Genomic DNA, 284,985 nt, shown 5'->3' on the forward strand with positions numbered 1-284,985 from the left:
AAGGATTCTGAGTAACAGAACCTGGTCCGAGCCACACAAGTCACCCCTTCTTGGATTCCCCTAGGTCTCTAGTTTTCAGACATGCACAGGTTTGGTAGGTTTCCCTAGGTGCCGGCTGAGCTAGAGGCCAAAATCTACAGGTAGGCACTTCGCAAAAAACACCTCTGTTTTCTTTCAAAAATTTGGATGTGTCCACGTTGCGCTTTGGGGCGTTTCCTGTCGCGGGCACTAGGCCTACCCACACAAGTGAGGTATCATTTTTATCGCAAGACTTGTGGGAACGCTGGGTGGAAGGAAATTTGTGGCTCCTCTCAGATTCCAGAACTTTCTGCCACAGAAATGTGAGGAACATGTGTTTTTTTAGCCAAATTTTGAGGTTTGCAAAGGATTCTGGGTAACAGAACCTGGTCCGAGCCACACAAGTCACCCCATCTTGGATTCCCCTAGGTCTCTAGTTTTCAGAAATGCACAGGTTTGGTAGGTTTCCCTAGGTGCCGGCTGAGCTAGAGGCCAAAATCTACAGGTAGGCACTTCGCAAAAAAAAACTCTGTTTTATTTCAAAAATTTGGATGTGTCCACTTTGCGCTTTGGGCCGTTTCCTGTCGCGGGCACTAGGCCTACCCACACAAGTGAGGTATCATTTTTATCGGGAGACTTGTGGGAACGCTGGGAGGAAGGAAATTCGTGGCTCCTCTCAGATTTCAGAACTTTCTGCCACAGAAATGTGAGAAACATGTGTTTTTTTAAGCCTAATTTTGAGGTTTGCAAAGGATTCTGAGTAACAGAACCTGGTCCGAACCACACAAGTCACCCCTTCTTGGATTCCCCTAGGTCTCTAGTTTTCAGACATGCACAGGTTTGGTAGGTTTCCCTAGGTGCCGGCTGAGCTAGAGGCCAAAATCTACAGGTAGGCACTTTGCAAAAAACACCTCTGTTTTCTTTCAAAAATTTGGATGTGTCCACGTTGCGCTTTGGGGCGTTTCCTGTCGCGGGCACTAGGCCTACCCACACAAGTGAGGTATCATTTTTATCGGGAGACTTGTGGGAACGCTGGGTGGAAGGAAATTTGTGGCTCCTCTCAGATTCCAGAACTTTCTGCCACAGAAATGTGAGGAAGATGTGTTTTTTTTTGCCAAATTTTGAGGTTTGCAAAGGATTCTGGGTAACAGAACTTGGTCAGAGCCACATAAGTCACCCAATCTTGGATTCCCCTTGGTCTCTAGTTTTCAGAAATGCACAGGTTTGGTAGGTTTCCCTAGGTGCCGGCTGAGCTAGAGGCCAAAATCTACAGGTAGGCACTTTGCAAAAAACACCTCTGTTTTCTTTCAAAAATTTGGATGTGTCCACATTGTGCTTTGGGGCGTTTCCTGTCGCGGGCGCTAGGCCTACCCACACAAGTGAGGTATCATTTTTATCGGGAGACTTGGGGGAACGCTGGGTGGAAGGAAATTTGTGTCTCCTCTCAGATTCCAGAACTTTCTGCCACAGAAATTTGAGGAACATGTGTTTTTTTAGCCAAATTTTGAGGTTTGCAAAGGATTCTGGGTAACAGAACCTGGTCCGAGCCACACAAGTCACCCCATCTTGGATTCCCCTAGGTCTCTAGTTTTCAGAAATGCACAGGTTTGGTAGGTTTCCCTAGGTGCCGGCTGAGCTAGAGGCCAAAATCTACAGGTAGGCACTTTGCAAATAAAAACCTCTGTTTTCTTTCAAAAATTTGGATGTGTCCACGTTGCGCTTTGGGGCGTTTCCTGTCGCGGGCGCTAGGCCTACCCACACAAGTGAGGTATCATTTTTATCGGGAGACTTGTGGGAACGCTGGGTGGAGGAAATTTGTTTCTCCTCTCAGATTCCAAAACTTTCTGCCACAGAAATGTGAGGAACATGTGTTTTTTTAGCCAAATGTTGAGGTTTGCAAAGGATTCTGGGTAACAGAACCTGGTCTGAGCCACACAAGTCACCCCATCTTGGATTCCACTAGGTCTCTAGTTTTCAGAAATGCACAGGTTTGGTAGGTTTCCCTAGGTGCCGGCTGAGCTAAAGGCCAAAATCTACAGGTAGGCACTTTGCAAAAAACACCTCTGTTTTCTTTCAAAAATTTGAATGTTTCCACGTTGTGCTTTGGGGCGTTTCCTGTCGCGGGCGCTAGGCCTGTCCACACAAGTGAGGTATCATTTTTATCGGGAGACTTGGGGGAACGCTGGGTGGAAGTAAATTTGTGGCTCCTCTCAGATTCCAGAACTTTCTGCCACAGAAATATGAGGAACATGTGTTTTTTTAGCCAAATTTTGAGGTTTGCAAAGGATTCTGGGTAACAGAACCTGGTCCGAGCCACACAAGTCACCCCATCTTGGATTCCCCTAGGTCTCTAGTTTTCAGAAATGCACAGGTTTGGTAGGTTTCCCTAGGTGCCGGCTGAGCTAGAGGCCAAAATCTACAGGTAGGCACTTTGCAAAAAACACCTCTGTTTTCTTTCAAAAATTTGGATGTGTCCACGTTGCGCTTTGTGGTGTTTCCTGTCGCGGGCGCTAGGCCTACCCACACAAGTGAGGTATCATTTTTATCTGGAGACTTGGGGGAACGCTGGGTGGAAGGACATTCGTGGCTCCTCTCAGATTCCAGAACTTTCTGCCACAGAAATGTGAGGAACATGTGTTTTTTTAAGCCTAATTTTGAGGTTTGCAAAGGATTCTGAGTAACAGAACCTGGTCCGAGCCACACAAGTCACCCCTTCTTGGATTCCCCTAGGTCTCTAGTTTTCAGACATGCACAGGTTTGGTAGGTTTCCATAGGTGCCGGCTGAGCTAGAGGCCAAAATCTACAGGTAGGCACTTCGCAAAAAAAACCTCTGTTTTCTTTCAAAAATTTGGATGTGTCCACGTTGCGCTTTGGGCCGTTTCCTGTCGCGGGCACTAGGCCTACCCACACAAGTGAGGTATCATTTTTATCGGGAGACTTGTGGGAACGCTGGGAGGATGGAAATTTGTGGCTCCTCTCAGATTCCAGAACTTTCTGCCACAGAAATGTGAGCAACATGTGTTTTTTTAGCCAAATTTTGAGGTTTGCAAAGGATTCTGGGTAACAGAACCTGGTCAGAGCCACACAAGTCACCCCATCTTGGATTCCCCTTGGTCTCTAGTTTTCAGAAATGCACAGGTTTGGTATGTTTCCCTAGGTGCCGGCTGAGCTAGAGGCCAAAATCTACAGGTAGGCACTTTGCAAAAAACACCTCTGTTTTCTTTCAAAAATTTGGATGTGTCCACGTTGCGCTTTGGGGCGTTTCCTGTCGCGGGCTCTAGGCCTACCCACACAAGTGAGGTATCATTTTTATCTGGAGAGTTGGGGGAACGCTGAATGGAAGGAAATTCGTGGCTCCTCTCAGATTCCAGAACTTTCTGCCACAGAAATGTGAGGAGCATGTGTTTTTTTAGCCAAATTTTAAGGTTTGCAAAGTATTCTGGGTAACAGAACCTGGTCCGAGCCACACAAATCACCCCATCTTGGATTCTCCTAGGTCTCTAGTTTTCAGAAATGCACAGGTTTGGTAGGTTTCCCTAGGTGCCGGCTGAGCTAGAGGCCAAAATCTACAGTTAGGCACTTTGCAAAAAACACCTCTGTTTTCTTTCAAAAATTTAGATGTGTCCACGTTGCGCTTTGGGGCGTTTCCTGTCACGGGCGCTAGGCCTACCCACACAAGTGAGGTATCATTTTTATTGGGAGACTTGTGGGAACGCTGGGTGGAAGGAAATTTGTGGCTCCTCTCAGATTCCAGAACTTTCTGCCACAGAAATGTGAGGAACATGTGTTTTTTCGCCACATTTTGAGGTTTGCAAAGGATTCTGGGTAACAGAACCTGGTCTGAGCCACACAAGTCACCCCATCTTGGATTCCCCTAGGTCTCTAGTTTTCAGAAATGCACAGGTCTGGTAGGTTTCCCTAGGTGCCGGCTGAGCTAAAGGCCAAAATCTACAGGTAGGCACTTTGCAAAAAAACACCTCTGTTTTCTTTCAAAAATGTTAATGTGTCCACGTTGTGCTTTGGGGCGTTTCCTGTCGCGGGCGCTAGGCCTACCCACACAAGTGAGGTATCATTTTTTCGGGAGACTTGGGGGAACGCTGGGTGGAAGGAAATTTGTGGCTCCTCTCACATTCCAGAACTTTCTGCCACAGAAATATGAGGAACATGTGTTTTTTTAGCCAAATTTTGAGGTTTGCAAAGGATTCTGGGTAACAGAACCTGGTCCGAGCCACACAAGTCACCCCATTTTGGATTCCCCTAGGTCTCTAGTTTTCAGAAATGCACAGGTTTGGTAGGTTTCCCTAGGTGCCGGCTGAGCTAGAGGCCAAAATCTACAGGTAGGCACTTTGCAAAAAACACCTCTGTTTTCTTTCAAAAATTTGGATGTGTCCACGTTGCGCTTTGTGGCATTTCCTGTCGCGGGCGCTAGGCGTACCCACACAAGTGAGGTATCATTTTTATCTTGAGACTTGGGGGAACGCTGGGTGGAAGGAAATTCGTGGCTCCTCTCAGATTTCAGAACTTTCTGCCACAGAAATGTGAGGAACATGTGTTTTTTTAAGCCTAATTTTGAGGATTGCAAAGGATTCTGAGTAACAGAACGTGGTCCGAGCCACACAAGTCACCCCTTCTTGGATTCCCCTAGGTCTCTAGTTTTCAGACATGCACAGGTTTGGTAGGTTTCCCTAGGTGCCGGCTGAGCTAGAGGCCAAAATCTACAGGTAGGCACTTCGCAAAAAACACCTCTGTTTTCTTTCAAAAATTTGGATGTGTCCACGTTGCGCTTTGGGGCGTTTCCTGTCGCGGGCACTAGGCCTACCCACACAAGTGAGGTATCATTTTTATCGCAAGACTTGTGGGAACGCTGGGTGGAAGGAAATTTGTGGCTCCTCTCAGATTCCAGAACTTTCTGCCACAGAAATGTGAGGAACATGTGTTTTTTTAGCCAAATTTTGAGGTTTGCAAAGGATTCTGGGTAACAGAACCTGGTCCGAGCCACACAAGTCACCCCATCTTGGATTCCCCTAGGTCTCTAGTTTTCAGAAATGCACAGGTTTGGTAGATTTCCCTAGGTGCCGGCTGAGCTAGAGGACAAAATCTACAGGTAGGCACTTTGCAAAAAAACACCTCTGTTTTCTTTCAAAAATTTGGAAGTGTCCACGTTGCGCTTTGGGGCGTTTCCTGTCGCGGGCGCTAGGCCTACCCACACAAGTGAGGTATCATTTTTATCGGGAGACTTGTGGGAACGGTGGGTGGAAGGAAATTTGTTTCTCCTCTCAGATTCCAAAACTTTCTGCCACAGAAATGTGAGGAACATGTGTTTTTTTAGCCAAATGTTGAGGTTTGCAAAGGATTCTAGGTAACAGAACCTGGTCTGAGCCACACAAGTCACCCCATCTTGGATTCCCCTAGGTCTCTAGTTTTCAGAAATGCACTGGTTTGGTAGGTTTCCCTAGGTGCCGGCTGAGCTAAAGGCCAAAATCTACAGGTAGGCACTTTGCAAAAAACACCTCTGTTTTCTTTCAAAAATTTGAATGTGTCCACGTTGTGCTTTGGGGCGTTTCCTGTCGCGGGCGCTAGGCCTACCCACACAAGTGAGGTATCATTTTTATCGGGAGACTTGTGGGAACGCTGGGTGGAAGGAAATTTGTGGCTCCTCTCAGATTCCAGAACTTTCTGCCACAGAAATGTGAGGAACATGTGTTTTTTCGCCACATTTTGAGGTTTGCAAAGGATTCTGGGTAACAGAACCTGGTCTGAGCCACACAAGTCACCCCATCTTGGATTCCCCTAGGTCTCTAGTTTTCAGAAATGCACAGGTTTGGTAGGTTTCCCTAGGTGCCGGCTGAGCTAAAGGCCAAAATCTACAGGTAGGCACTTTGCAAAAAAACACCTCTGTTTTCTTTCAAAAATGTTAATGTGTCCACGTTGTGCTTTGGGGCGTTTCCTGTCGCGGGCGCTAGGCCTACCCACACAAGTGAGGTATCATTTTTTCGGGAGACTTTGGGGAACGCTGGGTGGAAGGAAATTTGTGGCTCCTCTCACATTCCAGAACTTTCTGCCACAGAAATATGAGGAACATGTGTTTTTTTAGCCAAATTTTGAGGTTTGCAAAGGATTCTGGGTAACAGAACCTGGTCCGAGCCACACAAGTCACCCCATCTTGGATTCCCCTAGGTCTCTAGTTTTCAGAAATGCACAGGTTTGGTAGGTTTCCCTAGGTGCCGGCTGAGCTAGAGGCCAAAATCTACAGGTAGGCACTTTGCAAAAAACACCTCTGTTTTCTTTAAAAAATGTGGATGTGTCCACGTTGCGCTTTGTGGCGTTCCCTGTCGCGGGCGCTAGGCCTACCCACACAAGTGAGGTATCATTTTTATCTGGAGACTTGGGGGAACGCTGGGTGGAAGGACATTCGTGGCTCCTCTCAGATTCCAGAACTTTCTGCCACAGAAATGTGAGGAACATGTGTTTTTTTAAGCCTAATTTTGAGGTTTGCAAAAGATTCTGAGTAACAGAACCTGGTCCGAGCCACACAAGTCACCCCTTCTTGGATTCCCCTAGGTCTCTAGTTTTCAGACATGCACAGGTTTGGTAGGTTTCCCTAGGTGCCGGCTGAGCTAGAGGCCAAAATCTACAGGTAGGCACTTCGCAAAAAACACCTCTGTTTTCTTTCAAAAATTTGGATGTGTCCACGTTGCGCTTTGGGGCGTTTCCTGTCGCGGGCACTAGGCCTACCCACACAAGTGAGGTATCATTTTTATCGGGAGACTTGTGGGAACGCTGGGTGGAAGGACATTTGTGGCTCCTCTCAGATTCCAGAACTTTCTGCCACAGAAATGTGAGGAACATGTGTTTTTTTAGCCAAATTTTGAGGTTTGCAAAGGATTCTGGGTAACAGAACATGGTCAGAGCCACACAAGTCACCCCATCTTGGATTTCCCTTGGTCTCTAGTTTTCAGAAATGCACTGGTTTGGTAGGTTTCCCTAGGTGCCGGCTGAGCTAGAGGCCAAAATCTACAGGTAGGCACTTTGCAAAAAACACCTCTGTTTTCTTTCAAAAATGTGGATGTGTCCACATTGTGCTTTGGGGCGTTTCCTGTCGCGGGCGCTAGGCCTACCCACACAAGTGAGGTATCATTTTTATCGGGAGACTTGGGGGAACGCTGGGTGGAAGGAAATTTGTGGCTCCTCTCAGATTCCAGAACTTTCTGCCTCAGAAATGTGAGGAACATGTGTTTTTTTAGCCAAATTTTGAGGTTTGCAAAGGATTCTGGGTAACAGAACCTGGTCCGAGCCACACAAGTCACCCATCTTGGATTCCCCTAGGTCTCTAGTTTTCAGAAATGCACAGGTTTGGTAGGTTTCCCTAGGTGCCGGCTGAGCTAGAGGCCAAAATCTACAGGTAGGCACTTTGCAAAAAAACACCTCTGTTTTCTTTCAAAAATGTGGATGTGTCCACGTTGCGCTTTGGGGCGTTTCCTGTCGCGGGCGCTAGGCCTACCCACACAAGTGAGGTATAATTTTTATCTGGAGACTTGGGGGAACGCTGGGTGGAAGGACATTCGTGGCTCCTCTCAGATTCCAGAACTTTCTGCCACAGAAATGTGAGGAACATGTGTTTTTTTAAGCCTAATTTTGAGGTTTGCAAAGGATTCTGAGTAACAGAACCTGGTCCGAGCCACACAAGTCACCCCTTCTTGGATTCCCCTAGGTCTCTAGTTTTCAGACATGCACAGGTTTGGTAGGTTTCCCTAGGTGCCGGCTGAGCTAGAGGCCAAAATCTACAGGTAGGCACTTCGCAAAAAACACCTCTGTTTTCTTTCAAAAATGTGGATGTCTCCACGTTGCGCTTTGGGGCGTTTCCTGTCGCGGGCACTAGGCCTACCCACACAAGTGAGGTATCATTTTTATCGGGAGACTTGTGGGAACGCTGGGTGGAAGGAAATTTGTTGTTCCTCTCAGATTCCAGAACTTTCTGCCACAGAAATGTGAGGAACATGTGTTTTTTTAGCCAAATTTTGAGGTTTGCAAAGGATTCTGGGTAACAGAACATGGTCAGAGCCACACAAGTCACCCCATCTTGGATTTCCCTTGGTCTCTAGTTTTCAGAAATGCACAGGTTTGGTAGGTTTCCCTAGGTGCCGGCTGAGCTAGAGGCCAAAATCTACAGGTAGGCACTTTGCAAAAAACACCTCTGTTTTCATTCAAAAATTTGGATGTGTCCACATTGTGCTTTGGGGCGTTTCCTGTCGCGGGCGCTAGGCCTACCCACACAAGTGAGGTATCATTTTTATCGGGAGACTTGTGGGAACGCTCGGTGGAAGGAAATTTGTGGCTCCTCTCAGATTCCAGAACTTTCTGCCACAGAAATGTGAGGAACATGTGTTTTTTTTTGCCAAATTTTGAGGTTTGCAAAGGATTATGGGTAACAGAACCTGGTCAGAGCCACATAAGTCACCCAATCTTGGATTCCCCTTGGTCTCTAGTTTTCAGAAATGCACAGGTTTGGTAGGTTTCCCTAGGTGCCGGCTGAGCTAGAGGCCAAAATCTACAGGTAGGCACTTTGCAAAAAACACCTCTGTTTTCTTTCAAAAATGTGGATGTGTCCACATTGTGCTTTGGGGCCTTTCCTGTCGCGGGCGCTAGGCCTACCCACACAAGTGAGGTATCATTTTTATCGGGAGACTTGGGGGAACGCTGGGTGGAAGGAAATTTGTGGCTCCTCTCAGATTCCAGAACTTTCTGCCACAGAAATGTGAGGAACATGTGTTTTTTTAGCCAAATTTTGAGGTTTGCAAAGGATTCTGGGTAACAGAACCTGGTCCGAGCCACACAAATCACCCCATCTTGGATTCCCCTAGGTCTCTAGTTTTCAAAAATGCACAGGTTTGGTAGGTTTCCCTAGGTGCCGGCTGAGCTAGAGGCCAAAATCTACAGGTAGGCACTTTGCAAATAAACACCTCTGTTTTCTTTCAAAAATTTGGATGTGTCCACGTTGCGCTTTGGGGCGTTTCCTGTCGCGGGCGCTAGGCCTACCCACACAAGTGAGGTATAATTTTTATCGGGAGACTTGTGGGAACGCTGGGTGGAAGGAAATTTGTTTCTCCTCTCAGATTCCAAAACTTTCTGCCACAGAAATGTGAGGAACATGTGTTTTTTTAGCCAAATGTTGAGGTTTGCAAAGGATTCTGGGTAACAGAACCTGGTCTGAGCCACACAAGTCACCCCATCTTGGATTCCCCTAGGTCTCTAGTTTTCAGAAATGCACAGGTTTGGTAGGTTTCCCTAGGTGCCGGCTGAGATAAAGGCCAAAATCTACAGGTAGGCACTTTGCAAAAAACACCTCTGTTTTCTTTCAAAAATTTGAATGTGTCCACGTTGTGCTTTGGGGCGTTTCCTGTCGCGGGCGCTAGGCCTGCCCACACAAGTGAGGTATCATTTTTATCGGGAGACTTGTGGGAACGCTCGGTGGAAGGAAATTTGTGGCTCCTCTCAGATTCCAGAACTTTCTGCCACAGAAATGTGAGGAACATGTGTTTTTTTTTGCCAAATTTTGAGGTTTGCAAAGGATTATGGGTAACAGAACCTGGTCAGAGCCACATAAGTCACCCAATCTTGGATTCCCCTTGGTCTCTAGTTTTCAGAAATGCACAGGTTTGGTAGGTTTCCCTAGGTGCCGGCTGAGCTAGAGGCCAAAATCTACAGGTAGGCACTTTGCAAAAAACACCTCTGTTTTCTTTCAAAAATGTGGATGTGTCCACATTGTGCTTTGGGGCCTTTCCTGTCGCGGGCGCTAGGCCTACCCACACAAGTGAGGTATCATTTTTATCGGGAGACTTGGGGGAACGCTGGGTGGAAGGAAATTTGTGGCTCCTCTCAGATTCCAGAACTTTCTGCCACAGAAATGTGAGGAACATGTGTTTTTTTAGCCAAATTTTGAGGTTTGCAAAGGATTCTGGGTAACAGAACCTGGTCCGAGCCACACAAATCACCCCATCTTGGATTCCCCTAGGTCTCTAGTTTTCAAAAATGCACAGGTTTGGTAGGTTTCCCTAGGTGCCGGCTGAGCTAGAGGCCAAAATCTACAGGTAGGCACTTTGCAAATAAACACCTCTGTTTTCTTTCAAAAATTTGGATGTGTCCACGTTGCGCTTTGGGGCGTTTCCTGTCGCGGGCGCTAGGCCTACCCACACAAGTGAGGTATAATTTTTATCGGGAGACTTGTGGGAACGCTGGGTGGAAGGAAATTTGTTTCTCCTCTCAGATTCCAAAACTTTCTGCCACAGAAATGTGAGGAACATGTGTTTTTTTAGCCAAATGTTGAGGTTTGCAAAGGATTCTGGGTAACAGAACCTGGTCTGAGCCACACAAGTCACCCCATCTTGGATTCCCCTAGGTCTCTAGTTTTCAGAAATGCACAGGTTTGGTAGGTTTCCCTAGGTGCCGGCTGAGATAAAGGCCAAAATCTACAGGTAGGCACTTTGCAAAAAACACCTCTGTTTTCTTTCAAAAATTTGAATGTGTCCACGTTGTGCTTTGGGGCGTTTCCTGTCGCGGGCGCTAGGCCTGCCCACACAAGTGAGGTATCATTTTTATCGGGAGACTTGGGGGAACGCTGGGTGGAAGTAAATTTGTGGCTCCTCTCAGATTCCAGAACTTTCTGCCACAGAAATATGAGGAACATGTGTTTTTTAGCCAAATTTTGAGGTTTGCAAAGGATTCTGGGTAACAGAACCTGGTCCGAGCCACACAAGTCACCCCATCTTGGATTCCCCTAGGTCTCTAGTTTTCAGAAATGCACAGGTTTGGTAGGTTTCCCTAGGTGCCGGCTGAGCTAGAGGCCAAAATCTACAGGTAGGCACTTTGCAAAAAACAACTCTGTTTTCTTTCAAAAATTTGGATGTGTCCACATTGCGCTTTGTGGCGTTTCCTGTCGCGGGCGCTAGGCCTACCCACACAAGTGAGGTATCATTTTTATCTGGAGACTTGGGGGAACGCTGGGTGGAAGGACATTCGTGGCTCCTCTCAGATTCCAGAACTTTCTGCCACAGAAATGTGAGGAACATGTGTTTTTTTAAGCCTAATTTTGAGGTTTGCAAAGGATTCTGAGTAACAGAACCTGGTCCGAGCCACACAAGTCACCCCTTCTTGGATTCCCCTAGGTCTCTAGTTTTCAGACATGCACAGGTTTGGTAGGTTTCCATAGGTACCGGCTGAGCTAGAGGCCAAAATCTACAGGTAGGCACTTCGCAAAAAAAACCTCTGTTTTCTTTCAAAAATTTGGATGTGTCCACGTTGCGCTTTGAGGCGTTTCCTGTCGCGGGCACTAGGCCTACCCACACAAGTGAGGTATCATTTTTATCGGGAGACTTGTGGGAACGCTGGGTGGAAGGAAATTTGTGGCTCCTCTCAGATTCCAGAACTTTCTGCCACAGAAATGTGAGCAACATGTGTTTTTTTAGCCAAATTTTGAGGTTTGCAAAGGATTCTGGGTAACAGAACCTGGTCAGAGCCACACAAGTCACCCCATCTTGGATTCCCCTTGGTCTCTAGTTTTCAGAAATGCACAGGTTTGGTAGGTTTCCCTAGGTGCCGGCTGAGCTAGAGGCCAAAATCTACAGGTAGGCACTTTGCAAAAAACACCTCTGTTTTCTTTCAAAAATTTGGATGTGTCCACGTTGCGCTTTGGGGCGTTTCCTGTCGCGGGCTCTAGGCCTACCCACACAAGTGAGGTATCATTTTTATCTGGAGAGTTGGGGGAACGCTGGGTGGAAGGAAATTCGTGGCTCCTCTCAGATTCCAGAACTTTCTGCCACAGAAATGTGAGGAAAATGTGTTTTTTTAAGCCAAATTTTGAGGTTTGCAAAGGATTCTGGGTAACAGAACCTGGTCCGAGCCACACAAATCACACCATCTTGGATTCCCCTACGTCTCTAGTTTTCAGAAATGCACAGGTTTAGTAGGTTTCCCTAGGTGCCGGCTGAGCTAGAGGCAAAAATCTACAGGTTGGCACTTTGCAAAAAACACCTCTGTTTTCTTTTAAAAAATTGGATGTGTCCACGTTGCGCTTTGGGGCGTTTCCTGTCGCGGGCGCTAGGCCTACCCACACAAGTGAGGTATCATTTTTATCGGGAGACTTGTGGGAACGCTGGGTGGAAGGAAATTTGTGGCTCCTCTCAGATTCCAAAACTTTCTGCCACAGAAATGTGAGGAGCATGTGTTTTTTTAGCCAAATTTTAAGGTTTGCAAAGTATTCTGGGTAACAGAACCTGGTCCGAGCCACACAAATCACCCCATCTTGGATTCCCCTAGGTCTCTAGTTTTCAGAAATGCACAGGTTTGGTAGGTTTCCCTAGGTGCCGGCTGAGCTAGAGGCCAAAATCTACAGTTAGGCACTTTGCAAAAAACACCTCTGTTTTCTTTCAAAAATTTGGATGTGTCCACGTTGCGCTTTGGGGCGTTTCCTGTCACGGGCGCTAGGCCTACCCACACAAGTGAGGTATCATTTTTATCGGGAGACTTGGGGGAACGCTGGGTGGAAGGAAATTTGTGGCTCCTCTCAGATTCCAGAACTTTCTGCCACAGAAATGTGAGGAACATGTGTTTTTTTAGCCAAATTTTGAGGTTTGCAAAGGATTCTGGGTAACAGAACCTGGTCCGAGCCACACAAGTCACCCCATCTTGGATTCCCATAGGTCTCTAGTTTTCAGAAATGCACAGGTTTGGTAGGTTTCCCTAGGTGCCGGCTGACCTAAAGGCCAAAATCTACAGGTAGGCACTTTGCAAAAAACACCTCTGTTTTCTTTAAAAAATTTGAATGTGTCCACGTTGTGCTTTGGGGCGTTTCCTGTCGCGGGCGCTAGGCCTACCCACACAAGTGAGGTATCATTTTTTCGGGAGACTTGGGGGAACGCTGGGTGGAAGGAAATTTGTGGCTCCTCTCAGATTCCAGAACTTTCTGCCACAGAAATATGAGGAACATGTGTTTTTTTAGCCAAATTTTGAGGTTTGCAAAGGATTCTGGGTAACAGAACCTGGTCCGAGCCACACAAGTCACCCCATCTTGGATTCCCATAGGTCTCTAGTTTTCAGAAATGCACAGGTTTGGTAGGTTTCCCTAGGTGCCGGCTGAGCTAGAGGCCAAAATCTACAGGTAGGCACTTTGCAAAAAACACCTCTGTTTTCTTTCAAAAATTTGGATGTGTCCACGTTGCGCTTTGTGGCGTTTCCTGTCGCGGGCGCTAGGCCTACCCACACAAGTGAGGTATCATTTTTATCTGGAGACTTGGGGGAACGCTGGGTGGAAGGAATTTCGTGGCTCCTCTCAGATTTCAGAACTTTCTGCCACAGAAATGTGAGGAACATGTGTTTTTTTAAGCCTAATTTTGAGGATTGCAAAGGATTCTGAGTAACAGAACCTGGTCCGAGCCACACAAGTCACCCCTTCTTGGATTCCCCTAGGTCTCTAGTTTTCAGACATGCACAGGTTTGGTAGGTTTCCCTAGGTGCCGGCTGAGCTAGAGGCCAAAATCTACAGGTAGGCACTTCGCAAAAAACACCTCTGTTTTCTTTCAAAAATTTGGATGTGTCCACGTTGCGCTTTGGGGCGTTTCCTGTCGCGGGAACTAGGCCTACCCACACAAGTGAGGTATCATTTTTATCGGGAGACTTGTGGGAACGCTGGGTGGAAGGAAATTTGTGGTTCCTCTCAGATTCCAGAACTTTCTGCCACAGAAATGTGAGGAACATGTGTTTTTTTTTGCCAAATTTTGAGGTTTGCAAAGGATTCTGGGTAACAGAACCTGGTCAGAGCAACATAAGACACCCCATCTTGGATTCCCCTCGGTCTCTAGTTTTCAGAAATGTACAGGTTTGGTAGGTTTCCCTAGGTGCCGGCTGAGCTAGAGGCCAAAATCTACAGGTAGGCACTTTGCAAAAAACACCTCTGTTTTCTTTCAAAAATTTGGATGTGTCCACATTGTGCTTTGGGGCATTTCCTGTCGCGGGCGCTAGGCCTACCCACACAAGTGAGGTATCATTTTTATCGGGAGACTTGGGGGAACGCTGGGTGGAAGGAAATTTGTGGCTCCTCTCAGATTCCAGAACTTTCTGCCACAGAAATGTGAGGAACATGTGTTTTTTTAGCCAAATTTTGAGGTTTGCAAAGGATTCTGGGTAACAGAACCTGGTCCGAGCCACACAAGTCACCCCATCTTGGATTCCCCTAGGTCTCTAGTTTTCAGAAATGCACAGGTTTGGTAGGTTTCCCTAGGTGCCGGCTGAGCTAGAGGACAAAATCTACAGGTAGGCACTTTGCAAAAAAACACCTCTGTTTTCTTTCAAAAATTTGGAAGTGTCCACGTTGCGCTTTGGGGCGTTTTCTGTTGCGGGCGCTAGGCCTACCCACACAAGTGAGGTATCATTTTTATCGGGAGACTTGTGGGAACGGTGGGTGGAAGGAAATTTGTTTCTCCTCTCAGATTCCAAAACTTTCTGCCACAGAAATGTGAGGAACATGTGTTTTTTTAGCCAAATGTTGAGGTTTGCAAAGGATTCTGGGTAACAGAACCTGGTCTGAGCCACACAAGTCACCCCATCTTGGATTCCCCTTGGTCTCTACTTTTCAGAAATGCACTGGTTTGGTAGGTTTCCCTAGGTGCCGGCTGAGCTAAAGGCCAAAATCTACAGGTAGGCACTTTGCAAAAAACACCTCTGTTTTCTTTCAAAAATGTGGATGTGTCCACATTGTGCTTTGGGGCGTTTCCTGTCGCGGGCGCTAGGCCTACCCACACAAGTGAGGTATCATTTTTATCGGGAGACTTGGGGGAACGCTGGGTGGAAGGAAATTTGTGGCTCCTCTCAGATTCCAGAACTTTCTGCCACAGAAATATGAGGAACATGTGTTTTTTTAGCCAAATTTTGAGGTTTGCAAAGGATTCTGGGTAACAGAACCTGGTCCGAGCCACACAAGTCACCCCATCTTGGATTCCCCTAGGTCTCTAGTTTTCAGAAATGCACAGGTTTGGTAGGTTTCCCTAGGTGCCGGCTGAGCTAGAGGCCAAAATCTACAGGTAGGCACTTTGCAAAAAAACACCTCTGTTTTCTTTCAAAAATTTGGATGTGTCCACGTTGCGCTTTGGGGCGTTTCCTGTCGCGGGCGCTAGGCCTACCCACACAAGTGAGGTATAATTTTTATCTGGAGACTTGGGGGAACGCTGGGTGGAAGGAAATTCGTGGCTCCTCTCAGATTCCAGAACTTTCTGCCACAGAAATGTGAGGAACTTTTTTTTTTTTAAGCCTAATTTTGAAGTTTGCAAAGGATTCTGAGTAACAGAACCTGGTCCGAGCCACACAAGTCACCCCTTCTTGGATTCCCCTAGGTCTCTAGTTTTCAGACATGCACAGGTTTGGTAGGTTTCCCTAGGTGCCGGCTGAGCTAGAGGCCAAAATCTACAGGTAGGCACTTCGCAAAAAACACCTCTGTTTTCTTTCAAAAATTTGGATGTGTCCACGTTGCGCTTTGGGGCGTTTCCTGTCGCGGGCACTAGGCCTACCCACACAAGTGAGGTATCATTTTTATCGGGAGACTTGTGGGAACGCTGGGTGGAAGGAAATTTGTTGTTCCTCTCAGATTCCAGAACTTTCTGCCACAGAAATGTGAGGAACATGTGTTTTTTTAGCCAAATTTTGAGGTTTGCAAAGGATTCTGGGTAACAGAACATGGTCAGAGCCACACAAGTCACCCCATCTTGGATTTCCCTTGGTCTCTAGTTTTCAGAAATGCACAGGTTTGGTAGGTTTCCCTAGGTGCCGGCTGAGCTAGAGGCCAAAATCTACAGGTAGGCACTTTGCAAAAAACACCTCTGTTTTCATTCAAAAATTTGGATGTGTCCACATTGTGCTTTGGGGCGTTTCCTGTCGCGGGCGCTAGGCCTACCCACACAAGTGAGGTATCATTTTTATCGGGAGACTTGGGGGAACGCTGGGTGGAAGGAAATTTGTGGCTCCTCTCAGATTCCAGAACTTTCTGCCACAGAAATTTGAGGAACATGTGTTTTTTTTGCCAAATTTTTAGGTTTGCAAAGGATTCTGGGTAACAGAACCTGGTCCGAGCCACACAAGTCACCCCATCTTGGATTCCCCTTGGTCTCTAGTTTTCAGAAATGCACAGGTTTGGTAGGTTTCCCTAGGTGCCGGCTGAGCTAGAGGACAAAATCTACAGGTAGGCTCTTTGCAAAAAAACACCTCTGTTTTCTTTCAAAAATTTGGATGTGTCCACGTTGCGCTTTGGGGCGTTTCCTGTCGCGGGCGCTAGGCCTACCCACACAAGTGAGGTATAATTTTTATTGGGAGACTTGGGGGAACGCTGGGTGGAAGGAAATTTGAGGCTCCTCTCAGATTCCAGAACTTTCTGCCACAGAAATGTGAGGAACATGTGTTTTTTTAAGCCAAATTTTGAGGTTTGCAAAGGATTCTGGGTAACAGAACCTGGTCCGAGCCACACAAGTCACACCATCTTGGATTCCCCTACGTCTCTAGTTTTCAGAAATGCACAGGTTTGGTAGGTTTCCTTAGGTGCCGGCTGAGCTAGAGGCCAAGATCTACAGGTAGGCACTTTGCAAAAAAACACCTCTGTTTTCTTTCAAAAATTTGGAAGTGTCCACGTTGCGCTTTGGGGCGTTTCCTGTCGCGGGCGCTAGGCCTACCCACACAAGTGAGGTATCATTTTTATCGGGAGACTTGTGGGAACGGTGGGTGGAAGGAAATTTGTTTCTCCTCTCAGATTCCAAAACTTTCTGCCACAGAAATGTGAGGAACATGTTTTTTTTTAGCCAAATGTTGAGGTTTGCAAAGGATTCTGGGTAACAGAACCTGGTCTGAGCCACACAAGTCACCCCATCTTGGATTCCCCTTGGTCTCTACTTTTCAGAAATGCACTGGTTTGGTAGGTTTCCCTAGGTGCCGGCTGAGCTAAAGGCCAAAATCTACAGGTAGGCACTTTGCAAAAAACACCTCTGTTTTCTTTCAAAAATGTGGATGTGTCCACATTGTGCTTTGGGGCGTTTCCTGTCGCGGGCACTAGGCCTACCCACACAAGTGAGGTATCATTTTTATCGGGAGACTTGGGGGAACGCTGGGTGGAAGGAAATTTGTGGCTCCTCTCAGATTCCAGAACTTTCTGCCACAGAAATATGAGGAACATGTGTTTTTTAGCCAAATTTTGAGGTTTGCAAAGGATTCTGGGTAACAGAACATGGTCAGAGCCACACAAGTCACCCCATCTTGGATTTCCCTTGGTCTCTAGTTTTCAGAAATGCACAGGTTTGGTAGGTTTCCCTAGGTGCCGGCTGAGCTAGAGGCCAAAATCTACAGGTAGGCACTTTGCAAAAAACACCTCTGTTTTCATTCAAAAATTTGGATGTGTCCACATTGTGCTTTGGGGCGTTTCCTGTCGCGGGCGCTAGGCCTACCCACACAAGTGAGGTATCATTTTTATCGGGAGACTTGGGGGAACGCTGGGTGGAAGGAAATTTGTGGCTCCTCTCAGATTCCAGAACTTTCTGCCACAGAAATTTGAGGAACATGTGTTTTTTTTGCCAAATTTTTAGGTTTGCAAAGGATTCTGGGTAACAGAACCTGGTCCGAGCCACACAAGTCACCCCATCTTGGATTCCCCTAGGTCTCTAGTTTTCAGAAATGCACAGGTTTGGTAGGTTTCCTTAGGTGCCGGCTGAGCTAGAGGCCAAGATCTACAGGTAGGCACTTTGCAAAAAAACACCTCTGTTTTCTTTCAAAAATTTTGAAGTGTCCACGTTGCGCTTTGGGGCGTTTCCTGTCACGGGCGCTAGGCCTACCCACACAAGTGAGGTATCATTTTTATCGGGAGACTTGTGAGAACGGTGGGTGGAAGGAAATTTGTTTCTCCTCTCAGATTCCAAAACTTTCTGCCACAGAAATGTGAGGAACATGTTTTTTTTTAGCCAAATGTTGAGGTTTGCAAAGGATTCTGGGTAACAGAACCTGGTCTGAGCCACACAAGTCACCCCATCTTGGATTCCCCTTGGTCTCTACTTTTCAGAAATGCACTGGTTTGGTAGGTTTCCCTAGGTGCCGGCTGAGCTAAAGGCCAAAATCTACAGGTAGGCACTTTGCAAAAAACACCTCTGTTTTCTTTCAAAAATGTGGATGTGTCCACATTGTGCTTTGGGGCGTTTCCTGTCGCGGGCACTAGGCCTACCCACACAAGTGAGGTATCATTTTTATCGGGAGACTTGGGGGAACGCTGGGTGGAAGGAAATTTGTGGCTCCTCTCAGATTCCAGAACTTTCTGCCACAGAAATATGAGGAACATGTGTTTTTTTTAGCCAAATTTTGAGGTTTGCAAAGGATTCTGGGTAACAGAACATAGTCAGAGCCACACAAGTCACCCCATCTTGGATTTCCCTTGGTCTCTAGTTTTCAGAAATGCACAGGTTTGGTAGGTTTCCCTAGGTGCCGGCTGAGCTAGAGGCCAAAATCTACAGGTAGGCACTTTGCAAAAAACACCTCTGTTTTCATTCAAAAATTTGGATGTGTCCACATTGTGCTTTGGGGCGTTTCCTGTCACGGGCGCTAGGCCTACCCACACAAGTGAGGTATCATTTTTATCGGGAGACTTGGGGGAACGCTGGGTGGAAGGAAATTTGTGGCTCCTCTCAGATTCCAGAACTTTCTGCCACAGAAATGTGAGGAACATGTGTTTTTTTAGCCAAATTTTGAGGTTTGCAAAGGATTCTGGGTAACAGAACCTGGTCCGAACCACACAAGTCACCCCATCTTGGATTCCCCTAGGTCTCTAGTTTTCAGAAATGCAAAGGTTTGGTAGGTTTCCCTAGGTGCCGGCTGAGCTAGAGGACAAAATCTACAGGTAGGCACTTTGCAAAAAAACACCTCTGTTTTCTTTCAAAAATTTGTAAGTGTCCACGTTGCGCTTTGGGGCATTTCCTGTCGCGGGCGCTAGGCCTACCCACACAAGTGAGGTATCATTTTTATCGGGAGACTTGTGGGAACGGTGGGTGGAAGGAAATTTGTTTCTCCTCTCAGATTCCAAAACTTTCTGCCACAGAAATGTGAGGAACATGTGTTTTTTTAGCCAAATGTTGAGGTTTGCAAAGGATTCTGGGTAACAGAACCTGGTCTGAGCCACACAAGTCACCCCATCTTGGATTCCCCTTGGTCTCTACTTTTCAGAAATGCACTGGTTTGGTAGGTTTCCCTAGGTGCCGGCTGAGCTAAAGGCCAAAATCTACAGGTAGGCACTTTGCAAAAAACACCTCTGTTTTCTTTCAAAAATGTGGATGTGTCCACATTGTGCTTTGGGGCGTTTCCTGTCGCGGGCGCTAGGCCTACCCACACAAGTGAGGTATCATTTTTATCGGGAGACTTGGGGGAACGCTGGGTGGAAGGAAATTTGTGGCTCCTCTCAGATTCCAGAACTTTCTGCCACAGAAATATGAGGAACATGTGTTTTTTTAGCCAAATTTTGAGGTTTGCAAAGGATTCTGGGTAACAGAACCTGGTCCGAGCCACACAAGTCACCCCATCTTGGATTCCCCTAGGTCTCTAGTTTTCAGAAATGCAAAGGTTTGGTAGGTTTCCCTAGGTGCCGGCTGAGCTAGAGGACAAAATCTACAGGTAGGCACTTTGCAAAAAAACACCTCTGTTTTCTTTCAAAAATTTGGAAGTGTCCACGTTGCGCTTTGGGGCGTTTCCTGTCGCGGGCGCTAGGCCTACCCACACAAGTGAGGTATCATTTTTATCGGGAGACTTGTGGGAACGGTGGGTGGAAGGAAATTTGTTTCTCCTCTCAGATTCCAAAACTTTCTGCCACAGAAATGTGAGGAACATGTGTTTTTTTAGCCAAATGTTGAGGTTTGCAAAGGATTCTGGGTAACAGAACCTGGTCTGAGCCACACAAGTCACCCCATCTTGGATTCCCCTTGGTCTCTACTTTTCAGAAATGCACTGGTTTGGTAGGTTTCCCTAGGTGCCGGCTGAGCTAAAGGCCAAAATCTACAGGTAGGCACTTTGCAAAAAACACCTCTGTTTTCTTTCAAAAATGTGGATGTGTCCACATTGTGCTTTGGGGCGTTTCCTGTCGCGGGCGCTAGGCCTACCCACACAAGTGAGGTATCATTTTTATCGGGAGACTTGGGGGAACGCTGGGTGGAAGGAAATTTGTGGCTCCTCTCAGATTCCAGAACTTTCTGCCACAGAAATATGAGGAACATGTGTTTTTTTAGCCAAATTTTGAGGTTTGCAAAGGATTCTGGGTAACAGAACCTGGTCCGAGCCACACAAGTCACCCCATCTTGGATTCCCCTAGGTCTCTAGTTTTCAGAAATGCACAGGTTTGGTAGGTTTCCCTAGGTGCCGGCTGAGCTAGAGGCCAAAATCTACAGGTACGCACTTTGCAAAAAAACACCTCTGTTTTCTTTCAAAAATTTGGATGTGTCCACGTTGCGCTTTGGGGCGTTTCCTGTAGCGGGCGCTAGGCCTACCCACACAAGTGAGGTATAATTTTTATCTGGAGACTTGGGGGAACGCTGGGTGGAAGGAAATTCGTGGCTCCTCTCAGATTCCAGAACTTTCTGCCACAGAAATGTGAGGAACATGTGTTTTTTTAAGCCTAATTTTGAGGTTTGCAAAGGATTCTGAGTAACAGAACCTGGTCCGAGCCACACAAGTCACCCCTTCTTGGATTCCCCTAGGTCTCTAGTTTTCAGACATGCACAGGTTTGGTAGGTTTCCCTAGGTGCCGGCTGAGCTAGAGGCCAAAATCTACAGGTAGGCACTTCGCAAAAAACACCTCTGTTTTCTTTCAAAAATTTGGATGTGTCCACGTTGCGCTTTGGGGCGTTTCCTGTCGCGGGCACTAGGCCTACCCACACAAGTGAGGTATCATTTTTATCGGGAGACTTGTGGGAACGCTGGGTGGAAGGAAATTTGTTGTTCCTCTCAGATTCCAGAACTTTCTGCCACAGAAATGTGAGGAACATGTGTTTTTTTAGCCAAATTTTGAGGTTTGCAAAGGATTCTGGGTAACAGAACATGGTCAGAGCCACACAAGTCACCCCATCTTGGATTTCCCTTGGTCTCTAGTTTTCAGAAATGCACAGGTTTGGTAGGTTTCCCTAGGTGCCGGCTGAGCTAGAGGCCAAAATCTACAGGTAGGCACTTTGCAAAAAACACCTCTGTTTTCATTCAAAAATTTGGATGTGTCAACGTTGCGCTTTGGGGCGTTTCCTGTCGCGGGCACTAGGCCTACCCACACAAGTGAGGTATCATTTTTATCGGGAGACTTGTGGGAACGCTGGGTGGAAGGAAATTTGTTGTTCCTCTCAGATTCCAGAACTTTCTGCCACAGAAATGTGAGGAACATGTGTTTTTTTAGCCAAATTTTGAGGTTTGCAAAGGATTCTGGGTAACAGAACATGGTCAGAGCCACACAAGTCACCCCATCTTGGATTTCCCTTGGTCTCTAGTTTTCAGAAATGCACAGGTTTGGTAGGTTTCCCTAGGTGCCGGCTGACCTAGAGGCCAAAATCTACAGGTAGGCACTTTGCAAAAAACACCTCTGTTTTCATTCAAAAATTTGGATGTGTCCACATTGTGCTTTGGGGCGTTTCCTGTCGCGGGCGCTAGGCCTACCCACACAAGTGAGGTATCATTTTTATCGGGAGACTTGGGGGAACGCTGGGTGGAAGGAAATTTGTGGCTCCTCTCAGATTCCAGAACTTTCTGCCACAGAAATATGAGGAACATGTGTTTTTTTAGCCAAATTTTGAGGTTTGCAAAGGATTCTGGGTAACAGAACATGGTCAGAGCCACACAAGTCACCCCATCTTGGATTTCCCTTGGTCTCTAGTTTTCAGAAATGCACAGGTTTGGTAGGTTTCCCTAGGTGCCGGCTGAGCTAGAGGCCAAAATCTACAGGTAGGCACTTTGCAAAAAACACCTCTGTTTTCATTCAAAAATTTGGATGTGTCCACATTGTGCTTTGGGGCGTCTCCTGTCGCGGGCGCTAGGCCTACCCACACAAGTGAGGTATCATTTTTATCGGGAGACTTGGGGGAACGCTGGGTGGAAGGAAATTTGTGGCTCCTCTCAGATTCCAGAACTTTCTGCCACAGAAATTTGAGGAACATGTGTTTTTTTTGCCAAATTTTTAGGTTTGCAAAGGATTCTGGGTAACAGAACCTGGTCCGAGCCACACAAGTCACCCCATCTTGGATTCCCCTAGGTCTCTAGTTTTCAGAAATGCACAGGTTTGGTAGGTTTCCCTAGGTGCCGGCTGAGCTAGAGGACAAAATCTACAGGTAGGCACTTTGCAAAAAAACACCTCTGTTTTCTTTCAAAAATTTGGATGTGTCCACGTTGCGCTTTGGGGCGTTTCCTGTCGCGGGCGCTAGGCCTACCCACACAAGTGAGGTATAATTTTTATCGGGAGACTTGGGGGAACGCTGGGTGGAAGGAAATTTGAGGCTCCTCTCAGATTCCAGAACTTTCTGCCACAGAAATGTGAGGAACATGTGTTTTTTTAAGCCAAATTTTGAGGTTTGCAAAGGATTCTGGGTAACAGAACCTGGTCCGAGCCACACAAGTCACACCATCTTGGATTCCCCTACGTCTCTAGTTTTCAGAAATGCACAGGTTTGGTAGGTTTCCTTAGGTGCCGGCTGAGCTAGAGGCCAAGATCTACAGGTAGGCACTTTGCAAAAAAACACCTCTGTTTTCTTTCAAAAATTTTGAAGTGTCCACGTTGCGCTTTGGGGCGTTTCCTGTCACGGGCGCTAGGCCTACCCACACAAGTGAGGTATCATTTTTATCGGGAGACTTGTGGGAACGGTGGGTGGAAGGAAATTTGTTTCTCCTCTCAGATTCCAAAACTTTCTGCCACAGAAATGTGAGGAACATGTTTTTTTTTAGCCAAATGTTGAGGTTTGCAAAGGATTCTGGGTAACAGAACCTGGTCTGAGCCACACAAGTCACCCCATCTTGGATTCCCCTTGGTCTCTACTTTTCAGAAATGCACTGGTTTGGTAGGTTTCCCTAGGTGCCGGCTGAGCTAAAGGCCAAAATCTACAGGTAGGCACTTTGCAAAAAACACCTCTGTTTTCTTTCAAAAATGTGGATGTGTCCACATTGTGCTTTGGGGCGTTTCCTGTCGCGGGCACTAGGCCTACCCACACAAGTGAGGTATCATTTTTATCGGGAGACTTGGGGGAACGCTGGGTGGAAGGAAATTTGTGGCTCCTCTCAGATTCCAGAACTTTCTGCCACAGAAATATGAGGAACATGTGTTTTTTTTAGCCAAATTTTGAGGTTTGCAAAGGATTCTGGGTAACAGAACATGGTCAGAGCCACACAAGTCACCCCATCTTGGATTTCCCTTGGTCTCTAGTTTTCAGAAATGCACAGGTTTGGTAGGTTTCCCTAGGTGCCGGCTGAGCTAGAGGCCAAAATCTACAGGTAGGCACTTTGCAAAAAACACCTCTGTTTTCATTCAAAAATGTGGATGTGTCCACATTGTGCTTTGGGGCGTTTCCTGTCGCGGGCACTAGGCCTACCCACACAAGTGAGGTATCATTTTTATCGGGAGACTTGGGGGAACGCTGGGTGGAAGGAAATTTGTGGCTCCTCTCAGATTCCAGAACTTTCTGCCACAGAAATGTGAGGAACATGTGTTTTTTTAGCCAAATTTTGAGGTTTGCAAAGGATTCTGGGTAACAGAACCTGGTCCGAGCCACACAAGTCACCCCATCTTGGATTCCCCTAGGTCTCTAGTTTTCAGAAATGCAAAGGTTTGGTAGGTTTCCCTAGGTGCCGGCTGAGCTAGAGGACAAAATCTACAGGTAGGCACTTTGCAAAAAAACACCTCTGTTTTCTTTCAAAAATTTGGAAGTGTCCACGTTGCGCTTTGGGGCGTTTCCTGTCGCGGGCGCTAGGCCTACCCACACAAGTGAGGTATCATTTTTATCGGGAGACTTGTGGGAACGGTGGGTGGAAGGAAATTTGTTTCTCCTCTCAGATTCCAAAACTTTCTGCCACAGAAATGTGAGGAACATGTGTTTTTTTAGCCAAATGTTGAGGTTTGCAAAGGATTCTGGGTAACAGAACCTGGTCTGAGCCACACAATTCACCCCATCTTGGATTCCCCTTGGTCTCTACTTTTCAGAAATGCACTGGTTTGGTAGGTTTCCCTAGGTGCCGGCTGAGCTAAAGGCCAAAATCTACAGGTAGGCACTTTGCAAAAAACACCTCTGTTTTCTTTCAAAAATGTGGATGTGTCCACATTGTGCTTTGGGGCGTTTCCTGTCGCGGGCGCTAGGCCTACCCACACAAGTGAGGTATCATTTTTATCGGGACACTTGGGGGAACGCTGGGTGGAAGGAAATTTGTGGCTCCTCTCAGATTCCAGAACTTTCTGCCACAGAAATATGAGGAACATGTGTTTTTTTAGCCAAATTTTGAGGTTTGCAAAGGATTCTGGGTAACAGAACCTGGTCCGAGCCACACAAGTCACCCCATCTTGGATTCCCCTAGGTCTCTAGTTTTCAGAAATGCACAGGTTTGGTAGGTTTCCCTAGGTGCCGGCTGAGCTAGAGGCCAAAATCTACAGGTACGCACTTTGCAAAAAAACACCTCTGTTTTCTTTCAAAAATTTGCATGTGTCCACGTTGCGCTTTGGGGCGTTTCCTGTAGCGGGCGCTAGGCCTACCCACACAAGTGAGGTATAATTTTTATCTGGAGACTTGGGGGAACGCTGGGTGGAAGGAAATTCGTGGCTCCTCTCAGATTCCAGAACTTTCTGCCACAGAAATGTGAGGAACATGTGTTTTTTTAAGCCTAATTTTGAGGTTTGCAAAGGATTCTGAGTAACAGAACCTGGTCCGAGCCACACAAGTCACCCCTTCTTGGATTCCCCTAGGTCTCTAGTTTTCAGACATGCACAGGTTTGGTAGGTTTCCCTAGGTGCCGGCTGAGCTAGAGGCCAAAATCTACAGGTAGGCACTTCGCAAAAAACACCTCTGTTTTCTTTCAAAAATTTGGATGTGTCCACGTTGCGCTTTGGGGCGTTTCCTGTCGCGGGCACTAGGCCTACCCACACAAGTGAGGTATCATTTTTATCGGGAGACTTGTGGGAACGCTGGGTGGAAGGAAATTTGTTGTTCCTCTCAGATTCCAGAACTTTCTGCCACAGAAATGTGAGGAACATGTGTTTTTTTAGCCAAATTTTGAGGTTTGCAAAGGATTCTGGGTAACAGAACATGGTCAGAGCCACACAAGTCACCCCATCTTGGATTTCCCTTGGTCTCTAGTTTTCAGAAATGCACAGGTTTGGTAGGTTTCCCTAGGTGCCGGCTGAGCTAGAGGCCAAAATCTACAGGTAGGCCCTTTGCAAAAAACACCTCTGTTTTCTTTCAAAAATTTGAATGTGTCCACGTTGTGCTTTGGGGCGTTTCCTGTCGCGGGCGCTAGGCCTACCCACACAAGTGAGGTATCATTTTTTCGGGAGACTTGTGGGAACGCTGGGTGGAAGGAAATTTGTTGTTCCTCTCAGATTCCAGAACTTTCTGCCACAGAAATGTGAGGAACATGTGCTTTTTAGCCAAATTTTGAGGTTTGCAAAGGATTCTGGGTAACAGAACATGGTCAGAGCCACACAAGTCACCCCATCTTGGATTTCCCTTGGTCTCTAGTTTTCAGAAATGCACAGGTTTGGTAGGTTTCCCTAGGTGCCGGCTGAGCTAGAGGCCAAAATCTACAGGTAGGCACTTTGCAAAAAACACCTCTGTTTTCATTCAAAAATTTGGATGTGTCCACATTGTGCTTTGGGGAGTTTCCTGTCGCGGGCGCTAGGCCTACCCACACAAGTGAGGTATAATTTTTATCGGGAGACTTGGGGGAACGCTGGGTGGAAGGAAATTTGAGGCTCCTCTCAGATTCCAAAACTTTCTGCCACAGAAATGTGAGGAACATGTGTTTTTTTAGCCAAATGTTGAGGTTTGCAAAGGATTCTGGGTAACAGAACCTGGTCAGAGCCACACAAATCACCCCATCTTGGATTCCCCTTCGTATCTAGTTTTCAGAAATGCACAGGTCTGGTAGGTTTCCTTAGGTGCCGGCTGAGCTAGAGGCCAAAATCTACAGGTAGGCACTTTGCAAAAAACTCCTCTGTTTTCTTTCAAAAATTTGGAGGTGTCCACGTTGCGCTTTGGGGCGTTTCCTGTTGCGGGCGCTAGGCCTACCCACACAAGTGAGGTATCATTTTGTATCGGGAGACTTGGGGGAACGCTGGGTGGAAGGAAATTTGTGGCTCCTCTCAGATTCCAGAACTTTCTGCCACAGAATTGTGAGGAACATGTGTTTTTTTAGCCAAATTTTGAGGTTTGCAAAGGATTCTGGGTAACAGAACCTGGTCCGAGCCACACAAGTCACCCCATCTTGGATTCCCATAGGTCTCTAGTTTTCAGAAATGCACAGGTTTGGTAGGTTTCCCTAGGTGCCGGCTGAGCTAGAGGCCAAAATCTACAGGTAGGCACTTTGCAAAAAACACCTCTGTTTTCTTTAAAAAATTTGGATGTGTCCACGTTGCGCTTTGGGGCGTTTCCTGTCACGGGCGCTAGGCCTACCCACACAAGTGAGGTATCATTTTTATCGGGAGACTTGGGGGAACGCTGGGTGGAAGGAAATTTGTGGCTCCTCTCAGATTCCAGAACTTTCTGCCACAGAAATGTGAGGAACATGTGTTTTTTCGCCACATTTTGAGGTTTGCAAAGGATTCTGGGTAACAGAACCTGGTCTGAGCCACACAACTCACCCCATCTTGGATTCCCCTAGGTCTCTAGTTTTCAGAAATGCACAGGTTTGGTAGCTCTCCCTAGGTGCCGGCTGAGCTAAAGGCCAAAATCTACAGGTAGGCACTTTGCAAAAAACACCTCTGTTTTCTTTCAAAAATTTGAATGTGTCCACGTTGTGCTTTGGGGCGTTTCCTGTCGCGGGCGCTAGGCCTACCCACACAAGTGAGGTATCATTTTTTCGGGAGACTTGGGGGAACGCTGGGTGGAAGGAAATTTGTGGCTCCTCTCAGATTCCAGAACTTTCTGCCACAGAAATATGAGGAACATGTGTTTTTTTAGCCACATTTTGAGGTTTGCAAAGGATTCTGGGTAACAGAACCTGGTCCGAGCCACACAAGTCACCCCATCTTGGATTCCCCTAGGTCTCTAGTTTTCAGAAATGCACAGGTTTGGTAGGTTTTCCTAGGTGCCGGCTGAGCTAGAGGCCAAAATCTACAGGTAGGCACTTTGCAAAAAACACCTCTGTTTTCTTTAAAAAATTTGGATGTGTCCACGTTGCGCTTTGTGGCGTTTCCTGTCGCGGGCGCTAGGCCTACCCACACAAGTGAGGTATCATTTTTATCTGGAGACTTGGGGGAACGCTGGGTGGAAGGAAATTCGTGGCTCCTCTCAGATTTCAGAACTTTCTGCCACAGAAATGTGAGGAACATGTGTTTTTTTTTGCCAAATTTTGAGGTTTGCAAAGGATTCTGGGTAACAGAACCTGGTCAGAGACACATAAGTCACCCCATCTTGGATTCCCCTTGGTCTCTAGTTTTCAGAAATGTACAGGTTTGGTAGGTTTCCCTAGGTGCCGGCTGAGCTAGAGGCCAAAATCTACAGGTAGGCACTTTGCAAAAAACACCTCTGTTTTCTTTCAAAAATTTGGATGTGTCCACATTGTGCTTTGGGGCGTTTCCTGTCGCGGGCGCTAGGCCTACCCACACAAGTGAGGTATCATTTTTATCGGGAGACTTGTGGGAACGCTGGGTGGAAGGAAATTTGTGGCTCCTCTCAGATTCCAGAACTTTCTGCCACAGAAATGTGAGGAACATGTGTTTTTTTAGCCAAATTTTGAGGTTTGCAAAGGATTCTGGGTAACAGAACATGGTCAGAGCCACACAAGTCACCCCATCTTGGATTTCCCTTGGTCTCTAGTTTTCAGAAATGCACAGGTTTGGTAGGTTTCCCTAGGTGCCGGCTGAGCTAGAGGCCAAAATCTACAGGTAGGCACTTTGCAAAAAACACCTCTGTTTTCTTTCAAAAATGTGGATGTGTCCACATTGTGCTTTGGGGCGTTTCCTGTCGCGGGCGCTAGGCCTACCCACACAAGTGAGGTATCATTTTTATCGGGAGACTTGGGGGAACGCTGGGTGGAAGGAAATTTGTGGCTCCTCTCAGATTCCAGAACTTTCTGCCTCAGAAATGTGAGGAACATGTGTTTTTTTAGCCAAATTTTGAGGTTTGCAAAGGATTCTGGGTAACAGAACCTGGTCCGAGCCACACAAGTCACCCCATCTTGGATTCCCCTAGGTCTCTAGTTTTCAGAAATGCACAGGTTTGGTAGGTTTCCCTAGGTGCCGGCTGAGCTAGAGGCCAAAATATACAGGTAGGCACTTTGCAAAAAAACACCTCTGTTTTCTTTCAAAAATTTGGATGTGTCCACGTTGCGCTTTGGGGCGTTTCCTGTCGCGGGCGCTAGGCCTACCCACACAAGTGAGGTATCATTTTTATCTGGAGACTTGGGGGAACGCTGGGTGGAAGGAAATTCGTGGCTCCTCTCAGATTTCAGAACTTTCTGCCACAGAAATGTGAGGAACATGTGTTTTTTTTTGCCTAATTTTGAGGTTTGCAAAGGATTCTGGGTAACAGAACCTGGTCAGAGACACATAAGTCACCCCATCTTGGATTCCCCTTGGTCTCTAGTTTTCAGAAATGTACAGGTTTGGTAGGTTTCCCTAGGTGCCGGCTGAGCTAGAGGCCAAAATCTACAGGTAGGCACTTTGCAAAAAACACCTCTGTTTTCTTTCAAAAATTTGGATGTGTCCACATTGTGCTTTGGGGCGTTTCCTGTCGCGGGCGCTAGGCCTACCCACACAAGTGAGGTATCATTTTTATCGGGAGACTTGTGGGAACGCTGGGTGGAAGGAAATTTGTGGCTCCTCTCAGATTCCAGAACTTTCTGCCACAGAAATGTGAGGAACATGTGTTTTTTTAGCCAAATTTTGAGGTTTGCAAAGGATTCTGGGTAACAGAACATGGTCAGAGCCACACAAGTCACCCCATCTTGGATTTCCCTTGGTCTCTAGTTTTCAGAAATGCACAGGTTTGGTAGGTTTCCCTAGGTGCCGGCTGAGCTAGAGGCCAAAATCTACAGGTAGGCACTTTGCAAAAAACACCTCTGTTTTCTTTCAAAAATGTGGATGTGTCCACATTGTGCTTTGGGGCGTTTCCTGTCGCGGGCGCTAGGCCTACCCACACAAGTGAGGTATCATTTTTATCGGGAGACTTGGGGGAACGCTGGGTGGAAGGAAATTTGTGGCTCCTCTCAGATTCCAGAACTTTCTGCCTCAGAAATGTGAGGAACATGTGTTTTTTTAGCCAAATTTTGAGGTTTGCAAAGGATTCTGGGTAACAGAACCTGGTCCGAGCCACACAAGTCACCCCATCTTGGATTCCCCTAGGTCTCTAGTTTTCAGAAATGCACAGGTTTGGTAGGTTTCCCTAGGTGCCGGCTGAGCTAGAGGCCAAAATATACAGGTAGGCACTTTGCAAAAAAACACCTCTGTTTTCTTTCAAAAATTTGGATGTGTCCACGTTGCGCTTTGGGGCGTTTCCTGTCGCGGGCGCTAGGCCTACCCACACAAGTGAGGTATAATTTTTATCTGGAGACTTGGGGGAACGCTGGGTGGAAGGAAATTTGTGGCTCCTCTCAGATTCCAGAACTTTCTGCCACAGAAATGTGAGGAACATGTGTTTTTTTAAGCCTAATTTTGAGTTTTGCAAAGGATTCTGAGTAACATAACCTGGTCCGAGCCACACAAGTCACCCCTTCTTGGATTCCCCTAGGTCTCTAGTTTTCAGACATGCACAGGTTTGGTAGGTTTCCCTAGGTGCCGGCTGAGCTAGAGGCCAAAATCTACAGGTAGGCACTTTGCAAAAAACACCTCTGTTTTCTTTCAAAAATTTGGATGTGTCCACGTTGCGCTTTGGGGCGTTTCCTGTCGCGGGCACTAGGCCTACCCACACAAGTGAGGTATCATTTTTATCGGGAGACTTGTGGGAACGCTGGGTGGAAGGAAATTTGTGGCTCCTGTCAGATTCCAGAACTTTCTGCCACAGAAATGTGAGGAACATGTGTTTTTTTAGCCAAATTTTGAGGTTTGCAAAGGATTCTGGGTAACAGAACATGGTCAGAGCCACACAAGTCACCCCATCTTGGATTTCCCTTGGTCTCTAGTTTTCAGAAATGCACAGGTTTGGTAGGTTTCCCTAGGTGCCGGCTGAGCTAGAGGCCAAAATCTACAGGTAGGCACTTTGCAAAAAACACCTCTGTTTTCTTTCAAAAATTTGGATGTGTCCACATTGTGCTTTAGGGCGTTTCCTGTCGCGGGCGCTAGGCCTACCCACACAAGTGAGGTATCATTTTTATCGGGAGACTTGGGGGAACGCTGGGTGGAAGGAAATTTGTGGCTCCTCTCAGATTCCAAAACTTTCTGCCACAGAAATGTGAGGAACATGTGTTTTTTTAAGCCTAATTTTGAGTTTTGCAAAGGATTCTGAGTAACATAACCTGGTCCGAGCCACACAAGTCACCCCTTCTTGGATTCCCCTAGGTCTCTAGTTTTCAGAAATGCACAGGTTTGGTAGGTTTCCCTAGGTGCCGGCTGAGCTAGAGGCCAAAATCTACAGGTAGGCACTTTGCAAAAAACACCTCTGTTTTCTTTCAAAAATGTGGATGTGTCCACATTGTGCTTTGGGGCGTTTCCTGTCGCGGGCGCTAGGCCTACCCACACAAGTGAGGTATCATTTTTATCGGGAGACTTGGGGGAACGCTGGGTGGAAGGAAATTTGTGGCTCCTCTCAGATTCCAGAACTTTCTGCCTCAGAAATGTGAGGAACATGTGTTTTTTTAGCCAAATTTTGAGGTTTGCAAAGGATTCTGGGTAACAGAACCTGGTCCGAGCCACACAAGTCACCCCATCTTGGATTCCCCTAGGTCTCTAGTTTTCAGAAATGCACAGGTTTGGTAGGTTTCCCTAGGTGCCGGCTGAGCTAGAGGCCAAAATATACAGGTAGGCACTTTGCAAAAAAACACCTCTGTTTTCTTTCAAAAATTTGGATGTGTCCACGTTGCGCTTTGGGGCGTTTCCTGTCGCGGGCGCTAGGCCTACCCACACAAGTGAGGTATAATTTTTATCTGGAGACTTGGGGGAACGCTGGGTGGAAGGAAATTTGTGGCTCCTCTCAGATTCCAGAACTTTCTGCCACAGAAATGTGAGGAACATGTGTTTTTTTAAGCCTAATTTTGAGTTTTGCAAAGGATTCTGAGTAACATAACCTGGTCCGAGCCACACAAGTCACCCCTTCTTGGATTCCCCTAGGTCTCTAGTTTTCAGACATGCACAGGTTTGGTAGGTTTCCCTAGGTGCCGGCTGAGCTAGAGGCCAAAATCTACAGGTAGGCACTTTGCAAAAAACACCTCTGTTTTCTTTCAAAAATTTGGATGTGTCCACGTTGCGCTTTGGGGCGTTTCCTGTCGCGGGCACTAGGCCTACCCACACAAGTGAGGTATCATTTTTATCGGGAGACTTGTGGGAACGCTGGGTGGAAGGAAATTTGTGGCTCCTGTCAGATTCCAGAACTTTCTGCCACAGAAATGTGAGGAACATGTGTTTTTTTAGCCAAATTTTGAGGTTTGCAAATGATTCTGGGTAACAGAACATGGTCAGAGCCACACAAGTCACCCCATCTTGGATTTCCCTTGGTCTCTAGTTTTCAGAAATGCACAGGTTTGGTAGGTTTCCCTAGGTGCCGGCTGAGCTAGAGGCCAAAATCTACAGGTAGGCACTTTGCAAAAAACACCTCTGTTTTCTTTCAAAAATTTGGATGTGTCCACATTGTGCTTTAGGGCGTTTCCTGTCGCGGGCGCTAGGCCTACCCACACAAGTGAGGTATCATTTTTATCGGGAGACTTGGGGGAACGCTGGGTGGAAGGAAATTTGTGGCTCCTCTCAGATTCCAGAACTTTCTGCCACAGAAATGTGAGGAACATGTGTTTTTTTAAGCCTAATTTTGAGTTTTGCAAAGGATTCTGAGTAACATAACCTGGTCCGAGCCACACAAGTCACCCCTTCTTGGATTCCCCTAGGTCTCTAGTTTTCAGAAATGCACAGGTTTGGTAGGTTTCCCTAGGTGCCGGCTGAGCTAGAGGCCAAAATCTACAGGTAGGCACTTTGCAAAAAACACCTCTGTTTTCTTTCAAAAATGTGGATGTGTCCACATTGTGCTTTGGGGCGTTTCCTGTCGCGGGCGCTAGGCCTACCCACACAAGTGAGGTATCATTTTTATCGGGAGACTTGGGGGAACGCTGGGTGGAAGGAAATTTGTGGCTCCTCTCAGATTCCAGAACTTTCTGCCTCAGAAATGTGAGGAACATGTGTTTTTTTAGCCAAATTTTGAGGTTTGCAAAGGATTCTGGGTAACAGAACCTGGTCCGAGCCACACAAGTCACCCCATCTTGGATTCCCCTAGGTCTCTAGTTTTCAGAAATGCACAGGTTTGGTAGGTTTCCCTAGGTGCCGGCTGAGCTAGAGGCCAAAATATACAGGTAGGCACTTTGCAAAAAAACACCTCTGTTTTCTTTCAAAAATTTGGATGTGTCCACGTTGCGCTTTGGGGCGTTTCCTGTCGCGGGCGCTAGGCCTACCCACACAAGTGAGGTATAATTTTTTTCTGGAGACTTGGGGGAACGCTGGGTGGAAGGAAATTTGTGGCTCCTCTCAGATTCCAGAACTTTCTGCCACAGAAATGTGAGGAACATGTGTTTTTTTAAGCCTAATTTTGAGTTTTGCAAAGGATTCTGAGTAACATAACCTGGTCCGAGCCACACAAGTCACCCCTTCTTGGATTCCCCTAGGTCTCTAGTTTTCAGACATGCACAGGTTTGGTAGGTTTCCCTAGGTGCCGGCTGAGCTAGAGGCCAAAATCTACAGGTAGGCACTTTGCAAAAAACACCTCTGTTTTCTTTCAAAAATTTGGATGTGTCCACGTTGCGCTTTGGGGCGTTTCCTGTCGCGGGCACTAGGCCTACCCACACAAGTGAGGTATCATTTTTATCGGGAGACTTGTGGGAACGCTGGGTGGAAGGAAATTTGTGGCTCCTCTCAGATTCCAGAACTTTCTGCCACAGAAATGTGAGGAACATGTGTTTTTTTAGCCAAATTTTGAGGTTTGCAAAGGATTCTGGGTAACAGAACATGGTCAGAGCCACACAAGTCACCCCATCTTGGATTTCCCTTGGTCTCTAGTTTTCAGAAATGCACAGGTTTGGTAGGTTTCCCTAGGTGCCGGCTGAGCTAGAGGCCAAAATCTACAGGTAGGCACTTTGCAAAAAACACCTCTGTTTTCTTTCAAAAATTTGGATGTGTCCACATTGTGCTTTAGGGCGTTTCCTGTCGCGGGCGCTAGGCCTACCCACACAAGTGAGGTATCATTTTTATCGGGAGACTTGGGGGAACGCTGGGTGGAAGGAAATTTGTGGATCCTCTCAGATTCCAGAACTTTCTGCCTCAGAAATGTGAGGAACATGTGTTTTTTTAGCCAAATTTTGAGGTTTGCAAAGGATTCTGGGTAACAGAACCTGGTCCGAGCCACACAAGTCACCCCATCTTGGATTCCCCTAGGTCTCTAGTTTTCAGAAATTCACAGGTTTGGTAGGTTTCCCTAGGTGCCGGCTGAGCTAGAGGCCTAAATATACAGGTAGGCACTTTGCAAAAAAACACCTCTGTTTTCTTTCAAAAATTTGGATGTGTCCACGTTGCGCTTTCGGGCGTTTCCTGTCGCGGGCGCTAGGCCTACCCACACAAGTGAGGTATAATTTTTATCTGGAGACTTGGGGGAACGCTGGGTGGAAGGAAATTTGTGGCTCCTCTCAGATTCCAGAACTTTCTGCCACAGAAATGTGAGGAACATGTGTTTTTTTAAGCCTAATTTTGAGGTTTGCAAAGGATTCTGAGTAACAGAACCTGGTCCGAGCCACACAAGTCACCCCTTCTTGGATTCCCCTAGGTCTCTAGTTTTCAGACATGCACAGGTTTGGTAGGTTTCCCTAGGTGCCGGCTGAGCTAGAGGCCAAAATCTACAGGTAGGCACTTCGCAAAAAACACCTCTGTTTTCTTTCAAAAATTTGGATGTGTCCACATTGTGCTTTGGGGCGTTTCCTGTCGCGGGCGCTAGGCCTACCCACACAAGTGAGGTATCATTTTTATCGGGAGACTTGGGGGAACGCTGGGTGGAAGGAAATTTGTGGCTCCTCTCAGATTCCAGAACTTTCTGCCACAGAATTGTGAGGAACATGTGTTTTTTTTAGCCAAATTTTGAGGTTTGCAAAGGATTCTGGGTAACAGAACCTGGTCCGAGCCACACAAGTCACCCCATCTTGGATTCCCCTAGGTCTCTAGTTTTCAGAAATGCAAAGGTTTGGTAGGTTTCCCTAGGTGCCGGCTGAGCTAGAGGACAAAATCTACAGGTAGGCACTTTGCAAAAAAACACCTCTGTTTTCTTTCAAAAATTTGGATGTGTCCACGTTGCGCTTTGGGGCGTTTCCTGTCACGGGCGCTAGGCCTACCCACACAAGTGAGGTATAATTTTTATCGGGAGACTTGGGGGAACGCTGGGTGGAAGGAAATTTGAGGCTCCTCTCAGATTCCAGAACTTTCTGCCACAGAAATGTGAGGAACATGTGTTTTTTTAAGCTAAATTTTGAGGTTTGCAAAGGATTCTGGGTAACAGAACCTGGTCCGAGCCACACAAGTCACACCATCTTGGATTCCCCTACGTCTCTAGTTTTCAGAAATGCACAGGTTTGGTAGGTTTCCTTAGGTGCCGGCTGAGCTAGAGGCCAAAATCTACAGGTAGGCACTTTGCAAAAAACACCTCTGTTTTCTTTAAAAAATGTGGCTGTGTCCACGTTGCGCTTTGGGGCGTTTCCTGTCGCGGGCGCTAGGCCTACCCACACAAGTGAGGTATCATTTTTATCGGGAGACTTGGGGGAACGCTGGGTGGAAGGAAATTTGTGGCTCCTCTCAGATTCCAGAACTTTCTGCCACAGAAATATGAGGAACATGTGTTTTTTTAGCCAAATTTTGAGGTTTGCAAAGGATTCTGGGTAACAGAACCTGGTCCGTGCCACACAAGTCACCCCATCTTGGATTCCCCTAGGTCTCTAGTTTTCAGAAATGCACAGGTTTGGTAGGTTTCCCTAGGTGCCGGCTGAGCTAGAGGCCAAAATCTACAGGTAGGCACTTTGCAAAAAACACCTCTGTTTTCTTTCAAAAATTTGGATGTGTCCACGTTGCGCTTTGTGGCGTTTCCTGTCGCGGGCGCTAGGCCTACCCACACAAGTGAGGTATCATTTTTATCTGGAGACTTGGGGGAACGCTGGGTGGAAGGACATTCGTGGCTCCTCTCAGATTCCAGAACTTTCTGCCACAGAAATGTGAGGAACATGTGTTTTTTTAAGCCTAATTTTGAGGTTTGCAAAAGATTCTGAGTAACAGAACCTGGTCCGAGCCACACAAGTCACCCCTTCTTGGATTCCCCTAGGTCTCTAGTTTTCAGACATGCACAGGTTTGGTAGGTTTCCCTAGGTGCCGGCTGAGCTAGAGGCCAAAATCTACAGGTAGGCACTTCGCAAAAAACACCTCTGTTTTCTTTCAAAAATTTGGATGTGTCCACGTTGCGCTTTGGGGCGTTTCCTGTCGCGGGCACTAGGCCTACCCACACAAGTGAGGTATCATTTTTATCGGGAGACTTGTGGGAACGCTGGGTGGAAGGAAATTTGTGGCTCCTCTCAGATTCCAGAACTTTCTGCCACAGAAATGTGAGGAACATGTGTTTTTTTAGCCAAATTTTGAGGTTTGCAAAGGATTCTGGGTAACAGAACATGGTCAGAGCCACACAAGTCACCCCATCTTGGATTTCCCTTGGTCTCTAGTTTTCAGAAATGCACAGGTTTGGTAGGTTTCCCTAGGTGCCGGCTGAGCTAGAGGCCAAAATCTACAGGTAGGCACTTTGCAAAAAACACCTCTGTTTTCATTCAAAAATTTGGATGTGTCAACGTTGCGCTTTGGGGCGTTTCCTGTCGCGGGCACTAGGCCTACCCACACAAGTGAGGTATCATTTTTATCGGGAGACTTGTGGGAACGCTGGGTGGAAGGAAATTTGTTGTTCCTCTCAGATTCCAGAACTTTCTGCCACAGAAATGTGAGGAACATGTGTTTTTTTAGCCAAATTTTGAGGTTTGCAAAGGATTCTGGGTAACAGAACATGGTCAGAGCCACACAAGTCACCCCATCTTGGATTTCCCTTGGTCTCTAGTTTTCAGAAATGCACAGGTTTGGTAGGTTTCCCTAGGTGCCGGCTGAGCTAGAGGCCAAAATCTACAGGTAGGCACTTTGCAAAAAACACCTCTGTTTTCATTCAAAAATTTGGATGTGTCCACATTGTGCTTTGGGGCGTTTCCTGTCGCGGGCGCTAGGCCTACCCACACAAGTGAGGTATCATTTTTATCGGGAGACTTGGGGGAACGCTGGGTGGAAGGAAATTTGTGGCTCCTCTCAGATTCCAGAACTTTCTGCCACAGAAATGTGAGGAACATGTGTTTTTTTTGCCAAATTTTGAGGTTTGCAAAGGATTCTGGGTAACAGAACCTGGTCCGAGCCACACAAGTCACCCCATCTTGGATTCCCCTAGGTCTCTAGTTTTCAAAAATGCACAGGTTTGGTAGGTTTCTCTAGGTGCCGGCTGAGCTAGAGGACAAAATCTACAGGTAGGCACTTTGCAAAAAAACACCTCTGTTTTCTTTCAAAAATTTGGATGTGTCCACGTTGCGCTTTGGGGCGTTTCCTGTCGCGGGCGCTAGGCCTACCCAAACAAGTGAGGTATAATTTTTATCGGGAGACTTGGGGGAACGCTGGGTGGAAGGAAATTTGAGGCTCCTCTCAGATTCCAGAACTTTCTGCCACAGAATTGTGAGGAACATGTGTTTTTTTAGCCAAATTTTGAGGTTTGCAAAGGATTCTGGGTAACAGAACCTGGTCCGAGCCACACAAGTCACACCATCTTGGATTCCCCTACGTCTCTAGTTTTCAGAAATGCACAGGTTTGGTAAGTTTCCTTAGGTGCCGGCTGAGCTAGAGGCCAAGATCTACAGGTAGGCACTTTGCAAAAAACACCTCTGTTTTCTTTAAAAAATGTGGATGTGTCCACGTTGCGCTTTGGGGCGTTTCCTGTCGCGGGCGCTAGGCCTACCCACACAAGTGAGGTATCATTTTTATCGGGAGACTTGTGGGAACGCTGGGTGGAAGGAAATTTGTGGCTCCTCTCAGATTCTAAAACTTTCTGCCACAGAAATGTGAGGAACATGTGTTTTTTTAGCCAAATGTTGAGGTTTGCAAAGGATTCTGGGTAACAGAACCTGGTCAGAGCCACACAAATCACCCCATCTTGGATTCCCCTTCGTCTCTAGTTTTCAGAAATGCACAGGTCTGGTAGGTTTCCTTAGGTGCCGGCTGAGCTAGAGGCCAAAATCTACAGGTAGGCACTTTGCAAAAAACACCTCTGTTTTCTTTAAAAAATGTGGATGTGTCCACGTTGCGCTTTGGGGCGTTTCCTGTCGCGGGCGCTAGGCCTACCCACACAAGTGAGGTATCATTTTTATCGGGAGACTTGTGGGAACGCTGGGTGGAAGGAAATTTGTGGCTCCTCTCAGATTCAAAAACTTTCTGCCACAGAAATGTGAGGAACATGTGTTTTTTTAGCCAAATGTTGAGGTTTGCAAAGGATTCTGGGTAACAGAACCTGGTCAGAGCCACACAAATCACCCCATCTTGGATTCCCCTTCGTATCTAGTTTTCAGAAATGCACAGGTCTGGTAGGTTTCCTTAGGTGCCGGCTGAGCTAGAGGCCAAATCTACAGGTAGGCACTTTGCAAAAAACACCTCTGTTTTCTTTCAAAAATTTGGAGGTGTCCACGTTGCGCTTTGGGGCGTTTCCTGTCGCGGGCGCTAGGCCTACCCACACAAGTGAGGTATCATTTTTACCGGGAGACTTGGGGGAACGCTGGGTGGAAGGAAATTTGTGGCTCCTCTCAGATTCCAGAACTTTCTGCCACAGAATTGTGAGGAACATGTGTTTTTTTAGCCAAATTTTGAGGTTTGCAAAGGATTCTGGGTAACAGAACTTGGTCCGAGCCACACAAGTCACCCCATCTTGGATTCCCCTAGGTCTCTAGTTTTCAGAAATGCACAGGTTTGGTAGGTTTCCCTAGGTGCCGGCTGAGCTAGAGGCCAAAATCTACAGGTAGGCACTTTGCAAAAAACACCTGTTTTCTTTCAAAAATTTGGATGTGTCCACGTTGCGCTTTGGGGCGTTTCCTGTCACGGGCGCTAGGCCTACCCACACAAGTGAGGTATCATTTTTATCGGGAGACTTGGGGGAACGCTGGGTGGAAGGAAATTTGTGGCTCCTCTCAGATTCCAGAACTTTCTGCCACAGAAATGTGAGGAACATGTGTTTTTTCGCCACATTTTGAGGTTTGCAAAGGATTCTGGGTAACAGAACCTGGTCTGAGCCGCACAAGTCACCCCATCTTGGATTCCCCTAGGTCTCTAGTTTTCAGAAATGCACAGGTTTGGTAGGTTTCCCTAGGTGCCGGCTGAGCTAAAGGCCAAAATCTAAAGGTGGGCTCTTTGCAAAAAACACCTCTGTTTTCTTTCAAAAATTTGAATGTGTCCACGTTGTGCTTTGGGGCGTTTCCTGTCGCGGGCGCTAGGCCTACCCACACAAGTGAGGTATCATTTTTTCGGGAGACTTGTGGGAACGCTGGGTGGAAGGAAATTTGTTGTTCCTCTCAGATTCCAGAACTTTCTGCCACAGAAATGTGAGGAACATGTGCTTTTTTAGCCAAATTTTGAGGTTTGCAAAGGATTCTGGGTAACAGAACATGGTCAGAGCCACACAAGTCACCCCATCTTGGATTTCCCTTGGTCTCTAGTTTTCAGAAATGCACAGGTTTGGTAGGTTTCCCTAGGTGCCGGCTGAGCTAGAGGCCAAAATCTACAGGTAGGCACTTTGCAAAAAACACCTCTGTTTTCATTCAAAAATTTGGATGTGTCCACATTGTGCTTTGGGGAGTTTCCTGTCGCGGGCGCTAGGCCTACCCACACAAGTGAGGTATCATTTGTATCGGGAGACTTGGGGGAACGCTGGGTGGAAAGAAATTTGTGGCTCCTCTCAGATTCCAGAACTTTCTGCCACAGAAATGTGAGGAACATGTGTTTTTTTAGCCAAATTTTGAGGTTTGCAAAGGATTCTGGGTAACAGAACCTGGTCCGAGCCACACAAGTCACCCCATCTTGGATTCCCCTAGGTCTCTAGTTTTCAGAAATGCACAGGTTTGGTAGGTTTCCCTAGGTGCCGGCTGAGCTAGAGGACAAAATCTACAGGTAGGCACTTTGCAAAAAAACACCTCTGTTTTCTTTCAAAAATTTGGATGTGTCCACGTTGCGCTTTGGGGCGTTTCCTGTCGCGGGCGCTAGGCCTACCCACACAAGTGAGGTATAATTTTTATCGGGAGACTTGGGGGAACGCTGGGTGGAAGGAAATTTGAGGCTCCTCTCAGATTCCAAAACTTTCTGCCACAGAAATGTGAGGAACATGTGTTTTTTTAGCCAAATGTTGAGGTTTGCAAAGGATTCTGGGTAACAGAACCTGGTCAGAGCCACACAAATCACCCCATCTTGGATTCCCCTTCGTATCTAGTTTTCAGAAATGCACAGGTCTGGTAGGTTTCCTTAGGTGCCAGCTGAGCTAGAGGCCAAAATCTACAGGTAGGCACTTTGCAAAAAACACCTCTGTTTTCTTTCAAAAATTTGGAGGTGTCCACGTTGCGCTTTGGGGCGTTTCCTGTCGCGGGCGCTAGGCCTACCCACACAAGTGAGGTATCATTTTTATCGGGAGACTTGGGGGAACGCTGGGTGGAAGGAAATTTGTGGCTCCTCTCAGATTCCAGAACTTTCTGCCACAGAATTGTGAGGAACATGTGTTTTTTTAGCCAAATTTTGAGGTTTGCAAAGGATTCTGGGTAACAGAACCTGGTCCGAGCCACACAAGTCACCCCATCTTGGATTCCCATAGGTCTCTAGTTTTCAGAAATGCACAGGTTTGGTAGGTTTCCCTAGGTGCCGGCTGAGCTAGAGGCCAAAATCTACAGGTAGGCACTTTGCAAAAAACACCTCTGTTTTCTTTCAAAAATTTGGATGTGTCCATGTTGCGCTTTGGGGCGTTTCCTGTCACGGGCGCTAGGCCTACCCACACAAGTGAGGTATCATTTTTATCGGGAGACTTGGGGGAACGCTGGGTGGAAGGAAATTTGTGGCTCCTCTCAGATTCCAGAACTTTCTGCCACAGAAATGTGAGGAACATGTGTTTTTTCGCCACATTTTGAGGTTTGCAAAGGATTCTGGGTAACAGAACCTGGTCTGAGCCACACAAGTCACCCCATCTTGGATTCCCCTAGGTCTCTAGTTTTCAGAAATGCACAGGTTTGGTAGCTCTCCCTAGGTGCCGGCTGAGCTAAAGGCCAAAATCTACAGGTAGGCACTTTGTAAAAAACACCTCTGTTTTCTTTCAAAAATTTGAATGTGTCCACGTTGTGCTTTGGGGCGTTTCCTGTCGCGGGCGCTAGGCCTACCCACACAAGTGAGGTATCATTTTTTCGGGAGACTTGGGGGAACGCTGGGTGGAAGGAAATTTGTGGCTCCTCTCAGATTCCAGAACTTTCTGCCACAGAAATATGAGGAACATGTGTTTTTTTAGCCACATTTTGAGGTTTGCAAAGGATTCTGGGTAACAGAACCTGGTCCGAGCCACACAAGTCACCCCATCTTGGATTCCCCTAGGTCTCTAGTTTTCAGAAATGCACAGGTTTGGTAGGTTTTCCTAGGTGCCGGCTGAGCTAGAGGCCAAAATCTACAGGTAGGCACTTTGCAAAAAACACCTCTGTTTTCTTTAAAAAATTTGGATGTGTCCACGTTGCGCTTTGTGGCGTTTCCTGTCGCGGGCGCTAGGCCTACCCACACAAGTGAGGTATCATTTTTATCTGGAGACTTGGGGGAACGCTGGGTGGAAGGAAATTCGTGGCTCCTCTCAGATTTCAGAACTTTCTGCCACAGAAATGTGAGGAACATGTGTTTTTTTTTGCCAAATTTTGAGGTTTGCAAAGGATTCTGGGTAACAGAACCTGGTCAGAGACACATAAGTCACCCCATCTTGGATTCCCCTTGGTCTCTAGTTTTCAGAAATGTACAGGTTTGGTAGGTTTCCCTAGGTGCCGGCTGAGCTAGAGGCCAAAATCTACAGGTAGGCACTTTGCAAAAAACACCTCTGTTTTCTTTCAAAAATTTGGATGTGTCCACATTGTGCTTTGGGGCGTTTCCTGTCGCGGGCGCTAGGCCTACCCACACAAGTGAGGTATAATTTTTATCGGGAGACTTGGGGGAACGCTGGGTGGAAGGAAATTTGAGGCTCCTCTCAGATTCCAGAACTTTCTGCCACAGAAATGTGAGGAACATGTGTTTTTTTAGCCAAATTTTGAGGTTTGCAAAGGATTCTGGGTAACAGAACATGGTCAGAGCCACACAAGTCACCCCATCTTGGATTTCCCTTGGTCTCTAGATTTCAGAAATGCACAGGTTTGGTAGGTTTCCCTAGGTGCCGGCTGAGCTAGAGGTCAAAATCTACAGGTAGGCACTTTGCAAAAAACACCTCTGTTTTCTTTCAAAAATGTGGATGTGTCCACATTGTGCTTTGGGGCGTTTCCTGTCGCGGGCGCTAGGCCTACCCACACAAGTGAGGTATCATTTTTATCGGGAGACTTGGGGGAACGCTGGGTGGAAGGAAATTTGTGGCTCCTCTCAGATTCCAGAACTTTCTGCCTCAGAAATGTGAGGAACATGTGTTTTTTTAGCCAAATTTTGAGGTTTGCAAAGGATTCTGGGTAACAGAACCTGGTCCGAGCCACACAAGTCACCCCATCTTGGATTCCCCTAGGTCTCTAGTTTTCAGAAATGCACAGGTTTGGTAGGTTTCCCTAGGTGCCGGCTGAGCTAGAGGCCAAAATATACAGGTAGGCACTTTGCAAAAAAACACCTCTGTTTTCTTTCAAAAATTTGGATGTGTCCACGTTGCGCTTTGGGGCGTTTCCTGTCGCGGGCGCTAGGCCTACCCACACAAGTGAGGTATAATTTTTATCTGGAGACTTGGGGGAACGCTGGGTGGAAGGAAATTTGTGGCTCCTCTCAGATTCCAGAACTTTCTGCCACAGAAATGTGAGGAACATGTGTTTTTTTAAGCCTAATTTTGAGTTTTGCAAAGGATTCTGAGTAACATAACCTGGTCCGAGCCACACAAGTCACCCCTTCTTGGATTCCCCTAGGTCTCTAGTTTTCAGACATGCACAGGTTTGGTAGGTTTCCCTAGGTGCCGGCTGAGCTAGAGGCCAAAATCTACATGTAGGCACTTCGCAAAAAACACCTCTGTTTTCTTTCAAAAATTTGGATGTGTCCACGTTGCGCTTTGGGGCGTTTCCTGTCGCGGGCACTAGGCCTACCCACACAAGTGAGGTATCATTTTTATCGGGAGACTTGTGGGAACACTGGGTGGAAGGAAATTTGTGGCTCTTCTCAGATTCCAGAACTTTCTGCCACAGAAATGTGAGGAACATGTGTTTTTTTAGCCAAATTTTGAGGTTTGCAAAGGATTCTGGGTAACAGAACATGGTCAGAGCCACACAAGTCACCCCATCTTGGATTTCCCTTGGTCTCTAGTTTTCAGAAATGCACAGGTTTGGTAGGTTTCCCTAGGTGCCGGCTGAGCTAGAGGCCAAAATCTACAGGTAGGCACTTTGCAAAAAACACCTCTGTTTTCTTTCAAAAATTTGGATGTGTCCACATTGTGCTTTAGGGCGTTTCCTGTCGCGGGCGCTAGGCCTACCCACACAAGTGAGGTATCATTTTTATCGGGAGACTTGGGGGAACGCTGGGTGGAAGGAAATTTGTGGCTCCTCTCAGATTCCAGAACTTTCTGCCTCAGAAATGTGATGAACATGTGTTTTTTTAGCCAAATTTTGAGGTTTGCAAAGGATTCTGGGTAACAGAACCTGGTCCGAGCCACACAAGTCACCCCATCTTGGATTCCCCTAGGTCTCTAGTTTTCAGAAATGCACAGGTTTGGTAGGTTTCCCTAGGTGCCGGCTGAGCTAGAGGCCAAAATATACAGGTAGGCACTTTGCAAAAAAACACCTCTGTTTTCTTTCAAAAATTTGGATGTGTCCACGTTGCGCTTTCGGGCGTTTCCTGTCGCGGGCGCTAGGCCTACCCACACAAGTGAGGTATAATTTTTATCTGGAGACTTGGGGGAACGCTGGGTGGAAGGAAATTTGTGGCTCCTCTCAGATTCCAGAACTTTCTGAAACAGAAATGTGAGGAACATGTGTTTTTTTAAGCCTAATTTTGAGGTTTGCAAAGGATTCTGAGTAACAGAACCTGGTCCGAGCCACACAAGTCACCCCTTCTTGGATTCCCCTAGGTCTCTAGTTTTCAGACATGCACAGGTTTGGTAGGTTTCCCTAGGTGCCGGCTGAGCTAGAGGCCAAAATCTACAGGTAGGCACTTCGCAAAAAACACCTCTGTTTTCTTTCAAAAATTTGGATGTGTCCACATTGTGCTTTGGGGCGTTTCCTGTCGCGGGCGCTAGGCCTACCCACACAAGTGAGGTATCATTTTTATCGGGAGACTTGGGGGAACGCTGGGTGGAAGGAAATTTGTGGCTCCTCTCAGATTCCAGAACTTTCTGCCACAGAATTGTGAGGAACATGTGTTTTTTTTAGCCAAATTTTGAGGTTTGCAAAGGATTCTGGGTAACAGAACCTGGTCCGAGCCACACAAGTCACCCCATCTTGGATTCCCCTAGGTCTCTAGTTTTCAGAAATGCACAGGTTTGGTAGGTTTCCCTAGGTGCCGGCTGAGCTAGAGGACAAAATCTACAGGTAGGCACTTTGCAAAAAAACACCTCTGTTTTCTTTCAAAAATTTGGATGTGTCCACGTTGCGCTTTGGGGCGTTTCCTGTCGCGGGCGCTAGGCCTACCCACACAAGTGAGGTATAATTTTTATCGGGAGACTTGGGGGAACGCTGGGTGGAAGGAAATTTGAGGCTCCTCTCAGATTCCAGAACTTTCTGCCACAGAAATGTGAGGAACATGTGTTTTTTTAAGCTAAATTTTGAGGTTTGCAAAGGATTCTGGGTAACAGAACCTGGTCCGAGCCACACAAGTCACACCATCTTGGATTCCCCTACGTCTCTAGTTTTCAGAAATGCACAGGTTTGGTAGGTTTCCTTAGGTGCCGGCTGAGCTAGAGGCCAAAATCTACAGGTAGGCACTTTGCAAAAAACACCTCTGTTTTCTTTAAAAAATGTGGCTGTGTCCACGTTGCGCTTTGGGGCGTTTCCTGTCGCGGGCGCTAGGCCTACCCACACAAGTGAGGTATCATTTTTATCGGGAGACTTGGGGGAACGCTGGGTGGAAGGAAATTTGTGGCTCCTCTCAGATTCCAGAACTTTCTGCCACAGAAATATGAGGAACATGTGTTTTTTTAGCCAAATTTTGAGGTTTGCAAAGGATTCTGGGTAACAGAACCTGGTCCGAGCCACACAAGTCACCCCTTCTTGGATTCCCCTAGGTCTCTAGTTTTCAGACATGCACAGGTTTGGTAGGTTTCCCTAGGTGCCGGCTGAGCTAGAGGCCAAAATCTACAGGTAGGCACTTCGCAAAAAACACCTCTGTTTTCTTTCAAAAATTTGGATGTGTCCACGTTGCGCTTTGGGGCGTTTCCTGTCGCGGGCACTAGGCCTACCCACACAAGTGAGGTATCATTTTTATCGGGAGACTTGTGGGAACGCTGGGTGGAAGGAAATTTGTGGCTCCTCTCAGATTCCAGAACTTTCTGCCACAGAAATGTGAGGAACATGTGTTTTTTTAGCCAAATTTTGAGGTTTGCAAAGGATTCTGGGTAACAGAACATGGTCAGAGCCACACAAGTCACCCCATCTTGGATTTCCCTTGGTCTCTAGTTTTCAGAAATGCACAGGTTTGGTAGGTTTCCCTAGGTGCCGGCTGAGCTAGAGGCCAAAATCTACAGGTAGGCACTTTGCAAAAAACACCTCTGTTTTCTTTCAAAAATTTGGATGTGTCCACATTGTGCTTTGGGGCGTTTCCTGTCGCGGGCGCTAGGCCTACCCACACAAGTGAGGTATCATTTTTATCGGGAGACTTGGGGGAATGCTGGGTGGAAGGAAATTTGTGGCTCCTCTCAGATTCCAGAACTTTCTGCCTCAGAAATGTGAGGAACATGTGTTTTTTTAGCCAAATTTTGAGGTTTGCAAAGGATTCTGGGTAACAGAACCTGGTCCGAGCCACACAAGTCACCCCATCTTGGATTCCCCTAGGTCTCTAGTTTTCAGAAATGCACAGGTTTGGTAGGTTTCCCTAGGTGCCGGCTGAGCTAGAGGCCAAAATATACAGGTAGGCACTTTGCAAAAAAACACCTCTGTTTTCTTTCAAAAATGTGGATGTGTCCACGTTGCGCTTTGGGCCTTTCCTGTCGCGGGCGCTAGGCCTACCCACACAAGTGAGGTATAATTTTTATCTGGAGACTTGGGGGAACGCTGGGTGGAAGGAAATTTGTGGCTCCTCTCAGATTCCAGAACTTTCTGCCACAGAAATGTGAGGAACATGTGTTTTTTTAAGCCTAATTTTGAGGTTTGCAAAGGATTCTGAGTAACAGAACCTGGTCCGAGCCACACAAGTCACCCCTTCTTGGATTCCCCTAGTTCTCTAGTTTTCAGACATGCACAGGTTTGGTAGGTTTCCCTAGGTGCCGGCTGAGCTAGAGGCCAAAATCTACAGGTAGGCACTTCGCAAAAAACACCTCTGTTTTCTTTCAAAAATTTGGATGTGTCCACGTTGCGCTTTGGGGCGTTTCCTGTCGCGGGCACTAGGCCTACCCACACAAGTGAGGTATCATTTTTATCGGGAGACTTGTGGGAACGCTGGGTGGAAGGAAATTTGTGGCTCCTCTCAGATTCCAGAACTTTCTGCCACAGAAATGTGAGGAACATGTGTTTTTCTAGCCAAATTTTGAGGTTTGCAAAGGATTCTGGGTAACAGAACATGGTCAGAGCCACACAAGTCACCCCATCTTGGATTTCCCTTGGTCTCTAGTTTTCAGAAATGCACAGGTTTGGTAGGTTTCCCTAGGTGCCGGCTGAGCTAGAGGCCAAAATCTACAGGTAGGCACTTTGCAAAAAACACCTCTGTTTTCTTTCAAAAATTTGGATGTGTCCACATTGTGCTTTGGGGCGTTTCCTGTCGCGGGCGCTAGGCCTACCCACACAAGTGAGGTATCATTTTTATAGGGAGACTTGGGGGAACGCTGGGTGGAAGGAAATTTGTGGCTCCTCTCAGATTCCAGAACTTTCTGCCTCAGAAATGTGAGGAACATGTGTTTTTTTAGCCAAATTTTGAGGTTTGCAAAGGATTCTGGGTAACAGAACCTGGTCCGAGCCACACAAGTCACCCCATCTTGGATTCCCCTAGGTCTCTAGTTTTCAGAAATGCACAGGTTTGGTAGGTTTCCCTAGGTGCCGGCTGAGCTAGAGGCCAAAATATACAGGTAGGCACTTTGCAAAAAAACACCTCTGTTTTCTTTCAAAAATTTGGATGTGTCCACGTTGCGCTTTGGGGCGTTTCCTGTCGCGGGCGCTAGGCCTACCCACACAAGTGAGGTATAATTTTTATCTGGAGACTTGGGGGAACGCTGGGTGGAAGGAAATTTGTGGCTCCTCTCAGATTCCAGAACTTTCTGCCACAGAAATGTGAGGAACATGTGTTTTTTTAAGCCTAATTTTGAGGTTTGCAAAGGATTCTGAGTAACAGAACCTGGTCCGAGCCACACAAGTCACCCCTTCTTGGATTCCCCTAGGTCTCTAGTTTTCAGACATGCACAGGTTTGGTAGGTTTCCCTAGGTGCCGGCTGAGCTAGAGGCCAAAATCTACAGGTAGGCACTTCGCAAAAAACACCTCTGTTTTCTTTCAAAAATTTGGATGTGTCCACATTGTGCTTTGGGGCGTTTCCTGTCGCGGGCGCTAGGCCTACCCAAACAAGTGAGGTATCATTTTTATCGGGAGACTTGGGGGAACGCTGGGTGGAAGGAAATTTGTGGCTCCTCTCAGATTCCAGAACTTTCTGCCACAGAATTGTGAGGAACATGTGTTTTTTTTAGCCAAATTTTGAGGTTTGCAAAGGATTCTGGGTAACAGAACCTGGTCCGAGCCACACAAGTCACCCCATCTTGGATTCCCCTAGGTCTCTAGTTTTCAGAAATGCACAGGTTTGGTAGGTTTCCCTAGGTGCCGGCTGAGCTAGAGGACAAAATCTACAGGTAGGCACTTTGCAAAAAAACACCTCTGTTTTCTTTCAAAAATTTGGATGTGTCCACGTTGCGCTTTGGGGCGTTTCCTGTCGCGGGCGCTAGGCCTACCCACACAAGTGAGGTATAATTTTTATCGGGAGACTTGCGGGAACGCTGGGTGGAAGGAAATTTGAGGCTCCTCTCAGATTCCAGAACTTTCTGCCACAGAAATGTGAGGAACATGTGTTTTTTTAAGCCAAATTTTGAGGTTTGCAAAGGATTCTGGGTAACAGAACCTGGTCCGAGCCACACAAGTCACACCATCTTGGATTCCCCTACGTCTCTAGTTTTCAGAAATGCACAGGTTTGGTAGGATTCCTTAGGTGCCGGCTGAGCTAGAGGCCAAAATCTACAGGTAGGCACTTTGCAAAAAACACCTCTGTTTTCTTTAAAAAATGTGGCTGTGTCCACGTTGCGCTTTGGGGCGTTTCCTGTCGCGGGCGCTAGGCCTACCCACACAAGTGAGGTATAATTTTTATCGGGAGACTTGGGGGAACGCTGGGTGGAAGGAAATTTGTGGCTCCTCTCAGATTCCAGAACTTTCTGCCACAGAAATGTGAGGAACATGTGTTTTTTTAGCCAAATTTTGAGGTTTGCAAAGGATTCTGGGTAACAGAACCTGGTCCGAGCCACACAAGTCACCCCATCTTGGATTCCCCTAGGTCTCTAGTTTTCAGAAATGCACAGGTTTGGTAGGTTTCCCTAGGTGCCGGCTGAGCTAGAGGCCAAAATCTACAGGTAGGCACTTTGCAAAAAACACCTGTTTTCTTTCAAAAATTTGGATGTGTCCACGTTGCGCTTTGTGGCGTTTCCTGTCGCGGGCGCTAGGCCTACCCACACAAGTGAGGTATCATTTTTATCTGGAGACTTGGGGGAACGCTGGGTGGAAGGACATTCGTGGCTCCTCTCAGATTCCAGAACTTTCTGCCACAGAAATGTGAGGAACATGTGTTTTTTTAAGCCTAATTTTGAGGTTTGCAAAAGATTCTGAGTAACAGAACCTGGTCCGAGCCACACAAGTCACACCATCTTGGATTCACCTACGTCTCTAGTTTTCAGAAATGCACAGGTTTGGTAGGTTTCCTTAGGTGCCGGCTGAGCTAGAGGCCAAAATCTACAGGTAGGCACTTTGCAAAAAACACCTCTGTTTTCTTTAAAAAATGTGGATGTGTCCACGTTGTGCTTTGGGGCGTTTCCTGTCGCGGGCGCTAGGCCTACCCACACAAGTGAGGTATCAATTTTATCGGGAGACTTGTGGGAACGCTGGGTGGAAGGAAATTTGTGGCTCCTCTTAGATTCCAAAACTTTCTGCCACAGAAATGTGAGGAACATGTGTTTTTTTAGCCAAATGTTGAGGTTTGCAAAGGATTCTGGGTAACAGAACCTGGTCAGAGCCACACAAATCACCCCATCTTGGATTCCCCTTCGTATCTAGTTTTCAGAAATGCACAGGTCTGGTAGGTTTCCTTAGGTGCCGGCTGAGCTAGAGGCCAAAATCTACAGTTAGGCACTTTGCAAAAAACACCTCTGTTTTCTTTAAAAAATTTGGAGGTGTCCACGTTGCGCTTTGGGGCGTTTCCTGTCGCGGGCGCTAGGCCTACCCACACAAGTGAGGTATCATTTTTATCGAGAGACTTGGGGGAACGCTGGGTGGAAGGAAATTTGTGGCTCCTCTCAGATTCCAGAACTTTCTGCCACAGAATTGTGAGGAACATGTGTTTTTTTAGCCAAATTTTGAGGTTTGCAAAGGATTCTGGGTAACAGAACCTGGTCCGAGCCACACAAGTCACCCCATCTTGGATTCCCCTAGGTCTCTAGTTTTCAGAAATGCACAGGTTTGGTAGGTTTCCCTAGGTGCCGGCTGAGCTAGAGGCCAAAATCTACAGGTAGGCACTTTGCAAAAAATACCTCTGTTTTCTTTCAAAAATTTGGATGTGTCCATGTTGAGCTTTGGGGCGTTTCCTGTCACGGGCGCTAGGCCTACCCACACAAGTGTGGTATCATTTTTATCGGGAGACTTGGGGGAACGCTGGGTGGAAGGAAATTTGTGGCTCCTCTCAGATTCCCGAACTTTCTGCCACAGAAATGTGAGGAACATGTGTTTTTTCGCCAAATTTTGAGGTTTGCAAAGGATTCTGGGTAACAGAACCTGGTCTGAGCCACACAAGTCACCCCATCTTGGATTCCCCTATGTCTCTAGTTTTCAGAAATGCACAGGTTTGGTAGGTTTCCCTAGGTGCCGGCTGAGCTAAAGGCCAAAATCTACAGGTAGGCACTTTGCAAAAAACACCTCTGTTTTCTTTCAAAAATTTGAATGTGTCCACGTTGTGCTTTGGGGCGTTTCCTTTCGCGGGCGCTAGGCCTACCCACACAAGTGAGGTATCATTTTTATCGGGAGACTTGGGGGAACGCTGGGTGGAAGGAAATTTGTGGCTCCTCTCAGATTCCAGAACTTTCTGCCACAGAAATATGAGGAACATGTGTTTTTTTAGCCAAATTTGGAGGTTTGCAAAGGATTCTGGGTAACAGAACCTGGTCCGAGCCACACAAGTCACCCCATCTTGGATTCCCCTAGGTCTCTAGTTTTCAGAAATGCACAGGTTTGGTAGGTTTCCCTAGGTGCCGGCTGAGCTAGAGGCCAAAATCTACAGGTAGGCACTTTGCAAAAAACACCTCTGTTTTCTTTCAAAAATTTGGATGTGTCCACGTTGCGCTTTGTGTCGTTTCCTGTCGCGGGCGCTAGGCCTACCCACACAAGTGAGGTATCATTTTTATCTAGAGACTTGGGGGAACGCTGGGTGGAAGGAAATTCGTGGCTCCTCTCAGATTTCAGAAGTTTCTGCCACAGAAATGTGAGGAACATGTGTTTTTTTAAGCCTAATTTTGAGGTTTGCAAAGGATTCTGAGTAACAGAACCTGGTCCGAGCCACACAAGTCACCCCTTCTTGGATTCCCCTAGGTCTCTAGTTTTCAGACATGCACAGGTTTGGTAGGTTTCCCTAGGTGCCGGCTGAGCTAGAGGCCAAAATCAACAGGTAGGCACTTTGCAAAAAACACCTCTGTTTTCTTTCAAAAATTTGGATGTGTCCACGTTGCGCTTTGGGGCGTTTCCTGTCACGGGCGCTAGGCCTACCCACACAAGTGAGGTATCATTTTTATCGGGAGACTTGGGGGAACGCTGGGTGGAAGGAAATTTGTGGCTCCTCTCAGATTCCAGAACTTTCTGCCACAGAAATGTGAGTAACATGTGTTTTTTCGCCACATTTTGAGGTTTGCAAAGGATTCTGGGTAACAGAACCTGGTCTGAGCCACACAAGTCACCCCATCTTGGATTCCCCTAGGTCTCTAGTTTTCAGAAATGCACAGGTTTGGTAGGTTTCCCTAGGTGCCGGCTGAGCTAAAGGCCAAAATCTACAGGTAGGCACTTTGCAAAAAACACCTCTGTTTTCTTTCAAAAATTTGAATGTGTCCACGTTGTGCTTTGGGGCGTTTCCTGTCGCGGGCGCTAGGCCTACCCCCACACAAGTGAGGTATCATTTTTATCGGGAGACTTGTGGGAACGCTGGGTGGAAGGAAATTTGTGGCTCCTCTCAGATTCCAGAACTTTCTGCCACAGAAATGTGAGGAACATGTGTTTTTTTAGCCAAATTTTGAGGTTTGCAAAGGATTCTGGGTAACAGAACATGGTCAGAGCCACACAAGTCACCCCATCTTGGATTTCCCTTGGTCTCTAGTTTTCAGAAATGCACAGGTTTGGTAGGTTTCCCTAGGTGCCGGCTGAGCTAGAGGCCAAAATCTACAGGTAGGCACTTTGCAAAAAACACCTCTGTTTTCTTTCAAAAATTTGGATGTGTCCATGTTGCGCTTTGTGGCGTTTCCTGTCGCGGGCGCTAGGCCTACCCACAAAAGTGAGGTATCATTTTTATCTGGAGACTTGGGGGAACGCTGGGTGGAAGGAAATTCGTGGCTCCTCTCAGATTTCAGAACTTTCTGCCACAGAAATGTGAGGAACATGTGTTTTTTTAAGCCTAATTTTGAGGTTTGCAAAGGATTCTGAGTAACAGAACCTGGTCCGAGCCACACAAGTCACCCCTTCTTGGATTCCCCTAGGTCTCTAGTTTTCAGACATGCACAGGTTTGGTAGGTTTCCCTAGGTGCCGGCTGAGCTAGAGGCCAAAATCTACAGGTAGGCACTTTGCAAAAAACACCTCTGTTTTCTTTCAAAAATTTGGATGTGTCCACGTTGCGCTTTGGGGCATTTCCTGTCACGGGCGCTAGGCCTACCCACACAAGTGAGGTATCATTTTTATCGGGAGACTTGGGGGAACGCTGGGTGGAAGGTAATTTGTGGCTCCTCTCAGATTCCAGAACTTTCTGCCACAGAAATGTGAGGAACATGTGTTTTTTCACCACATTTTGAGGTTTGCAAAGGATTCTGGGTAACTGAACCTGGTCTGAGCCACACAAGTCACCCCATCTTGGATTCCCCTAGGTCTCTAGTTTTCAGAAATGCACAGGTTTGGTAGGTTTCCCTAGGTGCCGGCTGAGCTAGAGGCCAAAATCTACAGGTAGGCACTTTGCAAAAAACACCTCTGTTTTCTTTCAAAAATTTGGATGTGTCCATGTTGCGCTTTGTGGCGTTTCCTGTCGCGGGCGCTAGGCCTACCCACAAAAGTGAGGTATCATTTTTATCTGGAGACTTGGGGGAACGCTGGGTGGAAGGAAATTCGTGGCTCCTCTCAGATTTCAGAACTTTCTGCCACAGAAATGTGAGGAACATGTGTTTTTTTAAGCCTAATTTTGAGGTTTGCAAAGGATTCTGAGTAACAGAACCTGGTCCGAGCCACACAAGTCACCCCTTCTTGGATTCCCCTAGGTCTCTAGTTTTCAGACATGCATAGGTTTGGTAGGTTTCCCTAGGTGCCGGCTGAGCTAGAGGCCAAAATCTACAGGTAGGCACTTCGCAAAAAACACCTCTGTTTTCTTTCAAAAATTTGGATGTGTCCACGTTGCGCTTTGGGGCATTTCCTGTCACGGGCGCTAGGCCTACCCACACAAGTGAGGTATCATTTTTATCGGGAGACTTGGGGGAACGCTGGGTGGAAGGTAATTTGTGGCTCCTCTCAGATTCCAGAACTTTCTGCCACAGAAATGTGAGGAACATGTGTTTTTTCACCACATTTTGAGGTTTGCAAAGGATTCTGGGTAACTGAACCTGGTCTGAGCCACACAAGTCACCCCACCTTGGATTCCCCTAGGTCTCTAGTTTTCAGAAATGCACAGGTTTGGTAGGTTTCCCTAGGTGCCGGCTGAGCTAAAGGCCAAAATCTACAGGTAGGCACTTTGCAAAAAACACCTCTGTTTTCTTTCAAAAATTTGAATGTGTCCACGTTGTGCTTTGGGGCGTTTCCTGTCGCGGGCGCTAGGCCTACCCACACAAGTGAGGTATCATTTTTTCAGGAGACTTGGGGGAACGCTGGGTGGAAGGAAATTTGTGGCTCCTCTCAGATTCCAGAACTTTCTGCCACAGAAATATGAAGAACATGTGTTTTTTTAGCCAAATTTTGAGGTTTGCAAAGGATTCTGGGTAACAGAACCTGGTCCGAGCCACACAAGTCACCCCATCTTGGATTCCCCTAGGTCTCTAGTTTTCAGAAATGCACAGGTTTGGTAGGTTTCCCTAGGTGCCGGCTGAGCTAGAGGCCAAAATCTACATGTAGGCACTTTGCAAAAAACACCTCTGTTTTCTTTCAAAAATTTGGATGTGTCCACGTTGCGCTTTGTGGCGTTTCCTGTCGCGGGCGCTAGGCCTACCACCACAAGTGAGGTGTCATTTTTATCTGGAGACTTGGGGGAACGCTGGGTGGAAGGAAATTCGTGGCTCCTCTCATATTTCAGAACTTTCTGCCACAGAAATGTGAGGAACATGTGTTTTTTTAAGCCTAATTTTGAGGTTTGCAAAGGATTCTGAGTAACAGAACCTGGTCCGAGCCACACCAGTCACCCCTTCTTAGATTCCCCTAGGTCTCTAGTTTTCAGACATGCACAGGTTTGGTAGGTTTCCCTAGGTGCTGGCTGAGCTAGAGGCCAAAATCTACAGGTAGGCACTTCGCAAAAAACACCTCTGTTTTCTTTCAAAAATTTGGATGTGTCCACATTGTGCTTTGGGGCGTTTCCTGTTGCGGGCGCTAGGCCTACCCACACAAGTGAGGTATCATTTTTATCGGGAGACTTGGGGGAACGCTGGGTGGAAGGAAATTTGTGGCTCCTCTCAGATTCCAGAACTTTCTGCCACAGAAATGTGAGGAACATGTGTTTTTTTAGCCAAATTTTGAGGTTTGCAAAGGATTCTGGGTAACAGAACCTGGTCCGAGCCACACAAGTCACCCCATCTTGGATTCCCCTAGGTCTCTAGTTTTCAGACATGCACAGGTTTGGTAGGTTTCCCTAGGTGCCGGCTGAGCTAAAGGCCAAAATCTACAGGTAGGCACTTTGCAAAAAACACCTCTGTTTTCTTTCAAAAATTTGAATGTGTCCACGTTGTGCTTTGGGGCGTTTCCTGTCGCGGGCGCTAGGCCTACCCACACAAGTGAGGTATCATTTTTATCTGGAGACTTGGGGGAACGCTGGGTGGAAGGACATTCGTGGCTCCTCTCAGATTCCAGAACTTTCTGCCACAGAAATGTGAGGAACATGTGTTTTTTTAAGCCTAATTTTGAGGTTTGCAAAAGATTCTGAGTAACAGAACCTGGTCAGAGCCACACAAGTCACCCCTTTTTGGATTCCCCTAGGTCTCTAGTTTTCAGACATGCACAGGTTTGGTAGGTTTCCGTAGGTGGCGGCTGAGCTAGAGGCCAAAATCTACAGGTAGGCACTTCGCAAAAAACACCTCTGTTTTCTTTCAAAAATTTGGATGTGTCCACGTTGCGCTTTGGGGCGTTTCCTGTCGCGGGCACTAGGCCTACCCACACAAGTGAGGTATCATTTTTATCGGGACACTTGTGGGAACGCTGGGTGGAAGGAAATTTGTGGCTCCTCTCAGATTCCAGAACTTTCTGCCACAGAAATGTGAGGAACATGTGTTTTTTTAGCCAAATTTTGAGGTTTGCAAAGGATTCTGGGTAACAGAACATGGTCAGAGCCACACAAGTCACCCCATCTTGGATTTCCCTTGGTCTCTAGTTTTCAGAAATGCACAGGTTTGGTAGGTTTCCCTAGGTGCCGGCTGAGCTAGAGGCCAAAATCTACAGGTAGGCACTTTGCAAAAAACACCTCTGTTTTCTTTCAAAAATGTGGATGTGTCCATATTGTGCTTTGGGGCGTTTCCTGTCCCGGGCGCTAGGCCTACCCACACAAGTGAGGTATCATTTTTATCGGGAGACTTGGGGGAACGCTGGGTGGAAGGAAATTTGTGGCTCCTCTCAGATTCCAGAACTTTCTGCAACAGAAATGTGAGGAACATGTGTTTTTTGAGCCAAATTTTGAGGTTTGCAAAGGATTCTGGGTAACAGAACCTGGTCCGAGCCACACAAGTCACCCCATCTTGGATTCCCCTAGGTCTCTAGTTTTCAGAAATGCACAGGTTTGGTAGGTTTCCCTAGGTGCCGGCTGAGCTAGAGGCCAAAATCTACAGGTAGGCACTTTGCAAAAAAAGACCTCTGTTTTCTTTCAAAAATTTGCATGTGTCCACGTTGCGCTTTGGGGCGTTTCCTGTCGCGGGCGCTAGGCCTACCCACACAAGTGAGGTATAATTTTTATCTGAAGACTTGGGGGAACGCTGGGTGGAAGGAAATTCGTGGCTCCACTCAGATTCCAGAACTTTCTGCCACAGAAATGTGAGGAACATGTGTTTTTTTAAGCCTAATTTTGAGGTTTGCAAAGGATTCTGAGTAACAGAACCTGGTCCGAGCCACACAAGTCACCCCTTCTTGGATTCCCCTAGGTCTCTAGTTTTCAGACATGCACAGGTTTGGTAGGTTTCCCTAGGTGCCGGCTGAGCTAGAGGCTAAAATACACAGGTAGGCACTTCGCAAAAAACACCTCTGTTTTCTTTCAAAAATTTGGATATGTCCACGTTGCGCTTTGGGGCATTTCCTGTCGCGGGCACTAGGCCTACCCACACAAGTGAGGTATCATTTTTATCGGGAGACTTGTGGGAACGCTGGGTGGAAGGAAATTTGTGGCTCCTCTCAGATTCCAGAACTTTCTGCCACAGAAATGTGAGGAACATGTGTTTTTTTAGCCAAATTTTGAGGTTTGCAAAGGATTCTGGGTAACAGAACATGGTCAGAGCCACACAAGTCACCCCATCTTGGATTTCCCTTGGTCTCTAGTTTTCAGAAATGCACAGGTTTGGTAGGTTTCCCTAGGTGCCGGCTGAGCTAGAGGCCAAAATCTACAGGTAGGCACTTTGCAAAAAACACCTCTGTTTTCTTTCAAAAATTTGAATGTGTCCACGTTGTGCTTTGGGGCGTTTCCTGTCGCGGGCGCTAGGCCTACCCACACAAGTGAGGTATCATTTTTTCGGGAGACTTGGGGGAACGCTGGGTGGAAGGAAATTTGTGGCTCCTCTCAGATTCCAGAACTTTCTGCCACAGAAATATGAGGAACATGTGTTTTTTTAGCCAAAGTTTGAGGTTTGCAAAGGATTCTGGGTAACAGAACCTGGTCCGAGCCACACAAGTCACCCCATCTTGGATTCCCCTAGGTCTCTAGTTTTCAGAAATGCACAGGTTTGGTAGGTTTCCCTAGGTGCCGGCTGAGCTAGAGGCCAAAATCTACAGGTAGGCACTTTGCAAAAAACACCTCTGTTTTCTTTCAAAAATTTGGATGTGTCCACGTTGCGCTTTGTGGCGTTTCCTGTCGCGGGCGCTAGGCCTACCCACACAAGTGAGGTATCATTTTTATCTGGAGACTTGGGGGAACGCTGGGTGGAAGGAAATTCTTGGCTCCTCTCAGATTTCAGAACTTTCTGCCTCAGAAATGTGAGGAACATGTGTTTTTTTAAGCCTAATTTTGAGGTTTGCAAAGGATTCTGAGTAACAGAACCTGGTCCGAGCCACACAAGTCACCCCTTCTTGGATTCCCCTAGGTCTCTAGTTTTCAGACATGCACAGGTTTGGTAGGTTTCCCTAGGTGCCGGCTGAGCTAGAGGCCAAAATCTACAGGTAGGCACTTTGCAAAAAACACCTCTGTTTTCTTTCAAAAATTTGGATGAGTCCACGTTGCGCTTTGGGGCGTTTCCTGTCACGGGCGCTAGGCCTACCCACACAAGTGAGGTATCATTTTTATCGGGAGACTTGGGGGAACGCTGGGTGGAAGGAAATTTGTGGCTCCTCTCAGATTCCAGAACTTTCTGCCACAGAAATGTGAGGAACATGTGTTTTTTCGCCACATTTTGAGGTTTGCAAAGGATTCTGGGTAACAGAACCTGGTCTGAGCCACACAAGTCACCCCATCTTGGATTCCCCTAGGTCTCTAGTTTTCAGAAATGCACAGGTTTGGTAGGTTTCCCTAGGTGCCGGCTGAGCTAAAGGCCAAAATCTACAGGTAGGCACTTTGCAAAAAACACCTCTGTTTTCTTTCAAAAATTTGAATGTGTCCACGTTGTGCTTTGGGGCGTTTCCTGTCGCGGGCGCTAGGCCTACCCCCACAAAAGTGAGGTATCATTTTTTCGGGAGACTTGGGGGAACGCTGGGTGGAAGGAAATTTGTGGCTCCTCTCAGATTCCAGAACTTTCTGCCACAGAAATATGAGGAACATGTGTTTTTTTAGCCAAATTTTGAGGTTTGCAAAGGATTCTGGGTAACAGAACCTGGTCCGAGCCACACAAGTCACCCCATCTTGGATTCCCCTAGGTCTCTAGTTTTCAGAAATGCACAGGTTTGGTAGGTTTCCCTAGGTGCCGGCTGAGCTAGAGGCCAAAATCTACAGGTAGGCACTTTGCAAAAAACACCTCTGTTTTCTTTCAAAAATTTGGATGTGTCCACGTTGCGCTTTGTGGCGTTTCCTGTCGCGGGCGCTAGGCCTACCCACACAAGTGAGGTATCATTTTTATCTGGAGACTTGGGGGAACGCTGGGTGGAAGGAAATTCGTGGCTCCTCTCAGATTTCAGAACTTTCTGCCACAGAAATGTGAGGAACATGTGTTTTTTTAAGCCTAATTTTGAGGTTTGCAAAGGATTCTGAGTAACAGAACCTGGTCCGAGCCACACAAGTCACCCCTTCTTGGATTCCCCTAGGTCTCTAGTTTTCAGACATGCACAGGTTTGGTAGGTTTCCCTAGGTGCCGGCTGAGCTAGAGGCCAAAATCTACAGGTAGGCACTTTGCAAAAAACACCTGTGTTTTCTTTCAAAAATTTGGATGTGTCCACGTTGCGCTTTGGGGCGTTTCCTGTCACGGGCGCTAGGCCTACCCACACAAGTGAGGTATCATTTTTATCGGGAGACTTGGGGGAACGCTGGGTGGAAGGAAATTTGTGGCTCCTCTCAGATTCCAGAACTTTCTGCCACAGAAATGTGAGGAACATGTGTTTTTTCGCCACATTTTGAGGTTTGCAAAGGATTCTGGGTAACAGAACCTGGTCTGAGCCACACAAGTCACCCCATCTTGGATTCCCCTAGGTCTCTAGTTTTCAGAAATGCACAGGTTTGGTAGGTTTCCCTAGGTGCCGGCTGAGCTAAAGGCCAAAATCTACAGGTAGGCACTTTGCAAAAAACACCTCTGTTTTCTTTCAAAAATTTGAATGTGTCCACGTTGTGCTTTGGGGCGTTTCCTGTCGCGGGCGCTAGGCCTACCCCCACAAAAGTGAGGTATCATTTTTTCGGGAGACTTGGGGGAACGCTGGGTGGAAGGAAATTTGTGGCTCCTCTCAGATTCCAGAACTTTCTGCCACAGAAATATGAGGAACATGTGTTTTTTTAGCCAAATTTTGAGGTTTGCAAAGGATTCTGGGTAACAGAACCTGGTCCGAGCCACACAAGTCACCCCATCTTGGATTCCCCTAGGTCTCTAGTTTTCAGAAATGCACAGGTTTGGTAGGTTTCCCTAGGTGCCGGCTGAGCTAGAGGCCAAAATCTACAGGTAGGCACTTTGCAAAAAACACCTCTGTTTTCTTTCAAAAATTTGGATGTGTCCACGTTGCGCTTTGTGGCGTTTCCTGTCGCGGGCGCTAGGCCTACCCACACAAGTGAGGTATCATTTTTATCTGGAGACTTGGGGGAACGCTGGGTGGAAGGAAATTCGTGGCTCCTCTCAGATTTCAGAACTTTCTGCCACAGAAATGTGAGGAACATGTGTTTTTTTAAGCCTAATTTTGAGGTTTGCAAAGGATTCTGAGTAACAGAACCTGGTCCGAGCCACACAAGTCACCCCTTCTTGGATTCCCCTAGGTCTCTAGTTTTCAGACATGCACAGGTTTGGTAGGTTTCCCTAGGTGCCGGCTGAGCTAGAGGCCAAAATCTACAGGTAGGCACTTTGCAAAAAACACCTCTGTTTTCTTTCAAAAATTTGGATGTGTCCACGTTGCGCTTTGGGGCGTTTCCTGTCACGGGCGCTAGGCCTACCCACACAAGTGAGGTATCATTTTTATCGGGAGACTTGGGGGAACGCTGGGTGGAAGGACATTTGTGGCTCCTCTCAGATTCCAGAACTTTCTGCCACAGAAATGTGAGGAACATGTGTTTTTTCGCCACATTTTGAGGTTTGCAAAGGATTCTGGGTAACAGAACCTGGTCTGAGCCACACAAGTCACCCCATCTTGGATTCCCCTAGGTCTCTAGTTTTCAGAAATGCACAGGTTTGGTAGGTTTCCCTAGGTGCCGGCTGAGCTAAAGGCCAAAATCTACAGGTAGGCACTTTGCAAAAAACACCTCTGTTTTCTTTCAAAAATTTGAATGTGTCCACGTTGTGCTTTGGGGCGTTTCCTGTCGCGGGCGCTAGGCCTACCCACACAAGTGACGTATCATTTTTTCAGGAGACTTGGGGGAACGCTGGGTGGAAGGAAATTTGTGGCTCCTCTCAGATTCCAGAACTTTCTGCCACAGAAATATGAGGAACATGTGTTTTTTTAGCCAAATTTTGAGGTTTGCAAAGGATTCTGGGTAACAGAACCTGGTCCGAGCCACACAAGTCACCCCATCTTGGATTCCCCTAGGTCTCTAGTTTTCAGAAATGCACAGGTTTGGTAGGTTTCCCTAGGTGCCGGCTGAGCTAGAGGCCAAAATCTACAGGTAGGCACTTTGCAAAAAACACCTCTGTTTTCATTCAAAAATTTGGATGTGTCCACGTTGCGCTTTGTGGCGTTTCCTGTCGCGGGCGCTAGGCCTACCCACACAAGTGAGGTATCATTTTTATCTGGAGACTTGGGGGAACGCTGGGTGGAAGGAAATTCGTGGCTCCTCTCAGATTCCAGAACTTTCTGCCACAGAAATGTGAGGAACATGTGTTTTTTTAAGCCTAATTTTGAGGTTTGCAAAGGATTCTGAGTAACAGAACCTGGTCCGAGCCACACCAGTCACCCCTTCTTAGATTCCCCTAGGTCTCTAGTTTTCAGACATGCACAGGTTTGGTAGGTTTCCCTAGGTGCCGGCTGAGCTAGAGGCCAAAATCTACAGGTAGGCACTTTGCAAAAAAAGACCTCTGTTTTCTTTCAAAAATTTGCATGTGTCCACGTTGAGCTTTGGGGCGTTTCCTGTCGCGGGCGCTAGGCCTACCCACACAAGTGAGGTATAATTTTTATCTGAAGACTTGGGGGAACGCTGGGTGGAAGGAAATTCGTGGCTCCACTCAGATTCCAGAACTTTCTGCCACAGAAATGTGAGGAACATGTGTTTTTTTAAGCCTAATTTTGAGGTTTGCAAAGGATTCTGAGTAACAGAACCTGGTCCGAGCCACACAAGTCACCCCTTCTTGGATTCCCCTAGGTCTCTAGTTTTCAGTCATGCACAGGTTTGGTAGGTTTCCCTAGGTGCCGGCTGAGCTAGAGGCTAAAATCTACAGGTAGGCACTTCGCAAAAAACACCTCTGTTTTCTTTCAAAAATTTGGATATGTCCACGTTGCGCTTTGGGGCATTTCCTGTCGCGGGCACTAGGCCTACCCACACAAGTGAGGTATCATTTTTATCGGGAGACTTGTGGGAACGCTGGGTGGAAGGAAATTTGTGGCTCCTCTCAGATTCCAGAACTTTCTGCCACAGAAATGTGAGGAACATGTGTTTTTTTAGCCAAATTTTGAGGTTTGCAAAGGATTCTGGGTAACAGAACATGGTCAGAGCCACACAAGTCACCCCATCTTGGATTTCCCTTGGTCTCTAGTTTTCAGAAATGCACAGGTTTGGTAGGTTTCCCTAGGTGCCGGCTGAGCTAGAGGCCAAAATCTACAGGTAGGCACTTTGCAAAAAACACCTCTGTTTTCTTTCAAAAATTTGGATGTGTCCACATTGTGCTTTGGGGCGTTTCCTGTCGCAGGCGCTAGGCCTACCAACTCAAGTGAGGTATCATTTTTATCGGGAGACTTGGGGGAACGCTGGGTGGAAGGAAATTTGTGGCTCCTCTCAGATTCCAGAACTTTCTGCCACAGAAATGTGAGGAACATGTGTTTTTTTAGCCAAATTTTGAGGTTTGCAAAGGATTCTGGGTAACAGAACCTGGTCCGAGCCACACAAGTCACACCATCTTGGATTCCCCTACGTCTCTAGTTTTCAGAAATGCACAGGTTTGGTAGGATTCCTTAGGTGCCGGCTGAGCTAGAGGCCAAAATCTACAGGTAGGCACTTTGCAAAAAACACCTCTGTTTTCTTTAAAAAATGTGGCTGTGTCCACGTTGCGCTTTGGGGCGTTTCCTGTCGCGGGCGCTAGGCCTACCCACACAAGTGAGGTATAATTTTTATCGGGAGACTTGGGGGAACGCTGGGTGGAAGGAAATTTGTGGCTCCTCTCAGATTCCAGAACTTTCTGCCACAGAAATGTGAGGAACATGTGTTTTTTTAGCCAAATTTTGAGGTTTGCAAAGGATTCTGGGTAACAGAACCTGGTCCGAGCCACACAAGTCACCCCATCTTGGATTCCCCTAGGTCTCTAGTTTTCAGAAATGCACAGGTTTGGTAGGTTTCCCTAGGTGCCGGCTGAGCTAGAGGCCAAAATCTACAGGTAGGCACTTTGCAAAAAACACCTGTTTTCTTTCAAAAATTTGGATGTGTCCACGTTGCGCTTTGTGGCGTTTCCTGTCGCGGGCGCTAGGCCTACCCACACAAGTGAGGTATCATTTTTATCTGGAGACTTGGGGGAACGCTGGGTGGAAGGACATTCGTGGCTCCTCTCAGATTCCAGAACTTTCTGCCACAGAAATGTGAGGAACATGTGTTTTTTTAAGCCTAATTTTGAGGTTTGCAAAAGATTCTGAGTAACAGAACCTGGTCCGAGCCACACAAGTCACACCATCTTGGATTCACCTACGTCTCTAGTTTTCAGAAATGCACAGGTTTGGTAGGTTTCCTTAGGTGCCGGCTGAGCTAGAGGCCAAAATCTACAGGTAGGCACTTTGCAAAAAACACCTCTGTTTTCTTTAAAAAATGTGGATGTGTCCACGTTGTGCTTTGGGGCGTTTCCTGTCGCGGGCGCTAGGCCTACCCACACAAGTGAGGTATCAATTTTATCGGGAGACTTGTGGGAACGCTGGGTGGAAGGAAATTTGTGGCTCCTCTTAGATTCCAAAACTTTCTGCCACAGAAATGTGAGGAACATGTGTTTTTTTAGCCAAATGTTGAGGTTTGCAAAGGATTCTGGGTAACAGAACCTGGTCAGAGCCACACAAATCACCCCATCTTGGATTCCCCTTCGTATCTAGTTTTCAGAAATGCACAGGTCTGGTAGGTTTCCTTAGGTGCCGGCTGAGCTAGAGGCCAAAATCTACAGTTAGGCACTTTGCAAAAAACACCTCTGTTTTCTTTAAAAAATTTGGAGGTGTCCACGTTGCGCTTTGGGGCGTTTCCTGTCGCGGGCGCTAGGCCTACCCACACAAGTGAGGTATCATTTTTATCGAGAGACTTGGGGGAACGCTGGGTGGAAGGAAATTTGTGGCTCCTCTCAGATTCCAGAACTTTCTGCCACAGAATTGTGAGGAACATGTGTTTTTTTAGCCAAATTTTGAGGTTTGCAAAGGATTCTGGGTAACAGAACCTGGTCCGAGCCACACAAGTCACCCCATCTTGGATTCCCCTAGGTCTCTAGTTTTCAGAAATGCACAGGTTTGGTAGGTTTCCCTAGGTGCCGGCTGAGCTAGAGGCCAAAATCTACAGGTAGGCACTTTGCAAAAAATACCTCTGTTTTCTTTCAAAAATTTGGATGTGTCCATGTTGAGCTTTGGGGCGTTTCCTGTCACGGGCGCTAGGCCTACCCACACAAGTGTGGTATCATTTTTATCGGGAGACTTGGGGGAACGCTGGGTGGAAGGAAATTTGTGGCTCCTCTCAGATTCCCGAACTTTCTGCCACAGAAATGTGAGGAACATGTGTTTTTTCGCCAAATTTTGAGGTTTGCAAAGGATTCTGGGTAACAGAACCTGGTCTGAGCCACACAAGTCACCCCATCTTGGATTCCCCTATGTCTCTAGTTTTCAGAAATGCACAGGTTTGGTAGGTTTCCCTAGGTGCCGGCTGAGCTAAAGGCCAAAATCTACAGGTAGGCACTTTGCAAAAAACACCTCTGTTTTCTTTCAAAAATTTGAATGTGTCCACGTTGTGCTTTGGGGCGTTTCCTTTCGCGGGCGCTAGGCCTACCCACACAAGTGAGGTATCATTTTTATCGGGAGACTTGGGGGAACGCTGGGTGGAAGGAAATTTGTGGCTCCTCTCAGATTCCAGAACTTTCTGCCACAGAAATATGAGGAACATGTGTTTTTTTAGCCAAATTTGGAGGTTTGCAAAGGATTCTGGGTAACAGAACCTGGTCCGAGCCACACAAGTCACCCCATCTTGGATTCCCCTAGGTCTCTAGTTTTCAGAAATGCACAGGTTTGGTAGGTTTCCCTAGGTGCCGGCTGAGCTAGAGGCCAAAATCTACAGGTAGGCACTTTGCAAAAAACACCTCTGTTTTCTTTCAAAAATTTGGATGTGTCCACGTTGCGCTTTGTGTCGTTTCCTGTCGCGGGCGCTAGGCCTACCCACACAAGTGAGGTATCATTTTTATCTAGAGACTTGGGGGAACGCTGGGTGGAAGGAAATTCGTGGCTCCTCTCAGATTTCAGAAGTTTCTGCCACAGAAATGTGAGGAACATGTGTTTTTTTAAGCCTAATTTTGAGGTTTGCAAAGGATTCTGAGTAACAGAACCTGGTCCGAGCCACACAAGTCACCCCTTCTTGGATTCCCCTAGGTCTCTAGTTTTCAGACATGCACAGGTTTGGTAGGTTTCCCTAGGTGCCGGCTGAGCTAGAGGCCAAAATCAACAGGTAGGCACTTTGCAAAAAACACCTCTGTTTTCTTTCAAAAATTTGGATGTGTCCACGTTGCGCTTTGGGGCGTTTCCTGTCACGGGCGCTAGGCCTACCCACACAAGTGAGGTATCATTTTTATCGGGAGACTTGGGGGAACGCTGGGTGGAAGGAAATTTGTGGCTCCTCTCAGATTCCAGAACTTTCTGCCACAGAAATGTGAGTAACATGTGTTTTTTCGCCACATTTTGAGGTTTGCAAAGGATTCTGGGTAACAGAACCTGGTCTGAGCCACACAAGTCACCCCATCTTGGATTCCCCTAGGTCTCTAGTTTTCAGAAATGCACAGGTTTGGTAGGTTTCCCTAGGTGCCGGCTGAGCTAAAGGCCAAAATCTACAGGTAGGCACTTTGCAAAAAACACCTCTGTTTTCTTTCAAAAATTTGAATGTGTCCACGTTGTGCTTTGGGGCGTTTCCTGTCGCGGGCGCTAGGCCTACCCCCACACAAGTGAGGTATCATTTTTATCGGGAGACTTGTGGGAACGCTGGGTGGAAGGAAATTTGTGGCTCCTCTCAGATTCCAGAACTTTCTGCCACAGAAATGTGAGGAACATGTGTTTTTTTAGCCAAATTTTGAGGTTTGCAAAGGATTCTGGGTAACAGAACATGGTCAGAGCCACACAAGTCACCCCATCTTGGATTTCCCTTGGTCTCTAGTTTTCAGAAATGCACAGGTTTGGTAGGTTTCCCTAGGTGCCGGCTGAGCTAGAGGCCAAAATCTACAGGTAGGCACTTTGCAAAAAACACCTCTGTTTTCTTTCAAAAATTTGGATGTGTCCATGTTGCGCTTTGTGGCGTTTCCTGTCGCGGGCGCTAGGCCTACCCACAAAAGTGAGGTATCATTTTTATCTGGAGACTTGGGGGAACGCTGGGTGGAAGGAAATTCGTGGCTCCTCTCAGATTTCAGAACTTTCTGCCACAGAAATGTGAGGAACATGTGTTTTTTTAAGCCTAATTTTGAGGTTTGCAAAGGATTCTGAGTAACAGAACCTGGTCCGAGCCACACAAGTCACCCCTTCTTGGATTCCCCTAGGTCTCTAGTTTTCAGACATGCACAGGTTTGGTAGGTTTCCCTAGGTGCCGGCTGAGCTAGAGGCCAAAATCTACAGGTAGGCACTTTGCAAAAAACACCTCTGTTTTCTTTCAAAAATTTGGATGTGTCCACGTTGCGCTTTGGGGCATTTCCTGTCACGGGCGCTAGGCCTACCCACACAAGTGAGGTATCATTTTTATCGGGAGACTTGGGGGAACGCTGGGTGGAAGGTAATTTGTGGCTCCTCTCAGATTCCAGAACTTTCTGCCACAGAAATGTGAGGAACATGTGTTTTTTCACCACATTTTGAGGTTTGCAAAGGATTCTGGGTAACTGAACCTGGTCTGAGCCACACAAGTCACCCCATCTTGGATTCCCCTAGGTCTCTAGTTTTCAGAAATGCACAGGTTTGGTAGGTTTCCCTAGGTGCCGGCTGAGCTAGAGGCCAAAATCTACAGGTAGGCACTTTGCAAAAAACACCTCTGTTTTCTTTCAAAAATTTGGATGTGTCCATGTTGCGCTTTGTGGCGTTTCCTGTCGCGGGCGCTAGGCCTACCCACAAAAGTGAGGTATCATTTTTATCTGGAGACTTGGGGGAACGCTGGGTGGAAGGAAATTCGTGGCTCCTCTCAGATTTCAGAACTTTCTGCCACAGAAATGTGAGGAACATGTGTTTTTTTAAGCCTAATTTTGAGGTTTGCAAAGGATTCTGAGTAACAGAACCTGGTCCGAGCCACACAAGTCACCCCTTCTTGGATTCCCCTAGGTCTCTAGTTTTCAGACATGCATAGGTTTGGTAGGTTTCCCTAGGTGCCGGCTGAGCTAGAGGCCAAAATCTACAGGTAGGCACTTCGCAAAAAACACCTCTGTTTTCTTTCAAAAATTTGGATGTGTCCACGTTGCGCTTTGGGGCATTTCCTGTCACGGGCGCTAGGCCTACCCACACAAGTGAGGTATCATTTTTATCGGGAGACTTGGGGGAACGCTGGGTGGAAGGTAATTTGTGGCTCCTCTCAGATTCCAGAACTTTCTGCCACAGAAATGTGAGGAACATGTGTTTTTTCACCACATTTTGAGGTTTGCAAAGGATTCTGGGTAACTGAACCTGGTCTGAGCCACACAAGTCACCCCATCTTGGATTCCCCTAGGTCTCTAGTTTTCAGAAATGCACAGGTTTGGTAGGTTTCCCTAGGTGCCGGCTGAGCTAAAGGCCAAAATCTACAGGTAGGCACTTTGCAAAAAACACCTCTGTTTTCTTTCAAAAATTTGAATGTGTCCACGTTGTGCTTTGGGGCGTTTCCTGTCGCGGGCGCTAGGCCTACCCACACAAGTGAGGTATCATTTTTTCAGGAGACTTGGGGGAACGCTGGGTGGAAGGAAATTTGTGGCTCCTCTCAGATTCCAGAACTTTCTGCCACAGAAATATGAAGAACATGTGTTTTTTTAGCCAAATTTTGAGGTTTGCAAAGGATTCTGGGTAACAGAACCTGGTCCGAGCCACACAAGTCACCCCATCTTGGATTCCCCTAGGTCTCTAGTTTTCAGAAATGCACAGGTTTGGTAGGTTTCCCTAGGTGCCGGCTGAGCTAGAGGCCAAAATCTACATGTAGGCACTTTGCAAAAAACACCTCTGTTTTCTTTCAAAAATTTGGATGTGTCCACGTTGCGCTTTGTGGCGTTTCCTGTCGCGGGCGCTAGGCCTACCACCACAAGTGAGGTGTCATTTTTATCTGGAGACTTGGGGGAACGCTGGGTGGAAGGAAATTCGTGGCTCCTCTCATATTTCAGAACTTTCTGCCACAGAAATGTGAGGAACATGTGTTTTTTTAAGCCTAATTTTGAGGTTTGCAAAGGATTCTGAGTAACAGAACCTGGTCCGAGCCACACCAGTCACCCCTTCTTAGATTCCCCTAGGTCTCTAGTTTTCAGACATGCACAGGTTTGGTAGGTTTCCCTAGGTGCTGGCTGAGCTAGAGGCCAAAATCTACAGGTAGGCACTTCGCAAAAAACACCTCTGTTTTCTTTCAAAAATTTGGATGTGTCCACATTGTGCTTTGGGGCGTTTCCTGTTGCGGGCGCTAGGCCTACCCACACAAGTGAGGTATCATTTTTATCGGGAGACTTGGGGGAACGCTGGGTGGAAGGAAATTTGTGGCTCCTCTCAGATTCCAGAACTTTCTGCCACAGAAATGTGAGGAACATGTGTTTTTTTAGCCAAATTTTGAGGTTTGCAAAGGATTCTGGGTAACAGAACCTGGTCCGAGCCACACAAGTCACCCCATCTTGGATTCCCCTAGGTCTCTAGTTTTCAGACATGCACAGGTTTGGTAGGTTTCCCTAGGTGCCGGCTGAGCTAAAGGCCAAAATCTACAGGTAGGCACTTTGCAAAAAACACCTCTGTTTTCTTTCAAAAATTTGAATGTGTCCACGTTGTGCTTTGGGGCGTTTCCTGTCGCGGGCGCTAGGCCTACCCACACAAGTGAGGTATCATTTTTATCTGGAGACTTGGGGGAACGCTGGGTGGAAGGACATTCGTGGCTCCTCTCAGATTCCAGAACTTTCTGCCACAGAAATGTGAGGAACATGTGTTTTTTTAAGCCTAATTTTGAGGTTTGCAAAAGATTCTGAGTAACAGAACCTGGTCAGAGCCACACAAGTCACCCCTTTTTGGATTCCCCTAGGTCTCTAGTTTTCAGACATGCACAGGTTTGGTAGGTTTCCGTAGGTGGCGGCTGAGCTAGAGGCCAAAATCTACAGGTAGGCACTTCGCAAAAAACACCTCTGTTTTCTTTCAAAAATTTGGATGTGTCCACGTTGCGCTTTGGGGCGTTTCCTGTCGCGGGCACTAGGCCTACCCACACAAGTGAGGTATCATTTTTATCGGGACACTTGTGGGAACGCTGGGTGGAAGGAAATTTGTGGCTCCTCTCAGATTCCAGAACTTTCTGCCACAGAAATGTGAGGAACATGTGTTTTTTTAGCCAAATTTTGAGGTTTGCAAAGGATTCTGGGTAACAGAACATGGTCAGAGCCACACAAGTCACCCCATCTTGGATTTCCCTTGGTCTCTAGTTTTCAGAAATGCACAGGTTTGGTAGGTTTCCCTAGGTGCCGGCTGAGCTAGAGGCCAAAATCTACAGGTAGGCACTTTGCAAAAAACACCTCTGTTTTCTTTCAAAAATGTGGATGTGTCCATATTGTGCTTTGGGGCGTTTCCTGTCCCGGGCGCTAGGCCTACCCACACAAGTGAGGTATCATTTTTATCGGGAGACTTGGGGGAACGCTGGGTGGAAGGAAATTTGTGGCTCCTCTCAGATTCCAGAACTTTCTGCAACAGAAATGTGAGGAACATGTGTTTTTTGAGCCAAATTTTGAGGTTTGCAAAGGATTCTGGGTAACAGAACCTGGTCCGAGCCACACAAGTCACCCCATCTTGGATTCCCCTAGGTCTCTAGTTTTCAGAAATGCACAGGTTTGGTAGGTTTCCCTAGGTGCCGGCTGAGCTAGAGGCCAAAATCTACAGGTAGGCACTTTGCAAAAAAAGACCTCTGTTTTCTTTCAAAAATTTGCATGTGTCCACGTTGCGCTTTGGGGCGTTTCCTGTCGCGGGCGCTAGGCCTACCCACACAAGTGAGGTATAATTTTTATCTGAAGACTTGGGGGAACGCTGGGTGGAAGGAAATTCGTGGCTCCACTCAGATTCCAGAACTTTCTGCCACAGAAATGTGAGGAACATGTGTTTTTTTAAGCCTAATTTTGAGGTTTGCAAAGGATTCTGAGTAACAGAACCTGGTCCGAGCCACACAAGTCACCCCTTCTTGGATTCCCCTAGGTCTCTAGTTTTCAGACATGCACAGGTTTGGTAGGTTTCCCTAGGTGCCGGCTGAGCTAGAGGCTAAAATACACAGGTAGGCACTTCGCAAAAAACACCTCTGTTTTCTTTCAAAAATTTGGATATGTCCACGTTGCGCTTTGGGGCATTTCCTGTCGCGGGCACTAGGCCTACCCACACAAGTGAGGTATCATTTTTATCGGGAGACTTGTGGGAACGCTGGGTGGAAGGAAATTTGTGGCTCCTCTCAGATTCCAGAACTTTCTGCCACAGAAATGTGAGGAACATGTGTTTTTTTAGCCAAATTTTGAGGTTTGCAAAGGATTCTGGGTAACAGAACATGGTCAGAGCCACACAAGTCACCCCATCTTGGATTTCCCTTGGTCTCTAGTTTTCAGAAATGCACAGGTTTGGTAGGTTTCCCTAGGTGCCGGCTGAGCTAGAGGCCAAAATCTACAGGTAGGCACTTTGCAAAAAACACCTCTGTTTTCTTTCAAAAATTTGAATGTGTCCACGTTGTGCTTTGGGGCGTTTCCTGTCGCGGGCGCTAGGCCTACCCACACAAGTGAGGTATCATTTTTTCGGGAGACTTGGGGGAACGCTGGGTGGAAGGAAATTTGTGGCTCCTCTCAGATTCCAGAACTTTCTGCCACAGAAATATGAGGAACATGTGTTTTTTTAGCCAAAGTTTGAGGTTTGCAAAGGATTCTGGGTAACAGAACCTGGTCCGAGCCACACAAGTCACCCCATCTTGGATTCCCCTAGGTCTCTAGTTTTCAGAAATGCACAGGTTTGGTAGGTTTCCCTAGGTGCCGGCTGAGCTAGAGGCCAAAATCTACAGGTAGGCACTTTGCAAAAAACACCTCTGTTTTCTTTCAAAAATTTGGATGTGTCCACGTTGCGCTTTGTGGCGTTTCCTGTCGCGGGCGCTAGGCCTACCCACACAAGTGAGGTATCATTTTTATCTGGAGACTTGGGGGAACGCTGGGTGGAAGGAAATTCTTGGCTCCTCTCAGATTTCAGAACTTTCTGCCTCAGAAATGTGAGGAACATGTGTTTTTTTAAGCCTAATTTTGAGGTTTGCAAAGGATTCTGAGTAACAGAACCTGGTCCGAGCCACACAAGTCACCCCTTCTTGGATTCCCCTAGGTCTCTAGTTTTCAGACATGCACAGGTTTGGTAGGTTTCCCTAGGTGCCGGCTGAGCTAGAGGCCAAAATCTACAGGTAGGCACTTTGCAAAAAACACCTCTGTTTTCTTTCAAAAATTTGGATGAGTCCACGTTGCGCTTTGGGGCGTTTCCTGTCACGGGCGCTAGGCCTACCCACACAAGTGAGGTATCATTTTTATCGGGAGACTTGGGGGAACGCTGGGTGGAAGGAAATTTGTGGCTCCTCTCAGATTCCAGAACTTTCTGCCACAGAAATGTGAGGAACATGTGTTTTTTCGCCACATTTTGAGGTTTGCAAAGGATTCTGGGTAACAGAACCTGGTCTGAGCCACACAAGTCACCCCATCTTGGATTCCCCTAGGTCTCTAGTTTTCAGAAATGCACAGGTTTGGTAGGTTTCCCTAGGTGCCGGCTGAGCTAAAGGCCAAAATCTACAGGTAGGCACTTTGCAAAAAACACCTCTGTTTTCTTTCAAAAATTTGAATGTGTCCACGTTGTGCTTTGGGGCGTTTCCTGTCGCGGGCGCTAGGCCTACCCCCACAAAAGTGAGGTATCATTTTTTCGGGAGACTTGGGGGAACGCTGGGTGGAAGGAAATTTGTGGCTCCTCTCAGATTCCAGAACTTTCTGCCACAGAAATATGAGGAACATGTGTTTTTTTAGCCAAATTTTGAGGTTTGCAAAGGATTCTGGGTAACAGAACCTGGTCCGAGCCACACAAGTCACCCCATCTTGGATTCCCCTAGGTCTCTAGTTTTCAGAAATGCACAGGTTTGGTAGGTTTCCCTAGGTGCCGGCTGAGCTAGAGGCCAAAATCTACAGGTAGGCACTTTGCAAAAAACACCTCTGTTTTCTTTCAAAAATTTGGATGTGTCCACGTTGCGCTTTGTGGCGTTTCCTGTCGCGGGCGCTAGGCCTACCCACACAAGTGAGGTATCATTTTTATCTGGAGACTTGGGGGAACGCTGGGTGGAAGGAAATTCGTGGCTCCTCTCAGATTTCAGAACTTTCTGCCACAGAAATGTGAGGAACATGTGTTTTTTTAAGCCTAATTTTGAGGTTTGCAAAGGATTCTGAGTAACAGAACCTGGTCCGAGCCACACAAGTCACCCCTTCTTGGATTCCCCTAGGTCTCTAGTTTTCAGACATGCACAGGTTTGGTAGGTTTCCCTAGGTGCCGGCTGAGCTAGAGGCCAAAATCTACAGGTAGGCACTTTGCAAAAAACACCTGTGTTTTCTTTCAAAAATTTGGATGTGTCCACGTTGCGCTTTGGGGCGTTTCCTGTCACGGGCGCTAGGCCTACCCACACAAGTGAGGTATCATTTTTATCGGGAGACTTGGGGGAACGCTGGGTGGAAGGAAATTTGTGGCTCCTCTCAGATTCCAGAACTTTCTGCCACAGAAATGTGAGGAACATGTGTTTTTTCGCCACATTTTGAGGTTTGCAAAGGATTCTGGGTAACAGAACCTGGTCTGAGCCACACAAGTCACCCCATCTTGGATTCCCCTAGGTCTCTAGTTTTCAGAAATGCACAGGTTTGGTAGGTTTCCCTAGGTGCCGGCTGAGCTAAAGGCCAAAATCTACAGGTAGGCACTTTGCAAAAAACACCTCTGTTTTCTTTCAAAAATTTGAATGTGTCCACGTTGTGCTTTGGGGCGTTTCCTGTCGCGGGCGCTAGGCCTACCCCCACAAAAGTGAGGTATCATTTTTTCGGGAGACTTGGGGGAACGCTGGGTGGAAGGAAATTTGTGGCTCCTCTCAGATTCCAGAACTTTCTGCCACAGAAATATGAGGAACATGTGTTTTTTTAGCCAAATTTTGAGGTTTGCAAAGGATTCTGGGTAACAGAACCTGGTCCGAGCCACACAAGTCACCCCATCTTGGATTCCCCTAGGTCTCTAGTTTTCAGAAATGCACAGGTTTGGTAGGTTTCCCTAGGTGCCGGCTGAGCTAGAGGCCAAAATCTACAGGTAGGCACTTTGCAAAAAACACCTCTGTTTTCTTTCAAAAATTTGGATGTGTCCACGTTGCGCTTTGTGGCGTTTCCTGTCGCGGGCGCTAGGCCTACCCACACAAGTGAGGTATCATTTTTATCTGGAGACTTGGGGGAACGCTGGGTGGAAGGAAATTCGTGGCTCCTCTCAGATTTCAGAACTTTCTGCCACAGAAATGTGAGGAACATGTGTTTTTTTAAGCCTAATTTTGAGGTTTGCAAAGGATTCTGAGTAACAGAACCTGGTCCGAGCCACACAAGTCACCCCTTCTTGGATTCCCCTAGGTCTCTAGTTTTCAGACATGCACAGGTTTGGTAGGTTTCCCTAGGTGCCGGCTGAGCTAGAGGCCAAAATCTACAGGTAGGCACTTTGCAAAAAACACCTCTGTTTTCTTTCAAAAATTTGGATGTGTCCACGTTGCGCTTTGGGGCGTTTCCTGTCACGGGCGCTAGGCCTACCCACACAAGTGAGGTATCATTTTTATCGGGAGACTTGGGGGAACGCTGGGTGGAAGGACATTTGTGGCTCCTCTCAGATTCCAGAACTTTCTGCCACAGAAATGTGAGGAACATGTGTTTTTTCGCCACATTTTGAGGTTTGCAAAGGATTCTGGGTAACAGAACCTGGTCTGAGCCACACAAGTCACCCCATCTTGGATTCCCCTAGGTCTCTAGTTTTCAGAAATGCACAGGTTTGGTAGGTTTCCCTAGGTGCCGGCTGAGCTAAAGGCCAAAATCTACAGGTAGGCACTTTGCAAAAAACACCTCTGTTTTCTTTCAAAAATTTGAATGTGTCCACGTTGTGCTTTGGGGCGTTTCCTGTCGCGGGCGCTAGGCCTACCCACACAAGTGACGTATCATTTTTTCAGGAGACTTGGGGGAACGCTGGGTGGAAGGAAATTTGTGGCTCCTCTCAGATTCCAGAACTTTCTGCCACAGAAATATGAGGAACATGTGTTTTTTTAGCCAAATTTTGAGGTTTGCAAAGGATTCTGGGTAACAGAACCTGGTCCGAGCCACACAAGTCACCCCATCTTGGATTCCCCTAGGTCTCTAGTTTTCAGAAATGCACAGGTTTGGTAGGTTTCCCTAGGTGCCGGCTGAGCTAGAGGCCAAAATCTACAGGTAGGCACTTTGCAAAAAACACCTCTGTTTTCATTCAAAAATTTGGATGTGTCCACGTTGCGCTTTGTGGCGTTTCCTGTCGCGGGCGCTAGGCCTACCCACACAAGTGAGGTATCATTTTTATCTGGAGACTTGGGGGAACGCTGGGTGGAAGGAAATTCGTGGCTCCTCTCAGATTCCAGAACTTTCTGCCACAGAAATGTGAGGAACATGTGTTTTTTTAAGCCTAATTTTGAGGTTTGCAAAGGATTCTGAGTAACAGAACCTGGTCCGAGCCACACCAGTCACCCCTTCTTAGATTCCCCTAGGTCTCTAGTTTTCAGACATGCACAGGTTTGGTAGGTTTCCCTAGGTGCCGGCTGAGCTAGAGGCCAAAATCTACAGGTAGGCACTTTGCAAAAAAAGACCTCTGTTTTCTTTCAAAAATTTGCATGTGTCCACGTTGAGCTTTGGGGCGTTTCCTGTCGCGGGCGCTAGGCCTACCCACACAAGTGAGGTATAATTTTTATCTGAAGACTTGGGGGAACGCTGGGTGGAAGGAAATTCGTGGCTCCACTCAGATTCCAGAACTTTCTGCCACAGAAATGTGAGGAACATGTGTTTTTTTAAGCCTAATTTTGAGGTTTGCAAAGGATTCTGAGTAACAGAACCTGGTCCGAGCCACACAAGTCACCCCTTCTTGGATTCCCCTAGGTCTCTAGTTTTCAGTCATGCACAGGTTTGGTAGGTTTCCCTAGGTGCCGGCTGAGCTAGAGGCTAAAATCTACAGGTAGGCACTTCGCAAAAAACACCTCTGTTTTCTTTCAAAAATTTGGATATGTCCACGTTGCGCTTTGGGGCATTTCCTGTCGCGGGCACTAGGCCTACCCACACAAGTGAGGTATCATTTTTATCGGGAGACTTGTGGGAACGCTGGGTGGAAGGAAATTTGTGGCTCCTCTCAGATTCCAGAACTTTCTGCCACAGAAATGTGAGGAACATGTGTTTTTTTAGCCAAATTTTGAGGTTTGCAAAGGATTCTGGGTAACAGAACATGGTCAGAGCCACACAAGTCACCCCATCTTGGATTTCCCTTGGTCTCTAGTTTTCAGAAATGCACAGGTTTGGTAGGTTTCCCTAGGTGCCGGCTGAGCTAGAGGCCAAAATCTACAGGTAGGCACTTTGCAAAAAACACCTCTGTTTTCTTTCAAAAATTTGGATGTGTCCACATTGTGCTTTGGGGCGTTTCCTGTCGCAGGCGCTAGGCCTACCAACTCAAGTGAGGTATCATTTTTATCGGGAGACTTGGGGGAACGCTGGGTGGAAGGAAATTTGTGGCTCCTCTCAGATTCCAGAACTTTCTGCCACAGAAATGTGAGGAACATGTGTTTTTTTAGCCAAATTTTGAGGTTTGCAAAGGATTCTGGGTAACAGAACCTGGTCCGAGCCACACATGTCACCCCATCTTGGATTCCCCTAGGTCTCTAGTTTTCAGAAATGCACAGGTTTGGTAGGTTTCCCTAGGTGCCGGCTGAGCTAGAGGACAAAATCTACAGGTAGGCACTTTGCAAAAGAAACCTCTGTTTTCTTTCAAAAATTTGGATGTGTCCACGTTGCGCTTTGGGGCGTTTCCTGTCTCGGGCGCTAGGTCTACCCACACAAGTGAGGTATAATTTTTATCGGGAGACTTGGGGGAACACTGGGTGGAAGGAAATTTGTGGCTCCTCTCAGATTCCAGAACTTTCTGCCACAGAAATGTGAGGAACATGTGTTTTTTTAAGCCTAATTTTGAGGTTTGCAAAGGATTCTGAGTAACAGAACCTGGTCCGAGCCACACAAGTCACCCCTTCTTGGATTCCCCTAGGTCTCTAGTTTTCAGACATGCACAGGTTTGGTAGGTTTCCCTAGGTGCCGGCTGAGCTAGAGGCCAAAATCTACAGGTAGGCACTTCGCAAAAAACACCTCTGTTTTCTTCGAAAAATTTGGATGTGTCCACGTTGCGCTTTGGGGCATTTCCTGTCGCGGGCACTAGGCCTACCCACACAAGTGAGGTATCATTTTTATCGGGAGACTTGTGGGAACGCTGGGTGGAAGGAAATTTGTGGCTCCTCTCAGATTCCAGAACTTTCTGCCACAGAAATGTGAGGAACATGTGTTTTTTTAGCCAAATTTTGAGGTTTGCAAAGGATTCTGGGTAACAGAACATGGTCAGAGCCACACAAGTCACTCCATCTTGGATTTCCCTTGGTCTCTAGTTTTCAGAAATGCACAGGTTTGGTAGGTTTCCCTAGGTGCCGGCTGAGCTAGAGGCCAAAATCTACAGGTAGGCACTTTGCAAAAAACACCTCTGTTTTCTTTCAAAAATTTGGATGTGTCCACATTGTGCTTTGGGGCGTTTCCTGTCGCGGGCGCTAGGCCTACCCACTCAAGTGAGGTATCATTTTTATCGGGAGACTTGGGGGAACGCTGGGTGGAAGGAAATTTGTGGCTCCTCTCAGATTCCAGAACTTTCTGCCACAGAAATGTGAGGAACATGTGTTTATTTAGCCAAATTTTGAGGTTTGCAAAGGATTCTGGGTAACAGAACCTGGTCCGTGCCACACAAGTCACCCCATCTTGGATTCCCCTAGGTCTCTAGTTTTCAGAAATGCACAGGTGTGGTAGGTTTCCCTAGGTGCCGGCTGAGCTAGAGGACAAAATCTACAGGTAGGCACTTTGCAAAAAAACACCTCTGTTTTCTTTCAAAAATTTGGATGTGTCCACGTTGCGCTTTGGGGCATTTCCTGTCACGGGCGCTAGGCCTACCCACACAAGTGAGGTATAATTTTTATCGGGAGACTTGGGGGAACGCTGGGTGGAAGGAAATTTGTGGCTCCTCTCAGATTCCAGAACTTTCTGCCACAGAAATGTGAGGAACATGTGTTTTTTTAAGACAAATTTTGAGGTTTGCAAAGGATTCTGGGTAACAGAACCTGGTCCGAGCCACACAAGTCACACCATCTTGGATTCCCCTACGTCTCTAGTTTTCAGAAATGCACAGGTTTGGTAGGTTTCCTTAGGTGCCGGCTGAGCTAGAGGCCAAAATCTACAGGTAGGCACTTTGCAAAAAACACCTCTGTTTTCTTTAAAAAATGTGGATGTGTCCACGTTGCGCTTTGGGGCGTTTCCTGTCGCGGGCGCTAGGCCTACCCACACAAGTGAGGTATCATTTTTATCGGGAGACTTGTGGGAACGCTGGGTGGAAGGAAATTTGTGGCTCCTCTCAGATTCCAAAACTTTCTGCCACAGAAATGTGAGGAACATGTGTTTTTTTAGCCAAATGTTGAGGTTTGCAAAGGATTCTGGGTAACAGAACCTGGTCAGAGCCACACAAATCACCCATCTTGGATTCCCCTTCGTCTCTAGTTTTCAGAAATGAACAGGTCTGGTAGGTTTCCTTAGGTGCCGGCTGAGCTAGAGGCCAAAATCTACAGGTAGGCACTTTGCAAAAAACACCTCTGTTTTCTTTCAAAAATTTGGAGGTGTCCACGTTGCGCTTTGGGGCGTTTCCTGTCGCGGGCGCTAGGCCTACCCACACAAGTGAGGTATCATTTTTATCGGGAGACTTGGGGGAACGCTGGGTGGAAGGAAATTTGTGGCTCCTCTCAGATTCCAGAACTTTCTGCCACAGAAATATGAGGAACATGTGTTTTTTTAGCCAAATTTTGAGGTTTGCAAAGGATTCTGGGTAACAGAACCTGGTCCGAGCCACACAAGTCACCCCATCTTGGATTCCCCTAGGTCTCTAGTTTTCAGAAATGCACAGGTTTGGTAGGTTTCCCTAGGTGCCGGCTGAGCTAGAGGCCAAAATCTACAGGTAGGCACTTTGCAAAAAAACACCTCTGTTTTCTTTCAAAAATTTGCATGTGTCCACGTTGCGCTTTGGGGCGTTTCCTGTCGCGGGCGCTAGGCCTACCCACACAAGTGAGGTATGATTTTTATCGGGAGACTTGTGGGAACGCTGGGTGGAAGGAAATTTGTGGCTCCTCTCAGATTCCAGAACTTTCTGCACAGAAATGTGAGGAACATGTGTTTTTTTAGCCAAATTTTGAGGTTTGCAAAGGATTCTGGGTAACAGCACATGGTCAGAGCCACACAAGTCACCCCATTTTGGATTTCCCTTGGTCTATAGTTTTCAGAAATGCACAGGTTTGGTAGGTTTCCCTAGGTGCCGGCTGAGCTAGAGGCCAAAATCTACAGGTAGGCACTTTGCAAAAAACACCTCTGTTTTCTTTCAAAAATTTGGATGTGTCCACATTGTGCTTTGGGGCGTTTCCTGTCGCAGGCGCTAGGCCTACCCACTCAAGTGAGGTATCATTTTTATCGGGAGACTTGGGGGAACGCTGGGTGGAAGGAAATTTGTGGCTCCTCTCAGATTCCAGAACTTTCTGCCACAGAAATGTGAGGAACATGTGTTTTTTTAAGCCAAATTTTGAGGTTTGCAAAGGATTCTGGGTAACATAACCTGGTCCGAGCCACACATGTCACCCCATCTTGGATTCCCCTAGGTCTCTAGTTTTCAGAAATGCACAGGTTTGGTAGGTTTCCCTAGGTGCCGGCTGAGCTAGAGGACAAAATCTACAGGTAGGCACTTTGCAAAAAAACACCTCTGTTTTCTTTCAAAAATTTGGATGTGTCCACGTTGCGCTTTGGGGCGTTTCCTGTCTCGGGCGCTAGGTCTACCCACACAAGTGAGGTATAATTTTTATCGGGAGACTTGGGGGAACGCTGGGTGGAAGGAAATTTGTGGCTCCTCTCAGATTCCAGAACTTTCTGCCACAGAAATGTGAGGAACATGTGTTTTTTTAAGCCTAATTTTGAGGTTTGCAAAGGATTCTGAGTAACAGAACCTGGTCCGAGCCACACAAGTCACCCCTTCTTGGATTCCCCTAGGTCTCTAGTTTTCAGACATGCACAGGTTTGGTAGGTTTCCCTAGGTGCCGGCTGAGCTAGAGGCCAAAATCTACAGGTAGGCACTTCGCAAAAAACACCTCTGTTTTCTTTCAAAAATTTGGATGTGTCCACGTTGCGCTTTGGGGCATTTCCTGTCGCGGGCACTAGGCCTACCCACACAAGTGAGGTATCATTTTTATTGGGAGACTTGTGGGAACGCTGGGTGGAAGGAAATTTGTGGCTCCTCTCAGATTCCAGAACTTTCTGCCACAGAAATGTGAGGAACATGTGTTTTTTTAGCCAAATTTTGAGGTTTGCAAAGGATTCTGGGTAACAGAACATGGTCAGAGCCACACAAGTCACCCCATCTTGGATTTCCCTTGGTCTCTAGTTTTCAGAAATGCACAGGTTTGGTAGGTTTCCCTAGGTGCCGGCTGAGCTAGAGGCCAAAATCTACAGGTAGGCACTTTGCAAAAAACACCTCTGTTTTCTTTCAAAAATTTGGATGTGTCCACATTGTGCTTTGGGGCGTTTCCTGTCGCGGGCGCTAGGCCTACCCACTCAAGTGAGGTATCATTTTTATCGGGAGACTTGGGGGAACGCTGGGTGGAAGGAAATTTGTGGCTCCTCTCAGATTCCAGAACTTTCTGCCACAGAAATGTGAGGAACATGTGTTTTTTTAGCCAAATTTTGAGGTTTGCAAAGGATTCTGGGTAACAGAACCTGGTCCGAGCCACACAAGTCACCCCATCTTGGATTCCCCTAGGTCTCTAGTTTTCAGAAATGCACAGGTTTGGTAGGTTTCCCTAGGTGCCGGCTGAGCTAGAGGACAAAATCTACAGGTAGGCACTTTGCAAAAAAACACCTCTGTTTTCTTTCAAAAATTTGGATGTGTCCACGTTGCGCTTTGGGGCGTTTCCTGTCGCGGGCGCTAGGCCTACCCACACAAGTGAGGTATAATTTATATCGGGAGACTTGGGGGAACGCTGGGTAGAAGGAAATTTGTGGCTCCTATCAGATTCCAGAACTTTCTGCCACAGAAATGTGAGGAACATGTGTTTTTTTAAGCCAAATTTTGAGGTTTGCAAAGGATTCTGGGTAACAGAACCTGGTCCGAGCCACACAAGTCACACCATCTTGGATTCCCCTACGTCTCTAGTTTTCAGAAATGCACAGGTTTGGTAGGTTTCCTTAGGTGCCGGCTGAGCTAGAGGCCAAAATCTACAGGTAGGCACTTTGCAAAAAACACCTCTGTTTTCTTTAAAAAATGTGGATGTGTCCACGTTGCGCTTTGGGGCGTTTCCTGTCGCGGGCGCTAGGCCTACCCACACAAGTGAGGTATCATTTTTATCGGGAGACTTGTGGGAACGCTGGGTGGAAGGAAATTTGTGGCTCCTCTCAGATTCCAAAACTTTCTGCCACAGAAATGTGAGGAACATGTGTTTTTTTAGCCAAATGTTGAGGTTTGCAAAGGATTCTGGGTAACAGAACCTGGTCAGAGCCACACAAATCACCCCATCTTGGATTCCCCTTCGTCTCTAGTTTTCAGAAATGCACAGGTCTGGTAGGTTTCCTTAGGTGCCGGCTGAGCTAGAGGCCAAAATCTACAGGTAGGCACTTTGCAAAAAACACCTCTGTTTTCTTTAAAAAATCTGGAGGTGTCCACGTTGCGCTTTGGGGCGTTTCCTGTCGCGGGCGCTAGGCCTACCCACACAAGTGAGGTATAATTTTTATCGGGAGACTTGGGGGAACGCTGGGTGGAAGGAAATTTGTGGCTCCTCTCAGATTCCAGAACTTTCTGCCACAGAATTGTGAGGAACATGTGTTTTTTTAGCCAAATTTTGAGGTTTGCAAAGGATTCTGGGTAACAGAACCTGGTCCGAGCCACACAAGTCACCCCATCTTGGATTCCTCTAGGTCTCTAGTTTTCAGAAATGCACAGGTTTGGTAGGTTTCCCTAGGTGCCGGCTGAGCTAGACGCCAAAATCTACAGGTAGGCACTTTGCAAAAAACACCTCTGTTTTCTTTAAAAAATGTGGATGTGTCCACGTTGCGCTTTGGGGCGTTTCCTGTCACGGGCGCTAGGCCTACCCACACAAGTGAGGTATCATTTTTATCGGGAGACTTGGGGGAACGCTGGGTGGAAGGAAATTTGTGGCTCCTCTCAGATTCCAGAACTTTCTGCCACAGAAATGTGAGGAACATGTGTTTTTTCGCCAAATTTTGAGGTTTGCAAAGGATTCTGTGTAACAGAACCTGGTCTGAGCCACACAAGTCACCCCATCTTGGATTCCCCTAGGTCTCTAGTTTTCAGAAATGCACAGGTTTGGTAGGTTTCCCTAGGTGCCGGCTGAGCTAAAGGCCAAAATCTACAGGTAGGCACTTTGCAAAAAACACCTCTGTTTTCTTTAAAAAATTTGAATGTGTCCACGTTGTGCTTTGGGGCGTTTCCTGTCGCGGGCGCTAGGCCTACCCACACAATGAGGTATCATTTTTATCGGGAGACTTGGGGGAACGCTGGGTGGAAGGAAATTTGTGGCTCCTCTCAGATTCCAGAACTTTCTGCCACAGAAATATGAGGAACATGTGGTTTTTTAGCCAAATTTTGAGGTTTGCAAAGGATTCTGGGTAACAGAACCTGGTCCGAGCCACACAAGTCACCCCATCTTGGATTCCCCTAGGTCTCTAGTTTTCAGAAATGCACAGGTTTGGTAGGTTTCCCTAGGTGCCGGCTGAGCTAGAGGCCAAAATCTACAGGTAGGCACTTTGCAAAAAAGACCTCTGTTTTCTTTCAAAAATTTGGATGTGTCCACGTTGCGCTTTGTGGCGTTTCCTGTCGCGGGCGCTAGGCCTACCCACACAAGTGAGGTATCATTTTTATCTGGAGACTTGGGGGAACGCTGGGTGGAAGGAAATTCGTGGCTCCTCTCAGATTTCAGAACTTTCTGCCACAGAAATGTGAGGAACATGTGTTTTTTTAAGCCTAATTTTGAGGTTTGCAAAGGATTCCGAGTAACAGAACCTGGTCCGAGCCACACCAGTCACCCCTTCTTAGATTCCCCTAGGTCTCTAGTTTTCAGACATGCACAGGTTTGGTAGGTTTCCCTAGGTGCCGGCTGAGCTAGAGGCCAAAATCTACAGGTAGGCACTTCTCAAAATACACCTCTGTTTTCTTTAAAAAATTTGGATGTGTCCACGTTGCGCTTTGGGGCGTTTCCTGTCGCGGGCACTAGGCCTACCCACACAAGTGAGGTATCATTTTTATCGGGAGACTTGTGGGAACGCTGTTTGGAAGGAAATTTGTGGCTCCTCTCAGATTCCAGAACTTTCTGCCACAGAAATGTGAGGAACATGTGTTTTTTTTTGCCAAATTTTGAGGTTTGCAAAGGATTCTGGGTAACAGAACCTGGTCAGAGCCACATAAGTCACCCCATCTTGGATTCCCCTTGGTCTCTAGTTTTCAGAAATGCACAGGTTTGGTAGGTTTCCCTAGGTGCCGGCTGAGCTAGAGGCCAAAATCTACAGGTAGGCACTTTGCAAAAAACACCTCTGTTTTCTTTCAAAAATTTGGATATGTCCACATTGTGCTTTGGGGCGTTTCCTGTCGCGGGCGCTAGGCCTACCCACACAAGTGAGGTATCATTTTTATCAGGAGACTTGTGGAAACGCTGGGTGGAAGGAAATTTGTGGCTCCTCTCAGATTTCAGAACTTTCTGCCACAGAAATGTGAGGAACATGTGTTTTTTCACCACATTTTGAGGTTTGCAAAGGATTCTGGGTAACAGAACCTGGTCTGAGCCACACAAGTCACCCCATCTTGGATTCCCCTAGGTCTCTAGTTTTCAGAAATGCACAGGTTTGGTAGGTTTCCCTAGGTGCCGGCTGAGCTAAAGGCCAAAATCTACAGGTAGGCACTTTGCAAAAAACACCTCTGTTTTCTTTCAAAAATTTGAATGTGTCCACGTTGTGCTTTGGGGCGTTTCCTGTCGCGGGCGCTAGGCCTACCCACACAAGTGAGGTATCATTTTTTCGGGAGACTTGGGGGAACGCTGGGTGGAAGGAAATTTGTGGCTCCTCTCAGATTCCAGAACTTTCTGCCACAGAAATATGAGGAACATGTGTTTTTTTAGCCAAATTTTGAGGTTTGCAAAGGATTCTGGGTAACAGAACCTGGTCCGAGCCACACAAGTCACCCCATCTTGGATTCCCCTAGGTCTCTAGTTTTCAGAAATGCACAGGTTTGGTAGGTTTCCCTAGGTGCCGGCTGAGCTAGAGGCCAAAATCTACAGGTAGGCACTTTGCAAAAAACACCTCTGTTTTCTTTCAAAAATTTGGATGTGTCCATGTTGCGCTTTGTGGCGTTTCCTGTCGCGGGCGCTAGGCCTACCCACACAAGTGAGGTATCATTTTTATCTGGAGACTTGGGGGAACGCTGGGTCGAAGGAAATTCGTGGCTCCTCTCAGATTTCAGAACTTTCTGCCACAGAAATGTGAGGAACATGTGTTTTTTTAAGCCTAATTTTGAGGTTTGCAAAGGATTCTGAGTAACAGAACCTGGTCCGAGCCACACCAGTCACCCCTTCTTAGATTCCCCTACGTCTCTAGTTTTCAGACATGCACAGGTTTGGTAGGTTTCCCTAGGTGCCGGCTGAGCTAGAGGCCAAAATCTACAGGTAGGCACTTCGCAAAAAACACCTCTGTTTTCTTTCAAAAATTTGGATGTGTCCACATTGTGCTTTGGGGCGTTTCCTGTCGCGGGCGCTAGGCCTACCCACATAAGTGAGGTATCATTTTTATCGGGAGACTTGGGGGAACGCTTAGTGGAAGGAAATTTGTGGCTCCTCTCAGATTCCAGAACTTTCTGCCACAGAAATGTGAGGAACATGTGTTTTTTTAGCCAAAGTTTGAGGTTTGCAAAGGATTCTGGGTAACAGAACCTGGTCCGAGCCACACAAGTCACCCCATCTTGGATTCCCCTAGGTCTCTAGTTTTCAGAAATGCACAGGTTTGGTAGGTTTCCCTAGGTGCCGGCTGAGCTAGAGGACAAAATCTACAGGTAGGCACTTTGCAAAAAAACACCTCTGTTTTCTTTCAAAAATTTGGATGTGTCCACGTTGCGCTTTGGGGCGTTTCCTGTCGCGGGCGCTAGGCCTACCCACACAAGTGAGGTATAATTTTTATCGGGAGACTTGGGGGAACGCTGGGTAGAAGGAAATTTGTGGCTCCTCTCAGATTCCAGAACTTTCTGCCACAGAAATGTGAGGAACATGTGTTTTTTTAAGCCAAAGTTTGAGGTTTGCAAAGGATTCTGGGTAACAGAACCTGGTCCGAGCCACACAAGTCACACCATCTTGGATTCCCCTACGTCTCTAGTTTTCAGAAATGCACAGGTTTGGTAGGTTTCCTTAGGTGCCGGCTGAGCTAGAGGCCAAAATCTACAGGTAGGCACTTTGCAAAAAACACCTCTGTTTTCTTTAAAAAATGTGGATGTGTCCATGTTGCGCTTTGGGGCGTTTCCTGTCGCGGGCGCTAGGCCTACCCACACAAGTGAGGTATCATTTTTATCGGGAGACTTGTGGGAACGCTGGGTGGAAGGAAATTTGTGGCTCCTCTCAGATTCCAAAACTTTCTGCCACAGAAATGTGAGGAACATGTGTTTTTTTAGCCAAATGTTGAGGTTTGCAAAGGATTCTGGGTAACAGAACCTGGTCAGAGCCACACAAATCACCCCATCTTGGATTCCCCTTCGTCTCTAGTTTTCAGAAATGCACAGGTCTGGTAGGTTTCCTTGGGTGCCGGCTGAGCTAGAGGCCAAAATCTACAGGTAGGCACTTTGCAAAAAAACCTCTGTTTTCTTTCAAAAATCTGGAGGTGTCCACGTTGCGCTTTGGGGCGTTTCCTGTCGCGGGCGCTAGGCCTACCCACACAAGTGAGGTATAATTTTTATCGGGAGACTTGGGGGAACGCTGGGTGGAAGGAAATTTGTGGCTCCTCTCAGATTCCAGAACTTTCTGCCACAGAATTGTGAGGAACATGTATTTTTTTAGCCAAATTTTGAGGTTTGCAAAGGATTCTGGGTAACAGAACCTGGTCCGAGCCACACAAGTCACCCCATCTTGGATTCCTCTAGGTCTCTAGTTTTCAGAAATGCACAGGTTTGGTAGGTTTCCCTAGGTGCCGGCTGAGCTAGAGGCCAAAATCTACAGGTAGGCACTTTGCAAAAAACACCTCTGTTTTCTTTAAAAAATTTGGATGTGTCCACGTTGCGCTTTGGGGCGTTTCCTGTCACGGGCGCTAGGCCTACCCACACAAGTGAGGTATCATTTTTATCGGGAGACTTGGGGGAACGCTGGGTGGAAGGAAATTTGTGGCTCCTCTCAGATTCCAGAACTTTCTGCCACAGAAATGTGAGGAACATGTGTTTTTTCGCCAAATTTTGAGGTTTGCAAAGGATTCTGTGTAACAGAACCTGGTCTGAGCCACACAAGTGACCCCATCTTGGATTCCCCTAGGTCTCTAGTTTTCAGAAATGCACAGGTTTGGTAGGTTTCCCTAGGTGCCGGCTGAGCTAAAGGCCAAAATCTACAGGTAGGCACTTTGCAAAAAACACCTCTGTTTTCTTTCAAAAATTTGAATGTGTCCACGTTGTGCTTTGGGGCGTTTCCTGTCGCGGGCGCTAGGCCTACCCACACAAGTGAGGTATCATTTTTATCGGGAGACTTGGGGGAACGCTGGGTGGAAGGAAATTTGTGGCTCCTCTCAGATTCCAGAACTTTCTGCCACAGAAATATGAGGAACATGTGGTTTTTTAGCCAAATTTTGAGGTTTGCAAAGGATTCTGGGTAACAGAACCTGGTCCGAGCCACACAAGTCACCCCATCTTGGATTCCCCTAGGTCTCTAGTTTTCAGAAATGCACAGGTTTGGTAGGTTTCCCTAGGTGCCGGCTGAGCTAGAGGCCAAAATCTACAGGTAGGCACTTTGCAAAAAAGACCTCTGTTTTCTTTCAAAAATTTGGATGTGTCCACGTTGCGCTTTGTGGCGTTTCCTGTCGCGGGCGCTAGGCCTACCCACACAAGTGAGGTATCATTTTTATCTGGAGACTTGGGGGAACGCTGGGTGGAAGGAAATTCGTGGCTCCTCTCAGATTTCAGAACTTTCTGCCACAGAAATGTGAGGAACATGTGTTTTTTTAAGCCTAATTTTGAGGTTTGCAAAGGATTCCGAGTAACAGAACCTGGTCCGAGCCACACCAGTCACCCCTTCTTAGATTCCCCTTGGTCTCTAGTTTTCAGACATGCACAGGTTTGGTAGGTTTCCCTAGGTGCCGGCTGAGCTAGAGGCCAAAATCTACAGGTAGGCACTTCGCAAAATACACCTCTGTTTTCTTTCAAAAATTTGGATGTGTCCACGTTGCGCTTTGGGGCGTTTCCTGTCGCGGGCACTAGGCCTACCCACACAAGTGAGGTATCATTTTTATCGGGAGACTTGTGGGAACGCTGTTTGGAAGGAAATTTGTGGCTCCTCTCAGATTCCAGAACTTTCTGCCACAGAAATGTGAGGAACATGTGTTTTTTTTTGCCAAATTTTTAGGTTTGCAAAGGATTCTGGGTAACAGAACCTGGTCAGAGCCACTTAAGTCACCCCATCTTGGATTCCCCTTGGTCTCTAGTTTTCAGAAATGCACAGGTTTGGTAGGTTTCCCTAGGTGCCGGCTGAGCTAGAGGCCAAAATCTACAGGTAGGCACTTTGCAAAAAACACCTCTGTTTTCTTTCAAAAATTTGGATATGTCCACATTGTGCTTTGGGGCGTTTCCTGTCGCGGGCGCTAGGCCTACCCACACAAGTGAGGTATCATTTTTATCAGGAGACTTGTGGAAACGCTGGGTGGAAGGAAATTTGTGGCTCCTCTCAGATTCCAGAACTTTCTGCCACAGAAATGTGAGGAACATGTGTTTTTTTAGCCAAATTTTGAGGTTTGCAAAGGATTCTGGGTAACAGAACATGGTCAGAGCCACACAAGTCACCCCATCTTGGATTTCCCTTGGTCTCTAGTTTTCAGAAATGCACAGGTTTGGTAGGTTTCCCTAGGTGCCGGCTGAGCTAGAGGCCAAAATCTACAGGTAGGCACTTTGCAAAAAACACCTCTGTTTTCTTTCAAAAATGTGGATGTGTCCATATTGTGCTTTGGGGCGTTTCCTGTCCCGGGCGCTAGGCCTACCCACACAAGTGAGGTATCATTTTTATCGGGAGACTTGGGGGAACGCTGGGTGGAAGGAAATTTGTGGCTCCTCTCAGATTCCAGAACTTTCTGCCACAGAAATGTGAGGAACATGTGTTTTTTGAGCCAAATTTTGAGGTTTGCAAAGGATTCTGGGTAACAGAACCTGGTCCGAGCCACACAAGTCACCCCATCTTGGATTCCCCTAGGTCTCTAGTTTTTAGAAATGCACAGGTTTGGTAGGTTTCCCTAGGTGCCGGCTGAGCTAGAGGCCAAAATCTACAGGTAGGCACTTTGCAAAAAACACCTCTGTTTTCTTTCAAAAATTTGGATGTGTCCACGTTGCGCTTTGTGGCGTTTCCTGTCGCGGGCTCTAGGCCTACCCACACAAGTGAGGTATCATTTTTATCTGGAGACTTGGGGGAACGCTGGGTGGAAGGAAATTTCGTGGCTCCTCTCAGATTTCAGAACTTTCTGCCACAGAAATGTGAGGAACATGTGTTTTTTTAAGCCTAATTTTGAGGTTTGCAAAGGATTCTGAGTAACAGAACCTGGTCCGAGCCTCACAAGTCACCCCTTCTTGGATTCCCCTAGGTCTCTAGTTTTCAGACATGCACAGGTTTGGTAGGTTTCCCTAGGTGCCGGCTGAGCTAGAGGCCAAAATCTACAGGTAGGCACTTTGCAAAAAACACCTCTGTTTTCTTTCAAAAATTTGGATGTGTCCACGTTGCGCTTTGGGGCGTTTCCTGTCACGGGCGCTAGGCCTACCCACACAAGTGAGGTATCATTTTTATCGGGAGACTTGGGGGAACGCTGGGTGGAAGGAAATTTGTGGCTCCTCTCAGATTCCAGAACTTTCTGCCACAGAAATGTGAGGAACATGTGTTTTTTTGCCACATTTTGAGGTTTGCAAAGGATTCTGGGTAACAGAACCTGGTCTGAGCCACACAAGTCACCCCATCTTGGATTCCCCTAGGTCTCTAGTTTTCAGAAATGCACAGGTTTGGTAGGTTTCCCTAGGTGCCGGCTGAGCTAAAGGCCAAAATCTACAGGTAGGCACTTTGCAAAAAACACCTCTGTTTTCTTTCAAAAATTTGAATGTGTCCACGTTGTGCTTTGGGGCGTTTCCTGTCACGGGCGCTAGGCCTACCCACACAAGTGAGGTATCATTTTTTCGGGAGACTTGGGGGAACGCTGGGTGGAAGGAAATTTGTGGCTCCTCTCAGATTCCAGAACTTTCTGCCACAGAAATGTGAGGAACATGTGTTTTTTCGCCACATTTTGAGGTTTGCAAAGGATTCTGGGTAACAGAACCTGGTCTGAGCCACACAAGTCACCCCATCTTGGATTCCCCTAGGTCTCTAGTTTTCAGAAATGCACAGGTTTGGTAGGTTTCCCTAGGTGCCGGCTGAGCTAAAGGCCAAAATCTACAGGTAGGCACTTTGCAAAAAACACCTCTGTTTTCTTTCAAAAATTTGAATGTGTCCACGTTGCGCTTTGGGGCGTTTCCTGTCGCGGGCGCTAGGCCTACCCACACAAGTGAGGTATCATTTTTATCGGGAGACTTGGGGGAACGCTGGGTGGAAGGAAATTTGTGGCTCCTCTCAGATTCCAGAACTTTCTGCCACAGAAATATGAGGAACATGTGTTTTTTTAGCCAAATTTTGAGGTTTGCAAAGGATTCTGGGTAACAGAACCTGGTCCGAGCCACACAAGTCACCCCATCTTGGAATCCCCTAGGTCTCTAGTTTTCAGAAATGCACAGGTTTGGTAGGTTTCCCTAGGTGCCGGCTGAGCTAGAGGCCAAAATCTACAGGTAGGCACTTTGCAAAAAAACACCTCTGTTTTCTTTCAAAAATTTGCATGTGTCCACGTTGCGCTTTGGGGCGTTTCCTGTCGCGGGCGCTAGGCCTACCCACACAAGTGAGGTATGATTTTTATCGGGAGACTTGTGGGAACGCTGGGTGGAAGGAAATTTGTGGCTCCTCTCAGATTCCAGAACTTTCTGCACAGAAATGTGAGGAACATGTGTTTTTTTAGCCAAATTTTGAGGTTTGCAAAGGATTCTGGGTAACAGCACATGGTCAGAGCCACACAAGTCACCCCATCTTGGATTTCCCTTGGTCTATAGTTTTCAGAAATGCACAGGTTTGGTAGGTTTCCCTAGGTGCCGGCTGAGCTAGAGGCCAAAATCTACAGGTAGGCACTTTGCAAAAAACACCTCTGTTTTCTTTCAAAAATTTGGATGTGTCCACATTGTGCTTTGGGGCGTTTCCTGTCGCAGGCGCTAGGCCTACCCACTCAAGTGAGGTATCATTTTTATCGGGAGACTTGGGGGAACGCTGGGTGGAAGGAAATTTGTGGCTCCTCTCAGATTCCAGAACTTTCTGCCACAGAAATGTGAGGAACATGTGTTTTTTTAAGCCAAATTTTGAGGTTTGCTAAGGATTCTGGGTAACATAACCTGGTCCGAGCCACACATGTCACCCCATCTTGGATTCCCCTAGGTCTCTAGTTTTCAGAAATGCACAGGTTTGGTAGGTTTCCCTAGGTGCCGGCTGAGCTAGAGGACAAAATCTACAGGTAGGCACTTTGCAAAAAAACACCTCTGTTTTCTTTCAAAAATTTGGATGTGTCCACGTTGCGCTTTGGGGCGTTTCCTGTCTCGGGCGCTAGGTCTACCCACACAAGTGAGGTATAATTTTTATCGGGAGACTTGGGGGAACGCTGGGTGGAAGGAAATTTGTGGCTCCTCTCAGATTCCAGAACTTTCTGCCACAGAAATGTGAGGAACATGTGTTTTTTTAAGCCTAATTTTGAGGTTTGCAAAGGATTCTGAGTAACAGAACCTGGTCCGAGCCACACAAGTCACCCCTTCTTGGATTCCCCTAGGTCTCTAGTTTTCAGACATGCACAGGTTTGGTAGGTTTCCCTAGGTGCCGGCTGAGCTAGAGGCCAAAATCTACAGGTAGGCACTTCGCAAAAAACACCTCTGTTTTCTTTCAAAAATTTGGATGTGTCCACGTTGCGCTTTGGGGCATTTCCTGTCGCGGGCACTAGGCCTACCCACACAAGTGAGGTATCATTTTTATTGGGAGACTTGTGGGAACGCTGGGTGGAAGGAAATTTGTGGCTCCTCTCAGATTCCAGAACTTTCTGCCACAGAAATGTGAGGAACATGTGTTTTTTTAGCCAAATTTTGAGGTTTGCAAAGGATTCTGGGTAACAGAACATGGTCAGAGCCACACAAGTCACCCCATCTTGGATTTCCCTTGGTCTCTAGTTTTCAGAAATGCACAGGTTTGGTAGGTTTCCCTAGGTGCCGGCTGAGCTAGAGGCCAAAATCTACAGGTAGGCACTTTGCAAAAAACACCTCTGTTTTCTTTCAAAAATTTGGATGTGTCCACATTGTGCTTTGGGGCGTTTCCTGTCGCGGGCGCTAGGCCTACCCACTCAAGTGAGGTATCATTTTTATCGGGAGACTTGGGGGAACGCTGGGTGGAAGGAAATTTGTGGCTCCTCTCAGATTCCAGAACTTTCTGCCACAGAAATGTGAGGAACATGTGTTTTTTTAGCCAAATTTTGAGGTTTGCAAAGGATTCTGGGTAACAGAACCTGGTCCGAGCCACACAAGTCACCCCATCTTGGATTCCCCTAGGTCTCTAGTTTTCAGAAATGCACAGGTTTGGTAGGTTTCCCTAGGTGCCGGCTGAGCTAGAGGACAAAATCTACAGGTAGGCACTTTGCAAAAAAACACCTCTGTTTTCTTTCAAAAATTTGGATGTGTCCACGTTGCGCTTTGGGGCGTTTCCTGTCGCGGGCGCTAGGCCTACCCACACAAGTGAGGTATAATTTATATCGGGAGACTTGGGGGAACGCTGGGTAGAAGGAAATTTGTGGCTCCTCTCAGATTCCAGAACTTTCTGCCACAGAAATGTGAGGAACATGTGTTTTTTTAAGCCAAATTTTGAGGTTTGCAAAGGATTCTGGGTAACAGAACCTGGTCCGAGCCACACAAGTCACACCATCTTGGATTCCCCTACGTCTCTAGTTTTCAGAAATGCACAGGTTTGGTAGGTTTCCTTAGGTGCCGGCTGAGCTAGAGGCCAAAATCTACAGGTAGGCACTTTGCAAAAAACACCTCTGTTTTCTTTAAAAAATGTGGATGTGTCCACGTTGCGCTTTGGGGCGTTTCATGTCGCGGGCGCTAGGCCTACCCACACAAGTGAGGTATCATTTTTATCGGGAGACTTGTGGGAACGCTGGGTGGAAGGAAATTTGTGGCTCCTCTCAGATTCCAAAACTTTCTGCCACAGAAATGTGAGGAACATGTGTTTTTTTAGCCAAATGTTGAGGTTTGCAAAGGATTCTGGGTAACAGAACCTGGTCAGAGCCACACAAATCACCCCATCTTGGATTCCCCTTCGTCTCTAGTTTTCAGAAATGCACAGGTCTGGTAGGTTTCCTTAGGTGCCGGCTGAGCTAGAGGCCAAAATCTACAGGTAGGCACTTTGCAAAAAACACCTCTGTTTTCTTTAAAAAATCTGGAGGTGTCCACGTTGCGCTTTGGGGCGTTTCCTGTCGCGGGCGCTAGGCCTACCCACACAAGTGAGGTATAATTTTTATCGGGAGACTTGGGGGAACGCTGGGTGGAAGGAAATTTGTGGCTCCTCTCAGATTCCAGAACTTTCTGCCACAGAATTGTGAGGAACATGTGTTTTTTTAGCCAAATTTTGAGGTTTGCAAAGGATTCTGGGTAACAGAACCTGGTCCGAGCCACACAAGTCACCCCATCTTGGATTCCTCTAGGTCTCTAGTTTTCAGAAATGCACAGGTTTGGTAGGTTTCCCTAGGTGCCGGCTGAGCTAGACGCCAAAATCTACAGGTAGGCACTTTGCAAAAAACACCTCTGTTTTCTTTAAAAAATTTGGATGTGTCCACGTTGCGCTTTGGGGCGTTTCCTGTCACGGGCGCTAGGCCTACCCACACAAGTGAGGTATCATTTTTATCGGGAGACTTGGGGGAACGCTGGGTGGAAGGAAATTTGTGGCTCCTCTCAGATTCCAGAACTTTCTCCCACAGAAATGTGAGGAACATGTGTTTTTTCGCCAAATTTTGAGGTTTGCAAAGGATTCTGTGTAACAGAACCTGGTCTGAGCCACACAAGTCACCCCATCTTGGATTCCCCTAGGTCTCTAGTTTTCAGAAATGCACAGGTTTGGTAGGTTTCCCTAGGTGCCGGCTGAGCTAAAGGCCAAAATCTACAGGTAGGCACTTTGCAAAAAACACCTCTGTTTTCTTTCAAAAATTTGAATGTGTCCACGTTGTGCTTTGGGGCGTTTCCTGTCGCGGGCGCTAGGCCTACCCACACAATGAGGTATCATTTTTATCGGGAGACTTGGGGGAACGCTGGGTGGAAGGAAATTTGTGGCTCCTCTCAGATTCCAGAACTTTCTGCCACAGAAATATGAGGAACATGTGGTTTTTTAGCCAAATTTTGAGGTTTGCAAAGGATTCTGGGTAACAGAACCTGGTCCGAGCCACACAAGTCACCCCATCTTAGATTCCCCTAGGTCTCTAGTTTTCAGAAATGCACAGGTTTGGTAGGTTTCCCTAGGTGCCGGCTGAGCTAGAGGCCAAAATCTACAGGTAGGCACTTTGCAAAAAAGACCTCTGTTTTCTTTCAAAAATTTGGATGTGTCCACGTTGCGCTTTGTGGCGTTTCCTGTCGCGGGCGCTAGGCCTACCCACACAAGTGAGGTATCATTTTTATCTGGAGACTTGGGGGAACGCTGGGTGGAAGGAAATTCGTGGCTCCTCTCAGATTTCAGAACTTTCTGCCACAGAAATGTGAGGAACATGTGTTTTTTTAAGCCTAATTTTGAGGTTTGCAAAGGATTCCGAGTAACAGAACCTGGTCCGAGCCACACCAGTCACCCCTTCTTAGATTCCCCTAGGTCTCTAGTTTTCAGACATGCACAGGTTTGGTAGGTTTCCCTAGGTGCCGGCTGAGCTAGAGGCCAAAATCTACAGGTAGGCACTTCGCAAAATACACCTCTGTTTTCTTTAAAAAATTTGGATGTGTCCACGTTGCGCTTTGGGGCGTTTCCTGTCGCGGGCACTAGGCCTACCCACACAAGTGAGGTATCATTTTTATCGGGAGACTTGTGGGAACGCTGTTTGGAAGGAAATTTGTGGCTCCTCTCAGATTCCAGAACTTTCTGCCACAGAAATGTGAGGAACATGTGGTTTTTTTTGCCAAATTTTGAGGTTTGCAAAGGATTCTGGGTAACAGAACCTGGTCAGAGCCACATAAGTCACCCCATCTTGGATTCCCCTTGGTCTCTAGTTTTCAGAAATGCACAGGTTTGGTAGGTTTCCCTAGGTGCCGGCTGAGCTAGAGGACAAAATCTACAGGTAGGCACTTTGCAAAAAAACACCTCTGTTTTCTTTCAAAAATTTGGATGTGTCCACGTTGCGCTTTGGGGCGTTTCCTGTCGCGGGCGCTAGGCCTACCCACACAAGTGAGGTATAATTTATATCGGGAGACTTGGGGGAACGCTGGGTAGAAGGAAATTTGTGGCTCCTCTCAGATTCCAGAACTTTCTGCCACAGAAATGTGAGGAACATGTGTTTTTTTAAGCCAAATTTTGAGGTTTGCAAAGGATTCTGGGTAACAGAACCTGGTCCGAGCCACACAAGTCACACCATCTTGGATTCCCCTACGTCTCTAGTTTTCAGAAATGCACAGGTTTGGTAGGTTTCCTTAGGTGCCGGCTGAGCTAGAGGCCAAAATCTACAGGTAGGCACTTTGCAAAAAACACCTCTGTTTTCTTTAAAAAATGTGGATGTGTCCACGTTGCGCTTTGGGGCGTTTCATGTCGCGGGCGCTAGGCCTACCCACACAAGTGAGGTATCATTTTTATCGGGAGACTTGTGGGAACGCTGGGTGGAAGGAAATTTGTGGCTCCTCTCAGATTCCAAAACTTTCTGCCACAGAAATGTGAGGAACATGTGTTTTTTTAGCCAAATGTTGAGGTTTGCAAAGGATTCTGGGTAACAGAACCTGGTCAGAGCCACACAAATCACCCCATCTTGGATTCCCCTTCGTCTCTAGTTTTCAGAAATGCACAGGTCTGGTAGGTTTCCTTAGGTGCCGGCTGAGCTAGAGGCCAAAATCTACAGGTAGGCACTTTGCAAAAAACACCTCTGTTTTCTTTAAAAAATCTGGAGGTGTCCACGTTGCGCTTTGGGGCGTTTCCTGTCGCGGGCGCTAGGCCTACCCACACAAGTGAGGTATAATTTTTATCGGGAGACTTGGGGGAACGCTGGGTGGAAGGAAATTTGTGGCTCCTCTCAGATTCCAGAACTTTCTGCCACAGAATTGTGAGGAACATGTGTTTTTTTAGCCAAATTTTGAGGTTTGCAAAGGATTCTGGGTAACAGAACCTGGTCCGAGCCACACAAGTCACCCCATCTTGGATTCCTCTAGGTCTCTAGTTTTCAGAAATGCACAGGTTTGGTAGGTTTCCCTAGGTGCCGGCTGAGCTAGACGCCAAAATCTACAGGTAGGCACTTTGCAAAAAACACCTCTGTTTTCTTTAAAAAATTTGGATGTGTCCACGTTGCGCTTTGGGGCGTTTCCTGTCACGGGCGCTAGGCCTACCCACACAAGTGAGGTATCATTTTTATCGGGAGACTTGGGGGAACGCTGGGTGGAAGGAAATTTGTGGCTCCTCTCAGATTCCAGAACTTTCTCCCACAGAAATGTGAGGAACATGTGTTTTTTTCGCCAAATTTTGAGGTTTGCAAAGGATTCTGTGTAACAGAACCTGGTCTGAGCCACACAAGTCACCCCATCTTGGATTCCCCTAGGTCTCTAGTTTTCAGAAATGCACAGGTTTGGTAGGTTTCCCTAGGTGCCGGCTGAGCTAAAGGCCAAAATCTACAGGTAGGCACTTTGCAAAAAACACCTCTGTTTTCTTTCAAAAATTTGAATGTGTCCACGTTGTGCTTTGGGGCGTTTCCTGTCGCGGGCGCTAGGCCTACCCACACAATGAGGTATCATTTTTATCGGGAGACTTGGGGGAACGCTGGGTGGAAGGAAATTCGTGGCTCCTCTCAGATTTCAGAACTTTCTGCCACAGAAATGTGAGGAACATGTGTTTTTTTAAGCCTAATTTTGAGGTTTGCAAAGGATTCCGAGTAACAGAACCTGGTCCGAGCCACACCAGTCACCCCTTCTTAGATTCCCCTAGGTCTCTAGTTTTCAGACATGCACAGGTTTGGTAGGTTTCCCTAGGTGCCGGCTGAGCTAGAGGCCAAAATCTACAGGTAGGCACTTCGCAAAATACACCTCTGTTTTCTTTAAAAAATTTGGATGTGTCCACGTTGCGCTTTGGGGCGTTTCCTGTCGCGGGCACTAGGCCTACCCACACAAGTGAGGTATCATTTTTATCGGGAGACTTGTGGGAACGCTGTTTGGAAGGAAATTTGTGGCTCCTCTCAGATTCCAGAACTTTCTGCCACAGAAATGTGAGGAACATGTGGTTTTTTTTGCCAAATTTTGAGGTTTGCAAAGGATTCTGGGTAACAGAACCTGGTCAGAGCCACATAAGTCACCCCATCTTGGATTCCCCTTGGTCTCTAGTTTTCAGAAATGCACAGGTTTGGTAGGTTTCCCTAGGTGCCGGCTGAGCTAGAGGCCAAAATCTACAGGTAGGCACTTTGCAAAAAACACCTCTGTTTTCTTTCAAAAATTTGGATATGTCCACATTGTGCTTTGGGGCGTTTCCTGTCGCGGGCGCTAGGCCTACCCACACAAGTGAGGTATCATTTTTATCAGGAGACTTGTGGAAACGCTGGGTGGAAGGAAATTTGTGGCTCCTCTCAGATTCCAGAACTTTCTGCCACAGAAATGTGAGGAACATGTGTTTTTTCGCCACATTTTGAGGTTTGCTAAGGATTCTGGGTAACAGAACCTGGTCTGAGCCACACAAGTCACCCCATCTTTGATTCCCCTAGGTCTCTAGTTTTCAGAAATGCACAGGTTTGGTAGGTTTCCCTAGGTGCCGGCTGAGCTAAAGGCCAAAATCTACAGGTAGGCACTTTGCAAAAAACACCTCTGTTTTCTTTCAAAAATTTGAATGTGTCCACGTTGTGCTTTGGGGCGTTTCCTGTCGCGGGCGCTAGGCCTACCCACACAAGTGAGGTATAATTTTTTCGGGAGACTTGGGGGAACGCTGGGTGGAAGGAAATTTGTGGCTCCTCTCAGATTCCAGAACTTTCTGCCACAGAAATATGAGGAACATGTGTTTTTTTAGCCAAATTTTGAGGTTTGCAAAGGATTCTGGGTAACAGAACCTGGTCCGAGCCACACAAGTCACCCCATCTTGGATTCCCCTAGGTCTCTAGTTTTCAGAAATGCACAGGTTTGGTAGGTTTCCCTAGGTGCCGGCTGAGCTAGAGGCCAAAATCTACAGGTAGGCACTTTGCAAAAAACACCTCTGTTTTCTTTCAAAAATTTGGATGTGTCCATGTTGCGCTTTGTGGCGTTTCCTGTCGCGGGCGCTAGGCCTACCCACACAAGTGAGGTATCATTTTTATCTGGAGACTTGGGGGAACGCTGGGTCGAAGGAAATTCGTGGCTCCTCTCAGATTTCAGAACTTTCTGCCACAGAAATGTGAGGAACATGTGTTTTTTTAAGCCTAATTTTGAGGTTTGCAAAGGATTCTGAGTAACAGAACCTGGTCCGAGCCACACCAGTCACCCCTTCTTAGATTCCCCTACGTCTCTAGTTTTCAGACATGCACAGGTTTGGTAGGTTTCCCTAGGTGCCGGCTGAGCTAGAGGCCAAAATCTACAGGTAGGCACTTCGCAAAAAACACCTCTGTTTTCTTTCAAAAATTTGGATGTGTCCACATTGTGCTTTGGGGCGTTTCCTGTCGCGGGCGCTAGGCCTACCCACACAAGTGAGGTATCATTTTTATCGGGAGACTTGGGGGAACGCTTAGTGGAAGGAAATTTGTGGCTCCTCTCAGATTCCAGAACTTTCTGCCACAGAAATGTGAGGAACATGTGTTTTTTTAGCCAAAGTTTGAGGTTTGCAAAGGATTCTGGGTAACAGAACCTGGTCCGAGCCACACAAGTCACCCCATCTTGGATTCCCCTAGGTCTCTAGTTTTCAGAAATGCACAGGTTTGGTAGGTTTCCCTAGGTGCCGGCTGAGCTAGAGGACAAAATCTACAGGTAGGCACTTTGCAAAAAAACACCTCTGTTTTCTTTCAAAAATTTGGATGTGTCCACGTTGCGCTTTGGGGCGTTTCCTGTCGCGGGCGCTAGGCCTACCCACACAAGTGAGGTATAATTTTTATCGGGAGACTTGGGGGAACGCTGGGTAGAAGGAAATTTGTGGCTCCTCTCAGATTCCAGAACTTTCTGCCACAGAAATGTGAGGAACATGTGTTTTTTTAAGCCAAAGTTTGAGGTTTGCAAAGGATTCTGGGTAACAGAACCTGGTCCGAGCCACACAAGTCACACCATCTTGGATTCCCCTACGTCTCTAGTTTTCAGAAATGCACAGATTTGGTAGGTTTCCTTAGGTGCCGGCTGAGCTAGAGGCCAAAATCTACAGGTAGGCACTTTGCAAAAAACACCTCTGTTTTCTTTAAAAAATGTGGATGTGTCCACGTTGCGCTTTGGGGCGTTTCCTGTCGCGGGCGCTAGGCCTACCCACACAAGTGAGGTATCATTTTTATCGGGAGACTTGTGGGAACGCTGGGTGGAAGGAAATTTGTGGCTCCTCTCAGATTCCAAAACTTTCTGCCACAGAAATGTGAGGAACATGTGTTTTTTTAGCCAAATGTTGAGGTTTGCAAAGGATTCTGGGTAACAGAACCTGGTCAGAGCCACACAAATCACCCCATCTTGGATTCCCCTTCGTCTCTAGTTTTCAGAAATGCACAGGTCTGGTAGGTTTCCTTGGGTGCCGGCTGAGCTAGAGGCCAAAATCTACAGGTAGGCACTTTGCAAAAAAACCTCTGTTTTCTTTCAAAAATCTGGAGGTGTCCACGTTGCGCTTTGGGGCGTTTCCTGTCGCGGGCGCTAGGCCTACCCACACAAGTGAGGTATAATTTTTATCGGGAGACTTGGGGGAACGCTGGGTGGAAGGAAATTTGTGGCTCCTCTCAGATTCCAGAACTTTCTGCCACAGAATTGTGAGGAACATGTATTTTTTTAGCCAAATTTTGAGGTTTGCAAAGGATTCTGGGTAACAGAACCTGGTCCGAGCCACACAAGTCACCCCATCTTGGATTCCTCTAGGTCTCTAGTTTTCAGAAATGCACAGGTTTGGTAGGTTTCCCTAGGTGCCGGCTGAGCTAGAGGCCAAAATCTACAGGTAGGCACTTTGCAAAAAACACCTCTGTTTTCTTTAAAAAATTTGGATGTGTCCACGTTGCGCTTTGGGGCGTTTCCTGTCACGGGCGCTAGGCCTACCCACACAAGTGAGGTATCATTTTTATCGGGAGACTTGGGGGAACGCTGGGTGGAAGGAAATTTGTGGCTCCTCTCAGATTCCAGAACTTTCTGCCACAGAAATGTGAGGAACATGTGTTTTTTCGCCAAATTTTGAGGTTTGCAAAGGATTCTGTGTAACAGAACCTGGTCTGAGCCACACAAGTGACCCCATCTTGGATTCCCCTAGGTCTCTAGTTTTCAGAAATGCACAGGTTTGGTAGGTTTCCCTAGGTGCCGGCTGAGCTAAAGGCCAAAATCTACAGGTAGGCACTTTGCAAAAAACACCTCTGTTTTCTTTCAAAAATTTGAATGTGTCCACGTTGTGCTTTGGGGCGTTTCCTGTCGCGGGCGCTAGGCCTACCCACACAAGTGAGGTATCATTTTTATCGGGAGACTTGGGGGAACGCTGGGTGGAAGGAAATTTGTGGCTCCTCTCAGATTCCAGAACTTTCTGCCACAGAAATATGAGGAACATGTGGTTTTTTAGCCAAATTTTGAGGTTTGCAAAGGATTCTGGGTAACAGAACCTGGTCCGAGCCACACAAGTCACCCCATCTTGGATTCCCCTAGGTCTCTAGTTTTCAGAAATGCACAGGTTTGGTAGGTTTCCCTAGGTGCCGGCTGAGCTAGAGGCCAAAATCTACAGGTAGGCACTTTGCAAAAAAGACCTCTGTTTTCTTTCAAAAATTTGGATGTGTCCACGTTGCGCTTTGTGGCGTTTCCTGTCGCGGGCGCTAGGCCTACCCACACAAGTGAGGTATCATTTTTATCTGGAGACTTGGGGGAACGCTGGGTGGAAGGAAATTCGTGGCTCCTCTCAGATTTCAGAACTTTCTGCCACAGAAATGTGAGGAACATGTGTTTTTTTAAGCCTAATTTTGAGGTTTGCAAAGGATTCCGAGTAACAGAACCTGGTCCGAGCCACACCAGTCACCCCTTCTTAGATTCCCCTTGGTCTCTAGTTTTCAGACATGCACAGGTTTGGTAGGTTTCCCTAGGTGCCGGCTGAGCTAGAGGCCAAAATCTACAGGTAGGCACTTCGCAAAATACACCTCTGTTTTCTTTCAAAAATTTGGATGTGTCCACGTTGCGCTTTGGGGCGTTTCCTGTCGCGGGCACTAGGCCTACCCACACAAGTGAGGTATCATTTTTATCGGGAGACTTGTGGGAACGCTGTTTGGAAGGAAATTTGTGGCTCCTCTCAGATTCCAGAACTTTCTGCCACAGAAATGTGAGGAACATGTGTTTTTTTTTTGCCAAATTTTTAGGTTTGCAAAGGATTCTGGGTAACAGAACCTGGTCAGAGCCACTTAAGTCACCCCATCTTGGATTCCCCTTGGTCTCTAGTTTTCAGAAATGCACAGGTTTGGTAGGTTTCCCTAGGTGCCGGCTGAGCTAGAGGCCAAAATCTACAGGTAGGCACTTTGCAAAAAACACCTTTGTTTTCTTTCAAAAATTTGGATATGTCCACATTGTGCTTTGGGGCGTTTCCTGTCGCGGGCGCTAGGCCTACCCACACAAGTGAGGTATCATTTTTATCAGGAGACTTGTGGAAACGCTGGGTGGAAGGAAATTTGTGGCTCCTCTCAGATTCCAGAACTTTCTGCCACAGAAATGTGAGGAACATGTGTTTTTTTAGCCAAATTTTGAGGTTTGCAAAGGATTCTGGGTAACAGAACATGGTCAGAGCCACACAAGTCACCCCATCTTGGATTTCCCTTGGTCTCTAGTTTTCAGAAATGCACAGGTTTGGTAGGTTTCCCTAGGTGCCGGCTGAGCTAGAGGCCAAAATCTACAGGTAGGCCCTTTGCAAAAAACACCTCTGTTTTCTTTCAAAAATGTGGATGTGTCCATATTGTGCTTTGGGGCGTTTCCTGTCCCGGGCGCTAGGCCTACCCACACAAGTGAGGTATCATTTTTATCGGGAGACTTGGGGGAACGCTGGGTGGAAGGAAATTTGTGGCTCCTCTCAGATTCCAGAACTTTCTGCCACAGAAATGTGAGGAACATGTGTTTTTTGAGCCAAATTTTGAGGTTTGCAAAGGATTCTGGGTAACAGAACCTGGTCCGAGCCACACAAGTCACCCCATCTTGGATTCCCCTAGGTCTCTAGTTTTTAGAAATGCACAGGTTTGGTAGGTTTCCCTAGGTGCCGGCTGAGCTAGAGGCCAAAATCTACAGGTAGGCACTTTGCAAAAAACACCTCTTTTTTCTTTCAAAAATTTGGATGTGTCCACGTTGCGCTTTGTGGCGTTTCCTGTCGCGGGCTCTAGGCCTACCCACACAAGTGAGGTATCATTTTTATCTGGAGACTTGGGGGAACGCTGGGTGGAAGGAAATTTCGTGGCTCCTCTCAGATTTCAGAACTTTCTGCCACAGAAATGTGAGGAACATGTGTTTTTTTAAGCCTAATTTTGAGGTTTGCAAAGGATTCTGAGTAACAGAACCTGGTCCGAGCCACACAAGTCACCCCTTCTTGGATTCCCCTAGGTCTCTAGTTTTCAGACATGCACAGGTTTGGTAGGTTTCCCTAGGTGCCGGCTGAGCTAGAGGCCAAAATCTACAGGTAGGCACTTTGCAAAAAACACCTCTGTTTTCTTTCAAAAATTTGGATGTGTCCACGTTGCGCTTTGGGGCGTTTCCTGTCACGGGCGCTAGGCCTACCCACACAAGTGAGGTATCATTTTTATCGGGAGACTTGGGGGAACGCTGGGTGGAAGGAAATTTGTGGCTCCTCTCAGATTCCAGAACTTTCTGCCACAGAAATGTGAGGAACATGTGTTTTTTCGCCACATTTTGAGGTTTGCAAAGGATTCTGGGTAACAGAACCTGGTCTGAGCCACACAAGTCACCCCATCTTGGATTCCCCTAGGTCTCTAGTTTTCAGAAATGCACAGGTTTGGTAGGTTTCCCTAGGTGCCGGCTGAGCTAAAGGCCAAAATCTACAGGTAGGCACTTTGCAAAAAACACCTCTGTTTTCTTTCAAAAATTTGAATGTGTCCACGTTGTGCTTTGGGGCGTTTCCTGTCGCGGGCGCTAGGCCTACCCACACAAGTGAGGTATCATTTTTTCGGGAGACTTGGGGGAACGCTGGGTGGAAGGAAATTTGTGGCTCCTCTCAGATTCCAGAACTTTCTGCCACAGAAATGTGAGGAACATGTGTTTTTTCGCCACATTTTGAGGTTTGCAAAGGATTCTGGGTAACAGAACCTGGTCTGAGCCACACAAGTCACCCCATCTTGGATTCCCCTAGGTCTCTAGTTTTCAGAAATGCACAGGTTTGGTAGGTTTCCCTAGGTGCCGGCTGAGCTAAAGGCCAAAATCTACAGGTAGGCACTTTGCAAAAAACACCTCTGTTTTCTTTCAAAAATTTGAATGTGTCCACGTTGTGCTTTGGGGCGTTTCCTGTCGCGGGCGCTAGGCCTACCCACACAAGTGAGGTATCATTTTTTCGGGAGACTTGGGGGAACGCTGGGTGGAAGAAAATTTGTGGCTCCTCTCAGATTCCAGAACTTTCTGCCACAGAAATATGAGGAACATGTGTTTTTTTAGCCAAATTTTGAGGTTTGCAAAGGATTCTGGGTAACAGAACCTGGTCCGAGCCACACAAGTCACCCCATCTTGGATTCCCCTAGGTCTCTAGTTTTCAGAAATTCACAGGTTTGGTAGGTTTCCCTAGGTGCCGGCTGAGCTAGAGGCCAAAATCTACAGGTAGGCACTTTGCAAAAAACACCTCTGTTTTCTTTCAAAAATTTGGATGTGTCCATGTTGCGCTTTGTGGCGTTTCCTGTCGCGGGCGCTAGGCCTACCCACACAAGTGAGGTATCATTTTTATCTGGAGACTTGGGGGAACGCTGGGTCGAAGGAAATTCGTGGCTCCTCTCAGATTTCAGAACTTTCTGCCACAGAAATGTGAGGAACATGTGTTTTTTTAAGCCTAATTTTGAGGTTTGCAAAGGATTCTGAGTAACAGAACCTGGTCCGAGCCACACCAGTCACCCCTTCTTAGATTCCCCTAGGTCTCTAGTTTTCAGACATGCACAGGTTTGGTAGGTTTCCCTAGGTGCCGGCTGAGCTAGAGGCCAAAATCTACAGGTAGGCACTTCGCAAAAAACACCTCTGTTTTCTTTCAAAAATTTGGATGTGTCCACATTGTGCTTTGGGGCGTTTCCTGTCGCGGGCGCTAGGCCTACCCACACAAGTGAGGTATCATTTTTATCGGGAGACTTGGGGGAACGCTGGGTGGAAGGAAATTTGAGGCTCCTCTCAGATTCCAGAACTTTCTGCCACAGAAATGTGAGGAACATGTGTTTTTTTAGCCAAAGTTTGAGGTTTGCAAAGGATTCTGGGTAACAGAACCTGGTCCGAGCCACACAAGTCACCCCATCTTGGATTCCCCTAGGTCTCTAGTTTTCAGAAATGCACAGCTTTGGTAGGTTTCCCTAGGTGCCGGCTGAGCTAAAGGCCAAAATCTACAGGTAGGCACTTTGCAAAAAACACCTCTGTTTTCTTTCAAAAATTTGAATGTTTCCACGTTGTGCTTTGGGGCGTTTCCTGTCGCGGGCGCTAGGCCTACCCACACAAGTGAGGTATCATTTTTATCTGGAGACTTGGGGGAACGCTGGGTGGAAGGACATTCGTGGCTCCTCTCAGATTCCAGAACTTTCTGCCACAGAAATGTGAGGAACATGTGTTTTTTTAAGCCTAATTTTGAGGTTTGCAAAAGATTCTGAGTAACAGAACCTGGTCCGAGCCACACAAGTCACCCCTTCTTGGATTCCCCTAGGTCTCTAGTTTTCAGACATGCACAGGTTTGGTAGGTTTCCCTAGGTGGCGGCTGAGCTAGAGGCCAAAATCTGCAGGTAGGCACTTCGCAAAAAACACCTCTGTTTTCTTTCAAAAATTTGGATGTGTCCACGTTGCGCTTTGGGGCGTTTCCTGTCGCGGGCACTAGGCCTACCCACACAAGTGAGGTATCATTTTTATCGGGAGACTTGTGGGAACGCTGGGTGGAAGGAAATTTGTGGCTCCTCTCAGATTCCAGAACTTTCTGCCACAGAAATGTGAGGAACATGTGTTTTTTGAGCCAAATTTTGAGGTTTGCAAAGGATTCTGGGTAACAGAACCTGGTCAGAGCCACACAAGTCACCCCATCTTGGATTTCCCTTGGTCTCTAGTTTTCAGAAATGCACAGGTTTGGTAGGTTTCCCTAGGTGCCGGCTGAGCTAGAGGCCAAAATCTACAGGTAGGCACTTTGCAAAAAACACCTCTGTTTTCTTTCAAAAATGTGGATGTGTCCATATTGTGCTTTGGGGCGTTTCCTGTCCCGGGCGCTAGGCCTACCCACACAAGTGAGGTATCATTTTTATCGGGAGACTTGGGGGAACGCTGGGTGGAAGGAAATTTGTGGCTCCTCTCAGATTCCAGAACTTTCTGCCACAGAAATGTGAGGAACATGTGTTTTTTTAGCCAAATTTTGAGGTTTGCAAAGGATTCTGGGTAACAGAACCTGGTCCGAGCCACACAAGTCACCCCATCTTGGATTCCCCTAGGTCTCTAGTTTTCAGAAATGCACAGGTTTGGTAGGTTTCCCTAGGTGCCGGCTGAGCTAGAGGCCAAAATCTACAGGTAGGCACTTTGCAATAAAAGACCTCTGTTTTCTTTCAAAAATTTGCATGTGTCCACGTTGCGCTTTGGGGCGTTTCCTGTCGCGGGCGCTAGGCCTACCCACACAAGTGAGGTATAATTTTTATCTGGAGACTTGGGGGAACGCTGGGTGGAAGGAAATTCGTGGCTCCTCTCAGATTCCAGAACTTTCTGCCACAGAAATGTGAGGAACATGTGTTTTTTTAAGCCTAATTTTGAGGTTTGCAAAGGATTCTGAGTAACAGAACCTGGTCCGAGCCACACAAGTCACCCCTTCTTGGATTCCCCTAGGTCTCTAGTTTTCAGACATGCACAGGTTTGGTAGGTTTCCCTAGGTGCCGGCTGAGCTAGAGGCTAAAATCTACAGGTAGGCACGTCGCAAAAAACACCTCTGTTTTCTTTCAAAAATTTGGATATGTCCACGTTGCGCTTTGGGGCATTTCCTGTCGCGGGCACTAGGCCTACCCACACAAGTGAGGTATCATTTTTATCGGGAGACTTGTGGGAACGCTGGGTGGGAGGAAATTTGTGGCTCCTCTCAGATTCCAGAACTTTCTGCCACAGAAATGTGAGGAACATGTGTTTTTTTAGCCAAATTTTGAGGTTTGCAAAGGATTCTGGGTAACAGAACATGGTCAGAGCCACACAAGTCACCCCATCTTGGATTTCCCTTGGTCTCTAGTTTTCAGAAATGCACAGGTTTGGTAGGTTTCCCTAGGTGCCGGCTGAGCTAGAGGCCAAAATCTACAGGTAGGCACTTTGCAAAAAACACCTCTGTTTTCTTTCAAAAATTTGGATGTGTCCACGTTGCGCTTTGGGGCGTTTCCTGTCACGGGCGCTAGGCCTACCCACACAAGTGAGGTATCATTTTTATCGGGAGACTTGGGGGAACGCTGGGTGGAAGGAAATTTGTGGCTCCTCTCAGATTCCAGAACTTTCTGCCACAGAAATGTGAGGAACATGTGTTTTTTTAGCCAAATTTTGAGGTTTGCAAAGGATTCTGGGTAACAGAACATGGTCAGAGCCACACAAGTCACCCCATCTTGGATTTCCCTAGGTCTCTAGTTTTCAGAAATGCACAGGTTTGGTAGGTTTCCCTAGGTGCCGGCTGAGCTAAAGGCCAAAATCTACAGGTAGGCACTTTGCAAAAAACACCTCTGTTTTCTTTCAAAAATTTGAATGTGTCCACGTTGTGCTTTGGGGCGTTTCCTGTCGCGGGCGCTAGGCCTACCCACACAAGTGAGGTATCATTTTTATCTGGAGACTTGGAGGAACGCTGGGTGGAAGGACATTCATGGCTCCTCTCAGATTCCAGAACTTTCTGCCACAGAAATGTGAGGAACATGTGTTTTTTTAAGCCTAATTTTGAGGTTTGCAAAAGATTCTGAGTAACAGAACCTGGTCCGAGCCACACAAGTCACCCCTTCTTGGATTCCCCTAGGTCTCTAGTTTTCAGACATGCACAGGTTTGGTAGGTTTCCCTAGGTGGCGGCTGAGCTAGAGGCCAAAATCTACAGGTAGGCACTTCGCAAAAAACACCTCTGTTTTCTTTCAAAAATTTGGATGTGTCCATGTTGCGCTTTGGGGCGTTTCCTGTCGCGGGCACTAGGCCTACCCACACAAGTGAGGTATCATTTTTATCGGGAGACTTGTGGGAACGCTGGGTGGAAGGAAATTTGTGGCTCCTCTCAGATTCCAGAACTTTCTGCCACAGAAATGTGAGGAACATGTGTTTTTTTAAGCCTAATTTTGAGGTTTGCAAAGGATTCTGAGTAACAGAACCTGGTCCGAGCCACACAAGTCACCCCTTCTTGGATTCCCCTAGGTCTCTAGTTTTCAGACATGCACAGGTTTGGTAGGTTTCCCTAGGTGCCGGCTGAGCTAGAGGCTAAAATCTACAGGTAGGCACGTCGCAAAAAACACCTCTGTTTTCTTTCAAAAATTTGGATATGTCCACGTTGCGCTTTGGGGCATTTCCTGTCGCGGGCACTAGGCCTACCCACACAAGTGAGGTATCATTTTTATCGGGAGACTTGTGGGAACGCTGGGTGGGAGGAAATTTGTGGCTCCTCTCAGATTCCAGAACTTTCTGCCACAGAAATGTGAGGAACATGTGTTTTTTTAGCCAAATTTTGAGGTTTGCAAAGGATTCTGGGTAACAGAACATGGTCAGAGCCACACAAGTCACCCCATCTTGGATTTCCCTTGGTCTCTAGTTTTCAGAAATGCACAGGTTTGGTAGGTTTCCCTAGGTGCCGGCTGAGCTAGAGGCCAAAATCTACAGGTAGGCTCTTTGCAAAAAACACCTCTGTTTTCTTTCAAAAATTTGGATGTGTCCACGTTGCACTTTGGGGCGTTTCCTGTCACGGGCGCTAGGCCTACCCACACAAGTGAGGTATCATTTTTATCGGGAGACGTGGGGGAACGCTGGGTCGAAGGAAATTCGTGGCTCCTCTCAGATTTCAGAACTTTCTGCCACAGAAATGTGAGGAACATGTGTTTTTTTAAGCCTAATTTTGAGGTTTGCAAAGGATTCTGAGTAACAGAACCTGGTCCGAGCCACAACAGTCACCCCTTCTTAGATTCCCCTAGGTCTCTAGTTTTCAGACATGCACAGGTTTGGTAGGTTTCCCTAGGTGCCGGCTGAGCTAGAGGCCAAAATCTACAGGTAGGCACTTCGCAAAAAACACCTCTGTTTTCTTTCAAAAATTTGGATGTGTCCACATTGTGCTTTGGGGCGTTTCCTGTCGCGGGCGCTAGGCCTACCCACACAAGTGAGGTATCATTTTTATCGGGAGACTTGGGGGAACGCCGGGTGGAAGGAAATTTGTGGCTCCTCTCAGATTCCAGAACTTTCTGCCACAGAAATGTGAGGAACATGTGTTTTTTTAGCCAAAGTTTGAGGTTTGCAAAGGATTCTGGGTAACAGAACCTGGTCCGAGCCACACAAGTCACCCCATCTTGGATTCCCCTAGGTCTCTAGTTTTCAGAAATGCACAGGTTTGGTAGGTTTCCCTAGGTGCCGGCTGAGCTAAAGGCCAAAATCTACAGGTAGGCACTTTGCAAAAAACACCTCTGTTTTCTTTCAAAAATTTGAATGTTTCCACGTTGTGCTTTGGGGCGTTTCCTGTCGCGGGCGCTAGGCCTACCCACACAAGTGAGGTATCATTTTTATCTGGAGACTTGGGGGAACGCTGGGTGGAAGGACATTCGTGGCTCCTCTCAGATTCCAGAACTTTCTGCCACAGAAATGTGAGGAACATGTGTTTTTTTAAGCCTAATTTTGAGGTTTGCAAAAGATTCTGAGTAACAGAACCTGGTCCGAGCCACACAAGTCACCCCTTCTTGGATTCCCCTAGGTCTCTAGTTTTCAGACATGCACAGGTTTGGTAGGTTTCCCTAGGTGGCGGCTGAGCTAGAGGCCAAAATCTACAGGTAGGCACTTCGCAAAAAACACCTCTGTTTTCTTTCAAAAATTTGGATGTGTCCACGTTGCGCTTTGGGGCGTTTCCTGTCGCGGGCACTAGGCCTACCCACACAAGTGAGGTATCATTTTTATCGGGAGACTTGTGGGAACGCTGGGTGGAAGGAAATTTGTGGCTCCTCTCAGATTCCAGAACTTTCTGCCCCAGAAATGTGAGGAACATGTGTTTTTTGAGCCAAATTTTGAGGTTTGCAAAGGATTCTGGGTAACAGAACCTGGTCCGAGCCATACAAGTCACCCCATCTTGGATTCCCCTAGGTCTCTAGTTTTCAGAAATGCACAGGTTTGGTAGGTTTCCCTAGGTGCCGGCTGAGCTAGAGGCCAAAATCTACAGGTAGGCACTTTGCAAAAAACACCTCTGTTTTCTTTCAAAAATTTGGATGTGTCCACATTGTGCTTTGGGGCGTTTCCTGTCACGGGCGCTAGGCCTACCCACTCAAGTGAGGTATCATTTTTATCGGGAGACTTGGGGGAACGCTGGGTGGAAGGAAATTCGTGGCTCCTCTCAGATTCCAGAACTTTCTGCCACAGAAATGTGAGGAACATGTGTTTTTTTAAGCCTAATTTTGAGGTTTGCAAAGGATTCTGAGTAACAGAACCTGGTCCGAGCCACACAAGTCACCCCTTCTTGGATTCCCCTAGGTCTCTAGTTTTCAGACATGCACAGGTTTGGTAGGTTTCCCTAGGTGCCGGCTGAGCTAGAGGCTAAAATCTACAGGTAGGCACGTCGCAAAAAACACCTCTGTTTTCTTTCAAAAATTTGGATATGTCCACGTTGCGCTTTGGGGCATTTCCTGTCGCGGGCACTAGGCCTACCCACACAAGTGAGGTATCATTTTTATCGGGAGACTTGTGGGAACGCTGGGTGGGAGGAAATTTGTGGCTCCTCTCAGATTCCAGAACTTTCTGCCACAGAAATGTGAGGAACATGTGTTTTTTTAGCCAAATTTTGAGGTTTGCAAAGGATTCTGGGTAACAGAACATGGTCAGAGCCACACAAGTCACCCCATCTTGGATTTCCCTTGGTCTCTAGTTTTCAGAAATGCACAGGTTTGGTAGGTTTCCCTAGATGCCGGCTGAGCTAGAGGCCAAAATCTACAGGTAGGCACTTTGCAAAAAACACCTCTGTTTTCTTTCAAAAATTTGGATGTGTCCACGTTGCGCTTTGGGGCGTTTCCTGTCACGGGCGCTAGGCCTACCCACACAAGTGAGGTATCATTTTTATCGGGAGACTTGGGGGAACGCTGGGTGGAAGGAAATTTGTGGCTCCTCTCAGATTCCAGAACTTTCTGCCACAGAAATGTGAGGAACATGTGTTTTTTTAGCCAAAGTTTGAGGTTTGCAAAGGCCTCTGGGTAACAGAACCTGGTCCGAGCCACACAAGTCACCCCATCTTGGATTCCCCTAGGTCTCTAGTTTTCAGAAATGCACAGGTTTGGTAGGTTTCCCTAGGTGCCGGCTGAGCTAAAGGCCAAAATCTACAGGTAGGCACTTTGCAAAAAACACCTCTGTTTTCTTTCAAAAATTTGAATGTGTCCACGTTGTGCTTTGGGGCGTTTCCTGTCGCGGGCGCTAGGCCTACCCACACAAGTGAGGTATCATTTTTATCTGGAGACTTGGGGGAACGCTGGGTGGAAGGACATTCGTGGCTCCTCTCAGATTCCAGAACTTTCTGCCACAGAAATGTGAGGAACATGTGTTTTTTTAAGCCTAATTTTGAGGTTTGCAAAAGATTCTGAGTAACAGAACCTGGTCCGAGCCACACAAGTCACCCCTTCTTGGATTCCCCTAGGTCTCTAGTTTTCAGACATGCACAGGTTTGGTAGGTTTCCCTAGGTGGCGGCTGAGCTAGAGGCCAAAATCTACAGGTAGGCACTTCGCAAAAAACACCTCTGTTTTCTTTCAAAAATTTGGATGTGTCCATGTTGCGCTTTGGGGCGTTTCCTGTCGCGGGCACTAGGCCTACCCACACAAGTGAGGTATCATTTTTATCGGGAGACTTGTGGGAACGCTGGGTGGAAGGAAATTTGTGGCTCCTCTCAGATTCCAGAACTTTCTACCACAGAAATGTGAGGAACATGTGTTTTTTTAGCCAAATTTTGAGGTTTGCAAAGGATTCTCGGTAACAGAACATGGTCAGAGCCACACAAGTCACCCCATCTTGGATTTCCCTTTGTCTCTAGTTTTCAGAAATGCACAGGTTTTGTAGGTTTCCCTAGGTGCCGGCTGAGCTAGAGGCCAAAATCTACAGGTAGGCACTTTGCAAAAAACACCTCTGTTTTCTTTCAAAAATGTGGATGTGTCCATATTGTGCTTTGGGGCGTTTCCTGTCCCGGGCGCTAGGCCTACCCACACAAGTGAGGTATCATTTTTATCGGGAGACTTGGGGGAACGCTGGGTGGAAGGAAATTTGTGGCTCCTCTCAGATTCCAGAACTTTCTGCCACAGAAATGTGAGGAACATGTGTTTTTTTAGCCAAATTTTGAGGTTTGCAAAGGATTCTGGGTAATAGAACATGGTCAGAGCCACACAAGTCACCCCATCTTGGATTTCCCTTTGTCTCTAGTTTTCAGAAATGCACAGGTTTTGTAGGTTTCCCTAGGTGCCGGCTGAGCTAGAGGCCAAAATCTACAGGTAGGCACTTTGCAAAAAACACCTCTGTTTTCTTTCAAAAATGTGGATGTGTCCATATTGTGCTTTGGGGCGTTTCCTGTCCCGGGCGCTAGGCCTACCCACACAAGTGAGGTATCATTTTTATCGGGAGACTTGGGGGAACGCTGGGTGGAAGGAAATTTGTGGCTCCTCTCAGATTCCAGAACTTTCTGCCACAGAAATGTGAGGAACATGTGTTTTTTGAGCCAAATTTTGAGGTTTGCAAAGGATTCTGGGTAACAGAACCTGGTCCGAGCCACACAAGTCACCCCATCTTGGATTCCCCTAGGTCTCTAGTTTTCAGAAATGCACAGGTTTGGTAGGTTTCCCTAGGTGCCGGCTGAGCTAGAGGCCAAAATCTACAGGTAGGCACTTTGCAAAAAAAGACCTCTGTTTTCTTTCAAAAATTTGCATGTGTCCACGTTGCGCTTTGGGGCGTTTCCTGTCGCGGGCGCTAGGCCTACCCACACAAGTGAGGTATAATTTTTATCTGGAGACTTGGGGGAACGCTGGGTGGAAGGAAATTCGTGGCTCCTCTCAGATTCCAGAACTTTCTGCCACAGAAATGTGAGGAACATGTGTTTTTTTAAGCCTAATTTTGAGGTTTGCAAAGGATTCTGAGTAACAGAACCTGGTCCGAGCCACACAAGTCACCCCTTCTTGGATTCCCCTAGGTCTCTAGTTTTCAGACATGCACAGGTTTGGTAGGTTTCCCTAGGTGCCGGCTGAGCTAGAGGCTAAAATCTACAGGTAGGCACGTCGCAAAAAACACCTCTGTTTTCTTTCAAAAATTTGGATATGTCCACGTTGCGCTTTGGGGCATTTCCTGTCGCGGGCACTAGGCCTACCCACACAAGTGAGGTATCATTTTTATCGGGAGACTTGTGGGAACGCTGGGTGGGAGGAAATTTGTGGCTCCTCTCAGATTCCAGAACTTTCTGCCACAGAAATGTGAGGAACATGTGTTTTTTTAGCCAAATTATGAGGTTTGCAAAGGATTCTGGGTAACAGAACATGGTCAGAGCCACACAAGTCACCCCATCTTGGATTTCCCTTGGTCTCTAGTTTTCAGAAATGCACAGGTTTGGTAGGTTTCCCTAGGTGCCGGCTGAGCTAGAGGCCAAAATCTACAGGTAGGCACTTTGCAAAAAACACCTCTGTTTTCTTTCAAAAATTTGGATGTGTCCACATTGTGCTTTGGGGCGTTTCCTGTCGCAGGCGCTAGGCCTACCCACTCAAGTGAGGTATCATTTTTATCGGGAGACTTGGGGGAACGCTGGGTGGAAGGAAATTTGTGGCTCCTCTCAGATTCCAGAACTTTCTGCCACAGAAATGTGAGGAACATGTGTTTTTTTAGCCAAATTTTGAGGTTTGCAAAGGATTCTGGGTAACAGAACCTGGTCCGAGCCACACAAGTCACCCCATCTTGGATTCCCCTAGGTCTCTAGTTTTCAGAAATGCACAGGTTTGGTAGGTTTCCCTAGGTGCCGGCTGAGCTAGAGGCCAAAATCTACAGGTAGGCACTTTGCAAAAAAAGACCTCTGTTTTCTTTCAAAAATTTGCATGTGTCCACGTTGCGCTTTGGGGCGTTTCCTGTCGCGGGCGCTAGGCCTACCCACACAAGTGAGGTATAATTTTTATCTGGAGACTTGGGGGAACGCTGGGTGGAAGGAAATTTGTGGCTCCTCTCAGATTCCAGAACTTTCTGCCACAGAAATGTGAGGAACATGTGTTTTTTTAAGCCTAATTTTGAGGTTTGCAAAGGATTCTGAGTAACAGAACCTGGTCCGAGCCACACAAGTCACCCCTTCTTGGATTCCCCTAGGTCTCTAGTTTTCAGACATGCACAGGTTTGGTAGGATTCCCTAGGTGCCGGCTGAGCTAGAGGCTAAAATCTACAGGTAGGCACTTCGCAAAAAACACCTCTGTTTTCTTTCAAAAATTTGGATATGTCCACGTTGCGCTTTGGGGCATTTCCTGTCGCGGGCACTAGGCCTACCCACACAAGTGAGGTATCATTTTTATCGGGAGACTTGTGGGAACGCTGGGTGGGAGGAAATTTGTGGCTCCTCTCAGATTCCAGAACTTTCTGCCACAGAAATGTGAGGAACATGTGTTTTTTTAGCCAAATTTTGAGGTTTGCAAAGGATTCTGGGTAACAGAACATGGTCAGAGCCACACAAGTCACCCCATCTTGGATTTCCCTTGGTCTCTAGTTTTCAGAAATGCACAAGTTTGGTAGGTTTCCCTAGGTGCCGGCTGAGCTAGAGGCCAAAATCTACAGGTAGGCACTTTGCAAAAAACACCTCTGTTTTCTTTCAAAAATTTGGATGTGTCCACATTGTGCTTTGGGGCGTTTCCTGTCGCAGGCGCTAGGCCTACCCACTCAAGTGAGGTATCATTTTTATTGGGAGACTTGCGGGAACGCTGGGTGGAAGGAAATTTGTGGCTCCTCTCAGATTCCAGAACTTTCTGCCACAGAAATGTGAGGAACATGTGTTTTTTTAGCCAAATTTTGAGGTTTGCAAAGGATTCTGGGTAACAGAACATGGTCAGAGCCACACAAGTCACCCCATCTTGGATTTCCCTTGGTCTCTAGTTTTCAGAAATGCACAGGTTTGGTAGGTTTCCCTAGGTGCCGGCTGAGCTAGAGGCCAAAATCTACAGGTATGCACTTTGCAAAAAACACCTCTGTTTTCTTTCAAAAATTTGGATGTGTCCACATTGTGCTTTGGGGCGTTTCCTGTCGCGGGCGCTAGGCCTACCCACTCAAGTGAGGTATCATTTTTATCGGGAGACTTGGGGGAACGCTGGGTGGAAGGAAATTTGTGGCTCCTCTCAGATTCCAGAACTTTCTGCCACAGAAATGTGAGGAACATGTGTTTTTTTAGCCAAATTTTGAGGTTTGCAAAGGATTCTGGGTAACAGAACCTGGTCCGAGCCACACAAGTCACCCCATCTTGGATTCCTCTAGGTCTCTAGTTTTCAGAAATGCACAGGTGTGGTAGGTTTCCCTAGGTGCCGGCTGAGCTAGAGGACAAAATCTACAGGTAGGCACTTTGCAACAAAACACCTCTGTTTTCTTTCAAAAATTTGGATGTGTCCACGTTGCGCTTTGGGGCATTTCCTGTCACGGGCGCTAGGCCTACCCACACAAGTGAGGTATAATTTTTATCGGGAGACTTGGGGGAACGCTGGGTGGAAGGAAATTTGTGGCTCCTCTCAGATTCCAGAACTTTCTGCCACAGAAATGTGAGGAACATGTGTTTTTTTAAGCCAAATTTTGAGGTTTGCAAAGGATTCTGGGTAACAAAACCTGGTCCGAGCCACACAAGTCACACCATCTTGGATTCCCCTACGTCTCTAGTTTTCAGAAATGCACAGGTTTGGTAGGTTTCCTTAGGTGCCGGCTGAGCTAGAGGCCAAAATCTACCGGTAGGCACTTTGCAAAAAACACCTCTGTTTTCTTTAAAAAATGTGGATGTGTCCACGTTGCGCTTTGGGGCGTTTCCTGTCGCGGGCGCTAGGCCTACCCACACAAGTGAGGTATCATTTTTATCGGGAGACTTGTGGGAACGCTGGGTGGAAGGAAATTTGTGGCTCCTCTCAGATTCCAAAACTTTCTGCCACAGAAATGTGAGGAACATGTGTTTTTTTAGCCAAATGTTGAGGTTTGCAAAGGATTCTGGGTAACAGAACCTGGTCAGAGCCACACAAATCACCCCATCTTGGATTCCCCTTCGTCTCTAGTTTTCAGAAATGCACAGGTCTGGTAGGTTTCCTTAGGTGCCGGCTGAGCTAGAGGCCAAAATCTACAGGTAGGCACTTTGCAAAAAACACCTCTGTTTTCTTTCAAAAATTTGGAGGTGTCCACGTTGCACTTTGGGGCGTTTCCTGTCGCGGGCGCTAGGCCTACCCACACAAGTGAGGTATAATTTTTATAGGGAGACTTGGGGGAACGCTGGGTGGAAGGAAATTTGTGGCTCCTCTCAGATTCCAGAACTTTCTGCCACAGAAATATGAGGAACATGTGTTTTTTTAGCCAAATTTTGAGGTTTGCAAAGGATTCTGGGTAACAGAACCTGGTCCGAGCCAAACAAGTCACCCCATCTTGGATTCCCAAAGGTCTCTAGTTTTCAGAAATGCACAGGTTTGGTAGGTTTCCCTAGGTGCCGGCTGAGCTAGAGGCCAAAATCTACAGGTAGGCACTTTGCAAAAAAAGACCTCTGTTTTCTTTAAAAAATTTGCATGTGTCCACGTTGCGCTTTGGGGCGTTTCCTGTCGCGGGCGCTAGGCCTACCCACACAAGTGAGGTATAATTTTTATCTGGAGACTTGGGGGAACGCTGGGTGGAAGGAAATTCGTGGCTCCTCTCAGATTCCAGAACTTTCTGCCACAGAAATGTGAGGAACATGTGTTTTTTTAAGCCTAATTTTGAGGTTTGCAAAGGATTCTGAGTAACAGAACCTGGTCCGAGCCACACAAGTCACCCCTTCTTGGATTCCCCTAGGTCTCTAGTTTTCAGACATGCACAGGTTTGGTAGGTTTCCCTAGGTGCCGGCTGAGCTAGAGGCTAAAATCTACAGGTAGGCACTTCGCAAAAAACACCTCTGTTTTCTTTCAAAAATTTGGATATGTCCACGTTGCGCTTTGGGGCATTTCCTGTCGCGGGCACTAGGCCTACCCACACAAGTGAGGTATGATTTTTATCGGGAGACTTGTGGGAACGCTGGGTGGAAGGAAATGTGTGGCTCCTCTCAGATTCCAGAACTTTCTGCCACAGAAATGTGAGGAACATGTGTTTTTTTAGCCAAATTTTGAGGTTTGCAAAGGATTCTGGGTAACAGCACATGGTCAGAGCCACACAAGTCACCCCATCTTGGATTTCCCTTGGTCTCTAGTTTTCAGAAATGCACAGGTTTGGTAGGTTTCCCTAGGGGCCGGCTGAGCTAGAGGCCAAAATCTACAGGTAGGCACTTTGCAAAAAACACCTCTGTTTTCTTTCAAAAATTTGGATGTGTCCACATTGTGCTTTGGGGCGTTTCCTGTCGCAGGCGCTAGGCCTACCCACTCAAGTGAGGTATCATTTTTATCGGGAGACTTGGGGGAACGCTGGGTGGAAGGAAATTTGTGGCTCCTCTCAGATTCCAGAACTTTCTGCCACTGAAATGTGAGGAACATGTGTTTTTTTAGCCAAATTTTGAGGTTTGCAAAGGATTCTGGGTAACAGAACCTGGTCCGAGCCACACATGTCACCCCATCTTGGATTCCCCTAGGTCTCTAGTTTTCAGAAATGCACAGGTTTGGTAGGTTTCCCTAGGTGCCGGCTGAGCTAGAGGACAAAATCTACAGGTAGGCACTTTGCAAAAAAACACCTCTGTTTTCTTTCAAAAATTTGGATGTGTCCACGTTGCGCTTTGGGGCGTTTCCTGTCTCGGGCGCTAGGTCTACCCACACAAGTGAGGTATCATTTTTATCGGGAGACATGGGGGAACGCTGGGTGGAAGGAAATTTGTGGCTCCTCTCAGATTCCAGAACTTTCTGCCACAGAAATATGAGGAACATGTGTTTTTTTAGCCAAATTTTGAGGTTTGCAAAGGATTCTGGGTAACAGAACCTGGTCCGAGCCAAACAAGTCACCCCATCTTGGATTCCCAAAGGTCTCTAGTTTTCAGAAATGCACAGGTTTGGTAGGTTTCCCTAGGTGCCGGCTGAGCTAGAGGCCAAAATCTACAGGTAGGCACTTTGCAAAAAAAGACCTCTGTTTTCTTTAAAAAATTTGCATGTGTCCACGTTGCGCTTTGGGGCGTTTCCTGTCGCGGGCGCTAGGCCTACCCACACAAGTGAGGTATAATTTTTATCTGGAGACTTGGGGGAACGCTGGGTGGAAGGAAATTCGTGGCTCCTCTCAGATTCCAGAACTTTCTGCCACAGAAATGTGAGGAACATGTGTTTTTTTAAGCCTAATTTTGAGGTTTGCAAAGGATTCTGAGTAACAGAACCTGGTCCGAGCCACACAAGTCACCCCTTCTTGGATTCCCCTAGGTCTCTAGTTTTCAGACATGCACAGGTTTGGTAGGTTTCCCTAGGTGCCGGCTGAGCTAGAGGCTAAAATCTACAGGTAGGCACTTCGCAAAAAACACCTCTGTTTTCTTTCAAAAATTTGGATATGTCCACGTTGCGCTTTGGGGCATTTCCTGTCGCGGGCACTAGGCCTACCCACACAAGTGAGGTATCATTTTTATCGGGAGACTTGTGGGAACGCTGGGTGGAAGGAAATGTGTGGCTCCTCTCAGATTCCAGAACTTTCTGCCACAGAAATGTGAGGAACATGTGTTTTTTTAGCCAAATTTTGAGGTTTGCAAAGGATTCTGGGTAACAGCACATGGTCAGAGCCACACAAGTCACCCCATCTTGGATTTCCCTTGGTCTCTAGTTTTCAGAAATGCACAGGTTTGGTAGGTTTCCCTAGGGGCCGGCTGAGCTAGAGGCCAAAATCTACAGGTAGGCACTTTGCAAAAAACACCTCTGTTTTCTTTCAAAAATTTGGATGTGTCCACATTGTGCTTTGGGGCGTTTCCTGTCGCAGGCGCTAGGCCTACCCACTCAAGTGAGGTATCATTTTTATCGGGAGACTTGGGGGAACGCTGGGTGGAAGGAAATTTGTGGCTCCTCTCAGATTCCAGAACTTTCTGCCACTGAAATGTGAGGAACATGTGTTTTTTTAGCCAAATTTTGAGGTTTGCAAAGGATTCTGGGTAACAGAACCTGGTCCGAGCCACACATGTCACCCCATCTTGGATTCCCCTAGGTCTCTAGTTTTCAGAAATGCACAGGTTTGGTAGGTTTCCCTAGGTGCCGGCTGAGCTAGAGGACAAAATCTACAGGTAGGCACTTTGCAAAAAAACACCTCTGTTTTCTTTCAAAAATTTGGATGTGTCCACGTTGCGCTTTGGGGCGTTTCCTGTCTCGGGCGCTAGGTCTACCCACACAAGTGAGGTATCATTTTTATCGGGAGACATGGGGGAACGCTGGGTGGAAGGAAATTTGTGGCTCCTCTCAGATTCCAGAACTTTCTGCCACAGAAATGTGAGGAACATGTGTTTTTTTAAGCCTAATTTTCAGGTTTGCAAAGGATTCTGAGTAACAGAACCTGGTCCGAGCCACACAAGTCACCCCTTCTTGGATTCCCCTAGGTCTCTAGTTTTCAGACATGCACAGGTTTGGTAGGTTTCCCTAGGTGCCGGCTGAGCTAGAGGCCAAAATCTACAGGTAGGCACTTCGCAAAAAACACCTCTGTTTTCTTTCAAAAATTTGGATGTGTCCACGTTGCGCTTTGGGGCATTTCCTGTCGCGGGCACTAGGCCTACCCACACAAGTGAGGTATCATTTTTATCGGGAGACTTGTGGGAACGCTGGGTGGAAGGAAATTTGTGGCTCCTCTCAGATTCCAGAACTTTCTGCCACAGAAATGTGAGGAACATGTGTTTTTTTAGCCAAATTTTGAGGTTTGCAAAGGATTCTGGGTAACAGAACATGGTCAGAGCCACACAAGTCACCCCATCTTGGATTTCCCTTGGTCTCTAGTTTTCAGAAATGCACAGGTTTGGTAGGTTTCCCTAGGTGCCGGCTGAGCTAGAGGCCAAAATCTACAGGTAGGCACTTTGCAAAAAACACCTCTGTTTTCTTTCAAAAATTTGGATGTGTCCACGTTGTGCTTTGGGGCGTTTCCTGTCGCGGGCGCTAGGCCTACCCACTCAAGTGAGGTATCATTTTTATCGGGAGACTTGTGGGAACGCTGGGTGGAAGGAAATTTGTGGCTCCTCTCAGATTCCAGAACTTTCTGCCACAGAAATGTGAGGAACATGTGTTTTTTTAGCCAAATTTTGAGGTTTGCAAAGGATTCTGGGTAACAGAACCTGGTCCGAGCCACACAAGTCACCCCATCTTGGATTCCCCTAGGTCTCTAGTTTTCAGAAATGCACAGGTTTGGTAGGTTTCCCTAGGTGCCGGCTGAGCTAGAGGACAAAATCTACAGGTAGGCACTTTGCAAAAAAACACCTCTGTTTTCTTTCAAAAATTTGGATGTGTCCACGTTGCGCTTTGGGGCATTTCCTGTCACGGGCGCTAGGCCTACCCACACAAGTGAGGTATAATTTTTATCGGGAGACTTGGGGGAACGCTGGGTGGAAGGAAATTTGTGGCTCCTCTCAGATTCCAGAACTTTCTGCCACAGAAATGTGAGGAACATGTGTTTTTTTAAGCCAAATTTTGAGGTTTGCAAAGGATTCTGGGTAACAGAACCTGGTCCGAGCCACACAAGTCACACCATCTTGGATTCCCCTACGTCTCTAGTTTTCAGAAATGCACAGGTTTGGTAGGTTTCCTTAGGTGCCGGCTGAGCTAGAGGCCAAAATCTACAGGTAGGCACTTTGCAAAAAACACCTCTGTTTTCTTTCAAAAATTTGGATGTGTCCACATTGTGCTTTGGGGCGTTTCCTGTCGCGGGCGCTAGGCCTACCCACTCAAGTGAGGTATCATTTTTATCGGGAGACTTGTAGGAACGCTGGGTGGAAGGAAATTTGTGGCTCCTCTCAGATTCCAGAACTTTCTGCCACAGAAATGTGAGGAACATGTGTTTTTTTAGCCAAATTTTGAGGTTTGCAAAGGATTCTGGGTAACAGAACCTGGTCAGAGCCACACATGTCACCCCATCTTGGATTCCCCTAGGTCTCTAGTTTTCAGAAATGCACAGGTTTGGTAGGTTTCCCTAGGTGCCGGCTGAGCTAGAGGCCAAAATCTACAGGTAGGCACTTTGCAAAAAACACCTCTGTTTTCTTTCAAAAATTTGGATGTGTCCACATTGTGCTTTGGGGCGTTTCCTGTCGCGGGCGCTAGGCCTACCCACTCAAGTGAGGTATCATTTTTATCGGGAGACTTGGGTGAACGCTGGGTGGAAGGAAATTTGTGGCTCCTCTCAGATTCCAGAACTTTCTGCCACAGAAATGTGAGGAACATGTGTTTTTTTAGCCAAATTTTGAGGTTTGCAAAGGATTCTGGGTAACAGAACCTGGTCCGAGCCACACATGTCACCCAATCTTGGATTCCCCTAGGTCTCTAGTTTTCAGAAATGCACAGGTTTGGTAGGTTTCCCTAGGTGCCGGCTGAGCTAGAGGACAAAATCTACAGGTAGGCACTTTGCAAAAAAACACCTCTGTTTTCTTTCAAAAATTTGGATGTGTCCACGTTGCGCTTTGGGGCGTTTCCTGTCGCGGGCGCTAGGCCTACCCACACAAGTGAGGTATAATTTTTATCGGGAGACTTGGGGGAACGCTGGGTAGAAGGAAATTTGTGGCTCCTCTCAGATTCCAGAACTTTCTGCCACAGAAATGTGAGGAACATGTGTTTTTTTAAGCCAAATTTTGAGGTTTGCAAAGGATTCTGGGTAACAGAACCTGGTCCGAGCCACACAAGTCACACCATCTTGGATTCCCCTACGTCTCTAGTTTTCAGAAATGCACAGGTTTGGTAGGTTTCCTTAGGTGCCGGCTGAGCTAGAGGCCAAAATCTACAGGTAGGCACTTTGCAAAAAACACCTCTGTTTTCTTTAAAAAATGTGGATGTGTCCACGTTGCGCTTTGGGGCGTTTCCTGTCGCGGGCGCTAGACCTACCCACACAAGTGAGGTATCATTTTTATCGGGAGACTTGTGGGAACGCTGGGTGGAAGGAAATTTGTGGCTCCTCTCAGATTCCAAAACTTTCTGCCACAGAAATGTGAGGAACATGTGTTTTTTTAGCCAAATGTTGAGGTTTGCAAAGGATTCTGGGTAACAGAACCTGGTCAGAGCCACACAAATCACCCCATCTTGGATTCCCCTTCGTCTCTAGTTTTCAGAAATGCACAGGTCTGGTAGGTTTCCTTAGGTGCCGGCTGAGCTAGAGGCCAAAATCTACAGGTAGGCACTTTGCAAAAAACACCTCTGTTTTCTTTCAAAAATCTGGAGGTGTCCACGTTGCGCTTTGGGGCGTTTCCTGTCGCGGGAGCTAGGCCTACCCACACAAGTGAGGTATCATTTTCATCGGGAGACTTGGGGGAACGCTGGGTGGAAGGAAATTTGTGGCTCCTCTCAGATTCCAGAACTTTCTGCCACAGAATTGTAAGGAACATGTGTTTTTTTAGCCAAATTTTGAGGTTTGCAAAGGATTCTGGGTAACAGAACATGGTCAGAGCCACACAAGTCACCCCATCTTGGATTTCCCTTGGTCTCTAGTTTTCAGAAATGCACAGGTTTGGTAGGTTTCCCTAGGTGCCGGCTGAGCTAGAGGCCAAAATCTACAGGTAGGCACTTTGCAAAAAACACCTCTGTTTTCTTTCAAAAATTTGGATGTGTCCACATTGTGCTTTGGGGCGTTTCCTGTCGCGGGCGCTAGGCCTACCCACTCAAGTGAGGTATCATTTTCATCGGGAGACTTGGGGGAACGCTGGGTGGAAGGAAATTTGTGGCTCCTCTCAGATTCCAGAACTATCTGCCACAGAAATGTGAGGAACATGTGTTTTTTTAAGCCAAATTTTGAGGTTTGCAAAGGATTCTGGGTAACAGAACCTGGTCCGAGCCACACAAGTCACACCATCTTGGATTCCCCTACGTCTCTAGTTTTCAGAAATGCACAGGTTTGGTAGGTTTCCTTAGGTGCCGGCTGAGCTAGAGGCCAAAATCTACAGGTAGGCACTTTGCAAAAAACACCTCTGTTTTCTTTAAAAAATGTGGATGTGTCCACGTTACGCTTTGGGGCGTTTCCTGTCGCGGGCACTAGGCCTACCCACACAAGTGAGGTATCATTTTTATCGGGAGACTTGTGGGAACGCTGGGTGGAAGGAAATTTGTGGCTACTCTCAGATTCCAAAACTTTCTGCCACAGAAATGTGAGGAACATGTGTTTTTTTAGCCAAATGTTGAGGTTTGCAAAGGATTCTGGGTAACAGAACCTGGTCAGAGCCACACAAATCACCCCATCTTGGATTCCCCTTCGTCTCTAGTTTTCAGAAATGCACAGGTCTGGTAGGTTTCCTTAGGTGCCGGCTGAGCTAGAGGCCAAAATCTACAGGTAGGCACTTTGCAAAAAACACCTCTGTTTTCTTTCAAAAATTTGGAGGTGTCCACGTTGCGCTTTGGGGCGTTTCCTGTCGCGGGCGCTAGGCCTACCCACACAAGTGAGGTATCATTTTTATCGGGAGACTTGGGGGAACGCTGGGTGGAAGGAAATTTGTGGCTCCTCTCAGATTCCAGAACTTTCTGCCACAGAAATGTGAGGAACATGTGTTTTTTCACCAAATTTTGAGGTTTGCAAAGGATTCTGGGTAACAGAACCTGGTCTGAGCCACACAAGTCACCCCATCTTGGATTCCCCTAGGTCTCTAGTTTTCAGAAATGCACAGGTTTGGTAGGTTTCCCTAGGTGCCGGCTGAGCTAAAGGCCAAAATCTACAGGTAGGCACTTTGCAAAAAACACCTCTGTTTTCTTTCAAAAATTTGAATGTGTCCACGTTGTGCTTTGGGGCGTTTCCTGTCGCGGGCGCTAGGCCTACCCGCACAAGTGAGGTATCATTTTTATCGGGAGACTTGGGGGAACGCTGGGTGGAAGGAAATTTGTGGCTCCTCTCAGATTCCAGAACTTTCTGCCACAGAAATATGAGGAACATGTGTTTTTTTAGCCAAATTTTGAGGTTTGCAAAGGATTCTGGGTAACAGAACCTGGTCCGAGCCACACAAGTCACCCCATCTTGGATTCCCCTAGGTCTCTAGTTTTCAGAAATGCACAGGTTTGGTAGGTTTCCCTAGGTGCCGGCTGAGCTAGAGGCCAAAATCTACAGGTAGGCACTTTGCAAAAAACACCTCTGTTTTCTTTAAAAAATTTGGATATGTCCACGTTGCGCTTTGGGGCATTTCCTGTCGCGGGCACTAGGCCTACCCACACAAGTGAGGTATGATTTTTATCGGGAGACTTGTGGGAACGCTGGGTGGAAGGAAATGTGTGGCTCCTCTCAGATTCCAGAACTTTCTGCCACAGAAATGTGAGGAACATGTGTTTTTTTAGCCAAATTTTGAGGTTTGCAAAGGATTCTGGGTAACAGCACATGGTCAGAGCCACACAAGTCACCCCATCTTGGATTTCCCTTGGTCTCTAGTTTTCAGAAATGCACAGGTTTGGTAGGTTTCCCTAGGGGCCGGCTGAGCTAGAGGCCAAAATCTACAGGTAGGCACTTTGCAAAAAACACCTCTGTTTTCTTTCAAAAATTTGGATGTGTCCACATTGTGCTTTGGGGCGTTTCCTGTCGCAGGCGCTAGGCCTACCCACTCAAGTGAGGTATCATTTTTATCGGGAGACTTGGGGGAACGCTGGGTGGAAGGAAATTTGTGGCTCCTCTCAGATTCCAGAACTTTCTGCCACTGAAATGTGAGGAACATGTGTTTTTTTAGCCAAATTTTGAGGTTTGCAAAGGATTCTGGGTAACAGAACCTGGTCCGAGCCACACATGTCACCCCATCTTGGATTCCCCTAGGTCTCTAGTTTTCAGAAATGCACAGGTTTGGTAGGTTTCCCTAGGTGCCGGCTGAGCTAGAGGACAAAATCTACAGGTAGGCACTTTGCAAAAAAACACCTCTGTTTTCTTTCAAAAATTTGGATGTGTCCACGTTGCGCTTTGGGGCGTTTCCTGTCTCGGGCGCTAGGTCTACCCACACAAGTGAGGTATAATTTTTATCGGGAGACATGGGGGAACGCTGGGTGGAAGGAAATTTGTGGCTCCTCTCAGATTCCAGAACTTTCTGCCACAGAAATGTGAGGAACATGTGTTTTTTTAAGCCTAATTTTGAGGTTTGCAAAGGATTCTGAGTAACAGAACCTGGTCCGAGCCACACAAGTCACCCCTTCTTGGATTCCCCTAGGTCTCTAGTTTTCAGACATGCACAGGTTTGGTAGGTTTCCCTAGGTGCCGGCTGAGCTAGAGGCCAAAATCTACAGGTAGGCACTTCGCAAAAAACACCTCTGTTTTCTTTCAAAAATTTGGATGTGTCCACGTTGCGCTTTGGGGCATTTCCTGTCGCGGGCACTAGGCCTACCCACACAAGTGAGGTATCATTTTTATCGGGAGACTTGTGGGAACGCTGGGTGGAAGGAAATTTGTGGCTCCTCTCAGATTCCAGAACTTTCTGCCACAGAAATGTGAGGAACATGTGTTTTTTTAGCCAAATTTGAGGTTTGCAAAGGATTCTGGGTAACAGAACATGGTCAGAGCCACACAAGTCACCCCATCTTGGATTTCCCTTGGTCTCTAGTTTTCAGAAATGCACAGGTTTGGTAGGTTTCCCTAGGTGCCGGCTGAGCTAGAGGCCAAAATCTACAGGTAGGCACTTTGCAAAAAACACCTCTGTTTTCTTTCAAAAATTTGGATGTGTCCACATTGTGCTTTGGGGCGTTTCCTGTCGCGGGCGCTAGGCCTACCCACTCAAGTGAGGTATCATTTTTATCGGGAGACTTGGGGGAACGCTGGGTGGAAGGAAATTTGTGGCTCCTCTCAGATTCCAGAACTTTCTGCCACAGAAATGTGAGGAACATGTGTTTTTTTAGCCAAATTTTGAGGTTTGCAAAGGATTCTGGGTAACAGAACCTGGTCCGAGCCACACAAGTCACCCCATCTTGGATTCCCCTAGGTCTCTAGTTTTCAGAAATGCACAGGTTTGGTAGGTTTCCCTAGGTGCCGGCTGAGCTAGAGGACAAAATCTACAGGTAGGCACTTTGCAAAAAAACACCTCTGTTTTCTTTCAAAAATTTGGATGTGTCCACGTTGCGCTTTGGGGCATTTCCTGTCACGGGCGCTAGGCCTACCCACACAAGTGAGGTATAATTTTTATCGGGAGACTTGGGGGAACGCTGGGTGGAAGGAAATTTGTGGCTCCTCTCAGATTCCAGAACTTTCTGCCACAGAAATGTGAGGAACATGTGTTTTTTTAAGCCAAATTTTGAGGTTTGCAAAGGATTCTGGGTAACAGAACCTGGTCCGAGCCACACAAGTCACACCATCTTGGATTCCCCTACGTCTCTAGTTTTCAGAAATGCACAGGTTTGGTAGGTTTCCTTAGGTGCCGGCTGAGCTAGAGGCCAAAATCTACAGGTAGGCACTTTGCAAAAAACACCTCTGTTTTCTTTAAAAAATTTGGATGTGTCCACGTTGCGCTTTCGGGCGTTTCCTGTCGCGGGCGCTAGGCCTACCCACACAAGTGAGGTATCATTTTTATCGGGAGACTTGTGGGAACGCTGGGTGGAAGGAAATTTGTGGCTCCTCTCAGATTCCAAAACTTTCTGCCACAGAAATGTGAGGAACATGTGTTTTTTTAGCCAAATGTTGAGGTTTGCAAAGGATTCTGGGTAACAGAACCTGGTCAGAGCCACACAAATCACCCCATCTTGGATTCCCCTTCGTCTCTAGTTTTCAGAAATGCACAGGTCTGGTAGGTTTCCTTAGGTGCCGGCTGAGCTAGAGGCCAAAATCTACAGGTAGGCACTTTGCAAAAAACACCTCTGTTTTCTTTCAAAAATCTGGAGGTGTCCACGTTGCGCTTTGGGGCGTTTCCTGTCGCGGGAGCTAGGCCTACCCACACAAGTGAGGTATCATTTTTATCGGGAGACTTGGGGGAACGCTGGGTGGAAGGAAATTTGTGGCTCCTCTCAGATTCCAGAACTTTCTGCCACAGAATTGTAAGGAACATGTGTTTTTTTAGCCAAATTTTGAGGTTTGCAAAGGATTCTGGGTAACAGAACATGGTCAGAGCCACACAAGTCACCCCATCTTGGATTTCCCTTGGTCTCTAGTTTTCAGAAATGCACAGGTTTGGTAGGTTTCCCTAGGTGCCGGCTGAGCTAGAGGCCAAAATCTACAGGTAGGCACTTTGCAAAAAACACCTCTGTTTTCTTTCAAAAATTTGGATGTGTCCACATTGTGCTTTGGGGCGTTTCCTGTCGCGGGCGCTAGGCCTACCCACTCAAGTGAGGTATCATTTTTATCGGGAGACTTGGGGGAACGCTGGGTGGAAGGAAATTTGTGGCTCCTCTCAGATTCCAGAACTTTCTGCCACAGAAATGTGAGGAACATGTGTTTTTTTAGCCAAATTTTGAGGTTTGCAAAGGATTCTGGGTAACAGAACCTGGTCCGAGCCACACAAGTCACCCCATCTTGGATTCCCCTAGGTCTCTAGTTTTCAGAAATGCACAGGTTTGGTAGGTTTCCCTAGGTGCCGGCTGAGCTAGAGGACAAAATCTACAGGTAGGCACTTTGCAAAAAAACACCTCTGTTTTCTTTCAAAAATTTGGATGTGTCCACGTTGCGCTTTGGGGCGTTTCCTGTCGCGGGCGCTAGGCCTACCCACACAAGTGAGGTATAATTTTTATCGGGAGACTTGGGGGAACGCTGGGTAGAAGGAAATTTGTGGCTCCTCTCAGATTCCAGAACTTTCTGCCACAGAAATGTGAGGAACATGTTTTTTTTTAAGCCAAATTTTGAGGTTTGCAAAGGATTCTGGGTAACAGAACCTGGTCCGAGCCACACAAGTCACACCATCTTGGATTCCCCTACGTCTCTAGTTTTCAGAAATGCACAGGTTTGGTAGGTTTCCTTAGGTGCCGGCTGAGCTAGAGGCCAAAATCTACAGGTAGGCACTTTGCAAAAAACACCTCTGTTTTCTTTAAAAAATGTGGATGTGTCCACGTTGCGCTTTGGGGCGTTTCCTGTCGCGGGCGCTAGGCCTACCCACACAAGTGAGGTATCATTTTTATCGGGAGACTTGTGGGAACGCTGGGTGGAAGGAAATTTGTGGCTCCTCTCAGATTCCAAAACTTTCTGCCACAGAAATGTGAGGAACATGTGTTTTTTTAGCCAAATGTTGAGGTTTGCAAAGGATTCTGGGTAACAGAACCTGGTCAGATCCACACAAATTACCCCATCTTGGATTCCCCTTCGTCTCTAGTTTTCAGAAATGCACAGGTCTGGTAGGTTTCCTTAGGTGCCGGCTGAGCTAGAGGCCAAAATCTACAGGTAGGCACTTTGCAAAAAACACCTCTGTTTTCTTTCAAAAATCTGGAGGTGTCCACGTTGCGCTTTGGGGCGTTTCCTGTCGCGGGCGCTAGGCCTACCCACACAAGTGAGGTATCATTTTTATCGGGAGACTTGGGGGAACGCTGGGTGGAAGGAAATTTGTGGCTCCTCTCAGATTCCAGAACTTTCTGCCACAGAATTGTAAGGAACATGTGTTTTTTTAGCCAAATTTTGAGGTTTGCAAAGGATTCTGGGTAACAGAACCTGGTCCGTGCCACACAAGTCACCCCATCTTGGATTCCTCTAGGTCTCTAGTTTTCAGAAATGCACAGGTTTGGTAGGTTTCCCTAGGTGCCGGCTGAGCTAGAGGCCAAAATCTACAGGTAGGCACTTTGCAAAAAAACACCTCTGTTTTCTTTCAAAAATTTGGATGTGTCCACGTTGCGCTTTGGGGCGTTTCCTGTCACGGGAGCTAGGCCTACCCACACAAGTGAGGTATCATTTTTATCGGGAGACTTGGGGGAACGCTGGGTGGAAGGAAATTTGTGGCTCCTCTCAGATTCCAGAACTTTCTGCCACAGAAATGTGAGGAACATGTGTTTTTTCGCCAAATTTTGAGGTTTGCAAAGGATTCTGTGTAACAGAACCTGGTCTGAGCCACACAAGTCACCCCATCTTGGATTCCCCTAGGTCTCTAGTTTTCAGAAATGCACAGGTTTGGTAGGTTTCCCTAGGTGCCGGCTGAGCTAGAGGCCAAAATCTACAGGTAGGCACTTTGCAAAAAAGACCTCTGTTTTCTTTCAAAAATTTGGATGTGTCCACGTTGCGCTTTGTGGCGTTTCCTGTCGCGGGCGCTAGGCCTACCCACACAAATGAGGTATCATTTTTATCTGGAGACTTGGGGGAACGCTGGGTGGAAGGAAATTCGTGGCTCCTCTCAGATTTCAGAACTTTCTGCCACAGAAATGTGAGGAACATTTGTTTTTTTAAGCCTAATTTTGAGGTTTGCAAAGGATTCTGAGTAACAGAACCTGGTCCGAGCCACACCAGTCACCCCTTCTTAGATTCCCCTAGGTCTCTAGTTTTCAGACATGCACAGGTTTGGTAGGTTTCCATAGGTGCCGGCTGAGCTAGAGGCCAAAATCTACAGGTAGGCACTTCGCAAAAAACACCTCTGTTTTCTTTCAAAAATTTGGATGTGTCCACGTTGCGCTTTGGGTCGTTTCCTGTCGCGGGCACTAGGCCTACCCACACAAGTGAGGTATCATTTTTATCGGGAGACTTGTGGGAACGCTGGTTGGAAGGAAATTTGTGGCTCCTCTCAGATTCCAGAACTTTCTGCCACAGAAATGTGAGGAACATGTGTTTTTTATTGCCAAATTTTGAGGTTTGCAAAGGATTCTGGGTAACAGAACCTGGTCAGAGCCACATAAGTCACCCCATCTTGGATTCCCCTTGGTCTCTAGTTTTCAGAAATGCACAGGTTTGGTAGGTTTCCCTAGGAGCCGGCTGAGCTAGAGGCCAAAATCTACAGGTAGGCACTTTGCAAAAAACACCTCTGTTTTCTTTCAAAAATTTGGATGTGTCCACATTGTGCTTTGGGGCGTTTCCTGTCGCAGGCGCTAGGCCTACCCACACAAGTGAGGTATCATTTTTATCAGGAGACTTGTGGGAACGCTGGGTGGAAGGAAATTTGTGGCTCCTCTCAGATTCCAGAACTTTCTGCCACAGAAATGTGGGGAACATGTGTTTTTTTAGCCAAATTTTGAGGTTTGCAAAGGATTCTGGGTAACAGAACCTGGTCAGAGCCACACATGTCACCCCATCTTGGATTCCCCTAGGTCTCTAGTTTTCAGAAATGCACAGGTTTGGTAGGTTTCCCTAGGTGCCGGCTGAGCTAGAGGCCAAAATCTACAGGTAGGCACTTTGCAAAAAACACCTCTGTTTTCTTTCAAAAATTTGGATGTGTCCACATTGTGCTTTGGGGCGTTTCCTGTCGCGGGCGCTAGGCCTACCCACTCAAGTGAGGTATCATTTTTATCGGGAGACTTGGGTGAACGCTGGGTGGAAGGAAATTTGTGGCTCCTCTCAGATTCCAGAACTTTCTGCCACAGAAATGTGAGGAACATGTGTTTTTTTAAGCCTAATTTTGAGGTTTGCAAAGGATTCTGAGTAACAGAAACTGGTCCGAGCCATACAAGTCACCCCTTCTTGGATTCCCCTAGGTCTCTAGTTTTCAGACATGCACAGGTTTGGTAGGTTTCCCTAGGTGCCGGCTGAGCTAGAGGCCACAATCTACAGGAAGCACTTCGCAAAAAACACCTCTGTTTTCTTTCAAAAATTTGGATGTGTCCACGTTGCGCTTTGGGGCATTTCCTGTCACGGGCACTAGGCCTACCCACACAAGTGAGGTATCATTTTTATCGGGAGACTTGTGGGAACGCTGGGTGGAAGGAAATTTGTGGCTCCTCTCAGATTCCAGAACTTTCTGCCACAGAAATGTGAGGAACATGTGGTTTTTTAGCCAAATTTTGAGGTTTGCAAAGGATTCTGGGTAACAGAACATGGTCAGAGCCACACAAGTCACCCCATCTTGGATTTCCCTTGATCTCTAGTTTTCAGAAATGCACAGGTTTGGTAGGTTTCCCTAGGTGCCGGCTGAGCTAGAGGCCAAAATCTACAGGTAGGCACTTTGCAAAAAACACCTCTGTTTTCTTTCAAAAATTTGGATGTGTCCACATTGTGCTTTGGGGCGTTTCCTGTCGCGGGCGCTAGGCCTACCCACTCAAGTGAGGTATAATTTTTACCGGGAGACTTGGGGGAACGCTGGGTGGAAGGAAATTTGTGGCTCCTCTCAGATTCCAGAACTTTCTGCCACAGAAATGTGAGGAACTTGTGTTTTTTTAGCCAAATTTTGAGGTTTGCAAAGGATTCTGGGTAACAGAACCTTGTCCGAGCCACACAAGTCACCTCATCTTGGATTCCCCTAGGTCTCTAGTTTTCAGAAATGCACAGGTTTGGTAGGTTTCCCTAGGTGCCGGCTGAGCTAGAGGACAAAATCTACAGGTAGGCACTTTGCAAAAAAACACCTCTGTTTTCTTTCAAAAATTTGGATGTGTCCACGTTGCGCTTTGGGGCGTTTCCTGACGCGGGCGCTAGACCTACCCACACAAGTGAGGTATCATTTTCATCGGGAGACTTGGGGGAACGCTGGGTGGAAGGAAATTTGTGGCTCCTCTCAGATTCCAGAACTTTCTGCCACAGAAATGTGAGGAACATGTGTTTTTTCGCCAAATTTTGAGGTTTGCAAAGGATTCTGGGTAACAGAACCTGGTCTGAGCCACACAAGTCACCCCATCTTGGATTCCCCTAGGTCTCTAGTTTTCAGAAATGCACAGGTTTGGTAGGTTTCCCTAGGTGCCGGCTGAGCTAAAGGCCAAAATCTACAGGTAGGCACTTTGCAAAAAACACCTCTGTTTTCTTTCAAAAATTTTAATGTGTCCACGTTGTGCTTTGGGGCGTTTCCTGTCGCGGGCGCTAGGCCTACCCACACAAGTGAGGTATCATTTTTATTGGGAGACTTGGGGGAACGCTGGGTGGAAGGAAATTTGTGGCTCCTCTCAGATTCCAGAACTTTCTGCCACAGAAATATGAGGAACATGTGTTTTTTTAGCCAAATTTTGAGGTTTGCAAAGGATTCTGGGTAACAGAACCTGGTCCGAGCCACACAAGTCACCCCATCTTGGATTCCCCTAGGTCTCTAGTTTTCAGAAATGCACAGGTTTGGTAGGTTTCCCTAGGTGCCGGCTGAGCTAAAGGCCAAAATCTACAGGTAGGCACTTTGCAAAAAACACCTCTGTTTTCTTTCAAATATTTGAATGTGTCCACGTTGTGCTTTGGGGCGTTTCCTGTCGCGGGCGCTAGGCCTACCCACACAAGTGAGGTATCATTTTTTCGGGAGACTTGGGGGAACGCTGGGTGGAAGGAAATTTGTGGCTCCTCTCAGATTCCAGAACTTTCTGCCACAGAAATGTGAGGAACATGTGTTTTTTCACCACATTTTGAGGTTTGCAAAGGATTCTGGGTAACAGAACCTGGTCCGAGCCACACAAGTCACCCCATCTTGGATTCCCCTAGGTCTCTAGTTTTCAGAAATGCACAGGTTTGGTAGGTTTCCCTAGGTGCCGGCTGAGCTAGAGGCCAAAATCTACAGGTAGGCACTTTGCAAAAAACACTTCTGTTTTCTTTCAAAAATTTGGATGTGTCCACGTTGCACTTTGTGGCGTTTCCTGTCGCGGGCGCTAGGCCTACCCACACAAGTGAGGTATCATTTTTATCTGGAGACTTGGGGGAACGCTGGGTGGAAGGAAATTCGTGGCTCCTCTCAGATTTCAGAACTTTCTGCCACAGAAATGTGAGGAACATGTGTTTTTTTAAGCCTAATTTTGAGGTTTGCAAAGGATTCTGAGTAACAGAACCTGGTCCGAGCCACACCAGTCACCCCTTCTTAGATTCCCCTAGGTCTCTAGTTTTCAGACATGCACAGGTTTGGTTTGTTTCCCTAGGTGCCGGCTGAGCTAGAGGCCAAAATCTACAGGTAGGCACTTTGCAAAAAACACCTCTGTTTTCTTTCAAAAATTTGGATGTGTCCACGTTGCGCTTTGGGGCGTTTCCTGTCGCAGGCACTAGGCCTACCCACACAAGTGAGGTATCATTTTTATCGGGAGACTTGTGGGAACGCTGGGTGGAAGGAAATTTGTGGCTCCTCTCAGATTCCAGAACTTTCTGCCACAGAAATGTGAGGAACATGTGTTTTTTTGGGCCAGATTTTGAGGTTTGCAAAGGATTCTGGGTAACAGAACCTGGTCAGAGCCACATAAGTCACCCCATCTTGGATTCCCCTTGGTCTCTAGTTTTCAGAAATGCACAGGTTTGGTAGGTTTCCCTAGGTGCCGGCTGAGCTAGAGGCCAAAATCTACAGGTAGGCACTTTGCAAAAAACACCTCTGTTTTCTTTCAAAAATTTGGATGTGTCCACATTGTGCTTTGGGGCGTTTCCTGTTGCGGGCGCTAGGCCTACCCACACAAGTGAGGTATCATTTTTATCGGGAGACTTGGGGGAACGCTGGGTGGAAGGAAATTTGTGGCTCCTCTCAGATTCCAGAACTTTCTGCCACAGAAATGTGAGGAACATGTGTTTTTTTAGCCAAATTTTGAGGTTTGCAAAGGATTCTGGGTAACAGAACCTGGTCCGAGCCACACAAGTCACCCCATCTTGGATTCCCCTAGGTCTCTAGTTTTCAGAAATGCACAGGATTGGTAGGTTTCCCTAGGTGCCGGCTGAGCTAGAGGCCAAAATCTACAGGTAGGCACTTTGCAAAAAAACACCTCTGTTTTCTTTCAAAAATTTGGATGTGTCCACGTTGCGCTTTGGGGCATTTCCTGTCGCGGGCGCTAGGCCTACCCACACAAGTGAGGTATAATTTTTATCTGGAGACTTGGGGGAACGCTGGGTGGAAGGAAATTCGTGGCTCCTCTCAGATTCCAGAACTTTCTGCCACAGAAATGTGAGGAACATGTGTTTTTTTAAGCCTAATTTTGAGGTTTGCAAAGGATTCTGAGTAACAGAACCTGGTCCGAGCCACACAAGTCACCCCTTCTTGGATTCCCCTAGGTCTCTAGTTTTCAGACATGCACAGGTTTGGTAGGTTTCCCTAGGTGCCGGCTGAGCTAGAGGCTAAAATCTACAGGTAGGCACTTCGCAAAAAACACCTCTGTTTTCTTTCAAAAATTTGGATGTGTCCACGTTGCGCTTTGGGGCATTTCCTGTCGCGGGCACTAGGCCTACCCACACAAGTGAGGTATCATTTTTATCGGGAGACTTGAGGGAACGCTGGGTGGAATGAAATTTGTGGCTCCTCTCAGATTCCAGAACTTTCTGCCACAGAAATGTGAGGAACATGTGTTTTTTTAGCCAAATTTTGAGGCTTGCAAAGGATTCTGGGTAACAGAACATGGTCAGAGCCACACAAGTCACCCCATCTTGGATTTCCCTTGGTCTCTAGTTTTCAGAAATGCACAGGTTTGGTAGGTTTCCCTAGGTGCCGGCTGAGCTAGAGGCCAAAATCTACAGGTAGGCACTTTGCAAAAAACACCTCTGTTTTCTTTCAAAAATTTGGATGTGTCCACATTGTGCTTTGGGGCGTTTCCTGTCGCGGGCGCTAGGCCTACCCACTCAAGTGAGGTATCATTTTTATCGGGATACTTGGGGGAACGCTGGGTGGAAGGAAATTTGTGGCTCCTCTCAGATTCCAGAACTTTCTGCCACAGAAATGTGAGGAACATGTGTTTTTTTAGCCAAATTTTGAGGTTTGCAAAGGATTCTGGGTAACAGAACCTGGTCCGAGCCACACATGTCACCCCATCTTGGATTCCCCTAGGTCTCTAGTTTTCAGTAATGCACAGGTTTGGTAGGTTTCCCTAGGTGCCGGCTGAGCTAGAGGACAAAATCTACAGGTAGGCACTTTGCAAAAAAACACCTCTGTTTTCTTTCAAAAATTTGGATGTGTCCACGTTGCGCTTTGGGGCGTTTCCTGTCGCGGGCGCTAGGCCTACCCACACAAGTGAGGTATAATTTTTATCGGGAGACTTGGGGAAACGCTGGGTGGAAGGAAATTTGTGGCTCCTCTCAGATTCCAGAACTTTCTGCCACAGAAATGTGAGGAACATGTGTTTTTTTAAGCCAAATTTTGAGGTTTGCAAAGGATTCTGGGTAACACAACCTGGTCCGAGCCACACAAGTCACACAATCTTGGATTCCCCTTCGTCTCTAGTTTTCAGACATGCACAGGTTTGGTAGGTTTCCCTAGGTGCCGGCTGAGCTAGAGGACAAAATCTACAGGTAGGCACTTTGCAAAAAAACACCTCTGTTTTCTTTCAAAAATTTGGATGTGTCCACGTTGCGCTTTGGGGCGTTTCCTGTCGCGGGCGCTAGGCCTACCCACACAAGTGAGGTATAATTTTTATCGGGAGACTTGGGGAAACGCTGGGTGGAAGGAAATTTGTGGCTCCTCTCAGATTCCAGAACTTTCTGCCACAGAAATGTGAGGAACATGTGTTTTTTTAAGCCTAATTTTGAGGTTTGCAAAGGATTCTGAGTAACAGAACCTGGTCCGAGCCAAACAAGTCACCCCTTCTTGGATTCCCCTAGGTCTCTAGTTTTCAGACATGCACAGGTTTGGTAGGTTTCCCTAGGTGCCGGCTGAGCTAGAGGCCAAAATCTACAGGTAGGCACTTTGCAAAAAACACCTCTGTTTTCTTTCAAAAATTTGGATGTGTCCACATTGTGCTTTGGGGCGTTTCCTGTCGCGGGCGCTAGGCCTACCCACTCAAGTGAGGTATCATTTTTATCGGGAGACTTGGGGGAACGCTGGGTGGAAGGAAATTTGTGGCTCCTCTCAGATTCCAGAACTTTCTGCCACAGAAATGTGAGGAACATGTGTTTTTTTAGCCAAATTTTGAGGTTTGCAAAGGATTCTCAGTAACAGAACCTGGTCCGAGCCACACATGTCACCCCATCTTGGATTCCCCTAGGTCTCTAGTTTTCAGAAATGCACAGGTTTGGTAGGTTTCCCTAGGTGCCGGCTGAGCTAGAGGACAAAATCTACAGGTAGGCACTTTGCAAAAAAACACTTCTGTTTTCTTTCAAAAATTTGGATGTGTCCACGTTGCGCTTTGGGGCGTTTCCTGTCGCGGGCGCTAGGCCTACCCACACAAGTGAGGTATAATTTTTATCGGGAGACTTGGGGGAACGCTGGGTGGAAGGAAATTTGTGGCTCCTCTCAGATTCCAGAACTTTCTGCCACAGAAATGTGAGGAACATGTGTTTTTTTAAGCCTAATTTTGAGGTTTGCAAAGGATTCTGAGTAACAGAACCTGGTCCGAGCCACACAAGTCACCCCTTCTTGGATTCCCCTAGGTCTCTAGTTTTCAGACATGCACAGGTTTGGTAGGTTTCCCTAGGTGCCGGCTGAGCTAGAGGCCAAAATCTACAGGTAGGCACTTCGCAAAAAACACCTCTGTTTTCTTTCAAAAATTTGGATGTGTCCACGTTGCGCTTTGGGGCATTTCCGTTCGCGGGCACTAGGCCTACCCACACAAGTGAGGTATCATTTTTATCGGGAGACTTGTGGGAACGTAGGGTGGAAGGAAATTTGTGGCTCCTCTCAGATTCCAGAACTTTCTGCCACAGAAATGTGAGGAACATGTGTTTTTTTAGCCAAATTTTGAGGTTTGCAAAGGATTCTGGGTAACAGAACATGGTCAGAGCCACACAAGTCACCCCATCTTGGATTTCCCTTGGTTTCTAGTTTTCAGAAATGCACAGGTTTGGTAGGTTTCCCTAGGTGCCGGCTGAGCTAGAGGCCAAAATCTACAGGTAGGCACTTTGCAAAAAACACCTCTGTTTTCTTTCAAAAATTTGGATGTGTCCACATTGTGCTTTGGGGCGTTTCCTGTCGCGGGCGCTAGGCCTACCCACTCAAGTGAGGTATCATTTTTATCGGGAGACTTGAGGGAACGCTGGGTGGAATGAAATTTGTGGCTCCTCTCAGATTCCAGAACTTTCTGCCACAGAAATGTGAGGAACATGTGTTTTTTTAGCCAAATTTTGAGGCTTGCAAAGGATTCTGGGTAACAGAACATGGTCAGAGCCACACAAGTCACCCCATCTTGGATTTCCCTTGGTCTCTAGTTTTCAGAAATGCACAGGTTTGGTAGGTTTCCCTAGGTGCCGGCTGAGCTAGAGGCCAAAATCTACAGGTAGGCACTTTGCAAAAAACACCTCTGTTTTCTTTCAAAAATTTGGATGTGTCCACATTGTGCTTTGGGGCGTTTCCTGTCGCGGGCGCTAGGCCTACCCACTCAAGTGAGGTATCATTTTTATCGGGATACTTGGGGGAACGCTGGGTGGAAGGAAATTTGTGGCTCCTCTCAGATTCCAGAACTTTCTGCCACAGAAATGTGAGGAACATGTGTTTTTTTAAGCCAAATTTTGAGGTTTGCAAAGGATTCTGGGTAACAGAACCTGGTCTGAGCCACACAAGTCACACAATCTTGGATTCCCCTACGTCTCTAGTTTTCAGAAATGCACAGGTTTGGTAGGTTTCCTTAGGTGCCGGCTGAGCTAGAGGCCAAAATCTACAGGTAGGCACTTTGCAAAAAACACCTCTGTTTTCTTTCAAAAATTTGGATGTGTCCACGTTGCGCTATGGGGCGTTTCCTGTCGCGGGCGCTAGGCCTACCCACACAAGAGAGGTATCATTTTTATCGGGAGACTTGTGGGAACGCTGGGTGGAAGGAAATTTGTGGCTCCTCTCAGATTCCAAAACTTTCTGCCACAGAAATGTGAGGAACATGTGTTTTTTTAGCCAAATGTTGAGGTTTGCAAAGGATTCTGGGTAACAGAACCTGGTCAGAGCCACACAAATCACCCCATCTTGGATTCCCCTTCGTCTCTAGTTTTCAGGAATGCACAGGTCTGGTAGGTTTCCTTAGGTGCCGGCTGAGCTAGAGGCCAAAATCTACAGGTAGGCACTTTGCAAAAAACACCTCTGTTTTCTTTCAAAAATTTGGAGGTGTCCACGTTGCGCTTTGGGGCGTTTCCTGTCGCGGGCGCTAGGCCTACCCACACAAGTGAGGTATCATTTTTATCGGGAGACTTGGGGGAACGCTGGGTGGAAGGAAATTTGTGGCTCCTCTCAGATTCCAGAACTTTCTGCCACAGAATTGTGAGGAACATGTGTTTTTTTAGCCAAATTTTGAGGTTTGCAAAGGATTCTGGGTAACAGAACCTGGTCCGAGCCACCCAAGTCACCCCATCTTGGATTCCCCTAGGTCTTTAGATTTCAGAAATGCACAGGTTTGGTAGGTTTCCCTAGGTGCCGGCTGAGCTAGAGGCCAAAATCTACAGGTAGGCACTTTGCTAAAAACACCTCTGTTTTCTTTCAAAAATTTGGATGTGTCCACGTTGCCCTTTGGGGCGTTTCCTGTCGCGGGCGCTAGGCCTACCCACACAAGTGAGGTATAATTTTTATCGAGAGACTTGGAAGAACGCTGGGTGGAAGGAAATTTGTGGCTCCTCTCAGATTCCAGAACTTTCTGCCACAGAAATGTGAGGAACATGTGTTTTTTTGCCACATTTTGAGGTTTGCAAAGGATTCTGGGTAACAGAACCTGGTCTGAGCCACACAAGTCACCCCATCTTGGATTCCCCTAGGTCTCTAGTTTTCAGAAATGCACAGGTTTGGTAGGTTTCCCTAGGTGCCGGCTGAGCTAGAGGCCAAAATCTACAGGTAGGCACTTTGCCAAAAAACACCTCTGTTTTCTTTCAAAAATTTGGATGTGTCTACGTTGCGCTTTGGGGCGTTTCCTGTCACGGGCGCTAGGCCTACCCACACAAGTGAGGTATCATTTTTATCGGGAGACTTGGGGGAACGCTGGGTGGAAGGAAATTTGTGGCTCCTCTCAGATTCCAGAACTTTCTGCCACAGAATTGTGAGGAACATGTGTTTTTTTAGCCAAATTTTGAGGTTTGCAAAGGATTCTGGGTAACAGAACCTGGTCCGAGCCACCCAAGTCACCCCATCTTGTATTCCCCTAGGTCTCTAGTTTTCAGAAATGCACAGGTTTGGTAGGTTTCCCTAGGTGCCGGCTGAGCTAGAGGCCAAAATCTACAGGTAGGCACGTTGCAAAAAATACCTCTGTTTTCTTTCAAAAATTTGGATGTGTCCACGTTGCGCTTTGGGGCGTTTCCTGTCACGGGCGCTAGGCCTACCCACACAAGTGAGGTATCATTTTTATCGGGAGACTTGGGGGAACGCTGGGTGGAAGGAAATTCGTGTCTCCTCTCAGATTCCAGAACTTTCTGCAACAGAAATGTGAGAAACATGTGTTTTTTCAGCGAAATTTTGAGGTTTGCAAAGGATTCTGGGTAACAGAACCTGGTCAGAGCCACACAAGTCACCCCTTCTTGGATTCCCCTTGGTCTCTAGTTTTCAGAAATGCACAGGTTTGGTAGGTTTCCCTAGGTGCCGGCTGAGCTAGAGGCCAAAATCTACAGGTAGGCACTTTGCAAAAAACACCTCTGTTTTCTTTGAAAAATTTGGATGGGTCCACATTGTGCTTTGGGGCGTTTCCTGTCGCGGGCGCTAGGCCTACCCACACAAGTGAGGTATCATTTTTATCGGGAGACTTGGGGGAACGCTGGGTGGAAGGAAATTAGTGGCTCCTCTCAGATTCCAGAACTTTCTGCCACAGAAATTTGAGGAACATGTGTTTTTTCGCCAAATTTTGAGGTTTGCAAAGTATTCTGGGTAACAGAACCTGGTCCGAGCCACCCAAGTCACCCCATCTTGGATTCCCCTAGGTCTTTAGATTTCAGAAATGCACAGGTTTGGTAGGTTTCCCTAGGTGCCGGCTGAGCTAGAGGCCAAAATCTACAGGCAGGCACTTTGCAAAAAACACCTCTGTTTTCTTTCAAAAATTTGGATGTGTCCACGTTGCGCTTTGGGGCGTTTCCTGTCGCGGGCGCTAGGCCTACCCACACAAGTGAGGTATAATTTTTATCGAGAGACTTGGGAGAACGCTGGGTGGAAGGAAATTTGTGGCTCCTCTCAGATTCCAGAACTTTCTGCCACAGAAATGTGAGGAACATGTGTTTTTTTAAGCCAAATTTTGAGGTTTGCAAAGGATTCTGGGTAACAGAACCTGGTCCGAGCCACACAAGTCACACCATCTTGGATTCCCCTACGTCTCTAGTTTTCAGAAATGCACAGGTTTGGTAGGTTTCCCAAGGTGCCGGCTGAGCTAGAGGCCAAAATCTACAGGTAGGCACTTTGCAAAAAACACCTCTGTTTTCTTTAAAAAATGTGGATGTGTCCACGTTGCGCTTTGGGGCGTTTCCTGTCGCGGGCGCTAGGCCTACCCACACAAGTGAGGTATAATTTTTATCGGGAGACTTGTGGGAACGCTGGGTGGAAGGAAATTTGTGGCTCCTCTCAGATTCCAAAACTTTCTGCCACAGAAATGTGAGGAACATGTATTTTTTTAGCCAAATGTTGAGAGGTTTGCAAAGGATTCTGGGTAACAGAACCTGGTCAGAGCCACACAAATCACCCCATCTTGGATTCCCCTTCGTCTCTAGTTTTCAGAAATGCACAGGTCTGGTAGGTTTCCTTAGGTGCCGGCTGAGCTAGAGGCCAAAATCTACAGGTAGGCACTTTGCAAAAAACACCTCTGTTTTCTTTCAAAAATTTGGAGGTGTCCACGTTGCGCTTTGGGGCGTTTCCTGTCGCGGGCGCTAGGCCTACCCACACAAGTGAGGTATCATTTTTATCGGGAGACTTGGGGGAACGCTGGGTGGAAGGAAATTTGTGGCTCCTCTCAGATTCCAGAACTTTCTGCCACAGAATTGTGAGGAACATGTGTTTTTTTAGCCAAATTTTGAAGTTTGCAAAGGATTCTGGGTAACAGAACCTGGTCCGAGCCACCCAAGTCACCCCATCTTGGATTCCCCTAGGTCTTTAGATTTCAGAAATGCACAGGTTTGGTAGGTTTCCCTAGGTGCCGGCTGAGCTAGAGGCCAAAATCTACAGGTAGGCACTTTGCAAAAAACACCTCTGTTTTCTTTCAAAAATTTGGATGTGTCCACGTTGCCCTTTGGGGCGTTTCCTGTCGCGGGCGCTAGGCCTACCCACACAAGTGAGGTATAATTTTGATCGAGAGACTTGGGAGAACGCTGGGTGGAAGGAAATTTGTGGCTCCTCTCAGATTCCAGAACTTTCTGCCACAGAAATGTGAGGAACATGTGTTTTTTTAAGCCAAATTTTGAGATTTGCAAAGGATTCTGGGTAACAGAACCTGGTCCGAGCCACACAAGTCACACCATCTTGGACTCCCCTACGTCTCTAGTTTTCAGAAATGCACAGGTTTGGTAGGTTTCCCAAGGTGCCGGCTGAGCTAGAGGCCAAAATCTACAGGTAGGCACTTTGCAAAAAACACCTCTGTTTTCTTTCAAAAATTTGGATGTGTCCACATTGTGCTTTGGGGCGTTTCCTGTCGCAGGCGCTAGGCCTACCCACACAAGAGAGGTATCATTTTTATCAGGAGACTTGTGGGAACGCTGGGTGGAAGGAAATTTGTGGCTCCTCTCAGATTCCAGAACTTTCTGCCACAGAAATGTGAGGAACATGTGTTTTTTTAGCCAAATTTTGAGGTTTGCAAAGGATTCTGGGTAACAGAACCTGGTCAGAGCCACACATGTCACCCCATCTTGGATTCCCCTAGGTCTCTAGTTTTCAGAAATGCACAGGTTTGGTAGGTTTCCCTAGGTGCCGGCTGAGCTAGAGGCCAAAATCTACAGGTAGGCACTTTGCAAAAAAAGACCTCTGTTTTCTTTCAAAAATTTGGATGTGTCCACGTTGCGCTTTGGGGCGTTTCCTGTCGCGGGCGCTAGGCCTACCCACACAAGTGAGGTATAATTTTTATCTGGAGACTTGGGGGAACGCTGGGTGGAAGGAAATTCGTGGCTCCTCTCAGATTCCAGAACTTTCTGCCACAGAAATGTGAGGAACATATGTTTTTTTAAGCCTAATTTTGAGGTTTGCAAAGGATTCTGAGTAACAGAACCTGGTCCGAGCCACACAAGTCACCCCTTCTTGGATTCCCCTAGGTCTCTAGTTTTCAGACATGCACAGGTTTGGTAGGTTTCCCTAGGTGCCGGCTGAGCTAGAGGCTAAAATCTACAGGTAGGCACTTCGCAAAAAACACCTCTGTTTTCTTTCAAAAATTTGGATGTGTCCACGTTGCGCTTTGGGGCATTTCCTGTCGCGGGCACTAGGCCTACCCACACAAGTGAGGTATCATTTTTATCGGGAGACTTGAGGGAACGCTGGGTGGAATGAAATTTGTGGCTCCTCTCAGATTCCAGAACTTTCTGCCACAGAAATGTGAGGAACATGTGTTTTTTTAGCCAAATTTTGAGGCTTGCAAAGGATTCTGGGTAACAGAACATGGTCAGAGCCACACAAGTCACCCCATCTTGGATTTCCCTTGGTCTCTAGTTTTCAGAAATGCACAGGTTTGGTAGGTTTCCCTAGGTGCCGGCTGAGCTAGAGGCCAAAATCTACAGGTAGGCACTTTGCAAAAAACACCTCTGTTTTCTTTCAAAAATTTGGATGTGTCCACATTGTGCTTTGGGGCGTTTCCTGTCGCGGGCGCTAGGCCTACCCACTCAAGTGAGGTATCATTTTTATCGGGATACTTGGGGGAACGCTGGGTGGAAGGAAATTTGTGGCTCCTCTCAGATTCCAGAACTTTCTGCCACAGAAATGTGAGGAACATGTGTTTTTTTAGCCAAATTTTGAGGTTTGCAAAGGATTCTGGGTAACAGAACCTGGTCCGAGCCACACATGTCACCCCATCTTGGATTCCCCTAGGTCTCTAGTTTTCAGTAATGCACAGGTTTGGTAGGTTTCCCTAGGTGCCGGCTGAGCTAGAGGACAAAATCTACAGGTAGGCACTTTGCAAAAAAACACCTCTGTTTTCTTTCAAAAATTTGGATGTGTCCACGTTGCGCTTTGGGGCGTTTCCTGTCGCGGGCGCTAGGCCTACCCACACAAGTGAGGTATAATTTTTATCGGGAGACTTGGGGAAACGCTGGGTGGAAGGAAATTTGTGGCTCCTCTCAGATTCCAGAACTTTCTGCCACAGAAATGTGAGGAACATGTGTTTTTTTAAGCCAAATTTTGAGGTTTGCAAAGGATTCTGGGTAACAGAACCTGGTCCGAGCCACACAAGTCACACAATCTTGGATTCCCCTACGTCTCTAGTTTTCAGAAATGCACAGGTTTGGTAGGTTTCCTTAGGTGCCGGCTGAGCTAGAGGCCAAAATCTACAGGTAGGCACTTTGCAAAAAACACCTCTGTTTTCTTTAAAAAATTTGGATGTGTCCACGTTGCGCTATGGGGCGTTTCCTGTCGCGGGCGCTAGGCCTACCCACACAAGAGAGGTATCATTTTTATCGGGAGACTTGTGGGAACGCTGGGTGGAAGGAAATTTGTGGCTCCTCTCAGATTCCAAAACTTTCTGCCACAGAAATGTGAGGAACATGTGTTTTTTTAGCCAAATGTTGAGGTTTGCAAAGGATTCTGGGTAACAGAACCTGGTCAGAGCCACACAAATCACCCCATCTTGGATTCCCCTTCGTCTCTAGTTTTCAGGAATGCACAGGTCTGGTAGGTTTCCTTAGGTGCCGGCTGAGCTAGAGGCCAAAATCTACAGGTAGGCACTTTGCAAAAAACACCTCTGTTTTCTTTCAAAAATTTGGAGGTGTCCACGTTGCGCTTTGGGGCGTTTCCTGTCGCGGGCGCTAGGCCTACCCACACAAGTGAGGTATCATTTTTATCGGGAGACTTGGGGGAACGCTGGGTGGAAGGAAATTTGTGGCTCCTCTCAGATTCCAGAACTTTCTGCCACAGAATTGTGAGGAACATGTGTTTTTTTAGCCAAATTTTGAGGTTTGCAAAGGATTCTGGGTAACAGAACCTGGTCCGAGCCACCCAAGTCACCCCATCTTGGATTCCCCTAGGTCTTTAGATTTCAGAAATGCACAGGTTTGGTAGGTTTCCCTAGGTGCCGGCTGAGCTAGAGGCCAAAATCTACAGGTAGGCACTTTGCAAAAAACACCTCTGTTTTCTTTCAAAAATTTGGATGTGTCCACGTTGCCCTTTGGGGCGTTTCCTGTCGCGGGCGCTAGGCCTACCCACACAAGTGAGGTATAATTTTTATCGAGAGACTTGGAAGAACGCTGGGTGGAAGGAAATTTGTGGCTCCTCTCAGATTCCAGAACTTTCTGCCACAGAAATGTGAGGAACATGTGTTTTTTAAGCCAAATTTTGAGATTTGCAAAGGATTCTGGGTAACAGAACCTGGTCCGAGCCACACAAGTCACACCATCTTGGACTCCCCTACGTCTCTAGTTTTCAGAAATGCACAGGTTTGGTAGGTTTCCCAAGGTGCCGGCTGAGCTAGAGGCCAAAATCTACAGGTAGGCACTTTGCAAAAAACACCTCTGTTTTCTTTAAAAAATGTGGATGTGTCCACGTTGCACTTTGGGGCGTTTCCTGTCGCGGGCGCTAGGCCTACCCACACAAGTGAGGTATCATTTTTATCGGGAGACTTGTGGGAACGCTGGGTGGAAGGAAATTTGTGGCTCCTCTCAGATTCCAAAACTTTCTGCCACAGAAATGTGAGGAACATGTATTTTTTTAGCCAAATGTTGAGAGGTTTGCAAAGGATTCTGGGTAACAGAACCTGGTCAGAGCCACACAAATCACCCCATCTTGGATTCCCCTTCGTCTCTAGTTTTCAGAAATGCACAGGTCTGGTAGGTTTCCTTAGGTGCCGGCTGAGCTAGAGGCCAAAATCTACAGGTAGGCACTTTGCAAAAAACACCTCTGTTTTCTTTCAAAAATTTGGAGGTGTCCACGTTGCGCTTTGGGGCGTTTCCTGTCGCGGGCGCTAGGCCTACCCACACAAGTGAGGTATAATTTTTATCGGGAGACTTGGGGGAACGCTGGGTGGAAGGAAATTTGTGGCTCCTCTCAGATTCCAGAACTTTCTGCCACAGAATTGTGAGGAACATGTGTTTTTTTAGCCAAATTTTGAGGTTTGCAAAGGATTCTGGGTAACAGAACCTGGTCCGAGCCACCCAAGTCACCCCATCTTGTATTCCCCTAGGCCTCTAGTTTTCAGAAATGCACAGGTTTGGTAGGTTTCCCTAGGTGCCGGCTGAGCTAGAGGCCAAAATCTACAGGTAGGCACTTTGCAAAAAACACCTCTGTTTTCTTTCAAAAATTTGGATGTGTCCACGTTGCGCTTTGGGGCGTTTCCTGTCACGGGCGCTAGGCCTACCCACACAAGTGAGGTATCATTTTTATCGGGAGACTTGGGGGAACGCTGGGTGGAAGGAAATTTGTGGCTCCTCTCAGATTCCAGAACTTTCTGCCACAGAATTGTGAGGAACATGTGTTTTTTTAGCCAAATTTTGAGGTTTGCAAAGGATTCTGGGTAACAGAACCTGGTCCGAGCCACCCAAGTCACCCCATCTTGTATTCCCCTAGGTCTCTAGTTTTCAGAAATGCACAGGTTTGGTAGGTTTCCCTAGGTGCCGGCTGAGCTAGAGGCCAAAATCTACAGGTAGGCACTTTGCAAAAAACACCTCTGTTTTCTTTCAAAAATTTGGATGTGTCCACGTTGCGCTTTGGGGCGTTTCCTGTCACGGGCGCTAGGCCTACCCACACAAGTGAGGTATCATTTTTATCGGGAGACTTGGGGGAACGCTGGGTGGAAGGAAATTCGTGTCTCCTCTCAGATTCCAGAACTTTCTGCAACAGAAATGTGAGAAACATGCGGTTTTTTAGCGAAATTTTGAGGTTTGCAAAGGATTCTGGGTAACAGAACCTGGTCAGAGCCACACAAGTCACCCCTTCTTGGATTCCCCTTGGTCTCTAGTTTTCAGAAATGCACAGGTTTGGTAGGTTTCCCTAGGTGCCGGCTGAGCTAGAGGCCAAAATCTACAGGTAGGCACTTTGCAAAAAACACCTCTGTTTTCTTTCAAAAATTTGGATGGGTCCACATTGTGCTTTGGGGCGTTTCCTGTCGCGGGCGCTAGGCCTACCCACACAAGTGAGGTATCATTTTTATCGGGAGACTTGGGGGAACGCTGGGTGGAAGGAAATTAGTGGCTCCTCTCAGATTCCAGAACTTTCTGCCACAGAAATTTGAGGAACATGTGTTTTTTCGCCAAATTTTGAGGTTTGCAAAGTATTCTGGGTAACAGAACCTGGTCCGAGCCACCCAAGTCACCCCATCTTGGATTCCCCTAGGTCTTTAGATTTCAGAAATGCACAGGTTTGGTAGGTTTCCCTAGGTGCCGGCTGAGCTAGAGGCCAAAATCTACAGGCAGGCACTTTGCAAAAAACACCTCTGTTTTCTTTCAAAAATTTGGATGTGTCCACGTTGCGCTTTGGGGCGTTTCCTGTCGCGGGCGCTAGGCCTACCCACACAAGTGAGGTATAATTTTTATCGAGAGACTTGGGAGAACGCTGGGTGGAAGGAAATTTGTGGCTCCTCTCAGATTCCAGAACTTTCTGCCACAGAAATGTGAGGAACATGTGTTTTTTTAAGCCAAATTTTGAGGTTTGCAAAGGATTCTGGGTAACAGAACCTGGTCCGAGCCACACAAGTCACACCATCTTGGATTCCCCTACGTCTCTAGTTTTCAGAAATGCACAGGTTTGGTAGGTTTCCCAAGGTGCCGGCTGAGCTAGAGGCCAAAATCTACAGGTAGGCACTTTGCAAAAAACACCTCTGTTTTCTTTAAAAAATGTGGATGTGTCCACGTTGCGCTTTGGGGCGTTTCCTGTCGCGGGCGCTAGGCCTACCCACACAAGTGAGGTATAATTTTTATCGGGAGACTTGTGGGAACGCTGGGTGGAAGGAAATTTGTGGCTCCTCTCAGATTCCAAAACTTTCTGCCACAGAAATGTGAGGAACATGTATTTTTTTAGCCAAATGTTGAGAGGTTTGCAAAGGATTCTGGGTAACAGAACCTGGTCAGAGCCACACAAATCACCCCATCTTGGATTCCCCTTCGTCTCTAGTTTTCAGAAATGCACAGGTCTGGTAGGTTTCCTTAGGTGCCGGCTGAGCTAGAGGCCAAAATCTACAGGTAGGCACTTTGCAAAAAACACCTCTGTTTTCTTTCAAAAATTTGGAGGTGTCCACGTTGCGCTTTGGGGCGTTTCCTGTCGCGGGCGCTAGGCCTACCCACACAAGTGAGGTATCATTTTTATCGGGAGACTTGGGGGAACGCTGGGTGGAAGGAAATTTGTGGCTCCTCTCAGATTCCAGAACTTTCTGCCACAGAATTGTGAGGAACATGTGTTTTTTTAGCCAAATTTTGAAGTTTGCAAAGGATTCTGGGTAACAGAACCTGGTCCGAGCCACCCAAGTCACCCCATCTTGTATTCCCCTAGGCCTCTAGTTTTCAGAAATGCACAGGTTTGGTAGGTTTCCCTAGGTGCCGGCTGAGCTAGAGGCCAAAATCTACAGGTAGGCACTTTGCAAAAAACACCTCTGTTTTCTTTCAAAAATTTGGATGTGTCCACGTTGCGCTTTGGGGCGTTTCCTGTCACGGGCGCTAGGCCTACCCACACAAGTGAGGTATAATTTTTATCGGGAGACTTGGGGGAACGCTGGGTGGAAGGAAATTTGTGGCTCCTCTCAGATTCCAGAACTTTCTGCCACAGAATTGTGAGGAACATGTGTTTTTTTAGCCAAATTTTGAGGTTTGCAAAGGATTCTGGGTAACAGAACCTGGTCCGAGCCACCCAAGTCACCCCATCTTGTATTCCCCTAGGTCTCTAGTTTTCAGAAATGCACAGGTTTGGTAGGTTTCCCTAGGTGCCGGCTGAGCTAGAGGCCAAAATCTACAGGTAGGCACTTTGCAAAAAACACCTCTGTTTTCTTTCAAAAATTTGGATGTGTCCACGTTGCGCTTTGGGGCGTTTCCTGTCACGGGCGCTAGGCCTACCCACACAAGTGAGGTATCATTTTTATCAGGAGACTTGGGGGAACGCTGGGTGGAAGGAAATTCGTGTCTCCTCTCAGATTCCAGAACTTTCTGCAACAGAAATGTAAGAAACATGTGTTTTTTTTGCGAAATTTTGAGGTTTGCAAAGGATTCTGGGTAACAGAACCTGGTCAGAGCCACACAAGTCACCCCTTCTTGGATTCCCCTTGGTCTCTAGTTTTCAGAAATGCACAGGTTTGGTAGGTTTCCCTAGGTGCCGGCTGAGCTAGAGGCCAAAATCTACAGGTAGGCACTTTGCAAAAAACACCTCTGTTTTCTTTCAAAAATTTGGATGGGTCCACATTGTGCTTTGGGGCGTTTCCTGTCGCGGGCGCTAGGCCTACCCACACAAGTGAGGTATCATTTTTATCGGGAGACTTGGGGGAACGCTGGGTGGAAGGAAATTTGTGGCTCCTCTCAGATTCCAGAACTTTCTGCCACAGAAATGTGAGGAACATGTGTTTTTTCGCCAAATTTTGAGGTTTGCAAAGTATTCTGGGTAACAGAACCTGGTCAGAGCCACACAAGTCACCCCATCTTGGATTCCCCTAGGTCTCTAGTTTTCAGAAATGCACAGGTTTGGTAGGTTTCCCTAGGTGCCGGCTGATCTAAAGGCCAAAATCTACAGGTAGGCACTTTGTAAAAAACACCTCTGTTTTCTTTCAAAAATTTGGATTTGTCCACATTGTGCTTTGGGGCGTTTCCTGTCGCGGGCGCTAGGCCTACCCACACAAGTGAGGTATCATTTTTATCGGGAGACGTGGGGGAACGCTGGGTGGAAGGAAATTTGTGGCTCCTCTCAGATTCCAGAACTTTCTGCCACAGAAATGTGAGGAACATGTGTTTTTTTAGCCAAAGTTTGAGGTTTGCAAAGGATTCTGGGTAACAGAACCTGGTCAGAGCCACACAAGTCACCCCATCTTGGATTCCCCTTGGTCTCTAGTTTTCAGAAATGCACAGGTTTGGTAGGTTTCCCTAGGTGCCGGCTGAGCTAGAGGCCAAAATCTACAGGTAGGCACTTTGCAAAAAACACCTCTGTTTTCTTTCAAAAATTTGGATGTGTCCACGTTGCGCTTTGGGGCGTTCCTGTCGCGGGCGCTAGGACTACCCACACAAGTGAGGTATCATTTTTATCGGGAGACTTGGGGGAACGCTGGGTGGAAGGAAATTTGTGGCTCCTCTCAGATTCCAGAACTTTCTGCCACAGAAATGTGAAGAACATGTGTTTTTTTAGCCAAATTTTGAGGTTTGCAAAGGATTCTGGCTAACATAATCTGGTCCGAGCCACACAAGTCACCCCATCTTGGATTCCCCAAGGTCTCTAGTTTTCAGAAATGCACAGGTTTGGTAGGTTTCCCTAGGTGCCGGCTAAGCTAGAGGACAAAATCTACAGGTAGGCACTTTGCAAAAAACCCCTCTGTTTTCTTTCAAAAATTTGGATGTGTCCACATTGTGATTTGGGGCGTTTCCTGTCGCGGGCGCTAGTCCTACCCACACAAGTGAGGTATCATTTTTATCGGGAGACTTGGGGGAACGCTGGGTGGAAGGAAATTTGTGGCTCCTCTCAGATTCCAGAACTTTCTGCTACAGAAATGTGAGGAACATGTGTTTTTTCGCCAAATTTTGAGGTTTGCAAAGGATTCTGGGTAACAGAACCTGGTCTGAGCCACACAAGTCACCCCATCTTGGATTCCCCTAGGTCTCTAGTTTTCAGAAATGCACAGGTTTGGTAGGTTTCCCTAGGTGCCGGGTGAGCTAAAGGCCAAAATCTACAGGTAGGCACTTTGCAAAAAACACCTCTGTTTTCTTTCAAAAATTTGAATGTGTCCACGTTGTGCTTTGGGGCGTTTCCTGTCGCGGGCGCTAGGCCTACCCACACAAGTGAGGTATCATTTTTATCGGGAGACTTGGGGGAACGCTGGGTGGAAGGAAATTTGTGGCTCCTCTCAGATTCCAGAACTTTCTGCCACAGAAATGTGAGGAACATGTGTTTTTTCGCCAAATTTTGAGGTATGCAAAGGATTCTGGGTAACAGAACCTGGTCTGAGCCACACAAGTCACCCCATCTTGGATTCCCCTAGGTCCCTAGTGTTCAGAAATGCACAGGTTTGGTAGGTTTCCCTAGGTGCCGGCTGAGCTAAAGGCCAAAATCTACAGGTAGGCACTTTGCAAAAAACACCTCTGTTTTCTTTCAAAAATTTGAATGTGTCCACGTTGTGCTTTGGGGCATTTCCTGTCACGGGCGCTAGGCCTACCCACACAAGTGAGGTATCATTTTTATCGGGAGACTTGGGGGAACGCTGGGTGGAAGGAAATTTGTGGCTCCTCTCAGATTCCAGAACTTTCTGCCACAGAAATATGAGGAACATGTGTTTTTTTAGCCAAATTTTGAGGTTTGCAAAGGATTCTGGGTAACAGAACCTGGTCCGAGCCACACAAGTCACCCCATCTTGGATTCCCCTAGGTCTCTAGTTTTCAGAAATGCACAGGTTTGATAGGTTTCCCCAGGTGCCGGCTAAGCTAGTGGCCAAAATCTACAGGTAGGCACTTTGCAAAAAACACCTCTGTTTTCTTTCAAAAATTTGGATGTGTCCACGTTGCGCTTTGGGGCATTTCCTGTCGCGGGCACTAGGCCTACCCACACAAGTGAGGTATCATTTTTATCGGGAGACTTGGGGGAACGCTGGGTGGAAGGAAATTTGTGGCTCCTCTCAGATTCCAGAACTTTCTGCCACAGAAATGTGAGGAACATGTGTTTTTTCGCCAAATTTTGAGGTTTGCAAAGTATTCTGGGTAACAGAACCTGGTCAGAGCCACACAAGTCACCCCATCTTGGATTCCACTAGGTCTCTAGTTTTCAGAAATGCACAGGTTTGGTAGGTTTCCCTAGGTGCCGGCTGATCTAAAGGCCAAAATCTACAGGTAGGCACTTTGTAAAAAACACCTCTGTTTTCTTTCAAAAATGTGGATTTGTCCACATTGTCCTTTGGGGCGTTTCCTGTCGCGGGCGCGAGGCCTACCCACACAAGTGAGGTATCATTTTTATCGGGAGACGTGGGGGAACGCTGGGTGGAAGGAAATTTGTGGCTCCTCTCAGATTCCAGAACTTTCTGCCACAGAAATGTGAGGAACATGTGTTTTTTTAGCCAAAGTTTGAGGTTTGCAAAGGATTCTGGGTAACAGAACCTGGTCAGAGCCACACAAGTCACCCCATCTTGGATTCCCCTTGGTCTCTAGTTTTCAGAAATGCACAGGTTTGGTAGGTTTCCCTAGGTGCCGGCTGAGCTAGAGGCCAAAATCTACAGGTAGGCACTTTGCAAAAAACACCTCTGTTTTCTTTCAAAAATTTGGATGTGTCCACGTTGCGCTTTGGGGCGTTCCTGTCGCGGGCGCTAGGACTACCCACACAAGTGAGGTATCATTTTTATCGGGAGACTTGGGGGAACGCTGGGTGGAAGGAAATTTGTGGCTCCTCTCAGATTCCAGAACTTTCTGCCACAGAAATGTGAAGAACATGTGTTTTTTTAGCCAAATTTTGAGGTTTGCAAAGGATTCTGGCTAACATAATCTCGTCCGAGCCACACAAGTCACCCCATCTTGGATTCCCCAAGGTCTCTAGTTTTCAGAAATGCACAGTTTTGGTAGGTTTCCCTAGGTGCCGGCTAAGCTAGAGGCCAAAATCTACAGGTAGGCACTTTGCAAAAAAACCCTCTGTTTTCTTTCAAAAATTTGGATGTGTCCACATTGTGCTTTGGGGCGTTTCCTGTCGCGGGCGCTAGTCCTACCCACACAAGTGAGGTATCATTTTTATCGGGAGACTTGGGGGAACGCTGGGTGGAAGGAAATTTGTGGCTCCTCTCAGATTCCAGAACTTTCTGCTACAGAAATGTGAGGAACATGTGTTTTTTCGCCAAATTTTGAGGTTTGCAAAGGATTCTGGGTAACAGAACCTGGTCTGAGCCACACAAGTCACCCCATCTTGGATTCCCCTAGGTCTCTAGTTTTCAGAAATGCACAGGTTTGGTAGGTTTCCCTAGGTGCCGGCTGAGCTAAAGGCCAAAATCTACAGGTAGGCACTTTGCAAAAAACACCTCTGTTTTCTTTCAAAAATTTGAATGTGTCCACGTTGTGCTTTGGGGCGTTTACTGTCGCGGGCGCTAGGCCTACCCACACAAGTGAGGTATCATTTTTATCGGGAGACTTGGGGGAACACTGGGTGGAAGGAAATTTGTGGCTGCTCTCAGATTCCAGAACTTTCTGCCACAGAAATGTGAGGAACATGTGTTTTTTCGCCAAATTTTGAGGTTTGCAAAGGATTCTGGGTAACAGAACCTGGTCTGAGCCACACAAGTCACCCCATCTTGGATTCCCCTAGGTCCCTAGTGTTCAGAAATGCACAGGTTTGGTAGGTTTCCCTAGGTGCCGGCTGAGCTAAAGGCCAAAATCTACAGGTAGGCACTTTGCAAAAAACACCTCTGTTTTCTTTCAAAAATTTGAATGTGTCCACGTTGTGCTTTGGGGCATTTCCTGTCGCGGGCGCTAGGCCTACCCACACAAGTGAGGTATCATTTTTATCGGGAGACTTGGGGGAACGCTGGGTGGAAGGAAATTTGTGGCTCCTCTCAGATTCCAGAACTTTCTGCCACAGAAATATGAGGAACATGTTTTTTTTTAGCCAAATTTCGAGGTTTGCAAAGGATTCTGGGTGACAGAACCTGGTCCGAGCCACACAAGTCACCCCATCTTGGATTCCCCTAGGTCTCTAGTTTTCAGAAATGCACAGGTTTGGTAGGTTTCCCCAGGTGCCGGCTAAGCTAGTGGCCAAAATCTACAGGTAGGCACTCTGCAAAAAACACCTCTGTTTTCTTTCAAAAATTTGGATGTGTCCACGTTGCGCTTTGGGGCATTTCCTGTCGCGGGCACTAGGCCTACCCACACAAGTGAGGTATCATTTTTATCGGGAGACTTGTGGGAACGCTGGGTGGAAGGAAATTTGTGGCTCCTCTCAGATTCCAGAACTTTCTGCCACAGAAATGTGAGGAACATGTGTTATTTTAGCCAAATTTTGAGGTTTGCAAAGGATTCTGGGTAACAGAACATGGTCAGAGCCACACAAGTCACCCCATCTTGGATTTCCCTTGGTCTCTAGTTTTCAGAAATGCACAGGTTTGGTAGGTTTCCCTAGGTGCCGGCTGAGCTAGAGGCCAAAATCTACAGGTAGGCACTTTGCAAAAAACACCTCTGTTTTCTTTAAAAAATGTGGATGTGTCCACATTGTGCTTTGGGGCGTTTCCTGTCGCGGGCGCTAGGCCTACCCACACAAGTGAGGTATCATTTTTATCGGGAGACTTGGGGGAACGCTGGGTGGAAGGAAATTTGTGGCTCCTCTCAGATTCCAGAACTTTCTGCCACAGAAATGTGAGGAACATGTGTTTTTTTAGCCAAATTTTGAGGTTTGCAAAGGATTCTGGGTAACAGAACCTGGTCCGAGCCACACAAGTCACCCCATCTTGGATTCCCCTAGGTCTCTAGTTTTCAGAAATGCACAGGTTTGGTAGGTTTCCCTAGGTGCCGGCTGAGCTAGAGGCCAAAATCTACAGGTTGGCACTTTGCAAAAAAACACCTCTGTTTTCTTTCAAAAATGTGGATGTGTCCACGTTGCGCTTTGGGGCGTTTCCTGTCGCGGGCGCTAGGCCTACCCACACAAGTGAGGTATAATTTTTATCTGGAGACTTGGGGGAACGCTGGGTGGAAGGAAATTCGTGGCTCCTCTCAGATTCCAGAACTTTCTGCCACAGAAATGTGAGGAACATGTGTTTTTTTAAGCCTAATTTTGAGGTTTGCAAACGATTCTGAGTAACAGAACCTGGTCCGAGCCACACAAGTCACCCCTTCTTGGATTCCCCTAGGTCTCTAGTTTTCAGACATGCTCAGGTTTGGTAGGTTTCCCTAGGTGCCGGCTGAGCTAGAGGCCAAAATCTACAGGTAGGCACTTTGCAAAAAACACCTCTGTTTTCTTTCAAAAATTTGGATGTGTCCACATTGTGCTTTGGGGCGTTTCCTGTCGCGGGCGCTAGGCGTACCCACTCAAGTGAGGTATCATTTTTATCGGGAGACTTGGGGGAACGCTGGGTGGAAGGAAATTTGTGGCTCCTCTCATATTCCAGAACTTTCTGCCACAGAAATGTGAGGAACATGTGTTTTTTTAAGCCAAATTTTGAGGTTTGCAAAGGATTCTGGGTAACAGAACCTGGTCCGAGCCACACAAGTCACACCATCTTGGATTCCCCTACGTCTCTAGTTTTCAGAAATGCACAGGTTTGGTAGGTTTCCTTAGGTGCCGGCTGAGCTAGAGGCCAAAATCTACAGGTAGGCACTTTGCAAAAAACACCTCTGTTTTCTTTAAAAAATGTGGATGTGTCCACGTTGCGCTTTGGGGCGTTTCCTGTCGCGGGCGCTAGTCCTACCCACACAAGTGAGGTATCATTTTTATCGGGAGACTTGTGGGAACGCTGGGTGGAAGGAAATTTGTGGCTCCTCTCAGATTCCAAAACTTTCTGCCACAGAAATGTGAGGAACATGTGTTTTTTTAGCCAAATGTTGAGGTTTGCAAAGGATTCTGGGTAACAGAACCTGGTCAGAGCCACACAAATCACTGCATCTTGGATTCCCCTTCGTCTCTAGTTTTCAGAAATGCACACGTCTGGTAGGTTTCCTTAATTGCCGGCTGAGCTAGAGGCCAAAATCTACAGGTAGGCACTTTGCAAAAAACACCTCTGTTTTCTTTAAAAAATTTGGAGGTGTCCACGTTGCGCTTTGGGGCGTTTCCTGTCGCGGGCGCTAGGCCTACCCACACAAGTGAGGTATCATTTTTATCGGGAGACTTGGGGGAACGCTGGGTGGAAGGAAATTTGTGGCTCCTCTCAGATTCCAGAACTTTCTGCCACAGAATTGTGAGGAACATGTGTTTTTTTAGCCAAATTTTGAGGTTTGCAAAGGATTCTGGGTAACAGAACCTGGTCCGAGCCACACAAGTCACCCCATCTTGGATTCCCCTAGGTCTCTAGTTTTCAGAAATGCACAGGTTTGGTAGGTTTCCCTAGGTGCCGGCTGAGCTAGAGGCCAAAATCTACAGGTAGGCACTTTGCAAAAAACACCTCTGTTTTCTTTCAAAAATTTGGATGTGTCCACGTTGCGCTTTGGGGCGTTTCCTGTCACGGGCGCTAGGCCTACCCACACAAGTGAGGTATCATTTTTATCGGGAGACTTGGGGGAACGCTGGGTGGAAGGAAATTTGTGGCTCCTCTCAGATTCCAGAACTTTCTGCCACAGAAATGTGAGGAACATGAGTTTTTTCGCCAAATTTTGAGGTTTGCAAAGGATTCTGGGTAAAAGAACCTGGTAAGAGCCACACAAGTCACCCCATCTTGGATTCCCCTAGGTCTCTAGTTTTCAGAAATGCACAGGTTTGGTAGGTTTCCCTAGGTGCCGGCTGAGCTAAAGGCCAAAATCTACAGGTAGGCACTTTGCAAAAAACACCTCTGTTTTCTTTCAAAAATTTGAATGTGTCCACGTTGTGCTTTGGGGCGTTTCCTGTCGCGGACGCTAGGCCTACCCACACAAGTGAGGTATCATTTTTATCGGGAGACTTGGGGGAACGCTGGGTGGAAGGCGATTTGTGGCTCCTCTCAGATTCCAGAACTTTCTGCCACAGAAATATGAGGAACATGTGTTTTTTTAGCCAAATTTTGAGGTTTGCAAAGGATTCTGGGTAACAGAACCTGGTCCGAGCCACACAAGTCACCCCATCTTGGATTCCCCTAGGTCTCTAGTTATCAGAAATGCACAGGTTTGGTAGGTTTCCCTAGGTGCCGGCTGAGCTAGAGGCCAAAATCTACAGGTAGGCACTTTGCAAAAAACACCTCTGTTTTCTTTCAAAAATTTGGATGTGTCCTCGTTGCGCTTTGGGGCGTTTCCTGTCACGGGCGCTAGGCCTACCCACACAAGTGAGGTATCATTTTTATCGGGAGACTTGGGGGAACGCTGGGTGGAAGGAAATGTGTGGCTCCTCTCAGATTCCAGAACTTTCTGCCACAGAAATGTGAGGAACATGTGTTTTTTCGCCACATTTTGAGGTTTGCAAAGGATTCTGGGTAACAGAACCTGGTCCGAGCCACACCAGTCACCCCTTCTTAGATTCCCCTAGGTCTCTAGTTTTCAGACATGCACAGGTTTGGTAGGTTTCCTTAGGTGCCGGCTGAGCTAGAGGCCATAATCTACAGGTAGGCACTTCGCAAAAAAAACACCTCTGTTTTCTTTCAAAAATTTGGATGTGTCCACGTTGCGCTTTGGGGCGTTTCCTGTCGCGGGCGCTAGGCCTACCCACACAAGTGAGGTATCATTTTTATCGGGAGACTTGGGGGAACGCTGGGTGGAAGGAAATTTGTGGCTCCTCTCAGATTCCAGAACTTTCTGCCACAGAAATGTGAGGAACATGTGTTTTTTTAAGCCAAATTTTGAGGTTTGCAAAGGATTCTGGGTAACAGAACCTGGTCCGAGCCACACAAGTCACCCCATCTTGGATTCCCCTAGGTCTCTAGTTTTCAGAAATGCACAGGTTTGGTAGGTTTCCCTAGGTGCCGGCTGAGCTAGAGGCCAAAATCTACAGGTAGGCACTTTGCAAAAAACACCTCTGTTTTCTTTCAAAAATTTGGATGTGTCCACGTTGCGCTTTGGGGCGTTTCCTGTCACGGGCGCTAGGCCTACCCACACAAGTGAGGTATCATTTTTATCGGGAGACTTGGGGGAACGCTGGGTGGAAGGAAATTTGTGGCTCCTCTCAGATTCCAGAACTTTCTGCCACAGAAATGTGAGGAACATGAGTTTTTTCGCCAAATTTTGAGGTTTGCAAAGGATTCTGGGTAAAAGAACCTGGTAAGAGCCACACAAGTCACCCCATCTTGGATTCCCCTAGGTCTCTAGTTTTCAGAAATGCACAGGTTTGGTAGGTTTCCCTAGGTGCCGGCTGAGCTAAAGGCCAAAATCTACAGGTAGGCACTTTGCAAAAAACACCTCTGTTTTCTTTCAAAAATTTGAATGTGTCCACGTTGTGCTTTGGGGCGTTTCCTGTCGCGGACGCTAGGCCTACCCACACAAGTGAGGTATCATTTTTATCGGGAGACTTGGGGGAACGCTGGGTGGAAGGCGATTTGTGGCTCCTCTCAGATTCCAGAACTTTCTGCCACAGAAATATGAGGAACATGTGTTTTTTTAGCCAAATTTTGAGGTTTGCAAAGGATTCTGGGTAACAGAACCTGGTCCGAGCCACACAAGTCACCCCATCTTGGATTCCCCTAGGTCTCTAGTTATCAGAAATGCACAGGTTTGGTAGGTTTCCCTAGGTGCCGGCTGAGCTAGAGGCCAAAATCTACAGGTAGGCACTTTGCAAAAAACACCTCTGTTTTCTTTCAAAAATTTGGATGTGTCCTCGTTGCGCTTTGGGGCGTTTCCTGTCACGGGCGCTAGGCCTACCCACACAAGTGAGGTATCATTTTTATCGGGAGACTTGGGGGAACGCTGGGTGGAAGGAAATGTGTGGCTCCTCTCAGATTCCAGAACTTTCTGCCACAGAAATGTGAGGAACATGTGTTTTTTCGCCACATTTTGAGGTTTGCAAAGGATTCTGGGTAACAGAACCTGGTCCGAGCCACACCAGTCACCCCTTCTTAGATTCCCCTAGGTCTCTAGTTTTCAGACATGCACAGGTTTGGTAGGTTTCCTTAGGTGCCGGCTGAGCTAGAGGCCATAATCTACAGGTAGGCACTTCGCAAAAAAAACACCTCTGTTTTCTTTCAAAAATTTGGATGTGTCCACGTTGCGCTTTGGGGCGTTTCCTGTCGCGGGCGCTAGGCCTACCCACACAAGTGAGGTATCATTTTTATCGGGAGACTTGGGGGAACGCTGGGTGGAAGGAAATTTGTGGCTCCTCTCAGATTCCAGAACTTTCTGCCACAGAAATGTGAGGAACATGTGTTTTTTTAAGCCAAATTTTGAGGTTTGCAAAGGATTCTGGGTAACAGAACCTGGTCCGAGCCACACAAGTCACCCCATCTTGGATTCCCCTAGGTCTCTAGTTTTCAGAAATGCACAGGTTTGGTAGGTTTCCCTAGGTGCCGGCTGAGCTAGAGGCCAAAATCTACAGGTAGGCACTTTGCAAAAAACACCTCTGTTTTCTTTCAAAAATTTGGATGTGTCCACGTTGCGCTTTGGGGCGTTTCCTGTCACGGGCGCTAGGCCTACCCACACAAGTGAGGTATCATTTTTATCGGGAGACTTGGGGGAACGCTGGGTGGAAGGAAATTTGTGGCTCCTCTCAGATTCCAGAACTTTCTGCCACAGAAATGTGAGGAACATGTGTTTTTTCGCCAAATTTTGAGGTTTGCAAAGGATTCTGGGTAACAGAACCTGGTCTGAGCCACACAAGTCACCCCATCTTGGATTCCCCTAGGTCTCTAGTTTTCAGAAATGCACAGGTTTGGTAGGTTTCCCTAGGTGCCGGCTGAGCTAAAGGCCAAAATCTACAGGTAGGCACTTTGCAAAAAACACCTCTGTTTTCTTTCAAAAATTTGAATGTGTCCACGTTGTGCTTTGGGGCGTTTCCTGTCGCGGACGCTAGGCCTACCCACACAAGTGAGGTATCATTTTTATCGGGAGACTTGGGGGAACGCTGGGTGGAAGGCGATTTGTGGCTCCTCTCAGATTCCAGAACTTTCTGCCACAGAAATGTGAGGAACATGTGTTATTTTAGCCAAATTTTGAGGTTTGCAAAGGATTCTGGGTAACAGAACATGGTCAGAGCCACACAAGTCACCCCATCTTGGATTTCCCTTGGTCTCTAGTTTTCAGAAATGCACAGGTTTGGTAGGTTTCCCTAGGTGCCGGCTGAGCTAGAGGCCAAAATCTACAGGTAGGCACTTTGCAAAAAACACCTCTGTTTTCTTTAAAAAATGTGGATGTGTCCACATTGTGCTTTGGGGCGTTTCCTGTCGCGGGCGCTAGGCCTACCCACACAAGTGAGGTATCATTTTTATCGGGAGACTTGGGGAAACGCTGGGTGGAAGGAAATTTGTGGCTCCTCTCAGATTCCAGAACTTTCTGCCACAGAAATGTGAGGAACATGTGTTTTTTTAGCCAAATTTTGAGGTTTGCAAAGGATTCTGGGTAACAGAACCTGGTCCGAGCCACACAAGTCACCCCATCTTGGATTCCCCTAGGTCTCTAGTTTTCAGAAATGCACAGGTTTGGTAGGTTTCCCTAGGTGCTGGCTGAGCTAGAGGCCAAAATCTACAGGTTGGCACTTTGAAAAAAAACACCTCTGTTTTCTTTCAAAAATGTGGATGTGTCCACGTTGCGCTTTGGGGCGTTTCCTGTCGCGGGCGCTAGGCCTACCCACACAAGTGAGGTATAATTTTTATCTGGAGACTTGGGGGAACGCTGGGTGGAAGGAAATTCGTGGCTCCTCTCAGATTCCAGAACTTTCTGCCACAGAAATGTGAGGAACATGTGTTTTTTTAAGCCTAATTTTGAGGTTTGCAAACGATTCTGAGTAACAGAACCTGGTCTGAGCCACACAAGTCACCCCATCTTGGATTCCCCTCGGTCTCTAGTTTTCAGAAATGCACAGGTTTGGTAGGTTTCCCTAGGTGCCGGCTGAGCTAAAGGCCAAAATCTACAGGTAGGCACTTTGAAAAAAACACCTCTGTTTTCTTTCAAAAATTTGAATGTGTCCACGTTGTGCTTTGGGGCGTTTCCTGTCGCGGACGCTAGGCCTACCCACACAAGTGAGGTATCATTTTTATCGGGAGACTTGGGGGAACGCTGGGTGGAAGGCGATTTGTGGCTCCTCTCAGATTCCAGAACTTTCTGCCACAGAAATATGAGGAACATGTGTTTTTTTAGCCAAATTTTGAGGTTTGCAAAGGATTCTGGGTAACAGAACCTGGTCCGAGCCACACAAGTCACCCCATCTTGGATTCCCATAGGTCTCTAGTTTTCAGAAATGCACAGGTTTGGTAGGTTTCCCTAGGTGCCGGCTGAGCTAAAGGCCAAAATCTACAGGTAGGCACTTTGCAAAAAACACCTCTGTTTTCTTTCAAAAATTTGAATGTGTCCACGTTGTGCTTTGGGGCGTTTCCTGTCGCGGACGCTAGGCCTACCCACACAAGTGAGGTATCATTTTTATCGGGAGACTTGGGGGAACGCTGGGTGGAAGGCGATTTGTGGCTCCTCTCAGATTCCAGAACTTTCTGCCACAGAAATGTGAGGAACATGTGTTATTTTAGCCAAATTTTGAGGTTTGCAAAGGATTCTGGGTAACAGAACATGGTCAGAGCCACACAAGTCACCCCATCTTGGATTTCCCTTGGTCTCTAGTTTTCAGAAATGCACAGGTTTGGTAGGTTTCCCTAGGTGCCGGCTGAGCTAGAGGCCAAAATCTACAGGTAGGCACTTTGCAAAAAACACCTCTGTTTTCTTTAAAAAATGTGGATGTGTCCACATTGTGCTTTGGGGCGTTTCCTGTCGCGGGCGCTAGGCCTACCCACACAAGTGAGGTATCATTTTTATCGGGAGACTTGGGGAAACGCTGGGTGGAAGGAAATTTGTGGCTCCTCTCAGATTCCAGAACTTTCTGCCACAGAAATGTGAGGAACATGTGTTTTTTTAGCCAAATTTTGAGGTTTGCAAAGGATTCTGGGTAACAGAACCTGGTCCGAGCCACACAAGTCACCCCATCTTGGATTCCCCTAGGTCTCTAGTTTTCAGAAATGCACAGGTTTGGTAGGTTTCCCTAGGTGCTGGCTGAGCTAGAGGCCAAAATCTACAGGTTGGCACTTTGAAAAAAAACACCTCTGTTTTCTTTCAAAAATGTGGATGTGTCCACGTTGCGCTTTGGGGCGTTTCCTGTCGCGGGCGCTAGGCCTACCCACACAAGTGAGGTATAATTTTTATCTGGAGACTTGGGGGAACGCTGGGTGGAAGGAAATTCGTGGCTCCTCTCAGATTCCAGAACTTTCTGCCACAGAAATGTGAGGAACATGTGTTTTTTTAAGCCTAATTTTGAGGTTTGCAAACGATTCTGAGTAACAGAACCTGGTCTGAGCCACACAAGTCACCCCATCTTGGATTCCCCTCGGTCTCTAGTTTTCAGAAATGCACAGGTTTGGTAGGTTTCCCTAGGTGCCGGCTGAGCTAAAGGCCAAAATCTACAGGTAGGCACTTTGAAAAAAACACCTCTGTTTTCTTTCAAAAATTTGAATGTGTCCACGTTGTGCTTTGGGGCGTTTCCTGTCGCGGACGCTAGGCCTACCCACACAAGTGAGGTATCATTTTTATCGGGAGACTTGGGGGAACGCTGGGTGGAAGGCGATTTGTGGCTCCTCTCAGATTCCAGAACTTTCTGCCACAGAAATATGAGGAACATGTGTTTTTTTAGCCAAATTTTGAGGTTTGCAAAGGATTCTGGGTAACAGAACCTGGTCCGAGCCACACAAGTCACCCCATCTTGGATTCCCATAGGTCTCTAGTTTTCAGAAATGCACAGGTTTGGTAGGTTTCCCTAGGTGCCGGCTGAGCTAGAGGCCAAAATCTACAGGTAGGCACTTTGCAAAAAACACCTCTGTTTTCTTTCAAAAATTTGGATGTGTCCTCGTTGCGCTTTGGGGCGTTTCCTGTCACGGGCGCTAGGCCTACCCACACAAGTGAGGTATCATTTTTATCGGGAGACTTGGGGGAACGCTGGGTGGAAGGAAATGTGTGGCTCCTCTCAGATTCCAGAACTTTCTGCCACAGAAATGTGAGGAACATGTGTTTTTTCGCCACATTTTGAGGTTTGCAAAGGATTCTGGGTAACAGAACCTGGTCCGAGCCACACCAGTCACCCCTTCTTAGATTCCCCTAGGTCTCTAGTTTTCAGACATGCACAGGTTTGGTAGGTTTCCTTAGGTGCCGGCTGAGCTAGAGGCCATAATCTACAGGTAGGCACTTCGCAAAAAAAACACCTCTGTTTTCTTTCAAAAATTTGGATGTGTCCACGTTGCGCTTTGGGGCGTTTCCTGTCGCGGGCGCTAGGCCTACCCACACAAGTGAGGTATCATTTTTATCGGGAGACTTGGGGGAACGCTGGGTGGAAGGAAATTTGTGGCTCCTCTCAGATTCCAGAACTTTCTGCCACAGAAATGTGAGGAACATGTGTTTTTTTAAGCCAAATTTTGAGGTTTGCAAAGGATTCTGGGTAACAGAACCTGGTCCGAGCCACACAAGTCACCCCATCTTGGATTCCCCTAGGTCTCTAGTTTTCAGAAATGCACAGGTTTGGTAGGTTTCCCTAGGTGCCGGCTGAGCTAGAGGCCAAAATCTACAGGTAGGCACTTTGCAAAAAACACCTCTGTTTTCTTTCAAAAATTTGGATGTGTCCACATTGTGCTTTGGGGCGTTTCCTGTCACGGGCGCTAGGCGTACCCACTCAAGTGAGGTATCATTTTTATCGGGAGACTTGGGGGAACGCTGGGTGGAAGGAAATTTGTGGCTCCTCTCAGATTCCAGAACTTTCTGCCACAGAAATGTGAGGAACATGTGTTTTTTTAGCCAAATTTTGAGGTTTGCAAAGGATTCTGGGTAACAGAACCTGGTCCGAGCCACACAAGTCACCCCATCTTGGATTCCCCTAGGTCTCTAGTTTTCAGAAATGCACAGGTTTGGTAGGTTTCCCTAGGTGCTGGCTGAGCTAGAGGCCAAAATCTACAGGTTGGCACTTTGAAAAAAAACACCTCTGTTTTCTTTCAAAAATGTGGATGTGTCCACGTTGCGCTTTGGGGCGTTTCCTGTCGCGGGCGCTAGGCCTACCCACACAAGTGAGGTATAATTTTTATCTGGAGACTTGGGGGAACGCTGGGTGGAAGGAAATTCGTGGCTCCTCTCAGATTCCAGAACTTTCTGCCACAGAAATGTGAGGAACATGTGTTTTTTTAAGCCTAATTTTGAGGTTTGCAAACGATTCTGAGTAACAGAACCTGGTCTGAGCCACACAAGTCACCCCATCTTGGATTCCCCTCGGTCTCTAGTTTTCAGAAATGCACAGGTTTGGTAGGTTTCCCTAGGTGCCGGCTGAGCTAAAGGCCAAAATCTACAGGTAGGCACTTTGAAAAAAACACCTCTGTTTTCTTTCAAAAATTTGAATGTGTCCACGTTGTGCTTTGGGGCGTTTCCTGTCGCGGACGCTAGGCCTACCCACACAAGTGAGGTATCATTTTTATCGGGAGACTTGGGGGAACGCTGGGTGGAAGGCGATTTGTGGCTCCTCTCAGATTCCAGAACTTTCTGCCACAGAAATATGAGGAACATGTGTTTTTTTAGCCAAATTTTGAGGTTTGCAAAGGATTCTGGGTAACAGAACCTGGTCCGAGCCACACAAGTCACCCCATCTTGGATTCCCATAGGTCTCTAGTTTTCAGAAATGCACAGGTTTGGTAGGTTTCCCTAGGTGCCGGCTGAGCTAGAGGCCAAAATCTACAGGTAGGCACTTTGCAAAAAACACCTCTGTTTTCTTTCAAAAATTTGGATGTGTCCTCGTTGCGCTTTGGGGCGTTTCCTGTCACGGGCGCTAGGCCTACCCACACAAGTGAGGTATCATTTTTATCGGGAGACTTGGGGGAACGCTGGGTGGAAGGAAATGTGTGGCTCCTCTCAGATTCCAGAACTTTCTGCCACAGAAATGTGAGGAACATGTGTTTTTTCGCCACATTTTGAGGTTTGCAAAGGATTCTGGGTAACAGAACCTGGTCCGAGCCACACCAGTCACCCCTTCTTAGATTCCCCTAGGTCTCTAGTTTTCAGACATGCACAGGTTTGGTAGGTTTCCTTAGGTGCCGGCTGAGCTAGAGGCCATAATCTACAGGTAGGCACTTCGCAAAAAAAACACCTCTGTTTTCTTTCAAAAATTTGGATGTGTCCACGTTGCGCTTTGGGGCGTTTCCTGTCGCGGGCGCTAGGCCTACCCACACAAGTGAGGTATCATTTTTATCGGGAGACTTGGGGGAACGCTGGGTGGAAGGAAATTTGTGGCTCCTCTCAGATTCCAGAACTTTCTGCCACAGAAATGTGAGGAACATGTGTTTTTTTAAGCCAAATTTTGAGGTTTGCAAAGGATTCTGGGTAACAGAACCTGGTCCGAGCCACACAAGTCACCCCATCTTGGATTCCCCTAGGTCTCTAGTTTTCAGAAATGCACAGGTTTGGTAGGTTTCCCTAGGTGCCGGCTGAGCTAGAGGCCAAAATCTACAGGTAGGCACTTTGCAAAAAAACACCTCTGTTTTCTTTCAAAAATTTGGATGTGTCCACGTTGCGCTTTGGGGCGTTTCCTGTCGCGGGCGCTAGGGCTACCCACACAAGTGAGGTATCATTTTTATCGGGAGACTTGTGGGAACGCAGGGTGGAAGGAAATTTGTTTCTCCTCTCAGATTCCAAAACTTTCTGCCACAGAAATGTGAGGAACATGTGTTTTTTTAGCCAAATGTTGAGGTTTGCAAAGGATTCTGGGTAACAGAACCTGGTCCGAGCCACACAAGTCACCCCATCTTGGATTCCCCTAGGTCTCTAGTTTTCAGAAATGCACAGGTTTGGTAGGTTTCCCTAGGTGCCGGCTGAGCTAGAGGCCAAAATCTACAGGTAGGCACTTTGCAAAAAACACCTCTGTTTTCTTTCAAAAATTTGGATGTGTCCACGTTGCGCTTTGGGGCGTTTCCTGTCACGGGCGCTAGGCCTACCCACACAAGTGAGGTATCATTTTTATCGGGAGACTTGGGGGAACGCTGGGTGGAAGGAAATTTGTGGCTCCTCTCAGATTCCAGAACTTTCTGCCACAGAAATGTGAGGAACATGTGTTTTTTCGCCAAATTTTGAGGTTTGCAAAGGATTCTGGGTAACAGAACCTGGTCTGAGCCACACAAGTCACCCCATCTTGGATTCCCCTAGGTCTCTAGTTTTCAGAAATGCACAGGTTTGGTAGGTTTCCCTAGGTGCAGGCTGAGCTAAAGGCCAAAATCTACAGGTAGGCACTTTGCAAAAAACACCTCTGTTTTCATTCAAAAATTTGAATGTGTCCACGTTGTGCTTTGGGGCGTTTCCTGTCGCGGACGCTAGGCCTACCCACACAAGTGAGGTATCATTTTTATCGGGAGACTTGGGGGAACGCTGGGTGGAAGGCGATTTGTGGCTCCTCTCAGATTCCAGAACTTTCTGCCACAGAAATGTGAGGAACATGTGTTATTTTAGCCAAATTTTGAGGTTTGCAAAGGATTCTGGGTAACAGAACATGGTCAGAGCCACACAAGTCACCCCATCTTGGATTTCCCTTGGTCTCTAGTTTTCAGAAATGCACAGGTTTGGTAGGTTTCCCTAGGTGCCGGCTGAGCTAGAGGCCAAAATCTACAGGTAGGCACTTTGCAAAAAACACCTCTGTTTTCTTTAAAAAATGTGGATGTGTCCACATTGTGCTTTGGGGCGTTTCCTGTCGCGGGCGCTAGGCCTACCCACACAAGTGAGGTATCATTTTTATCGGGAGACTTGGGGGAACGCTGGGTGGAAGGAAATTTGTGGCTCCTCTCAGATTCCAGAACTTTCTGCCACAGAAATGTGAGGAACATGTGTTTTTTTAGCCAAATTTTGAGGTTTGCAAAGGATTCTGGGTAACAGAACCTGGTCCGAGCCACACAAGTCACCCCATCTTGGATTCCCCTAGGTCTCTAGTTTTCAGAAATGCACAGGTTTGGTAGGTTTCCCTAGGTGCTGGCTGAGCTAGAGGCCGAAATCTACAGGTTGGCACTTTGAAAAAAAACACCTCTGTTTTCTTTCAAAAATGTGGATGTGTCCACGTTGCGCTTTGGGGCGTTTCCTGTCGCGGGCGCTAGGCCTACCCACACAAGTGAGGTATAATTTTTATCTGGAGACTTGGGGGAACGCTGGGTGGAAGGAAATTCGTGGCTCCTCTCAGATTCCAGAACTTTCTGCCACAGAAATGTGAGGAACATGTGTTTTTTTAAGCCTAATTTTGAGGTTTGCAAACGATTCTGAGTAACAGAACCTGGTCCGAGCCGCACAAGTCACCCCTTCTTGGATTCCCCTAGGTCTCTAGTTTTCAGACATGCTCAGGTTTGGTAGGTTTCCCTAGGTGCCGGCTGAGCTAGAGGCCAAAATCTACAGGTAGGCACTTCGCAAAAAACACCTCTGTTTTCTTTCAAAAATGTGGATGTGTCCACGTTGCGCTTTGGGGCATTTCCTGTCGCGGGCACTAGGCCTACCCACACAAGTGAGGTATCATTTTTATCGGGAGACTTGTGGGAACGCTGGGTGGAAGGAAATTTGTGGCTCCTCTCAGATTCCAGAACTTTCTGCCACAGAAATGTGAGGAACATGTGTTTTTTTAGCCAAATGTTGAGGTTTGCAAAGGATTCTGGGTAACAGAACCTGGTCCGAGCCACACAAGTCACCCCATCTTGGATTCCCCTAGGTCTCTAGTTTTCAGAAATGCACAGGTTTGGTAGGTTTCCCTAGGTGCCGGCTGAGCTAGAGGCCAAAATCTACAGGTAGGCACTTTGCAAAAAACACCTCTGTTTTCTTTCAAAAATTTGGATGTGTCCACGTTGCGCTTTGGGGCGTTTCCTGTCGCGGGCGCTAGGCCTACCCACACAAGTGAGGTATCATTTTTATCGGGAGACTTGTGGGAACGCAGGGTGGAAGGAAATTTGTTTCTCCTCTCAGATTCCAAAACTTTCTGCCACAGAAATGTGAGGAACATGTGTTTTTTTAGCCAAATGTTGAGGTTTGCAAAGGATTCTGGGTAACAGAACCTGGTCCGAGCCACACAAGTCACCCCATCTTGGATTCCCCTAGGTCTCTAGTTTTCAGAAATGCACAGGTTTGGTAGGTTTCCCTAGGTGCCGGCTGAGCTAGAGGCCAAAATCTACAGGTAGGCACTTTGCAAAAAACACCTCTGTTTTCTTTCAAAAATTTGGATGTGTCCACGTTGCGCTTTGGGGCGTTTCCTGTCACGGGCGCTAGGCCTACCCACACAAGTGAGGTATCATTTTTATCGGGAGACTTGGGGGAACGCTGGGTGGAAGGAAATTTGTGGCTCCTCTCAGATTCCAGAACTTTCTGCCACAGAAATGTGAGGAACATGTGTTTTTTCGCCAAATTTTGAGGTTTGCAAAGGATTCTGGGTAACAGAACCTGGTCTGAGCCACACAAGTCACCCCATCTTGGATTCCCCTAGGTCTCTAGTTTTCAGAAATGCACAGGTTTGGTAGGTTTCCCTAGGTGCCGGCTGAGCTAAAGGCCAAAATCTACAGGTAGGCACTTTGCAAAAAACACCTCTGTTTTCTTTCAAAAATTTGAATGTGTCCACGTTGTGCTTTGGGGCGTTTCCTGTCGCGGACGCTAGGCCTACCCACACAAGTGAGGTATCATTTTTATCGGGAGACTTGGGGGAACGCTGGGTGGAAGGCGATTTGTGGCTCCTCTCAGATTCCAGAACTTTCTGCCACAGAAATGTGAGGAACATGTGTTATTTTAGCCAAATTTTGAGGTTTGCAAAGGATTCTGGGTAACAGAACATGGTCAGAGCCACACAAGTCACCCCATCTTGGATTTCCCTTGGTCTCTAGTTTTCAGAAATGCACAGGTTTGGTAGGTTTCCCTAGGTGCCGGCTGAGCTAGAGGCCAAAATCTACAGGTAGGCACTTTGCAAAAAACACCTCTGTTTTCTTTAAAAAATGTGGATGTGTCCACATTGTGCTTTGGGGCGTTTCCTGTCGCGGGCGCTAGGCCTACCCACACAAGTGAGGTATCATTTTTATCGGGAGACTTGGGGGAACGCTGGGTGGAAGGAAATTTGTGGCTCCTCTCAGATTCCAGAACTTTCTGCCACAGAAATGTGAGGAACATGTGTTTTTTTAGCCAAATTTTGAGGTTTGCAAAGGATTCTGGGTAACAGAACCTGGTCCGAGCCACACAAGTCACCCCATCTTGGATTCCCCTAGGTCTCTAGTTTTCAGAAATGCACAGGTTTGGTAGGTTTCCCTAGGTGCTGGCTGAGCTAGAGGCCAAAATCTACAGGTTGGCACTTTGAAAAAAAACACCTCTGTTTTCTTTCAAAAATGTGGATGTGTCCACGTTGCGCTTTGGGGCGTTTCCTGTCGCGGGCGCTAGGCCTACCCACACAAGTGAGGTATAATTTTTATCTGGAGACTTGGGGGAACGCTGGGTGGAAGGAAATTCGTGGCTCCTCTCAGATTCCAGAACTTTCTGCCACAGAAATGTGAGGAACATGTGTTTTTTTAAGCCTAATTTTGAGGTTTGCAAACGATTCTGAGTAACAGAACCTGGTCTGAGCCACACAAGTCACCCCATCTTGGATTCCCCTAGGTCTCTAGTTTTCAGAAATGCACAGGTTTGGTAGGTTTCCCTAGGTGCCGGCTGAGCTAAAGGCCAAAATCTACAGGTAGGCACTTTGCAAAAAACACCTCTGTTTTCTTTCAAAAATTTGAATGTGTCCACGTTGTGCTTTGGGGCGTTTCCTGTCGCGGACGCTAGGCCTACCCACACAAGTGAGGTATCATTTTTATCGGGAGACTTGGGGGAACGCTGGGTGGAAGGCGATTTGTGGCTCCTCTCAGATTCCAGAACTTTCTGCCACAGAAATATGAGGAACATGTGTTTTTTTAGCCAAATTTTGAGGTTTGCAAAGGATTCTGGGTAACAGAACCTGGTCCGAGCCACACAAGTCACCCCATCTTGGATTCCCCTAGGTCTCTAGTTTTCAGAAATGCACAGGTTTGGTAGGTTTCCCTAGGTGCCGGCTGAGCTAGAGGCCAAAATCTACAGGTAGGCACTTTGCAAAAAACACCTCTGTTTTCTTTCAAAAATTTGGATGTGTCCTCGTTGCGCTTTGGGGCGTTTCCTGTCACGGGCGCTAGGCCTACCCACACAAGTGAGGTATCATTTTTATCGGGAGACTTGGGGGAACGCTGGGTGGAAGGAAATGTGTGGCTCCTCTCAGATTCCAGAACTTTCTGCCACAGAAATGTGAGGAACATGTGTTTTTTCGCCACATTTTGAGGTTTGCAAAGGATTCTGGGTAACAGAACCTGGTCCGAGCCACACCAGTCACCCCTTCTTAGATTCCCCTAGGTCTCTAGTTTTCAGACATGCACAGGTTTGGTAGGTTTCCTTAGGTGCCGGCTGAGCTAGAGGCCATAATCTACAGGTAGGCACTTCGCAAAAAAAACACCTCTGTTTTCTTTCAAAAATTTGGATGTGTCCACGTTGCGCTTTGGGGCGTTTCCTGTCGCGGGCGCTAGGCCTACCCACACAAGTGAGGTATCATTTTTATCGGGAGACTTGGGGGAACGCTGGGTGGAAGGAAATTTGTGGCTCCTCTCAGATTCCAGAACTTTCTGCCACAGAAATGTGAGGAACATGTGTTTTTTTAAGCCAAATTTTGAGGTTTGCAAAGGATTCTGGGTAACAGAACCTGGTCCGAGCCACACAAGTCACCCCATCTTGGATTCCCCTAGGTCTCTAGTTTTCAGAAATGCACAGGTTTGGTAGGTTTCCCTAGGTGCCGGCTGAGCTAGAGGCCAAAATCTACAGGTAGGCACTTTGCAAAAAAACACCTCTGTTTTCTTTCAAAAATTTGGATGTGTCCACGTTGCGCTTTGGGGCGTTTCCTGTCGCGGGCGCTAGGCCTACCCACACAAGTGAGGTATCATTTTTATCGGGAGACTTGTGGGAACGCAGGGTGGAAGGAAATTTGTTTCTCCTCTCAGATTCCAAAACTTTCTGCCACAGAAATGTGAGGAACATGTGTTTTTTTAGCCAAATGTTGAGGTTTGCAAAGGATTCTGGGTAACAGAACCTGGTCCGAGCCACACAAGTCACCCCATCTTGGATTCCCCTAGGTCTCTAGTTTTCAGAAATGCACAGGTTTGGTAGGTTTCCCTAGGTGCCGGCTGAGCTAGAGGCCAAAATCTACAGGTAGGCACTTTGCAAAAAACACCTCTGTTTTCTTTCAAAAATTTGGATGTGTCCACGTTGTGCTTTGGGGCGTTTCCTGTCACGGGCGCTAGGCTACCCACACAAGTGAGGTATCATTTTTATCGGGAGACTTGGGGGAACGCTGGGTGGAAGGAAATTTGTGGCTCCTCTCAGATTCCAGAACTTTCTGCCACAGAAATGTGAGGAACATGTGTTTTTTCGCCAAATTTTGAGGTTTGCAAAGGATTCTGGGTAACAGAACCTGGTCTGAGCCACACAAGTCACCCCATCTTGGATTCCCCTAGGTCTCTAGTTTTCAGAAATGCACAGGTTTGGTAGGTTTCCCTAGGTGCCGGCTGAGCTAAAGGCCAAAATCTACAGGTAGGCACTTTGCAAAAAACACCTCTGTTTTCTTTCAAAAATTTGAATGTGTCCACGTTGTGCTTTGGGGCGTTTCCTGTCGCGGACGCTAGGCCTACCCACACAAGTGAGGTATCATTTTTATCGGGAGACTTGGGGGAACGCTGGGTGGAAGGCGATTTGTGGCTCCTCTCAGATTCCAGAACTTTCTGCCACAGAAATGTGAGGAACATGTGTTATTTTAGCCAAATTTTGAGGTTTGCAAAGGATTCTGGGTAACAGAACATGGTCAGAGCCACACAAGTCACCCCATCTTGGATTTCCCTTGGTCTCTAGTTTTCAGAAATGCACAGGTTTGGTAGGTTTCCCTAGGTGCCGGCTGAGCTAGAGGCCAAAATCTACAGGTAGGCACTTTGCAAAAAACACCTCTGTTTTCTTTAAAAAATGTGGATGTGTCCACATTGTGCTTTGGGGCGTTTCCTGTCGCGGGCGCTAGGCCTACCCACACAAGTGAGGTATCATTTTTATCGGGAGACTTGGGGGAACGCTGGGTGGAAGGAAATTTGTGGCTCCTCTCAGATTCCAGAACTTTCTGCCACAGAAATGTGAGGAACATGTGTTTTTTTAGCCAAATTTTGAGGTTTGCAAAGGATTCTGGGTAACAGAACCTGGTCCGAGCCACACAAGTCACCCCATCTTGGATTCCCCTAGGTCTCTAGTTTTCAGAAATGCACAGGTTTGGTAGGTTTCCCTAGGTGCTGGCTGAGCTAGAGGCCAAAATCTACAGGTTGGCACTTTGAAAAAAAACACCTCTGTTTTCTTTCAAAAATGTGGATGTGTCCACGTTGCGCTTTGGGGCGTTTCCTGTCGCGGGCGCTAGGCCTACCCACACAAGTGAGGTATCATTTTTATCTGGAGACTTGGGGGAACGCTGGGTGGAAGGAAATTCGTGGCTCCTCTCAGATTCCAGAACTTTCTGCCACAGAAATGTGAGGAACATGTGTTTTTTTAAGCCTAATTTTGAGGTTTGCAAACGATTCTGAGTAACAGAACCTGGTCCGAGCCGCACAAGTCACCCCTTCTTGGATTCCCCTAGGTCTCTAGTTTTCAGACATGCTCAGGTTTGGTAGGTTTCCCTAGGTGCCGGCTGAGCTAGAGGCCAAAATCTACAGGTAGGCACTTCGCAAAAAACACCTCTGTTTTCTTTCAAAAATTTGGATGTGTCCACGTTGCGCTTTGGGGCATTTCCTGTCGCGGGCACTAGGCCTACCCACACAAGTGAGGTATCATTTTTATCGGGAGACTTGTGGGAACGCTGGGTGGAAGGAAATTTGTGGCTCCTCTCAGATTCCAGAACTTTCTGCCACAGAAATGTGAGGAACATGTGTTTTTTTAGCCAAATTTTGAGGTTTGCAAAGGATTCTGGGTAACAGAACATGGTCAGAGCCACACAAGTCACCCCATCTTGGATTTCCCTTGGTCTCTAGTTTTCAGAAATGCACAGGTTTGGTAGGTTTCCCTAGGTGCCGGCTGAGCTAGAGGCCAAAATCTACAGGTAGGCACTTTGCAAAAAACACCTCTGTTTTCTTTCAAAAATTTGGATGTGTCCACATTGTGCTTTGGGGCGTTTCCTGTCACGGGCGCTAGGCGTACCCACTCAAGTGAGGTATCATTTTTATCGGGAGACTTGGGGGAACGCTGGGTGGAAGGAAATTTGTGGCTCCTCTCAGATTCCAGAACTTTCTGCCACAGAAATGTGAGGAACATGTGTTTTTTTAAGCCAAATTTTGAGGTTTGCAAAGGATTCTGGGTAACAGAACCTGGTCCGAGCCACACAAGTCACACCATCTTGGATTCCCCTACGTCTCTAGTTTTCAGAAATGCACAGGTTTGGTAGGTTTCCTTAGGTGCCGGCTGAGCTAGAGGCCAAAATCTACAGGTAGGCACTTTGCAAAAAACACCTCTGTTTTCTTTAAAAAATGTGGATGTGTCCACGTTGCGCTTTGGGGCGTTTCCTGTCGCGGGCGCTAGTCCTACCCACACAAGTGAGGTATCATTTTTATCGGGAGACTTGTGGGAACGCTGGGTGGAAGGAAATTTGTGGCTCCTCTCAGATTCCAAAACTTTCTGCCACAGAAATGTGAGGAACATGTGTTTTTTTAGCCAAATGTTGAGGTTTGCAAAGGATTCTGGGTAACAGAACCTGGTCAGAGCCACACAAATCACTGCATCTTAGATTCCCCTTCGTCTCTAGTTTTCAGAAATGCACACGTCTGGTAGGTTTCCTTAGGTGCCGGCTGAGCTAGAGGCCAAAATCTACAGGTAGGCACTTTGCAAAAAACACCTCTGTTTTCTTTAAAAAATTTGGAGGTGTCCACGTTGCGCTTTGGGCCGTTTCCTGTCGCGGGCGCTAGGCCTACCCACACAAGTGAGGTATCATTTTTATCGGGAGACTTGGGGGAACGCTGGGTGGAAGGAAATTTGTGGCTCCTCTCAGATTCCAGAACTTTCTGCCACAGAATTGTGAGGAACATGTGTTTTTTTAGCCAAATTTTGAGGTTTGCAAAGGATTCTGGGTAACAGAACCTGGTCCGAGCCACACAAGTCACCCCATCTTGGATTCCCCTAGGTCTCTAGTTTTCAGAAATGCACAGGTTTGGTAGGTTTCCCTAGGTGCCGGCTGAGCTAGAGGCCAAAATCTACAGGTAGGCACTTTGCAAAAAACACCTCAGTTTTCTTTCAAAAATTTGGATGTGTCCACGTTGCGCTTTGGGGCGTTTCCTGTCACGGGCGCTAGGCCTACCCACACAAGTGAGGTATCATTTTTATCGGGAGACTTGGGGGAACGCTGGGTGGAAGGAAATTTGTGTCTCCTCTCAGATTCCAGAACTTTCTGCCACAGAAATGTGAGGAACATGTGTTTTTTCGCCAAATTTTGAGGTTTGCAAAGGATTCTGGGTAACAGAACCTGGTCTGAGCCACACAAGTCACCCCATCTTGGATTCCCCTAGGTCTCTAGTTTTCAGAAATGCACAGGTTTGGTAGGTTTCCCTAGGTGCCGGCTGAGCTAAAGGCCAAAATCTACAGGTAGGCACTTTGCAAAAAACACCTCTGTTTTCTTTCAAAAATTTGAATGTGTCCACGTTGTGCTTTGGGGCGTTTCCTGTCGCGGACGCTAGGCCTACCCACACAAGTGAGGTATCATTTTTATCGGGAGACTTGGGGGAACGCTGGGTGGAAGGCGATTTGTGGCTCCTCTCAGATTCCAGAACTTTCTGCCACAGAAATATGAGGAACATGTGTTTTTTTAGCCAAATTTTGAGGTTTGCAAAGGATTCTGGGTAACAGAACCTGGTCCGAGCCACACAAGTCATCCCATCTTGGATTCCCCTAGGTCTCTAGTTTTCAGAAATGCACAGGTTTGGTAGGTTTCCCTAGGTGCCGGCTGAGCTAGAGGCCAAAATCTACAGGTAGGCACTTTGCAAAAAACACCTCTGTTTTCTTTCAAAAATTTGGATGTGTCCTCGTTGCGCTTTGGGGCGTTTCCTGTCACGGGCGCTAGGCCTACCCACACAAGTGAGGTATCATTTTTATCGGGAGACTTGGGGGAACGCTGGGTGGAAGGAAATGTGTGGCTCCTCTCAGATTCCAGAACTTTCTGCCACAGAAATGTGAGGAACATGTGTTTTTTCACCACATTTTGAGGTTTGCAAAGGATTCTGGGTAACAGAACCTGGTCCGAGCCACACCAGTCACCCCTTCTTAGATTCCCCTAGGTCTCTAGTTTTCAGACATGCACAGGTTTGGTAGGTTTCCTTAGGTGCCGGCTGAGCTAGAGGCCATAATCTACAGGTAGGCACTTCGCAAAAAAAACACCTCTGTTTTCTTTCAAAAATTTGGATGTGTCCACGTTGCGCTTTGGGGCGTTTCCTGTCGCGGGCACTAGGCCTACCCACACAAGAGAGGTATCATTTTTATCGGGAGACTTGTGGGAACGCTGGGTGGAAAGAAATTTGTGGCTCCTCTCAGATTCCAGAACTTTCTGCCACAGAAATGTGAGGAACATGTGTTTTTTTTTGCCAAATTTTGAGGTTTGCAAAGGATTCTGGGTAACAGAACCTGGCCAGAGCCACATAAGTCACCCCATCTTGGATTCCCCTTGGTCTCTAGTTTTCAGAAATGCACAGGTTTGGTAGGTTTCCCTAGGTGCCGGCTGAGCTAGAGGCCAAAATCTACAGGTAGGCACTTTGCAAAAAACACCTCTGTTTTCTTTCAAAAATTTGGATGTGTCCACATTGTGCTTTGGGGCGTTTCCTGTCGCGGGCGCTAGGCCTACCCACACAAGTGAGGTATCATTTTTATCGGGAGACTTGGGGGAACGCTGGGTGGAAGGAAATTTGTGGCTCCTCTCAGATTCCAGAACTTTCTGCCACAGAAATGTGAGGAACATGTGTTTTTTTAAGCCAAATATTGAGGTTTGCAAAGGATTCTGGGTAACAGAACCTGGTCCGAGCCACACAAGTCACCCCATCTTGGATTCCCCTAGGTCTCTAGTTTTCAGAAATGCACAGGTTTGGTAGGTTTCCCTAGGTGCCGGCTGAGCTAGAGGCCAAAATCTACAGGTAGGCACTTTGCAAAAAAACACCTCTGTTTTCTTTCAAAAATTTGGATGTGTCCACGTTGCGCTTTGGGGTGTTTCCTGTCGCGGGCGCTAGGCCTACCCACACAAGTGAGGTATCATTTTTATCGGGAGACTTGTGGGAATGCAGGGTGGAAGGAAATTTGTTTCTCCTCTCAGATTCCAAAACTTTCTGCCACAGAAATGTGAGGAACATGTGTTTTTTTAGCCAAATGTTGAGGTTTGCAAAGGATTCTGGGTAACAGAACCTGGTCCGAGCCACACAAGTCACCCCATCTTGGATTCCCCTAGGTCTCTAGCTTTCAGAAATGCACAGGTTTGGTAGGTTTCCCTAGGTGCCGGCTGAGCTAGAGGCCAAAATCTACAGGTAGGCACTTTGCAAAAAACACCTCTGTTTTCTTTCAAAAATTTGGATGTGTCCACGTTGCGCTTTGGGGCATTTCTTGTCACGGGCGCTAGGCCTACCCACACAAGTGAGGTATCATTTTTATCGGGAGACTTGGGGGAACGCTGGGTGGAAGGAAATTTGTGGCTCCTCTCAGATTCCAGAACTTTCTGCCACAGAAATGTGAGGAACATGTGTTTTTTCGCCAAATTTTGAGGTTTGCAAAGGATTCTGGGTAACAGAACCTGGTCTGAGCCACACAAGTCACCCCATATTGGATTCCCCTAGGTCTCTAGTTTTCAGAAATGCACAGGTTTGGTAGGTTTCCCTAGGTGCCGGCTGAGCTAACGGCCAAAATCTACAGGTAGGCACTTTGCAAAAAACACCTCTGTTTTCTTTCAAAAATTTGAATGTGTCCACGTTGTGCTTTGGGGCGTTTCCTGTCGCGGACGCTAGGCCTACCCACACAAGTGAGGTATCATTTTTATCGGGAGACTTGGGGGAACGCTGGGTGGAAGGCGATTTGTGGCTCCTCTCAGATTCCAGAACTTTCTGCCACAGAAATATGAGGAACATGTGTTTTTTTAGCCAAATTTTGAGGTTTGCAAAGGATTCTGGGTAACAGAACCTGGTCCGAGCCACACAAGTCACCCCATCTTGGATTCCCCTAGGTCTCTAGTTTTCAGAAATGCACAGGTTTGGTAGGTTTCCCTAGGTGCCGGCTGAGCTAGAGGCCAAAATCTACAGGTAGGCACTTTGCAAAAAACACCTCTGTTTTCTTTAAAAAATTTGGATGTGTCCACGTTGCGCTTTGGGGCGTTTCCTGTCACGGGCGCTAGGCCTACCCACACAAGTGAGGTATCATTTTTATCGGGAGACTTGGGGGAACGCTGGGTGGAAGGAAATGTGTGGCTCCTCTCAGATTCCAGAACTTTCTGCCACAGAAATGTGAGGAACATGTGTTTTTTTGCCACATTTTGAGGTTTGCAAAGGATTCTGGGTAACAGAACCTGGTCTGAGCCACACAAGTCACCCCATCTTGGATTCCCCTAGGTCTCTAGTTTTCAGAAATGCACAGGTTTGGTAGGTTTCCCTAGGTGCCGGCTGAGCTAAAGGCCAAAATCTACAGGTAGGCACTTTGCAAAAAACACCTCTGTTTTCTTTCAAAAATTTGAATGTGTCCACGTTGTGCTTTGGGGCGTTTCCTGTCGCGGGCGCTAGGCCTACCCACACAAGTGAGGTATCATTTTTTCGGGAGACTTGGGGGAACGCTGGGTGGAAGGAAGTTTGTGGCTCCTCTCAGATTCCAGAACTTTCTGCCACAGAAATATGTGGAACATGTGTTTTTTTAGCCAAATTTTGAGGTTTGCAAAGGATTCTGGGTAACAGAACCTGGTCCGAGCCACACAAGTCACCCCATCTTGGATTCCCCTAGGTCTCTAGTTTTCAAAAATGCACAGGTTTGGTAGGTTTCCCTAGGTGCCGGCTGAGCTAGAGGCCAAAATCTACAGGTAGGCACTTTGCAAAAAACACCTCTGTTTTCTTTAAAAAATTTGGATGTGTCCACGTTGCGCTTTGTGGCGTTTCCTGTCGCGGGCGCTAGGCCTACCCACACAAGTGAGGTATCATTTTTATCTGGAGACTTGGGGGAACGCTGGGTGGAAGGAAATTCGTGGCTCCTCTCAGATTTCAGAACTTTCTGCCACAGAAATGTGAGGAACATGTGTTTTTTTAAGCCTAATTTTGAGGTTTGCAAAGGATTCTGAGTAACAGAACCTGGTCCGAGCCACACCAGTCACCCCTTCTTAGATTCCCCTAGGTCTCTAGTTTTCAGACATGCACAGGTTAGGTAGGTTTCCTTAGGTGCCGACTGAGCTAGAGGCCAAAATCGACAGGTAGGCACTTCGCAAAAAAAACACCTCTGTTTTCTTTCAAAAATTTGGATGTGTCCACGTTGCGCTTTGGGGCGTTTCCTGTCGCGGGCACTAGGCCTACCCACACAAGTGAGGTATCATTTTTATCGGGAGACTTGTGGGAACGCTGGGTGGAAGGAAATTTGTGGCTCCTCTCAGATTCCAGAACTTTCTGCCACAGAAATGTGAGGAACATGTGTTTTTTTTTGCCAAATTTTGAGGTTTGCAAAGGATTCTGGGTAACAGAACCTGGTCAGAGCCACATAAGTCACCCCATCTTGGATTCCCCTTGGTCTCTAGTTTTCAGAAATGCACAGGTTTGGTAGGTTTCCCTAGGTGCCGGCTGAGCTAGAGGCCAAAATCTACAGGTAGGCACTTTGCAAAAAACACCTCTGTTTTCTTTCAAAAATTTGGATGTGTCCACGTTGCGCTTTGGGGCGTTTCCTGTCACGGGCGCTAGGCCTACCCACACAAGTGAGGTATCATTTTTATCGGGAGACTTGGGGGAACGCTGGGTGGAAGGAAATTTGTGGCTCCTCTCAGATTCCAGAACTTTCTGCCACAGAAATGTGAGGAACATGTGTTTTTTCGCCAAATTTTGAGGTTTGCAAAGGATTCTGGGTAACAGAACCTGGTCTGAGCCACACAAGTCACCCCATCTTGGATTCCCCTAGGTCTCTAGTTTTCAGAAATGCACAGGTTTGGTAGGTTTCCCTAGGTGCCGGCTGAGCTAACGGCCAAAATCTACAGGTAGGCACTTTGCAAAAAACACCTCTGTTTTCTTTCAAAAATTTGAATGTGTCCACGTTGTGCTTTGGGGCGTTTCCTGTCGCGGACGCTAGGCCTACCCACACAAGTGAGGTATCATTTTTATCGGGAGACTTGGGGGAACGCTGGGTGGAAGGCGATTTGTGGCTCCTCTCAGATTCCAGAACTTTCTGCCACAGAAATATGAGGAACATGTGTTTTTTTAGCCAAATTTTGAGGTTTGCAAAGGATTCTGGGTAACAGAACCTGGTCCGAGCCACACAAGTCACCCCATCTTGGATTCCCCTAGGTCTCTAGTTGTCAGAAATGCACAGGTTTGGTAGGTTTCCCTAGGTGCCGGCTGAGCTAGAGGCCAAAATCTACAGGTAGGCACTTTGCAAAAAACACCTCTGTTTTCTTTAAAAAATTTGGATGTGTCCACGTTGCGCTTTGGGGCGTTTCCTGTCACGGGCGCTAGGCCTACCCACACAAGTGAGGTATCATTTTTATCGGGAGACTTGGGGGAACGCTGGGTGGAAGGAAATGTGTGGCTCCTCTCAGATTCCAGAACTTTCTGCCACAGAAATGTGAGGAACATGTGTTTTTTTGCCACATTTTGAGGTTTGCAAAGGATTCTGGGTAACAGAACCTGGTCTGAGCCACACAAGTCACCCCATCTTGGATTCCCCTAGGTCTCTAGTTTTCAGAAATGCACAGGTTTGGTAGGTTTCCCTAGGTGCCGGCTGAGCTAAAGGCCAAAATCTACAGGTAGGCACTTTGCAAAAAACACCTCTGTTTTCTTTCAAAAATTTGAATGTGTCCACGTTGTGCTTTGGGGCGTTTCCTGTCGCGGGCGCTAGGCCTACCCACACAAGTGAGGTATCATTTTTTCGGGAGACTTGGGGGAACGCTGGGTGGAAGGAAGTTTGTGGCTCCTCTCAGATTCCAGAACTTTCTGCCACAGAAATATGTGGAACATGTGTTTTTTTAGCCAAATTTTGAGGTTTGCAAAGGATTCTGGGTAACAGAACCTGGTCCGAGCCACACAAGTCACCCCATCTTGGATTCCCCTAGGTCTCTAGTTTTCAAAAATGCACAGGTTTGGTAGGTTTCCCTAGGTGCCGGCTGAGCTAGAGGCCAAAATCTACAGGTAGGCACTTTGCAAAAAACACCTCTGTTTTCTTTCAAAAATTTGGATGTGTCCACGTTGCGCTTTGTGGCGTTTCCTGTCGCGGGCGCTAGGCCTACCCACACAAGTGAGGTATCATTTTTATCTGGAGACTTGGGGGAACGCTGGGTGGAAGGAAATTCGTGGCTCCTCTCAGATTTCAGAACTTTCTGCCACAGAAATGTGAGGAACATGTGTTTTTTTAAGCCTAATTTTGAGGTTTGCAAAGGATTCTGAGTAACAGAACCTGGTCCGAGCCACACCAGTCACCCCTTCTTAGATTCCCCTAGGTCTCTAGTTTTCAGACATGCACAGGTTAGGTAGGTTTCCTTAGGTGCCGACTGAGCTAGAGGCCAAAATCGACAGGTAGGCACTTCGCAAAAAAAACACCTCTGTTTTCTTTCAAAAATTTGGATGTGTCCACGTTGCGCTTTGGGGCGTTTCCTGTCGCGGGCACTAGGCCTACCCACACAAGTGAGGTATCATTTTTATCGGGAGACTTGTGGGAACGCTGGGTGGAAGGAAATTTGTGGCTCCTCTCAGATTCCAGAACTTTCTGCCACAGAAATGTGAGGAACATGTGTTTTTTTTTGCCAAATTTTGAGGTTTGCAAAGGATTCTGGGTAACAGAACCTGGTCAGAGCCACATAAGTCACCCCATCTTGGATTCCCCTTGGTCTCTAGTTTTCAGAAATGCACAGGTTTGGTAGGTTTCCCTAGGTGCCGGCTGAGCTAGAGGCCAAAATCTACAGGTAGGCACTTTGCAAAAAACACCTCTGTTTCTTTCAAAAATTTGGATGTGTCCACATTGTGCTTTGGGGCGTTTCCTGTCGCGGGCGCTAGGCCTACCCACACAAGTGAGGTATCATTTTTATCGGGAGACTTGGGGGAACGCTGGGTGGAAGGAAATTTGTGGCTCCTCTCAGATTCCAGAACTTTCTGCCACAGAAATGTGAGGAACATTTGTTTTTTTAGCCAAATTTTGAGGTTTGCAAAGGATTCTGGGTAACAGAACCTGGTCCGAGCCACGCAAGTCACCCCATCTTGGATTCCCCTAGGTCTCTAGTTTTCAGAAATGCACAGGTTTGGTAGGATTCCCTAGCTGCCGGCTGAGCTAGAGGCCAAAATCTACAGGTAGGCACTTTGCAAAAAAACACCTCTGTTTTCTTTCAAAAATTTGGATGTGTCCTCGTTGCGCTTTGGGGCGTTTCCTGTCACGGGCGCTAGGCCTACCCACACAAGTGAGGTATCATTTTTATCGGGAGACTTGGGGGAACGCTGGGTGGAAGGAAATGTGTGGCTCCTCTCAGATTCCAGAACTTTCTGCCACAGAAATGTGAGGAACATGTGTTTTTTCTCCACATTTTGAGGTTTGCAAAGGATTCTGGGTAACAGAACCTGGTCCGAGCCACACCAGTCACCCCTTCTTAGATTCCCCTAGGTCTCTAGTTTTCAGACATGCACAGGTTTGGTAGGTTTCCTTAGGTGCCGGCTGAGCTAGAGGCCATAATCTACAGGTAGGCACTTCGCAAAAAAAACACCTCTGTTTTCTTTCAAAAAATTGGATGTGTCCACGTTGCGCTTTGGGGCGTTTCCTGTCGCGGGCACTAGGCCTACCCACACAAGAGAGGTATCATTTTTATCGGGAGACTTGTGGGAACGCTGGGTGGAAAGAAATTTGTGGCTCCTCTCAGATTCCAGAACTTTCTGCCACAGAAATGTGAGGAACATGTGTTTTTTTTTTGCCAAATTTTGAGGTTTGCAAAGGATTCTGGGTAACAGAACCTGGCCAGAGCCACATAAGTCACCCCATCTTGGATTCCCCTTGGTCTCTAGTTTTCAGAAATGCACAGGTTTGGTAGGTTTCCCTAGGTGCCGGCTGAGCTAGAGGCCAAAATCTACAGGTAGGCACTTTGCAAAAAACACCTCTGTTTTCTTTCAAAAATTTGGATGTGTCCACGTTGCGCTTTGGGGCGTTTCCTGTCACGGGCGCTAGGCCTACCCACACAAGTGAGGTATCATTTTTATCGGGAGACTTGGGGGAACGCTGGGTGGAAGGAAATTTGTGGCTCCTCTCAGATTCCAGAACTTTCTGCCACAGAAATGTGAGGAACATGTGTTTTTTCGCCAAATTTTGAGGTTTGCAAAGGATTCTGGGTAACAGAACCTGGTCTGAGCCACACAAGTCACCCCATCTTGGATTCCCCTAGGTCTCTAGTTTTCAGAAATGCACAGGTTTGGTAGGTTTCCCTAGGTGCCGGCTGAGCTAAAGGCCAAAATCTACAGGTAGGCACTTTGCAAAAAACACCTCTGTTTTCTTTCAAAAATTTGAATGTGTCCACGTTGTGCTTTGGGGCGTTTCCTGTCGCGGACGCTAGGCCTACCCACACAAGTGAGGTATCATTTTTATCGGGAGACTTGGGGGAACGCTGGGTGGAAGGCGATTTGTGGCTCCTCTCAGATTCCAGAACTTTCTGCCACAGAAATGTGAGGAACATGTGTTATTTTAGCCAAATTTTGAGGTTTGCAAAGGATTCTGGGTAACAGAACATGGTCAGAGCCACACAAGTCACCCCATCTTGGATTTCCCTTGGTCTCTAGTTTTCAGAAATGCACAGGTTTGGTAGGTTTCCCTAGGTGCCGGCTGAGCTAGAGGCCAAAATCTACAGGTAGGCACTTTGCAAAAAACACCTCTGTTTTCTTTAAAAAATGTGGATGTGTCCACATTGTGCTTTGGGGCGTTTCCTGTCGCGGGCGCTAGGCCTACCCACACAAGTGAGGTATCATTTTTATCGGGAGACTTGGGGGAACGCTGGGTGGAAGGAAATTTGTGGCTCCTCTCAGATTCCAGAACTTTCTGCCACAGAAATGTGAGGAACATGTGTTTTTTTAGCCAAATTTTGAGGTTTGCAAAGGATTCTGGGTAACAGAACCTGGTCCGAGCCACACAAGTCACCCCATCTTGGATTCCCCTAGGTCTCTAGTTTTCAGAAATGCACAGGTTTGGTAGGTTTCCCTAGGTGCTGGCTGAGCTAGAGGCCGAAATCTACAGGTTGGCACTTTGAAAAAAAACACCTCTGTTTTCTTTCAAAAATGTGGATGTGTCCACGTTGCGCTTTGGGGCGTTTCCTGTCGCGGGCGCTAGGCCTACCCACACAAGTGAGGTATCATTTTTATCTGGAGACTTGGGGGAACGCTGGGTGGAAGGAAATTCGTGGCTCCTCTCAGATTCCAGAACTTTCTGCCACAGAAATGTGAGGAACATGTGTTTTTTTAAGCCTAATTTTGAGGTTTGCAAACGATTCTGAGTAACAGAACCTGGTCCGAGCCGCACAAGTCACCCCTTCTTGGATTCCCCTAGGTCTCTAGTTTTCAGACATGCTCAGGTTTGGTAGGTTTCCCTAGGTGCCGGCTGAGCTAGAGGCCAAAATCTACAGGTAGGCACTTCGCAAAAAACACCTCTGTTTTCTTTCAAAAATTTGGATGTGTCCACGTTGCGCTTTGGGGCATTTCCTGTCGCGGGCACTAGGCCTACCCACACAAGTGAGGTATCATTTTTATCGGGAGACTTGTGGGAACGCTGGGTGGAAGGAAATTTGTGGCTCCTCTCAGATTCCAGAACTTTCTGCCACAGAAATGTGAGGAACATGTGTTTTTTTAGCCAAATGTTGAGGTTTGCAAAGGATTCTGGGTAACAGAACCTGGTCCGAGCCACACAAGTCACCCCATCTTGGATTCCCCTAGGTCTCTAGTTTTCAGAAATGCACAGGTTTGGTAGGTTTCCCTAGGTGCCGGCTGAGCTAGAGGCCAAAATCTACAGGTAGGCACTTTGCAAAAAACACCTCTGTTTTCTTTCAAAAATTTGGATGTGTCCACGTTGCGCTTTGGGGCGTTTCCTGTCGCGGGCGCTAGGCCTACCCACACAAGTGAGGTATCATTTTTATCGGGAGACTTGTGGGAACGCAGGGTGGAAGGAAATTTGTTTCTCCTCTCAGATTCCAAAACTTTCTGCCACAGAAATGTGAGGAACATGTGTTTTTTTAGCCAAATGTTGAGGTTTGCAAAGGATTCTGGGTAACAGAACCTGGTCCGAGCCACACAAGTCACCCCATCTTGGATTCCCCTAGGTCTCTAGTTTTCAGAAATGCACAGGTTTGGTAGGTTTCCCTAGGTGCCGGCTGAGCTAGAGGCCAAAATCTACAGGTAGGCACTTTGCAAAAAACACCTCTGTTTTCTTTCAAAAATTTGGATGTGTCCACGTTGCGCTTTGGGGCGTTTCCTGTCACGGGCGCTAGGCCTACCCACACAAGTGAGGTATCATTTTTATCGGGAGACTTGGGGGAACGCTGGGTGGAAGGAAATTTGTGGCTCCTCTCAGATTCCAGAACTTTCTGCCACAGAAATGTGAGGAACATGTGTTTTTTCGCCAAATTTTGAGGTTTGCAAAGGATTCTGGGTAACAGAACCTGGTCTGAGCCACACAAGTCACCCCATCTTGGATTCCCCTAGGTCTCTAGTTTTCAGAAATGCACAGGTTTGGTAGGTTTCCCTAGGTGCCGGCTGAGCTAAAGGCCAAAATCTACAGGTAGGCACTTTGCAAAAAACACCTCTGTTTTCTTTCAAAAATTTGAATGTGTCCACGTTGTGCTTTGGGGCGTTTCCTGTCGCGGACGCTAGGCCTACCCACACAAGTGAGGTATCATTTTTATCGGGAGACTTGGGGGAACGCTGGGTGGAAGGCGATTTGTGGCTCCTCTCAGATTCCAGAACTTTCTGCCACAGAAATGTGAGGAACATGTGTTATTTTAGCCAAATTTTGAGGTTTGCAAAGGATTCTGGGTAACAGAACATGGTCAGAGCCACACAAGTCACCCCATCTTGGATTTCCCTTGGTCTCTAGTTTTCAGAAATGCACAGGTTTGGTAGGTTTCCCTAGGTGCCGGCTGAGCTAGAGGCCAAAATCTACAGGTAGGCACTTTGCAAAAAACACCTCTGTTTTCTTTAAAAAATGTGGATGTGTCCACATTGTGCTTTGGGGCGTTTCCTGTCGCGGGCGCTAGGCCTACCCACACAAGTGAGGTATCATTTTTATCGGGAGACTTGGGGGAACGCTGGGTGGAAGGAAATTTGTGGCTCCTCTCAGATTCCAGAACTTTCTGCCACAGAAATGTGAGGAACATGTGTTTTTTTAGCCAAATTTTGAGGTTTGCAAAGGATTCTGGGTAACAGAACCTGGTCCGAGCCACACAAGTCACCCCATCTTGGATTCCCCTAGGTCTCTAGTTTTCAGAAATGCACAGGTTTGGTAGGTTTCCCTAGGTGCTGGCTGAGCTAGAGGCCAAAATCTACAGGTTGGCACTTTGAAAAAAAACACCTCTGTTTTCTTTCAAAAATGTGGATGTGTCCACGTTGCGCTTTGGGGCGTTTCCTGTCGCGGGCGCTAGGCCTACCCACACAAGTGAGGTATAATTTTTATCTGGAGACTTGGGGGAACGCTGGGTGGAAGGAAATTCGTGGCTCCTCTCAGATTCCAGAACTTTCTGCCACAGAAATGTGAGGAACATGTGTTTTTTTAAGCCTAATTTTGAGGTTTGCAAACGATTCTGAGTAACAGAACCTGGTCTGAGCCACACAAGTCACCCCATCTTGGATTCCCCTAGGTCTCTAGTTTTCAGAAATGCACAGGTTTGGTAGGTTTCCCTAGGTGCCGGCTGAGCTAAAGGCCAAAATCTACAGGTAGGCACTTTGCAAAAAACACCTCTGTTTTCTTTCAAAAATTTGAATGTGTCCACGTTGTGCTTTGGGGCGTTTCCTGTCGCGGACGCTAGGCCTACCCACACAAGTGAGGTATCATTTTTATCGGGAGACTTGGGGGAACGCTGGGTGGAAGGCGATTTGTGGCTCCTCTCAGATTCCAGAACTTTCTGCCACAGAAATATGAGGAACATGTGTTTTTTTAGCCAAATTTTGAGGTTTGCAAAGGATTCTGGGTAACAGAACCTGGTCCGAGCCACACAAGTCACCCCATCTTGGATTCCCCTAGGTCTCTAGTTTTCAGAAATGCACAGGTTTGGTAGGTTTCCCTAGGTGCCGGCTGAGCTAGAGGCCAAAATCTACAGGTAGGCACTTTGCAAAAAACACCTCTGTTTTCTTTCAAAAATTTGGATGTGTCCTCGTTGCGCTTTGGGGCGTTTCCTGTCACGGGCGCTAGGCCTACCCACACAAGTGAGGTATCATTTTTATCGGGAGACTTGGGGGAACGCTGGGTGGAAGGAAATGTGTGGCTCCTCTCAGATTCCAGAACTTTCTGCCACAGAAATGTGAGGAACATGTGTTTTTTCGCCACATTTTGAGGTTTGCAAAGGATTCTGGGTAACAGAACCTGGTCCGAGCCACACCAGTCACCCCTTCTTAGATTCCCCTAGGTCTCTAGTTTTCAGACATGCACAGGTTTGGTAGGTTTCCTTAGGTGCCGGCTGAGCTAGAGGCCATAATCTACAGGTAGGCACTTCGCAAAAAAAACACCTCTGTTTTCTTTCAAAAATTTGGATGTGTCCACGTTGCGCTTTGGGGCGTTTCCTGTCGCGGGCGCTAGGCCTACCCACACAAGTGAGGTATCATTTTTATCGGGAGACTTGGGGGAACGCTGGGTGGAAGGAAATTTGTGGCTCCTCTCAGATTCCAGAACTTTCTGCCACAGAAATGTGAGGAACATGTGTTTTTTTAAGCCAAATTTTGAGGTTTGCAAAGGATTCTGGGTAACAGAACCTGGTCCGAGCCACACAAGTCACCCCATCTTGGATTCCCCTAGGTCTCTAGTTTTCAGAAATGCACAGGTTTGGTAGGTTTCCCTAGGTGCCGGCTGAGCTAGAGGCCAAAATCTACAGGTAGGCACTTTGCAAAAAAACACCTCTGTTTTCTTTCAAAAATTTGGATGTGTCCACGTTGCGCTTTGGGGCGTTTCCTGTCGCGGGCGCTAGGCCTACCCACACAAGTGAGGTATCATTTTTATCGGGAGACTTGTGGGAACGCAGGGTGGAAGGAAATTTGTTTCTCCTCTCAGATTCCAAAACTTTCTGCCACAGAAATGTGAGGAACATGTGTTTTTTTAGCCAAATGTTGAGGTTTGCAAAGGATTCTGGGTAACAGAACCTGGTCCGAGCCACATAAGTCACCCCATCTTGGATTCCCCTTGGTCTCTAGTTTTCAGAAATGCACAGGTTTGGTAGGTTTCCCTAGGTGCCGGCTGAGCTAGAGGCCAAAATCTACAGGTAGGCACTTTGCAAAAAACACCTCTGTTTTCTTTCAAAAATTTGGATGTGTCCTCGTTGCGCTTTGGGGCGTTTCCTGTCACGGGCGCTAGGCCTACCCACACAAGTGAGGTATCATTTTTATCGGGAGACTTGGGGGACCGCTGGGTGGAAGGAAATGTGTGGCTCCTCTCAGATTCCAGAACTTTCTGCCACAGAAATGTGAGGAACATGTGTTTTTTCTCCACATTTTGAGGTTTGCAAAGGATTCTGGGTAACAGAACCTGGTCCGAGCCACACCAGTCACCCCTTCTTAGATTCCCCTAGGTCTCTAGTTTTCAGACATGCACAGGTTTGGTAGGTTTCCTTAGGTGCCGGCTGAGCTAGAGGCCATAATCTACAGGTAGGCACTTCGCAAAAAAAACACCTCTGTTTTCTTTCAAAAAATTGGATGTGTCCACGTTGCGCTTTGGGGCGTTTCCTGTCGCGGGCACTAGGCCTACCCACACAAGAGAGGTATCATTTTTATCGGGAGACTTGTGGGAACGCTGGGTGGAAAGAAATTTGTGGCTCCTCTCAGATTCCAGAACTTTCTGCCACAGAAATGTGAGGAACATGTGTTTTTTTTTTGCCAAATTTTGAGGTTTGCAAAGGATTCTGGGTAACAGAACCTGGCCAGAGCCACATAAGTCACCCCATCTTGGATTCCCCTTGGTCTCTAGTTTTCAGAAATGCACAGGTTTGGTAGGTTTCCCTAGGTGCCGGCTGAGCTAGAGGCCAAAATCTACAGGTAGGCACTTTGCAAAAAACACCTCTGTTTTCTTTCAAAAATTTGGATGTGTCCACGTTGCGCTTTGGGGCGTTTCCTGTCACGGGCGCTAGGCCTACCCACACAAGTGAGGTATCATTTTTATCGGGAGACTTGGGGGAACGCTGGGTGGAAGGAAATTTGTGGCTCCTCTCAGATTCCAGAACTTTCTGCCACAGAAATGTGAGGAACATGTGTTTTTTCGCCAAATTTTGAGGTTTGCAAAGGATTCTGGGTAACAGAACCTGGTCTGAGCCACACAAGTCACCCCATCTTGGATTCCCCTAGGTCTCTAGTTTTCAGAAATGCACAGGTTTGGTAGGTTTCCCTAGGTGCCGGCTGAGCTAAAGGCCAAAATCTACAGGTAGGCACTTTGCAAAAAACACCTCTGTTTTCTTTCAAAAATTTGAATGTGTCCACGTTGTGCTTTGGGGCGTTTCCTGTCGCGGACGCTAGGCCTACCCACACAAGTGAGGTATCATTTTTATCGGGAGACTTGGGGGAACGCTGGGTGGAAGGCGATTTGTGGCTCCTCTCAGATTCCAGAACTTTCTGCCACAGAAATGTGAGGAACATGTGTTATTTTAGCCAAATTTTGAGGTTTGCAAAGGATTCTGGGTAACAGAACATGGTCAGAGCCACACAAGTCACCCCATCTTGGATTTCCCTTGGTCTCTAGTTTTCAGAAATGCACAGGTTTGGTAGGTTTCCCTAGGTGCCGGCTGAGCTAGAGGCCAAAATCTACAGGTAGGCACTTTGCAAAAAACACCTCTGTTTTCTTTCAAAAATTTGGATGTGTCCTCGTTGCGCTTTGGGGCGTTTCCTGTCACGGGCGCTAGGCCTACCCACACAAGTGAGGTATCATTTTTATCGGGAGACTTGGGGGAACGCTGGGTGGAAGGAAATGTGTGGCTCCTCTCAGATTCCAGAACTTTCTGCCACAGAAATGTGAGGAACATGTGTTTTTTCGCCACATTTTGAGGTTTGCAAAGGATTCTGGGTAACAGAACCTGGTCCGAGCCACACCAGTCACCCCTTCTTAGATTCCCCTAGGTCTCTAGTTTTCAGACATGCACAGGTTTGGTAGGTTTCCTTAGGTGCCGGCTGAGCTAGAGGCCATAATCTACAGGTAGGCACTTCGCAAAAAAAACACCTCTGTTTTCTTTCAAAAATTTGGATGTGTCCACGTTGCGCTTTGGGGCGTTTCCTGTCGCGGGCGCTAGGCCTACCCACACAAGTGAGGTATCATTTTTATCGGGAGACTTGGGGGAACGCTGGGTGGAAGGAAATTTGTGGCTCCTCTCAGATTCCAGAACTTTCTGCCACAGAAATGTGAGGAACATGTGTTTTTTTAAGCCAAATTTTGAGGTTTGCAAAGGATTCTGGGTAACAGAACCTGGTCCGAGCCACACAAGTCACCCCATCTTGGATTCCCCTAGGTCTCTAGTTTTCAGAAATGCACAGGTTTGGTAGGTTTCCCTAGGTGCCGGCTGAGCTAGAGGCCAAAATCTACAGGTAGGCACTTTGCAAAAAAACACCTCTGTTTTCTTTCAAAAATTTGGATGTGTCCACGTTGCGCTTTGGGGCGTTTCCTGTCGCGGGCGCTAGGCCTACCCACACAAGTGAGGTATCATTTTTATCGGGAGACTTGTGGGAACGCAGGGTGGAAGGAAATTTGTTTCTCCTCTCAGATTCCAAAACTTTCTGCCACAGAAATGTGAGGAACATGTGTTTTTTTAGCCAAATGTTGAGGTTTGCAAAGGATTCTGGGTAACAGAACCTGGTCCGAGCCACACAAGTCACCCCATCTTGGATTCCCCTAGGTCTCTAGTTTTCAGAAATGCACAGGTTTGGTAGGTTTCCCTAGGTGCCGGCTGAGCTAGAGGCCAAAATCTACAGGTAGGCACTTTGCAAAAAACACCTCTGTTTTCTTTCAAAAATTTGGATGTGTCCACGTTGTGCTTTGGGGCGTTTCCTGTCACGGGCGCTAGGCCTACCCACACAAGTGAGGTATCATTTTTATCGGGAGACTTGGGGGAACGCTGGGTGGAAGGAAATTTGTGGCTCCTCTCAGATTCCAGAACTTTCTGCCACAGAAATGTGAGGAACATGTGTTTTTTCGCCAAATTTTGAGGTTTGCAAAGGATTCTGGGTAACAGAACCTGGTCTGAGCCACACAAGTCACCCCATCTTGGATTCCCCTAGGTCTCTAGTTTTCAGAAATGCACAGGTTTGGTAGGTTTCCCTAGGTGCCGGCTGAGCTAAAGGCCAAAATCTACAGGTAGGCACTTTGCAAAAAACACCTCTGTTTTCTTTCAAAAATTTGAATGTGTCCACGTTGTGCTTTGGGGCGTTTCCTGTCGCGGACGCTAGGCCTACCCACACAAGTGAGGTATCATTTTTATCGGGAGACTTGGGGGAACGCTGGGTGGAAGGCGATTTGTGGCTCCTCTCAGATTCCAGAACTTTCTGCCACAGAAATGTGAGGAACATGTGTTATTTTAGCCAAATTTTGAGGTTTGCAAAGGATTCTGGGTAACAGAACATGGTCAGAGCCACACAAGTCACCCCATCTTGGATTTCCCTTGGTCTCTAGTTTTCAGAAATGCACAGGTTTGGTAGGTTTCCCTAGGTGCCGGCTGAGCTAGAGGCCAAAATCTACAGGTAGGCACTTTGCAAAAAACACCTCTGTTTTCTTTCAAAAATGTGGATGTGTCCACATTGTGCTTTGGGGCGTTTCCTGTCGCGGGCGCTAGGCCTACCCACACAAGTGAGGTATCATTTTTATCGGGAGACTTGGGGGAACGCTGGGTGGAAGGAAATTTGTGGCTCCTCTCAGATTCCAGAACTTTCTGCCACAGAAATGTGAGGAACATGTGTTTTTTTAGCCAAATTTTGAGGTTTGCAAAGGATTCTGGGTAACAGAACCTGGTCCGAGCCACACAAGTCACCCCATCTTGGATTCCCCTAGGTCTCTAGTTTTCAGAAATGCACAGGTTTGGTAGGTTTCCCTAGGTGCTGGCTGAGCTAGAGGCCAAAATCTACAGGTTGGCACTTTGAAAAAAAACACCTCTGTTTTCTTTCAAAAATGTGGATGTGTCCACGTTGCGCTTTGGGGCGTTTCCTGTCGCGGGCGCTAGGCCTACCCACACAAGTGAGGTATCATTTTTATCTGGAGACTTGGGGGAACGCTGGGTGGAAGGAAATTTGTGGCTCCTCTCAGATTCCAGAACTTTCTGCCACAGAAATGTGAGGAACATGTGTTTTTTTAGCCAAATTTTGAGGTTTGCAAAGGATTCTGGGTAACAGAACATGGTCAGAGCCACACAAGTCACCCCATCTTGGATTTCCCTTGGTCTCTAGTTTTCAGAAATGCACAGGTTTGGTAGGTTTCCCTAGGTGCCGGCTGAGCTAGAGGCCAAAATCTACAGGTAGGCACTTTGCAAAAAACACCTCTGTTTTCTTTCAAAAATTTGGATGTGTCCACATTGTGCTTTGGGGCGTTTCCTGTCACGGGCGCTAGGCGTACCCACTCAAGTGAGGTATCATTTTTATCGGGAGACTTGGGGGAACGCTGGGTGGAAGGAAATTTGTGGCTCCTCTCAGATTCCAGAACTTTCTGCCACAGAAATGTGAGGAACATGTGTTTTTTTAAGCCAAATTTTGAGGTTTGCAAAGGATTCTGGGTAACAGAACCTGGTCCGAGCCACACAAGTCACACCATCTTGGATTCCCCTACGTCTCTAGTTTTCAGAAATGCACAGGTTTGGTAGGTTTCCTTAGGTGCCGGCTGAGCTAGAGGCCAAAATCTACAGGTAGGCACTTTGCAAAAAACACCTCTGTTTTCTTTAAAAAATGTGGATGTGTCCACGTTGCGCTTTGGGGCGTTTCCTGTCGCGGGCGCTAGTCCTACCCACACAAGTGAGGTATCATTTTTATCGGGAGACTTGTGGGAACGCTGGGTGGAAGGAAATTTGTGGCTCCTCTCAGATTCCAAAACTTTCTGCCACAGAAATGTGAGGAACATGTGTTTTTTTAGCCAAATGTTGAGGTTTGCAAAGGATTCTGGGTAACAGAACCTGGTCAGAGCCACACAAATCACTGCATCTTAGATTCCCCTTCGTCTCTAGTTTTCAGAAATGCACACGTCTGGTAGGTTTCCTTAGGTGCCGGCTGAGCTAGAGGCCAAAATCTACAGGTAGGCACTTTGCAAAAAACACCTCTGTTTTCTTTAAAAAATTTGGAGGTGTCCACGTTGCGCTTTGGGGCGTTTCCTGTCGCGGGCGCTAGGCCTACCCACACAAGTGAGGTATCATTTTTATCGGGAGACTTGGGGGAACGCTGGGTGGAAGGAAATTTGTGGCTCCTCTCAGATTCCAGAACTTTCTGCCACAGAATTGTGAGGAACATGTGTTTTTTTAGCCAAATTTTGAGGTTTGCAAAGGATTCTGGGTAACAGAACCTGGTCCGAGCCACACAAGTCACCCCATCTTGGATTCCCCTAGGTCTCTAGTTTTCAGAAATGCACAGGTTTGGTAGGTTTCCCTAGGTGCCGGCTGAGCTAGAGGCCAAAATCTACAGGTAGGCACTTTGCAAAAAACACCTCAGTTTTCTTTCAAAAATTTGGATGTGTCCACGTTGCGCTTTGGGGCGTTTCCTGTCACGGGCGCTAGGCCTACCCACACAAGTGAGGTATCATTTTTATCGGGAGACTTGGGGGAACGCTGGGTGGAAGGAAATTTGTGTCTCCTCTCAGATTCCAGAACTTTCTGCCACAGAAATGTGAGGAACATGTGTTTTTTCGCCAAATTTTGAGGTTTGCAAAGGATTCTGGGTAACAGAACCTGGTCCGAGCCACACAAGTCACCCCATCTTGGATTCCCCTAGGTCTCTAGTTTTCAGAAATGCACAGGTTTGGTAGGTTTCCCTAGGTGCCGGCTGAGCTAAAGGCCAAAATCTACAGGTAGGCACTTTGCAAAAAACACCTCTGTTTTCTTTCAAAAATTTGAATGTGTCCACGTTGTGCTTTGGGGCGTTTCCTGTCGCGGACGCTAGGCCTACCCACACAAGTGAGGTATCATTTTTATCGGGAGACTTGGGGGAACGCTGGGTGGAAGGCGATTTGTGGCTCCTCTCAGATTCCAGAACTTTCTGCCACAGAAATATGAGGAACATGTGTTTTTTTAGCCAAATTTTGAGGTTTGCAAAGGATTCTGGGTAACAGAACCTGGTCCGAGCCACACAAGTCATCCCATCTTGGATTCCCCTAGGTCTCTAGTTTTCAGAAATGCACAGGTTTGGTAGGTTTCCCTAGGTGCCGGCTGAGCTAAAGGCCAAAATCTACAGGTAGGCACTTTGCAAAAAACACCTCTGTTTTCTTTCAAAAATTTGAATGTGTCCACGTTGTGCTTTGGGGCGTTTCCTGTCGCGGGCGCTAGGCCTACCCACACAAGTGAGGTATCATTTTTTCGGGAGACTTGGGGGAACGCTGGGTGGAAGGAAGTTTGTGGCTCCTCTCAGATTCCAGAACTTTCTGCCACAGAAATATGTGGAACATGTGTTTTTTTAGCCAAATTTTGAGGTTTGCAAAGGATTCTGGGTAACAGAACCTGGTCCGAGCCACACAAGTCACCCCATCTTGGATTCCCCTAGGTCTCTAGTTTTCAAAAATGCACAGGTTTGGTAGGTTTCCCTAGGTGCCGGCTGAGCTAGAGGCCAAAATCTACAGGTAGGCACTTTGCAAAAAACACCTCTGTTTTCTTTCAAAAATTTGGATGTGTCCACGTTGCGCTTTGTGGCGTTTCCTGTCGCGGGCGCTAGGCCTACCCACACAAGTGAGGTATCATTTTTATCTGGAGACTTGGGGGAACGCTGGGTGGAAGGAAATTCGTGGCTCCTCTCAGATTTCAGAACTTTCTGCCACAGAAATGTGAGGAACATGTGTTTTTTTAAGCCTAATTTTGAGGTTTGCAAAGGATTCTGAGTAACAGAACCTGGTCCGAGCCACACCAGTCACCCCTTCTTAGATTCCCCTAGGTCTCTAGTTTTCAGACATGCACAGGTTAGGTAGGTTTCCTTAGGTGCCGACTGAGCTAGAGGCCAAAATCGACAGGTAGGCACTTCGCAAAAAAAACACCTCTGTTTTCTTTCAAAAATTTGGATGTGTCCACGTTGCGCTTTGGGGCGTTTCCTGTCGCGGGCACTAGGCCTACCCACACAAGTGAGGTATCATTTTTATCGGGAGACTTGTGGGAACGCTGGGTGGAAGGAAATTTGTGGCTCCTCTCAGATTCCAGAACTTTCTGCCACAGAAATGTGAGGAACATGTGTTTTTTTTTGCCAAATTTTGAGGTTTGCAAAGGATTCTGGGTAACAGAACCTGGTCAGAGCCACATAAGTCACCCCATCTTGGATTCCCCTTGGTCTCTAGTTTTCAGAAATGCACAGGTTTGGTAGGTTTCCCTAGGTGCCGGCTGAGCTAGAGGCCAAAATCTACAGGTAGGCACTTTGCAAAAAACACCTCTGTTTTCTTTCAAAAATTTGGATGTGTCCACGTTGCGCTTTGGGGCGTTTCCTGTCACGGGCGCTAGGCCTACCCACACAAGTGAGGTATCATTTTTATCGGGAGACTTGGGGGAACGCTGGGTGGAAGGAAATTTGTGGCTCCTCTCAGATTCCAGAACTTTCTGCCACAGAAATGTGAGGAACATGTGTTTTTTCGCCAAATTTTGAGGTTTGCAAAGGATTCTGGGTAACAGAACCTGGTCTGAGCCACACAAGTCACCCCATCTTGGATTCCCCTAGGTCTCTAGTTTTCAGAAATGCACAGGTTTGGTAGGTTTCCCTAGGTGCCGGCTGAGCTAACGGCCAAAATCTACAGGTAGGCACTTTGCAAAAAACACCTCTGTTTTCTTTCAAAAATTTGAATGTGTCCACGTTGTGCTTTGGGGCGTTTCCTGTCGCGGACGCTAGGCCTACCCACACAAGTGAGGTATCATTTTTATCGGGAGACTTGGGGGAACGCTGGGTGGAAGGCGATTTGTGGCTCCTCTCAGATTCCAGAACTTTCTGCCACAGAAATATGAGGAACATGTGTTTTTTTAGCCAAATTTTGAGGTTTGCAAAGGATTCTGGGTAACAGAACCTGGTCCGAGCCACACAAGTCACCCCATCTTGGATTCCCCTAGGTCTCTAGTTTTCAGAAATGCACAGGTTTGGTAGGTTTCCCTAGGTGCCGGCTGAGCTAGAGGCCAAAATCTACAGGTAGGCACTTTGCAAAAAACACCTCTGTTTTCTTTAAAAAATTTGGATGTGTCCACGTTGCGCTTTGGGGCGTTTCTTGTCACGGGCGCTAGGCCTACCCACACAAGTGAGGTATCATTTTTATCGGGAGACTTGGGGGAACGCTGGGTGGAAGGAAATGTGTGGCTCCTCTCAGATTCCAGAACTTTCTGCCACAGAAATGTGAGGAACATGTGTTTTTTTGCCACATTTTGAGGTTTGCAAAGGATTCTGGGTAACAGAACCTGGTCTGAGCCACACAAGTCACCCCATCTTGGATTCCCCTAGGTCTCTAGTTTTCAGAAATGCACAGGTTTGGTAGGTTTCCCTAGGTGCCGGCTGAGCTAAAGGCCAAAATCTACAGGTAGGCACTTTGCAAAAAACACCTCTGTTTTCTTTCAAAAATTTGAATGTGTCCACGTTGTGCTTTGGGGCGTTTCCTGTCGCGGGCGCTAGGCCTACCCACACAAGTGAGGTATCATTTTTTCGGGAGACTTGGGGGAACGCTTGGTGGAAGGAAGTTTGTGGCTCCTCTCAGATTCCAGAACTTTCTGCCACAGAAATATGTGGAACATGTGTTTTTTTAGCCAAATTTTGAGGTTTGCAAAGGATTCTGGGTAACAGAACCTGGTCCGAGCCACACAAGTCACCCCATCTTGGATTCCCCTAGGTCTCTAGTTTTCAAAAATGCACAGGTTTGGTAGGTTTCCCTAGGTGCCGGCTGAGCTAGAGGCCAAAATCTACAGGTAGGCACTTTGCAAAAAACACCTCTGTTTTCTTTCTAAAATTTGGATGTGTCCACGTTGCGCTTTGTGGCGTTTCCTGTCGCGGGCGCTAGGCCTACCCACACAAGTGAGGTATCATTTTTATCTGGAGACTTGGGGGAACGCTGGGTGGAAGGAAATTCGTGGCTCCTCTCAGATTTCAGAACTTTCTGCCACAGAAATGTGAGGAACATGTGTTTTTTTAAGCCTAATTTTGAGGTTTGCAAAGGATTCTGAGTAACAGAACCTGGTCCGAGCCACACCAGTCACCCCTTCTTAGATTCCCCTAGGTCTCTAGTTTTCAGACATGCACAGGTTAGGTAGGTTTCCTTAGGTGCCGACTGAGCTAGAGGCCAAAATCGACAGGTAGGCACTTCGCAAAAAAAACACCTCTGTTTTCTTTCAAAAATTTGGATGTGTCCACGTTGCGCTTTGGGGCGTTTCCTGTCGCGGGCACTAGGCCTACCCACACAAGTGAGGTATCATTTTTATCGGGAGACTTGTGGGAACGCTGGGTGGAAGGAAATTTGTGGCTCCTCTCAGATTCCAGAACTTTCTGCCACAGAAATGTGAGGAACATGTGTTTTTTTTAGCCAAATTTTGAGGTTTGCAAAGGATTCTGGGTAACAGAACCTGGTCAGAGCCACATAAGTCACCCCATCTTGGATTCCCCTTGGTCTCTAGTTTTCAGAAATGCACAGGTTTGGTAGGTTTCCCTAGGTGCCGGCTGAGCTAGAGGCCAAAATCTACAGGTAGGCACTTTGCAAAAAACACCTCTGTTTCTTTCAAAAATTTGGATGTGTCCACATTGTGCTTTGGGGCGTTTCCTGTCGCGGGCGCTAGGCCTACCCACACAAGTGAGGTATCATTTTTATCGGGAGACTTGGGGGAACGCTGGGTGGAAGGAAATTTGTGGCTCCTCTCAGATTCCAGAACTTTCTGCCACAGAAATGTGAGGAACATTTGTTTTTTTAGCCAAATTTTGAGGTTTGCAAAGGATTCTGGGTAACAGAACCTGGTCCGAGCCACGCAAGTCACCCCATCTTGGATTCCCCTAGGTCTCTAGTTTTCAGAAATGCACAGGTTTGGTAGGTTTCCCTAGGTGCCGGCTGAGCTAGAGGTCAAAATCTACAGGTAGGCACTTTGCAAAAAAACACCTCTGTTTTCTTTCAAAAATTTGGATGTGTCCTCGTTGCGCTTTGGGGCGTTTCCTGTCACGGGCGCTAGGCCTACCCACACAAGTGAGGTATCATTTTTATCGGGAGACTTGGGGGAACGCTGGGTGGAAGGAAATGTGTGGCTCCTCTCAGATTCCAGAACTTTCTGCCACAGAAATGTGAGGAACATGTGTTTTTTCTCCACATTTTGAGGTTTGCAAAGGATTCTGGGTAACAGAACCTGGTCCGAGCCACACCAGTCACCCCTTCTTAGATTCCCCTAGGTCTCTAGTTTTCAGACATGCACAGGTTTGGTAGGTTTCCTTAGGTGCCGGCTGAGCTAGAGGCCATAATCTACAGGTAGGCACTTCGCAAAAAAAACACCTCTGTTTTCTTTCAAAAATTTGGATGTGTCCACGTTGCGCTTTGGGGCGTTTCCTGTCGCGGGCACTAGGCCTACCCACACAAGAGAGGTATCATTTTTATCGGGAGACTTGTGGGAACGCTGGGTGGAAAGAAATTTGTGGCTCCTCTCAGATTCCAGAACTTTCTGCCACAGAAATGTGAGGAACATGTGTTTTTTTTTGCCAAATTTTGAGGTTTGCAAAGGATTCTGGGTAACAGAACCTGGCCAGAGCCACATAAGTCACCCCATCTTGGATTCCCCTTGGTCTCTAGTTTTCAGAAATGCACAGGTTTGGTAGGTTTCCCTAGGTGCCGGCTGAGCTAGAGGCCAAAATCTACAGGTAGGCACTTTGCAAAAAACACCTCTGTTTTCTTTCAAAAATTTGGATGTGTCCACATTGTGCTTTGGGGCGTTTCCTGTCGCGGGCGCTAGGCCTACCCACACAAGTGAGGTATCATTTTTATCGGGAGACTTGGGGGAACGCTGGGTGGAAGGAAATTTGTGGCTCCTCTCAGATTCCAGAACTTTCTGCCACAGAAATGTGAGGAACATGTGTTTTTTTAAGCCAAATTTTGAGGTTTGCAAAGGATTCTGGGTAACAGAACCTGGTCCGAGCCACACAAGTCACCCCATCTTGGATTCCCCTAGGTCTCTAGTTTTCAGAAATGCACAGGTTTGGTAGGTTTCCCTAGGTGCCGGCTGAGCTAGAGGCCAAAATCTACAGGTAGGCACTTTGCAAAAAAACACCTCTGTTTTCTTTCAAAAATTTGGATGTGTCCACGTTGCGCTTTGGGGCGTTTCCTGTCGCGGGCGCTAGGCCTACCCACACAAGTGAGGTATCATTTTTATCGGGAGACTTGTGGGAACGCAGGGTGGAAGGAAATTTGTTTCTCCTCTCAGATTCCAAAACTTTCTGCCACAGAAATGTGAGGAACATGTGTTTTTTTAGCCAAATGTTGAGGTTTGCAAAGGATTCTGGGTAACAGAACCTGGTCCGAGCCACACAAGTCACCCCATCTTGGATTCCCCTAGGTCTCTAGCTTTCAGAAATTCACAGGTTTGGTAGGTTTCCCTAGGTGCCGGCTGAGCTAGAGGCCAAAATCTACAGGTAGGCACTTTGCAAAAAACACCTCTGTTTTCTTTCAAAAATTTGGATGTGTCCACGTTGCGCTTTGGGGCGTTTCCTGTCACGGGCGCTAGGCCTACCCACACAAGTGAGGTATCATTTTTATCGGGAGACTTGGGGGAACGCTGGGTGGAAGGAAATTTGTGGCTCCTCTCAGATTCCAGAACTTTCTGCCACAGAAATGTGAGGAACATGTGTTTTTTCGCCAAATTTTGAGGTTTGCAAAGGATTCTGGGTAACAGAACCTGGTCTGAGCCACACAAGTCACCCCATCTTGGATTCCCCTAGGTCTCTAGTTTTCAGAAATGCACAGGTTTGGTAGGTTTCCCTAGGTGCCGGCTGAGCTAACGGCCAAAATCTACAGGTAGGCACTTTGCAAAAAACACCTCTGTTTTCTTTCAAAAATTTGAATGTGTCCACGTTGTGCTTTGGGGCGTTTCCTGTCGCGGACGCTAGGCCTACCCACACAAGTGAGGTATCATTTTTATCAGGAGACTTGGGGGAACGCTGGGTGGAAGGCGATTTGTGGCTCCTCTCAGATTCCAGAACTTTCTGCCACAGAAATATGAGGAACATGTGTTTTTTTAGCCAAATTTTGAGGTTTGCAAAGGATTCTGGGTAACAGAACCTGGTCCGAGCCACACAAGTCACCCCATCTTGGATTCCCCTTGGTCTCTAGTTTTCAGAAATGCACAGGATTGGTAGGTTTCCCTAGGTGCCGGCTGAGCTAGAGGCCAAAATCTACAGGTAGGCACTTTGCAAAAAACACCTCTGTTTTCTTTAAAAAATTTGGATGTGTCCACGTTGCGCTTTGGGGCGTTTCCTGTCACGGGCGCTAGGCCTACCCACACAAGTGAGGTATCATTTTTATCGGGAGACTTGGGGGAACGCTGGGTGGAAGGAAATGTGTGGCTCCTCTCAGATTCCAGAACTTTCTGCCACAGAAATGTGAGGAACATGTGTTTTTTTGCCACATTTTGAGGTTTGCAAAGGATTCTGGGTAACAGAACCTGGTCTGAGCCACACAAGTCACCCCATCTTGGATTCCCCTAGGTCTCTAGTTTTCAGAAATGCACAGGTTTGGTAGGTTTCCCTAGGTGCCGGCTGAGCTAAAGGCCAAAATCTACAGGTAGGCACTTTGCAAAAAACACCTCTGTTTTCTTTCAAAAATGTGGATGTGTCCATATTGTGCTTTGGGGCGTTTCCTGTCCCGGGCGCTAGGCCTACCCACACAAGTGAGGTATCATTTTTATCGGGAGACTTGGGGGAACGCTGGGTGGAAGGAAGTTTGTGGCTCCTCTCAGATTCCAGAACTTTCTGCCACAGAAATATGTGGAACATGTGTTTTTTTAGCCAAATTTTGAGGTTTGCAAAGGATTCTGGGTAACAGAACCTGGTCCGAGCCACACAAGTCACCCCATCTTGGATTCCCCTAGGTCTCTAGTTTTCAAAAATGCACAGGTTTGGTAGGTTTCCCTAGGTGCCGGCTGAGCTAGAGGCCAAAATCTACAGGTAGGCACTTTGCAAAAAACACCTCTGTTTTCTTTCAAAAATTTGGATGTGTCCACGTTGCGCTTTGTGGCGTTTCCTGTCGCGGGCGCTAGGCCTACCCACACAAGTGAGGTATCATTTTTATCTGGAGACTTGGGGGAACGCTGGGTGGAAGGAAATTCGTGGCTCCTCTCAGATTTCAGAACTTTCTGCCACAGAAATGTGAGGAACATGTGTTTTTTTAAGCCTAATTTTGAGGTTTGCAAAGGATTCTGAGTAACAGAACCTGGTCCGAGCCACACCAGTCACCCCTTCTTAGATTCCCCTAGGTCTCTAGTTTTCAGACATGCACAGGTTTGGTAGGTTTCCTTAGGTGCCGACTGAGCTAGAGGCCAAAATCGACAGGTAGGCACTTCGCAAAAAAAACACCTCTGTTTTCTTTCAAAAATTTGGATGTGTCCACGTTGCGCTTTGGGGCGTTTCCTGTCGCGGGCACTAGGCCTACCCACACAAGTGAGGTATCATTTTTATCGGGAGACTTGTGGGAACGCTGGGTGGAAGGAAATTTGTGGCTCCTCTCAGATTCCAGAACTTTCTGCCACAGAAATGTGAGGAACATGTGTTTTTTTTTGCCAAATTTTGAGGTTTGCAAAGGATTCTGGGTAACAGAACCTGGTCAGAGACACATAAGTCACCCCATCTTGGATTCCCCTTGGTCTCTAGTTTTCAGAAATGCACAGGTTTGGTAGGTTTCCCTAGGTGCCGGCTGAGCTAGAGGCCAAAATCTACAGGTAGGCACTTTGCAAAAAACACCTCTGTTTCTTTCAAAAATTTGGATGTGTCCACATTGTGCTTTGGGGCGTTTCCTGTCGCGGGCGCTAGGCCTACCCACACAAGTGAGGTATCATTTTTATCGGGAGACTTGGGGGAACGCTGGGTGGAAGGAAATTTGTGGCTCCTCTCAGATTCCAGAACTTTCTGCCACAGAAATGTGAGGAACATTTGTTTTTTTAGCCAAATTTTGAGGTTTGCAAAGGATTCTGGGTAACAGAACCTGGTCCGAGCCACGCAAGTCACCCCATCTTGGATTCCCCTAGGTCTCTAGTTTTCAGAAATGCACAGGTTTGGTAGGTTTCCCTAGGTGCCGGCTGAGCTAGAGGCCAAAATCTACAGGTAGGCACTTTGCAAAAAAACACCTCTGTTTTCTTTCAAAAATTTGGATGTGTCCACGTTGCGCTTTGGGGCGTTTCCTGTCGCGGGCGCTAGGCCTACCCACACAAGTGAGGTATCATTTTTATCGGGAGACTTGTGGGAACGTAGGGTGGAAAGAAATTTGTTTCTCCTCTCAGATTCCAAAACTTTCTACCACAGAAATGTGAGGAACATGTGTTTTTTTAGCCAAATGTTGAGGTTTGCAAAGGATTCTGGGTAACAGAACCTGGTCCGAGCCACACAAGTCACCCCATCTTTGATTCCCCTAGGTCTCTAGTTTTCAGAAATGCACAGGTTTGGTAGGTTTCCCTAGGTGCCGGCTGAGCTAGAGGCCAAAATCTACAGGTAGGCACTTTGCAAAAAACACCTCTGTTTTCTTTCAAAAATTTGGATGTGTCCACGTTGCGCTTTGGGGCGTTTCCTGTCACGGGCGCTAGGCCTACCCACACAAGTGAGGTATCATTTTTATCGGGAGAGTTGGGGGTACGCTGGGTGGAAGGAAATTTGTGGCTCCTCTCAGATTCCAGAACTTTCTGCCACAGAAATGTGAGGAACATGTGTTTTTTCGCCAAATTTTGAGGTTTGCAAAGGATTCTGGGTAACAGAACCTGGTCTGAGCCACACAAGTCACCCCATCTTGGATTCCCCTAGGTCTCTAGTTTTCAGAAATGCACAGGTTTGGTAGGTTTCCCTAGGTGCCGGCTGAGCTAAAGGCCAAAATCTAAAGGTAGGCACTTTGCAAAAAACACCTCTGTTTTCTTTCAAAAATGTGGATGTGTCCATATTGTGCTTTGGGGCGTTTCCTGTCCCGGGCGCTAGGCCTACCCACACAAGTGAGGTATCATTTTTATCGGGAGACTTGGGGGAACGCTGGGTGGAAGGAAATTTGTGGCTCCTCTCAGATTCCAGAACTTTCTGCCACAGAAATGTGAGGAACATGTGTTTTTTTAGCCAAATTTTGAGGTTTGCAAAGGATTCTGGGTAACAGAACCTGGTCCGAGCCACACAAGTCACCCCATCTTGGATTCCTCTAGGTCTCTAGTTTTCAGAAAGGCACAGGTTTGGTAGGTTTCCCTAGGTGCCGGCTGAGCTAGAGGCCAAAATCTACAGGTAGGCACTTTGCAAAAAACACCTCTGTTTTCTTTCAAAAATTTGAATGTGTCCACGTTGTGCTTTGGGGCGTTTCCTGTTGCGGGCGCTAGGCCTACCCACACAAGTGAGGTATCATTTTTATCGGGAGACTTGGGGGAACGCTGGGTGGAAGGAAATTTGTGGCTCCTCTCAGATTCCAGAACTTTCTGCCACAGAAATATGAGGAACATGTGTTTTTTTAGCCAAATTTTGAGGTTTGCAAAGGATTCTGGGTAACAGAACCTGGTCCGAGCCACACAAGTCACCCCATCTTGGATTCCCCTAGGTCTCTAGTTTTCAGAAATGCACAGGTTTGGTAGGTTTCCCTAGGTGCAGGCTGAGCTAGAGGCCAAAATCTACAGGTAGGCACTTTGCAAAAAAAGACCTCTGTTTTCTTTCAAAAATTTGCATGTGTCCACGTTGCGCTTTGGGGCGTTTCCTGTCGCGGGTGCTAGGCCTACCCACACAAGTGAGGTATAATTTTTATCTGGAGACTTGGGGGAATGCTGGGTGGAAGGAAATTCGTGGCTCCTCTCAGATTCCAGAACTTTCTGCCACAGAAATGTGAGGAACATGTGTTTTTTTAAGCCTAATTTTGAGGTTTGCAAAGGATTCTTAGTAACAGAACCTGGTCCGAGCCACACAAGTCACCCCTTCTTGGATTCCCCTAGGTCTCTAGTTTTCAGACATGCACAGGTTTGGTAGGTTTCCCTAGGTGCCGGCTGAGCTAGAGGCTAAAATCTACAGGTAGGCACTTCGCAAAAAACACCTCTGTTTTCTTTCAAAAATGTGGATATGTCCACGTTGCGCTTTGGGGCATATCCTGTCGCGGGCACTAGGCCTACCCACACAAGTGAGTTATCATTTTTATCGGGAGACTTGTGGGAACGCTGGGTGGAAGGAAATTTGTGGCTCCTCTCAGATTCCAGAACTTTCTGCCACAGAAATGTGAGGAACATGTGTTTTTTTAGCCAAATTTTGAGGTTTGCAAAGGATTCTGGGTAACAGAACATGGTCAGAGGCACACAAGTCACCCCATCTTGGATTTCCCTTGGTCTCTAGTTTTCAGAAATGCACAGGTTTGGTAGGTTTCCCTAGGTGCCGGCTGAGCTAGAGGCCAAAATCTACAGTTAGGCACTTTGCAAAAAAAACCTCTGTTTTCTTTCAAAAATTTGGATGTGTCCACATTGTGCTTTGGGGCGTTTCCTGTCGCAGGCGCTAGGCCTACCCACTCAAGTGAGGTATCATTTTTATCGGGAGACTTGGGGGAACGATGGGTGGAAGGAAATGTGTGGCTCCTCTCAGATTCCAGAACTTTCTGCCACAGAAATGTGAGGAACATGTGTTTTTTTAGCCAAATTTTGAGGTTTGCAAAGGATTCTGGGTAACAGAACCTGGTCCGAGCCACACATGTCACCCCATCTTGGATTCCCCTAGGTCTCTAGTTTTCAGAAATGCACAGGTTTGGTAGGTTTCCCTAGGTGCCGGCTGAGCTAGAGGACAAAATCTACAGGTAGGCACTTTGCAAAAAAACACCTCTGTTTTCTTTCAAAAATTTGGATGTGTCCACATTGCGCTTTGGGGCGTTTCCTGTCTCGGGCGCTAGGTCAACCCACACAAGTGAGGTATAATTTTTATCGGGAGACTTGGGGGAACGCTGGGTGGAAGGAAATTTGTGGCTCCTCTCAGATTCCAGAACTTTCTGCCACAGAAATGTGAGGAACATGTGTTTTTTTAAGCCTAATTTTGAGGTTTGCAAAGGATTCTGAGTAACAGAACCTGGTCCGAGCCACACAAGTCACCCCTTCTTGGATTCCCCTAGGTCTCTAGTTTTCAGACATGCACAGGTTTGGTAGGTTTCCCTAGGTGCCGGCTGAGCTAGAGGCCAAAATCTACAGGTAGGCACTTTGCAAAAAAGACCTCTGTTTTCTTTCAAAAATTTGGATGTGTCCACGTTGCGCTTTGTGGCGTTTCCTGTCGCGGGCGCTAGGCCTACCCACACAAGTGAGGTATCATTTTTATCTGGAGACTTGGGGGAACGCTGGGTGGAAGGAAATTCGTGGCTCCTCTCAGATTTCAGAACTTTCTGCCACAGAAATGTGAGGAACATGTGTTTTTTTAAGCCTAATTTTGAGGTTTGCAAAGGATTCTGAGTAACAGAACCTGGTCCGAGCCACACCAGTCACCCCTTCTTAGATTCCCCTAGGTCTCTAGTTTTCAGACATGCACAGGTTTGGTAGGTTTCCCTAGGTGCCGGCTGAGCTAGAGGCCAAAATCTACAGGTAGGCACTTCGCAAAATACACCTCTGTTTTCTTTCAAAAATTTGGATGTGTCCACGTTGCGCTTTGGGGCGTTTCCTGTCGCGGGCACTAGGCCTACCCACACAAGTGAGGTATCATTTTTATCGGGAGACTTGTGGGAACGCTGGTTGGAAGGAAATTTGTGGCTCCTCTCAGATTCCAGAACTTTCTGCCACAGAAATGTGAGGAACATGTGTTTTCTTTTGACAAATTTTGAGGTTTGCAAAGGATTCTGGGTAACAGAACCTGGTCAGAGCCACATAAGTCACCCCATCTTGGATTCCCCTTGGTCTCTAGTTTTCAGAAATGCACAGGTTTGGTAGGTTTCCCTAGGTGCCGGCTGAGCTAGAGGCCAAAATCTACAGGTAGGCACTTTGCAAAAAACACCTCTGTTTTCTTTCAAAAATTTGGATGTGTCCACATTGTGCTTTGGGGCGTTTCCTGTCGCGGGCGCTAGGCCTACCCACACAAGTGAGGTATCATTTTTATTGGGAGACTTGTGGGAACGCTGGGTGGAAGGAAATTTGTGGCTCCTCTCAGATTCCAGAACTTTCTGCCACAGAAATGTGAGGAACATGTGTTTTTTTAGCCAAATTTTGAGGTTTGCAAAGGATTCAGGGTAACAGAACCTGGTCCGAGCCACACAAGTCTCCCCATCTTGGATTCCCCTAGGTCTCTAGTTTTCAGAAATGCACAGGTTTGGTAGGTTTCAATAGGTGCCGGCTGAGCTAGAGGCCAAAATCTACAGGTAGGCACTTTGCAAAAAAACACCTCTGTTTTCTTTCAAAAATTTGGATGTGTCCACGTTGCGCTTTGGGGCGTTTCCTGTCGTGGGCGCTAGGCCTACCCACACAAGTGAGGTATAATTTTTATCTGGAGACTTGGGGGAACGCTGGGTGGAAGGAAATTCGTGGCTCCTCTCAGATTCCAGAACTTTCTGCCACAGAAATGTGAGGAACATGTGTTTTTTTAAGCCTAATTTTGAGGTTTGCAAAGGATTCTGAGTAACAGAACCTGGTCCGAGCCACACAAGTCACCCCTTCTTGGATTCCCCTAGGTCTCTAGTTTTCAGACATGCACAGGTTTGGTAGGTTTCCCTAGGTGCCGGCTGAGCTAGGGGCCAAAATCTACAGGTAGGCACTTTGCAAAAAACACCTCTGTTTTCTTTCAAAAATTTGGATGTGTCCACATTGTGATTTGGGGCGTTCTCCTGTCGCGGGCGCTAGGCCTACCCACTCAAGTGAGGTATCATTTTTATCGGGAGACTTGGGGGAACGCTGGGTGGAAGGAAATTTGTGGCTCCTCTCAGATTCCAGAACTTTCTGCCACAGAAATGTGAGGAACATGTGTTTTTTTAGCCAAATTTTGAGGTTTGCAAAGGATTCTGGGTAACAGAACCTGGTCCGAGCCACACATGTCACCCCATCTTGGATTCCCCTAGGTCTCTAGTTTTCAGAAATGCACAGGTTTGGTAGGTTTCCCTAGGTGCCGGCTGAGCTAGAGGCCAAAATCTACAGGTAGGCACTTTGCAAAAAAACACCTCTGTTTTCTTTCAAAAATTTGGATGTGTCCACGTTGCGCTTTGGGGCGTTTCCTGTCGCGGGCGCTAGGCCTACCCACACAAGTGAGGTATAATTTTTATCGGGAGACTTGGGGGAACGCTGGGTGGAAGGAAATTTGTGGCTCCTCTCAGATTCCAGAACTTTCTGCCACAGAAATGTGAGGAACATGTGTTTTTTTAAGCCTAATTTTGAGGTTTGCAAAGGATTCTGAGTAACAGAACCTGGTCCGAGCCACACAAGTCACCCCATCTTGGATTCCCCTAGGTCTCTAGTTTTCAGAAATGCACAGGTTTGGTAGGTTTCCCTAGGTGCCTGCTGAGCTAGAGGCCAAAATCTACAGGTAGACACTTTGCAAAAAAACACCTCTGTTTTCTTTAAAAAATGTGGATGTGTCCATATTGTGCTTTGGGGCGTTTCCTGTCCCGGGCGCTAGGCCTACCCACACAAGTGAGGTATCATTTTTATCGGGAGACTTGGGGGAACGCTGGGTGGAAGGAAATTTGTGGCTCCTCTCAGATTCCAGAACTTTCTGCCACAGAAATGTGAGGAACATGTGTTTTTTGAGCCAAATTTTGAGGTTTGCAAAGGATTCTGAGTAACAGAACCTGGTCCGAGCCACACAAGTCACCCCATCTTGGATTCCCCTAGGTCTCTAGTTTTCAGAAATGCACAGGTTTGGTAGGTTTCCCTAGGTGCCTGCTGAGCTACAGGCCAAAATCCACAGGTAGGCACTTTGCAAAAAAACACCTCTGTTTTCTTTCAAAAATTTGGATGTGTCCACATTGTGCTTTGGGGCGTTTCCTGTCGCGGGCGCTAGGCCTACCCACACAAGTGAGGTATCATTTTTATCGGGAGACTTGGGGGAACGCTGGGTGGAAGGAAATTTGTGGCTCCTCTCAGATTCCAGAACTTTCTGCCACAGAAATGTGAGGAACATGTGTTTTTTTAGCCAAATTTTGAGGTTTGCAAAGGATTCTGGGTAACAGAACCTGGTCCGAGCCACACAAGTCACCCCATCTTGGATTCCCCTAGGTCTCTAGTTTTCAGAAATGCACAGGTTTGGTAGGTTTCCCTAGGTGCCGGCTGAGCTAGAGGCCAAAATCTACAGGTAGACACTTTGCAAAAAAACACCTCTGTTTTCTTTCAAAAATTTGGATGTGTCCACGTTGCGCTTTGAGGCGTTTCCTGTCGCGGGCGCTAGGCCTACCCACACAAGTGAGGTATCATTTTTATCTGGAGACTTGGGGGAACGCTGGGTGGAAGGACATTTGTGGCTCCTCTCAGATTCCAGAACTTTCTGCCCAGAAATGTGAGGAACATGTGTTTTTTTAAGCCTAATTTTGAGGTTTGCAAAAGATTCTGAGTAACTGAACCTGGTCCGAGCCACACAAGTCACCCCTTCTTGGATTCCCCTAGGTCTCTAGTTTTCAGACATGCACAGGTTTGGTAGGTTTCCCTAGGTGCCGGCTGAGCTAGAGGCCAAAATCTACAGGTAGGCACTTCGCAAAAAACACCTCTGTTTTCTTTCAAAAATTTGGATGTGTCCACGTTGCGCTTTGGGGCGTTTCCTGTCGCGGGCACTAGGCCTACCCACACAAGTGAGGTATCATTTTTATCGGGAGACTTGTGGGAACGCTGGGTGGAAGGAAATTTGTAGCTCCTCTCAGATTCCAGAACTTTCTGCCACAGAAATGTGAGGAACCTGTGTTTTTTTAGCCAAATTTTGAGGTTTGCAAAGGATTCTGGGTAACAGAACATGGTCAGAGCCACACAAGTCACCCCATCTTGGATTTCCCTTGGTCTCTAGTTTTCAGAAATGCACAGGTTTGGTAGGTTTCCCTAGGTGCCGGCTGAGCTAGAGGCCAAAATCTACAGGTAGGCACTTTGCAAAAAACACCTCTGTTTTCTTTAAAAAATGTGGATGTGTCCATATTGTGCTTTGGGGCGTTTCCTGTCCCGGGCGCTAGGCCTACCCACACAAGTGAGGTATCATTTTTATCGGGAGACTTGGGGGAACGCTGGGTGGAAGGAAATTTGTGGCTCCTCTCAGATTCCAGAACTTTCTGCCACAGAAATGTGAGGAACATGTGTTTTTTGAGCCAAATTTTGAGGTTTGCAAAGGATTCTGGGTAACAGAACCTGGTCCGAGCCACACAAGTCACCCCATCTTGGATTCCCCTAGGTCTCTAGTTTTCAGAAATGCACAGGTTTGGTAGGTTTTCCTAGGTGCCTGCTGAGCTACAGGCCAAAATCCACAGGTAGGCACTTTGCAAAAAAAGACCTCTGTTTTCTTTCAAAAATTATATTTGTCCACGTTGCGCTTTGGGGCGTTTCCTGTCGCGGGCGCTAGGCCTACCCACACAAGTGAGGTATAATTTTTATCTGGAGACTTGGGGGAACGCTGGGTGGAAGGAAATTCGTGGCTCCTCTCAGATTCCAGAACTTTCTGCCACAGAAATGTGAGGAACATGTGTTTTTTTAAGCCTAATTTTGAGGTTTGCAAAGGATTCTGAGTAACAGAACCTGGTCCGAGCCACACAAGTCACCCCTTCTTGGATTCCCCTAGGTCTCTAGTTTTCAGACATGCACAGGTTTGGTAGGTTTTCCTAGGTGCCGGCTGAGCTAGAGGCTAAAATCTACAGGTAGGCACTTCGCAAAAAACACCTCTGTTTTCTTTCAAAAATTTGGATGTGTCCACGTTGCGCTTTGGGGCATTTCCTGTCGCGGGCACTAGGCCTACCCACACAAGTGAGGTATCATTTTTATCGGGAGACTTGTGGGAAGGCTGGGTGGAAGGAAATTTGTGGCTCCTCTCAGATTCCAGAACTTTCTGCCACAGAAATGTGAGGAACATGTGTTTTTTTAGCCAAATTTTGAGGTTTGCAAAGAATTCTGGGTAACAGAACATGGTCAGAGCCACACAAGTCACCCCATCTTGGATTCCCCTAGGTCTCTAGTTTTCAGAAATGCACAGGTTTGGTAGGTTTCCCTAGGTGCCGGCTGAGCTAAAGGCCAAAATCTACAGGTAGGCACTTTGCAAAAAACACCTCTGTTTTCTTTCAAAAATTTGAATGTGTCCACGTTGTGCTTTGGGGCGTTTCCTGTCGCGGGCGCTAGGCCTACCCACACAAGTGAGGTATCATTTTTATCGGGAGACTTGGGGGAACGCTGGGTGGAAGGAAATTTGTGGCTCCTCTCAGATTCCAGAACTTTCTGCCACAGAAATATGAGGAACATGTGTTTTTTTAAGCCTAATTTTGAGGTTTGCAAAAGATTCTGAGTAACAGAACCTGGTCCGAGCCACACAAGTCACCCCTTCTTGGATTCCCCTAGGTCTCTAGTTTTCAGACATGCACAGGTTTGGTAGGTTTCCCTAGGTGCCGGCTGAGCTAGACGCCAAAATCTACAGGTAGGCACTTCGCAAAAAACACCTCTGTTTTCTTTCAAAAATTTGGATGTGTCCACGTTGCGCTTTGGGGCGTTTCCTGTCGCGGGCACTAGGCCTACCCACACAAGTGAGGTATCATTTTTATCGGGAGACTTGTGGGAACGCTGGGTGGAAGGAAATTTGTGGCTCCTCTCAGATTCCAGAACTTTCTGCAAACAGAAATGTGAGGAACATGTGTTTTTTTAGCCAAATTTTGAGGTTTGCAAAGGATTCTGGGTAACAGAACATGGTCAGAGCCACACAAGTCACCCCATCTTGGATTCCCCTTGGTCTCTAGTTTTCAGAAATGCACAGGTTTGGTAGGTTTCCCTAGGTGCCGGCTGAGCTAGAGGCCAAAATCTACAGGTAGGTACTTTGCAAAAAACACCTCTGTTTTCTTTCAAAAATGTGGATGTGTCCATATTGTGCTTTGGGGCGTTTCCTGTCCCGGGCGCTAGGCCTACCCACACAAGTGAGGTATCATTTTTATCGGGAGACTTGGGGGAACGCTGGGTGGAAGGAAATTTGTGGCTCCTCTCAGATTCCAGAACTTTCTGCCACAGAAATGTGAGGAACATGTGTTTTTTGAGCCAAATTTTGAGGTTTGCAAAGGATTCTGGGTAACAGAACCTGGTCCGAGCCACACAAGTCACTCCATCTTGGATTCCCTTAGGTCTCTAGTTTTCAGAAATGCACAGGTTTGGTAGGTTTCCCTAGGTGCCGGCTGAGCTAGAGGCCAAAATCTACAGGTAGGCACTTTGCAAAAAAAGACCTCTGTTTTCTTTCAAAAATTTGGATGTGTCCACGTTGCGCTTTGGGGCGTTTCCTGTCGCGGGCGCTAGGCCTACCCACACAAGTGAGGTATCATTTTTATCGGGAGACTTGGGGGAACGCTGGGTGGAAGGAAATTCGTGGCTCCTCTCAGATTCCAGAACTTTCTGCCACAGAAATGTGAGGAACATGTGTTTTTTTAAGCCTAATTTTGAGGTTTGCAAAGGATTCTGAGTAACAGAACCTGGCCCGAGCCACACAAGTCACCCCTTCTTGGATTCCCCTAGGTCTCTAGTTTTCAGACACGCACAGGTTTGGTAGGTTTCCCTAGGTGCCGGCTGAGCTAGAGGCTAAAATCTACAGGTAGGCACTTCGCAAAAAACACCTCTGTTTTCTTTCAAAAATTTGGATGTGTCCACGTTGCGCTTTGGGGCATTTCCTGTCGCGGGCACTAGGCCTACCCACACAAGTGAGGTATCATTTTTATCGGGAGACTTGTGGGAACGCTGGGTGGAAGGAAATTTGTGGCTCCTCTCAGATTCCAGAACTTTCTGCCACAGAAATGTGAGGAACATGTGTTTTTTTAGCCAAATTTTGAGGTTTGCAAAGGATTCTGGGTAACAGAACATGGTCAGAGCCACACAAGTCACCCCATCTTGGATTTCCCTTGGTCTCTAGTTTTCAGAAATGCACAGGTTTGGTAGGTTTCCCTAGGTGCCGGCTGAGCTAGAGGCCAAAATCTACAGGTAGGCACTTTGCAAAAAACACCTCTGTTTTCTTTCAAAAATTTGGATGTGTCCACATTGTGCTTTGGGGCGTTTCCTGTCGCGGGCGCTAGGCCTACCCACTCAAGTGAGGTATCATTTTTATCGGGAGACTTGGGGGAACGCTGGGTGGAAGGAAATTTGTGGCTCCTCTCAGATTCCAGAACTTTCTGCCACAGAAATGTGAGGAACATGTGTTTTTTTAGCCAAATTTTGAGGTTTGCAAAGGATTCTGGGTAACAGAACCTGGTCCGAGCCACACATGTCACCCCATCTTGGATTCCCCTAGGTCTCTAGTTTTCAGAAATGCACAGGTTTGGTAGGTTTCCCTAGGTGCCGGCTGAGCTAGAGGCCAAAATCTACAGGTAGGCACTTTGCAAAAAAACACCTCTGTTTTCTTTCAAAAATTTGGATGTGTCCACGTTGCGCTTTGGGGCGTTTCCTATCGCGGGCGCTAGGCCTACCCACACAAGTGAGGTATCATTTTTATCGGGAGACTTGGGGGAACGCTGGGTGGAAGGAAATTCGTGGCTCCTCTCAGATTCCAGAACTTTCTGCCACAGAAATGTGAGGAACATGTGTTTTTTTAAGCCTAATTTTGAGGTTTGCAAAGGATTCTGAGTAACAGAACCTGGTCCGAGCCACACAAGTCACCCCTTCTTGGATTCCCCTAGGTCTCTAGTTTTCAGACATGCACAGGTTTGGTAGGTTTCCCTAGGTGCCGGCTGAGCTAGAGGCTAAAATCTACAGGTAGGCACTTCGCAAAAAACACCTCTGTTTTCTTTCAAAAATTTGGATGTGTCCACGTTGCGCTTTGGGGCATTTCCTGTCGCGGGCACTAGGCCTACCCACACAAGTGAGGTATCATTTTTATCGGGAGACTTGTGGGAACGCTGGGTGGAAGGAAATTTGTGGCTCCTCTCAGATTCCAGAACTTTCTGCCACAGAAATGTGAGGAACATGTGTTTTTTTAGCCAAATTTTGAGGTTTGCAAAGGATTCTGGGTAACAGAACATGGTCAGAGCCACACAAGTCACCCCATCTTGGATTTCCCTTCTTCTCTAGTTTTCAGAAATGCACAGGTTTGGTAGGTTTCCCTAGGTGCCGGCTGAGCTAGAGGCCAAAATCTACAGGTAGGCACTTTGCAAAAAACACCTCTGTTTTCTTTCAAAAATTTGGATGTGTCCACATTGTGCTTTGGGGCGTTTCCTGTCACGGGCGCTAGGCCTACCCACTCAAGTGAGGTATCATTTTTATCGGGAGACTTGGGGGAACGCTGGGTGGAAGGAAATTTGTGGCTCCTCTCAGATTCCAGAACTTTCTGCCACAGAAATGTGAGGAACATGTGTTTTTTTAGCCAAATTTTGAGGTTTGCAAAGGATTCTGGGTAACAGAACCTGGTCCGAGCCACACATGTCACCCCATCTTGGATTCCCCTAGGTCTCTAGTTTTCAGAAATGCACAGGTTTGGTAGGTTTCCCTAGGTGCCGGCTGAGCTAGAGGCCAAAATCTACAGGTAGGCACTTTGCAAAAAAACACCTCTGTTTTCTTTCAAAAATTTGGATGTGTCCACGTTGCGCTTTGAGGCGTTTCCTGTCGCGGGCGCTAGGCCTACCCACACAAGTGAGGTATAATTTTTATCAAGAGACTTGGGGGAACGCTGGGTGGAAGGAAATTTGTGGCTCCTCTCAGATTCTAGAACTTTCTGCCACAGAAATGTGAGGAACATGTGTTTTTTTAAGCCAAATTTTGAGGTTTGCAAAGGATTCTGGGTAACAGAACCTGGTCCGAGCCACACAAGTCACACCATCTTGGATTCCCCTACGTCTCTAGTTTTCAGAAATGCACAGGTTTGGTAGGTTTCCTTAGGTGCCGGCTGAGCTAGAGGCCAAAATCTACAGGTAGGCACTTTGCAAAAAACACCTCTGTTTTCTTTAAAAGATTTGGATGTGTCCACGTTGCGCTTTGGGGCGTTTCCTGTCGCGGGCGCTAGGCCTACCCACACAAGTGAGGTATCATTTTTATCAGGAGACTTGTGGGAACGCTGGGTGGAAGGAAATTTGTGGCTCCTCTCAGATTCCAAAACTTTCTGCCACAGAAATGTGAGGAACATGTGTTTTTTTAGCCAAATGTTGAGGTTTGCAAAGGATTCTGGGTAACAGAACCTGGTCAGAGCCGCACAAATCACCCCATCTTGGATTCCCCTTCGTCTCTAGTTTTCAGGAATGCACAGGTCTGGTAGGTTACCTTAGGTGCCGGCTGAGCTAGAGGCCAAAATCTACAGGTAGGCACTTTGCAAAAAACACCTCTGTTTTCTTTCAAAAATTTGGAGGTGTCCACGTTGCGCTTTGGGGTGTTTCCTGTCGCGGGCGCTAGGCCTACCCACACAAGTGAGGTATCATTTTTATCGGGAGACTTGGGGGAACGCTGGGTGGAAGGAAATTTGTGGCTCCTCTCAGATTCCAGAACTTTCTGCCACAGAATTGTGAGGAACATGTGTTTTTTTAGCCAAATTTTGAGGTTTGCAAAGGATTCTGGGTAACAGAACCTGGTCCGAGCCACACAAGTCACCCCATCTTGGATTCCCCTAGGTCTCTAGTTTTCAGAAATGCACAGGTTTGGTAGGTTTCCCTAGGTGCCGGCTGAGCTAGAGGCCAAAATATACAGGTAGGCACTTTGCAAAAAACACCTCTGTTTTCTTTAAAAAATTTGGATGTGTCCACGTTGCGCTTTGGGGCGTTTCCGGTCACGGGCGCTAGGCCTACCCACACAAGTGAGGTATCATTTTTATCGGGAGACTTGGGGGAACGCTGGGTGGAAGGAAATTTGTGGCTCCTCTCAGATTCCAGAACTTTCTGCCACAGAAATGTGGGAACATGTGTTTTTTTAGCCAAATTTTGAGGTTTGCAAAGGATTCTGGGTAACAGAACCTGGTCTGAGCCACACAAGTCACCGCATCTTAGATTCCCCTAGGTCTCTAGTTTTCAGAAATGTACAGGTTTGGTAGGTTTCCCTAGGTGCCGGCTGAGCTAAAGGCCAAAATCTACAGGTAGGCTCTTTGCAAAAAACACCTCTGTTTTCTTTCAAAAATTTGAATGTGTCCACGTTGTGCTTTGGGGCGTTTCCTGTCGCGGACGCTAGGCCTACCCACACAAGTGAGGTATCATTTTTATCGGGAGACTTGGGGGAACGCTGGGTGGAAGGCGATTTGTGGCTCCTCTCAGATTCCAGAACTTTCTGCCACAGAAATATGAGGAACATGTGTTTTTTTAGCCAAATTTTGAGGTTTGCAAAGGATTCTGGGTAACAGAACCTGGTCCGAGCCACACAAGTCACCCCATCTTGGATTCCCCTAGGTCTCTAGTTTTCAGAAATGCACAGGTTTGGTAGGTTTCCCTAGGTGCCGGCTGAGCTAGAGGCCAAAATCTACAGGTAGGCACTTTGCAAAAAACACCTCTGTTTTCTTTCAAAAATTTGGATGTGTCCACGTTGCGCTTTGGGGCGTTTCCTGTCACGGGCGCTAGGCCTACCCACACAAGTGAGGTATCATTTTTATCGGGAGACTTGGGGGAACGCTGGGTGGAAGGAAATTTGTGGCTCCTCTCAGATTCCAGAACTTTCTGCCACAGAAATGTGAGGAACATGTGTTTTTTTAGCCAAATTTTGAGGTTTGCAAAGGATTCTGGGTAACAGAACCTGGTCCGAGCCACACATGTCACCCCATCTTGGATTCCCCTAGGTCTCTAGTTTTCAGAAATGCACAGGTTTGGTAGGTTTCCCTAGGTGCCGGCTGAGCTAGAGGCCAAAATCTACAGGTAGGCACTTTGCAAAAAAACACCTCTGTTTTCTTTCAAAAATTTGGATGTGTCCACGTTGCGCTTTGGGGCGTTTCCTATCGCGGGCGCTAGGCCTACCCACACAAGTGAGGTATCATTTTTATCGGGAGACTTGGGGGAACGCTGGGTGGAAGGAAATTCGTGGCTCCTCTCAGATTCCAGAACTTTCTGCCACAGAAATGTGAGGAACATGTGTTTTTTTAAGCCTAATTTTGAGGTTTGCAAAGGATTCTGAGTAACAGAACCTGGTCCGAGCCACACAAGTCACCCCTTCTTGGATTCCCCTAGGTCTCTAGTTTTCAGACATGCACAGGTTTGGTAGGTTTCCCTAGGTGCCGGCTGAGCTAGAGGCTAAAATCTACAGGTAGGCACTTCGCAAAAAACACCTCTGTTTTCTTTCAAAAATTTGGATGTGTCCACGTTGCGCTTTGGGGCATTTCCTGTCGCGGGCACTAGGCCTACCCACACAAGTGAGGTATCATTTTTATCGGGAGACTTGTGGGAACGCTGGGTGGAAGGAAATTTGTGGCTCCTCTCAGATTCCAGAACTTTCTGCCACAGAAATGTGAGGAACATGTGTTTTTTTAGCCAAATTTTGAGGTTTGCAAAGGATTCTGGGTAACAGAACATGGTCAGAGCCACACAAGTCACCCCATCTTGGATTTCCCTTGGTCTCTAGTTTTCAGAAATGCACAGGTTTGGTAGGTTTCCCTAGGTGCCGGCTGAGCTAGAGGCCAAAATCTACAGGTAGGCACTTTGCAAAAAACACCTCTGTTTTCTTTCAAAAATTTGGATGTGTCCACATTGTGCTTTGGGGCGTTTCCTGTCACGGGCGCTAGGCCTACCCACTCAAGTGAGGTATCATTTTTATCGGGAGACTTGGGGGAACGCTGGGTGGAAGGAAATTTGTGGCTCCTCTCAGATTCCAGAACTTTCTGCCACAGAAATGTGAGGAACATGTGTTTTTTTAGCCAAATTTTGAGGTTTGCAAAGGATTCTGGGTAACAGAACCTGGTCCGAGCCACACATGTCACCCCATCTTGGATTCCCCTAGGTCTCTAGTTTTCAGAAATGCACAGGTTTGGTAGGTTTCCCTAGGTGCCGGCTGAGCTAGAGGCCAAAATCTACAGGTAGGCACTTTGCAAAAAAACACCTCTGTTTTCTTTCAAAAATTTGGATGTGTCCACGTTGCGCTTTGAGGCGTTTCCTGTCGCGGGCGCTAGGCCTACCCACACAAGTGAGGTATAATTTTTATCGGGAGACTTGGGGGAACGCTGGGTGGAAGGAAATTTGTGGCTCCTCTCAGATTCTAGAACTTTCTGCCACAGAAATGTGAGGAACATGTGTTTTTTTAAGCCAAATTTTGAGGTTTGCAAAGGATTCTGGGTAACAGAACCTGGTCCGAGCCACACAAGTCACACCATCTTGGATTTCCCTACGTCTCTAGTTTTCAGAAATGCACAGGTTTGGTAGGTTTCCTTAGGTGCCGGCTGAGCTAGAGGCCAAAATCTACAGGTAGGCACTTTGCAAAAAACACCTCTGTTTTCTTTAAAAGATTTGGATGTGTCCACGTTGCGCTTTGGGGCGTTTCCTGTCGCGGGCGCTAGGCCTACCCACACAAGTGAGGTATCATTTTTATCAGGAGACTTGTGGGAACGCTGGGTGGAAGGAAATTTGTGGCTCCTCTCAGATTCCAAAACTTTCTGCCACAGAAATGTGAGGAACATGTGTTTTTTTAGCCAAATGTTGAGGTTTGCAAAGGATTCTGGGTAACAGAACCTGGTCAGAGCCGCACAAATCACCCCATCTTGGATTCCCCTTCGTCTCTAGTTTTCAGGAATGCACAGGTCTGGTAGGTTACCTTAGGTGCCGGCTGAGCTAGAGGCCAAAATCTACAGGTAGGCACTTTGCAAAAAACACCTCTGTTTTCTTTCAAAAATTTGGAGGTGTCCACGTTGCGCTTTGGGGTGTTTCCTGTCGCGGGCGCTAGGCCTACCCACACAAGTGAGGTATCATTTTTATCGGGAGACTTGGGGGAACGCTGGGTGGAAGGAAATTTGTGGCTCCTCTCAGATTCCAGAACTTTCTGCCACAGAATTGTGAGGAACATGTGTTTTTTTAGCCAAATTTTGAGGTTTGCAAAGGATTCTGGGTAACAGAACCTGGTCCGAGCCACCCAAGTCACCCCATCTTGGATTCCCCTAGGTCTTTAGATTTCAGAAATGCACAGGTTTGGTAGGTTTCCCTAGGTGCCGGCTGAGCTAGAGGCCAAAATCTACAGGTAGGCACTTTGCAAAAAAAACCTCTGTTTTCTTTCAAAAATTTGGATGTGTCCACGTTGCGCTTTGGGGCGTTTCCTGTCGCGGGCGCTAGGCCTACCCACACAAGTGAGGTATAATTTTTATCGAGAGACTTGGGAGAACGCTGGGTGGAAGGAAATTTGTGGCTCCTCTCAGATTCCAGAACTTTCTGCCACAGAAATGTGAGGAACATGTGTTTTTTTAAGCCAAATTTTGAGGTTTGCAAAGGATTCTGGGTAAAGGAACCTGGTCCGAGCCACACAAGTCACACCATCTTGGATTCCCCTACGTCTCTAGTTTTCAGAAATGCACAGGTTTGGTAGGTTTCCCAAGGTGCCGGCTGAGCTAGAGGCCAAAATCTACAGGTAGGCACTTTGCAAAAAACACCTCTGTTTTCTTTAAAAAATTTGGATGTGTCCACGTTGCGCTTTGGGGTGTTTCCTGTCGCGGGCGCTAGGCCTACCCACACAAGTGAGATATCATTTTTATCGGGAGACTTGTGGGAACGCTGGGTGGAAGGAAATTTGTGGCTCCTCTCAGATTCCAAAACTTTCTGCCACAGAAATGTGAGGAACATGTATTTTTTTAGCCAAATGTTGAGAGGTTTGCAAAGGATTCTGGGTAACAGAACCTGGTCAGAGCCACACAAATCACCCCATCTTGGATTCCCCTTCGTCTCTAGTTTTCAGAAATGCACAGGTCTGGTAGGTTTCCTTAGGTGCCGGCTGAGCTAGAGGCCAAAATCTACAAATAGGCACTTTGCAAAAAACACCTCTGTTTTCTTTCAAAAATTTGGAGGTGTCCACGTTGCGCTTTGGGGCGTTTCCTGTCGCGGGCGCTAGGCCTACCCACTCAAGTGAGGTATCATTTTTATCGGGAGACTTGGGGGAACGCTGGGTGAAGGAAATTTGTGGCTCCTCTCAGATTCCAGAACTTTCTGCCACAGAATTGTGAGGAACATGTGTTTTTTTAGCCAAATTTTGAGGTTTGCAAAGGATTCTGGGTAACAGAACCTGGTCCGAGCCACCCAAGTCACCCCATCTTGTATTCCCCTAGGCCTCTAGTTTTCAGAAATGCACAGGTTTGGTAGGTTTCCCTAGGTGCCGGCTGAGCTAGAGGCCAAATTCTACAGGTAGGCACTTTGCAAAAAACACCTCTGTTTTCTTTCAAAAATTTGGATGTGTCCACGTTGTGCTTTGGGGCGTTTCCTGTCACGGGCGCTAGGCCTACCCACACAAGTGAGGTATCATTTTTATCGGGAGACTTGGGGGAACGCTGGGTGGAAGGAAATTTGTGGCTCCTCTCAGATTCCAGAACTTTCTGCCACAGAATTGTGAGGAACATGTGTTTTTTTAGCCAAATTTTGAGGTTTGCAAAGGATTCTGGGTAACAGAACCTGGTCCGAGCCACCCAAGTCACCCCATCTTGTATTTCCCTAGGTCTCTAGTTTTCAGAAATGCACAGGTTTGGTAGGTTTCCCTAGGTGCCGGCTGAGCTAGAGGCCAAAATCTACAGGTAGGCACTTTGCAAAAAACACCTCTGTTTTCTTTCAAAAAGTTTGATGTGTCCACGTTGCGCTTTGGGGCGTTTCCTGTCACGGGCGCTAGGCCTACCCACACAAGTGAGGTATCATTTTTATCGGGAGACTTGGGGGAACGCTGGGTGGAAGGAAATTCGTGTCTCCTCTCAGATTCCAGAACTTTCTGCAACAGAAATGTGAGAAACATGTGTTTTTTTTGCGAAATTTTGAGGTTTGCAAAGGATTCTGGGTGACAGAACCTGGTCAGAGCCACACAAGTCACCCCTTCTTGGATTCCCCTTGGTCTCTAGTTTTCAGAAATGCACAGGTTTGGTAGGTTTCCCTAGGTGCCGGCTGAGCTAGAGGCCAAAATCTACAGGTAGGCACTTTGCAAAAAACACCTCTGTTTTCTTTCAAAAATTTGGATGGGTCCACATTGTGCTTTGGGGCGTTTCCTGTCGCGGGCGCTAGGCCTACCCACACAAGTGAGGTATCATTTTTATCGGGAGACTTGGGGGAACGCTGGGTGGAAGGAAATTTGTGGCTCCTCTCAGATTCCAGAACTTTCTGCCACAGAAATGTGAGGAACATGTGTTTTTTCGACAAATTTTGAGGTTTGCAAAGTATTCTGGGTAACAGAACCTGGTCAGAGCCACACAAGTCACCCCATCTTGGATTCCCCTAGGTCTCTAGTTTTCAGAAATGCACAGGTTTGGTAGGTTTCCCTAGGTGCCGGCTGAGCTAAAGGCCAAAATCTACAGGTAAGCACTTTGTAAAAAACACCTCTGTTTTCTTTCAAAAATTTGGATTTGTCCACATTGTGCTTTGGGGCGTTTCCTGTCGCGGGCGCTAGGCCTACCCACACAAGTGAGGTATCATTTTTATCGGGAGACTTGGGGGAACGCTGGGTGGAAGGAAATTTGTGGCTCCTCTCAGATTCCAGAACTTTCTGCCACAGAAATGTGAGGAACATGTGTTTTTTTAGCCAAAGTTTGAGGTTTGCAAAGGATTCTGGGTAACAGAACCTGGTCAGAGCCACACAAGTCACCCCATTTTGGATTCCCCTTGGTCTCTAGTTTTCAGAAATGCACAGGTTTGGTAGGTTTCCCTAGGTGCCGGCTGAGCTAGAGGCCAAAATCTACAGGTAGGCCCTTTGCAAAAAACACCTCTGTTTTCTTTCAAAAATGTGGATGTGTCCACGTTGCGCTTTGGGGCGTTCCTGTCGCGGGCGCTAGGACTACCCACACAAGTGAGGTATCATTTTTATCGGGAGACTTGGGGGAACGCTGGGTGGAAGGAAATTTGTGGCTCCTCTCAGATTCCAGAACTTTCTGCCACAGAAATGTGAAGAACATGTGTTTTTTTAGCCAAATTTTGAGGTTTGCAAAGGATTCTGGCCAACATAATCTGGTCCGAGCCACACAAGTCACCCCATCTTGGATTCCCCAAGGTCTATAGTTTTCAGAAAGGCACAGGTTTGGTAGGTTTCCCTAGGTGCCGGCTAAGCTAGAGGCCAAAATCTATAGGTAGGCACTTTGCAAAAAACCCCTCTGTTTTCTTTCAAAAATTTGGATGTGTCCACATTGTGCTTTGGGGTTTTCCTGTCGCGGGCGCTAGTCCTACCCACACAAGTGAGGTATCATTTTTATCGGGAGACTTGGGGGAACGCTGGGTGGAAGGAAATTTGTGGCTCCTCTCAGATTCCAGAACTTTCTGCTACAGAAATGTGAGGAACATGTGTTTTTTCGCCAAATTTTGAGGTTTGCAAAGGATTCTGGGTAACAGAACCTGGTCTGAGCCACACAAGTCACCCCATCTTGGATTCCCCTAGGTCCCTAGTTTTCAGAAATGCACAGGTTTGGTAGGTTTCCCTAGGTGCCGGCTGAGCTAGAGGCCAAAATGTACAGGTAGGCACTTTGCAAAAAACACCTCTGTTTTCTTTCAAAAATGTGGATGTGTCCACATTGTGCTTTGGGGCGTTTCCTGTCGCGGGCGCTAGGCCTACCCACACAAGTGAGGTATCATTTTTATCGGGAGACTTGGGGGAACGCTGGGTGGTAGGAAATTTGTGGCTCCTCTCAGATTCCAGAACTTTCTGCCACAGAAATGTGAGGAACATGTGTTTTTTTAGCCAAATTTTGAGGTTTGCAAAGGATTCTGGGTAACAGAACCTGGTCCGAGCCACACAAGTCACCCCATCTTGGATTCCCCTAGGTCTCTAGTTTTCAGAAATGCACAGGTTTGGTAGGTTTCCCTAGGTGCCGGCTGAGCTAGAGGCCAAAATCTACAGGTAGGCACTTTGCAAAAAAACACCTCTGTTTTCTTTCAAAAATTTGGATGTGTCCACGTTGCGCTTTGGGGCGTTTCCTGTCGTGGGCGCTAGGCCTACCCACACAAGTGAGGTATAATTTTTATCTGGAGACTTGGGGGAACGCTGGGTGGAAGGAAATTCGTGGCTCCTCTCAGATTCCAGAACTTTCTGCCACAGAAATGTGAGGAACATGTGTTTTTTTAAGCCTAATTTTGAGGTTTGCAAAGGATTCTGAGTAACAGAACCTGGTCTGAGCCACACAAGTCACCCCTTCTTGGATTCCCCTAGGTCTCTAGTTTTCAGACATGCACAGGTTTGGTAGGTTTCCCTAGGTGCCGGCTGAGCTAGGGGCCAAAATCTACAGGTAGGCACTTTGCAAAAAACACCTCTGTTTTCTTTCAAAAATTTGGATGTGTCCACGTTGCGCTTTGGGGCGTTCCTGTCGCGGGCGCTAGGACTACCCACACAAGTGAGGTATCATTTTTATCGGGAGACTTGGGGGAACGCTGGGTGGAAGGAAATTTGTGGCTCCTCTCAGATTCCAGAACTTTCTGCCACAGAAATGTGAAGAACATGTGTTTTTTTAGCCAAATTTTGAGGTTTGCAAAGGATTCTGGCCAACATAATCTGGTCCGAGCCACACAAGTCACCCCATCTTGGATTCCCCAAGGTCTATAGTTTTCAGAAAGGCACAGGTTTGGTAGGTTTCCCTAGGTGCCGGCTAAGCTAGAGGCCAAAATCTACAGGTAGGCACTTTGCAAAAAACCCCTCTGTTTTCTTTCAAAAATTTGGATGTGTCCACATTGTGCTTTGGGGTTTTCCTGTCGCGGGCGCTAGTCCTACCCACACAAGTGAGGTATCATTTTTATCGGGAGACTTGGGGGAACGCTGGGTGGAAGGAAATTTGTGGCTCCTCTCAGATTCCAGAACTTTCTGCTACAGAAATGTGAGGAACATGTGTTTTTTCGCCAAATTTTGAGGTTTGCAAAGGATTCTGGGTAACAGAACCTGGTCTGAGCCACACAAGTCACCCCATCTTGGATTCCCCTAGGTCTCTAGTTTTCAGAAATGCACAGGTTTGGTAGGTTTCCCTAGGTGCCGGCTGAGCTAAAGGCCAAAATCTACAGGTAGGCACTTTGCAAAAAACACATCTGTTTTCTTTCAAAAATTTGAATGTGTCCACGTTGTGCTTTGGGGCGTTTCCTGTCACGGGCGCTAGGCCTACCCACACAAGTGAGGTATCATTTTTATCGGGAGACTTGTGGGAACGCTGGGTGGAAGGAAATTTGTGGCTCCTCTCAGATTCCAGAACTTTCTGCAAACAGAAATGTGAGGAACATGTGTTTTTTTAGCCAAATTTTGAGGTTTGCAAAGGATTCTGGGTAACAGAACATGGTCAGAGCCACACAAGTCACCCCATCTTGGATTCCCCTTGGTCTCTAGTTTTCAGAAATGCACAGGTTTGGTAGGTTTCCCTAGGTGCCGGCTGAGCTAGAGGCCAAAATCTACAGGTAGGTACTTTGCAAAAAACACCTCTGTTTTCTTTCAAAAATGTGGATGTGTCCATATTGTGCTTTGGGGCGTTTCCTGTCCCGGGCGCTAGGCCTACCCACACAAGTGAGGTATCATTTTTATCGGGAGACTTGGGGGAACGCTGGGTGGAAGGAAATTTGTGGCTCCTCTCAGATTCCAGAACTTTCTGCCACAGAAATGTGAGGAACATGTGTTTTTTGAGCCAAATTTTGAGGTTTGCAAAGGATTCTGGGTAACAGAACCTGGTCCGAGCCACACAAGTCACCCCATCTTGGATTCCCCTAGGTCTCTAGTTTTCAGAAATGCACAGGTTTGGTAGATTTCCCTAGGTGCCGGCTGAGCTAGAGGCCAAAATCTACAGGTAGGCACTTTGCAAAAAAAGACCTCTGTTTTCTTTCAAAAATTTGGATGTGTCCACGTTGCGCTTTGGGGCGTTTCCTGTCGCGGGCGCTAGGCCTACCCACACAAGTGAGGTATCATTTTTATCGGGAGACTTGGGGGAACGCTGGGTGGAAGGAAATTCGAGGCTCCTCTCAGATTCCAGAACTTTCTGCCACAGAAATGTGAGGAACATGTGTTTTTTTAAGCCTAATTTTGAGGTTTGCAAAGGATTCTGAGTAACAGAACCTGGTCCGAGCCACACAAGTCACCCCTTCTTGGATTCCCCTAGGTCTCTAGTTTTCAGACACGCACAGGTTTGGTAGGTTTCCCTAGGTGCCGGCTGAGCTAGAGGCTAAAATCTACAGGTAGGCACTTCGCAAAAAACACCTCTGTTTTCTTTCAAAACTTTGGATGTGTCCACGTTGCGCTTTGGGGCATTTCCTGTCGCGGGGACTAGGCCTACCCACACAAGTGAGGTATCATTTTTATCGGGAGACTTGTGGGAACGCTGGGTGGAAGGAAATTTGTGGCTCCTCTCAGATTCCAGAACTTTCTGCCACAGAAATGTGAGGAACATGTGTTTTTTTAGCCAAATTTTGAGGTTTGCAAAGGATTCTGGGTAACAGAACATGGTCAGAGCCACACAAGTCACCCCATCTTGGATTTCCCTTGGTCTCTAGTTTTCAGAAATGCACAGGTTTGGTAGGTTTCCCTAGGTGCCGGCTGAGCTAGAGGCCAAAATCTACAGGTAGGCACTTTGCAAAAAACACCTCTGTTTTCTTTCAAAAATTTGGATGTGTCCACATTGTGCTTTGGGGCGTTTCCTGTCGCGGGCGCTAGGCCTACCCACTCAAGTGAGGTATAATTTTTAGCGGGAGACTTGGGGGAACGCTGGGTGGAAGGAAATTTGTGGCTCCTCTCAGATTCCAGAACTTTCTGCCACAGAAATGTGAGGAACATGTGTTTTTTTAGCCAAATTTTGAGGTTTGCAAAGGATTCTGGGTAACAGAACCTGGTCCGAGCCACACATGTCACCCCATCTTGGATTCCCCTAGGTCTCTAGTTTTCAGAAATGCACAGGTTTGGTAGGTTTCCCTAGGTGCCGGCTGAGCTAGAGGCCAAAATCTACAGGTAGGCACTTTGCAAAAAAACACCTCTGTTTTCTTTCAAAAATTTGGATGTGTCCACGTTGCGCTTTGGGGCGTTTCCTATCGCGGGCGCTAGGCCTACCCACACAAGTGAGGTATCATTTTTATCGGGAGACTTGGGGGAACGCTGGGTGGAAGGAAATTCGTGGCTCCTCTCAGATTCCAGAACTTTCTGCCACAGAAATGTGAGGAACATGTGTTTTTTTAAGCCTAATTTTGAGGTTTGCAAAGGATTCTGAGTAACAGAACCTGGTCCGAGCCACACAAGTCACCCCTTCTTGGATTCCCCTAGGTCTCTAGTTTTCAGACATGCACAGGTTTGGTAGGTTTCCCTAGGTGCCGGCTGAGCTAGAGGCCAAAATCTACAGGTAGGCACTTTGCAAAAAACACCTCTGTTTTCTTTCAAAAATTTGGATGTGTCCACATTGTGCTTTGGGGCGTTTCCTGTCACGGGCGCTAGGCCTACCCACTCAAGTGAGGTATCATTTTTATCGGGAGACTTGGGGAAACGCTGGGTGGAAGGAAATTTGTGGCTCCTCTCAGATTCCAGAACTTTCTGCCACAGAAATGTGAGGAACATGTGTTTTTTTAGCCAAATTTTGAGGTTTGCAAAGGATTCTGGGTAACAGAACCTGGTCCGAGCCACACATGTCACCCCATCTTGGATTCCCCTAGGTCTCTAGTTTTCAGAAATGCACAGGTTTGGTAGGTTTCCCTAGGTGCCGGCTGAGCTAGAGGACAAAATCTACAGGTAGGCACTTTGCAAAAAAACACCTCTGTTTTCTTTCAAAAATTTGGATGTGTCCACGTTGCGCTTTGAGGCGTTTCCTGTCGCGGGCGCTAGGCCTACCCACACAAGTGAGGTATAATTTTTATCGGGAGACTTGGGGGAACGCTGGGTGGAAGGAAATTTGTGGCTCCTCTCAGATTCTAGAACTTTCTGCCACAGAAATGTGAGGAACATGTGTTTTTTTAAGCCAAATTTTGAGGTTTGCAAAGGATTCTGGGTAACAGAACCTGGTCCGAGCCACACAAGTCACACCATCTTGGATTCCCCTACGTCTCTAGTTTTCAGAAATGCACAGGTTTGGTAGGTTTCCTTAGGTGCCGGCTGAGCTAGAGGCCAAAATCTACAGGTAGGCACTTTGCAAAAAACACCTCTGTTTTCTTTAAAAGATTTGGATGTGTCCACGTTGCGCTTTGGGGCGTTTCCTGTCGCGGGCGCTAGGCCTACCCACACAAGTGAGGTATCATTTTTATCAGGAGACTTGTGGGAACGCTGGGTGGAAGGAAATTTGTGGCTCCTCTCAGATTCCAAAACTTTCTGCCACAGAAATGTGAGGAACATGTGTTTTTTTAGCCAAATGTTGAGGTTTGCAAAGGATTCTGGGTAACAGAACCTGGTCAGAGCCGCACAAATCACCCCATCTTGGATTCCCCTTCGTCTCTAGTTTTCAGGAATGCACAGGTCTGGTAGGTTACCTTAGGTGCCGGCTGAGCTAGAGGCCAAAATCTACAGGTAGGCACTTTGCAAAAAACACCTCTGTTTTCTTTCAAAAATTTGGAGGTGTCCACGTTGCGCTTTGGGGTGTTTCCTGTCGCGGGCGCTAGGCCTACCCACACAAGTGAGGTATCATTTTTATCGGGAGACTTGGGGGAACGCTGGGTGGAAGGAAATTTGTGGCTCCTCTCAGATTCCAGAACTTTCTGCCACAGAATTGTGAGGAACATGTGTTTTTTTAGCCAAATTTTGAGGTTTGCAAAGGATTCTGGGTAACAGAACCTGGTCCGAGCCACCCAAGTCACCCCATCTTGGATTCCCCTAGGTCTTTAGATTTCAGAAATGCACAGGTTTGGTAGGTTTCCCTAGGTGCCGGCTGAGCTAGAGGCCAAAATCTACAGGTAGGCACTTTGCAAAAAACACCTCTGTTTACTTTCAAAAATTTGGATGTGTCCACGTTGCGCTTTGGGGCGTTTCCTGTCGCGGGCGCTAGGCCTACCCACACAAGTGAGGTATCATTTTTATCGGGAGACTTGGGGGAACGCTGGGTGGAAGGAAATTTGTGGCTCCTCTCAGATTCCAGAACTTTCTGCCACAGAAATGTGAGGAACATGTGTTTTTTTAAGCCAAATATTGAAGTTTGCAAAGGATTCTGGGTAACAGAACCTGGTCCGAGCCACACAAGTCACCCCATCTTGGATTCCCCTAGGTCTCTAGTTTTCAGAAATGCACAGGTTTGGTAGGTTTCCCTAGGTGCCGGCTGAGCTAGAGGCCAAAATCTACAGGTAGGCACTTTGCAAAAAAACACCTCTGTTTTCTTTCAAAAATTTGGATGTGTCCACGTTGCGCTTTGGGGTGTTTCCTGTCGCGGGCGCTAGGCCTACCCACACAAGTGAGGTATCATTTTTATCGGGAGACTTGTGGGAACGCAGGGTGGAAGGAAATTTGTTTCTCCTCTCAGATTCCAAAACTTTCTGCCACAGAAATGTGAGGAACATGTGTTTTTTTAGCCAAATGTTGAGGTTTGCAAAGGATTCTGGGTAACAGAACCTGGTCCGAGCCACACAAGTCACCCCATCTTGGATTCCCCTAGGTCTCTAGCTTTCAGAAATGCACAGGTTTGGTAGGTTTCCCTAGGTGCCGGCTGAGCTAGAGGCCAAAATCTACAGGTAGGCACTTTGCAAAAAACACCTCTGTTTTCTTTCAAAAATTTGGATGTGTCCACGTTGCGCTTTGGGGCGTTTCCTGTCACGGGCGCTAGGCCTACCCACACAAGTGAGGTATCATTTTTATCGGGAGACTTGGGGGAACGCTGGGTGGAAGGAAATTTGTGGCTCCTCTCAGATTCCAGAACTTTCTGCCACAGAAATGTGAGGAACATGTGTTTTTTCGCCAAATTTTGAGGTTTGCAAAGGATTCTGGGTAACAGAACCTGGTCTGAGCCACACAAGTCACCCCATCTTGGATTCCCCTAGGTCTCTAGTTTTCAGAAATGCACAGGTTTGGTAGGTTTCCCTAGGTGCCGGCTGAGCTAACGGCCAAAATCTACAGGTAGGCACTTTGCAAAAAACACCTCTGTTTTCTTTCAAAAATTTGAATGTGTCCACGTTGTGCTTTGGGGCGTTTCCTGTCGCGGACGCTAGGCCTACCCACACAAGTGAGGTATCATTTTTATCGGGAGACTTGGGGGAACGCTGGGTGGAAGGCGATTTGTGGCTCCTCTCAGATTCCAGAACTTTCTGCCACAGAAATATGAGGAACATGTGTTTTTTTAGCCAAATTTTGAGGTTTGCAAAGGATTCTGGGTAACAGAACCTGGTCCGAGCCACACAAGTCACCCCATCTTGGATTCCCCTAGGTCTCTAGTTTTCAGAAATGCACAGGTTTGGTAGGTTTCCCTAGGTGCCGGCTGAGCTAGAGGCCAAAATCTACAGGTAGGCACTTTGCAAAAAACACCTCTGTTTTCTTTAAAAAATTTGGATGTGTCCACGTTGCGCTTTGGGGCGTTTCCTGTCACGGGCGCTAGGCCTACCCACACAAGTGAGGTATCATTTTTATCGGGAGACTTGGGGGAACGCTGGGTGGAAGGAAATGTGTGGCTCCTCTCAGATTCCAGAACTTTCTGCCACAGAAATGTGAGGAACATGTGTTTTTTTGCCACATTTTGAGGTTTGCAAAGGATTCTGGGTAACAGAACCTGGTCTGAGCCACACAAGTCACCCCATCTTGGATTCCCCTAGGTCTCTAGTTTTCAGAAATGCACAGGTTTGGTAGGTTTCCCTAGGTGCCGGCTGAGCTAAAGGCCAAAATCTACAGGTAGGCACTTTGCAAAAAACACCTCTGTTTTCTTTCAAAAATTTGAATGTGTCCACGTTGTGCTTTGGGGCGTTTCCTGTCGCGGGCGCTAGGCCTACCCACACAAGTGAGGTATCATTTTTTCGGGAGACTTGGGGGAACGCTGGGTGGAAGGAAGTTTGTGGCTCCTCTCAGATTCCAGAACTTTCTGCCACAGAAATATGTGGAACATGTGTTTTTTTAGCCAAATTTTGAGGTTTGCAAAGGATTCTGGGTAACAGAACCTGGTCCGAGCCACACAAGTCACCCCATCTTGGATTCCCCTAGGTCTCTAGTTTTCAAAAATGCACAGGTTTGGTAGGTTTCCCTAGGTGCCGGCTGAGCTAGAGGCCAAAATCTACAGGTAGGCACTTTGCAAAAAACACCTCTGTTTTCTTTCAAAAATTTGGATGTGTCCACGTTGCGCTTTGTGGCGTTTCCTGTCGCGGGCGCTAGGCCTACCCACACAAGTGAGGTATCATTTTTATCTGGAGACTTGGGGGAACGCTGGGTGGAAGGAAATTCGTGGCTCCTCTCAGATTTCAGAACTTTCTGCCACAGAAATGTGAGGAACATGTGTTTTTTTAAGCCTAATTTTGAGGTTTGCAAAGGATTCTGAGTAACAGAACCTGGTCCGAGCCACACCAGTCACCCCTTCTTAGATTCCCCTAGGTCTCTAGTTTTCAGACATGCACAGGTTAGGTAGGTTTCCTTAGGTGCCGACTGAGCTAGAGGCCAAAATCGACAGGTAGGCACTTCGCAAAAAAAACACCTCTGTTTTCTTTCAAAAATTTGGATGTGTCCACGTTGCGCTTTGGGGCGTTTCCTGTCGCGGGCACTAGGCCTACCCACACAAGTGAGGTATCATTTTTATCGGGAGACTTGTGGGAACGCTGGGTGGAAGGAAATTTGTGGCTCCTCTCAGATTCCAGAACTTTCTGCCACAGAAATGTGAGGAACATGTGTTTTTTTTTGCCAAATTTTGAGGTTTGCAAAGGATTCTGGGTAACAGAACCTGGTCAGAGCCACATAAGTCACCCCATCTTGGATTCCCCTTGGTCTCTAGTTTTCAGAAATGCACAGGTTTGGTAGGTTTCCCTAGGTGCCGGCTGAGCTAGAGGCCAAAATCTACAGGTAGGCACTTTGCAAAAAACACCTCTGTTTTCTTTCAAAAATTTGGATGTGTCCACGTTGCGCTTTGGGGCGTTTCCTGTCACGGGCGCTAGGCCTACCCACACAAGTGAGGTATCATTTTTATCGGGAGACTTGGGGGAACGCTGGGTGGAAGGAAATTTGTGGCTCCTCTCAGATTCCAGAACTTTCTGCCACAGAAATGTGAGGAACATGTGTTTTTTCGCCAAATTTTGAGGTTTGCAAAGGATTCTGGGTAACAGAACCTGGTCTGAGCCACACAAGTCACCCCATCTTGGATTCCCCTAGGTCTCTAGTTTTCAGAAATGCACAGGTTTGGTAGGTTTCCCTAGGTGCCGGCTGAGCTAACGGCCAAAATCTACAGGTAGGCACTTTGCAAAAAACACCTCTGTTTTCTTTCAAAAATTTGAATGTGTCCACGTTGTGCTTTGGGGCGTTTCCTGTCGCGGACGCTAGGCCTACCCACACAAGTGAGGTATCATTTTTATCGGGAGACTTGGGGGAACGCTGGGTGGAAGGCGATTTGTGGCTCCTCTCAGATTCCAGAACTTTCTGCCACAGAAATATGAGGAACATGTGTTTTTTTAGCCAAATTTTGAGGTTTGCAAAGGATTCTGGGTAACAGAACCTGGTCCGAGCCACACAAGTCACCCCATCTTGGATTCCCCTAGGTCTCTAGTTTTCAGAAATGCACAGGTTTGGTAGGTTTCCCTAGGTGCCGGCTGAGCTAGAGGCCAAAATCTACAGGTAGGCACTTTGCAAAAAACACCTCTGTTTTCTTTAAAAAATTTGGATGTGTCCACGTTGCGCTTTGGGGCGTTTCCTGTCACGGGCGCTAGGCCTACCCACACAAGTGAGGTATCATTTTTATCGGGAGACTTGGGGGAACGCTGGGTGGAAGGAAATGTGTGGCTCCTCTCAGATTCCAGAACTTTCTGCCACAGAAATGTGAGGAACATGTGTTTTTTTGCCACATTTTGAGGTTTGCAAAGGATTCTGGGTAACAGAACCTGGTCTGAGCCACACAAGTCACCCCATCTTGGATTCCCCTAGGTCTCTAGTTTTCAGAAATGCACAGGTTTGGTAGGTTTCCCTAGGTGCCGGCTGAGCTAAAGGCCAAAATCTACAGGTAGGCACTTTGCAAAAAACACCTCTGTTTTCTTTCAAAAATTTGAATGTGTCCACGTTGTGCTTTGGGGCGTTTCCTGTCGCGGGCGCTAGGCCTACCCACACAAGTGAGGTATCATTTTTTCGGGAGACTTGGGGGAACGCTGGGTGGAAGGAAGTTTGTGGCTCCTCTCAGATTCCAGAACTTTCTGCCACAGAAATATGTGGAACATGTGTTTTTTTAGCCAAATTTTGAGGTTTGCAAAGGATTCTGGGTAACAGAACCTGGTCCGAGCCACACAAGTCACCCCATCTTGGATTCCCCTAGGTCTCTAGTTTTCAAAAATGCACAGGTTTGGTAGGTTTCCCTAGGTGCCGGCTGAGCTAGAGGCCAAAATCTACAGGTAGGCACTTTGCAAAAAACACCTCTGTTTTCTTTCAAAAATTTGGATGTGTCCACGTTGCGCTTTGTGGCGTTTCCTGTCGCGGGCGCTAGGCCTACCCACACAAGTGAGGTATCATTTTTATCTGGAGACTTGGGGGAACGCTGGGTGGAAGGAAATTCGTGGCTCCTCTCAGATTTCAGAACTTTCTGCCACAGAAATGTGAGGAACATGTGTTTTTTTAAGCCTAATTTTGAGGTTTGCAAAGGATTCTGAGTAACAGAACCTGGTCCGAGCCACACCAGTCACCCCTTCTTAGATTCCCCTAGGTCTCTAGTTTTCAGACATGCACAGGTTAGGTAGGTTTCCTTAGGTGCCGACTGAGCTAGAGGCCAAAATCGACAGGTAGGCACTTCGCAAAAAAAACACCTCTGTTTTCTTTCAAAAATTTGGATGTGTCCACGTTGCGCTTTGGGGCGTTTCCTGTCGCGGGCACTAGGCCTACCCACACAAGTGAGGTATCATTTTTATCGGGAGACTTGTGGGAACGCTGGGTGGAAGGAAATTTGTGGCTCCTCTCAGATTCCAGAACTTTCTGCCACAGAAATGTGAGGAACATGTGTTTTTTTTTGCCAAATTTTGAGGTTTGCAAAGGATTCTGGGTAACAGAACCTGGTCAGAGCCACATAAGTCACCCCATCTTGGATTCCCCTTGGTCTCTAGTTTTCAGAAATGCACAGGTTTGGTAGGTTTCCCTAGGTGCCGGCTGAGCTAGAGGCCAAAATCTACAGGTAGGCACTTTGCAAAAAACACCTCTGTTTCTTTCAAAAATTTGGATGTGTCCACATTGTGCTTTGGGGCGTTTCCTGTCGCGGGCGCTAGGCCTACCCACACAAGTGAGGTATCATTTTTATCGGGAGACTTGGGGGAACGCTGGGTGGAAGGAAATTTGTGGCTCCTCTCAGATTCCAGAACTTTCTGCCACAGAAATGTGAGGAACATTTGTTTTTTTAGCCAAATTTTGAGGTTTGCAAAGGATTCTGGGTAACAGAACCTGGTCCGAGCCACGCAAGTCACCCCATCTTGGATTCCCCTAGGTCTCTAGTTTTCAGAAATGCACAGGTTTGGTAGGTTTCCCTAGGTGCCGGCTGAGCTAGAGGTCAAAATCTACAGGTAGGCACTTTGCAAAAAAACACCTCTGTTTTCTTTCAAAAATTTGGATGTGTCCTCGTTGCGCTTTGGGGCGTTTCCTGTCACGGGCGCTAGGCCTACCCACACAAGTGAGGTATCATTTTTATCGGGAGACTTGGGGGAACGCTGGGTGGAAGGAAATGTGTGGCTCCTCTCAGATTCCAGAACTTTCTGCCACAGAAATGTGAGGAACATGTGTTTTTTCTCCACATTTTGAGGTTTGCAAAGGATTCTGGGTAACAGAACCTGGTCCGAGCCACACCAGTCACCCCTTCTTAGATTCCCCTAGGTCTCTAGTTTTCAGACATGCACAGGTTTGGTAGGTTTCCTTAGGTGCCGGCTGAGCTAGAGGCCATAATCTACAGGTAGGCACTTCGCAAAAAAAACACCTCTGTTTTCTTTCAAAAATTTGGATGTGTCCACGTTGCGCTTTGGGGCGTTTCCTGTCGCGGGCACTAGGCCTACCCACACAAGAGAGGTATCATTTTTATCGGGAGACTTGGGGGAACGCTGGGTGGAAGGAAATGTGTGGCTCCTCTCAGATTCCAGAACTTTCTGCCACAGAAATGTGAGGAACATGTGTTTTTTTGCCACATTTTGAGGTTTGCAAAGGATTCTGGGTAACAGAACCTGGTCTGAGCCACACAAGTCACCCCATCTTGGATTCCCCTAGGTCTCTAGTTTTCAGAAATGCACAGGTTTGGTAGGTTTCCCTAGGTGCCGGCTGAGCTAAAGGCCAAAATCTACAGGTAGGCACTTTGCAAAAAACACCTCTGTTTTCTTTCAAAAATTTGAATGTGTCCACGTTGTGCTTTGGGGCGTTTCCTGTCGCGGGCGCTAGGCCTACCCACACAAGTGAGGTATCATTTTTTCGGGAGACTTGGGGGAACGCTGGGTGGAAGGAAGTTTGTGGCTCCTCTCAGATTCCAGAACTTTCTGCCACAGAAATATGTGGAACATGTGTTTTTTTAGCCAAATTTTGAGGTTTGCAAAGGATTCTGGGTAACAGAACCTGGTCCGAGCCACACAAGTCACCCCATCTTGGATTCCCCTAGGTCTCTAGTTTTCAAAAATGCACAGGTTTGGTAGGTTTCCCTAGGTGCCGGCTGAGCTAGAGGCCAAAATCTACAGGTAGGCACTTTGCAAAAAACACCTCTGTTTTCTTTCAAAAATTTGGATGTGTCCACGTTGCGCTTTGTGGCGTTTCCTGTCGCGGGCGCTAGGCCTACCCACACAAGTGAGGTATCATTTTTATCTGGAGACTTGGGGGAACGCTGGGTGGAAGGAAATTCGTGGCTCCTCTCAGATTTCAGAACTTTCTGCCACAGAAATGTGAGGAACATGTGTTTTTTTAAGCCTAATTTTGAGGTTTGCAAAGGATTCTGAGTAACAGAACCTGGTCCGAGCCACACCAGTCACCCCTTCTTAGATTCCCCTAGGTCTCTAGTTTTCAGACATGCACAGGTTAGGTAGGTTTCCTTAGGTGCCGACTGAGCTAGAGGCCAAAATCGACAGGTAGGCACTTCGCAAAAAAAACACCTCTGTTTTCTTTCAAAAATTTGGATGTGTCCACGTTGCGCTTTGGGGCGTTTCCTGTCGCGGGCACTAGGCCTACCCACACAAGTGAGGTATCATTTTTATCGGGAGACTTGTGGGAACGCTGGGTGGAAGGAAATTTGTGGCTCCTCTCAGATTCCAGAACTTTCTGCCACAGAAATGTGAGGAACATGTGTTTTTTTTTGCCAAATTTTGAGGTTTGCAAAGGATTCTGGGTAACAGAGCCTGGTCAGAGCCACATAAGTCACCCCATCTTGGATTCCCCTTGGTCTCTAGTTTTCAGAAATGCACAGGTTTGGTAGGTTTCCCTAGGTGCCGGCTGAGCTAGAGGCCAAAATCTACAGGTAGGCACTTTGCAAAAAACACCTCTGTTTTCTTTCAAAAATTTGGATGTGTCCACGTTGCGCTTTGGGGCGTTTCCTGTCACGGGCGCTAGGCCTACCCACACAAGTGAGGTATCATTTTTATCGGGAGACTTGGGGGAACGCTGGGTGGAAGGAAATTTGTGGCTCCTCTCAGATTCCAGAACTTTCTGCCACAGAAATGTGAGGAACATGTGTTTTTTCGCCAAATTTTGAGGTTTGCAAAGGATTCTGGGTAACAGAACCTGGTCTGAGCCACACAAGTCACCCCATCTTGGATTCCCCTAGGTCTCTAGTTTTCAGAAATGCACAGGTTTGGTAGGTTTCCCTAGGTGCCGGCTGAGCTAACGGCCAAAATCTACAGGTAGGCACTTTGCAAAAAACACCTCTGTTTTCTTTCAAAAATTTGAATGTGTCCACGTTGTGCTTTGGGGCGTTTCCTGTCGCGGACGCTAGGCCTACCCACACAAGTGAGGTATCATTTTTATCGGGAGACTTGGGGGAACGCTGGGTGGAAGGCGATTTGTGGCTCCTCTCAGATTCCAGAACTTTCTGCCACAGAAATATGAGGAACATGTGTTTTTTTAGCCAAATTTTGAGGTTTGCAAAGGATTCTGGGTAACAGAACCTGGTCCGAGCCACACAAGTCACCCCATCTTGGATTCCCCTAGGTCTCTAGTTTTCAGAAATGCACAGGTTTGGTAGGTTTCCCTAGGTGCCGGCTGAGCTAGAGGCCAAAATCTACAGGTAGGCACTTTGCAAAAAACACCTCTGTTTTCTTTAAAAAATTTGGATGTGTCCACGTTGCGCTTTGGGGCGTTTCCTGTCACGGGCGCTAGGCCTACCCACACAAGTGAGGTATCATTTTTATCGGGAGACTTGGGGGAACGCTGGGTGGAAGGAAATGTGTGGCTCCTCTCAGATTCCAGAACTTTCTGCCACAGAAATGTGAGGAACATGTGTTTTTTTGCCACATTTTGAGGTTTGCAAAGGATTCTGGGTAACAGAACCTGGTCTGAGCCACACAAGTCACCCCATCTTGGATTCCCCTAGGTCTCTAGTTTTCAGAAATGCACAGGTTTGGTAGGTTTCCCTAGGTGCCGGCTGAGCTAAAGGCCAAAATCTACAGGTAGGCACTTTGCAAAAAACACCTCTGTTTTCTTTCAAAAATTTGAATGTGTCCACGTTGTGCTTTGGGGCGTTTCCTGTCGCGGGCGCTAGGCCTACCCACACAAGTGAGGTATCATTTTTTCGGGAGACTTGGGGGAACGCTGGGTGGAAGGAAGTTTGTGGCTCCTCTCAGATTCCAGAACTTTCTGCCACAGAAATATGTGGAACATGTGTTTTTTTAGCCAAATTTTGAGGTTTGCAAAGGATTCTGGGTAACAGAACCTGGTCCGAGCCACACAAGTCACCCCATCTTGGATTCCCCTAGGTCTCTAGTTTTCAAAAATGCACAGGTTTGGTAGGTTTCCCTAGGTGCCGGCTGAGCTAGAGGCCAAAATCTACAGGTAGGCACTTTGCAAAAAACACCTCTGTTTTCTTTCAAAAATTTGGATGTGTCCACGTTGCGCTTTGTGGCGTTTCCTGTCGCGGGCGCTAGGCCTACCCACACAAGTGAGGTATCATTTTTATCTGGAGACTTGGGGGAACGCTGGGTGGAAGGAAATTCGTGGCTCCTCTCAGATTTCAGAACTTTCTGCCACAGAAATGTGAGGAACATGTGTTTTTTTAAGCCTAATTTTGAGGTTTGCAAAGGATTCTGAGTAACAGAACCTGGTCCGAGCCACACCAGTCACCCCTTCTTAGATTCCCCTAGGTCTCTAGTTTTCAGACATGCACAGGTTAGGTAGGTTTCCTTAGGTGCCGACTGAGCTAGAGGCCAAAATCGACAGGTAGGCACTTCGCAAAAAAAACACCTCTGTTTTCTTTCAAAAATTTGGATGTGTCCACGTTGCGCTTTGGGGCGTTTCCTGTCGCGGGCACTAGGCCTACCCACACAAGTGAGGTATCATTTTTATCGGGAGACTTGTGGGAACGCTGGGTGGAAGGAAATTTGTGGCTCCTCTCAGATTCCAGAACTTTCTGCCACAGAAATGTGAGGAACATGTGTTTTTTTTTGCCAAATTTTGAGGTTTGCAAAGGATTCTGGGTAACAGAACCTGGTCAGAGCCACATAAGTCACCCCATCTTGGATTCCCCTTGGTCTCTAGTTTTCAGAAATGCACAGGTTTGGTAGGTTTCCCTAGGTGCCGGCTGAGCTAGAGGCCAAAATCTACAGGTAGGCACTTTGCAAAAAACACCTCTGTTTCTTTCAAAAATTTGGATGTGTCCACATTGTGCTTTGGGGCGTTTCCTGTCGCGGGCGCTAGGCCTACCCACACAAGTGAGGTATCATTTTTATCGGGAGACTTGGGGGAACGCTGGGTGGAAGGAAATTTGTGGCTCCTCTCAGATTCCAGAACTTTCTGCCACAGAAATGTGAGGAACATTTGTTTTTTTAGCCAAATTTTGAGGTTTGCAAAGGATTCTGGGTAACAGAACCTGGTCCGAGCCACGCAAGTCACCCCATCTTGGATTCCCCTAGGTCTCTAGTTTTCAGAAATGCACAGGTTTGGTAGGTTTCCCTAGGTGCCGGCTGAGCTAGAGGTCAAAATCTACAGGTAGGCACTTTGCAAAAAAACACCTCTGTTTTCTTTCAAAAATTTGGATGTGTCCTCGTTGCGCTTTGGGGCGTTTCCTGTCACGGGCGCTAGGCCTACCCACACAAGTGAGGTATCATTTTTATCGGGAGACTTGGGGGAACGCTGGGTGGAAGGAAATGTGTGGCTCCTCTCAGATTCCAGAACTTTCTGCCACAGAAATGTGAGGAACATGTGTTTTTTCTCCACATTTTGAGGTTTGCAAAGGATTCTGGGTAACAGAACCTGGTCCGAGCCACACCAGTCACCCCTTCTTAGATTCCCCTAGGTCTCTAGTTTTCAGACATGCACAGGTTTGGTAGGTTTCCTTAGGTGCCGGCTGAGCTAGAGGCCATAATCTACAGGTAGGCACTTCGCAAAAAAAACACCTCTGTTTTCTTTCAAAAATTTGGATGTGTCCACGTTGCGCTTTGGGGCGTTTCCTGTCGCGGGCACTAGGCCTACCCACACAAGAGAGGTATCATTTTTATCGGGAGACTTGTGGGAACGCTGGGTGGAAAGAAATTTGTGGCTCCTCTCAGATTCCAGAACTTTCTGCCACAGAAATGTGAGGAACATGTGTTTTTTTTTGCCAAATTTTGAGGTTTGCAAAGGATTCTGGGTAACAGAACCTGGCCAGAGCCACATAAGTCACCCCATCTTGGATTCCCCTTGGTCTCTAGTTTTCAGAAATGCACAGGTTTGGTAGGTTTCCCTAGGTGCCGGCTGAGCTAGAGGCCAAAATCTACAGGTAGGCACTTTGCAAAAAACACCTCTGTTTTCTTTCAAAAATTTGGATGTGTCCACATTGTGCTTTGGGGCGTTTCCTGTCGCGGGCGCTAGGCCTACCCACACAAGTGAGGAATCATTTTTATCGGGAGACTTGGGGGAACGCTGGGTGGAAGGAAATTTGTGGCTCCTCTCAGATTCCAGAACTTTCTGCCACAGAAATGTGAGGAACATGTGTTTTTTTAAGCCAAATTTTGAGGTTTGCAAAGGATTCTGGGTAACAGAACCTGGTCCGAGCCACACAAGTCACCCCATCTTGGATTCCCCTAGGTCTCTAGTTTTCAGAAATGCACAGGTTTGGTAGGTTTCCCTAGGTGCCGGCTGAGCTAGAGGCCAAAATCTACAGGTAGGCACTTTGCAAAAAAACACCTCTGTTTTCTTTCAAAAATTTGGATGTGTCCACGTTGCGCTTTGGGGCGTTTCCTGTCGCGGGCGCTAGGCCTACCCACACAAGTGAGGTATCATTTTTATCGGGAGACTTGTGGGAACGCAGGGTGGAAGGAAATTTGTTTCTCCTCTCAGATTCCAAAACTTTCTGCCACAGAAATGTGAGGAACATGTGTTTTTTTAGCCAAATGTTGAGGTTTGCAAAGGATTCTGGGTAACAGAACCTGGTCCGAGCCACACAAGTCACCCCATCTTGGATTCCCCTAGGTCTCTAGCTTTCAGAAATTCACAGGTTTGGTAGGTTTCCCTAGGTGCCGGCTGAGCTAGAGGCCAAAATCTACAGGTAGGCACTTTGCAAAAAACACCTCTGTTTTCTTTCAAAAATTTGGATGTGTCCACGTTGCGCTTTGGGGCGTTTCCTGTCACGGGCGCTAGGCCTACCCACACAAGTGAGGTATCATTTTTATCGGGAGACTTGGGGGAACGCTGGGTGGAAGGAAATTTGTGGCTCCTCTCAGATTCCAGAACTTTCTGCCACAGAAATGTGAGGAACATGTGTTTTTTCGCCAAATTTTGAGGTTTGCAAAGGATTCTGGGTAACAGAACCTGGTCTGAGCCACACAAGTCACCCCATCTTGGATTCCCCTAGGTCTCTAGTTTTCAGAAATGCACAGGTTTGGTAGGTTTCCCTAGGTGCCGGCTGAGCTAACGGCCAAAATCTACAGGTAGGCACTTTGCAAAAAACACCTCTGTTTTCTTTCAAAAATTTGAATGTGTCCACGTTGTGCTTTGGGGCGTTTCCTGTCGCGGACGCTAGGCCTACCCACACAAGTGAGGTATCATTTTTATCAGGAGACTTGGGGGAACGCTGGGTGGAAGGCGATTTGTGGCTCCTCTCAGATTCCAGAACTTTCTGCCACAGAAATATGAGGAACATGTGTTTTTTTAGCCAAATTTTGAGGTTTGCAAAGGATTCTGGGTAACAGAACCTGGTCCGAGCCACACAAGTCACCCCATCTTGGATTCCCCTAGGTCTCTAGTTTTCAGAAATGCACAGGATTGGTAGGTTTCCCTAGGTGCCGGCTGAGCTAGAGGCCAAAATCTACAGGTAGGCACTTTGCAAAAAACACCTCTGTTTTCTTTAAAAAATTTGGATGTGTCCACGTTGCGCTTTGGGGCGTTTCCTGTCACGGGCGCTAGGCCTACCCACACAAGTGAGGTATCATTTTTATCGGGAGACTTGGGGGAACGCTGGGTGGAAGGAAATGTGTGGCTCCTCTCAGATTCCAGAACTTTCTGCCACAGAAATGTGAGGAACATGTGTTTTTTTGCCACATTTTGAGGTTTGCAAAGGATTCTGGGTAACAGAACCTGGTCTGAGCCACACAAGTCACCCCATCTTGGATTCCCCTAGGTCTCTAGTTTTCAGAAATGCACAGGTTTGGTAGGTTTCCCTAGGTGCCGGCTGAGCTAAAGGCCAAAATCTACAGGTAGGCACTTTGCAAAAAACACCTCTGTTTTCTTTCAAAAATGTGGATGTGTCCATATTGTGCTTTGGGGCGTTTCCTGTCCCGGGCGCTAGGCCTACCCACACAAGTGAGGTATCATTTTTATCGGGAGACTTGGGGGAACGCTGGGTGGAAGGAAGTTTGTGGCTCCTCTCAGATTCCAGAACTTTCTGCCACAGAAATATGTGGAACATGTGTTTTTTTAGCCAAATTTTGAGGTTTGCAAAGGATTCTGGGTAACAGAACCTGGTCCGAGCCACACAAGTCACCCCATCTTGGATTCCCCTAGGTCTCTAGTTTTCAAAAATGCACAGGTTTGGTAGGTTTCCCTAGGTGCCGGCTGAGCTAGAGGCCAAAATCTACAGGTAGGCACTTTGCAAAAAACACCTCTGTTTTCTTTCAAAAATTTGGATGTGTCCACGTTGCGCTTTGTGGCGTTTCCTGTCGCGGGCGCTAGGCCTACCCACACAAGTGAGGTATCATTTTTATCTGGAGACTTGGGGGAACGCTGGGTGGAAGGAAATTCGTGGCTCCTCTCAGATTTCAGAACTTTCTGCCACAGAAATGTGAGGAACATGTGTTTTTTTAAGCCTAATTTTGAGGTTTGCAAAGGATTCTGAGTAACAGAACCTGGTCCGAGCCACACCAGTCACCCCTTCTTAGATTCCCCTAGGTCTCTAGTTTTCAGACATGCACAGGTTTGGTAGGTTTCCTTAGGTGCCGACTGAGCTAGAGGCCAAAATCGACAGGTAGGCACTTCGCAAAAAAAACACCTCTGTTTTCTTTCAAAAATTTGGATGTGTCCACGTTGCGCTTTGGGGCGTTTCCTGTCGCGGGCACTAGGCCTACCCACACAAGTGAGGTATCATTTTTATCGGGAGACTTGTGGGAACGCTGGGTGGAAGGAAATTTGTGGCTCCTCTCAGATTCCAGAACTTTCTGCCACAGAAATGTGAGGAACATGTGTTTTTTTTTGCCAAATTTTGAGGTTTGCAAAGGATTCTGGGTAACAGAACCTGGTCAGAGCCACATAAGTCACCCCATCTTGGATTCCCCTTGGTCTCTAGTTTTCAGAAATGCACAGGTTTGGTAGGTTTCCCTAGGTGCCGGCTGAGCTAGAGGCCAAAATCTACAGGTAGGCACTTTGCAAAAAACACCTCTGTTTCTTTCAAAAATTTGGATGTGTCCACATTGTGCTTTGGGGCGTTTCCTGTCGCGGGCGCTAGGCCTACCCACACAAGTGAGGTATCATTTTTATCGGGAGACTTGGGGGAACGCTGGGTGGAAGGAAATTTGTGGCTCCTCTCAGATTCCAGAACTTTCTGCCACAGAAATGTGAGGAACATTTGTTTTTTTAGCCAAATTTTGAGGTTTGCAAAGGATTCTGGGTAACAGAACCTGGTCCGAGCCACGCAAGTCACCCCATCTTGGATTCCCCTAGGTCTCTAGTTTTCAGAAATGCACAGGTTTGGTAGGTTTCCCTAGGTGCCGGCTGAGCTAGAGGCCAAAATCTACAGGTAGGCACTTTGCAAAAAAACACCTCTGTTTTCTTTCAAAAATTTGGATGTGTCCACGTTGCGCTTTGGGGCGTTTCCTGTCGCGGGCGCTAGGCCTACCCACACAAGTGAGGTATCATTTTTATCGGGAGACTTGTGGGAACGCAGGGTGGAAAGAAATTTGTTTCTCCTCTCAGATTCCAAAACTTTCTACCACAGAAATGTGAGGAACATGTGTTTTTTTAGCCAAATGTTGAGGTTTGCAAAGGATTCTGGGTAACAGAACCTGGTCCGAGCCACACAAGTCACCCCATCTTTGATTCCCCTAGGTCTCTAGTTTTCAGAAATGCACAGGTTTGGTAGGTTTCCCTAGGTGCCGGCTGAGCTAGAGGCCAAAATCTACAGGTAGGCACTTTGCAAAAAACACCTCTGTTTTCTTTCAAAAATTTGGATGTGTCCACGTTGCGCTTTGGGGCGTTTCCTGTCACGGGCGCTAGGCCTACCCACACAAGTGAGGTATCATTTTTATCGGGAGAGTTGGGGGTACGCTGGGTGGAAGGAAATTTGTGGCTCCTCTCAGATTCCAGAACTTTCTGCCACAGAAATGTGAGGAACATGTGTTTTTTCGCCAAATTTTGAGGTTTGCAAAGGATTCTGGGTAACAGAACCTGGTCTGAGCCACACAAGTCACCCCATCTTGGATTCCCCTAGGTCTCTAGTTTTCAGAAATGCACAGGTTTGGTAGGTTTCCCTAGGTGCCGGCTGAGCTAAAGGCCAAAATCTAAAGGTAGGCACTTTGCAAAAAACACCTCTGTTTTCTTTCAAAAATGTGGATGTGTCCATATTGTGCTTTGGGGCGTTTCCTGTCCCGGGCGCTAGGCCTACCCACACAAGTGAGGTATCATTTTTATCGGGAGACTTGGGGGAACGCTGGGTGGAAGGAAATTTGTGGCTCCTCTCAGATTCCAGAACTTTCTGCCACAGAAATGTGAGGAACATGTGTTTTTTTAGCCAAATTTTGAGGTTTGCAAAGGATTCTGGGTAACAGAACCTGGTCCGAGCCACACAAGTCACCCCATCTTGGATTCCTCTAGGTCTCTAGTTTTCAGAAAGGCACAGGTTTGGTAGGTTTCCCTAGGTGCCGGCTGAGCTAGAGGCCAAAATCTACAGGTAGGCACTTTGCAAAAAACACCTCTGTTTTCTTTCAAAAATTTGAATGTGTCCACGTTGTGCTTTGGGGCGTTTCCTGTTGCGGGCGCTAGGCCTACCCACACAAGTGAGGTATCATTTTTATCGGGAGACTTGGGGGAACGCTGGGTGGAAGGAAATTTGTGGCTCCTCTCAGATTCCAGAACTTTATGCCACAGAAATATGAGGAACATGTGTTTTTTTAGCCAAATTTTGAGGTTTGCAAAGGATTCTGGGTAACAGAACCTGGTCCGAGCCACACAAGTCACCCCATCTTGGATTCCCCTAGGTCTCTAGTTTTCAGAAATGCACAGGTTTGGTAGGTTTCCCTAGGTGCAGGCTGAGCTAGAGGCCAAAATCTACAGGTAGGCACTTTGCAAAAAAAGACCTCTGTTTTCTTTCAAAAATTTGCATGTGTCCACGTTGCGCTTTGGGGCGTTTCCTGTCGCGGGCGCTAGGCCTACCCACACAAGTGAGGTATAATTTTTATCTGGAGACTTGGGGGAACGCTGGGTGGAAGGAAATTCGTGGCTCCTCTCAGATTCCAGAACTTTCTGCCACAGAAATGTGAGGAACATGTGTTTTTTTAAGCCTAATTTTGAGGTTTGCAAAGGATTCTTAGTAACAGAACCTGGTCCGAGCCACACAAGTCACCCCTTCTTGGATTCCCCTAGGTCTCTAGTTTTCAGACATGCACAGGTTTGGTAGGTTTCCCTAGGTGCCGGCTGAGCTAGAGGCTAAAATCTACAGGTAGGCACTTCGCAAAAAACACCTCTGTTTTCTTTCAAAAATGTGGATATGTCCACGTTGCGCTTTGGGGCATATCCTGTCGCGGGCACTAGGCCTACCCACACAAGTGAGTTATCATTTTTATCGGGAGACTTGTGGGAACGCTGGGTGGAAGGAAATTTGTGGCTCCTCTCAGATTCCAGAACTTTCTGCCACAGAAATGTGAGGAACATGTGTTTTTTTAGCCAAATTTTGAGGTTTGCAAAGGATTCTGGGTAACAGAACATGGTCAGAGGCACACAAGTCACCCCATCTTGGATTTCCCTTGGTCTCTAGTTTTCAGAAATGCACAGGTTTGGTAGGTTTCCCTAGGTGCCGGCTGAGCTAGAGGCCAAAATCTACAGTTAGGCACTTTGCAAAAAAAACCTCTGTTTTCTTTCAAAAATTTGGATGTGTCCACATTGTGCTTTGGGGCGTTTCCTGTCGCAGGCGCTAGGCCTACCCACTCAAGTGAGGTATCATTTTTATCGGGAGACTTGGGGGAACGATGGGTGGAAGGAAATGTGTGGCTCCTCTCAGATTCCAGAACTTTCTGCCACAGAAATGTGAGGAACATGTGTTTTTTTAGCCAAATTTTGAGGTTTGCAAAGGATTCTGGGTAACAGAACCTGGTCCGAGCCACACATGTCACCCCATCTTGGATTCCCCTAGGTCTCTAGTTTTCAGAAATGCACAGGTTTGGTAGGTTTCCCTAGGTGCCGGCTGAGCTAGAGGACAAAATCTACAGGTAGGCACTTTGCAAAAAAACACCTCTGTTTTCTTTCAAAAATTTGGATGTGTCCACGTTGCGCTTTGGGGCGTTTCCTGTCTCGGGCGCTAGGTCAACCCACACAAGTGAGGTATAATTTTTATCGGGAGACTTGGGGGAACGCTGGGTGGAAGGAAATTTGTGGCTCCTCTCAGATTCCAGAACTTTCTGCCACAGAAATGTGAGGAACATGTGTTTTTTTAAGCCTAATTTTGAGGTTTGCAAAGGATTCTGAGTAACAGAACCTGGTCCGAGCCACACAAGTCACCCCTTCTTGGATTCCCCTAGGTCTCTAGTTTTCAGACATGCACAGGTTTGGTAGGTTTCCCTAGGTGCCGGCTGAGCTAGAGGCCAAAATCTACAGGTAGGCACTTTGCAAAAAAGACCTCTGTTTTCTTTCAAAAATTTGGATGTGTCCACGTTGCGCTTTGTGGCGTTTCCTGTCGCGGGCGCTAGGCCTACCCACACAAGTGAGGTATCATTTTTATCTGGAGACTTGGGGGAACGCTGGGTGGAAGGAAATTCGTGGCTCCTCTCAGATTTCAGAACTTTCTGCCACAGAAATGTGAGGAACATGTGTTTTTTTAAGCCTAATTTTGAGGTTTGCAAAGGATTCTGAGTAACAGAACCTGGTCCGAGCCACACCAGTCACCCCTTCTTAGATTCCCCTAGGTCTCTAGTTTTCAGACATGCACAGGTTTGGTAGGTTTCCCTAGGTGCCGGCTGAGCTAGAGGCCAAAATCTACAGGTAGGCACTTCGCAAAATACACCTCTGTTTTCTTTCAAAAATTTGGATGTGTCCACGTTGCGCTTTGGGGCGTTTCCTGTCGCGGGCACTAGGCCTACCCACACAAGTGAGGTATCATTTTTATCGGGAGACTTGTGGGAACGCTGGTTGGAAGGAAATTTGTGGCTCCTCTCAGATTCCAGAACTTTCTGCCACAGAAATGTGAGGAACATGTGTTTTCTTTTGACAAATTTTGAGGTTTGCAAAGGATTCTGGGTAACAGAACCTGGTCAGAGCCACATAAGTCACCCCATCTTGGATTCCCCTTGGTCTCTAGTTTTCAGAAATGCACAGGTTTGGTAGGTTTCCCTAGGTGCCGGCTGAGCTAGAGGCCAAAATCTACAGGTAGGCACTTTGCAAAAAACACCTCTGTTTTCTTTCAAAAATTTGGATGTGTCCACATTGTGCTTTGGGGCGTTTCCTGTCGCGGGCACTAGGCCTACCCACACAAGTGAGGTATCATTTTTATTGGGAGACTTGTGGGAACGCTGGGTGGAAGGAAATTTGTGGCTCCTCTCAGATTCCAGAACTTTCTGCCACAGAAATGTGAGGAACATGTGTTTTTTTAGCCAAATTTTGAGGTTTGCAAAGGATTCAGGGTAACAGAACCTGGTCCGAGCCACACAAGTCTCCCCATCTTGGATTCCCCTAGGTCTCTAGTTTTCAGAAATGCACAGGTTTGGTAGGTTTCAATAGGTGCCGGCTGAGCTAGAGGCCAAAATCTACAGGTAGGCACTTTGCAAAAAAAGACCTCTGTTTTCTTTCAAAAATTTGGATGTGTCCACGTTGTGCTTTGGGGCGTTTCCTGTCGCGGGCGCTAGGCCTACCCACACAAGTGAGGTATAATTTTTATCTGGAGACTTGGGGGAACGCTGGGTGGAAGGAAATTCGTGGCTCCTCTCAGATTCCAGAACTTTCTGCCACAGAAATGTGAGGAACATGTGTTTTTTTAAGCCTAATTTTGAGGTTTGCAAAGGATTCTGAGTAACAGAACCTGGTCCGAGCCACACAAGTCACCCCTTCTTGGATTCCCCTAGATCTCTATTTTTCAGACATGCACAGGTTTGGTAGGTTTCCCTAGGTGCCGGCTGAGCTAGAGGCTAAAATCTACAGGTAGGCACTTCCCAAAAAACACCTCTGTTTTCTTTCAAAAATTTGGATGTGTCCACGTTGCGCTTTGGGGCATTTCCTGTCGCGGGCACTAGGCCTACCCACACAAGTGAGGTATCATTTTTATCGGGAGACTTGTGGGAACGCTGGGTGGAAGGAAATTTGTGGCTCCTCTCAGATTCCAGAACTTTCTGCCACAGAAATGTGAGGAACATGTGTTTTTTTAGCCAAATTTTGAGGTTTGCAAAGGATTCTGGGTAACAGAACATGGTCAGAGCCACACAAGTCACCCCATCTTGGATTTCCCTTGGTCTCTAGTTTTCAGAAATGCACAGGTTTGGTAGGTTTCCCTAGGTGCCGGCTGAGCTAGAGGCCAAAATCTACAGGTAGGCACTTTGCAAAAAACACCTCTGTTTTCTTTCAAAAATTTGGATGTGTCCACATTGTGATTTGGGGCGTTCTCCTGTCGCGGGCGCTAGGCCTACCCACTCAAGTGAGGTATCATTTTTATCGGGAGACTTGGGGGAACGCTGGGTGGAAGGAAATTTGTGGCTCCTCTCAGATTCCAGAACTTTCTGCCACAGAAATGTGAGGAACATGTGTTTTTTTAGCCAAATTTTGAGGTTTGCAAAGGATTCTGGGTAACAGAACCTGGTCCGAGCCACACATGTCACCCCATCTTGGATTCCCCTAGGTCTCTAGTTTTCAGAAATGCACAGGTTTGGTAGGTTTCCCTAGGTGCCGGCTGAGCTAGAGGCCAAAATCTACAGGTAGGCACTTTGCAAAAAAACACCTCTGTTTTCTTTCAAAAATTTGGATGTGTCCACGTTGCGCTTTGGGGCGTTTCCTGTCGCGGGCGCTAGGCCTACCCACACAAGTGAGGTATAATTTTTATCGGGAGACTTGGGGGAACGCTGGGTGGAAGGAAATTTGTGGCTCCTCTCAGATTCCAGAACTTTCTGCCACAGAAATGTGAGGAACATGTGTTTTTTTAAGCCTAATTTTGAGGTTTGCAAAGGATTCTGAGTAACAGAACCTGGTCCGAGCCACACAAGTCACCCCATCTTGGATTCCCCTAGGTCTCTAGTTTTCAGAAATGCACAGGTTTGGTAGGTTTCCCTAGGTGCCTGCTGAGCTAGAGGCCAAAATCTACAGGTAGACACTTTGCAAAAAAACACCTCTGTTTTCTTTAAAAAATGTGGATGTGTCCATATTGTGCTTTGGGGCGTTTCCTGTCCCGGGCGCTAGGCCTACCCACACAAGTGAGGTATCATTTTTATCGGGAGACTTGGGGGAACGCTGGGTGGAAGGAAATTTGTGGCTCCTCTCAGATTCCAGAACTTTCTGCCACAGAAATGTGAGGAACATGTGTTTTTTGAGCCAAATTTTGAGGTTTGCAAAGGATTCTGAGTAACAGAACCTGGTCCGAGCCACACAAGTCACCCCATCTTGGATTCCCCTAGGTCTCTAGTTTTCAGAAATGCACAGGTTTGGTAGGTTTCCCTAGGTGCCTGCTGAGCTACAGGCCAAAATCCACAGGTAGGCACTTTGCAAAAAAACAACTCTGTTTTCTTTCAAAAATTTGGATGTGTCCACATTGTGCTTTGGGGCGTTTCCTGTCGCGGGCGCTAGGCCTACCCACACAAGTGAGGTATCATTTTTATCGGGAGACTTGGGGGAACGCTGGGTGGAAGGAAATTTGTGGCTCCTCTCAGATTCCAGAACTTTCTGCCACAGAAATGTGAGGAACATGTGTTTTTTTAGCCAAATTTTGAGGTTTGCAAAGGATTCTGGGTAACAGAACCTGGTCCGAGCCACACAAGTCACCCCATCTTGGATTCCCCTAGGTCTCTAGTTTTCAGAAATGCACAGGTTTGGTAGGTTTCCCTAGGTGCCGGCTGAGCTAGAGGCCAAAATCTACAGGTAGACACTTTGCAAAAAAACACCTCTGTTTTCTTTCAAAAATTTGGATGTGTCCACGTTGCGCTTTGAGGCGTTTCCTGTCGCGGGCGCTAGGCCTACCCACACAAGTGAGGTATCATTTTTATCTGGAGACTTGGGGGAACGCTGGGTGGAAGGACATTTGTGGCTCCTCTCAGATTCCAGAACTTTCTGCCCAGAAATGTGAGGAACATGTGTTTTTTTAAGCCTAATTTTGAGGTTTGCAAAAGATTCTGAGTAACTGAACCTGGTCCGAGCCACACAAGTCACCCCTTCTTGGATTCCCCTAGGTCTCTAGTTTTCAGACATGCACAGGTTTGGTAGGTTTCCCTAGGTGCCGGCTGAGCTAGAGGCCAAAATCTACAGGTAGGCACTTCGCAAAAAACACCTCTGTTTTCTTTCAAAAATTTGGATGTGTCCACGTTGCGCTTTGGGGCGTTTCCTGTCGCGGGCACTAGGCCTACCCACACAAGTGAGGTATCATTTTTATCGGGAGACTTGTGGGAACGCTGGGTGGAAGGAAATTTGTAGCTCCTCTCAGATTCCAGAACTTTCTGCCACAGAAATGTGAGGAACCTGTGTTTTTTTAGCCAAATTTTGAGGTTTGCAAAGGATTCTGGGTAACAGAACATGGTCAGAGCCACACAAGTCACCCCATCTTGGATTTCCCTTGGTCTCTAGTTTTCAGAAATGCACAGGTTTGGTAGGTTTCCCTAGGTGCCGGCTGAGCTAGAGGCCAAAATCTACAGGTAGGCACTTTGCAAAAAACACCTCTGTTTTCTTTAAAAAATGTGGATGTGTCCATATTGTGCTTTGGGGCGTTTCCTGTCCCGGGCGCTAGGCCTACCCACACAAGTGAGGTATCATTTTTATCGGGAGACTTGGGGGAACGCTGGGTGGAAGGAAATTTGTGGCTCCTCTCAGATTCCAGAACTTTCTGCCACAGAAATGTGAGGAACATGTGTTTTTTTAGCCAAATTTTGAGGTTTGCAAAGGATTCTGGGTAACAGAACCTGGTCCGAGCCACACAAGTCACCCCATCTTGGATTCCCCTAGGTCTCTAGTTTTCAGAAATGCACAGGTTTGGTAGGTTTTCCTAGGTGCCTGCTGAGCTACAGGCCAAAATCCACAGGTAGGCACTTTGCAAAAAAAGACCTCTGTTTTCTTTCAAAAATTATATTTGTCCACGTTGCGCTTTGGGGCGTTTCCTGTCGCGGGCGCTAGGCCTACCCACACAAGTGAGGTATAATTTTTATCTGGAGACTTGGGGGAACGCTGGGTGGAAGGAAATTCGTGGCTCCTCTCAGATTCCAGAACTTTCTGCCACAGAAATGTGAGGAACATGTGTTTTTTTAAGCCTAATTTTGAGGTTTGCAAAGGATTCTGAGTAACAGAACCTGGTCCGAGCCACACAAGTCACCCCTTCTTGGATTCCCCTAGGTCTCTAGTTTTCAGACATGCACAGGTTTGGTAGGTTTTCCTAGGTGCCGGCTGAGCTAGAGGCTAAAATCTACAGGTAGGCACTTCGCAAAAAACACCTCTGTTTTCTTTCAAAAATTTGGATGTGTCCACGTTGCGCTTTGGGGCATTTCCTGTCGCGGGCACTAGGCCTACCCACACAAGTGAGGTATCATTTTTATCGGGAGACTTGTGGGAAGGCTGGGTGGAAGGAAATTTGTGGCTCCTCTCAGATTCCAGAACTTTCTGCCACAGAAATGTGAGGAACATGTGTTTTTTTAGCCAAATTTTGAGGTTTGCAAAGAATTCTGGGTAACAGAACATGGTCAGAGCCACACAAGTCACCCCATCTTGGATTCCCCTAGGTCTCTAGTTTTCAGAAATGCACAGGTTTGGTAGGTTTCCCTAGGTGCCGGCTGAGCTAAAGGCCAAAATCTACAGGTAGGCACTTTGCAAAAAACACCTCTGTTTTCTTTCAAAAATTTGAATGTGTCCACGTTGTGCTTTGGGGCGTTTCCTGTCGCGGGCGCTAGGCCTACCCACACAAGTGAGGTATCATTTTTATCGGGAGACTTGGGGGAACGCTGGGTGGAAGGAAATTTGTGGCTCCTCTCAGATTCCAGAACTTTCTGCCACAGAAATATGAGGAACATGTGTTTTTTTAAGCCTAATTTTGAGGTTTGCAAAAGATTCTGAGTAACAGAACCTGGTCCGAGCCACACAAGTCACCCCTTCTTGGATTCCCCTAGGTCTCTAGTTTTCAGACATGCACAGGTTTGGTAGGTTTCCCTAGGTGCCGGCTGAGCTAGACGCCAAAATCTACAGGTAGGCACTTCGCAAAAAACACCTCTGTTTTCTTTCAAAAATTTGGATGTGTCCACGTTGCGCTTTGGGGCGTTTCCTGTCGCGGGCACTAGGCCTACCCACACAAGTGAGGTATCATTTTTATCGGGAGACTTGTGGGAACGCTGGGTGGAAGGAAATTTGTGGCTCCTCTCAGATTCCAGAACTTTCTGCAAACAGAAATGTGAGGAACATGTGTTTTTTTAGCCAAATTTTGAGGTTTGCAAAGGATTCTGGGTAACAGAACATGGTCAGAGCCACACAAGTCACCCCATCTTGGATTCCCCTTGGTCTCTAGTTTTCAGAAATGCACAGGTTTGGTAGGTTTCCCTAGGTGCCGGCTGAGCTAGAGGCCAAAATCTACAGGTAGGTACTTTGCAAAAAACACCTCTGTTTTCTTTCAAAAATGTGGATGTGTCCATATTGTGCTTTGGGGCGTTTCCTGTCCCGGGCGCTAGGCCTACCCACACAAGTGAGGTATCATTTTTATCGGGAGACTTGGGGGAACGCTGGGTGGAAGGAAATTTGTGGCTCCTCTCAGATTCCAGAACTTTCTGCCACAGAAATGTGAGGAACATGTGTTTTTTGAGCCAAATTTTGAGGTTTGCAAAGGATTCTGGGTAACAGAACCTGGTCCGAGCCACACAAGTCACTCCATCTTGGATTCCCTTAGGTCTCTAGTTTTCAGAAATGCACAGGTTTGGTAGGTTTCCCTAGGTGCCGGCTGAGCTAGAGGCCAAAATCTACAGGTAGGCACTTTGCAAAAAAAGACCTCTGTTTTCTTTCAAAAATTTGGATGTGTCCACGTTGCGCTTTGGGGCGTTTCCTGTCGCGGGCGCTAGGCCTACCCACACAAGTGAGGTATCATTTTTATCGGGAGACTTGGGGGAACGCTGGGTGGAAGGAAATTCGTGGCTCCTCTCAGATTCCAGAACTTTCTGCCACAGAAATGTGAGGAACATGTGTTTTTTTAAGCCTAATTTTGAGGTTTGCAAAGGATTCTGAGTAACAGAACCTGGCCCGAGCCACACAAGTCACCCCTTCTTGGATTCCCCTAGGTCTCTAGTTTTCAGACACGCACAGGTTTGGTAGGTTTCCCTAGGTGCCGGCTGAGCTAGAGGCTAAAATCTACAGGTAGGCACTTCGCAAAAAACACCTCTGTTTTCTTTCAAAAATTTGGATGTGTCCACGTTGCGCTTTGGGGCATTTCCTGTCGCGGGCACTAGGCCTACCCACACAAGTGAGGTATCATTTTTATCGGGAGACTTGTGGGAACGCTGGGTGGAAGGAAATTTGTGGCTCCTCTCAGATTCCAGAACTTTCTGCCACAGAAATGTGAGGAACATGTGTTTTTTTAGCCAAATTTTGAGGTTTGCAAAGGATTCTGGGTAACAGAACATGGTCAGAGCCACACAAGTCACCCCATCTTGGATTTCCCTTGGTCTCTAGTTTTCAGAAATGCACAGGTTTGGTAGGTTTCCCTAGGTGCCGGCTGAGCTAGAGGCCAAAATCTACAGGTAGGCACTTTGCAAAAAACACCTCTGTTTTCTTTCAAAAATTTGGATGTGTCCACATTGTGCTTTGGGGCGTTTCCTGTCACGGGCGCTAGGCCTACCCACTCAAGTGAGGTATCATTTTTATCGGGAGACTTGGGGGAACGCTGGGTGGAAGGAAATTTGTGGCTCCTCTCAGATTCCAGAACTTTCTGCCACAGAAATGTGAGGAACATGTGTTTTTTTAGCCAAATTTTGAGGTTTGCAAAGGATTCTGGGTAACAGAACCTGGTCCGAGCCACACATGTCACCCCATCTTGGATTCCCCTAGGTCTCTAGTTTTCAGAAATGCACAGGTTTGGTAGGTTTCCCTAGGTGCCGGCTGAGCTAGAGGCCAAAATCTACAGGTAGGCACTTTGCAAAAAAACACCTCTGTTTTCTTTCAAAAATTTGGATGTGTCCACGTTGCGCTTTGAGGCGTTTCCTGTCGCGGGCGCTAGGCCTACCCACACAAGTGAGGTATAATTTTTATCAAGAGACTTGGGGGAACGCTGGGTGGAAGGAAATTTGTGGCTCCTCTCAGATTCTAGAACTTTCTGCCACAGAAATGTGAGGAACATGTGTTTTTTTAAGCCAAATTTTGAGGTTTGCAAAGGATTCTGGGTAACAGAACCTGGTCCGAGCCACACAAGTCACACCATCTTGGATTCCCCTACGTCTCTAGTTTTCAGAAATGCACAGGTTTGGTAGGTTTCCTTAGGTGCCGGCTGAGCTAGAGGCCAAAATCTACAGGTAGGCACTTTGCAAAAAACACCTCTGTTTTCTTTAAAAGATTTGGATGTGTCCACGTTGCGCTTTGGGGCGTTTCCTGTCGCGGGCGCTAGGCCTACCCACACAAGTGAGGTATCATTTTTATCAGGAGACTTGTGGGAACGCTGGGTGGAAGGAAATTTGTGGCTCCTCTCAGATTCCAAAACTTTCTGCCACAGAAATGTGAGGAACATGTGTTTTTTTAGCCAAATGTTGAGGTTTGCAAAGGATTCTGGGTAACAGAACCTGGTCAGAGCCGCACAAATCACCCCATCTTGGATTCCCCTTCGTCTCTAGTTTTCAGGAATGCACAGGTCTGGTAGGTTACCTTAGGTGCCGGCTGAGCTAGAGGCCAAAATCTACAGGTAGGCACTTTGCAAAAAACACCTCTGTTTTCTTTCAAAAATTTGGAGGTGTCCACGTTGCGCTTTGGGGTGTTTCCTGTCGCGGGCGCTAGGCCTACCCACACAAGTGAGGTATCATTTTTATCGGGAGACTTGGGGGAACGCTGGGTGGAAGGAAATTTGTGGCTCCTCTCAGATTCCAGAACTTTCTGCCACAGAATTGTGAGGAACATGTGTTTTTTTAGCCAAATTTTGAGGTTTGCAAAGGATTCTGGGTAACAGAACCTGGTCCGAGCCACACAAGTCACCCCATCTTGGATTCCCCTAGGTCTCTAGTTTTCAGAAATGCACAGGTTTGGTAGGTTTCCCTAGGTGCCGGCTGAGCTAGAGGCCAAAATATACAGGTAGGCACTTTGCAAAAAACACCTCTGTTTTCTTTAAAAAATTTGGATGTGTCCACGTTGCGCTTTGGGGCGTTTCCGGTCACGGGCGCTAGGCCTACCCACACAAGTGAGGTATCATTTTTATCGGGAGACTTGGGGGAACGCTGGGTGGAAGGAAATTTGTGGCTCCTCTCAGATTCCAGAACTTTCTGCCACAGAAATGTGGGAACATGTGTTTTTTTAGCCAAATTTTGAGGTTTGCAAAGGATTCTGGGTAACAGAACCTGGTCTGAGCCACACAAGTCACCGCATCTTAGATTCCCCTAGGTCTCTAGTTTTCAGAAATGTACAGGTTTGGTAGGTTTCCCTAGGTGCCGGCTGAGCTAAAGGCCAAAATCTACAGGTAGGCTCTTTGCAAAAAACACCTCTGTTTTCTTTCAAAAATTTGAATGTGTCCACGTTGTGCTTTGGGGCGTTTCCTGTCGCGGACGCTAGGCCTACCCACACAAGTGAGGTATCATTTTTATCGGGAGACTTGGGGGAACGCTGGGTGGAAGGCGATTTGTGGCTCCTCTCAGATTCCAGAACTTTCTGCCACAGAAATATGAGGAACATGTGTTTTTTTAGCCAAATTTTGAGGTTTGCAAAGGATTCTGGGTAACAGAACCTGGTCCGAGCCACACAAGTCACCCCATCTTGGATTCCCCTAGGTCTCTAGTTTTCAGAAATGCACAGGTTTGGTAGGTTTCCCTAGGTGCCGGCTGAGCTAGAGGCCAAAATCTACAGGTAGGCACTTTGCAAAAAACACCTCTGTTTTCTTTCAAAAATTTGGATGTGTCCACGTTGCGCTTTGGGGCGTTTCCTGTCACGGGCGCTAGGCCTACCCACACAAGTGAGGTATCATTTTTATCGGGAGACTTGGGGGAACGCTGGGTGGAAGGAAATTTGTGGCTCCTCTCAGATTCCAGAACTTTCTGCCACAGAAATGTGAGGAACATGTGTTTTTTTAGCCAAATTTTGAGGTTTGCAAAGGATTCTGGGTAACAGAACCTGGTCCGAGCCACACATGTCACCCCATCTTGGATTCCCCTAGGTCTCTAGTTTTCAGAAATGCACAGGTTTGGTAGGTTTCCCTAGGTGCCGGCTGAGCTAGAGGCCAAAATCTACAGGTAGGCACTTTGCAAAAAAACACCTCTGTTTTCTTTCAAAAATTTGGATGTGTCCACGTTGCGCTTTGGGGCGTTTCCTATCGCGGGCGCTAGGCCTACCCACACAAGTGAGGTATCATTTTTATCGGGAGACTTGGGGGAACGCTGGGTGGAAGGAAATTCGTGGCTCCTCTCAGATTCCAGAACTTTCTGCCACAGAAATGTGAGGAACATGTGTTTTTTTAAGCCTAATTTTGAGGTTTGCAAAGGATTCTGAGTAACAGAACCTGGTCCGAGCCACACAAGTCACCCCTTCTTGGATTCCCCTAGGTCTCTAGTTTTCAGACATGCACAGGTTTGGTAGGTTTCCCTAGGTGCCGGCTGAGCTAGAGGCTAAAATCTACAGGTAGGCACTTCGCAAAAAACACCTCTGTTTTCTTTCAAAAATTTGGATGTGTCCACGTTGCGCTTTGGGGCATTTCCTGTCGCGGGCACTAGGCCTACCCACACAAGTGAGGTATCATTTTTATCGGGAGACTTGTGGGAACGCTGGGTGGAAGGAAATTTGTGGCTCCTCTCAGATTCCAGAACTTTCTGCCACAGAAATGTGAGGAACATGTGTTTTTTTAGCCAAATTTTGAGGTTTGCAAAGGATTCTGGGTAACAGAACATGGTCAGAGCCACACAAGTCACCCCATCTTGGATTTCCCTTGGTCTCTAGTTTTCAGAAATGCACAGGTTTGGTAGGTTTCCCTAGGTGCCGGCTGAGCTAGAGGCCAAAATCTACAGGTAGGCACTTTGCAAAAAACACCTCTGTTTTCTTTCAAAAATTTGGATGTGTCCACATTGTGCTTTGGGGCGTTTCCTGTCACGGGCGCTAGGCCTACCCACTCAAGTGAGGTATCATTTTTATCGGGAGACTTGGGGGAACGCTGGGTGGAAGGAAATTTGTGGCTCCTCTCAGATTCCAGAACTTTCTGCCACAGAAATGTGAGGAACATGTGTTTTTTTAGCCAAATTTTGAGGTTTGCAAAGGATTCTGGGTAACAGAACCTGGTCCGAGCCACACATGTCACCCCATCTTGGATTCCCCTAGGTCTCTAGTTTTCAGAAATGCACAGGTTTGGTAGGTTTCCCTAGGTGCCGGCTGAGCTAGAGGCCAAAATCTACAGGTAGGCACTTTGCAAAAAAACACCTCTGTTTTCTTTCAAAAATTTGGATGTGTCCACGTTGCGCTTTGAGGCGTTTCCTGTCGCGGGCGCTAGGCCTACCCACACAAGTGAGGTATAATTTTTATCGGGAGACTTGGGGGAACGCTGGGTGGAAGGAAATTTGTGGCTCCTCTCAGATTCTAGAACTTTCTGCCACAGAAATGTGAGGAACATGTGTTTTTTTAAGCCAAATTTTGAGGTTTGCAAAGGATTCTGGGTAACAGAACCTGGTCCGAGCCACACAAGTCACACCATCTTGGATTTCCCTACGTCTCTAGTTTTCAGAAATGCACAGGTTTGGTAGGTTTCCTTAGGTGCCGGCTGAGCTAGAGGCCAAAATCTACAGGTAGGCACTTTGCAAAAAACACCTCTGTTTTCTTTAAAAGATTTGGATGTGTCCACGTTGCGCTTTGGGGCGTTTCCTGTCGCGGGCGCTAGGCCTACCCACACAAGTGAGGTATCATTTTTATCAGGAGACTTGTGGGAACGCTGGGTGGAAGGAAATGTGTGGCTCCTCTCAGATTCCAAAACTTTCTGCCACAGAAATGTGAGGAACATGTGTTTTTTTAGCCAAATGTTGAGGTTTGCAAAGGATTCTGGGTAACAGAACCTGGTCAGAGCCGCACAAATCACCCCATCTTGGATTCCCCTTCGTCTCTAGTTTTCAGGAATGCACAGGTCTGGTAGGTTACCTTAGGTGCCGGCTGAGCTAGAGGCCAAAATCTACAGGTAGGCACTTTGCAAAAAACACCTCTGTTTTCTTTCAAAAATTTGGAGGTGTCCACGTTGCGCTTTGGGGTGTTTCCTGTCGCGGGCGCTAGGCCTACCCACACAAGTGAGGTATCATTTTTATCGGGAGACTTGGGGGAACGCTGGGTGGAAGGAAATTTGTGGCTCCTCTCAGATTCCAGAACTTTCTGCCACAGAATTGTGAGGAACATGTGTTTTTTTAGCCAAATTTTGAGGTTTGCAAAGGATTCTGGGTAACAGAACCTGGTCCGAGCCACCCAAGTCACCCCATCTTGGATTCCCCTAGGTCTTTAGATTTCAGAAATGCACAGGTTTGATAGGTTTCCCTAGGTGCCGGCTGAGCTAGAGGCCAAAATCTACAGGTAGGCACTTTGCAAAAAAAACCTCTGTTTTCTTTCAAAAATTTGGATGTGTCCACGTTGCGCTTTGGGGCGTTTCCTGTCGCGGGCGCTAGGCCTACCCACACAAGTGAGGTATAATTTTTATCGAGAGACTTGGGAGAACGCTGGGTGGAAGGAAATTTGTGGCTCCTCTCAGATTCCAGAACTTTCTGCCACAGAAATGTGAGGAACATGTGTTTTTTTAAGCCAAATTTTGAGGTTTGCAAAGGATTCTGGGTAAAGGAACCTGGTCCGAGCCACACAAGTCACACCATCTTGGATTCCCCTACGTCTCTAGTTTTCAGAAATGCACAGGTTTGGTAGGTTTCCCAAGGTGCCGGCTGAGCTAGAGGCCAAAATCTACAGGTAGGCACTTTGCAAAAAACACCTCTGTTTTCTTTAAAAAATTTGGATGTGTCCACGTTGCGCTTTGGGGTGTTTCCTGTCGCGGGCGCTAGGCCTACCCACACAAGTGAGATATCATTTTTATCGGGAGACTTGTGGGAACGCTGGGTGGAAGGAAATTTGTGGCTCCTCTCAGATTCCAAAACTTTCTGCCACAGAAATGTGAGGAACATGTATTTTTTTAGCCAAATGTTGAGAGGTTTGCAAAGGATTCTGGGTAACAGAACCTGGTCAGAGCCACACAAATCACCCCATCTTGGATTCCCCTTCGTCTCTAGTTTTCAGAAATGCACAGGTCTGGTAGGTTTCCTTAGGTGCCGGCTGAGCTAGAGGCCAAAATCTACAAATAGGCACTTTGCAAAAAACACCTCTGTTTTCTTTCAAAAATTTGGAGGTGTCCACGTTGCGCTTTGGGGCGTTTCCTGTCGCGGGCGCTAGGCCTACCCACTCAAGTGAGGTATCATTTTTATCGGGAGACTTGGGGGAACGCTGGGTGAAGGAAATTTGTGGCTCCTCTCAGATTCCAGAACTTTCTGCCACAGAATTGTGAGGAACATGTGTTTTTTTAGCCAAATTTTGAGGTTTGCAAAGGATTCTGGGTAACAGAACCTGGTCCGAGCCACCCAAGTCACCCCATCTTGTATTCCCCTAGGCCTCTAGTTTTCAGAAATGCACAGGTTTGGTAGGTTTCCCTAGGTGCCGGCTGAGCTAGAGGCCAAATTCTACAGGTAGGCACTTTGCAAAAAACACCTCTGTTTTCTTTCAAAAATTTGGATGTGTCCACGTTGTGCTTTGGGGCGTTTCCTGTCACGGGCGCTAGGCCTACCCACACAAGTGAGGTATCATTTTTATCGGGAGACTTGGGGGAACGCTGGGTGGAAGGAAATTTGTGGCTCCTCTCAGATTCCAGAACTTTCTGCCACAGAATTGTGAGGAACATGTGTTTTTTTAGCCAAATTTTGAGGTTTGCAAAGGATTCTGGGTAACAGAACCTGGTCCGAGCCACCCAAGTCACCCCATCTTGTATTTCCCTAGGTCTCTAGTTTTCAGAAATGCACAGGTTTGGTAGGTTTCCCTAGGTGCCGGCTGAGCTAGAGGCCAAAATCTACAGGTAGGCACTTTGCAAAAAACACCTCTGTTTTCTTTCAAAAAGTTTGATGTGTCCACGTTGCGCTTTGGGGCGTTTCCTGTCACGGGCGCTAGGCCTACCCACACAAGTGAGGTATCATTTTTATCGGGAGACTTGGGGGAACGCTGGGTGGAAGGAAATTCGTGTCTCCTCTCAGATTCCAGAACTTTCTGCAACAGAAATGTGAGAAACATGTGTTTTTTTTGCGAAATTTTGAGGTTTGCAAAGGATTCTGGGTGACAGAACCTGGTCAGAGCCACACAAGTCACCCCTTCTTGGATTCCCCTTGGTCTCTAGTTTTCAGAAATGCACAGGTTTGGTAGGTTTCGCTAGGTGCCGGCTGAGCTAGAGGCCAAAATCTACAGGTAGGCACTTTGCAAAAAACACCTCTGTTTTCTTTCAAAAATTTGGATGGGTCCACATTGTGCTTTGGGGCGTTTCCTGTCGCGGGCGCTAGGCCTACCCACACAAGTGAGGTATCATTTTTATCGGGAGACTTGGGGGAACGCTGGGTGGAAGGAAATTTGTGGCTCCTCTCAGATTCCAGAACTTTCTGCCACAGAAATGTGAGGAACATGTGTTTTTTCGACAAATTTTGAGGTTTGCAAAGTATTCTGGGTAACAGAACCTGGTCAGAGCCACACAAGTCACCCCATCTTGGATTCCCCTAGGTCTCTAGTTTTCAGAAATGCACAGGTTTGGTAGGTTTCCCTAGGTGCCGGCTGAGCTAAAGGCCAAAATCTACAGGTAAGCACTTTGTAAAAAACACCTCTGTTTTCTTTCAAAAATTTGGATTTGTCCACATTGTGCTTTGGGGCGTTTCCTGTCGCGGGCGCTAGGCCTACCCACACAAGTGAGGTATCATTTTTATCGGGAGACTTGGGGGAACGCTGGGTGGAAGGAAATTTGTGGCTCCTCTCAGATTCCAGAACTTTCTGCCACAGAAATGTGAGGAACATGTGTTTTTTTAGCCAAAGTTTGAGGTTTGCAAAGGATTCTGGGTAACAGAACCTGGTCAGAGCCACACAAGTCACCCCATTTTGGATTCCCCTTGGTCTCTAGTTTTCAGAAATGCACAGGTTTGGTAGGTTTCCCTAGGTGCCGGCTGAGCTAGAGGCCAAAATCTACAGGTAGGCACTTTGCAAAAAACACCTCTGTTTTCTTTCAAAAATGTGGATGTGTCCACGTTGCGCTTTGGGGCGTTCCTGTCGCGGGCGCTAGGACTACCCACACAAGTGAGGTATCATTTTTATCGGGAGACTTGGGGGAACGCTGGGTGGAAGGAAATTTGTGGCTCCTCTCAGATTCCAGAACTTTCTGCCACAGAAATGTGAAGAACATGTGTTTTTTTAGCCAAATTTTGAGGTTTGCAAAGGATTCTGGCCAACATAATCTGGTCCGAGCCACACAAGTCACCCCATCTTGGATTCCCCAAGGTCTATAGTTTTCAGAAAGGCACAGGTTTGGTAGGTTTCCCTAGGTGCCGGCTAAGCTAGAGGCCAAAATCTATAGGTAGGCACTTTGCAAAAAACCCCTCTGTTTTCTTTCAAAAATTTGGATGTGTCCACATTGTGCTTTGGGGTTTTCCTGTCGCGGGCGCTAGTCCTACCCACACAAGTGAGGTATCATTTTTATCGGGAGACTTGGGGGAACGCTGGGTGGAAGGAAATTTGTGGCTCCTCTCAGATTCCAGAACTTTCTGCTACAGAAATGTGAGGAACATGTGTTTTTTCGCCAAATTTTGAGGTTTGCAAAGGATTCTGGGTAACAGAACCTGGTCTGAGCCACACAAGTCACCCCATCTTGGATTCCCCTAGGTCCCTAGTTTTCAGAAATGCACAGGTTTGGTAGGTTTCCCTAGGTGCCGGCTGAGCTAGAGGCCAAAATGTACAGGTAGGCACTTTGCAAAAAACACCTCTGTTTTCTTTCAAAAATGTGGATGTGTCCACATTGTGCTTTGGGGCGTTTCCTGTCGCGGGCGCTAGGCCTACCCACACAAGTGAGGTATCATTTTTATCGGGAGACTTGGGGGAACGCTGGGTGGTAGGAAATTTGTGGCTCCTCTCAGATTCCAGAACTTTCTGCCACAGAAATGTGAGGAACATGTGTTTTTTTAGCCAAATTTTGAGGTTTGCAAAGGATTCTGGGTAACAGAACCTGGTCCGAGCCACACAAGTCACCCCATCTTGGATTCCCCTAGGTCTCTAGTTTTCAGAAATGCACAGGTTTGGTAGGTTTCCCTAGGTGCCGGCTGAGCTAGAGGCCAAAATCTACAGTTAGGCACTTTGCAAAAAAACACCTCTGTTTTCTTTCAAAAATTTGGATGTGTCCACGTTGCGCTTTGGGGCGTTTCCTGTCGTGGGCGCTAGGCCTACCCACACAAGTGAGGTATAATTTTTATCTGGAGACTTGGGGGAACGCTGGGTGGAAGGAAATTCGTGGCTCCTCTCAGATTCCAGAACTTTCTGCCACAGAAATGTGAGGAACATGTGTTTTTTTAAGCCTAATTTTGAGGTTTGCAAAGGATTCTGAGTAACAGAACCTGGTCCGAGCCACACAAGTCACCCCTTCTTGGATTCCCCTAGGTCTCTAGTTTTCAGACATGCACAGGTTTGGTAGGTTTCCCTAGGTGCCGGCTGAGCTAGGGGCCAAAATCTACAGGTAGGCACTTTGCAAAAAACACCTCTGTTTTCTTTCAAAAATTTGGATGTGTCCACGTTGCGCTTTGGGGCGTTCCTGTCGCGGGCGCTAGGACTACCCACACAAGTGAGGTATCATTTTTATCCGGAGACTTGGGGGAACGCTGGGTGGAAGGAAATTTGTGGCTCCTCTCAGATTCCAGAACTTTCTGCCACAGAAATGTGAAGAACATGTGTTTTTTTAGCCAAATTTTGAGGTTTGCAAAGGATTCTGGCCAACATAATCTGGTCCGAGCCACACAAGTCACCCCATCTTGGATTCCCCAAGGTCTATAGTTTTCAGAAAGGCACAGGTTTGGTAGGTTTCCCTAGGTGCCGGCTAAGCTAGAGGCCAAAATCTACAGGTAGGCACTTTGCAAAAAACCCCTCTGTTTTCTTTCAAAAATTTGGATGTGTCCACATTGTGCTTTGGGGTTTTCCTGTCGCGGGCGCTAGTCCTACCCACACAAGTGAGGTATCATTTTTATCGGGAGACTTGGGGGAACGCTGGGTGGAAGGAAATTTGTGGCTCCTCTCAGATTCCAGAACTTTCTGCTACAGAAATGTGAGGAACATGTGTTTTTTCGCCAAATTTTGAGGTTTGCAAAGGATTCTGGGTAACAGAACCTGGTCTGAGCCACACAAGTCACCCCATCTTGGATTCCCCTAGGTCTCTAGTTTTCAGAAATGCACAGGTTTGGTAGGTTTCCCTAGGTGCCGGCTGAGCTAAAGGCCAAAATCTACAGGTAGGCACTTTGCAAAAAACACATCTGTTTTCTTTCAAAAATTTGAATGTGTCCACGTTGTGCTTTGGGGCGTTTCCTGTCACGGGCGCTAGGCCTACCCACACAAGTGAGGTATCATTTTTATCGGGAGACTTGTGGGAACGCTGGGTGGAAGGAAATTTGTGGCTCCTCTCAGATTCCAGAACTTTCTGCAAACAGAAATGTGAGGAACATGTGTTTTTTTAGCCAAATTTTGAGGTTTGCAAAGGATTCTGGGTAACAGAACATGGTCAGAGCCACACAAGTCACCCCATCTTGGATTCCCCTTGGTCTCTAGTTTTCAGAAATGCACAGGTTTGGTAGGTTTCCCTAGGTGCCGGCTGAGCTAGAGGCCAAAATCTACAGGTAGGTACTTTGCAAAAAACACCTCTGTTTTCTTTCAAAAATGTGGATGTGTCCATATTGTGCTTTGGGGCGTTTCCTGTCCCGGGCGCTAGGCCTACCCACACAAGTGAGGTATCATTTTTATCGGGAGACTTGGGGGAACGCTGGGTGGAAGGAAATTTGTGGCTCCTCTCAGATTCCAGAACTTTCTGCCACAGAAATGTGAGGAACATGTGTTTTTTGAGCCAAATTTTGAGGTTTGCAAAGGATTCTGGGTAACAGAACCTGGTCCGAGCCACACAAGTCACCCCATCTTGGATTCCCCTAGGTCTCTAGTTTTCAGAAATGCACAGGTTTGGTAGGTTTCCCTAGGTGCCGGCTGAGCTAGAGGCCAAAATCTACAGGTAGGCACTTTGCAAAAAAAGACCTCTGTTTTCTTTCAAAAATTTGGATGTGTCCACGTTGCGCTTTGGGGCGTTTCCTGTCGCGGGCGCTAGGCCTACCCACACAAGTGAGGTATCATTTTTATCGGGAGACTTGGGGGAACGCTGGGTGGAAGGAAATTCGAGGCTCCTCTCAGATTCCAGAACTTTCTGCCACAGAAATGTGAGGAACATGTGTTTTTTTAAGCCTAATTTTGAGGTTTGCAAAGGATTCTGAGTAACAGAACCTGGTCCGAGCCACACAAGTCACCCCTTCTTGGATTCCCCTAGGTCTCTAGTTTTCAGACACGCACAGGTTTGGTAGGTTTCCCTAGGTGCCGGCTGAGCTAGAGGCTAAAATCTACAGGTAGGCACTTCGCAAAAAACACCTCTGTTTTCTTTCAAAAATTTGGATGTGTCCACGTTGCGCTTTGGGGCATTTCCTGTCGCGGGGACTAGGCCTACCCACACAAGTGAGGTATCATTTTTATCGGGAGACTTGTGGGAACGCTGGGTGGAAGGAAATTTGTGGCTCCTCTCAGATTCCAGAACTTTCTGCCACAGAAATGTGAGGAACATGTGTTTTTTTAGCCAAATTTTGAGGTTTGCAAAGGATTCTGGGTAACAGAACATGGTCAGAGCCACACAAGTCACCCCATCTTGGATTTCCCTTGGTCTCTAGTTTTCAGAAATGCACAGGTTTGGTAGGTTTCCCTAGGTGCCGGCTGAGCTAGAGGCCAAAATCTACAGGTAGGCACTTTGCAAAAAACACCTCTGTTTTCTTTCAAAAATTTGGATGTGTCCACATTGTGCTTTGGGGCGTTTCCTGTCGCGGGCGCTAGGCCTACCCACTCAAGTGAGGTATCATTTTTATCGGGAGACTTGGGGGAACGCTGGGTGGAAGGAAATTTGTGGCTCCTCTCAGATTCCAGAACTTTCTGCCACAGAAATGTGAGGAACATGTGTTTTTTTAGCCAAATTTTGAGGTTTGCAAAGGATTCTGGGTAACAGAACCTGGTCCGAGCCACACATGTCACCCCATCTTGGATTCCCCTAGGTCTCTAGTTTTCAGAAATGCACAGGTTTGGTAGGTTTCCCTAGGTGCCGGCTGAGCTAGAGGCCAAAATCTACAGGTAGGCACTTTGCAAAAAAACACCTCTGTTTTCTTTCAAAAATTTGGATGTGTCCACGTTGCGCTTTGGGGCGTTTCCTATCGCGGGCGCTAGGCCTACCCACACAAGTGAGGTATCATTTTTATCGGGAGACTTGGGGGAACGCTGGGTGGAAGGAAATTCGTGGCTCCTCTCAGATTCCAGAACTTTCTGCCACAGAAATGTGAGGAACATGTGTTTTTTTAAGCCTAATTTTGAGGTTTGCAAAGGATTCTGAGTAACAGAACCTGGTCCGAGCCACACAAGTCACCCCTTCTTGGATTCCCCTAGGTCTCTAGTTTTCAGACATGCACAGGTTTGGTAGGTTTCCCTAGGTGCCGGCTGAGCTAGAGGCCAAAATCTACAGGTAGGCACTTTGCAAAAAACACCTCTGTTTTCTTTCAAAAATTTGGATGTGTCCACATTGTGCTTTGGGGCGTTTCCTGTCACGGGCGCTAGGCCTACCCACTCAAGTGAGGTATCATTTTTATCGGGAGACTTGGGGGAACGCTGGGTGGAAGGAAATTTGTGGCTCCTCTCAGATTCCAGAACTTTCTGCCACAGAAATGTGAGGAACATGTGTTTTTTTAGCCAAATTTTGAGGTTTGCAAAGGATTCTGGGTAACAGAACCTGGTCCGAGCCACACATGTCACCCCATCTTGGATTCCCCTAGGTCTCTAGTTTTCAGAAATGCACAGGTTTGGTAGGTTTCCCTAGGTGCCGGCTGAGCTAGAGGACAAAATCTACAGGTAGGCACTTTGCAAAAAAACACCTCTGTTTTCTTTCAAAAATTTGGATGTGTCCACGTTGCGCTTTGAGGCGTTTCCTGTCGCGGGCGCTAGGCCTACCCACACAAGTGAGGTATAATTTTTATCGGGAGACTTGGGGGAACGCTGGGTGGAAGGAAATTTGTGGCTCCTCTCAGATTCTAGAACTTTCTGCCACAGAAATGTGAGGAACATGTGTTTTTTTAAGCCAAATTTTGAGGTTTGCAAAGGATTCTGGGTAACAGAACCTGGTCCGAGCCACACAAGTCACACCATCTTGGATTCCCCTACGTCTCTAGTTTTCAGAAATGCACAGGTTTGGTAGGTTTCCTTAGGTGCCGGCTGAGCTAGAGGCCAAAATCTACAGGTAGGCACTTTGCAAAAAACACCTCTGTTTTCTTTAAAAGATTTGGATGTGTCCACGTTGCGCTTTGGGGCGTTTCCTGTCGCGGGCGCTAGGCCTACCCACACAAGTGAGGTATCATTTTTATCAGGAGACTTGTGGGAACGCTGGGTGGAAGGAAATTTGTGGCTCCTCTCAGATTCCAAAACTTTCTGCCACAGAAATGTGAGGAACATGTGTTTTTTTAGCCAAATGTTGAGGTTTGCAAAGGATTCTGGGTAACAGAACCTGGTCAGAGCCGCACAAATCACCCCATCTTGGATTCCCCTTCGTCTCTAGTTTTCAGGAATGCACAGGTCTGGTAGGTTACCTTAGGTGCCGGCTGAGCTAGAGGCCAAAATCTACAGGTAGGCACTTTGCAAAAAACACCTCTGTTTTCTTTCAAAAATTTGGAGGTGTCCACGTTGCGCTTTGGGGTGTTTCCTGTCGCGGGCGCTAGGCCTACCCACACAAGTGAGGTATCATTTTTATCGGGAGACTTGGGGGAACGCTGGGTGGAAGGAAATTTGTGGCTCCTCTCAGATTCCAGAACTTTCTGCCACAGAATTGTGAGGAACATGTGTTTTTTTAGCCAAATTTTGAGGTTTGCAAAGGATTCTGGGTAACAGAACCTGGTCCGAGCCACCCAAGTCACCCCATCTTGGATTCCCCTAGGTCTTTAGATTTCAGAAATGCACAGGTTTGGTAGGTTTCCCTAGGTGCCGGCTGAGCTAGAGGCCAAAATCTACAGGTAGGCACTTTGCAAAAAACACCTCTGTTTACTTTCAAAAATTTGGATGTGTCCACGTTGCGCTTTGGGGCGTTTCCTGTCGCGGGCGCTAGGCCTACCCACACAAGTGAGGTATAATTTTTATCGAGAGACTTGGGAGAACGCTGAGTGGAAGGAAATTTGTGGCTCCTCTCAGATTCCAGAACTTTCTGCCACAGAAATGTGAGGAACATGTGTTTTTTTAAGCCAAATTTTGAGGTTTGCAAAGGATTCTGGGTAACAGAACCTGGTCCGAGCCACACAAGTCACACCATCTTGGATTCCCCTACGTCTCTAGTTTTCAGAAATGCACAGGTTTGGTAGGTTTCCCAAGGTGCCGGCTGAGCTAGAGGCCAAAATCTACAGGTAGGCACTTTGCAAAAAACACCTCTGTTTTCTTTAAAAAATTTGGATGTGTCCACGTTGCGCTTTGGGGCGTTTCCTGTCGCGGGCGCTAGGCCTACCCACACAAGTGAGGTATCATTTTTATCGGGAGACTTGTGGGAACGCTGGGTGGAAGGAAATTTGTGGCTCCTCTCAGATTCCAAAACTTTCTGCCACAGAAATGTGAGGAACATGTATTTTTTTAGCCAAATGTTGAGAGGTTTGCAAAGGATTCTGGGTAACAGAACCTGGTCAGAGCCACACAAATCACCCCATCTTGGATTCCCCTTCGTCTCTAGTTTTCAGAAATGCACAGGTCTGGTAGGTTTCCTTAGGTGCCGGCTGAGCTAGAGGCCAAAATCTACAGATAGGCACTTTGCAAAAAACACCTCTGTTTTCTTTCAAAAATTTGGAGGTGTCCACGTTGCGCTTTGGGGCGTTTCCTGTCGCGGGCGCTAGGCCTACCCACTCAAGTGAGGTATCATTTTTATCGGGAGACTTGGGGGAACGCTGGGTGGAAGGAAATTTGTGGCTCCTCTCAGATTCCAGAACTTTCTGCCACAGAATTGTGAGGAACATGTGTTTTTTTAGCCAAATTTTGAGGTTTGCAAAGGATTCTGGGTAACAGAACCTGGTCCGAGCCACCCAAGTCACCCCATCTTGTATTCCCCTAGGCCTCTAGTTTTCAGAAATGCACAGGTTTGGTAGGTTTCCCTAGGTGCCGGCTGAGCTAGAGGCCAAATTCTACAGGTAGGCACTTTGCAAAAAACACCTCTGTTTTCTTTCAAAAATTTGGATGTGTCCACGTTGCGCTTTGGGGCGTTTCCTGTCACGGGCGCTAGGCCTACCCACACAAGTGAGGTATCATTTTTATCGGGAGACTTGGGGGAACGCTGGGTGGAAGGAAATTTGTGGCTCCTCTCAGATTCCAGAACTTTCTGCCACAGAATTGTGAGGAACATGTGTTTTTTTAGCCAAATTTTGAGGTTTGCAAAGGATTCTGGGTAACAGAACCTGGTCCGAGCCACCCAAGTCACCCCATCTTGTATTTCCCTAGGTCTCTAGTTTTCAGAAATGCACAGGTTTGGTAGGTTTCCCTAGGTGCCGGCTGAGCTAGAGGCCAAAATCTACAGGTAGGCACTTTGCAAAAAACACCTCTGTTTTCTTTCAAAAATTTGGATGGGTCCACATTGTGCTTTGGGGCGTTTCCTGTCGCGGGCGCTAGGCCTACCCACACAAGTGAGGTATCATTTTTATCGGGAGACTTGGGGGAACGCTGGGTGGAAGGAAATTTGTGGCTCCTCTCAGATTCCAGAACTTTCTGCCACAGAAATGTGAGGAACATGTGTTTTTTCGACAAATTTTGAGGTTTGCAAAGTATTCTGGGTAACAGAACCTGGTCAGAGCCACACAAGTCACCCCATCTTGGATTCCTCTAGGTCTCTAGTTTTCAGAAATGCACAGGTTTGGTAGGTTTCCCTAGGTGCCGGCTGAGCTAAAGGCCAAAATCTACAGGTAAGCACTTTGTAAAAAACACCTCTGTTTTCTTTCAAAAATTTGGATTTGTCCACATTGTGCTTTGGGGCGTTTCCTGTCGCGGGCGCTAGGCCTACCCACACAAGTGAGGTATCATTTTTATCGGGAGACTTGGGGGAACGCTGGGTGGAAGGAAATTTGTGGCTCCTCTCAGATTCCAGAACTTTCTGCCACAGAAATGTGAGGAACATGTGTTTTTTTAGCCAAAGTTTGAGGTTTGCAAAGGATTCTGGGTAACAGAACCTGGTCAGAGCCACACAAGTCACCCCATTTTGGATTCCCCTTGGTCTCTAGTTTTCAGAAATGCACAGGTTTGGTAGGTTTCCCTAGGTGCCGGCTGAGCTAGAGGCCAAAATCTACAGGTAGGCACTTTGCAAAAAACACCTCTGTTTTCTTTCAAAAATGTGGATGTGTCCACGTTGCGCTTTGGGGCGTTCCTGTCGCGGGCGCTAGGACTACCCACACAAGTGAGGTATCATTTTTATCGGGAGACTTGGGGGAACGCTGGGTGGAAGGAAATTTGTGGCTCCTCTCAGATTCCAGAACTTTCTGCCACAGAAATGTGAAGAACATGTGTTTTTTTAGCCAAATTTTGAGGTTTGCAAAGGATTCTGGCCAACATAATCTGGTCCGAGCCACACAAGTCACCCCATCTTGGATTCCCCAAGGTCTATAGTTTTCAGAAAGGCACAGGTTTGGTAGGTTTCCCTAGGTGCCGGCTAAGCTAGAGGCCAAAATCTACAGGTAGGCACTTTGCAAAAAACCCCTCTGTTTTCTTTCAAAAATTTGGATGTGTCCACATTGTGCTTTGGGGTTTTCCTGTCGCGGGCGCTAGTCCTACCCACACAAGTGAGGTATCATTTTTATCGGGAGACTTGGGGGAACGCTGGGTGGAAGGAAATTTGTGGCTCCTCTCAGATTCCAGAACTTTCTGCTACAGAAATGTGAGGAACATGTGTTTTTTCACCAAATTTTGAGGTTTGCAAAGGATTCTGGGTAACAGAACCTGGTCTGAGCCACACAAGTCACCCCATCTTGGATTCCCCTAGGTCCCTAGTTTTCAGAAATGCACAGGTTTGGTAGGTTTCCCTAGGTGCCGGCTGAGCTAAAGGCCAAAATCTACAGGTAGGCACTTTGCAAAAAACACCTCTGTTTTCTTTAAAAAATTTGAATGTGTCCACGTTGTGCTTTGGGGCATTTCCTGTCGCGGGCGCTAGGCCTACCCACACAAGTGAGGTATCATTTTTATCGGGAGACTTGGGGGAACGCTGGGTGGAAGGAAATTTGTGGCTCCTCTCAGATTCCAGAACTTTCTGCCACAGAAATATGAGGAACATGTGTTTTTTTAGCCAAATTTTGAGGTTTGCAAAGGATTCTGGGTGACAGAACCTGGTCCGATCCACACAAGTCACCCCATCTTAGATTCCCCTAGGTCTCTAGTTTTCAGAAATGCACAGGTTTGGTAGGTTTCCCTAGGTGCCGGCTAAGCTAGTGGACAAAATCTACAGGTAGGCACTTTGCAAAAAACACCTCTGTTTTCTTTCAAAAATTTGGATGTGTCCACGTTGCGCTTTGGGGCATTTCCTGTCGCGGGCACTAGGCCTACCCACACAAGTGAGGTATCATTTTTATCGGGAGACTTGTGGGAACGCTGGGTGGAAGGAAATTTGTGGCTCCTCTCAGATTCCAGAACTTTCTGCCACAGAAATGTGAGGAACATGTGTTTTTTTAGCCAAATTTTGAGGTTTGCAAAGGATTCTGGGTAACAGAACCTGGTCCGAGCCACACAAGTCACCCCATCTTGGATTCCCCTAGGTCTCTAGTTTTCAGAAATGCACAGGTTTGGTAGGTTTCCCTAGGTGCCGGCTGAGCTAGAGGCCAAAATCTACAGGTAGGCACTTTGCAAAAAAACACCTCTGTTTTCTTTCAAAAATTTGGATGTGTCCACGTTGCGCTTTGGGGCGTTTCCTTTCGTGGGCGCTAGGCCTACCCACACAAGTGAGGTATAATTTTTATCTGGAGACTTGGGGGAACGCTGGGTGGAAGGAAATTCGTGGCTCCTCTCAGATTCCAGAACTTTCTGCCACAGAAATGTGAGGAACATGTGTTTTTTTAAGCCTAATTTTGAGGTTTGCAAAGGATTCTGAGTAACAGAACCTGGTCCGAGCCACACAAGTCACCCCTTCTTGGATTCCCCTAGGTCTCTAGTTTTCAGACATGCACAGGTTTGGTAGGTTTCCCTAGGTGCCGGCTGAGCTAGAGGCCAAAATCTACAGGTAGGCACTTCGCAAAAAACACCTCTGTTTTCTTTCAAAAATTTGGATGTGTCCACGTTGCGCTTTGGGGCATTTCCTGTCGCGGGCACTAGGCCTACCCACACAAGTGAGGTATCATTTTTATCGGGAGACTTGTGGGAACGCTGGGTGGAAGGAAATTTGTGGCTCCTCTCAGATTCCAGAACTTTCTGCCACAAAAATGTGAGGAACATGTGTTATTTTAGCCTAATTTTGAGGTTTGCAAAGGATTCTGGGTAACAGAACATGGTCAGAGCCACACAAGTCACCCCATCTTGGATTTCCCTTGGTCTCTAGTTTTCAGAAATGCACAGGTTTGGTAGGTTTCCCTAGGTGCCGGTTGAGCTAGAGGCCAAAATCTACAGGTAGGCACTTTGCAAAAAACACCTCTGTTTTCTTTCAAAAATGTGGATGTGTCCACATTGTGCTTTGGGGCGTTTCCTGTCGCGGGCGCTAGGCCTACCCACACAAGTGAGGTATCATTTTTATCGGGAGACTTGGGGGAACGCTGGGTGGAAGGAAATTAGTGGCTCCTCTCAGATTCCAGAACTTTCTGCCACAGAAATGTGAGGAACATGTGTTTTTTTAAGCCAAATTTTGAGGTTTGCAAAGGATTCTGGGTAACAGAACCTGGTCCGAGCCACACAAGTCACACCATCTTGGATTCCCCTACGTCTCTAGTTTTCAGAAATGCACAGGTTTGGTAGGTTTCCTTAGGTGCCGGCTGAGCTAGAGGCCAAAATCTACAGGTAGGCACTTTGCAAAAAACACCTCTGTTTTCTTTAAAAAATGTGGATGTGTCCACGTTGCGCTTTGGGGCGTTTCCTGTCGCGGGCGCTAGTCCTACCCACACAAGTGAGGTATCATTTTTATCGGGAGACTTGTGGGAACGCTGGGTGGAAGGAAATTTGTGGCTCCTCTCCGATTCCAAAACTTTCTGCCACAGAAATGTGAGGAACATGTGTTTTTTTAGCCAAATGTTGAGGTTTGCAAAGGATTCTGGGTAACAGAACCTGGTCAGAGCCACACAAATCACCGCATCTTGGATTCCCCTTCGTCTCTAGTTTTCAGAAATGCACAGGTCTGGTAGGTTTCCTTAGGTGCCGGCTGAGCTAGAGGCCAAAATCTACAGGTAGGCACTTTGCAAAAAACACCTCTGTTTTCTTTCAAAAATTTGGAGGTGTCCACGTTGCGCTTTGGGGCGTTTCCTGTCGCGGGCGCTAGGCCTACCCACACAAGTGAGGTATCATTTTTATCGGGAGACTTGGGGGAACGCTGGGTGGAAGGAAATTTGTGGCTCCTCTCAGATTCCAGAACTTTCTGCCACAGAATTGTGAGGAACATGTGTTTTTTTAGCCAAATTTTGAGGTTTGCAAAGGATTCTGGGTAACAGAACCTGGTCCGAGCCACACAAGTCACCCCATCTTGGATTCCCCTAGGTCTCTAGTTTTCAGAAATGCACAGGTTTGGTAGGTTTCCCTAGGTGCCGGCTGAGCTAGAGGCCAAAATATACAGGTAGGCACTTTGCAAAAAACACCTCTGTTTTCTTTAAAAAATTTGGATGTGTCCACGTTGCGCTTTGGTGCGTTTCCTGTCACGGGCGCTAGGCCTACCCACACAAGTGAGGTATCATTTTTATCGGGAGACTTGGGGGAACGCTGGGTGGAAGGAAATTTGTGGCTCCTCTCAGATTCCAGAACTTTCTGCCACAGAAATGTGAGGAACATGTGTTTTTTTAGCCAAATTTTGAGGTTTGCAAAGGATTCTGGGTAACAGAACCTGGTCTGAGCCACACAAGTCACCCCATCTTGGATTCCCCTAGGTCTCTAGTTTTCAGAAATGTACAGGTTTGGTAGGTTTCCCTAGGTGCCGGCTGAGCTAAAGGCCAAAATCTACAGGTAGGCACTTTGCAAAAAACACCTCTGTTTTCTTTCAAAAATTTGAATGTGTCCACGTTGTGCTTTGGGGCGTTTCCTGTCACGGACGCTAGGCCTACCCACACAAGTGAGGTATCATTTTTATCGGGAGACTTGGGGGAACGCTGGGTGGAAGGCGATTTGTGGCTCCTCTCAGATTCCAGAACTTTCTGCCACAGAAATATGAGGAACATGTGTTTTTTTAGCCAAATTTTGAGGTTTGCAAAGGATTCTGGGTAACAGAACCTGGTCCGAGCCACACAAGTCACCCCATCTTGGATTACCCTAGGTCTCTAGTTTTCAGAAATGCACAGGTTTGGTAGGTTTCCCTAGGTGCCGGCTGAGCTAGAGGCCAAAATCTACAGGTAGGCACTTTGCAAAAAACACCTCTGTTTTCTTTCAAAAATTTGGATGTGTCCACGTTGCGCTTTGGGGCGTTTCCTGTCACGGGCGCTAGGCCTACCCACACAAGTGAGGTATCATTTTTATCGGGAGACTTGGGGGAACGCTGGGTGGAAGGAAATTTGTGGCTCCTCTCAGATTCCAGAACTTTCTGCCACAGAAATGTGAGGAACATGTGTTTTTTTAGCCAAATTTTGAGGTTTGCAAAGGATTCTGGGTAACAGAACCTGGTCCGAGCCACACAAGTCACACCATCTTGGATTCCCCTACGTTTATTGTTTTCAGAAATGCACAGGTTTGGTAGGTTTCCCAAGGTGCCGGCTGAGCTAGAGGCCAAAATCTACAGGTAGGCACTTTGCAAAAAACACCTCTGTTTTCTTTAAAAAATTTGGATGTGTCCACGTTGCGCTTTGGGGCGTTTCCTGTCGCGGGCGCTAGGCCTACCCACACAAGTGAGGTATCATTTTTATCGGGAGACTTGTGGGAACGCTGGGTGGAAGGAAATTTGTGGCTCCTCTCAGATTCCAAAACTTTCTGCCACAGAAATGTGAGGAACATGTATTTTTTTAGCCAAATGTTGAGAGGTTTGCAAAGGATTCTGGGTAACAGAACCTGGTCAGAGCCACACAAATCACCCCATCTTGGATTCCCCTTCGTCTCTAGTTTTCAGAAATGCACAGGTCTGGTAGGTTTCCTTAGGTGCCGGCTGAGCTAGAGGCCAAAATCTACAGATAGGCACTTTGCAAAAAACACCTCTGTTTTCTTTCAAAAATTTGGAGGTGTCCACGTTGCGCTTTGGGGCGTTTCCTGTCGCGGGCGCTAGGCCTACCCACACAAGTGAGGTATCATTTTTATCGGGAGACTTGGGGGAACGCTGGGTGGAAGGAAATTTGTGGCTCCTCTCAGATTCCAGAACTTTCTGCCACAGAATTGTGAGGAACATGTGTTTTTTTAGCCAAATTTTGAGGTTTGCAAAGGATTCTGGGTAACAGAACCTGGTCCGAGCCACCCAAGTCACCCCATCTTGTATTCCCCTAGGCCTCTAGTTTTCAGAAATGCACAGGTTTGGTAGGTTTCCCTAGGTGCCTGCTGAGCTAGAGGCCAAATTCTACAGGTAGGCACTTTGCAAAAAACACCTCTATTTTCTTTCAAAAATTTGGATGTGTCCACGTTGCGCTTTGGGGCGTTTCCTGTCACGGGCGCTAGGCCTACCCACACAAGTGAGGTATCATTTTTATCGGGAGACTTGGGGGAACGCTGGGTGGAAGGAAATTTGTGGCTCCTCTCAGATTCCAGAACTTTCTGCCACAGAATTGTGAGGAACATGTGTTTTTTTAGCCAAATTTTGAGGTTTGCAAAGGATTCTGGGTAACAGAACCTGGTCCGAGCCACCCAAGTCACCCCATCTTGTATTTCCCTAGGTCTCTAGTTTTCAGAAATGCACAGGTTTGGTAGGTTTCCCTAGGTGCCGGCTGAGCTAGAGGCCAAAATCTACAGGTAGGCACTTTGCAAAAAACACCTCTGTTTTCTTTCAAAAATGTTGATGTGTCCACGTTGCGCTTTGGGGTGTTTCCTGTCACGGGCGCTAGGCCTACCCACACAAGTGAGGTATCATTTTTATCGGGAGACTTGGGGGAACGCTGGGTGGAAGGAAATTCGTGTCTCCTCTCAGATTCCAGAACTTTCTGCAACAGAAATGTGAGAAACATGTGTTTTTTTTGCGAAATTTTGAGGTTTGCAAAGGATTCTGGGTGACAGAACCTGGTCAGAGCCACACAAGTCACCCCTTCTTGGATTCCCCTTGGTCTCTAGTTTTCAGAAATGCACAGGTTTGGTAGGTTTCCCTAGGTGCCGGCTGAGCTAGAGGCCAAAATCTACAGGTAGGCACTTTGCAAAAAACACCTCTGTTTTCTTTCAAAAATTTGGATGGGTCCACATTGTGCTTTGGGGCGTTTCCTGTCGCGGGCGCTAGGCCTACCCACACAAGTGAGGTATCATTTTTATCGGGAGACTTGGGGGAACGCTGGGTGGAAGGAAATTTGTGGCTCCTCTCAGATTCCAGAACTTTCTGCCACAGAAATGTGAGGAACATGTGTTTTTTCGACAAATTTTGAGGTTTGCAAAGTATTCTGGGTAACAGAACCTGGTCAGAGCCACACAAGTCACCCCATCTTGGATTCCCCTAGGTCTCTAGTTTTCAGAAATGCACAGGTTTGGTAGGTTTCCCTAGGTGCCGGCTGAGCTAAAGGCCAAAATCTACAGGTAAGCACTTTGTAAAAAACACCTCTGTTTTCTTTCAAAAATTTGGATTTGTCCACATTGTGCTTTGGGGCGTTTCCTGTCGCGGGCGCTAGGCCTACCCACACAAGTGAGGTATCATTTTTATCGGGAGACTTGGGGGAACGCTGGGTGGAAGGAAATTTGTGGCTCCTCTCAGGTTCCAGAACTTTCTGCCACAGAAATGTGAGGAACATGTGTTTTTTTAACCAAAGTTTGAGGTTTGCAAAGGATTCTGGGTAACAGAACCTGGTCAGAGCCACACAAGTCACTCCATTTTGGATTCCCCTTAGTCTCTAGTTTTCAGAAATGCACAGGTTTGGTAGGTTTCCCTAGGTGCCGGCTGAGCTAGAGGCCAAAATCTACAGGTAGGCACTTTGCAAAAAACACCTCTGTTTTCTTTCAAAAATTTGGATGTGTCCACGTTGCGCTTTGGGGCGTTCCTGTCGCGGGCGCTAGGACTACCCACACAAGTGAGGTATCATTTTTATCGGGAGACTTGGGGGAACGCTGGGTGGAAGGAAATTTGTGGCTCCTCTCAGATTCCAGAACTTTCTGCCACAGAAATGTGAAGAACATGTGTTTTTTTAGCCAAATTTTGAGGTTTGCAAAGGATTCTGGCCAACATAATCTGGTCCGAGCCACACAAGTCACCCCATCTTGGATTCCCCAAGGTCTATAGTTTTCAGAAAGGCACAGGTTTGGTAGGTTTCCCTAGGTGCCGGCTAAGCTAGAGGCCAAAATCTACAGGTAGGCACTTTGCAAAAAACCCCTCTGTTTTCTTTCAAAAATTTGGATGTGTCCACATTGTGCTTTGGGGTTTTCCTGTCGCGGGCGCTAGTCCTACCCACACAAGTGAGGTATCATTTTTATCGGGAGACTTGGGGGAACGCTGGGTGGAAGGAAATTTGTGGCTCCTCTCAGATTCCAGAACTTTCTGCTACAGAAATGTGAGGAACATGTGTTTTTTCGCCAAATTTTGAGGTTTGCAAAGGATTCTGGGTAACAGAACCTGGTCTGAGCCACACAAGTCACCCCATCTTGGATTCCCCTAGGTCTCTAGTTTTCAGAAATGCACAGGTTTGGTAGGTTTCCCTAGGTGCCGGCTGAGCTAAAGGCCAAAATCTACAGGTAGGCACTTTGCAAAAAACACATCTGTTTTCTTTCAAAAATTTGAATGTGTCCACGTTGTGCTTTGGGGCGTTCCCTGTCACGGGCGCTAGGCCTACCCACACAAGTGAGGTATCATTTTTATCGGGAGACTTGGGGGAACGCTGGGTGGAAGGAAATTTGTGGCTGCTCTCAGATTCCAGAAATTTTTGCCACAGAAATGTGAGGAACATGTGTTTTTTCGCCAAATTTTGAGGTTTGCAAAGGATTCTGGGTAACAGAACCTGGTCTGAGCCACACAAGTCACCCCATCTTGGATTCCCCTAGGTCCCTAGTTTTCAGAAATGCACAGGTTTGGTAGGTTTCCCTAGGTGCCGGCTGAGCTAAAGGCCAAAATCTACAGGTAGGCACTTTGCAAAAAACACCTCTGTTTTCTTTCAAAAATTTGAATGTGTCCACGTTGTGCTTTGGGGCATTTCCTGTCGCGGGCGCTAGGCCTACCCACACAAGTGAGGTATCATTTTTATCGGGAGACTTGGGGGAACGCTGGGTGGAAGGAAATTTGTTGCTCCTCTCAGATTCCAGAACTTTCTGCCACAGAAATATGAGGAACATGTGTTTTTTTAGCCAAATTTTGAGGTTTGCAAAGGATTCTGGGTGACAGAACCTGGTCCGAGCCACACAAGTCACCCCATCTTAGATTCCCCTAGGTCTCTAGTTTTCAGAAATGCACAGGTTTGGTAGGTTTCCCTAGGTGCCGGCTAAGCTAGTGGACAAAATCTACAGGTAGGCACTTTGCAAAAAACACCTCTGTTTTCTTTCAAAAATTTGGATGTGTCCACGTTGCGCTTTGGGGCATTTCATGTCGCGGGCACTAGGCCTACCCACACAAGTGAGGTATCATTTTTATCGGGAGACTTGTGGGAACGCTGGGTGGAAGGAAATTTGTGGCTCCTCTCAGATTCCAGAACTTTCTGCCACAGAAATGTGAGGAACATGTGTTATTTTAGCCTAATTTTGAGGTTTGCAAAGGATTCTGGGTAACAGAACATGGTCAGAGCCACACAAGTCACCCCATCTTGGATTTCCCTTGGTCTCTAGTTTTCAGAAATGCACAGGTTTGGTAGGTTTCCCTAGGTGCCGGCTGAGCTAGAGGCCAAAATGTACAGGTAGGCACTTTGCAAAAAACACCTCTGTTTTCTTTCAAAAATGTGGATGTGTCCACATTGTGCTTTGGGGCGTTTCCTGTCGCGGGCGCTAGGCCTACCCACACAAGTGAGGTATCATTTTTATCGGGAGACTTGGGGGAACGCTGGGTGGTAGGAAATTTGTGGCTCCTCTCAGATTCCAGAACTTTCTGCCACAGAAATGTGAGGAACATGTGTTTTTTTAGCCAAATTTTGAGGTTTGCAAAGGATTCTGGGTAACAGAACCTGGTCCGAGCCACACAAGTCACCCCATCTTGGATTCCCCTAGGTCTCTAGTTTTCAGAAATGCACAGGTTTGGTAGGTTTCCCTAGGTGCCGGCTGAGCTAGAGGCCAAAATCTACAGGTAGGCACTTTGCAAAAAAAAACCTCTGTTTTCTTTCAAAAATTTGGATGTGTCCACGTTGCGCTTTGGGGCGTTTCCTGTCGTGGGCGCTAGGCCTACCCACACAATTGAGGTATAATTTTTATCTGGAGACTTGGGGGAACGCTGGGTGGAAGGAAATTCGTGGCTCCTCTCAGATTCCAGAACTTTCTGCCACAGAAATGTGAGGAACATGTGTTTTTTTAAGCCTAATTTTGAGGTTTGCAAAGGATTCTGAGTAACAGAACCTGGTCCGAGCCACACAAGTCACCCCTTCTTGGATTCCCCTAGGTCTCTAGTTTTCAGACATGCACAGGTTTGGTAGGTTTCCCTAGGTGCCGGCTGAGCTAGAGGCCAAAATCTACAGGTAGGCACTTCGCAAAAAACACCTCTGTTTTCTTTCAAAAATTTGGATGTGTCCACGTTGCGCTTTGGGGCATTTCCTGTCGCGGGCACTAGGCCTACCCACACAAGTGAGGTATCATTTTTATCGGGAGACTTGTGGGAACGCTGGGTGGAAGGAAATTTGTGGCTCCTCTCAGATTCCAGAACTTTCTGCCACAGAAATGTGAGGAACATGTGTTATTTTAGCCTAATTTTGAGGTTTGCAAAGGATTCTGGGTAACAGAACATGGTCAGAGCCACACAAGTCACCCCATCTTGGATTTCCCTTGGTCTCTAGTTTTCAGAAATGCACAGGTTTGGTAGGTTTCCCTAGGTGCCGGTTGAGCTAGAGGCCAAAATCTACAGGTAGGCACTTTGCAAAAAACACCTCTGTTTTCTTTCAAAAATGTGGATGTGTCCACATTGTGCTTTGGGGCGTTTCCTGTCGCGGGCGCTAGGCCTACCCACACAAGTGAGGTATCATTTTTATCGGGAGACTTGGGGGAACGCTGGGTGGAAGGAAATTTGTGGCTCCTCTCAGATTCCAGAACTTTCTGCCACAGAAATGTGAGGAACATGTGTTTTTTTAAGCCAAATTTTGAGGTTTGCAAAGGATTCTGGGTAACAGAACCTGGTCCGAGCCACACAAGTCACACCATCTTGGATTCCCCTACGTCTCTAGTTTTCAGAAATGCACAGGTTTGGTAGGTTTCCTTAGGTGCCGGCTGAGCTAGAGGCCAAAATCTACAGGTAGGCACTTTGCAAAAAACACCTCTGTTTTCTTTAAAAAATGTGGATGTGTCCACGTTGCGCTTTGGGGCGTTTCCTGTCGCGGGCGCTAGTCCTACCCACACAAGTGAGGTATCATTTTTATCGGGAGACTTGTGGGAACGCTGGGTGGAAGGAAAATTGTGGCTCCTCTCCGATTCCAAAACTTTCTGCCACAGAAATGTGAGGTACATGTGTTTTTTTAGCCAAATGTTGAGGTTTGCAAAGGATTCTGGGTAACAGAACCTGGTCAGAGCCACACAAATCACCGCATCTTGGATTCCCCTTCGTCTCTAGTTTTCAGAAATGCACAGGTCTGGTAGGTTTCCTTAGGTGCCGGCTGAGCTAGAGGCCAAAATCTACAGGTAGGCACTTTGCAAAAAACACCTCTGTTTTCTTTCAAAAATTTGGAGGTGTCCACGTTGCGCTTTGGGGCGTTTCCTGTCACGGGCGCTAGGCCTACCCACACAAGTGAGGTATCATTTTTATCGGGAGACTTGGGGGAACGCTGGGTGGAAGGAAATTTGTGGCTCCTCTCAGATTCCAGAACTTTCTGCCACAGAATTGTGAGGAACATGTGTTTTTTTAGCCAAATTTTGAGGTTTGCAAAGGATTCTGGGTAACAGAACCTGGTCCGAGCCACACAAGTCACCCCATCTTGGATTCCCCTAGGTCTCTTGTTTTCAGAAATGCACAGGTTTGGTAGGTTTCCCTAGGTGCCGGCTGAGCTAGAGGCCAAAATATACAGGTAGGCACTTTGCAAAAAACACCTCTGTTTTCTTTAAAAAATTTGGATGTGTCCACGTTGCGCTTTGGGGCGTTTCCTGTCACGGGCGCTAGGCCTACCCACACAAGTGAGGTATCATTTTTATCGGGAGACTTGGGGGAACGCTGGGTGGAAGGAAATTTGTGGCTCCTCTCAGATTCCAGAACTTTCTGCCACAGAAATGTGAGGAACATGTGTTTTTTTAGCCAAATTTTGAGGTTTGCAAAGGATTCTGGGTAACAGAACCTGGTCTGAGCCACACAAGTCACCCCATCTTGGATTCCCCTAGGTCTCTAGTTTTCAGAAATGTACATATTTGGTAGGTTTCCCTAGGTGCCGGCTGAGCTAAAGGCCAAAATCTACAGGTAGGCACTTTGCAAAAAACACCTCTGTTTTCTTTCAAAAATTTGAATGTGTCCACGTTGTGCTTTGGGGCGTTTCCTGTCGCGGACGCTAGGCCTACCCACACAAGTGAGGTATCATTTTTATCGGGAGACTTGGGGGAACGCTGGGTGGAAGGCGATTTGTGGCTCCTCTCAGATTCCAGAACTTTCTGCCACAGAAATATGAGGAACATGTGTTTTTTTAGCCAAATTTTGAGGTTTGCAAAGGGTTCTGGGTAACAGAACCTGGTCCGAGCCACACAAGTCACCCCATCTTGGATTCCCCTAGGTCTCTAGTTTTCAGAAATGCACAGGTTTGGTAGGTTTCCCTAGGTGGCGGCTGAGCTAGAGGCCAAAATCTACAGGTAGGCACTTTGCAAAAAACACCTCTGTTTTCTTTCAAAAATTTGGATGTGTCCACGTTGCGCTTTGGGGCGTTTCCTGTCACGGGCGCTAGGCCTACCCACACAAGTGAGGTATCATTTTTATCGGGAGACTTGGGGGAACGCTGGGTGGAAGGAAATTTGTGGCTCCTCTCAGACTCCAGAACTTTCTGCCACAGAAATGTGAGGAACATGTGTTTTTTTAGCCAAATTTTGAGGTTTGCAAAGGATTCTGGGTAACAGAACCTGGTCCGAGCCACACAAGTCACCCCATCTTGGATTCCCCTAGGTCTCTAGTTTTCAGAAATGCACAGGTTTGGTAGGTTTCCCTAGGTGCCGGCTGAGCTAGAGGCCAAAATCTACAGGTAGGCACTTTGCAAAAAACACCTCTGTTTTCTTTCAAAAATTTAGATGTGTCCACGTTGCGTTTTGGGGCGTTTCCTGTCACGGGCGCTAGGCCTACCCACACAAGTGAGGTATAATTTTTATCGGGAGACTAGGGGGAACGCTGGGTGGAAGGAAATTTGTGGCTCCTCTCAGATTCCAGAACTTTCTGCCACAGAAATGTGAGGAACATGTGTTTTTTTAGCCAAATTTTGAGGTTTGCAAAGGATTCTGGGTAACAGAACCTGGTCCGAGCCACACAAGTCACACCATCTTGGATTCCCATACGTCTCTAGTTTTCAGAAATGAAAAGGTTTGGTAGGTTTCCCAAGGTGCCGGCTGAGCTAGAGGCCAAAATCTACAGGTAGGCACTTTGCAAAAAACACCTCTGTTTTCTTTCAAAAATTTGGATGTGTCAACGTTGCGCTTTGGGGCGTTTCCTGTCGCGGGCGCTAGGCGTACCCACACAAGTGAGGTATCATTTTTATCGGGAGACTTGTGGGAACGCTGGGTGGAAGGAAATTTGTGGCTCCTCTCAGATTCCAAAACTTTCTGCCACAGAAATGTGAGGAACATGTATTTTTTTAGCCAAATGTTGAGAGGTTTGCAAAGGATTCTGGGTAACAGAACCTGGTCAGAGACACACAAATCACCCCATCTTGGATTCCCCTTCGTCTCTAGTTTTCAGAAATGCACAGGTCTGGTAGGTTTCCTTAGGTGCCGGCTGAGCTAGAGGCCAAAATCTACAGATAGGCACTTTGCAAAAAACACCTCTGTTTTCTTTCAAAAATTTGGAGGTGTCCACGTTGCGCTTTGGGGCGTTTCCTGTCGCGGGCGCTAGGCCTACCCACACAAGTGAGGTATCATTTTTATCGGGAGACTTGGGGGAACGCTGGGTGGAAGGAAATTTGTGGCTCCTCTCAGATTCCAGAACTTTCTGCCACAGAATTGTGAGGAACATGTGTTTTTTTAGCCAAATTTTGAGGTTTGCAAAGGATTCTGGGTAACAGAACCTGGTCCGAGCCACCCAAGTCACCCCATCTTGTATTCCCCTAGGCCTCTAGTTTTCAGAAATGCACAGGTTTGGTAGGTTTCCCTAGGTGCCTGCTGAGCTAGAGGCCAAATTCTACAGGTAGGCACTTTGCAAAAAACACCTCTGTTTTCTTTCAAAAATTTGGATGTGTCCACGTTGCGCTTTGGGGCGTTTCCTGTCACGGGCGCTAGGCCTACCCACACAAGTGAGGTATCATTTTTATCGGGAGACTTGGGGGAACGCTGGGTGGAAGGAAATTTGTGGCTCCTCTCAGATTCCAGAACTTTCTGCCACAGAATATGAGGAACATGTGTTTTTTTAGCCAAATTTTGAGGTTTGCAAAGGATTCTGGGTAACAGAACCTGGTCCGAGCCACCCAAGTCACCCCATCTTGTATTTCCCTAGGTCTCTAGTTTTCAGAAATGCACAGGTGTGGTAGGTTTCCCTAGGTGCCGGCTGAGCTAGAGGCCAAAATCTACAGGTAGGCACTTTGCAAAAAACACCTCTGTTTTCTTTCAAAAATTTTGATGTGTCCACGTTGCGCTTTGGGGCGTTTCCTGTCACGGGCGCTAGGCCTACCCACACAAGTGAGGTATCATTTTTATCGGGAGACTTGGGGGAACGCTGGGTGGAAGGAAATTCGTGTCTCCTCTCAGATTCCAGAACTTTCTGCAACAGAAATGTGAGAAACATGTGTTTTTTTTGCGAAATTTTGAGGTTTGTAAAGGATTCTGGGTGAAAGAACCTGGTCAGAGCCACACAAGTCACCCCTTCTTGGATTCCCCTTGGTCTCTAGTTTTCAGAAATGCACAGGTTTGGTAGGTTTCCCTAGGTGCCGGCTGAGCTAGAGGCCAAAATCTACAGGTAGGCACTTTGCAAAAAACACCTCTGTTTTCTTTCAAAAATTTGGATGGGTCCACATTGTGCTTTGGGGCGTTTCCTGTCGCGGGCGCTAGGCCTACCCACACAAGTGAGGTATCATTTTTATCGGGAGACTTGGGGGAACGCTGGGTGGAAGGAAATTTGTGGCTCCTCTCAGATTCCAGAACTTTCTGCCACAGAAATGTGAGGAACATGTGTTTTTTTAGCCAAAGTTTGAGGTTTGCAAAGGATTCTGGGTAACAGAACCTGGTCAGAGCCACACAAGTCACCCCATTTTGGATTCCCCTTGGTCTCTAGTTTTCAGAAATGCACAGGTTTGGTAGGTTTCCCTAGGTGCCGGCTGAGCTAGAGGCCAACATCTACAGGTAGGCACTTTGCAAAAAACACCTCTGTTTTCTTTCAAAAATTTGGATGTGTCCACGTTGCGCTTTGGGGCGTTCCTGTCGCGGGCGCTAGGACTACCCACACAAGTGAGGTATCATTTTTATCGGGAGACTTGGGGGAACGCTGGGTGGAAGGAAATTTGTGGCTCCTCTCAGATTCCAGAACTTTCTGCCACAGAAATGTGAAGAACATGTGTTTTTTTAGCCAAATTTTGAGGTTTGCAAAGGATTCTGGCCAACATAATCTGGTCCGAGCCACACAAGTCACCCCATCTTGGATTCCCCAAGGTCTATAGTTTTCAGAAAGGCACAGGTTTGGTAGGTTTCCCTAGGTGCCGGCTAAGCTAGAGGCCAAAATCTACAGGTAGGCACTTTGCAAAAAACCCCTCTGTTTTCTTTCAAAAATTTGGATGTGTCCACATTGTGCTTTGGGGTTTTCCTGTCGCGGGCGCTAGTCCTACCCACACAAGTGAGGTATCATTTTTATCGGGAGACTTGGGGGAACGCTGGGTGGAAGGAAATTTGTGGCTCCTCTCAGATTCCAGAACTTTCTGCTACAGAAATGTGAGGAACATGTGTTTTTTCGCCAAATTTTGAGGTTTGCAAAGGATTCTGGGTAACAGAACCTGGTCTGAGACACACAAGTCACCCCATCTTGGATTCCCCTAGGTCTCTAGTTTTCAGAAATGCACAGGTTTGGTAGGTTTCCCTAGGTGCCGGCTGAGCTAAAGGCCAAAATCTACAGGTAGGCACTTTGCAAAAAACACATCTGTTTTCTTTCAAAAATTTGAATGTGTCCACGTTGTGCTTTGGGGCGTTTCCTGTCACGGGCGCTAGGCCTACCCACACAAGTGAGGTATCATTTTTATCGGGAGACTTGGGGGAACGCTGGGTGGAAGGAAATTTGTGGCTGCTCTCAGATTCCAGAACTTTCTGCCACAGAAATGTGAGGAACATGTGTTTTTTCGCCAAATTTTGAGGTTTGCAAAGGATTCTGGGTAACAGAACCTGGTCTGAGCCACACAAGTCACCCCATCTTGGATTCCCCTAGGTCCCTAGTTTTCAGAAATGCACAGGTTTGGTAGGTTTCCCTAGGTGTCGGCTGAGCTAAAGGCCAAAATCTACAGGTAGGCACTTTGCAAAAAACACCTCTGTTTTCTTTCAAAAATTTGAATGTGTCCACGTTGTGCTTTGGGGCATTTCCTGTCGCGGGCGCTAGGCCTACCCACACAAGTGAGGTATCATTTTTATCGGGAGACTTGGGGGAACGCTGGGTGGAAGGAAATTTGTGGCTCCTCTCAGATTCCAGAACTTTCTGCCACAGAAATATGAGGAACATGTGTTTTTTTAGCCAAATTTTGAGGTTTGCAAAGGATTCTGGGTGACAGAACCTGGTCCGAGCCACACAAGTCACCCCATCTTAGATTCCCCTAGGTCTCTAGTTTTCAGAAATGCACAGGTTTGGTAGGTTTCCCTAGGTGCCGGCTAAGCTAGTGGACAAAATCTACAGGTAGGCACTTTGCAAAAAACACCTCTGTTTTCTTTCAAAAATTTGGATGTGTCCACGTTGCGCTTTGGGGCATTTCCTGTCGCGGGCACTAGGCCTACCCACACAAGTGAGGTATCATTTTTATCGGGAGACTTGTGGGAACGCTGGGTGGAAGGAAATTTGTGGCTCCTCTCAGATTCCAGAACTTTCTGCCACAGAAATGTGATCAACATGTGTTATTTTAGCCTAATTTTGGAGGTTTGCAAAGGATTCTGGGTAACAGAACCTGGTCAGAGCCACACAAGTCACCCCATTTTGGATTCCCCTTGGTCTCTAGTTTTCAGAAATGCACAGGTTTGGTAGGTTTCCCTAGGTGCCGGTTGAGCTAGAGGCCAAAATCTACAGGTAGGCACTTTGCAAAAAACACCTCTGTTTTCTTTCAAAAATGTGGATGTGTCCACATTGTGCTTTGGGGCGTTTCCTGTCGCGGGCGCTAGGCCTACCCACACAAGTGAGGTATCATTTTTATCGGGAGACTTGGGGGAACGCTGGGTGGTAGGAAATTTGTGGCTCCTCTCAGATTCCAGAACTTTCTGCCACAGAAATGTGAGGAACATGTGTTTTTTTAGCCAAATTTTGAGGTTTGCAAAGGATTCTGGGTAACAGAACCTGGTCCGAGCCACACAAGTCACCCCATCTTGGATTCCCGTAGGTCTCTAGTTTTCAGAAATGCACAGGTTTGGTAGGTTTCCCTAGGTGCCGGCTGAGCTAGAGGCCAAAATCTACAGGTAGGCACTTTGCAAAAAAACACCTCTGTTTTCTTTCAAAAATTTGGATGTGTCCACGTTGCGCTTTGGGGCGTTTCCTGTCGTGGGCGCTAGGCCTACCCACACAAGTGAGGTATAATTTTTATCTGGAGACTTGGGGGAACGCTGGGTGGAAGGAAATTCGTGGCTCCTCTCAGATTCCAGAACTTTCTGCCACAGAAATGTGAGGAACATGTGTTTTTTTAAGCCTAATTTTGAGGTTTGCAAAGGATTCTGAGTAACAGAACCTGGTCCGAGCCACACAAGTCACCCCTTCTTGGATTCCCCTAGGTCTCTAGTTTTCAGACATGCACAGGTTTGGTAGGTTTCCCTAGGTGCCGGCTGAGCTAGAGGCCAAAATCTACAGGTAGGCACTTCGCAAAAAACACCTCTGTTTTCTTTCAAAAATTTGGATGTGTCCACGTTGCGCTTTGGGGCATTTCCTGTCGCGGGCACTAGGCCTACCCACACAAGTGAGGTATCATTTTTATCGGGAGACTTGTGGGAACGCTGGGTGGAAGGAAATTTGTGGCTCCTCTCAGATTCCAGAACTTTCTACCACAGAAATGTGAGGAACATGTGTTATTTTAGCCTAATTTTGAGGTTTGCAAAGGATTCTGGGTAACAGAACATGGTCAGAGCCACACAAGTCACCCCATCTTGGATTTCCCTTGGTCTCTAGTTTTCAGAAATGCACAGGTTTGGTAGGTTTCCCTAGGTGCCGGTTGAGCTAGAGGCCAAAATCTACAGGTAGGCACTTTGCAAAAAACACCTCTGTTTTCTTTCAAAAATGTGGATGTGTCCACATTGTGCTTTGGGGCGTTTCCTGTCGCGGGCGCTAGGCCTACCCACACAAGTGAGGTATCATTTTTATCAGGAGACTTGGGGGAACGCTGGGTGGAAGGAAATTTGTGGCTCCTCTCAGATTCCAGAACTTTCTGCCACAGAAATGTGAGGAACATGTGTTTTTTTAAGCCAAATTTTGAGGTTTGCAAAGGATTCTGGGTAACAGAACCTGGTCCGAGCCACACAAGTCACACCATCTTGGATTCCCCTACGTCTCTAGTTTTCAGAAATGCACAGGTTTGGTAGGTTTCCTTAGGTGCCGGCTGAGCTAGAGGCCAAAATCTACAGGTAGGCACTTTGCAAAAAACACCTCTGTTTTCTTTAAAAAATGTGGATGTGTCCACGTTGCTCTTTGGGGCGTTTCCTGTCGCGGGCGCTAGTCCTACCCACACAAGTGAGGTATCATTTTTATCGGGAGACTTGTGGGAACGCTGGGAGGAAGGAAATTTGTGGCTCCTCTCCGATTCCAAAACTTTCTGCCACAGAAATGTGAGGAACATGTGTTTTTTTAGCCAAATGTTGAGGTTTGCAAAGGATTCTGGGTAACAGAACCTGGTCAGAGCCACACAAATCACCGCATCTTGGATTCCCCTTCGTCTCTAGTTTTCAGAAATGCACAGGTCTGGTAAGTTTCCTTAGGTGCCGGCTGAGCTAGAGGCCAAAATCTACAGGTAGGCACTTTGCAAAAAACACCTCTGTTTTCTTTCAAAAATTTGGAGGTGTCCACGTTGCGCTTTGGGGCGTTTCCTGTCGCGGGCGCTAGGCCTACCCACACAAGTGAGGTATCATTTTTATCGGGAGACTTGGGGGAACGCTGGGTGGAAGGAAATTTGTGGCTCCTCTCAGATTCCAGAACTTTCTGCCACAGAATTGTGAGGAACATGTGTTTTTTTAGCCAAATTTTGAGGTTTGCAAAGGATTCTGGGTAACAGAACCTGGTCCGAGCCACACAAGTCACCCCATCTTGGATTCCCCTAGGTCTCTAGTTTTCAGAAATGCACAGGTTTGGTAGGTTTCCCTAGGTGCCGGCTGAGCTAGAGGCCAAAATCTACAGGTAGGCACTTTGCAAAAAACACCTCTGTTTTCTTTAAAAAATTTGGATGTGTCCACGTTGCGCTTTGGGGCGTTTCCTGTCACGGGCGCTAGGCCTACCCACACAAGTGAGGTATCATTTTTATCGGGAGACTTGGGGGAACGCTGGGTGGAAGGAAATTTGTGGCTCCTCTCAGATTCCAGAACTTTCTGCCACAGAAATGTGGGAACATGTGTTTTTTAGCCAAATTTTGAGGTTTGCAAAGGATTCTGGGTAACAGAACCTGGTCTGAGCCACACAAGTCACCGCATCTTAGATTCCTCTAGGTCTCTAGTTTTCAGAAATGTACAGGTTTGGTAGGTTTCCCTAGGTGCCGGCTGAGCTAAAGGCCAAAATCTACAGGTAGGCTCTTTGCAAAAAACACCTCTGTTTTCTTTCAAAAATTTGAATGTGTCCACGTTGTGCTTTGGGGCGTTTCCTGTCGCGGACGCTAGGCCTACCCACACAAGTGAGGTATCATTTTTATCGGGAGACTTGGGGGAACGCTGGGTGGAAGGCGATTTGTGGCTCCTCTCAGATTCCAGAACTTTCTGCCACAGAAATATGAGGAACATGTGTTTTTTTAGCCAAATTTTGAGGTTTGCAAAGGATTCTGGGTAACAGAACCTGGTCCGAGCCACACAAGTCACCCCATCTTGGATTCCCCTAGGTCTCTAGTTTTCAGAAATGCACAGGTTTGGTAGGTTTCCCTAGGTGCCGGCTGAGCTAGAGGCCAAAATCTACAGGTAGGCACTTTGCAAAAAACACCTCTGTTTTCTTTCAAAAATTTGGATGTGTCCACGTTGCGCTTTGGGGCGTTTCCTGTCACGGGCGCTAGGCCTACCCACACAAGTGAGGTATCATTTTTATCGGGAGACTTGGGGGAACGCTGGGTGGAAGGAAATTTGTGGCTCCTCTCAGATTCCAGAACTTTCTGCCACAGAAATGTGAGGAACATGTGTTTTTTTAGCCAAATTTTGAGGTTTGCAAAGGATTCTGGGTAACAGAACCTGGTCCGAGCCACACAAGTCACCCCATCTTGGATTCCCCTAGGTCTCTAGTTTTCAGAAATGCACAGGTTTGGTAGGTTTCCCTAGGTGCCGGCTGAGCTAGAGGCCAAAATCTACAGGTAGGCACTTTGCAAAAAACACCTCTGTTTTCTTTCAAAAATTTGAATGTGTCCACGTTGTGCTTTGGGGCGTTTCCTGTCGCGGGCGCTAGGCCTACCCACACAAGTGAGGTATCATTTTTTCGGGAGACTTGGGGGAACGCTGGGTGGAAGGAAATTTGTGGCTCCTCTCAGATTCCAGAACTTTCTGCCACAGAAATATGAGGAACATGTGTTTTTTTAGCCAAATTTTGAGGTTTGCAAAGGATTCTGGGTAACAGAACCTGGTCCGAGCCACACAAGTAACCCCATCTTGGATTCCCCTAGGTCTCTAGTTTTCAGAAATGCACAGGTTTGGTAGGTTTCCCTAGGTGCCGGCTGAGCTAGAGGCCAAAATCTACAGGTAGGCACTTTGCAAAAAACACCTCTGTTTTCTTTCAAAAATTTGGATGTGTCCACGTTGCGCTTTGTGGCGTTTCCTGTCGCGGGCGCTAGGCCTACCCACAAAAGTGAGGTATCATTTTTATCTGGAGACTTGGGGGAACGCTGGGTGGAAGGAAATTCGTGGCTCCTCTCAGATTTCAGAACTTTCTGCCACAGAAATGTGAGGAACATGTGTTTTTTTAAGCCTAATTTTGAGGTTTGCAAAGGATTCTGAGTAACAGAACCTGGTCCGAGCCACACCAGTCACCCCTTCTTAGATTCCCCTAGGTCTCTAGTTTTCAGACATGCACAGGTTTGGTAGGTTTCCTTAGGTGCCGGCTGAGCTAGAGGCCAAAATCTACAGGTAGGCACTTCGCAAAAAACACCTCTGTTTT

Source organism: Pleurodeles waltl, chromosome 5 (assembly GCF_031143425.1).
Source record: "Pleurodeles waltl isolate 20211129_DDA chromosome 5, aPleWal1.hap1.20221129, whole genome shotgun sequence".
Taxonomy (NCBI): domain Eukaryota; kingdom Metazoa; phylum Chordata; class Amphibia; order Caudata; family Salamandridae; genus Pleurodeles; species Pleurodeles waltl.